This window comes from Neoarius graeffei, chromosome 8 (assembly GCF_027579695.1).
Source record: "Neoarius graeffei isolate fNeoGra1 chromosome 8, fNeoGra1.pri, whole genome shotgun sequence".
Classification (NCBI taxonomy): Eukaryota; Metazoa; Chordata; class Actinopteri; order Siluriformes; family Ariidae; genus Neoarius; species Neoarius graeffei.
The window spans coordinates 39,802,490-40,090,847 of NC_083576.1; the positions used below are offsets into that span (position 1 = coordinate 39,802,490).

Sequence of the window (288,358 nt, forward strand, 5' to 3'; positions counted from 1 at the left end):
GATGCTGTTCAGAAATGAGTCAATGGCGTCCTGGTTGGGGTTTATTTCTGAAGTGTATAGTTTATTGTAAAAATTGTAGAAAACCTGATTTATTTCTTCAGGTAAGCTGGTTAGCTTCCCTGCTGAGTTCTTTATGACTGGGATTGTTGCTTTTTCTATGTTCCGTCTGATTTGATTTGCTAAGTATTTACCTGATTTATTGCTATAGTGGAAATTTTCTTGCCTTAAACGATGGATTATAAATTGAGTTTGTCTATTAAGTATTTAATTGACTTTGAATTTACATTTCCTTAGTTCAATCTGCGTTTCTTCTGTTGGGTTACTTGCGTTGATCTCTTCCAATTGTTTAATTTTGTTATTTAGTTCTACTTCCTGTTCTTTTTCTTTCTTTTTTTTTGTATACTGAAAATGAGATTATTCTTCCTCTAAGCACTGCCTTTCCTGTTTCCCACAGAAGGGAAGGAGATGATCCAGAGGAATCATTCATTTCTAGAAAGCATGCCTACTCTCTCCTAATAAAACTGTTAAATTTTGGGTCTTGCAAGAGGGAAGTATTGAAGTGCCATCTATTACTATATTTCTGTGGGGGGGTTCTGTTCCATTTGTTTGTTACCAGGGCATGATCACTAATTACTATGGGATGAATTGTTGAATCAGAGATATTTGGCATGATAGAATTGCTAGTGAGAAAATAGTCAATGTGGGAATAAGAGTGGTGGACTGGTGAGAAAAAAAGAGTAGTCTTTAGAGTCTGGGTGCTGAAGCCGCCAACTATCAACAAGGCCAAAATCATTCATGAACTGTTTTATTGTTTTTGTGGATTGCCAAATTCGTTTGTTTTTTGAATGATCAGATCTATCTATAGACCCCTTCGCATGTTTGTAAACAAACTGACCGTTGCCAGGATGCGTGCGCAGCCTGGACTCAGAAACAATGGCGCTGCCCATAGACCGGCATTATGAGCTGTCAGATTATGCAAAACAATTGTCGTTACAAGATCGAGAATGCTACATAAAGAAGTTAACTCTAACAAGTGTACATTGCCTACCGGATCCGTATTTAATTAGAGTGGACGGACAATGTTAGTAAGTTCCCTACAATGGCCAGATATATACTCATACCTTATTGACAAGACTTCAGTGTACACCCATGAAAAACTTCGTGCCTACAAGTCTTTAGACGCATATGATTATGTTATGTGCGGGCATGTACAGAACGTGTTTTACACTGAAATTGATGAAAACTTCTGTGCTCTGAAGTCAAAAATCTTACCAAGTCAGCGTCAAGGTCAGAAGGTTGCTATGTATGAAGCCTGGGTGGTATACAACAAGCTGGAAGGCTATGTTTTGACAGCCAATTGCACATGTATAGCAAGGTAAGTAATCTCCTACAAACAAAATTGCATGCAAAGCTAAGTTAATATGCTAACAATATTCATTACATTGTGTAACTATGACCCAGCTAATCAGACAAACGTTACCAAAGTATTTTGCTACATCAATAAACGAAGACTAGAAAGAATAAAAAAGAAAGATTTAATAAATAGCCTGATCTTACCTGTGATGAAGTGGACGCTGCAAACCCGCGCATTTTTGATAGTGCTTTCATCCCGTCGGCAATTTTTTTGGAATGGGTGAGATCCTGCTGGAATTCTGTACATTTTAACCCTATCACTGCTACGATTCTGACACCCGACAACACAACAACTAGGCATTTCTTCCAAATATTTCTTCTCGTCTCTACCGTCGCTGAGTCTTTTTTGGGTCCAGGCTGCGCGCGCAATTTCCTCTTACGTATGAATGACGTTTACTGCGAAGGGGTCTATTGAGGGGTCTAAAACTGTATTGAAGTTGCCTGCAATTATGATGGGACAGTCAGATAAAGTTGAGATGGAAACAATAAGGTTCTTCTGCTTAACTGTGACAAGACTGAAGTACTTGTACTAGGACCACATGCAGCTAGAAGTAAGTTTTCTGATTACATAGTAACTCTGGATGGCCTTTCTGTTTCTTCACGTGCAGCAGTAAAAGACCTCTGGGTGATTACTGACCCCAGTCTTTCATTCAAAACTCACATTGATAACATCACCTGGATAGTTTTCTTTCATCTCAGAAATATTGCTAAGAAATTTAATGTCACTACATGATGCAGAAAAACTAGTTCATGCTTTTGTTACCTCCACGTTGGATTATTGTAATGCCTTACTGTCTGGATGTTCCAATAAGTGCATAAACAAGCTCCACTTAGTTCAAAATGCAGCAGCAAGAGTCCTTACTAGAACTAGATGGAAGGAAGTTCCCCTACTAGAACTAGGGGAAGATAGCTCCGCAAGAGTGGCAGCTAGTTGCAGTAGCTCCAAGCGTGTTTATGTGTTTTGGTATGTTTTTGTACTTTTTTCATGTTTCTTTCTGCACTAATCTCAGTCGGAAGTGTGCACTGAGGGATGTACTACTCGTGAGACTGTGCATTTGTATTTTTCTCTTTCTCTTTCTGGGGCTACTTAAATCGGCATCAGCGGACCCTTTCAGCCACGGCTCCATTGTTTACACTCAGGAGCAGCTTTTAGCACTGTGCACCACCAAGGTACTCCCCATGGAAAGACCGGTGATCCCCACAGAATGAAGGAGAAGGGGATACAGAGCTGGAATGAAGTGCCGGGAGAAGAAAAGACAGTATAAACCATGCATACCGTCTGTCATCATGGGAAACGTAAGATCTCTCCCTAATAAGATGGATGAGCTAACGGTGTTAACCAGGCTGCAGAGGGAGTACAGGGAGTGTAGCCTTATGTGCTTTACAGAGACTTGGCTGAATGAACTCTCACCGGACTCACACGTCACTCTGGACGGATTTCAACTCGTGAGAGCGGACAGGAAAGCCAAGGAGAGCGGTAAGAGGAAAGGAGGGGGTATAGCGATGTTTGTGAATGACAGATGGTGTAACCTGGGGCACATCAGGGTAAAGGAGCAGTACTGCAGTAAAAACATTGAACTTCTAGTGGTTAGCATTCTGCCAGATTACCTCCCGAGGGAATTCTCACACGTTATCGCTTTAACTGTGTACATCCCCCCTGCGGCCGATGCTGCTGCTGCCTGTGAGCTCTTACACACTACAGTGTCAAAGCTTTAGACATTGCACCCTCAGTCCCTGCTCCTAATCTCCGGTGACTTTAATCATGCTTCCCTATCCTCCGCTCTCCCAACCTTCACTCAGTATGTGAAATGCCACACCAGAGACAATAGAACTTTGGATTTAATGTATGTGAACACCAAGGACGCATATAGCTCATCACCCCTCCCCCCGCTAGGCCATTCTGACCACAGTCTGGTTCACTTGTCCCGTACATACATACCTATGGCGAATAAACAACCACCCACCAAGAGGTATGTAAGGAGCTGGTCTGAGGAGACCACTATGGCACTGAGGGACTGCTTTGACACCACGGACTGGGATGTGTTATGTGAACCTCACGGGGATGACATTGATAGCCTGACAACCTGCATCATGGATTACATTAATTTCTGTGTAGAAAACACTGTGCCTATCAGGAAGGTATGGTGTTTTCCCAACAATAAACCCTGGGTGACCTCTGAATTAAAAGCCCTATTAAACGAGAAGAAGAGGGTTTTTAAACCTGGCAACAAGGAGGAGATGAGGAGAGTGCAGAGGGAGCTGAAGAGGGGGATAAGGAGAGGCAAGGACAGCTACAGGAGGAAGCTGGAGGAGCGCCTCAAGGGGAGCAATGCCGGAGAGGTATGGAGAGGCCTGAAAACCATCTCTGGCCACACAAAGGACAGTGAGAGGGGCCCTGTATCTGGGGGCCAGGACTGGGCAAATGAGTTGAACCTCTTTTTCAACAGATTTGACTGTGCCACCTCCCCCTCCCCCACTCATCATAGTCCTGACCTGTCTGTGATATCACTCCACCATCCCCCCTCCCCTCATAATACCTCTGACACCAACAGCTCCCTCCTCCTCACACCACATCACCCCACTCCACTCCCTGCCAGACCAATCCACACACTCCACCCCTGACTTCACTCTACAGGAGTCACACCTCGGCCACACCCCTCGCCTCTCCATAACAGCTGATCAGGTGTTGAAGGAGCTGAGGAGGACCAAGACGAGGAAAGCTGCTGGCCCTAATGGTATCAAATCCAGACTGCTTAAGGACTGTGTAGATCAGCTCTGTGGGATACTTCTGTACATCTTCAACCTGAGCCTCAGTCTGGAGAGAGTTCCACTTCTGTGGAAAACATCATGTGTGGTTCCAGTTCCCAAGACTGCGCACCCCAGGGAGCTCAACCACTTTAGGCCAGTAGCTTTAACATCTCACCTGATGAAGATCATGGAGAGGATTGTTCTTTCCCACCTCCGACACCTGGTGAACAGCGAGATGGACCCCCTGCAGTTTGCATATCGACCAGGCATTGGTGTGGATGACGCTGTCATCTACCTGCTGCACTGGTCACTTTTACACCTGGAGGGCACTGGGAGCACTGTGAGAGTCATGTTCTTTGACTTCTCCAGTACTTTTAGCACAATCCAGCCATCACTGCTTAGGGGGAAGCTGGAGGGAACTGGTGTTGACTGCCACCTGGCTGCATGGATCATCGATTACCTCATTAACAGACTGCAGTATGTGAGGCTCCGCAACTGTGTGTCTGATGTGGTAGTCTGCTGCACGAGGGCTCCACAGGGTACAATGCTCTCTCCTTTCCTCTTTACACTTTACACATCTGACTTCAGCTACAACATGGACAGCTGGCACCTCCAGAAGTTCTCAGATGATACAGCCATCATTGGACGTGTGTCAGAGGGGGACGATCTGGAGTACAGAGAGGTCATCACCAACTTTGTTGTCTGGTGCAAACTGAACCACCTGCGCATCAATGCCAGTAAGACAAAGGAGGTGGTGATCAATTTCAGAAGGACAGCTCCTCAAATTGCACCAGTGAACATCCAGGGTTTGGACATTGAGATCGTGGTGGAGTACAAATACCTGGGTGTTCACCTCAACAATAATCTGGACTGGACAAATAATACAGATGTCCTGTACAAGAAGGGCCAAAGTCGTCTCCACCTGTTGAGAAGACTGAGGTCTTTTGGTGTGTGCAGGACACTGCTTAGGACTTTTTATGACTCTGTGGTGGCATCAGTGATTTTCTACACTGTGGTCTGCTGGGGCTGTGGAAGTTCAGAGAGAGACAGGAAGAAACTTAATAAACTGGTCAGAAGGGCTGGCTCAGTCTTGGACTGTCCTCTGGACTCCATTGAGGAGGTAGGGGAGAGGAGGATGTTAGCCAAGCTGACATCAATCATGGATAATCCCTCTCACCCCCTACATGAGGCTGTGGGGGCCTTAAGTAGCTCTTTTAGTAGTAGACTGCTACACCCATGGTGTAAGAAGGAGAGATACCCCAGGTCATTCATACCTACTGCTGTCAGACTGTATAACACCCACAACTTGAAATGTAGCACCAATAACCTGTTTGTTGTTATATTTGCACTACTTCACCACTACTACCTCTGCCATCTCTCATCAATGCAATTGATATGTCAATCTTTTTAATCTTTCGTTTGTCTAATTTTTATTACAGTTTTATTTGTTATCTGTATGACAATTTCTTGCTACTGTAACACGTGAATTTCCCCGATGTGGGATCAATAAAGTGAATCTAATCTAATCTAGAAAATATGACCACATCACCCCTGTCTTATCCACACTGCATTGGCTCCCAATCAAATTTCGTATTGATTATAAAATACTACTATTGACCTTTAAAGCACTGAATGGTCTCGCACCACAGTACCTGAGCGAACTTCTGATCCTTTATGACCCGCCACACCTACTTACATCAAAAGGTGCAGGCTATCTGCTGGTACCTTGTATAGTGAAGGCTACATCAGGGGGCAGAGCCTTTTCTTACAAAGACCCACAATTATGGAACAGCCTTCCAAGTATTTTTCGGGAATCAGACACAGTCTCAGCATTTAAGTCTAGGCTGAAAACATATCTGTTTAGTCAAGCCTTTCATTAATGGTGCTTATGAGGTAAAGGTGTAGATCTGGAGGGTCCTCAGACAGAGTGTTTTGGTAAACTGGGATGTATGGATGCTGTCAGTCCCCCACTCGTTTGCTCACTCGAGTTTGCTGATGGTGTAGTGGCTGGCTGCTTTATGTCCCGGGGCTTCCTCATGTCTGTGTTACCTTCTGGCTCTCCCCTTTTAGTTATGCTGTCATAGTTAGTTTTGCTGGAGTCCCTGCTTGTACTCAGCGCAAAATGTATACTGTACCTACTTATTCAGGTGACATTGGGCATACCTAACAACCTGTTTTCTCTCTCTTCTCTCCCCCCATCTGTCCCTCTGAGTTACATGTTAATCCTGGGATCGAGGTGCTGACCTCTTCTGCTCCTCTGACCTGCCTGATCCATCCTGATGCCCTATGTCTGGTTGGAGTCTCATCACATTGCTCCTGTGGAGGACGGCCCCATATGGACAGTTGAAAGTCACACTTGGAAGACACTCTGGACACTTACATTAAGGCTTTTGTGGTTGAGGACTACAGTTGGCTTGCTAACTTTGGGACTGCAGTTGACATGAACAGTTTTGAGCTCAAGTTTCCATTAATGAAGAGTTATAACATCAACAAAACTGACTTCATGTCAAAACTGTTAATGTTATAGTCATATTGTCTGTTGTTGTCCAGGTGAGGATTGGTTCCCTTTTGGGTCTGGTTCCTCTCGAGGTTTCTTCCTCGTGTCATCTGGGGGAGTTTTTCCTTTCCATCATCGCCACAGGCTTGCTCATTGGGGATAGATTAGGGATAAAATTGGCTCATGTCTTGGGTCATTCAGATTCTGTAAAGCTGCTTTGGGACAATGTCGATTGTTAAAAGCACTATACAAACAGACTTGACTTGACTTGACTTGACCTGCATGAAAAGCTTTCAGTCATAGCCAATATACAAACCGATCAAAAAATATCTGAATTATACCATACTCATCATTCCTCAATGCAAAATCCCAGTCAAAATCATACATCAGCATTCGTGTATGCCTGCAATTATACCACAACTAAAAAAGGAGCTCAAGTCACTGCAGACTTCTGACTTGAAGGTCTGCCCTAAAGGTTCATACTTTGATTCAATAAAACTGTCCTTTAAGTGGCGGTAGATGAATGTAATGTCATGGAAGAGTGTTTATTATAAAAAAAAAAAACAATAAGTAGGCATACAAGTCCAAAACATTTGGCAGAATCAAAATCAGAAGACAAGCAAGAATTATACGATGTATAGACAGGCTAGTAGAGGCAGAAACCAAAAGCAAAATACAAACTTTGGTCAAAAACCAGAGTAATAACACAAACAAATGCTTGGTAAGGTCAGACACCAGTGTACTGAGCAGTTACTTCGCAAAATCATTCTTTTTTTGAGTTTTATTGGCAGTTGGCAATCAACGTATTGGTGCATTACTGCCACCAACTGGCATGGAGTATGGATCCAGATATCCAATTGCTTGGTTTCAGTTGCATGACTTTTCTTGGCGGTTTTACTGGAAGTGAAATAGCTGGTGGTCTAAATGGCTGCAGTAGTGCAAACAACTAGCGATAACTTATCAGAGTATGCTTGTAATCTAGAATCCACTGCTCACCTTAGATATATTCAGAAGATTGCTATGTGCAATGGAATAGACCCCTACAGTCTGGCAAAGAAGGATTTGTCATATGATCTCGAAAACTACCCTTCAGTCGAGTCCCCCAACATCTTGAACTATCTGGTGTTGCAGACATCCTTCTACACCGCAAGATAGATGAAAGCATGGAAGAGTATGGAGGCTTACAACTTTTTTATATGTGGCTGGGTAAAGGAATCAAGTCGCTGCCAAATGAACCCTGTATTGTTTTTGCCCATGTAAGTATGTTTTTTTTAAGCTTTTTGTTCGCGTCTTTACAAGAAAGTGCTACAAGTTGAAGTGTAAACAAACAACAGTTTGCTTGATTCTCACTTGTGTTCGCGCTTATCTCTCAGGTAAATCATTCACAAAGATAATCAGAAACCCTTTTAAAGACCTGGATCTTAGTTAAACAAGATGGAGACATGATCATGGTGCATTGTAACTGTATGACTGGGTAAGAATTTTGTCGCAACCTTCATGCATATGGAGTTTGTGAGGAGTATACAAAGAAACAGCTGGGGACTTTAGCACTTCGTGACTAAAAAAGTACCATAAAATAATGACACATAGCAAGAAAAGTACTTGGAAAACACTAATGACATAGCTGAGAGGGATATACAAACCTTTCATGAAGTGATCACTGCAAACTTGAGCATGCTTCAACTCGGCTCCCTTCAATTTCAGTGAGAGGTTCAAAAGCCACCTTTCTTGACGTCTTTTTGTTAAATCCTGTGTTTGTTCACCCTTTTTTATTAGTTCATGGGGAACCCTGAAGAAACTTATTAGTTTCATGGTTTGATCAATTCGAATAACCTAAAACAATGCAAGCATAAGGTATTTTTCATGCAAGCAAAGCACCTTCTCTGTACAAATGCTTTGTCAACTGAGCTTTGGTAGACCACCACCTAAAGTTTTGAATAATTAATGAGGTGGATGTGATGTCACATGAAACCAGCAATTTAGGCTACGTTTACATTACGTCGAATCAGCGGATCATCAGATTAACGTTCTTAAAACGATTCGCGTTTACACTAAAACCGTTAGCCGTGCACACAGCAACACCAATACGCGGATACGCTCGGCTCCGCAGGCATCCTGCGCTCCAAATCACTCCGCCCTGAACAGCGAGTGCCCTCTGGAGGGTGCGCACTCCGGCCCTGCGCAGCTCACAGAGCGCGCGAGTGAAGTGAACAAGCCACGATTCGGGACTGAGCCGCTGTGTGTGAGATCCCAGCGCATATCACTTATTACTTGCAAGTGGAAGGATGGCAAGCCTAAAGACAATCATAACTACACAATGGGCAGTATTTGCATCAGTATTTGCAGTATTTTCATACTTTTATACTCTTTAATGAAAGGTGATACAAGGCGGAAGTCTGCGCCGTTTTTCAGCAGTCGCGTCACATGACCAACGCCAGCGAATCAGGAAGGTGGATGTCACAGTGACGTTGTCCAATGAGACGCCAGCTAGAGCTCAGCACAGCGTATTCGCGTATTCTCAATGTTTACACAGCACCGGAGCTGATACGATCTAGATTGAATACGTGGACGCTGGCGGATTCCCGTTTTCCCGCTTTTTCAGGGGGGTTAATGTAAACGGACAGTGCATCCGCGAAGAAAACGAGACAGATACGGTCTAGTGTAAATGTAGCCTTAGACTTAAAAAAACAAAACAAAACACTGCCAACTCATTGTCTCTCAATCAAGTTCGTTTTTCTTAAGAACTTAAACAGCATTCCTCTCTCGCATTTCTTTGCAGGATATCTACAACCCCGATTCCAAAAAAGTTGGGACAAAGTACAAATTGTACATAAAAATGGAATGCAATAATTTACAAATCTCAAAAACTGATATTGTATTCACAATAGAACACAGACAACATATCAAATGTCGAAAGTGAGACATTTTTAAATTTCATGCCAAATATTGGCTCATTTGAAATTTCATGACAGCAACACATCTCAAAAAAGTTGGGACAGGGGCAATAAGAGGCTGGAAAAGTTAAAGGTACAAAAAAGGAACAGCTGGAGGACCAAATTGCAACTCATTAGGTCAATTCGCAATAGGTCATTAATATGACTGGGTATAAAAAAGCATCTTGGAGTGGCAGCGGCTCTCAGAAGTAAAGATGGGAAGAGGATCACCAATCCCCCTAATTCTGCGCCGACAAATAGTGGAGCAATATCAGAAAGGAGTTCAACAGTGTAAAATTGCAAAGAGTTTGAACATATCATCATCTACAGTGCATAATATCATCAAAAGATTCAGAGAATCTGGAAGAATCTCTGTGCGTAAGGGTCAAGGCCAGAAAACCATACTGGGTGCCCGTGATCTTCGGGCCCTTAGACAGCATTGCATCACATACAGGCATGCTTCTGTATTGGAAATCACAAAATGGGCTCATGAATATTTCCAGAGAACATTATCTGTGAACACAATTCACCGTCCCATCCGCCGTTGCCAGCTAAAACTCTATAGTTCAAAGAAGAAGCCATATCTAAACATGATCCAGAAGCGCAGACATCTTCTATGGGCCAAGGTTCATTTAAAATGGACTGTGGCAAAGTGGAAAACTGTTCTGTGGTCAGACGAATCAAAATTTGAAGTTCTTTATGGAAATCAGGCATGCCGTGTCATTCGGACTAAAGAGGAGAAGGATGACCCAAGTTGTTATCAGCGCTCAGTTCAGAAGCCTGCATCTCTGATGGTGTGGGGTTGCATTAGTGTGTGTGGCATGGGCAGCTTACACATCTGGAAAGACACCATCAATGCTGAAAGGTATATCCAGGTTCTAGAGCAACATATGCTCCCATCCAGACGACGTCTCTTTCAGGGAAGACCTTCCATTTTCCAACATGACAATGCCAAACCACATACTACATCAATTACAGCATCATGGCTGTGTAGAAGAAGGGTCCAGGTACTGAACTGGCCAGCCTGCAGTCCAGATCTTTCACCCATAGAAAACATTTGGCGCATCATAAAACTGAAGTTACGACAAAAAAGACCTAAGACAGTTGAGCAACTAGAATCCTACATTAGACAAGAATGGGTTAACATTCCTATCCCTAAACTTGAGCAACTTGTCTCCTCAGTCCCCAGACGTTTACAGACTGTTACAAAGAGAAAAGGGGATGTCTCACAGTGGTAAACATGGCCTTGTCCCAACTTTTTTGAGATGTATTGTTGTCATGAAATTTAAAATCACCTAATTTTTCTCTTTAAAATGATACATTTTCTCAGTTTAAACATTTGATATGTCGTCTATGTTCTATTCTGAATAAAATATGGAATTTTGAAACTTCCACATCATTGCATTCCGTTTTTATTTACAATTTGTAATTTGTCCCAACTTTTTTGGAATCGGGGTTGTATTATATTAAGATGCACTTTCTTTTACCTGAGATTTATGGTTAATTGCCTTCTTACTGACTCATATTTTTGACAGTGTAATACAACATGCTCAACAGTCTTTTCTTGTCTACAGTACTCACAGTTGCCAGTATTATGCTTACTTATTTTGTATAGTGCCCTGTATGTCCAAATCTGAGTCTTGATAGTATTATCTCCTCTCTCCTATTCCTTGTTTTGCAGCTATTTTCTCCCACTTTCCTTTGAATTTCATAAAACCATCACCCCTTCCTCTCTTCCTCCCAATGTTTCTGCCATCTCTCCCTCATTCTTTGTCTGATGATGCTCTTGATGTCCGTTTTACTTGTATTTACTGCAAAATCAGTGCTGTTGTTATTTATTGCTTTGTTAGCAGCATTGTCAGCCATTTAATTCCCTGTGATCCTGACATTTGATGGTACCCATAAGAATACAACTGTCAACTCCATCATCTGAATTCTGTATTGTGTTTGCTGTACCTCTGTATCATGATATCTAGTCTACTCTGTGCAAAGTCTGTGTTCAGCATCTATAAGCATGCGCTGATTGCACTCTAGTCTGGGACAGGTGTATGTAATTAATCCTTGAGGTGTGTGCTGCTCGGCTGCTAGTTCGTGGCTGACAAAAACGTTATTTTAATTTACAAATGTGGAGTTCATGCAACCCCCTAATTTACCCCCTCGCTGTATCTGACAGGAAGCCATTTGGGATTCTTCCCTTGCATTGAAGGCAACACTCTTTGCGACACTTGCCACCTTGTTAAAACAACCACAACCGGCTGCAAGGTTGAGATGGCTGGAACATCTGTATTAGCGTTTCAAATGTGCATATTATTTTTTTTTTAGTAAGGAGCTGTTTGTTTAACAGCCTTGTTTTTTTTTCTTTAGAGCAGTTTACATGTGCCGGTACATGCAGTGCATGATGTGTGCAGATGCTACATTCAAACCTGCATACTACCCTGGGGAAGTGGACTGTATGGTTAGCGCTGGCAACTGAGAGTGAGGGGTCAAAGACTGTAAATAGTACAGTATTATTTTCTCCTGTGCTAATGCATTTATGATGCCGTACTGAGATAAAGCACAACTGTCATCATCTGGCACAGTGTGCAAACAACCATGTTGATTGTCACAGGCAGGTAAGTGTACATAGAAAATAAACAATGTCCCAGTAGCGGTAGCATAAATAATTTTGTGGGGTTAACTCTTGGTGCCTTTAAGTATGTAATAGGCAACACTGAGTTGTCTTACATTAAGGATGTCCCACTCCAATCTACAATCTATATTTGCTGTAGTCTGGGGTGCAGTCCTATAGCCCCCTTACACACACAAATTCAAGAATTCTCTCTCTCTCTCTCTTTCTCAGAATGTGCCCTGAGCATATTTATTGGTTTTCCCAGTGGAATTGAAAGTACTTTGCATTCTGCAGGTGTATGAATAGGATACTTGAGGGCAGGGAGCTACAACATGGACCAACTGCCAGATGGCTCCATTATCACACACACACACACACACACACACACCTGGAATTTGCTTCAGATCACCTGCCATTCGAGTAACACAATGATGTTTCAATCACAAACCGTGCCACCTTCAGAGCTGCAAGTATAAAAATAGGAAAGGGTTTGATGAAGATTTCAAGTCATTTGTGAGCACAATAATTAAATTTTTAAAATATTTTAATTATTAATTATTTAGCTCATTAGTAATTGTTAATTTGGGTTTAACTCACCGACAGAGATTAAGAGTATACATAGGCTATACATAATTTCACACTACTGAACATAAACGTTTAGTTATTTCCTTATTATAGCTACCTATGAAAGGTCTCCTGCTTTTTCTCAAAGACAAATCACCAAAGCATGCATAAACTCCAATAAACATATCCATAAATTTCAAACAATTGCCCTTGTTAGCTTCCTTCTCCTCAGTAATGTTAACAGACTGCAGCCTTATCTGAACCCATCTCAACACTCTTTAGTTTCTTATTTCAACAGATGAGATGATTTGGAGCACAATAGGTTGGAAAATGAACAGCCTCCAACAAATCCAACTCTCAAATTTACAAACTCTCAAACTTTACAAACTCTTGTGAAGTCAAACACTTGGAGTAGGTTTGACTTCACAAGAAGGTTTTGTGTTAATTCGCATTACTAGATAAAACATGTAAGGACATGCACAGAGGAACAACCTGTTTCTAGTGCATGCAACAATAAGCATATCCCCCTGCAGGGTCTGCAAACATCCATGCAGCTGATCCTGACAACTAATGATTTAATTGCCGTAGCTGAAGTGAATAGAAGTCCATATGTTTTTGTTGGAGTGGAATAATGGTGTCTCTTTTTTATTGTAAAAACGTTGACTACACTGAACATATGGAAAACAGGACAACCTCAAAAGCAGATGAGATTAAGAAACAGGCAGGGATACATTAACCCCACAGAGCTGGCATACATTTACCCCAAAGCTAGTTCTTAGGCAGTTGTTGCAGTATATTAGGTAAGACAGTTTTATCACATTAATGTCAAAGATTGTCCTATTAGCATGACATAATTTGTAAGCTTTATTGCAAGAGCATTGTTTTGTTTGTTTGTTTGTTTGTTTATTTGGTTGGGTTTTTTTTGTATATCAGACTACTGAGTCTGCACTCACTCCTGACTACACCTCCACTAGTAATTTAGCACAAATTGAGTTCAAGAGAAATATAGCTACAAACACACTATCTACTGGGTGAGATACAGCTATTACAGCCCCAATTTAAAAAAATAAAATAAAAAAGTGGGACACTGTAAAATGTAAATAAAAATAGAATGTGATGATTTGCAAATCATGGAAACTCTATATTTCATTGACAATAGAACAAAGACAACATGACAAATGTTGAAACAGAATTATTATTATTATTTAATATATGCTCATTTTGAATTTTATGCCAGCAACATGTTTCGTAAAAGCTGGGATGGGGCAACAAAAGACTGGAAAAGTTGTGTAATGTTAAAATAAAACTAATTAGGTTAATTGGCAACAGGTCAGTAACATGATTGGGTATAAAAAGAAAATCCCAGCGAGGCTGAGTCTCTTAGAAGTAAGTATGGGGAGGGGTTCACCACTCTGTGATAGACTGCATTGGCAAATAGTGCAATTTAAGAATAATATTCCTTAATGTAAAGTTACAAAGAATTTGGGGTCACATCATCTATGGTATATAACATCATTAAAAAATTCAGAGACTCCAGAGAAATCTCTGTGCACAAGGGACAAAGGCCAAAAAAAAAAACCCACTGGATGCTCATGACCTTCAGGCCCTCAGACGATACTATATTAAAAATGGACACAATTTTGTAGTGGAAATCACCACATGGGCTCAGAAACACTTCTGAAAACCATCATCTGTGAACACAGTTTGCCACTGCATCCACAAATGCAAGTTAAAACCATATATATAAACGATATCCAGAAACACTGCCACAAAACATGAGACCTTGAACTGCTGAGCAAATGAAATTGTATATCAGACAAGAATGGGACATTTCACTTTCAAAACTACAGCAACTGATCTTCTCAGTTCCCAGACATTTACAGTGTTGTTAAAAGTGATGCAACACAGTGGTGAACATGTCCTTGTCCCACTTTTTTTTTTAAATGTGTTGCTCACATCAAATTCAATATGATCAAATATTTTTCAGTAAACAATAAAATTTCTCAGTTTCAACATCTGACATGTTGTCTTTGTACTATTTTCAATTAAATATCAGGTTTTCATGATTTGCAAATGATCACATTCTGTTTTTATTTACATTTTACACAATATTCCAACTTTTTTGAAATTGGAGCTGTAAAAGCACCTGTCTCAGAAATTATATGTGGTATACTTAGAAAGTATGTCATACATCAAAAATAACATTAGCTGTGAAAAGACTACAAATAAATAGATTTAGCGAATACTGTATAACTAGACAGAGAACTAAGTCTAAAACCCAATAAAATGTTTTGGGGGTCTTTAAAATTGCATTGAATGTATTTTCAAGAAAGAAGAGAATGACTGAGCCTATTTACACCTGGCCATTTCATGCACTGTGTGTCTGGATTGTGTCCTGATTGGCCAGGCAGAAGTTTTATAGCTGTATTGCATGTTAATATGCAAATCAGCTCATTACATTTTGTACACCATGTAACAGTGTTGTTCTCTGTTTTTACTTTTTATGAATAAGACAGTTGCTTTATTTTTTTCCAATTTCTTTTTGCTCTTTTTTTTTTGCCATTGTCAGCGCATGTGCGCCACCTGTTCGGAGGGGTTTGGGTTGTCTAATGTGGCTAGAAGAGACAGACACAGTCAAGCTATATATACCATTTGGCTAAATTGTCTCAGACCTCAGGAAGTGGAATCATATCTGTTGCAAATACATTATGGGTGCATTTACTTTTATTTTGATAATATATATCTGCATATAATCCTGATATTCAAGGTGTTTGCACTGACGAAGTATAAACAGGGCCGTTTTGTTTTGCCTCAGTGTGATGAAGTAAGAGTATGTCAGCTTAAGAATAGAAAGGCTTTAAAAACACAGTAAATAACAAGACAGAGATCAATCTCATAAATCTGTATATGTGTAAAAATGTTACCCATATATTGAATATACATACAATGTATAAGGGATGCCAAGTAAATGGAATGCTTTGAAGTCAAACTTGCAATAAAACATATATATTTGTGTGTGTGTATATATATATATATATATATATATATATATATATATATATATATATATATATATATACACACACACACATACACTGCTTGTTTCCAATATTTATTACAATTAAAAAATTACATCTTTTATACACAATTTAGAAATTCACAAAATAAATAAATGTGTTGCCATAAACCGAATCTCAAATGTATATCTTATATATACTGTATATTCTGTCTTACATGGCATTTGATTTATATAAACCTTGATTGAGGAATAATGGAGAAATATTCTGCTTCTGAAGCAGATGACTAGGGAATTTGTCATTGTACTCTCTTGGTATTCAGTAAATATATAAATGCATCTAATTAAAATTTTTCTTATCACAGGGAATGCTCATTTCTATTGTAACACAACAAATCCTTAAAGAATCTTTGCAATATGATTTGAAAATAACCTGGTCTTAGCCATGTGGTTTTATATGTAAAGTCTACTACTCAACAACAAATTTTTTCATTGGCATATTTTTTGCACCTAATCTAAACTATAAAAAAATAAAAATAAGTTGAATAATTTTTGCCAATTACAGAAGACACTCTTTCAGTCTGGATATCAGTAAAACACAATCAAACACTTCACCCCTCTTCAGTGAAAATATTATTGAACCAAATATCTATTGCATTCTTTTTGTTCCATAGCAGCTGTCTGTCAACATTTCAATGTGCTGTTTGGCTCTGTTTTAGGGGGACTATAATGAAAATTACCAAGTCCAAGGAGATGAAACATAATTGAAGAAACTGGCACTTGGTAGAACAATCCCTGGTACAAAAAATGGCTGGCCTCTGATTACAAGATGGCATATTGAATTGAAGGTGATGCCACAGAGCCAGTTGAAAGAGCTTTATCAAACTATCCCTTAATATTCAAATTTAGTCACATTATCACAATGTTGTGAGTAAACAATGGTCCTCAGGTGCCTTTCACTGAATTATTTTAACACAGTTTGTGGTCCCCTGACATTGGTAAATTTTTTTAGGTCTCAGAGAGCTCTGTTTTCACCTGGATGAACTGGGAAGTGGCTATTTCCATAGCAACAGGCACTTGCGGACATTCTAGCAAATCTTTGGCTCTGGCAATTTCACTCTTCACCTCCAGCTCTTCCACTGGGGTTAGAGCTTCACTGGGGCTGCTTGCCAGCTCCACCCCTGCCTCTGAGTATCCGTTCGTAAGCTGGCACATGCCCTGGCTAGCAACACCAACAATTACCGTCCTATGGCCAAGCTCAGATGAACCTCCATCTGTCTCCTCCTTGCAGAATGGATTGCCATTGACCAGTGACTGCAGGAACTGTGGCTCCAGGATCTCCTCTTTTACCTGCAGGTTCTGAAGCTCTCCAGGCTTCAGCACAGTGGCAATGACAGTACCAGGCTGCTGCGCTACCACAGGCTGCCCATTGGCATTGAGTGTAACCACACGGGTCAGACCATTCAGAGAGTCACTATTGGCTAGTACAGAGGATAGGGGCACCGTTTGCAGTGTGACTGGTGCTCCTCCTTGTGATCCGGATGTAAGGACCATGGGAACAGTGGCAGCCATGTTCATGGCTCTGTAAAGACAGAGAAAGATAAAGTCAGCAGAAACTGAGTCATTAGAGACATAGAGATCATCATTTGAAATTTAGAGAAAAGTACCCAAAAATGTATTTTCCCCAACTTCTTCAATTAAATTAAATTTGTATAGTGCTTTAACAGACAGTGTCACAAAACAGATTTACAGAAATATGGGTGTAATTCCATATCCCTAGTGAGCAAACCAAAGGCAATAATGAGCAGAAGACAACACATGGAAGAAACCTTGCCATAAAAGTGATTCCACCCTCTTCTGGATGACCCTGGGTATCTCATCTCATCTCATTATCTCTAGCCGCTTTATCCTGTTCTACAGGGTCGCAGGCAAGCTGCAGCCTATCCCAGCTGACTACGGGCGAAAGGCGGGGTACACCCTAGACAAGTCGCCTGGTCATCACAGGGCTGACACTTAGGCCAAGTTTACATTAGACCGTATCTGTCTCGTTTTCTTCACGGATGCACTGTCCGTTTACATTAAAACGCCTGGAAACGCCGGGAAACGGGAATCCGCCAGGGTCCACGTATTCAATCCAGATCGTGTCTGGTCCAGTGCTGTGTAAACATTGAGAATACGCGGATACGCTGTGCTGAGCTCTAGCTGGCGTTGTCATTGGACAACGTCACTGTGACATCCACCTTCCTGATTCGCTGGCGTTGGTCATGTGACGCGACTGCTGAAAAACGGCGCGGACTTCCGTCTTGTATCACCTTTCATTAAAGAGTATAAAAGTATGAAAATACTGCAAATACTGATGCAAATACTGCCCATTGTGTAGTTATGATTGTCTTTAGGCTTGCCATCCTTCCACTTGCAAGTGGTAAGTGATATGCACTGGGATCACACACACAGCGGCTCAGTCCCGAATCACTGCTCGTGCGCTATACTCGCGTGCTCTGTGAGCTGCACAGGGCCGGAGTGCGCACCCTCCAGAGGGCACTCGCTGTTCAGGGCGGAGTGATTTGGAGCGTAGGATGCCTGCGGAGCCGAGCGTATCCGTGTATTGGTGTTGCTGTGTGCATGCGAATCGTGTATTGGTGTTGCTGTGTGCACGCTAATCGTTTTAAAAACGTTAATCTGATGATCCGCTGATACGGTCTAATGTAAACCCCACCATAGACACAGACAACCATTCACACTCACATTCACACCTACGGTCAATTTAGAGTCACCAGTTAACCTAACCTGCATGTCTTCGGACTGTGGGGGAAACCGGAGCACCCGGAGGAAACCCACGCGGACACGGGGAGAACATGCAAACTCCGCACAGAAAGGCCCTCGCCGGCCATGGGGCTCGAACCCGGACCTTCTTGCTGTGAGGCGACAGCGCTAACCACTACACCACCGTGCCGCCCGACCCTGGGTATTATTATTATTATTATTATTACAGTATTAGCCACATACAGAAAAGGCAAAGAGTATTTCACATGTTGAAAAGCATGAGCATATTGAATAGGAGTCTTGAGATGGGCAGGAAGTGACAGTTTTTTCAGGTAAGATTAACAGTTTAAGCAGGAATTGGAGTCTTATTGTATGGCCTGCCAGGAGCCACCATGTCTTCTCACTACATGACACATCACTCTCCTTACTATTTAACCCGTTTTATTCACAATTTAGCAGTTTTAGGTTTCTAGATCACAGCACTTGCCACATGCAGATGTTTACAGTATTAGGTGTATTTACTAAAGGTTGGCAAAAGATATAACATTTTCTCTTTCCAGTTAAGTCTCTCAGTTTAGCAATATTTTGCTTTTTTTAAAGTTCAGTACACAAATTAATAGAAACCCAGCTATTTTGTGCACATCTGCTTTACTCACCTCAGTGTGTGTGTAGGAGCAGGAACAGCAGCTCCCTGGTTTGGCTGCAGCACATGTACAGTCTGTAGTAGCTGGTCACTTTGTTTGCATTTGCCATTCTCGTAGAGCACACTGGCACCTGGCTCCTTCTTCACTGTCTTGTTTTGTGTGTGGCCTGACTCTTTGCCCTGGGCACGCAATGCTCCGCGGCTTGTGACACGATTGTGGCAGTTGGAGCGCTGGCCACCAAAACCAGGGCTGGAGCCTCCACACTGCCCATCATCTTCATCAATGATCACCAGGTCTGTGGGCATCTCCTTAAACTGGTACACAAGCCTCTGACCTTCAACTTTGGCCAAAATTCCCCTCTGGTAGTAATACCTAATGACAAAGAGTCACAAAAGAATGACAAAGGAGATAAAAGAGGTCAGGAAACACAGGACATTTTTTCACATTTGCTTTTAATTGGGTTGCTCCAGCAGTTACCTGAGAGCCCTTCCCATGGTCTCATAGTTCATATCAGGCTTGTTCTTGTGCTTTCCCCACAGCTTGGACACAGCCTTGGAGTCCACTAGCTTAAAGATACCCTTCTCTCTCTGTGTCCACTTGATGTACTTGGGACAGGTGTTTTTATCTTGCAGCAAAGCCAGCAAAAACTCCCACAGGTAAATTGTGTTACCTACACCAAGAGAAAGAGGAAAAGAAAAAAGGACAATTTGAACTTCTCTGCATTTCCATATTTCATGTCATACTCCTGAAATTGTATTTAACAAATGGAATCAGAAGTGCAATTATAGTATTTCTGCTCATAAGCTTAATAAATCAGTTGTATTCCAGCCCGCATTATTATTAATGTTCTGCAGCAGATGATTCTTGTTTGTCATGTGCTTTGACCAGAAGTGGTGAAAATTGCAACCCAGAGGAGTAGTGCAGGCTGCATAGTAAGAAGCCACGAGGGGCTAAATCAGGATGACATAGTCATACCTTCTAGCCTACTATGACTTCTATTTCACTCACATACATAGTACTTTATGAACCTCAACAGTGAAGCAGCTATCATTCAATTCCTCAAGAATGGATTGGTGACAACATCAGAGTAGCCTACAATGAAGCAAGACAGACTAACTTTAGCATATGCATGTCTGCTCTTTTGCAGCAGGACTTACCTTTTCCTTCTTTACTCTTTTTCTTCAGTGGGAAAGAGGGATTGGTGATGGGGGAACAAGGGCGTACCATCCTAGGTTTGCGCACTGCAAAAAAAGTGCAATAAAAATTATTCTTCTCTCTTTATTAATCTTAATATTATATGATAAATCTCTGTATTAATCTTAACTCTTAATCTCGCTCTAATTCTCACAATTCATACTGTTCATCATAACATGCAACTTTCATGAACCTGCCTCAAGCACAACGAATACTTCAGCAGTCACTTACTACACCAGACAAATGTAGCTAAATTTATTAAATATTAACCAAATGAAGGTGTTTACTTTGTTTTTGAAATGTCATACTTCTTATTTGAGTGTTCAATTGCAAAAATACAAGTGATAGGGTGGATGTACAACACCACCAAGTGGAAAGTATGTGTTACTGTAGTACCTTTATTTTTCCTAGGTGGTTTGGATGGACTCTTTTGAGGAATTTCATCCATAGATGATGTTTCTTCATCCAAAGAGACATCCATGCAGTCAGCAGAAAGTTGCTCTGGCCGCAAAGATATGTAGGTCAGGTCTGGTTCCAGCAGAGCTCCATATGTGTGAACTACACATTACCAAGTAAGATATAACAGACAGGCCAGTGTGTGAGCAAAAATCTAAATTAGGTATCCACAAATACAAAGCATGCTCTGCTATGTAATTATTATATATTGCAGAAGAATTAATATTATTAGCTTACTTACAAAAACAAACAGAATGTATGATGCTGAATCCTTAAATTTTCACAAAATAAAGAGCATTCTTTAGAAAAACAGGCTCTTGAAATATGTTACATGAATGGAATATTACTCATGAGAAAACAGTGTGCTTTGGTTTCAAGCAACTCTAAGAAATCCCTCAGAAAAAAAGGAAATAGACATGCCTAGACCAACAGAAAACATGTCATGTCATACTCATGCGTTTCTCATCCAGGATGTTGTTTGGAGACTCCATATTTAGCAAAGCCTCAGCTGCCTCAATGGTTTCTACATTATCTTCTCCTCCAGAGACTGGAGTCTCTACTAGATCCAGAGAAACAGGAGTTTACATTATAGTACGACCTGAATTTGATCATACATGATGATCCAAACCATCAAAACTAAGGCCACAATTATATACCTAAATAAATAAATAATTTTACCATTAGGTTTCATAAACCAAGAAAGACTAAAAGCAAATCTGTGTGTGTGTTCAATGGAATAATTTAATTGCTGGCTCAGTAGTGTTTTTCTTTGAAAATCACACACACACACACACACACACACACACACACACATACATACATACATACATACATACATATATATATAAACAAAGGGTCGTCTCGCACCAGATACTAACTTTGTTTCCTTTATTACGGCTTACTGCAGTTTATAGTATTTTTTTAATGTTGAAACATTTCATTTCATTATTTTAAACCATTTCTGGTCTACTATATGAACTATTTTTCAACATGACAAGATAGACTTCATATCTTCATGCCATTGTGTAATATTCTTTTTATTATATAGACACATCACAAAAAAAACAAGTCTTTCAAGTTAATCAAAAGAATTTTAATTTTGAAACAGTTCACCATTTTGACAATGTGCATCAAGTCAGTCGGAAAACATTGGAAGTGACGTCAATGGTGTGAAATGTCGGGAATTATTATATATACAGGACATTTTTTCCATGGAATAAAAACATGTATTCTATTCCCTTCGAGCAGGTTTCATTCATTTGGTTCGATAGCATGCAATATTGTTAGCATGTCACTTATCCTACATGTATTACGCCATTCTACCCAATGGAGAATGAGCGTTCAATATGGTTTAAGATATTGCATGTTGTCAAGACAACATGACATCACATGTCGGCGCTGATGCGAATATCCAATGAGAGAGTTTTCTGGTGCGCATGCGCGGAACCATTTCTTTGTTCACTGGGAAAGAAAAAGACTAGGCTAATCCAATGCTAGGATTAGCTATTAGAATTAAGCACGAAATAACTAAACTGAAAACTGAAACTAAAGACGCACTGAACACCTGAAAGACTACCAAAATTTCATAAGATATTCTTCATGCATATTTACAACTTGGAATAATGTTGGCTGGCTTTGAGTGGTATATCAGATATATTCCTTTCAGCTAGCATGACAGTGAACAAGTTGAAGACAAGTTGTAAATTACAAGAGAAAGACATACCAATGGGCATCGCAAACCTGGAAAAGAGAGTGTCTATGTATACTACTACTACTAATAATAATAATAATAATAATAATAATGGCTGGCTTTTTTGTGGAATATCAGATCTATTCCATTCAGCTAGCATGATATTGAACTCATCTTCGACTCATTCAGTATCATGCTAGCTGAATGGAATAGATCTGATATACCACTCAAAACCAGCCAATATTATTTAAATATGTCACTCAAATCCGTGATGTATTTCATATGAAAAATATAAGTTTTTCAACATGAGAAGGTAAACTTCATATCTTCAAGTCAGTGTGTGATTTTCTTTTTATTATACGGACACATTCACAAACAAAAAGTACCCAAATTTATCAAAACAATTCATTGATATCCTCACGAGTGACATATTGAAAAATGTCATATGATGTAGCTTGTATGAAAAATACGAGTGGCGTATTTCCCAGAAAAAAAACTCATGTCCATATAATAAATGAATTTTATCGATATTAATCAAATATACCATGCACTGAGAGGTTCCGGTTGAAATTATGGATTCTCTGAGGTGACTGGCAGAGTACTATTTTCTGAGGGGTACAGCCCTGAAGAAAATAGCACTATGCCAGTCACTGAAGAGAATCTATAACTACAGGTACCTCTCAGTGCATGATAATAATAAATTATGATTTATATCCCTCATCAAAAAATTCCAAACTAAAAGTGTCAACTACAAATAATTAGAAATAAATCTAAAAAAAAAATTAGAGGTTTAACTCACCATCTTTGTCCCTCCCTACTATGTAGGCATCAAAATATCCAAATTCAAAAAGACTATCTAAAGTTCCAAACTGTACAGTGGTGCTTGAAAGTTTGTGAACCCTTTAGAATTTTCTATATTTCTGCATAAATATGACTTAAAGCATCATCAAATTTTCACACAAGTCCTAAAAGTAGATAAAGAGAACTCAGTTAAACAAATGATATAAAATATTATACTTGGTCATTTATTTATTGAGGAAAATGATCCAATATTACATATCTGTGAGTGGCAAAAGTATGTGAACCTCTAGGATTAGCAGTTAATTTGAAGGTGAAATTAGAGTCAGGTGTTTTCAAGCAATAGGATGACAATCAGGTGTGAGTGGGCATCTTTGTTTTATTTAAAGAACAGGGATCTATCAAAGTCTGATCTTCAAAACACATTTGTGGAAGTGTATCATGGCACGAACAAAGGAGATTTCTGAGGACCTCAGAAAAAGCATTGTTGATGCTCATCAGGCTGGAAAGGTTACAAAACCATCTCTAAAGAGTTTGGACTCCACCAATCCACAGTCAGACACATTGTGTACAAATGGAGGAAATTCAAGACCATTGTTACCCTCCCCAGGAGTGGTCGACCAACAAAGATCACTCCAAGAGCAAGGCGTATAATAGTCAGCAAGGTCACAAAGGACCCCAGGGTAACTTCTAAGCAACTGAAGGCCTCTCTCACATTGGCTAATGTTAATGTTCATGAGTCCACCATCAGAAGAACACTGAACAACAATGGTGTGCATTGTAGGGTTGCAAGGAGAAAGCCACTGCTCTCCAAAAAGAACATTGCTGCTCGTCTGCAGCTTGCTAAAGATCACATGGACAAGCCAGAAGGCTACTGGAAAAATGTTTTGTGGACAGATGAGACCAAAATAGAACTTTTTGGTTTAAATGAGAAGTGTTATGTTTAGAGAAAGGAAAACACTGCATAAGAACCTTATCCCATCTGTGAAACATGATGGTGATAGTATCATGGTTTGGGCCTGTTCTGCTGCATCTGGGCCAGGACGGCTTGCCATCATTGATGGAACAATGAATTCTGAATTATACCAGCAAATTCTAAAGGAAAATGTCAGGACATCTGTCCATGAACTGAATCTCAAGAGAAGGTGGGTCATGCAGCAAGACAATGACCCTAAGCACACAAGTCATTCTACCAAAGAATGGTTAAAGAAGAATAAAGTTAATGTTTTTGAATGGCCAAGTCAAAGTCCTGATCTTAATCCAATCGAAATGTTGTGGAAGGACCTGAAGCGAGCAGTTCATGTGAGGAAACCCACCAACATCCCAGAGTTGAAGCTGTTATGTACGGAGGAATGGGCTAAAATTCCTCCAAGCCGGTGTGCAGGACCGATTAACAGTTACTGGAAACGTTTAGTTGCAGTTATTGCTGCGTAAGGGGGTCACACCAGATACTGAAAGCAAAGGTTCACATACTTTTGTCATTTACAGATATGTAATATTGGATCATTTCCCTCAATAAATAAATGACCAAGTATAATATGTTTTTTCTCATTTGTTTAACTGGGTTCTCTTTATCCACTTATAGGACTTGTGTGAAAATCTGATGTTTTAGGTGATATTTATGCAGGAATATAGAAAATTCTAAAGGGTTCAAAACTTTCAAGCACCACTGTGCATGAGCAAAAAAAATACATACTTTGCTTTTTTGTATTCTCACTATTAGTTGATTCAGTAAAATCCTCCAAATCCTCATCAGCAATGAGATTGAATCTCGGCATAAACTCACTCGAGGCAGCCATTTTTGTTGTGTACATCAGAGCAACCTTCAACCTGCGTATGTAAAATGCACCATGCTATTGCCTGCCTCGCTCGGCATGATACGTTGATCTACACATACAGGAATGCTCATGGTGACACAGCTGTGACTTGAGTTGGCTGTATCGCTTGAAATTGGTGATGTCAGTTCATGGTATATGCAGGATATGCTATGACTGACTCATGCCATATCCTTTTTTTTTAATTTTTTGACGTCACAAGATACATTGCTTCATCAATGGTGGAAGTACTTTTTGATGTGTGTGTGTGTGTGTGTCTCATCTCATCATCTCTAGCCGCTTTATCCTTCTACAGGATCGCAGGCAAGCTGGAGCCTATCCCAGCTGACTATGGGCGAAAGGCGGGGTACACCCTGGACAAGTCGCCAGGTCATCACAGGGCTGACACACAGACACCCATTCACACTCACATTCACACCTACAGTCAATTTAGAGTCACCAGTTAACCTAACCTGCATGTCTTTGGACTGTGGGGGAAACCGGAGCACCCGGAGGAAACCCACGCGGACACGGGGAGAACATGCAAACTCCACACAGAAAGGCCCTCGCCGGCCCCGGGGCTCGAACCCAGGACCTTCTTGCTGTGAGGCGACAGCGCTAACCACTACACCACCATGCCGCCCTGTGTGTGTGTGTGTGTGTGTGTGTGTATATATATATATATATGTGTGTGTGTACAGTTATGTAGTTAATTCTATCCCAACACTCATCATATGACTTATCAAATGATTTATGGCAGACTCACCAGACAGCCCGACATCTCCCACCATAATGTTCTCCTCCACTGCGTCCTGCATGGTGTCCACTATGATGCCATTGGTGACCTCATCAGCCTCCAGCCCTGAATACACCTGCATGAGGTCAGCAGCAGGCACCTGCTCCACAATCACCGCTGGAAACACAGATGGGTCATCCAGCTGCCAAACACACACCAAAGCAATGCTATAAGCACTTTAATCTATGATAACCAAGTAAACAAACAAACAAACAAACAAACAAACATATATATGTGTGTGTGTTTATATATATATATATATATATATATATATATATATATATATATATATATATATATATAAACACACACCATTCAGCCATAGAATTAAAAACACAGAGGTAAAGTGAATTACATTGATTACGTGGTTACAATGGCATCTGTCAAGAGGTGGTATATATTACACAGCAGGAACATGTCAGTGTTGATGTGTTGGAAGCAGGAAAAATGGGCAAGTGTAAGGATCTGAGAGACTTTGACAAGGGCCAAATTGTGATGGCTAGATGACTGGGTCTGAGCATCTCCAAAATGATACATCTTGTGGGGTGTTCCCGGGATGCAGTGGTTAGGACCTACCAAAAGTGGTCCAAGGAAGAACAGCCGGTGAAACAGCAACAGGGCTATGGGTGACCAAGGCTCACTGATTTGCATGGGGCATGAAGGACCCATATGGTCCAATCCCACAGAAGAGCTACTGTAGCACAAACTACTGAAAAAGTTAATGCCGACACCTTTCTATTTTAGCCAGAATTAACTTTTTCAGCAGTTTGTGCTACAGTAGCTCCTGTGTGGGATTGGACCATATGGGTTAACCTTCGTGCCCCATGCGAATCGATGAACCTTGGTTACATGAGCACCAGAACTGGACCACAGAGTCCAGGTTTTATATATATATATTTATATATATATATATATATATATATATATATATATATATATATATACACACACATACACACACATATATATACGTATATATACACACACATATATATATATATATACACACACACACACACACACACACACACACACACATCATATATATATATATATATACACACCATGTGGACAGCTGGGTGCATGTGCATATATACATACAACCCCAATTCCAAAAAAGTTGGGACGCTGTGTAAACTGTAGATAAAGTCAGAATGTGATAATTTCCAAAACATGGAAATCCTATTTTTCATTGAACATAGTACAAAGACAACATTTCACATGTTGAAACTGAGAAATTTCATTGGTTTTTGAAATATATATGCTCATTTTGAATTTGATGTCAGCAACACATTTTAAAAAAGTTGGGACAGGGGCATACTTACCACTGTGTTGCATCACATTTACTTTTAACAACACCCGGTAAATGTTTGGGAACTGAGGAGACCAACTGCTGTAGATTTGAAAGAGAAATGTTGTCCCATTCTTGCCTGATGTACAATTTCAGTTGCTCAACAGTTCAGGGTCTCTTTTGTCTTTATTTTGCACTTCATAATACACCAAATGTTTTAAATGGGAGACAGGTCTGGACTGCAGGCAGGCCAGTTTAGCACCCGGACGCTTTTACTATGGAGCCATGCAGTTTTAATATGTGCAGAAAGCGGTTTGGCATTGTCTTGCTGAAAGAAGGAAGGCCTTCCTGAAAAAGATTTTGTCTGGATGGCAGCATATTGCTCTGAAACGTGTATACAGTGGTGCTTGAAAGTTTGTGAACCCTTTAGAATTTTCTATATTTCTGCATAAATATGACCTAAAACATCATCAGATTTTCACACAAGTCCTAAAAGTAGATAAAGAGAACCCTGTTAAACAAATGAGACAAAAATATTATACTTGGTCATTTATTTATTGAGGAAAATGATCCAATATTACATATCTGTGAGTGGCAAAAGTATGTGAACCTTTGCTTTCAGTATCTGGTGTGACCCCCTTGTGCAGCAATAACTGCAACTAAATGTTTCTGGTAACTGTTGATCAGTCCTGTACACTGGCTTGGAGGAATTTTAGCCCATTCCTCTGTACAGAACAGCTTCAACTCTGGGATGTTGGCGGGTTTCCTCACACTTCAGGTCCTTCCACAACATTTTGATTCGATTAAGGTCAGGACTTTGACTTGGCCATTCCAAAACATTAACTTTATTCTTCTTTAACCATTCTTTGGTAGAACGACTTGTGTGCTTAGGTTCATTATCTTGCTACATGACCCACCTTCTCTTGAGATTCAGTTCATGGACAGATGTCCTGACATTTTCATTTAGAATTCGCTGGTATAATTCAGAATTCATGGTTCCATCAATGATGGCAAGCCATCCTGGCCCAGATGCAGCAAAACAGGCCCAAACAATGATACTACCACCACCATGTTTCACAGATGGGATAAGGTTCTTATCCTGGAATGCAGTGTTTTCCTTTCTCCAAACATAACACTTCTCATTTAAACCAAAAAATTCTATTTTGGTCTCATCCATCCACAAAATATTTTTCCAATAGCCTTCTGGCTTGTCCACGTGATCTTTAGCAAACTGCAGATGAGCAGCAATGTTCTTTTTGGAAAGCAGTGGCTTTCTCCTTGCAACCCTGCCATGCACACCATTGTTGTTCAGTGTTCTCCTGATGGTGGACTCATGAACATTAACATTAGCCAATGTGAGAGAGGCCTTCAGTTGCTTAGAAGTTACCCTGGGGTCCTTTGTGACCTTGCCGACTATTACACGCCTTGCTCTTGGAGTGATCTTTGTTGGTCGACCACTCCTGGGGAGGGTAACAATGGTCTTGAATTTCCTCCATTTGTACACAATCTGTCTGACTGTGGATTGGTGGAGTCCAAACTCTTTAGAGATGGTTTTGTAACCTTTTCCAGCCTGATGAGCTTCAACAACGCTTTTTCTGAGGTCCTCAGAAATCTCCTTTGTTTGTGCCATGATACACTTCCACAAACATGTGTTGTGAAGATCAGACTTTGATAAATCCCTGTTCTTTAAATAAAACAGGGTGCCCACTCACACCTGATTGTCATCCCATTGATTGACAACATCTGACTCTCATTTCACCTTCTAATTTTAACTGCTAATCCTAGAGGTTCACATACTTTTGCCACTCACAAATATGTAATATTGGATTATTTTCCTCAATAAATAAATGACCAAGTATAATATTTTTGTCTCATTTGTTTCACTGGGTTCTCTTTATCTACTTTTAGGACTTGTGTGAAAATCTGATGATGTTTTAGGTCATATTTATGCAGAAATATAGAAAATTCTAAAGGGTTCACAAACTTTCAAGCACCACTGTATATCGTTCAGCATTAATGATGCCTTCCCAGATGTACAAGCTACCCATGTCATGTGCACTAATGCACCCTCATACCATCACAGATGCTGGCTTTTGAACTGTGCACTGATAACAAGCTGGATGGTCCCTCTCCTCTTTAGCCTGGAAGATGTGGTGTCCATGAATTCTAAAAAGAATTTCTACTTTTGATTCGTCAGACCTCGGGACAATTTTCCACTTCGCCTCAGTCCATCGTAAAAGAGCTCGGGCCCAGAGAAGGCGCCAGTGTTTCTGGATATTTTTTATATCTGATCTGGTTTTAACTGGACGCAGTAATGAACTGTTTTCACAGACAATGGTTTTCTGTAGTGTTCCTGAGCCCATACAGTGATTTCCACTACAGACACGTGTCTGCTTTTAATGCAGTGTTGCCTGAGGGCCTGAAGATCACAGGCATCCAATGTCAGTTTTCAGTCTTGTCTCTTGCATACAGAGATTTCTCCAGATTCTCTGACTCCTTTAATGATATTATGGACCATAGATGATGTGAGCCCCAAATTCTTTGCAATTTTACATTGAGGAACGTTATTCTTAAATTGTTGCACTGTTTGCCCATGCAGTCCTTCACAGAGTGGTGAACCCCTCCCCGTCTTTACTTCTGAGAGACTCCGCCTCTCTGGGATGCTCTATTTATACCCAATCATGTTATTGACCTGTTGCCAATTAACCAAATTAGTTTTTTTTTTTAGCATTACACAACTTTTTCAGTCATCTGTTGCCCTGTCCCAGCTTTTCTGAAACATGTTGCTGACATCAAATTCAAAATGAGCATGTATTTTTCAAAACCAATAAAATTTCTCAGTTTCAACATTTGATATGTTGTTCTTGTACTATTTTCAATGAAATATAGGGTTTTCGTGATTTTACAAATCTTCACATTCTGTTTTTATGTACAACACAGCGTCCCAACTTTTTTGGAATTGGGGTTTTGTGTGTGTGTGTGTGTGTGTGTGTGTGTGTATATATATATATATATATATATATATACACACACACACCATGTGGACAGCTGGGTGCATGTGCATCATTTACTTGGGGAAGAGGTGGTACCAGGATGCCAGAGGTGGACAGTAACAAAGTACATTTACTTGAGTACTGTACTTAAGTACACTTTTTTGAGTATCTGTACTTTACTTGAGTATTTTTTTTTTGGAAGCATATGACTTTAACTTCACTACATTTGAAAGACAAATATCGTACTTTTTACTCCACTACATTTCTGTCAAGGTCCTTGTTACTCATTACTATGAAATGGCTTTGAAGGTGGATGTTTTTTTTTCTTTTCCTTTCTAAAGTGTGATTGGGTTTTTTCGCAGGTGACACTGAGACAGTTTGTCAATAATCACTCGGGTCACGTCACGTCCACAGACTGTATAAAATCAAGATCAATGATTTCTCTGCAACCTTATTTAAACACGATTAGTTAATGGCAGAATGGAAGGAGGCGATTCTTCTGGGGAATGCACATACTCATGGCTATAGCTAGAACCCATGTTTCAGTTTTCTGAAAGGATTAAAGATCTGTTTTGTTTTAAATGTTTGCCTTGTTTGCCTAAAATGAACCACATCACAGCCTACAAAAACTCGACATCTGACCTGCGGAAGCATATTGTGGTATGTAAACGTTTATTCCAAGAGAAAGCTTGCAAGTTGTCTGTGCTTTTAGAGCTAGCGATAATGTTGCAATAGCTATGCAGTCTGGTTAGTCACATGACTTTCTTTGGATTTGCCCGCCAAATTGCCATTGCCTTGTCCACGGCTAACATTAACACATCGCTAGTTAACTTGGACACTGTTAGTTAGCATGTAAAAACAGAGTTATGCTAACATGAGTAACTTTAACTTATCTGAAGTCCTTTCAGAAATATGTTTTAGAACTTTGTTTAACTAGCATCTTGCCAAATAAACAGAATGTAGAAATTGTTCTTTTCCAGTAGCGTTAGCTACCTGATATGATTTTGAGTTTGAAAAGAGTTTGCTAGCATGTCAGGTGGAGCTTCATTGACTAGCTAGCTTAACATTAACCCATCATGACAGCACAGCATGCGTTCATTTTGTGAATCCAGTAGGTTGCTTCAGAGGCATTAGGTTTTGTAAGCATTGTGGCAATAATACAACAATGCATTGACAGAAAATGTACTTTTAATACTTAAGTATTTTTAAAAGCAAGTACTTCAGTACTTTAACTTAAGTAAAAATTTGACTGTACAACTTTCACTTGTATCAGAGTAACATTTGACCAGCGGGATCTGTACTTTGACTGAAGTAATAAAGTTGAGTACTTTGTCCACCTCTGCAGGATGCATCTATGGAAAGATGGAAAGAGGGCAAGCCAGCAGTGGCAGTGTGATGCTCTGGACAGTGTTTTCCTGGGAAAGACCGGGCCAGGGCATTCATGTGGATGTTACTTTGACATATACCACCTATCTAAACACTGTTGCAGACCATGGAAACCCCTTCATGGCAATGGTTTTCCCTAATGGCAGTGGTCTCTTTCAATAAGAAAATGCCCTGCCACACTGCAAAAATTGTTCTGTAACATGACAGAGTTCAAGGTTTTGACTCAGTCTGACCAAGCATCTATGAGATGTGCTGGACAAAAAAAGTCCAATCCATGGATGCCACAGCTCACAACTTGGAGGACTTAAAGGATCTGCTGCTAACATCTTGGTGCCAAATACCACAACACACCTTTAGAGGTCTTGTGGAGTCCATGTCATGACAGGTCAGAGTTGTTTTGGTGGCACAAGTAGGACCTACAGAATATTAGGCAGTTGGTTTTAATGTTATGGCTGATCAGTAGCTGGATGGATGGATGGGGAGAAATGTAGGGACAAAGAGCTCATCTGCATTCACAGAACCTTTGGAACCCCAGGAAATGTGATGTTTTCATCGACAACCATTTCAAATATCTAATGATTTCACTTTGTACTGCCTCAAAAGCACTTGGAATAGTTGGACATTTGTCAGAAACATTCTGTTTCTGCAGAAACTAGAATGTACTTTTGAGTATGAATGTGACTGAACATCAGAATTCTAAGTTATAATGCAGGTTCACAGAAAATTCAGCTGATAGTGCATTTGCAATAGAAACAACGAGTCAGTCTAACACACTGTTTATATTCTACTCCTGGTGTACAGTACAATACGATATCATTCAGAAGGCAGATGCAACCTTGTTTGATATCAATAAGAATGGAATGATGAGAATGTCCATTCCATTGCAGCATTCCTGTGTGAGTGGGGCACAACAACCCACTACAGGGGAGAAACACAAAATATTTTGTGTTAGATGACATAAGTAATTACAAGACATGCTCTGTCACCTTTTTCTCAACAGACAATGCCGGACATAAAATCGTAAAAAGGTCTTTGTAACACCGCTTTGACATGAGGGAGACAGAGGAACAGGAAGCACACTTTAGAACAGGTGAGTTCTCTTTATTTTTACACTTTTCAGTGACGGGTAATCAACACACACACACACACACACACACACGACGGGGTGTCACAGCTCTCTCTCTCATTCCTAGCTGTCTGAAAGACACACAGAGACACAGGTTAATAGACAGCCAGTAATTAGACACAGGTGCACTTCATCACATGGTACCTGCTAGTTCAACCTGCCTCCTCGCAGTTTGTAGCCAATGCTTGATCACACCCCCGCTGCCACAGTCTTTTACTCTGTCTTTCACTTATTTTCTCTGTATTTCCTATCCTTTTTTAATTATAGAGTAGACCAGGTCAAGTGGGACAAATCAGGCTTCATTCAGCTGCAATTTCCCTCTGTTTCAGCCAGCAGCATTTTGTATGTGTGTGTCCCCTGTCCATTCACTGAAGCTCTTACAGTAATCAAACTGCAATGGAAATTGAGGCAATGACTTTATATTAGCTCTTTGAAAGGCAAAAAAACTAAAGACAAATGACAGCAACACAATACGAATGACAAAAGCACATTGATTTGATGATTATTGATATCTGATGGCTGCGATGACCTGGTGACTTGTCCAGGGTGTACCCTGCCTCTCGCCCATAGTCAGCTGGGATAGGCTCCAGCTTGCTTGCGACCCTGCACAGGATAAGCGGCTACAGATAATGGATGGATGATGTCTGATGGAGTTGATATAATGAAAGCTGAGCATAAAAGAATAATTTAAAATACAGTTAGACCTAACAAAGCATCTACATTACAGTGGTGCTTGAAAGTTTGTGAACCCTTTAGAATTTTGTATATTTCTGCATAAATATGACCTAAAACATCATCAGATTTTCACACAAGTCCTATAAGTAGATAAAAAGAACCCAGTTAAACAAATGAGACAAAAATATTACACTTGGTCATTTATTTATTCAGGAAAATGATCCAATATTACATATCTGTGAGTGGCAAAAGTATGTGAGCCTTTGCTTTCAGTATCTGGTGTGACCCCCTTGTGCAGCAATAACTGCAACTAAACGTTTCTGGTAACTGTTGATCAGTCCTGCACACTGGCTTGGAGGAATTTTAGCCCATTCCTCCATATAGAACAGCTTCAACTCTGAGATGATGGTGGGTTTCCTTACATGAACTGCTCGCTTCAGGTCCTTCCACAACATTTCGATTGGATTAAGGTCAGGACTTTGACTTGGCCATTCCAAAACATTAACTTTATTCTTCTTTAACCATTCTTTGATAGAATGACTTGTGTGCTTAAGGTTGTTGTCTTGCTGCATGACCCACCTTCTCTTGAGATTCCGTTCATGGACAGATGTCCTGACATTTTCCTTTAGAATTCGCTGGTATAATTCAGAATTCATTGTTCCATCAATGATGGCAAGCCGTCCTGGCCCAGATGCAGCAAAACAGGCCCAAACCATGATACTACCACCACCATGTTTCACAGATGGGATAAGGTTCTTATGCTGGAATGCGGTGTTTTCCTTTCTCTAAACATAATGCTTCTCATTTAAACCAAAAAGTTCTATTTTGGTCTCATCTGTCCACAAAACATTTTTCCAATAGCCTTCTGGCTTGTCCACATGATCTTTAGCAAACTTCAGAACAGTAGTGAAAGACCATTCACACCCATTGGCAATTTAGAGTCAATTTAGAGTAGCCAGTTAACCTAACTGCATGTCTTTGGACTCTGGGGGAAAATGGAGCACCTGGAGGAAACCCAAACAAACATGGGGAGAACATGCAAACTCTATACAGAAAGGCCCCCATCGGTTGTGAGGTTCAAATCCAGAACTTTCTTGCTGTGACAGCAGCGCTCACCACTGCACCACAGTGCCACCCATAAGAAACATTTGAAAAGCCAGCATAGCTTCATGGAATTAGAGCCAATTGCACCACCAACAAAAACCCAAGCAACAGATGGCAGCAGGCCATCCTATGTTAATTGGAAAGCCCTTGCCCGCCTCTGCACTGGTGTAGGATGGTGCAAAGCCAATTTGATGAAGTGGAGTTCCTCAGAGACTGACAACTGTGACTGTAGAAAAGTCCAGAGGCTCATCTACTGACATGTGGTGGAGAGGGAGAGGATGAGGGGAGTGACATGGCACTGGTTGTGGCAAGGCAATGACAGGAGTCTAACACATGAACAAATGAATCTAGGAGTCTAACACATGAACAAACGAATCTCATTAATGCAGTTATCCATTCAGCCCATCATTTATCAATCACCTCAGATTCCTGTTCTTGGCTGACAGGAGGAGAACCCAATGTGGCCGTCTGCTGTTGTTGTCCATCCACCTCAAGGTTTCATATTTTGTACATGCAGCAATGCTTTTCTGCTCAGGACAGTTGTAGTGAGTGCTTATTTGTGTTACTATCGACTTCCTGTGAGCTCAGGCCAGTTGTGTCATTCTCCTCTGATCTCTCTCATCAGCAAGGTATTTCAGCCTGCAGATCCTCTGCACACAGGATGATTTTTCACACCATTCTCTGTAAATTCTAGAAACTGTTCTGTGTGAAAATCCCAGGAGCTCATCAGTTTCTGAAACACTCAAACTAGCCGATATGGCACCAACAAATAAACACATCATAGTTAAAGTAACAGAGATCACATTTTTACTCCATTCTGATGTCTGATGTGAACAGTAACTGAAGCTCTTGACCTGGCATGATTTTATGCATTGTGCTGTTGTCACATATTTTGTTATTTTGATACTGTAACTGCACAAATGAGCATGTGTACAGGTGTTCCTATTAAAGTGGACAGTGAGTGTAAACGCATGCATATGTTTACATTATACCACCAGCAGGTGGTAGCCGTGTGCAACAGACCAAACATACCAAACATACATGTGCTGCACAGGTGAAACAAACAAACAAAAACTTGATATAGAATATATAGTGTTCCATAGAACTGTACATATATAAATACTTCACTTAGTCATAACATCAAAACCATTGATAGGGAAGTAAATAACACTGAATATCTTGTTATAATGGCTTCTGTCAAGGGGCAGGATATATTAGGCAGCAAGTGAATAGTAATTTCTTGAAGTTGATGTGTTGGAAGCAGGAAAAATGGGCAAATGTGATGACCAGATGACTTTGTCTCAATTACTTTGACAAGGGTGAAATTGTCATGGCCAGATGACTGGGCTGACTTTTTTTTAATGTAGGTATATTACTTTTATACATTATTATTAGCTATATTTAGTAAGGGCGACACGGTGATGTAGTGGTTAGCGCTGTCGCCTCACAGCAAGAAGGTCCGGGTTCGAGCCCCGTGGCCGGTGAGGGCCTTTCTATGTGGAGTTTGCATGTTCTCCCCGTGTCCGCGTGGGTTTCCTCTGGGTGCTCCGTTTTCCCCCACAGTCCAAAGACATGCAGGTTAGGTTAACTGGTGACTCTAAATTGACCGTAGGTGTGAATGTGAGTGTGAATGGTTGTCTGTGTCTATGTGTCAGCCCTGTGATGACCTGGTGACTTGTCCAGGGTGTACCCCGCCTTTCACCCGTAGTCAGCTGGGATAGGCTCCAGCTTGCCTGCGACCCTGTAGAACAGGATAAAGCGGCTAGAGATAATGAGATGAGATGAGATATTTAGTAAGTTGTTTGAGTTGCTAGGCGCTTTTGAAAACTGTATAGTTGAATTTGTGCAATATTTATAATAATTATTCTCATCTCATCTCATTATCTCTAGCCAGTTTATCCTGTTCTACAGGGTCACAGGCAAGCTGGAGCTTATCCCAGCTGACTACGGGCCAAAGGTGGGGTACACCCTGGACAAGTCGCCAGGTCATCACAGGGCATAATAATTATTATTTATTATTAGTAGTAGTAGTAGTATTACTACTGAGTCAGAGCATCACCAAAATGACAAGCCTTGTACAGTTTTCCCACTAGAGGCTTTGCACAGTCACGTGACGACCCCCCCCATAGCAACGGTAACTACACCGCCATGACAGGAGGCACACTTGTAGTGCTTCATTCAGATAAGTCAGTTGTTATTGATGAGTATAGGAAGGTTTTGCTGTGTTTTTGGATGTGCAAATTGTTTTGAACGAAACAAAGACATCAGATTTTTTTAATTTACCAAAAGTATTTCATCATCAGGGGGAAAATGAGAGAGATTTCAAAACAGAAGGGAAAAATGGTTCGAAATATACAAAGTGCAACGAGGTGTTCATTCTTATACAGTGAAGTGAACATGAGCATAAACCTACGGTCACACTACAGCTCACGATGCTTTGCGATGGGTTATCAGTGAAAATAAGGTGTTTTGGTGATGATGCATGGCGATCTACAGGTGAGCTAAAAGTTGTGGTCATACAGCAGACTGTCACATCTTCGTGTGTTCGAGCAGCCACGCACACTCGCAGGACCCAGCTGTTATGGGAAATATGTGATGCTGATTTGAGCACAATCAGCACGCACATAATATATGCGATGGCCGATGCTGTAGTATGCTCTGGCCCCATCCCAATGCGGGGTGGCGATGGAGCTTACAGCAGGTTATGGTTGCTGAACTGTTGGTTGTCCAGGTGGTGCTCTGAAAACAGTGTGGGCTTAATAGATAATTAGGCTAATTTTGAGGGCACTGCTGGCCTGTTAGGGTGGGACGGTATCCATCCCATTCGGGTTGGTATCCATCCCATTCATTTCCTGCAGCATAGGTCATAGCCTCAGAACAGGCCTAGTTAATTTCTGACAATCCAGAGCCAAGGCCAGGGAGCAGACGAGCAGGCTAAACTGACTGTCTGCTAGCTGCACAGAGTCATCACTCAGGGTCTACTACATCGAGACTGTGTCTGTTCCCCGAGCTCAACAAAAAAGTAGAAATATTCAGAGAGTTTGTTCCAGTAACCTAATCAATATAAAATTAGATCATACTGACTGTACAGCCGCTGCCAGCACCTTTGATCTAAAGGTGGGGCTATTAAATATTAGATCTCTTACATCTAAAGCGCTAATGGTTAATTACTGATCAGGAGTTTAATGTACTTTAACTGAAACATGGATTAAGCCAAATGAATATATAGCATTAAATGAAGCTAGTCCTCCTGGATACAATTATATACACCAGGCTCGTCTAACTGGTAGAGGAGGAGGTGTCGTGGGCAGCACGGTGGTGTAGTGGTTAGCATGGTCGCCTCACAGCAAGAAGGTTCTGGGTTTGAGCCCAGCGGCTGGCGAGGGCCTTTCTGTGTGGAGTTTGCATGTTCTCCCAGTGTCTGCGTGGGTTTCCTCCGGGTGCTCCGGTTTCCCCCAGAGTCCAAAGACATGCAGTTAGGTTAATATGGGATGGCCTTGGGCTGAGGTGCCCTTGAGCGAGGCACTTAACTCTCCGGGCGCTGTTAGCATGGCTGCCCACTGCTCTGGGTATGTATATGTGCTCATTGGTCACGTGTGTGCATGTGTGTGTTCACTGCTTCAGATGGGTTAAATGCAGAGAGGAAATTTCACAAGTGTGTGATGAATAAAGTTGTGCTTCTTTCTTTTCGTGGTTATTTATAATGATTATCGAGGTGTAACACAAAAACCTGGCTATAAATTGAATACATTTGAAGTTCTTCATACCTCATATAATGTATGTAGCTTCGAAAAATAGGTCTACCCAGTTAATTCCGTTACTTATTATTTACAGGCCCCCCGGGGCCATATTCTGAGTTTCTTTCTGAATTTGCAGATTTTAATCCAAATCTGGTTATTTCCTTAGACAAAGCTTTAGTTGTCGGAGATTTTAATATTCACTTTGATAACCCAGAAGACCCTTTGAAAACAGCGTTTGTGTCCATTTTAGATTCAGTAGGGATTATCTCAGATCATTATCTCATCTCATTCAAAATATGTCTGAGTAATAATATATGCACCTCACCACGCTACTGTATTAAACGTACATTCACGTCAACTACTGCACAGAGCTTTATAAATGATCTCCCAGAGTTATCAACTTTGACTGGGTCACTGTCAGCCCCTGCAGAACTTGATCAGGCAACTGAATGCTTAGAGTCAACGTTCCGTCATACTTTAGATAATGTAGCTCCTCTTAAATGGAAAATGGTAAGAGACAAAAAAAATTAGCACCCTGGTATAATGACACTCGCACTTTTAAACAGACCACACGAAAACTGGAACGTAAATGGCGTCAAACAAAATTGGTAGTGTTCAAATTAGCATGGAAGGAGAGCTTCCTGAAGTATAGAAAAGCTCTTAGTGCTGCTAGATCAACATATCTCTCCTCCCTAATAGAAGATAACAAAAATAATCCTAGATTCCAATTTAATACTGTAGCAAAATTAACCAGGAATAAGTCCACTATAGACACATGCACACCTGTAGTATGTAGTAGCAACAACTTAATGAATTTTTTTAATGACAAAATTGAGAATATCCGACAAAAAATTCAAACTACTAATTTAAGGTCAGACAATGTAAGTGACCCTGTAGTTAACAATATAACTGTATCAGATCAGCAATTAGAATGTTTTACTCCCCTTAGAGAAATTGAATTACTTTCATTAATCTCGGCATCAAAAGCCTCAACTTGTGTACTAGATCCCTTACCTACACGTCTATTCAAACAGATAATACCTGAAGTAATTGAACTGCTTCTAAAAATAATAAATTCTTCTCTTACGATTGGCAATGTACCCAAATCCTTTAAACTAGCAGTTATCAAACCCCTGATTAAAAAACCTGACCTTGATCCCTGTCACATGTCCAATTATCGGCCAATATCAAACCTCCCCTTTATCTCCAAGATCCTTGAAAAAGCTGTGGCACAGCAGTTATGCTCATATTTACATAGGAATAACATCCATGAAATGTATCAGTCAGGATTTAGACCAAATCATAGCACAGAGACAGCTCTGGTTAAAGTAGTAAACGACCTACTGTTGGCGTCTGATCAGGGCTGTGTATCGCTGCTTGTGTTGCTTGACCTTAGTGCAGCATTTGATACCATCGATCATTCCATTCTTCTGGATAGACTAGAAAATGTTGTGGGAGTTAAGGGAACGGCCCTCTCCTGGCTCAGGTCTTATTTAACTGATCGCTATCAGTATGTTGATGTAAATGGTGATTTTTCTAGACATACTGAGGTCAAGTTTGGTGTTCCACAAGGTTTTGTCTTGGGTCCACTGCTTTTTTCTTTGTACATGTTACCTCTGGGTGATATTACTTGTAAACATTGTATTAGTTTCCACTGTTATGCTGATGACACACAGTTGTATGTTTCTGCAAAACCTGATGAGAGACACCAGCTTAATAGAATTGAGGAATGTGTGAAGGACATTAGACACTGGATGCTTATTAACTTCCTTCTGCTTAACTCTGACAAGACTTAAGTACTTGTACTAGGACCACATGCAGCTGGAAGTAAGTTTTCTGATTGCACAGTAAGTCTGGATGGCCTTTCTGTTTCTTCACGTGCAGCAGTAAAAGACCTCGGAGTGATTATTGACCTCAGTCTTTCATTCGAAACTCACATTGATAACATCACCCAGATTCTTTCATCTCACAAATATTGCTCAGATAAGAAATTTAATGTCACTACATGACATGGGAAAACTAGTTCATGCTTTCGTTACCTCCAGGTTGGATTAGTGTAATGCCTTACTGTCTGGATGTTCCAATAAGTGCATAAACAAGCTCCAATTAGTTCAAAATGCAGCAGCAAGAGTCCTTACTAGAACTAGAAAATATGACCACATCACCCCTGTCTTATCCACACTGTATTGGCTCCCAATCAAATTTCGTATTGATTATAAAATACTACTATTGACCTTTAAAGCACTGAATGGTCTCGCACCACAGTACCTGAGTGAACTTCTGGTCCTCTATGACCCGCCACACCTACTTAGATCAAAAGGTGCAGGCTTATCTGCTGGTACCTCGTATAGTGAAGGCTACATCAGGGGGCAGAGCCTTTTCTTACAAAGACCCACAGTTATGGAACAGCCTTCCAAGTAGTGTTCAGGAATCAGACACAGTCTCAGCGTTTAAGTCTAGGCTGAAAACATATCTGTTTCGTCAAGCCTTTTGTTAATGGTGTTTATGAGGTAAAGGTGTAGATCTGGAGGGTCCTCAGACAGAGTGTTTTGGTAAACTGGGATGTATGGATGCTGTCAGTCCCCCACTTGCTTGCTCACTCGAGTTTGTTGACATTGTAGTGTCTGGCTGCTTTATGTCCCGGGGCTCCCTCATGCCTGTGTTACCTTCTGGCTCTCCCCTTTTAGTTATGCTGTCACAGTTGCCAGAGTCCCTGCTTGCACTCAGTTCAATATGTATACTGTTCCTACTTATTCAGGTGACATTGGGCATACCTAACAACCTGTGTTTTCTCCTCCCCCCCCCCAATCTGTCCCTCTGAGTTACATGTCGGTCCTGGGATCGAGATGCTGACCTCTTCTGCTCCTCGGACCTGCCTGATCCATCCTGGTGCCCTGTGTCTGGTTGGAGTCTCATCGCATTGCTCCTGTGGAGGACGGCCCCATGTGGACAGTTGAAAGTCACACCTGGAGGACGCTCTGGACACTTACAGTAATGCTTTTATGGCTGAGGACTACAGTTGACTTGCTAACTTTAGGACTGCAGTTGTCATGAACAGTTTTGCACTCAAGTTTCCATCAATGGAGAGTTTATAACATCAGTGAAACTGACTTCATGTTAAAACTGTTAACGTTATAGTCATGTTGTCTGTTGTTGCCCAAATGAGGATGGGTTCCCTTTTGAGTCTGGTTCCTCTCGAGGTTTCTTCTTCATGTCGTCTGAGGGAATTTTTCCTTGCCACCATCGCCACAGGCTGGCTCATTGGGGATAGATTAGGGATAAAATTAGCTCATGTTTTAAGTCATTCAAGTTCTGTAAAGCTGCTTTGCGACAATGTTTATTGTTCAAAGCGCTATACAAATAAACATGACTTGACTTGACTTATAAGGACACAGAGGCTTTTCGAAGTATTGTCACTGTCACATTTATTTCTGGCCATGTTTATGACTCTGCTTTTGGTTTCATTTGTGTTTTGTTTTTGTAAATATCATGCCTGCTAATAAACACTCTTCCTGCACTTAGATCCATCTATTGCCACATACTTGACAAAACACTTGCAGAATTACTTAGTCTCTGTGAAACAGCATCCTTATATGCACGTGCTGATAATAACTGGGTCACAAGCACATGCATAACGCGCGCCGAAGGATCCCTGAATATAAATGCACTTTTTAAGTCTTGGCAAGGTTAGGTTATGCAGCGTCGCTGTGCTGACACTCACTTCACTGGATAAGAATGAGCACCTTGCTGACGTTCTGAAATTTTTTTTTTTTTTTTAATTCTTACCTTTGTGGAAATGAAGTGAGCATACCACAGGGTTTTTGACCTCTCCATTTGACATTGAATCCCACTGAATGTTTGTGAGCTATCTTTCCCTTCTATGTTTAGAAATATCTCTAGTTTTTTTCCCCCAGTGGTGAATTGCTTTGGGTAAATTTAAAAAATCTGATGTCTTTGTTTTGTTCAAAATGATTTGCACATCCAAAAACACAGCAAAACCTTCCCATACTCATCAATACTAACTAACTCCTCTAAATGAAGCACTACAAGCATGCCTCCTGTCATGGCAGTGTAGTTACCATTGCTATGGGGGTCATGTGACGGTGCAAAACCTCTGTATGCAGTGGTTAGTACCTACCAAAAGTGGTCCAAGAAAGGATGACCACTGAGAGGGTCATAGGCACCCAAGGCTCAGTGATGCTCATGGGGAGTGAAGGCTAGCCCATTTGTTCCAATCCCACAGAAGAGATACTGTCACACAAATTGCTGAAAAAGTTAAAGTTAATGTAGTCTATTATAGAAAGGTATCAGAATAAACAGTGCATCGCAGCTTGCTGTTTATGGGGCTGTCTAGCTGCAGACCGGACAGAATGCCCATGCTGACCCCTGTCCACCACTAAAAGTGCTTACTACAAGCACATGAGCATCACATATGGACCATGGAGCAATGGAAGAAGGTAGTTTGGTCTGATCATCTGGACAGATGGGTACATATGTCGTTTTCCTGGGGAAGAGATGGTACAGGATGAAGTATGGGAAGAAGGTAAGCTGGTAGAGGTAATGTGATGTTCTGGGCAATGTTCTGCTGGGAAACATTTGGTCCTGGCTTTCATGTGGATGTTAGTTTGACAAGTCTGATCCATGGAGGCCCCACCATGCAACTCAGAGGACTTAAAAGACCTGCTGTTAATGTCTTGATGCCAGATGCTAGAGCACACTTTCAGAGGTCTTGTGGAGTCCATGCCTTGATGGATCAGAAATGTTCTGGCAGCACAAGGGGGACCTACACAATATTAGGCAGATGGTTTTAATGTTATGGATTATTAGTGTATATCTGGCTCAATGAGATTACTATAAACAACTAACAAAATTCACTTGTGTACAACAGCATTGCCAAGAGTAATACTGAAATGCACATATGCACATGAATGGTTTCATGCTCTTGGCATGGTTTCTTTCTTCACTATCACACAAGTCACTACTGCTGTGTCATACAGCATCTTCACAGTAATCTGAGGTGTTTTATTGGTATGCTACATTCACCTAATAAAAGTACAAAAAACAAGCCCTGACATCAACCAGCTGACAAAGAATTTTGGCAGAGCAGTAGTCAGTGGCATGGCAGAGTGTTCTGGGGTGCATCCCATTGTGCTGAGCATGCAATACAGACCTCTACCTGCTCTAAGCCTTAACCTTTCTATATGAACAATGTCAGATTTGTTTTCCTCTGCCTTGCTCTCCATTCAGAATTATCCATATTGGGTACAGAAATTCCACTGACCTTTTCCTGCAAAAGCCAAGTGAGATGTTTCTGTCTGATATCAGGTAAGAGCTTCTCATCCTAGAACATGTTATTCTGATGAGTATTCCATGATGTTTAGCTAAATTTTACAAATTAGGCCTAGACTGTCTCAACATGTTGCCTCAAACACTGATTCTTCCTCTTTGCTGTCATCAAGTGAATTTCTAAAAGGGAAATAGTTGATAATGATCACATATTTGCATATCTGAGTTCCCTCTTCCTGTTGTCAGAACAAAACCAATTTTATTTTCTCTATATATGCTCCCTCTTTGACATATCATCCAGCGATATGACATTAACTTCCACCTGTTATGCTGATGATTTACAGCTCTACCTGTCTCTGGAACCGATGAATGTTGTGAACATATCAATTCTTCTATATTGTATTAATGATGTGAGAAACTGGATATCCTAGAAATTTCTTCAACATAACACTGACAAAAAAAGAGGTCTTAGCAATTGGCCCATAACAGAATACTAGTGCATCCCAAGCAATTAGAATATCATGAAAAAGCTCAATATTTTCCATCAGTTATTTAAGAAAGTGAACATTTAATACATTCTAGACTCATTACACGTAAACTAAAATGTTTCAAGCATTTTTATATTGTAATTTTGATAAGTGCAAAAAAAAACCCCTCAAAATCTAAGAGGATTAAGATTATTAAGATTATTAGATTATTATTTATTTGTCACATGCACACTTCAAGCACAGTGAAATTCATTTAACCCATCTGAAGCAGTGAACACATGCACAGAGCAGTGGGCAGCCACACCAGAGCGCCCGGGGAGCAGTCAGGGGTCAGGTAGCTTGCTCAAGGGCGCCTCAGCCCAAGGCCGCCCCACGTCAACCTAAATGCATGTCTTTGGATTGTGGGGGAAACCGGAGCACCCGGAGGAAACCCACACAGACACGGGGAGAACATGCAAACGCCACACAGAAAGGCCCTCGCCGGCCGCTGGGTTCGAACCCAGAACCTTCTTGTTGTGAGGCGACCATGCTAGGGTTATTTAATTTCGAGTTTGAGTAAAATTGTATAAATACCATGTATCTCTCAGTCTAGTTCAGCATACACAACCACAATCATGGGGAATAGGGTGCATCAGTTGCCCTCACTTTCATATAATCTGATGCATTTTTGTTTGGGTTTTCCTTTTCACCAATAAAGACATCCTGTAAAATTTTTTGACCATATTCAAAAGTCTAATGGTGGCACCATGAGGTTCATTTTTTGCCAAAAAATGCTTATTTTATGTTTTCGCGTAAGGTTTGAATCACAATGTTGGACTCCATTTATTGATTTCTTGTGACGCAGAGATCATGTTAAGAACCTTTGCAAGGGATTGAGAAGCATTAATGTGATTCATAATACATTTGTATTGTTTAAAAGTAGTTGAACAATGATTCAATGAACAGCTAAAACTCAAACTGTGCTTGATAATATATTTAGAATATGTACTAAAAATGTGTATCTAAGATATTTGGTATACTCTATAAGGTGCCATAATGTTTCATGAAAAGTGATCGAAATTTTGTCATAAAATAGCAGCTTTTTCCATAACTTTGAGCTCCTGGTGCCACCATTAAACTTTTGAATTTTGTCAAAATATTTCACCCAGTGTGTTTTATTACCAAAAGGAACATAAAAACAAAAATGCATCATGATCGGAGGAACTTTTCATTTTTAGGGGGCAACTGATGCACCCTAATGGGGAACACTGCTGACTTGATAGTTGTCTAGAAGATGATCATCGACACCCTCCACAAGGAGGGTAAGCCACAGAAGGTCATTGCTGAAAAAGCTGGCTGGAAAAGGTGCACAAGCAACAGGGATGACCACAGTCTTGAGAGGATCGTCAAGAAAAGTCGATTCAAGAACTTGGGAGAGCTTCACAAGGAGTGGACTGAGGCTAGTGTCAGTGCATCATGAGCCACCACACAGAGACATCTTCAGGAAAGGGGCTACAACTGTCACATTCCTAATATCAAGACAACATAAGAAGCATCTTACCTGGGCTAAGGAGAGAAAGAACTGGACTGTTGCTCAGTGTCCAGCAACCAAGTTGCTTTCAGTATCAAAAGACTCAATTTCTAACCTCAAGAAGCATCTTTTGTTTGATTGTTTTTGTTTGTTTGTTTGTTTGGCTAAAGTTGTCTGCTAGCTTACTGGTTAGCTTGGCTATCCTAACTAGCTAGTGATTAGATAGCCACCTAATTAGCCTTCTGTTGAAGGGTCTTCTGACCCTTTTCCCCTCTGCCTCCATTATAGTCAGGTAACTGTTGCTTTGTGTGGAAGGCTGTACTTTCTGTTCATCAAAGCAGGTGTAAATTGTCTGTCTGGCAGGTCAGTCAGGTTAATGTGTAAACAATTTCAATTTCTGTTGTTACGAATGATGCGCGCGAGAGTGCTGCTTGTTCTAGTCATGTGGTTGTGACGTCATCGTAAACAAATCCGTTCTACTCGTCTAGACGACTTTGCAACGGGGCCGTTGCCAGATTTTTCCACTCTGGAACCCGTTCTCAAAAGATTTCATTTTGGGGCACCCAAAACGCCTGTGCCGTGTGGACGCCAGGCCGAAACGATAAAAAATTTTATCAGATTCACCTGAATCTGTTGCCATGTGGACAGGGCCTTAGACCACCACCTCTGTTCAGTGATGGCTGTTCCAGGTTGACAAAAATGGCTTCTTTAACTCCTCGCTCATACCAACGATCCTCTCTGGCTAAAATGCGTACATTGCAATCCTGAAATGAGTGTCTTTTGTTGTTAAGATGAAGATAGACAGCAGAGTCCTGGCCTGAGGAACTGGCTCTCCTGTGAAGCCATGCACCTGTGAAGCGGTTGTTTTGTTTCCCCAATATATGATGCATTCCTCACTGCACTGAATTGCATACACTACGTTGTCCTGTTTGTGTCTGGCCATTCTGTCCTTAGGGTGGACCAGTTTCTGCTTCAGGGTGTTACTGGGTCTGAAATGTACCAGAATGTTGTGTTTGTAGAAGATCCTCCTGAGTTTCTCAGATAGACCAGAAATGTAGGGAATGACAATGTTCTTGCATTTGTTCCTGTTATCCTCCTTGTCCGTTATGTTCCTTTTTCTGCTCTTGTTGTGTTCTACAAACAATTCATTGATCACCCCAATGACTCTCTAGGCCATTCACACCTAGCCCCCAGTGACCCACACCAACAGGATGACTCAACAACACCTTAGGATTGCTTTTCATCCATGAGAGGATAAATACCTGATACTCCCTATTAGTCAGACAGAACTGAAGAAGCCTTTCGGATGAGAGGTGAAACGTCTTCAAGAATCTTCAAGCAAGTCCAGTTGCTCTCTTTTACCACCCACAGTTTACTATGACCTGGATGACTGAGAATCTTCACAGACATGTAGGGAATATTGAGTGCTGTTTTATGCCCCGGTCCCACAACACCGATAACTATAACTATACCTATAACTGTAACTATGACTATACCTATACCTGAATTTAGTTCTAGCCTGGAGCAGTCACACCACAACTATAATCCCAACTATCAGTTGTTGGTTTTTGCAGGAAAATGTAGCTGTTATATGCTGTTTATGTGCACACCCAGTGCACTCAGCAGCACACAGTGGCTGACGGTGACAGCAAGGAAGAGCTGCTTTTGATGCTCATTTTGCACAGAAGGCAAAGCTGAAAGAAGAAGAAAAGGAGAATCTGGGTGCATGAAATCCTGCAGCACATAGATGACTACTAATCTCAGACTCTTGGCACTCCCGCATATAACAGACCCAGTAACACAAACAGGTAGCCAAAACTATGACTGACACATTTTGTCCTGTTTCGCAGTGGGAATGCCCACCATAAAGAGAAACCAATTGAAACCAAAAAAGTGAAAGTGATTATCATGCCGTTACTATGTGAATATTCTTTTGTGAATACGTAAGCAGGTGCTCAGCACTCCGACTCAGGTGTGAGTAAGGTGACAAGTTTTATGGTTCATCTAATTTAGGTATATTAAAATCTCATCTCATCTCATTATCTCTAGCCACTTTATCCTGTTCTACAGGGTCGCAGGCAAGCTGGAGCCTATCCCAGCTGACTACGGGCAAAAGGCGGGGTACACCCTGGACAAGTCGCCAGGTCATCACAGGGCTGACAGTATATTAAAATATATATAATATTTGGCAGTAGGCACAGGAAATTTTTTCAGACATGAGACCTCATGCTGCAATATCATTTTTGCATGATCCACAGATAGTATGAGTATTTGTGGCAGTGTGTGTGTGTCTGTGTGTCTGGCTGCATGCACTAAAATCTTGGTTTTAGATTTCGGTTTAAGATCATGGTTTTAATCTCACGCAGCCACACACACTTTGCCACACACACTTACCAGTCATACCCACTCTACTGCTGATGATCTTCCATACATCATCTTTTTTGCCTGTATCTTTTTACAGCTTGTGCTTTTTGTCATAAAGCATGGGATTCTTTGACACTTCTATAATCAGCTTCTCCTCCATTGATGCAACAAGGATGTACAAAGATGTTTGGGAAAAATAGCATGTGCTCAGATAACGTCAAATGTAAACAATTACCTGATTGGTCAAATGTTTTATCAGATCAGGTTCAGGTCTGGAAAAATTGGTCCAGAAGCACTCTCACCGATACCAATAAACCCAGGTCTGGGCTATAGGTATAGTTATTGGTTTGGTGTGACCACCAACCACATAAACTGCAGGGGACCGATTTATTTATAGTTATCGTTATAGTTATCGGTATTGTGGGACTGGACCTTTAGGCGCACCAGATCCATTACACTCTTAGGAATGCAATGGATTTGAAGACAGATGAAATAAAGGAAATAAAAAATAGCGCAAATAAAGAAATAAAAACGGTATATATACCTTCTGAAACAGTTATTGGAGAATCAACCCATCTATCCATCCATTATCCATAACCATTTATCCCGTGCAGGGTCGCGGGCAAGATGGAGCCAATCCCAGCTGACTATGGGCGAGAGGCGGCATACACCCTGGACGAGTCGCCAGGTCATTGCAGGGATGACACACAGCGACAAACAACCATTCACACTCAAATTCACACCTACGGTCAATTTGGAGCCACCAATTAGGCTAACCTGCATGTCTTTGGACTGTGGGGGAAACTGGAGCACCCAGAGGAAACCCACACAGACACAGGGAGAGCATGCAAACTCCAAACAGAAAGGCCCTCGTCGGCCGCTGGGCTCAAACCCAGGACCTTCTTGCTGTGAGGCGACACTGCTAACCACTACATCACCGTGCCGCACTGTCCTTATTAATATTATTCGGGCTCGAGCACCGAGGTGCAGGCCTGCACCGTAGGTGCAAAGCCCTATTGTTTTCGGCATGCTTTTTCTTATTATTATTGGGGCCCAAGCACCGAGGTGCAGACCTATGGCCTGCGCCGTAGGTGCAAAGCCCTATTGTTTTCAGCATGTTTTTTTCTTATTTATTTTTATTATAATAATAATAATAATAATAATTATTATTATTATTATTATTAGGGCCTCAGCACCACAGGTGCAAAGCCCTATTGTTTTTGGCATGTTTCTTCTTATTATTATTATTAGTTTTTTTTTTTTGGGCAGCACGATGGTGTAGTGGTTAGCGCTGTCGCCTCACAGCAAGAAGGTCAGGGTTTGAGCCCTGTGGCCGGCAAGGGCCTTTCTGTGCGGAGTTTGCATGTTCTCCCCGTGTCCGCGTGGGTTTCCTCCGGGTGCTCCGGTTTCCCCCACAGTCCAAAGACATGCAGGTTAGGTTAACTGGTGACTCTAAATTGACCGTAGGTGTGAATGTGAGTGTGAATGGTTGTCTGTGTCTATGGCCAAGTTTACATTAGACCGTATCTGTCTCGTTTTCTTCGCGGATGCACTGTCCGTTTACATTAAACCGCCTGGAAACGCCGGGAAATGGGAATCCGCCAGCGTCCACGTATTCAATCCAGATCGTGTCAGCTCCGGTGCTGTGTAAACATTGAGATACGCAGATACGCTGTGCTGAGCTCTAGCTGGCGTCGTCATTGGACAACGTCACTGTGACATCCACCTTCCTGATTCGCTGGCGTTGGTCATGTGACGCGACTGCTGAAAAACAGCGCGGACTTCCGTCTTGTATCACCTTTCATTAAAGAGTATAAAAGTATGAAAATACTGCAAATACTGATGCAAATACTGCCCATTGTGTAGTTATGATTGTCTTTAGGCTTGCCATCCTTCCACTTGCAAGTGGTAAATGATATGCGCTGGGATCACACACACAGCGGCTCAGTCCCGAATCACAGCTTGTGCACTTCACTCGCGTGCTCTGTGAGCTGCGCAAGGCCGGAGTGCGCACCCTCCAGAGGGCACTCGCTGTTCAGAGCGGAGTGATTTGGAGCGCAGGATGCCTGCGGAGTCGAGCGTATCCGTGTATTGGTGTTGCTGTGTGCACGCAAATCGTGTATTGGTGTTGCTGTGTGCACACTAATCGTTTTAAAAACGTTAATCTGATGAGCCGCTGATACGGTCTAATGTAAACATGGGCTATGTGTCAGCCCTGTGATGACCTGGCGACTTGTCCAGGGTGTACCCCGCCTTTCGCCCGTTGTCAGCTGGGATAGGCTCCCGCTTGCTTGCAACCCTGTAGAAGGATAAAGGGGCTAGAGGTAATGAGATGAGATTAGTTTTATTTTTTTTCTCCACAGAAAAAACTCGTCTTTGAGGCACTTGCAATGCTCAAAAACTCACAAATTTTGGCACACTGAACAAATGTGCATAAAATCACAAAGTTCTACTGAGCAAGGGACTGGCCATGGTCCTGGAGCTCTATAGCGCCCCCGAGAACAAGCTATGGTTGAGATGAAGTTGCTCAGATCGGCACAAGATTTGGTGTGATCAATACTCTTGTGATACAGGACAAAGTTCACTTAGTTGTATTTGACTCCGCCCAACAGGAAGTAAGTCATGTTGGATGGAATGTGGGATTTTGGAATTTTCCCGTGCTGTTTTGAGGGGCTTACAATGGCTAGAAACTCGTGAAATTTTGCACATACATTTGTCATATGATACAATTTGTGGTGATATGGTAAATTTGTCTAGATGGGCTTCATTAACTCCATAATGCCACCTATTTCAAAAATACAGATTTGACACCCTGTACATATTCAAAAACTCATGAAATTTGGTACACATGTTAGTCATGCACACCGCTACTCAGCGATAGGGGCTTGACCCCAGGTGTTTCTGGGGGACTCCATAGTGCTCCCATATGTCATTTAGAGTCCTGCCCGGTATATACTTTCACCAATCCGTGTCATATTTGTAGGTGTATGGAGTGCCTCTAGATGAACAAAATTGCCTATACACTGCATCAGCCATACTTAACAGGAAGTGAGATATTTTTGGTTTTGTGTGTTTTGACAAGTGTTACATTTTAACGAACTCCTCCTAAGTGGTTTGTTGGATCCATGCCATATTTGGTCTACATGATGTCAAGCTGTTGCTGATGTTACATTGTGAAGGGATTTGTGATACGTTACAAGATGTTGAAATGGCAAACCAATAAATTTATTCCTTTACGCCACACAAATAGGAAATGTGTCATAAATTCACTATGCATTGCCTGATACGGCTCAAACTTCACAGGTTATAGGATATCATGCTTCTGAAGATATCCACATGCCCAAAGACACCCTCTGGTATAGCGACACCATTTGGACATGGACAGGAATGACTCCTTGCCAAAATATGTGTTACATGTTGATGTACTCTTCCTAGGCAGTTTGTTGGATTCATGCCATATTTGGTATACATCATATCAAGATATTGCTGATTTTAAATTGCGAAGGGATTGGGCTGTATTATTTTTGGCATGTTTATTTTTTTTTTCTATAATTACAGATTTGACACCTTGGAAATATTCCAAAAATCAAGAAATTTTGTGCCCTCGTGAAAATAGGGCAAATGTTTATTATTCTAAGGTTATCTGCCTTGGGTGAGACTAGAAGACACCATAGCACCCCCTAAAATTTTAGATTCAAATTTATAGTTCTGGATGTCACATTGAGACTCCTGCCCGGTATACAGTTTCACCTATATTTAGTAGGTGAAACTGTTATTTAGTCAAATTTGGTAGGTGTGTGGAGTGCCCTTAGACAAACAAAACTGCAAATACATTGAATCAACCATACTCAACAGGAAGCGAGATATTTTTGGTTTTATGCGTTTTGACGTGTTGCATTTTAACAAACTCCTCCTAGGCGGTTTGTTGGATCCATGCCATATTTGGTATATGTCATGTCAAGATGTTGCTGATGTTCAATTGCGAAGGGATTTGCAATATGTAGCAAGATGTTGAAATGGCGAACCAATAAATTTATACATTACGCCACGTGAACAGGAAGTGAGTCATAAATTCACCATGTGTTGCTTGACACGGCTCAAATGTCACAGGTTATAGGATATGATGGTTTGGAAGATATTCACATGCCCAAAGACACCCTCTGGTATAGTGCCACCATTTGGACATGGACAGGAATGATTCCATTGCCAAAATTCATGTTACATTTTGATGTACTCTTCTTAGGTGGTTTGTTGGATTCATGCCATATTTTGGAGCAATCATGTCAAGATGTTGCTGATTTTACCTTGTGAAGGAATTTGCGATATCCTGCAATATGTTGAAATGGCGAACCAATAAATTTATGTTGTGTCACACAAACAGGAAGCATGTCATAAATTCACCATGCATTGCCTGATATGGCTGAAAATTCACAGGTTATAGGATAGGATGGTTCTGATGATATCCACATGCCCAATTTGACCCTCTGGTATAGTGCCATGATTTGGACCTGGACAGTTATGATTCCATTGCCTAAAAACCTTGACTCATGAAATTTGGTACTCACATCAGTCCTAGTCACCACTACTCAGGGATAGAGGCTTGACCCCGGGTGTGTCCATTGGACTCTACAGCGCCCCCACATGTCATTGAGATTTCTGCCTGGTATATAGTTTAACTTATAAGTGTCAAAATTGGTAGGTGTGTGTGGGGTGCCCCAAGATGAACAAAACTGAAATGCACATTGTTTTAGTCAATTGACTTGCAACAGGATTTGCGATATCTTGCATGATGTTGAAATGGCGAACCAATAAATGTGTATGTTTCGCCATGCAAAAAGGAAGTGTGTCATAAATTCACCATGCATTGCTTGATGTAGCTAATACTTCACAGGTTATAGGACATCAGGATTCTGATGAGATCCCCATGCCCAAAGTGAGCCTCTCATGTAGCGACACCATTTGGACCCGGACAGTAATGATTCCATTGCTGAAAAGCTCTGACTCATGAAATTTGGTACACACATCAGTCCTGGCCACTGCTACTCAGGGATAGAGGCTTGGCCTCGAGTGGAGGGCCCTTTATCGCCGCTAGTGGCTATATTTATTATTATTATTATTATTATTATTATTATTATTATTAAGACACTTTTCTTAAATGCCTTACACAAGTGTGTGTATATATATATATATATATACACACATACACACACGTATATAAGGGGGCGGCACGGTGGTGTAGTGGTTAGTACTGTCGCCTCACAGCAAGAAGGTCCGGGTTCGAGCCCCGTGGCCGGCGAGGGCCTTTCTGTGTGGAGTTTGCATGTTCTCCCCGTGTCCGCATGGGTTTCCTCCGGGTGCTCCGGTTTCCCCAACAGTCCAAAGACATGCAGGTTAGGTTAACTGGTGACTCTAAATTGACCGTAGGTGTGAATGTGGGTGTGAATGGTTGTCTGTGTCTATGTGTCAGCCCTGTGATGACCTGGAGACTTGTCCAGGGTGTACCCCGCCTTTCGCCCGTAGTCAGTTGGGATAGGCTCCAGCTTGCCTGCGACCCTGTAGAACAGGATAAAGCGGCTAGAGCTAATGAGAATGAGACGTATATAAGGGAACCTTAAGAAAGCTGTGTATAAACAAATGCCCTCAAACATGAATGAACTGAAGCAATGTTGTAAAGAAGAGTGGACCAAAATTCCTCCACAATGATGTGAGAGACTGATAAAATCATACAGAAAATGACTGCAAGTTATTGCTGCAAAAGGTGGTTCTACAGGCTATTGAATAATGGGGTGTACTTACTTTTTCACACATGGATTCTGCATTTTCACCTAATTTTTGTTAAATAAATAATGACCTGGTGGAATCTGTTGTGTGTTGCTTTACACCTGAAGTTAGATTTGCATAATTTTAGGACCTAATAAGGATCAGATGATTTTTTGTTCTGCCTTGACTGGTAAAACCATGTAACTGGAAGAGGGTGTACTTTCTTTGTCACATGACTCTGTGTGTGGTGTATTATTATTATTATTATTATTATTATTAGGATGCAGTGCTGCTGTACAGCAACCTATGGGCTCCCCTAGGGGAGCCCATAGGTTGCAGTGCAAAGCACTGCAACTATTGTTCTTCTACGTCAGGGGTGTCAAACCTGATCCATAAAGGGCCTTGTGGCTGCAGGTTTTCATTCCAGCCATGCAGCAGCACACCTGACTTGGCTCATTCAATCAACTGAACTGTCTTCACACAGTCAAATACTTGCAGCCACACCCACCCTTGATTAAAGGGTGGGTGTGTCAGTTGATTGAATAAGCCAAATCAGGGTGCTGCTGCATGGCTGGAATGAAAACCTGCAGCCACATGGCCCTTTATGGATCAGGTTTGACACCCCTGTTCTACGTGTTTCTTCTTCTTATATTTATTATTCCTACGCAAATTTCGATTTCGAATAACTCAATAACCGTACGTCGCACACAGACAAACAATATATCAAAACGTGCGGCTCGATCGGACTCACTATGCTGTTACTTTTCTCTACAGAATACGATTTTTTTGTGACATAGTCGCGAAAAAATCGCCCAAAAAAAACCCATTCATTTCTATGGAATTAATTGAAAAAAAAGCACTTTTTCAAACATCCGCTGCTCTGGCATGCTTTCACCTAGAGATGTGATTCAAACTCTAAAACGTAGGAAAACTTCTCCTCTGTGGATCTGGCATTCAACTTTTCTGCTAGGTTCTACACTTTCGGATCAGTCCCGGCTCAAACGCCATGTGGGTTCCGGGAGAAAATCCGGCTTTTGAATGGGTGTCTATTGTGTTACACACCAGTGGAGCTCATTTAGTTAGAGTGTAGAGAGCTTGAAAAAATAGCTCAAACTTTCTCGCTTAAACTGTGGTTTCAGCCACAAATTTCACTCTACAGACATAAATTTCTCAAAAGTAGTAGTAAAACTTGTCCTGATTCACACAATGTGTCTACCTAAATGATAGGATTTACAGTTTTTGAATGAGAAGCCTCAAACTGAAGAGAGTGCAGCCGAGAGGCCTCATTGACACCCATTATAAACATGACAGAAAAGTCACTCATTTTTAACTCGCTCTAGTGTCCTTATTTTTAACACTACAGACAAAAAATACATCAGTGTATTCAGGAGACCCTTCTAGCGCTCACTGTGAAAGAATTTTGTGAATAGCTGCTTTCATTTTCGAGTTATTTGTCGTTGTTCGAGGCCTGCTCCTGAGCAAAAAACAGCAGAAAACTGACAAAATCTTGTGTGTCTTAACGCTCCTGCTCAGGCCCGTCGCCATGCCGACTGGGGCCAGTGAGTAAGCAGAGAGAGGGGGGGCTGCTGTCTCAAGCACACGCATAAATCATGGCATTGTAGCTTCATAGCAGGTCACACATTCACGGCCAGCAAACATGCGTGACCGAATTGCTTCGCGCACTGCATCCTCTCACAATTTCCCCCAGGGAATTGTCCGGTCTAGTTATTATTATTATACTGGTAACATGAACAGAAGTGGCAGCAGAAACACTTCCTTTAGTGAAAAAACAAAAAGACAGAATGATTTGCTAACCATCCAGACATTACAGCAGCTCGGAAAAAGGTAGACAAACTGACTAAATCATATATGATCAAAAAGACATCTAACAGCTGCAAAGCAAAAGTTAAATGAAGAATACACTCGCCTAGAAGAAGAGCGCTTGAAATTACAAATAGAAGAAGCTGAATCAGCCAAGTATGCCAAGAACACTGCAAAGGCATGGACAAATGTGAATACAAACAGAAAGACAACACCCACAGGAAAAATAAAAGGAAAATAACCAGAAGAACGTAAAAATTAATGGTTCAACTATTTTAATAGCTTGCTTGGTTCTCAAGATTAGTGTCCACCAGCTGGAAAAATTGAAACCATCCTGACTAATGTAAATATCAGTGACACAGAATTCATACTGGAGGAGGTCAGTGAGGCAAGGAAACAGGTGAAAGAAGGAAAAGCACCAGGGGAGGATAGCATCATGCCAGATGTACTGAAGCGAATCAACATTGATGACATTATCCTCAAATTCAGTAATAAGGTTCTTCTTGACGGTGACTTACCTGTGCTGTTCTCAATCCCTCAGTATTCTCCCCATTGCAAAATTGAGTGACTTGAATGTCACTTCAAATTGTCGAGGGATAGCTTTAACATCTCTAGTTGCCAAGGTCATCAATCGCATACTATTAAATCACATCCACTCAGAAATTAACCCTCTACTTTGCGGAAATCAGAGTGGCATTAGACCAGATCGCTCTACAATAACCCAAGTTTTAGCTTTATGAAGAATAATGGAAGGTATTAACAGAAAGAACCTGCCGGCAATCTTCATATTCACTGATTTTTGCAAGGCCTTTCACAGCATAGGCCACCAGTCAATGTTCAAAATTCTGGAAGCATATGGCATTCTCAGCCACATATTGAGAGCCATCAAAGCTACTTACAACACATTGAGAGTGAAAATTATTTCACCAGATGGGGGCACAGACTATTCTAAAATTCAGGCTGGAGTTATGCAGGGTGATACCCTTGCTCCATACCTTTTTGTAATAGTCCTGGATTATGCTCTCAGGAAGGCTATCAAGGGAAAGGAAGACATGGCTCGAAATTTGCAGTGATCCAGTCGCCCGAGGTGACTTAATTTGTCATTTGGAGGGTAATTCCTGTCACTAGCCAGCCCAGCTGGGTAGTTGAAAATAAAAAAATATATATGAAGCAAAGATTCAGACACACCGTGAACTAAAGCCGCCACATATTAAGCGTGTGCCGTGTCTGTGTTAATCGATGTGTTTATCGGCAGGACAGAAAATACCGAAGAATTCCAAATCATATCGTGTACGAGTCAGGCTGTCGTTTTTTTCACTACTGCGCATGCATATAACACATCTCATTGAATATCGCGGTAATCACGTTATCAAATTCAATAGATGTGGCCACATTATCGCCCATTTAAACACGTGTTTTTGTTGTTGTTTACATTTACATCTGTCAAAGCTACGTTGCAATGTAGAATTTTCTGAAAGGTGTACAGAAATCGCCAGAGATGGGGACAAAGCGACCTTGGTCTGAAGAGGAGAAAAAGGCCGCCAATAAAGCGTACGAGAAGGAGAAACAATAAAGGACTTATAAGCAAACGTGGCAGCAGGGTAGGCCTTGGCTGCAATATGATTTTTATGGAATAATTAATTTTTTTCAAGTTGATTCCTAGTCAGTATGAAGCTCTTAATGCTTTCTCTCTCATAAATGGTTAAATACAGAAAGCATGTTGGACATATTTTGGGTGCTATAGTCATGATAGTAAGTATATTTGTTTTCAGTACTCATACACCAAGTTGCCAAGTTTTCCAATATATTATTATTTGTTGATATTATATTATGGTGCTCTGTGTTGTTCTCATTTATGTATTTAACAGTATCAAAATACTCGGGTCTTGAAATAAATGCACATGAGTCATGAACAATGGTAACTACTCTGTTTTGTGTTATTTTTGACAGAAGTAAAATTCATACATGAACAAATTTTGGCTAGTTGATTTTCTGTTTGGCTAGTTACTTTGGAAGGTACTGTAACTAGTCCGGCTGGCTGGTGAAAAAATATATGAATTTCTAGGCCTGGAAGATCATCTCAGTTTGACACTACATAAGAGGAGAAGTAGAAGATCACCTGCAAGATGCATCTGCCACATCGACTTTGCAGATTATATTGTCCTACTCTCAAACCAAATTGAACAAGCCAAAAGACTGCTACATGCAGTTGAGGAAGAATGCGGAAAAGTGGGTTTGAAATTAGATGCAGGTAAAACAAAATCCATGTTCATCAATGCCAATGTAGAGTCAGTTAACTCCAGGAACAGCAGTGAAATTAAACAAGTGCTCACAGAGGCTGGCGACCAGGATTTCAAGTACCTGGGTAGCTGGTACAATAAATCCAGAGATATGCAATTGAGAAAAGTCCTTACACAGCAAAATCCCCAGTGTTGAATTAACACCCAGAGTGTTTATATATGTCCAATTGGTCACAAATTAATTCTGAAAGTGTTAAAGGTTGGATTATTGTAATGCCTTACTGTCTGAATGTTCCAATAAGTGCATAAACAAGCTCCAGTTAGTTCAAAATGCAGCAGCAAGAGTCCTTACTAGAACTAGAAAATATGACCACATCACCCCGTCTTATCCACACTGCATTGCCTCCCAATCAAATTTTGTATTGATTATAAAATACTATTATTGACCTTTAAAGCACTGAATGGTCTCGCACCACAGTACCTGAGTGAACTTCTGGTCCTCTATGACCCGCCATGCCTACTTAGATCAAAAGTTGCAGGCTATCTGCTGGTACCTCGTATAGTGAAGGCTACATCAGGGAGCAGAGCCTTTTCATACAAAGCCCCACAGTTATGGAACAGCCTTCCAAGTAATGTTCGGGAATCAGACACAGTCTCAGCGTTTAAAGGTCATAGGCAATGGTCAGAGGTGAAACGTAGAATATCAACTTTATTGTCTAGAAGAACGACCCAAAAAGCGAACTCAATCTTCCTAGTGTCTAATTTGCACCCTAAAATTGAATAAAACGGTTAAAATATATTGTTTTGCCCAATATACGAGGGTTTGTTTCATATCACTTATGCGCACTTTCACCGCCAGGGGACAGTCGTCATGATGTCATTTAAGCCAAACAGACTGCGAGCAGCTCTGTGTTTACTTGGGAACCGAGCACACGTGTACGCACTTTGGTTGTGAGAGGTTGTGTAAAATATCTGAAAGCAATAGCGATTTTGAAGTAGGAACTCTCCAAATTAAATATCGAGAGGTAAAACCATATATGTATGAACCTATGGCCGTTGCGAAGCAATCGGTGAATGTGGCTCACTGGTCTGACCGTGCAGCCTCGGAATCAGACAGCGACTCAGCTGACTCTGATCGCGGTGACCCCAGACCTCAACAAGACTTGTGCCCAAACGATTTATCTTGGTAGTTATGATAAATTCCTACTTTCGTCATAATACTAAATAAGAGCCCTTTTGAAGAATAATTAAACCGCCCTCCCAAGTGGATATAGGTAACAGTTACTGGACAGTGAGCCAGTAGGCCACATTAGCCTGCCATCCACCGCATTATACTATTTATAGCCTACTCTAAGCGAGGAACGATCCCTTTGTCTCATTTCCACAATGATTGTACAAGATCCCTCAGGATTCTTGACTTGTCAATTGCAAGCAAAAGTAAAAATGTTTACCTCCAATCTTCTCCTTTTTGCTTGAGCATTGCTGGTCCGTTTCTTCTTTGACTGCTTGATTTTGTTTCACGCGCACAATCCACTCTCTCTGCCTTGTCTCCTCTTCCGGAAAAAAACAACCCTCAGGCTTCACGCGCACAATACACTCTCTCCGCCTCGTCTCCTCTTCCGGAAAAAGCCAACCCTCTGGCTTCACGTGCACAATCCACTCTCTCCACCTCGTCTCCTCTTTTGGAAAAAGCCAACCCTCTCTCTCCGCCTCGTCTTCTCTTTTGGAAAAAGCCAACCCTCTCTCTCCGCCTCTTCTCCTTTTTTGGAAAAAGCCAACCCTCTCGCTCTGCCTCTTCTCCTTTTTTGGAAAAAGCCAACCCTCTCACTCCGCCTCTTCTCCTCTTCCAGAAAAAGCCAATCCACTTTCTCTGCCTCTTCTCCTCTCTCGAAAAAAGGTAAAAACTTCTTCCTGAACTGGTCCCGTTGTTACAGTTCACTGCACAACAACAAGGCATGGTTTTTCTTTGGAAATTCCTGAACACACGTCTGCACTCAAGCCAAATGGCAATGTAAGTAAACAGAAGTGGACTCAACTCAAGCGGTTTGTTTGACTTAAATGACATCACACGCCGAGTGGTCACGAAAATAGCCGACAGAAATTCACCACAATCCATGCTAACTTATTTTAATTATTACTTATTAACAATACTTCTTGGGACCAGAAGAAAATTACAGAGGGTTTTTTAACATATAAAGTTTCAAATGTGCATAAAATTAAAACCGTTGCCTATGAGCTGTAAGTCTAGGCTGAAAACATATTTGTTTAGTCAAGCCTTTTGTTAATGGTGTTTGAGGTAAAGGTGTAAATCTGGAGGGTCCTCAGACAGAGTGTTTTGGTAAGCTGGGATGTATGGATGCTGTCAGTCCCCCACTCACTTGCTCACTCGAGTTTGTTGACGGTGTAGTGGCTGGCTGCTTTATGTCCCGGGGCTCCCTCATGCCTGTGTTACCTTCTGGCTCTCCCCTTTTAGTTATGCTGTCATAGTTGCCGGAGTCCCTGCTTGTACTCAATGCAATATGTATACTGTTCCTACTTATTCAGGTGACATTGGGCATACCTAACAACCTGTATTTTCTCCCCCCCCAAAATCTGTCCCTCTGAGTTACATGTCGGTCCTGGGATCGAGATTCTGACCTCTTCTGCTCCTCGGACCTGCCTGATCCATCCTGGTGCCCTGTGTCTGGTTGGAGTCTCATCGCATCACTCTTGTGGAGGACAGCCCCATGTGGACAGTTGAAAGTCACACCTGGAGGACGCTCTGGACACTTACAGTAATGCTTTTATGGCTAAGGACTACAGTTGACTTGCTAACTTTAGGACTGCAGTTGTCATGAACAGTTTTGCACTCAAGTTTCCATCAATGAAGAGTTTATAACATCAACAAAACTGACTTCATGTTAAAACTGTTAATGTTATAGTCATGTTGTCTGCTGTTGCCCAAATAAAGATGGGTTCCCTTTTGAGTCTGGTTCCTCTTGAGGTTTCCTCCTCATGTTGTCTGAGAGAGTTTTTCCTTGCCACCGTTGCCACAGGCTTGCTCATTGGGGACAGATTAGGGATAAAATTTGCTCAGTTTTAAGTCATTCAAATTCTGTAAAGCTGCTTTGCGACAATGTTTATTGTTAAAAGCGCTATCCAAATAAACTTGACTTGACATGGTCATTGACCAAAGCTGAGGAAAAATCTCTAGACAGGACATATACACGCATGCTAAGAAAGATCTACAATATTGACTGGCAAACAAGAATCTCCAATAAATAACTCTATGGAGATCTGAACTGCATTTTAGACATCTGCAGAATCAGATGCCTAAAGTTAGCTGGCCACACTTTTAGAGTTAAATCCTTGCCTGCTCATCATACAATAACATGGGACCCACCACATGGCCATCTCAGCAGAGGCCAACCAGCTGCTACCTTTGTCAATACACTGCTGAGAGACGCTGGGTTTGAAAACACTGCTGATTTGGAAGCATGTATGTCTGATAGAGGAGCATGGCATTATCTATCATCCCATTGCCACACTGGCATTGACCAGAAGTAAGAAGAAATAAGTAAGGTAACATGAATCATGTTTGCCCCTTTTAAACATTTCTCTGCTTTACTGTCATCTCCAGCAACCATTAACCACCATGTCTGTTTGACTAGCTGATGCAACACAACGACCCATATTCCCAACATTTCAGTTCTAATATCAACTCCAAGTAAGAGTTCACTTTAGCTGTGATGAGGCTAGACCCAAGGCCAAGGGTTAGACTAATTATTTAACATAGATCTATGTTTGGCTTGTTCAACATACAATGAGCAAGTTTTAGCTTGAAGTAGCTGAACTGACTTGGTCATACTGTATGCATCCTGTAGGTATTAAGACAGGTTCACAGTAGCTGCACTCAGACATCCAGACTTGACATACAGTCACAGTTATTAAATGATGTCTTGACATACAGTGGTAATTATTAACTTTGCACAACTCCATCCAGTTTGGCTGATTATTTGAGCACAGACAAGTACCTGTACACCTCCTCTATCACAGGTCTGAAGAAAAATCAATATGCACAAACAATTAAATTATACTTTAATAACATTGAAATTTGAGAAGTTAAGGCCCACCAGTAGGACACATACAATGCCAGTAAGTGTGTAATAATGCAGTAATGCAGGAATAGGGAGTCATGCCATTCTTTAGAACAATAGTAGGAACACGCCCAGCGACTCCACTGCCAACAGGTCAGGCTGGTCAAGCCTGAAATCTGTGTGCCACAGGACTGAATACAGCAAACAGAAGACTGTTGCACTTGAGCCACCTCTCTCTCTCACACACACACACACACACACACACCTAAGGGCTCCAACGCACACTTTCCATTTGAGCCCTAAGGTCACTCCTCTTTGCACTCAGCAGATCAGATCATCAAAGTCTTGTACATTTATCCATATCGTAATCCCCTGAAAGGGGGTGGGAACATACAGTGGTGCTTGAAAGTTTGTGAACCCTTTAGAATTTTGTATATTTCTGCATAAATATGACCTAAAACATCATCAGATTTTCACACAAGTCCTATAAGTAGATAAAGAGAACCCAGTTAAACAAATGAGACAAAAATATTATACTTGGTCATTTATTTATTGAGGGAAATGATCCAATATTACATATCTGTGAGTGGCAAAAGTATGTGAACCTTTGCTTTCAGTACCTTGTGCAGCAATAACTGCAACTAAATGTTTCTGGTAACTGTTGATCAGTTCTGCACACCGGCTTAGAGGAATTTTAGCCCATTCCTCTGTACAGAACAGCTTCAACTCTGGGATGTTGGTGGGTTTCCTCACATGAACTGCTCGCTTCAGGTCCTTCCACAACATTTCAATTGGATTAAGGTCAGGACTTTGACTTGGCCATTCAAAACATTAACTTTATTCTTCTTTAACCATTCTTTGATAGAACGACTTGTGTGCTTAGGGTCATTGTCTTGCTGCATGACCCACCTTCTCTTGAGATTCAGTTCATGGACAGATGTCCTGACATTTTCCTTTAGAATTCGCTGGTATAATTCAGAATTCATTGTTCCATCAATGACGGCAAGCCGTCCTGGCCCAGATGCAGCAGAACAGGCCCAAACCATGATACTATCACCATCTTGTTTCACAGATGGGATAAGGTTCTTATGCAGTGTTTTCCTTTCTCCAAACATAACACTTCTCATTTAAACCAAAAAGTTCTATTTTGGTCTCATCCGTCCACAAAACATTTTTCCAATAACCGTCTGGCTTGTCCAAGTGATCTTTAGCAAACTGCAGAGGAGCAGCAATGTATTTTTTGGAGAGCGGTGGCTTTCTCCTTGCAACCCTGCTATGCAAACTATTGTTGTTCAGTGTTCACCTGATGGTGGACTCATGAATATTAACATTAGCTCATGTGAGAGAGGGCTTCAGTTGCTTAGAAGTTACCCTGGGGTCCTTTGTGACCTCACCGACTATTACACGCCTTGCTCTTGGAGTGATCTTTGTTGGTCAACCACTCCTAGGGAGGGTAACAATGGTCTTGAATTTCCTCCATTTATACACAATCTGTCTGACTGTGGATTGGTGGAGTCCAAACTCTTTAGAGATGGTTTTGTAACCTTTTCCAGTCTGATGAGCATTAATAACGCTTTTTCTGAGGTCCTCAGAAATCTCCTTTGTTCGTGCCATGATACACTTCCACAAACATGTGTTGTGAAGATCAGACTTTGATACATCCCTGTTCTTTAAATAAAACAGGGTGCCCACTCACACCTGATTGTCATCCCACTGATTGAAAACAGCTGACTCTAATTTCACCTTCAAATTAGCTGCTAATCGTAGAGGTTCACATACTTTTGCCACTCACAGATATGTAATATTGGATTATTTTCCTCAATAAATAAATGACCAAGTAAAATATTTTTGTCTCATTTGTTTAACTGGGTTCTCTTTATCTACTTTTAGGACTTGTGTGAAAATCTGATGATGTTTTAGGCCATATTTATGCAGAAATATATAAAATTCTAAAGGGTTCACAAACTTTCAAGCACCACTGGATATATATATATATATATATATATATATATATATATATATATATATATATACACACACACACGTGTGTGTGTGTATACATACATTCACCATCCACTTTGAAAGGAACACTTGCATACGTGGTCATTTATGCAGTTATCAAATCAGCCAATCATGTGGCAGCAGCACAATACATAAAATTATTCAGATGCGTTCAAGAGTTTCAGTTACTGTTCACATCAAATATCAGAAAGTTGTGGAGCAAAGGTGTGATCTGTGTGACTTTAACTATGGCATGGTTGGTGGTGCCAGATGGACTGGTTTGAGTGTTTCAGAAACTGCCAATCTCCTGGGAAGTTCACCCAGAACAGTCTCTCGAGTTTACACAAAATGGTCTGACAAACAAAAAAACATTGACTGAGTAACAATTCTGTGGGGGGGATGCTTTGTTGATAAGAGAGGTCAGAAGAAAATGGCCAGAATGGTTTGAGCTGCTAGGAAGGATAGAGTAACTCATATAAATCACTCTTTACAACCATGGTGAACAGAAAATCATCTCAGCATGTACAAAATACAAACTTTGAGGTGGATGGGCCACAACAGCTGAAGATCACATTGGGTTCCACTTAGGGCTGCACGATTATGGAAAAAATGATAATCACGATTATCTTGATCAAAATTGTAATCACGATTATTAATCACGATTATTCTTGATGTTAGGGAAATCACTTAAATTTTATTTCACTATATTCAAACAAACGATATGAACAGCTTTCAGTGCAGAATGAAATTTAAAAGAGAAATTCTGATTTCCAAATGACAAATAAATGAAATTTATCCAAGAAATTACCAAAGGATGAAGGAACTGAAAACTCAATTGCAACAATTACATAGCATTATACTGAGGCCTACAAGTTTTTAGCTAGAAAGACCAGCCTATCAATATGCTCTGGCTTTAAACATGAGCGAAGGCAGGTCACAACATTGCCTCCAGTGCTAAATAGTCTGTTGTTCCGACAGAGTTAGCTTTTCTCTCTCACCTCAATCTGTTACCTACTCTCACGCTATCACCCCTTGAAGATACCGCTGCACTGAAGCTCTGCGCACTTGGCTTGCTTGCTTATTTAGGCGGAGTAATGAAACCTTACATGCGTCGGTTCGCCCTCTAATGGTTTGGCGGAGTACTGATCAAGAAGTGCTTGATCAGATATGCAGCAGAGCTCGCATTTTAAATGGAAATAAATCGCGATTTTCATTTAATTTAATCGTGGCAGCCAAAATCGCGATTTTCGATTAAATTTGATTAATTGTGCAGCCCTAGTTCCACTCCTGTGAGCCAAGAACAGGAACCTGAGGCTATCATGGGCATAGGCTCATAAAAATTGGACATTTTATTTGAGTGTTACTATTGAGTTACTATAGACTTCCTGTCAGCTCAGACCAGTCTGGTCATTCTCCTCTGATCTCTGTCATCAACAATGTGTTTTAGCCTGCAGTCACCCCCCACACAGGATATTTTTGGTTTTTCACGCCATTCTGTGCAAACTAGAAACTGCTTTGTGTGAAATTACCAGATCAGCAGTTTCTGTAATACTCAAACCAGCCCATCTGACACCAACAACCACACCACAGTTAAAGTCACAGAGATCACATTTGTTTGCCATTCTGATGTAACTAAAGCTCTTGACCTGTATCTGCATGATTTTATGCATTATGTTGCTGATTGGATAACTGCATAAATGAGCAGGTGTACAGGTGTTCCTATTAAAGTTGACAGTTAGTATATACATACATACAGACATAGATACATGTGCATATATGTTTAGAGAGCTATGGGGAAAAATATGAGACTGTTAAAATTGGTCTCTTAAATTATATATATATATATATATATATATATATATATATATATATATATATATTTCACACAGAATAACAAAAGTAAACTGCATTGTGTATATGTTATGGCTTCAGTCTTCTATATGTAAGATTACTGTACTTTAGAAAAGGTCACTTAATGCATACAGTGTCTTAGTAAAATACTATATGTGGGTATGTGTGACATTGGGTACCTGGTTGATTTCATCCATGCCATTGCTGGCAAACTCGAAGACGAGATCATTGGGCTGGACTGCAGTAGTCATGGTGCAACAGTGGACAGAGGGAGGACTCAGACTGATGGGCCTCTCCAGAGACTACCCACACACACACACACACACACACACACCACTCTGCACCACACCCCTCAACACAGGAAGAGCTTCAGGGCGGGCACACAGCTGAAGAATTTTTATCTGCTTTCACCAAACAAGAGGTGCTAAAACAATATAAAGGTCCCTTTTTGGTCTTTTCCACTCTCTCTTTCACACTCCCTCACTTTTGTTGCTCAATCCAGGGCATCTACACCTTCAAGGAGAAAAATAGAGAAAGGAGGACAGAAGAAATCACGTTAGCCATGTTATTAAAGTTACAATGGGCTGTATCACTATGTCATCTCAGAGAGAAAAAGGCTTTGGCAGACAATCCCAAGAATGAGGCATTAACAGTAGGACAAAGCCTGGTGGAATTGCCAACTTCCTGCTTTCTGTCCCTTGAGAGAATTTCCTTTTTCACAGAAGACTTAAGTGCCTCATTTATGCTAGCCAGAGCCCACATCTGAAAGAATGGCAAAATAATGTGCCCTCGCTTTCCAATAATGCATCCATCATGGTCCACCGTCACAAACATTATAGCTCCTGCTTATCCATATCCATATTTGCCATCCCTCAGAGAATGAAAAGTGGCAGATCAGATTGCACGACATAGTCATGTCCTTCTGGGGGGGGGGGGGGGGGGGTCTGAGGGCATAAAAAGTGTTGAAAATAAATAAATAAATAAATAAAAATGGTGTAAAATGGTGCATTCTCCTGCATTCTGAGTACCATATTTGATGAAAATTGATCAAGAAATCGGACCGACATACTGTACTTCACAAAATGCATGCTTCTCACCTTACCTCGATGCTTGGGTGATTGCATGGATGATTGGATGACCAATCTGCCTTGAACTTGTTGTCACAGTGAAATTTTTTCTTCTGAGTTTTCACAATCACCAGAGTGTGTTTGGTTTTTACAAATACTGGTATGATTTGTTATAATATGTGACCTCATTGCTGATTGGCTATAGCCATAACAAGAACAAATGGTATGGCACAATAGAGCCATATAATTTAGATTCAACATCATGCCATTCCACTGGTTCTCGGCTTCACTTTATATGACTATTTGACACTATGTACTTGTATCCCCAGTGCCAAAAATAGCTGAAGTGAGGTTAGAAGAGTGAATCCAACAGTGTTTGCTGATTATTTTGTAATGTGGTATTTTTTACAACTAAAATCAGCAAGTAGTATTCACCTGTCAAAATCAGTAGACAACCGCATGAATCGGTAGGGTTGGCAAGTTTGTATATCCTTATCAGGACAGAGAGCTAAACATTTTATATCACAAAGAAAACACAAGTTCCTCATGTGGCCTCATTTTCCCATCCATTATGCAGGGCTATATTCAAAGTTGGTGATTTAATACTGTACCAATATTTATGGATATTGAGTCGTTGGGGCCAGACTGGCTTGTTTGAGTATTTCAGAAACTCAAACAAGATCTCCTGGTATTTTTACTCGAGAACCCCAAACTCCAAATGGTGGCCTGTGGGCCATGTCCAACCAGCAAGAGCCAGTTGTCTGGCCTGTGACAAATCACTGGCACTAACACTCCTGTGATAACACTTTATTTAAAGTGTGCACTGCTCTACTTTTATTTTGACCTCATCCCACACCATATACTTGACCTCTGACCTATGCCGTAAAGCATGCGTAGATGTCAGAAGACGTGTACACACTCTGCAGTTCTTGATAGCTAGCTAAAGCCACCAGTCATTTAAACCTATTATTACCAGTAAGTAACAGATAATCTTTAACTGTCCTCAACCAAGAACAACTTTGCCTACATGAGCAAGAGAGAGAGAGAGTGTGCGTGTGTGTGTGTGTGTGTGCACGTTTTCACTGCTTCAGATGGGGTAAATGCAGGGAAAGAACTTCGCTCTGCTGTAATGTATATGTGACAAATAAAGGCTTCTAATTCTAAAAATCTAATCAAAAATTGTTCTGTAACCATGTGATTTTTTTCTGGCAATAAAATACACAAATCAACAGACGTAACTTTTGTGAAGTTTATATCTCACTTGGCTAGATAACTCGTACACAGGACTGACAAAGATACAGTGGTGCTTGAAAGTTTGTGAACCCTTTAGAATTTTCTATATTTATGCATAAATATGACCTAAAACATCATCAGATTTTCATACAAGTCCTAAAAGTATATAAAGAGAACCCAGTTAAACAAATGAAACAAACATAGTGTGGCAGCGGGGGCGTGGTCAAGCACCAGTCTGTGACAGGAGGGCGGAGTCGGGGAAGGTAAGTGGCAGAATCGCTACACCTGAGTGTAATTAACCTGTGTTTTGTGTGTGTTCTCCCCAGTAAACCGTGCCCTATTTAAGGAGGGAGAGTGAGACCGGAGGCGAGCTTCCCGAGAGGAGACTACAGAGTGTGTGTGTGTGCGCGAGTCTCCGAGTGTTGCTTTTGAAGTGTCCGACTGAAAAGTACGGCAATAAAAGCCTGATATTCATCCTGATCTCTGTCCTGCCGTCTTCTGTGCTCCACCCACACGTTATACCCGCTACAGTGGTGCCGAAACCCGGGAAAGGTGGAGCACCTGTCCTGCAGCCCCATGGAATCCTCCCCGTTCACGGACTTGGTCCACGCCCTCGCCACGGCTCAGCAGAGCCAGCACCAGGCACTCGTCACGCTCCGGAAGGAGCAGGAGCGCCGCTTCGAAGCCCTGGTGCTGGCTCAGCAGGAAGACCGAGAGGCGTTCCGGCGCCTCCTCGCGTCGGCGGGGTCCACCAGCACCCCGGCCGCGGGCCCATCTCCCCTCACCTTGACCAAGATGGGCCCGCAGGACGACCCTGAGGCTTTCATCGCGTTGTTCGAGCAGGTCGCCGAAGCCTCGGGGTGGCCGATGGAGCGGCGCGCCTCCTCCCCCTCCTGACGGGAGAGGCGCAGTTGGCCGCACTACAGCTCCCCGCCGACCGCCGGCTGGCCTACGCCGACCTTCGCCGGGCTGTCCTCCAGCGCATGGGGCGCACGCCGGAGCAGCAGTTGTTAATTCCAAAGAGCCGCCGGGAATTGGTATTCCAGGCGGCTCACTTTAATCCCATGGCGGGACACCTCGGGCAGGATAAGACACTCGCCTGGATAATGGCCCGATTCTATTGGCCGGGGATTCGCGGCGACGTCTGTAAGTGGTGTACGGCGTGCCGCGAATGCCAGTTAGTAAATCCAGCGGCCATTCCAAAAGCGCCCTTGCGCCCCCTACCATTAATCGAGACCCCGTTTGAAAGAATTGGGATGGATCTCGTCGGGCCATTAGATCGGTCAACACGAGGGTACCGCTTTATATTGGTTCTGGTGGACTATGCAACGTGATACCCGGAAGCGGTGCCTCTTCGCAATATCTCCGCACGTAGCATTGCAGAGGCCCTCTTCCACGTCATCTCCTGGGTTGGAATCCCGAAAGAGATTCTGACTGACCAAGGCACCTCGTTTATGTCATGAACACTGAGCGAACTGTATGGGCTACTGGGTATTAAGCCGATCTGCACCAGCGTGTATCACCCACAGACGGACGGTTTAGTTGAACGGTTCAATTGCACCCTCAAGAATATTATCAAAAAATTCGTAAGTGAGGACGCACGTAACTGGGATAAGTGGCTCGAACCCTTGTTGTTTGCAGTGCGAGAGGTCCCCCAAGCCTCCACGGGGTTCTCCCCGTTTGAATTATTATATGGGCGTAAGCCGCGCGGCATCTTAGATGTACTGCGGGAAAATTGGGAGGAGGGACCTTCACAGAGCAAAAACGAAATTCAGTAAGTTATGGATCTGCGCGCAAAACTCCACACGCTCACCCACCTAACTCAGGAGAATTTGCGGCAGGCCCAGGAATGGCAAACCCGCCTGTACAACAAGGGCACGCGCCTTAGAGAGTTCACTCCGGGAGATAAGGTACTCGTCCTGTTGCCCACGTCGAGCTCCAAATTAATCGCCAAGTGGCAAGGACCCTTTGAGGTCACACGGCGAGTCGGGGACGTCGACTATGAGGTTAGGTGAACGGACAGGGAGGGGGCGCTACAGATCTACCACCTCAATCTGCTGAAACTCTGGAATGAGGAGGTCCCCGTGGCGTTGGTGTCGGTAGTTCCGGAGAAGGCGGAGCTGGGGCCGGAGGTCCAAAAAGGGTCATTGGCATCTTGCACCTCTCCGGTCCCCTGTGGAGACCACCTCTCCCCGACCCAACTCACGGAGGTCGCCCAGTTGCAGGCCGAGTTTTCGGATGTGTTCTCGCCCCTGCCCCGTCGCACCAACCTCATAGAACACCACATAGAGACGCCCCCGGGGGTGATAGTGCGTAGCCGTCCTTATAGATTACCCGAACACAAAAAAAAGGTGGTTCGGGAAGAACTTCAGGCCATGCTCGAAATGGGCATCGTCGAGGAGTCCCACAGTGACTGGAGCAGCCCGGTGGTCTTGGTTCCCAAGGCCGACAGCTCGGTCAGGTTCTGCGTGGACTATAGAAAAGTCAACGCGGTGTCTAAATTCGACGCGTACCCAATGCCTCGTATTGATGAGCTGCTCGATCGACTAGGCACGGCTCGCTTTTACTCGACACTGGATTTGACGAAGGGATATTGGCAGATCCCCTTGACTCCATTATCCCGGGAAAAAACGGCCTTTTCCACACCGTTCGGCTTACACCAGTTCGTCACACTTCCGTTTGGGCTGTTTGGGGCGCCCGCTACGTTTCAGCCGCTGATGGACCGGGTCCTCCGGCCCCACGCCACCTATGCGGCCGCTTACTTAGACAACATCATCATTTATAGTAATGACTGGCAGCGGCACCTGCAACACCTGAAGGCCGTCCTTAGGTCGCTGAGGCGGGCGGGGCTCACTGCCAACCCGAAGAAGTGTGCGATTGGGCGGGTGGAAGTACGGTATCTGGGCTTCCACTTGGGTAACGGGCAGGTGCGTCCCCAAATTAATAAGACAGCAGTGATTGCGGCCTGCCCGAGGCCCAAGACAAAAAAGGGGGTGAGACAGTTCCTGGGGCTGGCTGGCTATTATCGTAGGTTTATACCTAATTATTCGGACGTCACCAGCCCGCTGACTGACCTCACTAAAAAGGGGGCGCCAGATCCGGTCCAGTGGATGGAGCAGTGCCAGCGGGCTTTCTCTGAGGTAAAGGCTGCACTGTGTGGGGGGCCACTTTTGCACTCCCCTGACTTCTCTCTCCCTTTTTTGTTACAGACGGATGCGTCGGACAGAGGGCTGGGGGCCGTTTTGTCCCAGCAGGTGGGGGGAGAGGATCGCCCAGTATTATACATCAGCCGAAAGCTGTCAGTGCGTGAGGGGCGCTACAGCACAATCGAGAAAGAGTGCCTGGCGATCAAGTGGGCGGTCCTCGCCCTCCGTTACTACCTGCTGGGGCGCTCTTTCACCCTCTGTTCGGACCACACGCCCCTTCAGTGGCTCCACTGCATGAAGGATGCCAACGCGCGGATCACCCGTTGGTATCTGGCGCTCCAACCCTTCAACTTCAAGGTGGTCCACAGGCCGGGGGCGCAGATGGTCGTGGCGGACTTCCTCTCCCGTCAAGGGGGGGGGGGAGTCGGCTGCGGGCCGGACGGGCACCCGGCCTGAGTCGGGCGGTGGGGGTATGTGGCAGTGGGGGCGTGGTCAAGCGCCGGTCTGTGACAGGAGGGCGGAGTCGGGGAAGGTAAGTGGCAGAATCGCTACACCTGAGTGTAATTAACCTGTGTTTTGTGTGTGTTCTCCCCAGTAAACCGCGCCCTATTTAAGGAGGGAGAGTGAGAACGGAGGCGAGCTTCCCGAGAGGAGACTACAGAGTGTGTGTGTGTGCACGAGTCTCCGAGTGTTGCTTTTGAAGTGTCCGACTGAAAAGTACGGCAATAAAAGCCTGATATTCATCCTGATCTCTGTCCTGCCGTCTTCTGTGCTCCACCCACACGTTATACCCGCTACACATAGTATACTTGGTCATTTATTTATTGAGCAAAATGATCCAATATTACATATCTGTGAGTGGCAAAAGTATGTGAACCTTTAGGATTAGCAGTTAATTTGAAGGTGAAATTAAAGTCAGGTGTTTGTCATCCTATTGATTGAAATCAGGTGTGAGTGGGCACCCTGTTTTATTGAAAGAACAGGGATCTATCAAAGTCTGATCTTCACAACACATGTTTGTGGAAGTGTATCATGGCACAAACAAAGGAGATTTCTGAGGACCTCAGAAAAAGCGTTATTAATGCTCATCAGACTGGAAAAGGTTACAAAACCATCTCTAAAGAGTTTGGACTCCACCAATCCACAGTCAGACAGATTGTGTACAAATGGAGAAAATTCAAGACTATTGTTACCCTCCCCAGGAGTGGTCGACCAACAAAGATCACTCCAAGAGCAAGGCGTGTAATAGTCGGTGAGGTCACAAAGGTTCCCAGGGTAACTTCTAAGCAACTGAAGGCTTCTCTCGCATTGATTAACAGTGTTCGAAATACCTGTCTGCAGTCTGTATTTTGCAGAATGATTTTCAAGATTGCAGAAGAAAAATTAAACAACCTGCAATTTTGCAGAATGAAAAAATCAGGCTCGGGATTCAATGGTTCTCAATTTAGCAAACTACTGGCACTGTAAATAAACTGAAACCTGCGCCGCGCAAACCTAACGGCGTTTTCCAGGTCAAAGTTGAGCAATATTTACGTAATACCGATGAAAGGCAACGACAACCAAATAAGGGCAGTTGCCATTTGCCGATGTAAGATTTCGTCACTTTTAATACCCGCCAGGAGGACCCAACAACTACCTCGGCAGTGTTCGGCAGTTTCCGCCATGCATCTCCCAGAATTCAATGTGGCACAACAAACATGGCTCCCAAGAAGAGGATTGTTTCTTCGGGGCAAGAGTCCGACAAAAATGCCAAGAAAACAAGGACAATTTTGTCGTATCTCGGCAAAACCGGCAGCCAGCGTGATTCCAACAACAACAGCAACAGATCACGTGTCCGCGAGGGTGACAAAAATGAAGACGGTCACTGTTATAGTTGCATACATACATATTGGAAAATTGTATAGATTTGTATATATTGTATTGTTGAATCATGCAAAATTATACTGATGTTATATCCCTTTTGAAGACAGCAACAGTATTTTACCTTTATTCATAGACACTTTTGAATATTTTGTTTTCTCATACCAAGCTACACTAATACATGTTTTGTGTACATGTTCTATTTTTTTTTTACTAGTGCTGTCTTGCCTGTGGTGTAGACTAGCACAGGGCTTTTCAATGTGTGGGGCGCACCCCCCCCGGGGGGCACCAGAGTTCTTAAGGGGGGGCGCAACGTGAGGAAAAATAAACCAGAATAAGTTACTATTCCGGACATTTAGCGAACTTCAGCTAGCCTTTACCAGAGACAAAATGGATCGATTTTTAGTACCTAAAGCTACAGTGAGTGAGGAGACAGAGTCTGGGCCAAGCAAAAAAACAGAGCCTCGAGGATGTTGCGATTTGCAACTTCAACGCAAATTCAACCAATCCCCGCGAATTCAGGGCGGTGGTGCAATTATATCCAATCACCGCAACTTTCCCGCAAATTTGACCAATCGTTGGCGTTGTCTTGAGGTGACGTCGACAAACTACCTTCCGCCTTACTTCCATGTATACGTTCGAGAAGCAGCATGCGCGCAGTGTTGCCAGATTGGGCGGTTTCAAGTGCATTTTGGCGGGTTTTGAACATATTTTGGACTGGAAAACGTCAGCAGTATCTGGCAACATTGCATGATGTGTGAGTCAGTGTTTATGTAGGCTTAAATTCTGTTACTGAAAGTGTGTTGTGTTTACAGTGAAGGACTGTGTGCGCTTTACATTATTTTTTTTACTTAATACAAGAAATTAATGGATGCCAACATTTTTGCCAAAATGGTATTTTATTTTCCATTGTTTAGGCAGCTTCAGCATCATACTGTGAGATTCTGTTCAATTTTTTTTTCTTCTATGAAGCCTGAGCCATTTATTTTATTAGTTTATAATTATTGTTTAATTTAGTCTTCAGGAGAGACTGCCTGCACACAGTACTAGTATTAATAGTTTTTTTTTTCTTACATGAAAGCTGAGGCATTATATTATATTTTAAGGTAACTTCATGTTGTGCTGTGAGGTTTTCTGCACTTTAACTTTTGAACCAACAGGTGCATTTGGATAAGTAAAGCCTATTTTTCTGCATTTTTGTAGTCCTGGTAATCTTTTATATTGGTGAAGTTGTTTATAGGACCATTTCTCAGTGTCTTTGTTTTTTTAATCAATAGTTTTTCAGTAATAACTTAATATTTAACATATCACTCAATTTTAATCACAAAAAGAGAAAATCGCAACAATTTCTCGCAACTTTCACTTCCTCCCACAATGTAATCACAACAAAAACCTAAAAAACACCACAACTTTCATCGCAATTTTTTGGAAACCCCTCCGCAACATCAGACATTTTAGCCCGCAACAATCACAAAAACGACCTGCGGAATCCTGGGGGGTCTGAAAAAAGAAGGAAGTATGACCACGCTTATTTAAAGTTTGGATTTTCATGGACTGGATCTGAAGATGCTCCACTGCCACAGTGTGTTGTCTGCCAAGAGGTGCTAGCTAACGATGCTATGAGATGTTTAAAATGTGTAAAACAAGATGTTTTAAAAAGCACAGATGTTTAAAATGTGAAAAAGAAAAAAAGAAAAATGTGTACAACAACCATTTTTTAAAAATATGAATGGAACATTAAGTATAGCAACAACAAAAATTGCAAGGGGGGGGCCCTGTTGTTTATTTGCTCTCCGAGGGGGGCCTGACTCTCCCACACTTTGAAAACCCCTGGACTAGCACAAAGTAAAACAGTTGCCCTGTAAGACAAAGCTCATAGGTTCAGTTCCGTAGCTCTCAGTTCTGCCATGATTAGTTTGTACCCAGTTCTCTGTTGTTAGTTTAGAGCAGTGAAGCCCCTGCAGTAGTTCTCAGTTCAATTCATGACCTTGCACTTTAGAAGCCAGGCAAACACAATGAACCCAAATGTCTTTCGATTTGCCAGTTGGGTTTTATTCCTTAATGGCATCAATTCTTTGCATCATCGTAAGATGTAACAGAGTGTAGAATTGAAACCTTGCTTTCAATTTAAAACTACAGGTTGCAGATGCAAACACTGTGAATGAAGTACATTCTGGGTATTAATCTATTGTTCAAGCTAGAAGCTTAATCTTGACAAAATGTAACATGACGTGTAACATGAAAATGAATGTTTTGTTTCTTGAAGAACAGTTGTGTTCTATTTTTTACTGTGGTCATACCTTTATTAGTAAGTTGTGTGGAAGGATAATGTGTGGGTGTGATAACTAGTACATTTATGAATTAGCTGGTATACTTCAAGTTGTAGTAGCCCGTAGTTTCAGGGCGAGGGGGATGAAAGACCTGTGGAGGTATGATGGAATGATAACTTTGCTGCAGAGAAGGATCTGTGAAGACTGAAAAGTTGTAAAGTTCTAAAGCTAGATATGGGTTGTAAAGCTAGATATGATGTAAATATAGGCATTATTAGGTTGAGAAGGATGTAGTATGGAGGCTTGTGTATTTGCAGAAAATATTTCAAATTGCAGAACAAAATTCTGACATTCTGCAATATTGCAGAACACTGGAAAAAAGTATTTCGACCACTGGCTAATGTTAATGTTCATGAGTCCACCATCAGGAGAACACTGAACAACAATGGCATGGCAGGGTTGCAAGGAGAAAGCCACTGCTCTCCAAAAAGAACATTGCTCCTCATCTGCAGTTTGCTAAAGATCACGTGGATGAGCCAGAAGGCTATTGGAAAAATGTTTTGTGGACAGATGACACCAAAATAGAACTTTTTGGTTTAAAAGAGAAGCGTTATGTTTGGAGAAAGGAAAACACTGCATTCCAGCATAAGAACCTTATTTCATCTGTGAAACATGGTGGTGGTAGTATCATGGTTTGGGCCTGTTTTGCTGCATCTGGGCCAGGATGGCTTGCCGTCATTGATGGAACAATGAATTCTGAATTATACCAGCGAATTCTAAATGAAAATGTCAGGACATCTGTCCATGAACTGAATCTCAAGAGAAGATGGGTCATACAGCAAGACAACGACCCTAAGCACACAAGTCGTTCTGCCAAAGAATAGTTAAAGAAGAATAAAGTTAATGTTTTGCAATGGCCAAGTCAAAGTCCTGACCTTAATCCAACGGAAATGTTGTGGAAGGACCTGAAGTGAACAGTTCATGTGAGGAAACCCACCAACATCCTAGAGTTGAAGCTGTTCCGTACGGAGGAATGGGCTAAAATTCCTCCAAGCCAGTGTGCAGGACTGATCAACAGTTACCAGAAACATTTAGTTGCAGTTATTGCTGCACAAGGGGGTCACACCAGATACTGAAAGTAAAGGTTCATATACTTTTGCCACTCACAGATATGTAATATTGGATCATTTCCCTCAATAAATAAATGACCAAGTATAATATTTTTGTCTCATTTGTTTAACTGGGTTCTCTTTATCTACTTATAGGACTTGTGTGAAAATCTGATGATGTTTTAGGTCATATTTATGCAGAAATATAGAAAATTCTAAAGGGTTCACAAACTTTCAAGCACTACTGTACTAGTAAACAATCCGGTTGCCATAGCAATGTGATTATTGCTGTCTAAAAAGATCACTTTTCTCAGTGAATAAAAACAAACAAAAGCATGTCACATAAAATGATTAATGATCGGGTTTATTTTTACACCAAAATGCTTGACACTCGGGCATCTTTAGGGTTTTTAGGCTTGCTTCCAACAATTTAGAAGCGATGTATTGACGAGATCCATTAGCCTCAGTAAGTCATGTAGCGTGTAGGTTATGTCACAATTTGCACTCAGAGCATGATATTTGATCCTCAGAAAGAGTAAGACATCAGCACCCAGGGACATTGTTTTGCTTTTAAAATAAAATCTATACACAATATAGATACAGGTACAAATATGAACAAGTGAATACTCAAACATGTCTTGTATGGATATTATCTGTAAGTATAAAGGAGTTTATTTTTGGGGTCTTGTTAATCTTTAAGGTGAAAGTCAGGAGTTCTCTTGCTCTCTCTCTCTCTATTTGGCATGTCACTACAGTGATGTGACCACTCTGACTTTAATCAGGATTTCTAGGGATGATTATAGTAATGGTTTCCCATTGTGGGAAAACAGTTAGGGAATTCATTTTGTCAATGAGTGTCCCCACAGGGATAGAAGTATGAGAGAGAGAGAGTGAGTGTGTGTGTGTGTATATCTTTGTTCACAGTCTCACTTGGCACTTTTTGAGGTGAATGGGGTTGTAAAGATGCTGCTCTGCTGATAGCTGTCGATGTGAAAAACTATTTGGATATTTTGCAGATGTTTGCACTGTTTAACAATCGGCATTGCGGCACAGTGGTATAGTGGTTAGCACTGTCACCTCACAGCAAGAAGGTTCTGGGTTCGAACCCAGTGGCTGACGAGGGCCTTTCTCTGTGGAGTTTGCATGTTCTCCCCGTGTCTGCATGGGTTTCCTCCCATAGTCCAAAAGATATGTAGGTTAGGTTAATTGGTGGCTCTAAATTGACCGTGAGTGTGAATGGTTGTTTGTGTCTCTGTGTGTGTCAGCCCTGCGATGAGCTGGCGACTTGTTCAGGGTGTACCCTGCCTCTTGCCCATGGTCAGCTTGGATAGGCTCCAGCTTGCCCCCCGCAACCCTGCACGGGATAAGCGATTACAGATAAAACAAGCAATCAGCATTAATGTTACTGTTGGTATGCAGACACATGTCAGGACTTTGTAGAAAAGTTGATACTGTTATCTTTTCCTCAGGATACTCAGTCCTTTCCCACTGTGTGCCACTTGCTGTAGTACTGTTGTTTGTCATTGTTTTTTGCTATTAGAGGCACAGTAAATAAAAATGTTTTTGGTTTAAGTCAGATGTAAAAAGGTGTCTGCATGCCAGGATGCTTATTTTTCAGTGTTGGTAGGTGAGTGAAAGTTTACCTCTGGATGTTTTGGCCCTTGGCCTGGCATGCGTGACATAATTTGGCCCTTGGGGAAAACTAATTGTGGAACCCTGGTTGAGAGTGTAAATAATGTAGAAAAAACATCCAGTGACACCCCGGCAGACCGGGGTGGTGGTTCCTCTTTTCAAAAAGGGGACAGGAGAGTGTGCTCCAATTATAGGGGTATCATACTGCTCAGCCTCCCTGGGAAAGTTTATTCCAGGGTGCTGGAAAGGAGGCTCCGATCGATTGTCAAACTTCAGATTCAGAAGGAGCAATGTGGATTCTGTCCTGGCCATGGAACAGTGGACCAGCTCTTTACCCTGGCAGGGTTGTTGGGGACATTCATGGGAATATGACCAGCCAGTCTACATGTGTTTTGCAGATTTGGAAAAGGCTCATGACCGTGTCCTCTGGGGGCTCTTGTAAGGGGCACTGCGGGAGTATGGGGTGTCAGGGCCATTGCTACAAGCCATCCGGTCCTTGTATAACCAAAGTGTGAGCTGCGTCCAAATTCTCGGCACAAAGTCAAACACATTCCTGGTGGGTGTTGGACTCCATCAAGATTGCCCATTGTCGCCGATCCTGTTTGCGATATTCATGGATGGGATCTCAAGGTGCAGCCGGGGTAAGGAGGGTGTCCACTTTGAGAACCTCAGAATTGCATCTCTGCTCTTTGTAGATGTTGTTTGGCTTCTTCAAGCATGACCTTCAGTAAGCACTGGGACGGTTTGCAGCCATGAGTGAAGCGGCTGGGATGAGAGTCAGCACCTCCAAATCAGAAGCCAAGGTTCTCTGCCGGAAAATGGTGGAGTGCTCCCTCCGGGTTGAGAGTGAGTTGCTGCCCCAAGTGAAGCAGTTCAACTATCTTGGGATCTTGTTCATGAGTGATGGTAAAATGGAATGTGAGATGGACAGGTGGATTGGGGCGGCGTCAGCAGTAATATGGGCATTGTACCGGTCCATTGTGGTGAAGAGGGAGCTGAGCTGGAAGGAGAAGCTTTCGATTTGCCAGTTAATCTACGTTCCAACCCTCACCTATGGTCATGAGCTTTTCGTAGTGACTGAAAGGATGAGATTGCAGATACAAGCGACTGAAATGAGCTTTCTCCATAGGGTGGCTGGGCTCACCCTTAGAGATAGGGTGAGGAGCTTAGACATCCAGAGGGATCTTGGAGTAGAGCCGCTGCTTCTTCATGTCGAAAGGAGTCAGCTGAGGTGATTTGGGCATCTGATTAGGATGCCTCCTGGGCATCTTCCTTTGGAGGTTTTCTGGGCCATGTCCAACTGGGAGGAGACCTTGAGGCAGACCCAGAACATGCTGGAGAGATTCTATATCTCATCTGGCCTGGGAGTGCCTTAGGATCCCCCAGGAGGAACTGGAAAGCATTACTGGGGAGAGGGACACCTGGAATACCCTGCTTCTACTGCGACCTGACTTTGGATAAGCAGAAGAAAATAAATGGATGGATGGATGGATGGATGGATGGAACATTCAGTGAGTGGCAGTTCTGGATACCTTGTTGATTTGAAAGGTCAGAGGAGAATGGCCAGACTGGGTCAAGCTGATGAAGGCAATGAAAACTCAAATCACCACTTTTTATCACCATGGTGAATAATAATCATCTCAGAATGTACAACACACCAAACTATTTTCAGGTTGTCAAATGAATAACACTTTTTTATTAATTCATTGTGCTCTCCTTAAGAAAAACATGTCCAAACCTCATGTGCTATAGTTACAGTTCACTTGAAGTACGTGTTCTATTCAGAAGCAGCTTGTATCAATGGGCCAGCAGAGCTAAGGCTCCCCTATCTTTCAAAAGTAAAAAATAAATCAAAATAAGGTTTCATATTTTAGGCATCCACATCATCTTATCTGTGGTTAACGAATGTTTTAAAGAGGCTTATTTGTGATTTTTTTTTAAACTAAATGTAACAGCACTTCTTGCAGTTGTACAAAAAACCACACAGAATGATATTAAATGTGAGGCCGGGGGCTAACTGAAACAACCCAGTGCTGTAGGCAGAGATACTCTCTGCTGTAGGTTCATGCAACCAATCAGCAACAGTCATGTCACGTAATTATACAGCATGACACACACCCCTATACCCCTTTTCCACCAAATCAGTTCCAGGGCTGGTGCTGGTTCACAACTCGTTCAACTTGTGAGCCAGCTGAGAACCAGTTTGCTTTTCCATAGCTCGGGGTGCTAAGGGGAGCCACGTCATTACATCGCTGTATACGTCAGTTACGTTGCTGTATACATCAGTTACATCGCTGTGTTTGCATAAACCTTGGCACAAACATCGAAGCAACAACAACACAGAGAAGAAGCAACAACAACAACAACAATAATGGATGACTTCGCGTTTGTACAGCTGCTGCTTCTCATCGCTTAAAAATGGCGACCTTTCACAGTCTTGCTATTGTTGTTGGTCTTAACAACTCCCCCCCCGCTGACGTAAGCGGTTCTTTCCTCTGGCCCAGCAAAGAGTTGGTGCTAGCCTGGAACCGGTTTTTCTGGCCCCAGAGCCAGTTCTTTGTCAGTGGAAACAGAAAACCCGGTTCCAAACTAAGCACTGGCCCCGAACCAGCCCTGGAACTGCTTTGGTGGAAAAGGGGCACTAGTTTTGAGCTTCAATGAGCTAATATATTCTCGCCTATTTTGGTGACATTTCCATAATATGTCACCAGGGTGGCATGGTGGTGTAATGATTAGCACTGTTGCCTCAGTCACAGCAAGAAGAGTCTGGGTTCAAACCTCACAGCTGATGGGGGCTCTTCTGTGTGGAGTTTGCATATTCTCCTTGTGTCTGTGTGGGGTTTCCTCCAGGTGCAGATTAGGTAAAATACCCAGCCACTAGGGTTGTACAAGACAGTGCATACATTGTGCTGGTCCCAAGCCTGGACAGATTGGGGAGGGTTGCATCAGGAACAGCATCCAGTGGAAAACCTATGCCAAATCAAATATGAGGAACAGGTCTGCTGTGGCAACCCCAAACAAACGGGAGCAGTCAAAAGAAGTCACCAGTAGGCATATTATGGACTTGCAGGTGTACTGAACATGAGCAAAGTGGATTATTTACTCTATCAGTATTTTTCTGTTAAAATATATTTGGAGGAGAAACTGAAAGTTGATAGACTGAGTTGATAGACATTGTCTAATCAAAGTACAAATTACACAAAAGGACAGATGACAAAACCATAAGTTTAGATTTTTTTGGTTTGAACAAAAGGGTTACACCTTTTCTATGTACCATGCTTGTTACTCAGACAAAATAACAGACTCAAATGCCAAAAGTTATATATAACCATTCAATTTGTTTCCGTTTCTGGTTGAGAGTACGCTGTGCATATTCTGGCTGCGGCTTCTCACCAGAGCTTTTTATTTTATTTTATTTTATTTTATTTTCCCTTTTGTTTTTCTTTTTTGTGTTTGTGTAGTTTGATGTTTGTTTTTTGTTTTTGTTTGAGTGTTTTGTCCGCTGGTTGTGGTTTAGTTCTGGACCCAGTTTTGGGCGTTGGTTCCCTCCAGGCCTTGGTTCACTGTGGGTGATGCCTGTGCTCCTCACTATGGACTGCAGTGAACTCGTTGCTCTTTTAACATCGTGGTTGTCCAGCGCTCTATGCAGCAGTGCTTTTGTGTTTGACGCGGTGTTGCTCGGTGGCATTAAAGCAACTGTGCCAATTGTGCAGGTGGTTTGGGACGTGTCGGTGCTTCTGTGCTCACTTTGTGGATCCATGGTGTGGTGTTCCAAGCAATGTTGCCTGGTGGCATCGCGGCAGCTGTGCAGGCAGTGTGGGACTTATTTTCGTGCGCCTTTTGGTGGGACTGTAGTAGCTACACCATTGGAATGACATCCTGACCTTCTTTATATATAAAACTGTGCCCATCCTCCAACAGCTCCCCCCACATATAAATAAATAAATACCACCAGCTGCCACTGGTACAACTGCCACAATTCAGACCTCAAGATAAACAATGCCTCAGATTAATCTTGGCTCTGCCAAGCTCCTCTGTACAAAAAAAGGGTGAACTTTACTCATTGACTTTGCCTGGCTGCCGTGTGTGACATGGAAGAATAAAAAACCTTTGTCACATATACAACACAGTGAAATTACTTTCTTTGCATATCCCACCTTGTTTGGAAGTTGAAGTCAGCATGCAGGGTCAGCCATATTACAGCACCCCTGGAGTAAATAGGGTTAAGGGCCTTGCTCAAGACCCCAACAGTGGCAGCTTGGTGATGCTGGGGCTTCAATCCCTGACCAGAGCCTTAGCCATTAAGCCACCACTGCCACTGTAAAATAATGAGTGTGGGAAGGCCTTCGGGGACCAATCTTTTTGTCCGCCCTTTGAAACCGAGTTCCGAGTGTGACTATGCAGTCCTCCATTCTGAAGAAGTTGGGAAGACATGAACTTCACAGCACATGAAAGTCTAATCATATGGTCTGTCTCAATAAGAAGAATGGGAGTGTTTAATAAAATGACAAATACACTAAACACATTTTAAAGCAAAGAGGGAGTCCTGCCTCTGATAATGGACTCACAAGCACTGGGAAACAAAGATAAAGACTGGGTATGAATGAAGGGTTTTAATGATTAGTAAAACATTATTATATCTTTTCTGAGAGTTATTACAAAACCTTATTCTTACTGTGTGACTCTGGACATCACCTGCCCCCAAAAGGAGGATGAACTAAACTAAGGGTAAACTAAGACAAAGAATACTAGTCTCTGAAGTCTCATCAAGTTGAGTGGTTAAAACTGTTGCCTCACAGCAAGCAGGTTCTGGGTTTGAGCCTTGTGGCCAACTGGGCACTTTCTGTGTGGAGTTTGCATGTTCTCCCTGTGCCTGTGTGGGTTTCATCTGGGCATTCTGGTTTCCTCCCACAGTCCAAAGACATGTGGATTAGGTCAGCTGGCTACTCTAAATTGCCTATAAGGGTGAATGATTGTTCGTCTCGGCGTTAGCCCTGCAACAGATTGGCAACCTGCACAGGGTGTAGCCTAGCCTGGGCCCGCCCATCCTAAGCGTGACGCAACACGAGGGCCTGTTGCGAGCTTAGTCTGGCCAGGCAAGCTATCTACAGCTCTTCCAAGCTCCCGAAAAATCGGGAACCAATCAACTTTGAGCATCTCCAACGGCCCTGGGTAGAGGCATGTTCAAGGCACTGACGTAGTAGAACTGCGACCGGAAGCCATAGATTGTTTACAGAATCTATGCCGGAAGCGCTTCATTCATGCTTCCGCATCTATTACGCATAGATGCTGTATTGAAAGCATTCAACGGGAAGTTCTCATTGAAAATGGAGCAAAGAGCAGCCCTGGAGGTATTTATTGAAAGGAAGGACGTTTTCGCCTTGCTCCCGACCGGCTTCGGTAAGAGTTTAATCTACCAGTTAGCCCCGTCGCGTCGCGTACGTCAGAGGAAAGAGTGATGTGATTGGTTTAAGCTTCATCACAGCCTTTTCTGGCTTCAACCAGTAGCAAACTGAGGCATTTCAGGGAGGTGGGTCAACCACGGGCTCTGGGAAATGGTTGGGCTTAATATCTTGGCCAGACCAATAGCTCGGAGAGCTTTGAAGTCGCGTTAGCCAGGCTAGGTGTACCCTGCCTCTTGCCAGAAGTCCAGCTTCACCCATGAACCTTATGGATAAGCAGTATAGACAGTGGATGGATGGAGCGATATACAGATTTGCAACCCCAATTCCAAAAAAGATGGGACACTGTGTCAAACATAAATAAAAACAGAATGTGATGATTTGCAAATCATGGAAACCCTATATCTCATTTAAAATAATACAAAGACAACATATCAAATGTTGAAACTAAGAATTTTTTATTGTTTTTTGAAAAATATATGCTCATTTTGAATTTGATATCAGCAACATGTTTCAGAAAAGTTGGGACAGGAGCAACAAAAGACTGCAAAAGTTGTGTAATGCTAAAAAAACTAATTTGGTTAATTGGCAACAGGTCAGTAACATGATTGGGTATAAAAAGAGCATCCCAGAGAGGCTGAGTCTCTCAAAAGTAAAGATGGGGAGGGGTTCACCACTCTGTGAAAGACTGCGTGGTAAAATTGCAAAGAATTTGGGGATCATGTCATCTATGGTACATAATATTGTTAAAAAATTCAGAGAATCTGGAGAAATCTCTGTATGCAAGAGACAAGGCTGAAAACTGACATTGGATGCCTGTGATCTTCAGGCCCTCAGGTGACACTGCATTAAAAGCAGACATGTGTCTGTAGTGGAAATCACTGTATGGGCTCAGCAACACTTCAGAAAACCATCATCTATGAAAACAGTTCATTACTGTGTCCACAAATACAAGTTAAAACCATATATAAACAATATCCAGAAACTCCGCCACCTTCTCTGGGCCCAAGCTCTTTTATGATGGACTGAGGCAAAGTGGATAACTGTCCTGAGGTCTGATGAATCAAAATTAAAAATTCTTTTTAGAACTCATGGACACCATGTCCTCCAGGCTAAAGAGGAGAGGGATCATCTGGCTTGTTATCATTGCACAGTTCAAAAACCAGCATCTGTGATGGTATGAGGGTATATTAGTGCACATGACATGGGTAGCTTGTACATCTGGGAAGACATCATTAATGCTGAATGATATGTACAAGTTTCAGTGCAATATGCTGCCATCCAGACAAAATCTTTTCCAGAGAAGGCCTTCCTTCTTTCAGCAAGACAATGCCAAACTTCTTTCTGCACATATTAAAACTGTAAGGCTCTGTAGTAAAAGAGTTCGGGTACTAAACTGGCCTGCCTGCAGTCCAGACCTGTCTCCCATTTAAAACATTCGGCGCATTATGAAGCGCAAAATACGACAAAGGAGATCCCAAACTGTTAAGCAATTGAAACTGTATATCAGGCAAGAATGGGACAACATTTCTCTTTTAAAACTACAGCAATTGGTCTCCTCAGTTCCCAAACATTTACAGAGTGTTGTTAAAAGTAAAGGTGATGCAACACAGTGGTAAACGTGACCCTGTCCCAACTTTTTTGAAACGTGTTACTGACATCAAATTCAAAATGAACATAATTTTTTTTCAAAAAACAATAAAATTTCTCAGTTCAAACATTTGATATGTTGTCTACTATTTTCAATGAAATATTGGGTTTCCATGATTTGCAAATTATTGCATTCTGTTTTTATTTTCAGTTTACACAGCATCCCAACTTTTTTGGAACTGGGGTTGTAAAGTGCTGTGCTGATATTAACTGTACTCACACACACTGGCTGTTGTCCTGTAACTGAGATGGGTTAGCATTACTGACTATAGGGAGGGAAAAAACTTGAAAAAGATCTGCCTTTAATAAATCCTGATTGCTTGTTTACATGTTGAATTCCAGAATTATAAAGTGTCATTACACACAACACAAAACCCCATTATGACGGTAAGAAAAAATTTGTTTACTGACACTGACATGTGCTCTGTGAAACTCTCTGGACACTATCACAAAGTGAATATTCACAAAGTGAGCAGTTTGGTACTATTTTTCAGATATTGTTCAGAATAGAATTTATGAATACAGTGTTATAGAAAATTTAAAGAGATAATATTGGTAATTTCTGTTTAAATGGATATTCTTGTGGAATTTTAAGATAGGTTGATTTTTGTCGATCCCTAGCACCCACAACCCTCACTTCTATACCATTGTTGTACCTTTTCTCCCTGCAGCTTTGAAAAGCACTGACACTCATGCTGCCTCCCCAGCTAGAGGTCTGAAACTGGAACCAATTTAGCCCTGCATCATTTAACACAGGCTGCCTGCATCATTTAACACAGTTCCACTTCACACTTTCAGTTCTTTCTTTTTCTTCCAGTAATCAGAAGTGAAAAACCAAGAACAGCAGTCATCAGCCACAATTACATATCAGAATCCACATATGACAATTCTATTCAAAGAGCTCACTCCAGGCTCAGCAGTGTTCTGTTCATCACTTGTACCATCTGAAGTTTATATGCTGTCAACTTATTAAAATGTTTTATAGACAAAGAGCCTGGTGTGTTTTTGATTTGTATAAAGTCATGAGGGCTTATGTGAATAATTGTGTTTTCAGTGATGATAGTGATGATGATGACGATGACGATGATGTAGTCTCATCTCATCTCATTATCTCTAGCCGCTTTATCCTGTTCTACAGGGTCGCAGGCAAGCTGGAGCCTATCCCAGCTGACTACGGGCAAAAGGCGGGGTACACCCTGGACAAGTCGCCAGGTCATCACAGGGCTGACACATAGACACAGACAACCATTCACACTCACATTCACACCTACGGTCAATTTAGAGCCACCAATTAGCCTAACCTGCATGTCTTTGGACTGTGGGGGAAACTGGAGCACCCGGAGGAAACCCACGCAGACACGGGGAGAACATGCAAACTCCGCACAGGAAGGCCCTCGCCGGCCACTGGGCTCAAACCTGGACCTTCTTGCTGTGAGGCGACAGCGCTAACCAGTACACCACCGTGCCGCCCAATGATGTGGTATTATGCATAAATAATAATAATAATAATAATAATAATAATAAGTTGTTCAACTTACAGTGGTGCTTGAAAGTTTGTGAACCCTTTAGAATTTTCTATATTTCTGCATAAATATGACCTAAAACATCATCAGATTTTCACACAAGTCCTAAAAGTAGATAAAGAGAACCCAGTTAAACAAATGAGACAAAAATATGATACTGGGTCATTTATTTATTGAGGAAAATGATCCAATATTGCATATCTGTGAGTGGCAAAAGTATGTGAACCTTTGCTTTCAGTATCTGGTGTGACCCCCTTGTGCAGCAATAACTGCAACTAAACGTTTCCGGTAACTGTTGATCAGTCCTGCACACCGGCTTGGAGGAATTTTAGCCCGTTCCTCCATACAGAACAGCTTCAACTCTGGGATGTTGGTGGGTTTCCTCACATGAACTGCTCGCTTCAGGTCCTTCCACAACATTTCCATTGGATTAAGGTCAGGACTTTGACTTGGCCATTCCAAAACATTAACTTTATTCTTCTTTAACCATTCTTTGGTAGAATGACTTGTGTGCTTAGGGTCGTTGTCTTGCAGCATGACCCACCTTCTCTTGAGATTCAGTTCATGGACAGATGTCCTGACATTTTCCTTTAGAATTCACTGGTATAATTCAGAATTCATTGTTCCATCAATGATGGCAAGCCATCCTGGCCCAGATGCAGCAAAACAGGCCCAAACCATGATACTACCACCACCATGCTTCACAGATGGGATAAGGTTCTTATGCTGGAATGCAGTGTTTTCCTTTCTCCAAACATAATGCTTCTCATTTAAACCAAAAAGTTCTATTTTGGTCTTATCCGTCCACAAAACATTTTTCCAATAGCCTTCTGGCTTGTCCACATGATCTTTAGCAAACTGCAGATGAGCAGCAATGTTCTTTTTGGAGAGCAGTGACTTTCTCCTTGCAACCCTGCCATGCACATCATTGTTGTTCAGTGTTCTCCTGATGGTGGACTCATGAACATTAGCATTAGCCAATGTGAGAGAGGCCTTCAGTTGCTTAGAAGTTACCCTGGGGTCCTTTGTGACCTCGCCAACCATTACACTCCTTGCTTTTGGAGTGATCTTTGTTGGTCAACCACTCCTGGGCAGGGTAACAATGGTCTTGAATTTCCTCCATTTGTACACAATCTGTCTGACTGTGGATTGGTGGAGTCCAAACTCTTTAGAGATGGTTTTGAAACCTTTTCCAGCCTGATGAGCATCAACAATGCTTTTTCTGAGGTCCTCAGAAATCTCCTTTGTTCGTGCCATGATACACTTCCACAAACATGTATTGTGAAGATCAGACATTGATAGATCTCTGTTCTTTAAATAAAACAGGGTGCCCACTCACACCTGATTGTCATCCCATTGATTGAAAACACCTGACTCTAATTTCACCTTCAAATTAACTGCTAATCCTAGAGGTTCACATACTTTTGCCACTCACAGATATGTAATATTGGATCATTTTCCTCAATAAATAAATGACCAAGTATAATATTTTTGTCTCATTTGTTTAACTGGGTTCTCTTTATCTACTTTTAGGACTTGTGTGAAAATCTGATGATGTTTTAGGTCATATTTATACAGAAATATAGAAAATTCTAAAGGGTTCACAAACTTTCAAGCACCACTGTAGCACCTTTCTCACACCCAAAGTCACTTTACAATTACAAAAGAGTCCATCAAAACAAGGGTCAGGATGTAATTCCAATGGCGTAATTACCCACAGTCCCACCAAAAGATGCACGAAGGTATGTCCCACACCGCCTACACAGCCGCTGCGATGCCACCAGGCAACATCACTCAAACAGGGATGAGAATGAAAAATATTTTAAAAGTCTGAAAAAAACGGGTCGGAGCACGGGGGGGGGCATGGGTCTAATTATTTTTGGCTATTTTTTTTTAACCCCAAAACCATTAATTTTATCAGCAAAAATTTGCAATTTATTTGGAAATAAATTCCCCTTCTTGGTGGACTCCCAGGTGAAAATGATTAATATGGTACAAGAGACTTGTTTTTAATCAATTCACATTTGATTATTTCAAAAAAATCAATGCACCTTTTAATATAAACGAGCTCTACAGTATTATATTTCTGCATTTTTGTGATTCATCTTTGAATACTCTAATCCTTTAAAATGAAGTGCAAACCAGAAAAAAGTTCTATCATATAATTCTCTTAAGCTTTCTTCTGATGTTATCATGGTAGCAGGAGGTCTTGCATATTAAGCAGGCAACATTCAACATCACTTATCACTTCCCTTTCAACTGTTGTGTGTACTAACTAGGTTTTATCTGGACAGGATGTTGTGTAATGTAATGCAGATACCATATGGTCAATCTGAAGATCGAGATGGTGATTTTGAATTAAAGAACAGGCATGTACAATGGGCATTACATATTGGAAATTTTTTTTTTAAATCAAAAACTATAAGTTCATCTCGGCCTAAAAAGTTTGGGCAGACGCTTCCGCGCGGCACATGCCAGCAATTCCGTCCCCCTATGAAATGAGCAATAAGTAGGAGAGTTATACATGCTATCAGACCTAAAATTTTATCAGAAATATAGATATGATACTATGATTCTCCCCAACATGCTACATTAGATAAGCTAACCCCATTTATAAAAGATACACACTTATATATGATGTGTAATTGATATATTTTTGGGGCGCGCGCTCTCTCTCTGCCATGCCGATCCTGTAGGCTGCACTGACTCAAACTCCGGTCCTAGAGAAAAGAGATAAAAGCCTGCCCACACTGAAAGCTGATTGGCTTATTTTGCTGAGTAACCCAATCAAGATGCTCTTTGTCTGGCATGCGCTACATGAACAGGCACACAGGCAGTGTTGCCAGATTGGGTGCTTTTAAGTGCATTTTGGCGGGTTTTGAACATATTTTGGGCTGGAAAACGTCAGCAGTATCTGGCAACACTGCACACAGTCTCCCTCGCACACCCCCTCGCACGCGCACATTGTAAGATACGTGATGCAGACCTTAATGTTGCGCGCGCACGCTCTTGCTCGCTTCTATCAATATGCAGGAGACTCCCGGAACTTCCGGGAGACTTGGGATGTCTGCATTATAAGGTGACCACAGATCGTTAATCATACCCCCCCCCAAAAAAAATATTCCTCAACGGATTTACATCGATCTCAAAAACAATCATTTTGGTCTGAAAAAGTCAGAAATCCGCCAATCGGCGGAAAATTCTCATCCCTGCTCAAAACACCGCTCCATGGATCCACAAATCAAGCACAGAAGCAGTTGTAGGAAATTAGTATATTTGATCATATTTGACAAGTAACAACTTTCTAAACATGGATTGTCATGTTTTAGAGATTTTGACACTCTCTCATCATACCAGTCATGTTCATATGAATAATGATATCTGACATGAGTTTTCATCAAAATGTTATGAAAAGGAACTGTTCAGCATGGTACAACATACTGTGTGTGTCCAAGTGCATCAAACAGCTTTCCTGGCACAGTAGCGCCTTTTTAAGTCTCTGTATAGCGTTTTCAGCCCCTAATGCAGCTGCTTGACAGCACACATGGGTTTCATCAGAAATGAGTATATTGATCATATTTGACAAGTAACAACTTTCTAAATATGGATTTTCATGTTTTAGAGCTTTTGACACGTTATCATCATAACAGTCATGTTCACATGAACAATCATATCTGACATGAGTTTTCATCAAAATGATGTAATAATAATAAGTAATTTTAATAAGTAAAAATAAATCTACATGTCATACTACTTCTCACTATCTTAACAATGAATCAGCTCATCAGAGGGAGCAAGCAATAAGTGACCTTTGACACCAGGACAGCAGCCTATAAATAGCTGCTGAGAGCAGCCTTGATTCATTCCATGAGTTGCAATGTAGCTTGTCATTCTGGCCTGTTGAGAGGGCGGGACAGCACATCTGTTACTCAATACACAGAACTCCAGTAAGCAAACATTCTTCAGGGTGGAGTTCACATGGATAGACTCAGATGTTATAGAATGTCAAAGTTGCACACATCAGTAGAGACAATTCAGTTGTATGATGCATTTGAAATCATTTTAAGATTTTTTTCTCTACCAAAGATCTAAATATTTTATGTATCCCTTGGATGCCTCTGTATATGTTAACTGTATTGAACCCAGAATTAAACAAGGCAAATTTGTATTTAAAAAATTATCTTCTCCCAAAGAAATTTCACCCCAAACCCATTTAGTTTTCTCTCCAGAGCTTGCTGTTGACCAAGAAAGGAGGCAATTTAAAATAATCAAATGACTAAACTGTGAGTCACCCTTCTTGTTGAATTCTTACTTGGAAAGAGCCCATTCATGCATCAAGATATAGAGGCAAATATAAATTATTTGGATGAGGCCAAAAAACATTATATGGTATGTGCCATGATAATCAGCTGATGCACTAAAAAGCCATAAGTTAAGGATTTAGCAAGGTTGCTATATATAGGGAATGGCATCATGGACACAGTGATGTCATATGTTTTGGAGAAAAACAGGTCTTGTATAGTTCTCAGAATAGCATGGGAGTGGATGGGCACTTTTAAGAAACAGAGAAAGTAAGAGGTAATGATTAAGTGAGATAAAAAAGAGGTCTACAGAGGGAACAGCCATGGCCTAAAGGTTAGAGAAGGAGCATTGGGCCCAAAGGGTTGCCGGTTCAATTCCCTGGACTGGCAGGAAAATCCATGGTTGAAGTGCCCTTGAGTAAGGCACCTCACCCCCAGCTGCTCCCCAGGCACTGGGTATGTGTGTGTGCTCATTGTACGTCACTCTGAATAAGAGCGTCTGCTAAATGCCTTTAATGTAATGTAATGTAATGGACTAGAGGCCTTTCCAGTCTGGCGAGGACTCAGGAATGGCTTTACTGGCATTGCAAAACTAACTCCCTTTGCAGGATGTCTGGATAGAGAATGTTTCCAAAGAGATGCAGGAGTGTAAATCCTCCCTGTTTACTCCAGAATCCAAATCACATCATTCAAAACAGCACATTTATAGCACTCTCCCAACATCTCATAAGAGAGAACCAACAGAAACCTTATTAAAAAGTAAACAAAGCAATGGTGAGATTCATTCCCACAGAAAAAAGGGAACAAAACAAGAGACAGAGAGAGAACGCCACAAAGCAAGTAAAGACATCATGAATGTTGTGAAAGTTGCTAGTAAAATGTTAGTTGCTAGTAGAATGTTTGTGATACCAGAACAAAGCCTGTTTCACAAGGTCATCAGCTCCTGTCAAATGAACACAACTGTTTTTGCCCAGTTCCTGTGAGGATGTGACTCAGGGATCTCCTGTCAGTGTGAGCTACTGAAACAACATAATAGTGAGCATGTGCTGAAGGGGGAGTCAAGTGAAATTGTCTCTTTTTTTTCTGACAGTAAAGGTAGCTGTCTAATCACTACTAATGATTTAATAGGGTTGATAATTGTTTTGATATCTGCTTTTGTGACGACCCCTGCCCCTTTCTGCCATCCTGCCTTGTTTACCTGCTTTTGGGCAAGGGATCTTATGCCTTGGTAATTTACTCTCTCTCTCTGGGAGTGTTTTTTTCCTAGGTCCATTACAGATTTAGTCCCTCGCGTTCAGTCTAGGAATTGGCTTCACCTGTTTCACTGGCTATAAAAACCTGCATGTCTCAAAGATGGTGTGTCCTTGCCTTGTTTGCATGCTAGCTCCTCCCTGATGTTTTTTTGTCTAGGAAGCTGTGGCCTTCTGGATATCTTTTTTGTTATGCTGGTTCTTTGGTTAAATTTTAGTTGTTTAATAAATTACTTTATTTAATGCTGCAAAATGGTGTGTCTCCTGTTTTTGCCATGGCCTTATAAGTCAGGTTGTGACACTTTGAAAATACTGATTACTTGTCACTTTCACTCTGTCAGATTCAATTACTGATCCAATTACAAAAACATGATTCCTTTCATTAAAAAAAAACACACCCCATGTCCTAAATATGAAAGGAAAACTGAATTATACACCATAGAGAAAGCTCATAGACCAACAATGTGGGTGTTTGCTAATTCAATAGAATGGGAGGACAGCAGTTATTACATTGTCTTGGCACCAAGTGGAGTGAGGACAGCACACAGGCAATTCCCAGAGAAAGCCAAAATAGCAAAGCTACAGTATAACATGGGCTGCAGATAGAATGGAATAGAATGCCTTTATTGGTGAGAAAAGAGGTGAGAAAGAGAGTGCAGGCAGGGTGGAGCAGTTGGAGAAGGATTTCAGGAGTCATTTGTGAAAGGAAAGTCCCAGCAAAAGTGAAAGGTAAGATGTATAAGACAGTAGTGAGACCAGCTGTGATGTATGGATTGGAGACCATACCCTTAACGAAGAGGCAGGAGGCAAAGTTGGAGATGGCGGAGTTGAGGATGTTAAGGTTTGCGATGGGAGTGACAAGGTTGGACAGGATAAGGAATGAGCACATCAGAGGGACAGCACATGTGGAGAGCTTGGGAATTAAGCTAAGAGAGATGAGACTGAGATGGTATGGGCACATCCTGAGAAGAGATGCAGAGCATGTGGGAAGGAGAATGTTGAGGATGGAGCTGCCAGCTAAACAAAAATGAGGAAGGCCAAAGAGGAGATACATGGATGTGGTAAGAGAGGACATGAAAGTGGCAGGTGTGGTAGAGAAGGATGCGGGAGACAGGGAGCAATGGAGATGAAAGATCCGCTGTGGTGACCCCTAATCGGGAGCAGCCAGAGGAAGAAGAAGAAGAAGAATGCCTTTATTGACAATGCATAAATGTACAACAAAATTTAGTTCATCATAGGAGAGCAAAGCCACTACATATGTGCATGCCGCCACCCTTGGACACTTCAGCCAAAAGCTGTCCCATGTTAACTTAACTGCATGTCTTTGGGGGAAACCAACACACCCGGAGGAAACCCACACAGAACATGCAAGCTCCACACAGAAAGGCCTCCATCGGCTGCTGGGATTGAACCCAGAACCTTCTTACTATGAGGTGACAGTCCTAACCACTTACACCACAGATTGTAGCTTAACTACAAGTTATTGGGGGGTGTAATCACTTTGTCAAGCCACTTTGCTGGAAGAACACCAAAAACAGTCACCCTCAGCTGAGAGGAATTTGCTTTGGATGGTCAGGAACAGCCCAGGAACCACCAAGGCACAGGCCTGTCATGAATTGGAAACTACTGGAACACCAGTGTCACTGTCTACAGTCAAGCATGTTTTACATCACCATGGACAGAGAGGGGGCGGCACGGTGGTGTAGTGGTTAGTGCTGTCGCCTCACAGCAAGAAGGTCCTGGGTTCGAGCCCCATGGCCGGCGAGGGCCTTTCTGTGTGGAGTTTGCATGTTCTCCCCGTGTCCACGTGGGTTTCCTCTGGGTGCTCCGGTTTCCCCCACAGTCCAAAGACATGCAGGTTAGGTTAACTGGTGACTCTAAATTGACCGTAGGTGTGAGTGTGAATGGTTGTCTGTGTCTATGTGTCAGCCCTGTGATGACCTGGCAACTTGTCCAGGGTGTACCCCACCTTTCGCCCATAGTCAGCTGGGATAGGCTCCAGCTTGCCTGCGACCCTGTAGAAGGATAAAGCAGCTAGAGATGATGAGATGGACAGAGAGGCTGCCATCCAAGAAAGAAGCCCCTGCTCCAAAACATCAACATCTTCAAGCTCGACTAAAGTTTGCAGCTGACCACATGGACAAAGAAAAAGCATTCTGGAAGAAAGTTTTATGGTTAGATAGGGCATATATTGAGTCGTTTGGCCCCAATAACCAGAGATATTATTAAAGGAGTAAATGTGAGACATTCAACCCCAAGAACACTGTACCAACTGTTAATTAACTGTTAAGCATGGTTAAATAAAGTGGATGGAATAATGAAAGCAGACTACCTCAGAATTCTTCAGCATAGCCCCAAACCATCAACTAGATGGTTGAAACATGGACACAACTGGATGTCCACCAGGACAGTGACCCCAAACACATCAAAGCTGGTTGTGGAATGTCATGCTCCGCCTCGGACTTCCACTCCGGAGATTTATAATCTCCCAGTTCAGCGCTAATCCGGATCTGGGACGGGACTTCCATCTTGCCAGCATTCACTTCCTGGTTTGCTCTGCTGTGTATAAAAAGGCCGTTCTCAGAAGGGGACTTTGCCAGAACGTCTAGTTGATTTTTCACGTCGTCTCTGCGCCATTATTGCTTCTTGGATTTTGCTTTCTGTTTTGCCCGTTTCTTGCAACAAACTGTGACACGATGTTTTTGTCTTTTTTCATGTTTGTTGTGCTACGTTTTTGTCTCAAGTTTTTTGTCTGGACTATTTTTTATGCTAGCATTTTTTGTCCTTGCCTGCCTTGTTTTTTTGTACCTAGCTTTTTCTGGATTATTTTGGGTTTATTTTTTACTCCTATTAAATCTTTTTTTATTATTGGAGTTACTGGTTTGTGTTCTGCTCTTGGATCCTACTCACCACATCTCACCTCCCATAACAGTACGTTCTGGCCAACATAGATCCAGTGGAACTGAACCATCTGAGCAGCAAGGAGCCCTCCTCAGGACCCACCAACAGGAACTCAAGCAGATCACCCAGAACCTGGCCACGCTGTCCAACTCACTCAACCTTCTAGCCACACAACTCCAGCACTCCCAAGCCATGCCTACCCCTGCCCAGCCGCCTCTTTCTTCACCTACTGCCGCTCACCACAAACCAAGACTTCCTTCACCTCAGCCCTACAGTGGGGAACCAGGTACCTGCAGATCTTTTCTGTCTCAGTGTTCATTGATCTTGGAGCTACAACCCATGGCTTTCCCCACAGAATGCTCCCAGGTAGCTTATGTCATCACGCTCCTCACCGGCAAGGCCAGGGAATGGGGAACAGTGGTCTGGCATGCCAACGCGTCCTTTTGTTCAAGCTTCAAGGACTTCTCTGAGGAAATGAGGCAAACATTTGACTGCTCTCTGTCCGGTTGGGAAGTGGCTAGGGAGCTCACAGAGCTGCAGCAGGGGCTCCGATCTACTTCGGACTATGCCATCGAGTTCCGGACATTGGCAGCATCATGCAACTGGAATGAGAGTGCCCAGGTTGACGCATTCCTAAATGGCTTGTCCGACGTCATCAAGGATGAAATGGTATCTCAGGAACTGCCATCGGACCTCGCCACTCTCATGGACCTCACCAATTGTATTGATGCTCAGGTCCTACAACGTAGGTGAGAGAAGAGCCGCCTCAGCTGTAACTTCTCCCCACCTCCCGCTAGAGGTCTGCGCGGGACAGAATTTTCAGTCCCGCTCCCGCCCGCTCCCGCATTGTGCAGTCCCGCTCCCACCCGCTCCCGCAAAGAATTATGATTTTCAGTCCCGCTCCCGCCTGCGCCTGCCATATTTTGTCCCGCTCCCGCCCGCAAATCCCGCATTATGCAGACGTTCGCGTTATTTCTCACGAAAGTTCTTGTCATTGGCTTGGGGAATTAAACATGCTGAGCTTAGCTGAGCTCTCCACTGACCGATCCTTCACCTAGCGCACGTAGCGAGGGTGCGCGTTGCCAGGCGGCATGTGCAGCTGAGGCTTTACAGAGATACCCAACACACCTACCAAAATCTACAGTGGATATTAAGAATATTGTACATTGCACATAGCTTATGTCACTCCTCACATTTACATTCTAGGAAATACAAGTAGGCCTATAAGAAATTAATATAATTTAAAGACACAGCATGATGGTGCCCGCCCCCTACTTTCTTTTTAAAGCAGCACTTACTTCTGAAGCACTGTGAGCTTCACTAGAGGAGTTCTGCTCTTCTGCCATGATTGGAGATCTCAAACATGGAAGAGCGGAAAGGAATCGGAAACGTACACGAGATTAGACCACATCCGCAAATTTAGGCATCTTAAAATGTTTTTATTAATACCAAATAAAATATCCAGCACAAATTATATATGATAGACTGTGGCAGCGGGGGCGTGGCCAAGCAGCAGTCTGTGAATGGAGGGCGGGGTCGGGGAAGGTAAGTGGCTAGGTCATTACACCTGATGTCAATTTGTGTGTGTGTGTGTGTGTGTGTGTGTGTGTTTGTTGCAGGGATGGAGTATAAAGGGAGGGGGAGAGGAGAGAAGAAGCTCTCCCCGACCACAACACTTGTGTGAGTGAGTGAGTGAGAGAGAAAGAAAGAAAGAAAGAAAGAAAGAAAGCCAAATAAAGTGCGTGTGTGTAAACACAAACTGACGTGCTTCTGTGCTCCACCCACACCGGGATTTACTACAGTGGTGCTGAAACCGGGGACTGTAGTAAACCCCGGTGTGGGTGGAGCACAGAAGCACAGCAGGCGAGAGTTTGTTTACACACACGCACTTTATTCGGCTTTTCAGCTTGCTTGCTTGCTTTCTTTCTTTCTCTCTCTCTCACTCACTCACTCACTCACACAAGTGTTGTGGTCGGGGAGAGCTTCTTCTCTCCTCTCCCCCTCCCTTTATACTCCATCCCTGCAACAAACACACACACACACACACACACACACACACACACACACACACAAATTGACATCAGGTGTAATGACCTAGCCACTTACCTTCCCCGACACCGCCCTCCATTCACAGACTGCTGTTTGGCCATGCCCCCACTGCCACATACACATAAATTAATCATTTATAAATTTTATTTTAAACACGTTTTTAGTTAGCGGGACTGCAGCTTATCACCTCTCCCACCCGCTCCCACATTGTGCACTCCCCCTCCCGCCCACACCCGCAATGAGCTTTCAAAATTTGTCCCATGCCGCACTGCTTTGCGTCGGGTCCTGCGGGAGTGCAGGGCTCTACCTCCCGCCTCATCCATTGAACCCATGCAGGTAAATTGGGTACGGGTGTCAGCGGAGGAACGACTGCACTGGCAGAACATGGGGGCCTGCTTCTACTGCGGTCAGCAAGGACTCATCTGCCGAGCCTGCCCACTAAAAAGGACGATCCCACCAGTTAATCAAGGGGCCCTGGTGGACAATGCTTGGAACCAGTCCCCTTCTGACCAACCGTTGCTCCCTGTTATCACGCACAACTGGCATCACCAACTTCAGGCACTCATCGACTCAAGAGGCAGGCCGACAAACGTCGCTCCAAGGCACCCACCTACCGAGTAGGTCAACGAGTTATGCTCGCCACACACCACCTGCCACTTAGGACCGTCTCTCGCAAGCTAGCACCCAGGTTCCTTGGACCCTTCCTCATCAAGAAGGTAATCAACCAATGGTGTGTTAGACTCGCATTACCACTCACCATGCGATGTGTTCACCCTGTCTTTCATGTATCTCAGCTTAAATCTCTGGTCTCCAGTCCTTTGCTCCCACTCTCCAAACCCCCTCCTCCTCCCAGGCTCATTGATGACGGCAAGGCCTACACGGTCAAGAAACTGCTGAAGGTGCGGCAGCGAGGCAGAGGTCTCGAGTACCTGGTGGACTGGGAGGGTTACAGCCCTGAGGAGAGAAGTTGGGTCCCTGCCAGGTTCATACTGGACCCAACACTCATCACAGAGTTCCACCGGCAACACCCAGACACTCTTCCTAACGTGCTTGGAGGTGCTCATTGGGGGGGGTACTGTCATGCCATGCCTCAGACTTCCACTCCGGAGATCTGTTATCTCCCAGTTCAGTGCTAATCCGGATCCGGGGCAGGACCTCCATCTTGCTGGCATTCACTTCCTGGTTTGCTCTGCTGTGTATTAAAAGGCCATTCTCAGAAGGGGACTTTGCCAGAACGTCTCATTGGTTTTTCACATCGTCTCTGTGCCATTATTACTTCTTGGATTTTGCTCTCTGTTTTGCATGTTTCTTGTCAGTTTTTTGCACTACGTTTTTGTCTTTTTCATGTTTGTTGTGCTCCATTTTTGTCAAGTTTTTTTTTTGTCTGGATTATTTTTTTATGCTAGTGTTTTGTTTTTTTTTTATTATTGGATTTACTGGTCTGTGTTCTGCTCTTGGATCCTACTCACCACATCTCACCTCCCATAACAGGAATGGATATATGGATAAGTCACAGGCTCATATTAAGCTTTTGGAATGGCCTTCCCAAAGTCCTGACTTCAACTCTGTTGAAAATATGTAGACAGTGCTTAACCCTCTGGGGTCTGAGGGTATTTTCTGGCATACTAATGATTTTGGCATGCTCTGATTTTGTTGTCAATTTCAACAAATCTAAGCAGTATTTTCAAAGTCATATGACTTTTTTGTATTCAGCACAAGTTCAGCTACAATAATATGCATGTAGTATGTATGCCATGATTGTACTTAAAAAAACAGATAAATGAAGATGTTGTAAAAAGCAGTTTTAGAACGGTGTTGGAATGTGTGAAAAAACATTACCTTACCTATTGTGATGAACTGTTTTGATCACTTGAGGTGATTCTGTTCAGTCTTAGGAATGTATCAAGCATAAAAACTTAACTTAAATATCCTACACTGATTTGGACAATTAACTAGCCATCAAAAAAATTATGTCCTATTGTTTTGGGATAAAGGTTTGGCAGTGGGAGGGGTATTCAATAAGCAGGGTAAAAATAAATTCCATTCCATGAGAAGAGTGAAAACCCCTCCCACTGCCAATTCTTGATCCCATCAGGTCAACTCTTAATCCCATAAGGTCAAGTCACAATGTGTAAGGCAATTTTTTTTTTCACACATTCCAACACCGTTATAAAACTGTTTTGTTTGTTTTTAACAACAGCTTCATTTATCTGGTATTTGACTTTATTTTGGTATTTGACTCAATTAAGTATGTCTTGAAATTAGCTCTTGTACTATTTTAGTCAGTTCAGTGCCACAACCAACTCTGTTACTGTTACACAATTACTCTGTAATTTTGCTCCAACTCCAATTTTTACTCTCTAAATTCAAAATAAAGCAAAATTAACTATTTTTGAGGAAAATACTTTTAACACTGGAAAAATTGCTTAATTATTTTTCCTGTGCATTCACTACAGCGAACACATCAACTGATCTGCTCATAAGAAAAAGAAGAAATATTTACACTTGCTCGAGTTGATCTTCGGCTGGATCAAGTCAAAGTAAGAATGAATGAATGAATGAATGAATGAATGAAAGGCACCACTCATCATTAGTGTCACAGTTCTCAAGATTGAACTGAATCGCTGTCCTGAATCATGAATTGATTCACTGTCCTGAAATTGAATCGCTGTCCTGAATCATGAATTGAATCGTTTTCCTGAATCATGAAATGTATCACAAATTGAATCACTGTCCTGAATCATCCGAAGCGCATAAAATCCATGTGCCATCTCGTAGCAAGTTTTACCTCCAAATAGCCTAAAGCAGGGGTGTTCAAATTGATCCATAAAGGGCCGTGTGGCTGCAGGTTTTCATTCCAGCCATGCAGCAGCACCCTGATTTGGCTTATTCAATCAACTGACACACCCACCCTTTAATCAAGGGTGGGTGTGGCTGCAAGTATTTGACTGTGTGAAGACAGTTCAGTTGATTGAATGAGCCAAGTCAGGTGTGCTGCTGCATGGCTGGAATGAAAACCTGCAGCCACACGGCCCTTTATGGATCAATTTGAACACCCCTGGCCTAAAGTATGTCTGACAGATTTTATCCTGTTCATGGTGGCCGTTCCCACCGCAAAAGAGAAACCAATCGAAACTGAAAGAGTGAAAGTGATTATCATGCCATTATCATGTGAATAGTCTTTTATGAATGCATAAGTGGGAGCTCAGCACTCCAACTCCGGTGTGACTGAGTAAGGTGACAAGTTTCATGTTTCATCTAATTTAGGTAATTTAAAAACTATAATATTATTTGGCAGTATACACAAAGGAAAGTGTAAAGTATAAAGTTTCTGTCAATATGTTTATCATGCTTGGATGATTAAAAAAAACTGTCAAAGATATTTATCTACATACATGACCTATTCATTCTAAACCTGCCTAGCTTCACCAGCGAAGCTCTCGACCCCAAAGGGTTAAAAAGATGGTCCATTCCAGGAAACCAACTATTTAATTAAACTCTAATTCTACCTAGAAGAGTGGTCAAATATCCAACCGTAATTCTGCCAGAAGCTTGATGATGACTACCATAAGCATCTGGTCAAGGCGAAACTTGCTAAGGGGCATTTAATCAAATATTAGGTGCATTGCTGCATGTATATATTTTGACCCTGTATGTAAATTTTTGACCGTGTGTTTATTTCAGAAAGCCTAAAATAAATTAGAACTTGTGCACCAAATTCTTGAGGGTTTTTTTCTGTTACAGATGTATGCTGTTCAATCATTCTTCCCTAGAAAAAGACTCATTTAAAGACTTCTCATTGAAACCAAAAAGTTCTATTTTGATCTCATCCGTCCACAACATTTTTCCAATAGCCTTCTGGCTTGTCCATGTGATCTTTAGCAAACTGCAGATGAACAGCAATGTTCTTTTGGGAGACCAGTGGCTTTCTCCTTGCAACCCTGCCACGCACACCATTGTTCTTCAGTGTTCTCCTGATGGTGGACTCATGAACATTAACATTAGCCAATGTGAGAGAGGGTTTCAGTTGCTTAGAAGTTACCCTGGGGTCCTTTGTGACCTCGCCAACTATTACATGCCTTGCTCTTGGAGTGATCTTTGTTGGTCAACCACTCCGGGGGAGGGTAACAATGGTCTTGAATATCCTCCATTTGTACACAATCTGTCTTGTAGGTACAGTTCGCCACCTACTGTCTAAGAACTACAACTCCCAGCCAACTTCCGCGTTGACCTACATCACGCCTGGGCGGGATCACTTGCATCACATCCTCCATGATTCCATAAAGGGACCTGGAAATCCACCATATCTTTCTCTTTGGCATCTGAAACCACACGGAACAGACCTAAAAGGAGGCACTCGCTATCAGACCGTCCGAAACCACGACTTCTTTCTTGCAAGATCCACGTTTCAGCGCGTTTTCCTTTTTGTTTACCCTTGATCATGGTAGACTCCGGAAACACGCAATCTTTAACTCAAGCGAGTTATAACCGGTTTTCAGTTATTCCTTATGAGTACGTACGAAACTGCAGCCCAAGGCAGTTTAATTTGTAACTAAGAAGCGGCTGGATCCTTCTAAACTAGTGCACGTTGTTTGATCAGAGTTTTCCTTCCCACGAGCTATGAAGCTGCTCCGAGGATCCTCTGTCTCCCACAGAAGTTTTTCCAAGCTCCTGTGAACTCTACCTCTCCGAGGACTCTCTGCTTTCTACAAAAAAGGCGAGATTTTGAAGTAACACTGGCATTTGGGCAAGAAGACTAGTCTTAGGAATTAGTTTATTTACTTAGTGTGAATTTACACTCAGGGATTGTTTAAGTGTGCACACTGATTTTGGTTTTCTATCATTTGTTTTTATTGTTGGTCTCAATCGTTTAATAGATAGGTTTTGCATGCTCTCTCTCTCTTTCTAACACTTTAATTTCATTATTTACCTAGCCTGGCAAGCCAGACTAAATGTGAATATTTAGTCTGGCCTCGATCCGTAGACATTTCTGAAGGGTGGGGGTGGAACAAACCGCTGTCTTTCAAACTGTCTCTGTGCGTATGGAGCACTTGCATGTGACGTCACAGCCGATCCAGATTGTGACAGACGCCATCTTGTCGGTCAAACGCCATAATCCGCCTTCTACTTCTATTTCTGGTTCTACTTCTGCTTTTACTTCTACCTTTTCTTCTGGAAAACCCTACTATATACAATTCTACTACAACGGCTGCGGCTACAAGCTCTCCCTACCTGTGCACGTTTTTTATGTTTTTTGTGTGTATTTTTGCGTGTTGTTTGTCTGTACCGGACTTCAATATCCATTACAACCGTATGGACTTACTGGACATTGATTTCCAGCAGAAAATGACGGTTTGTAGCGATTTCCATCGCATGCACAACATTCCGGACGAGAAAAAAAAAACAACATTCCGGACAAGATAGCGAGACCAGCGGGGTCTCCGTGGATTGTTATCGGAAGCAAAGCGAAGGAGGCGGTGCCGGGAGCGGAAGCAAAAGCGAGGCTGCAGAGCCGGCCTGTTGACTAAGCTCAGAAAACAGCCACTCAAATCTCCACTGCCAAGCCTCTACCTCTCCAACGCCAGATCCATGTAAACAAGACGGACGATTTGGAATTACCTTATTCTATTCTATAATCGGCTGGTCAGTGCTATACTCAATACTTAAGTGACTTACCCATCCAATGAGGATTCTTGTTTACAAGATGCCACATCTGAGTCGCTGACAAATCCTGAATTTCTGTAAAGATAACTGTCCAGAGATTTATAAGCACGCAGTGCTTCACCACTGAACAGTGAGGGAAAGTTAATGAGGTAATTATACACGTCCGGGTATTCCGCTGACAGTTCAAAATCCGGTCGTGAAAACTCCGTCCGGTAAGCCATAAGGGTCACAAATCTGTAGATCGTTTATTTTAGACATATATCTAGTTATCTGTTCATTAGAAAAATGAGCCGTGTAGTCTGTCGGTTGAAATTGATCCATTCTGTACACGAGTGCAGCAGTATTCAGCGGTGTTTTTGACCGACAAGATGGCGGTTGTGTACTTTCCGGTACGTGACTGCAAGATCTCTATAGGCCAACGCTCTGACCAATCAGTGCAACAGTGACTGTGACGTAGTCAGAGCGTGCAGTGGGGGAGACCTTGAAATAAATAATTTTTCAAAATGCGTATTAATTAATAAACAGGTTCTAGATATTAAGAAGTTTGGAGATAATGACCACAAGTTTGGAGTCTGTACCACATACTTAACATACACTCATTTTTTTTCAAGTGTTTGCTTAAACTGTTTTTGAGAGTTTTTATTTAGTGGTGTTTGGTGAAATAATTTCCCTTAAATTTAAAATAACGGGAAAATAAGAAACAATCAAAAAGTAATGTTTCAAATCCGTTTATTAATTCTTCGTACTGCACAAACTAGCCCCATCCTTTTGGCTATGAGCGGAGCCAGCTGGTAGATCAGACTTTTGCCATAGCCGGTCGGCAAAACAGCGAAAACGTCCTTCTTGAAAAGGAATGAGCGGAGAGCCTCTTCCTGCTCATGTTTCAATGAAAACTCCAAGTCTAATTCTTCTAAAACTGATTCCAAAGCGGAGTCAAACGCACGCTGTTCACTAGCCATAGCCATCTTTCCTGTTGTGCTTTCTCCAGCATCGCGCAGCCTTGTCGTCACTCTTGCAAAAGCCCGCCCAAAGAATCCAAACAAAAACCTTGCGTTGTGATTGGCGGGCACGATTTGATGCCCAGGGTGTTTTTGTTGATATAGTGTGAGACTAGACCCACTTGCTAGGCAAAAATATTTTTGGCCACTAGGCGGGTGGGTCTAGTTTACTAGGCTATTATTTACCCATATTTTGACCTCATTAAGATTTCAGTGAATTTAATAATACTATAAAGCTAGTGGGTTAGTTGTCTAGGGAAGCCTTTTGTCCCCAGGGACCAGGCTTCAACACGTGGTCATAGGCCTCACCCATACTTTAGCTAGCAAACCAGAGCTAACTCTCTTTGTTCTGTAAGGAGACACATGGTAAACCCCCCCCCTCCTTTGTTCTTCATCACGAGGTCTTTTGTCTCAACTTTAGATAATATTTTTAAGTTTTGATTCAATTCAACCTTTATAGCGCACTCTCCTGTGCCCACATTCAAATCCACATATATCACAGATGACCATTTGAATGTATTTTAATTGTTAACCTTTAATTTTTATCACACATACACTAAGCCTCACACACAACCACGTGGCCCACACTAGGCCTCAAAAGCACATGTTAGCTAGCCTTCCTTTGTCTAGTTAGCACACAAAGCTAATCATTTGCTTACACACACAAACACATGCTAGCTAGCCTTCCTTTGTCTAGTTAGCACACAAAGCTAATCATTTGCTTACACACACAAACACATGCTAGCTAGCCTTCCTTTGTCTAATTAGCCTACAAAGCTAACCTTTTGAACACACACACACACACACACTCTCTGTTTACAGAAGATTTCACCTGCTGCTATTCAATTTTTATCTTTGTTATAATAAATTACATTATCATTGAAACTGTGTGTGTTTGTCTGCTGTTCCGATATTTCTTGAAGTCGCCCAGATCTCAAAAGAACTCTTAAGGTGTATATGAATATTATTAGCTGCAGCTTGGTAAGTGACCATAATAATTCTGAATATACCAGATAATGGTATGATTCACTTTAAATGATTCACTTTAGATGATTCACTTTAAATGATTCACTTTAGATGATTCACTTTAGATGATTCACTTTAAATGATTCAATTTAAACGATTCAATGTGACTGATTCAATGGTATGATTCAATTCAAATGATTCAATGGGATTGATTCAATTTAATTATTAAAGATTGATCACTTAACACCAATCTACATACAAATAAACATAATACACCTACAGTCTGACTGTGGATTTTGAAGTCCAAACTCTTTAGAGATGGTTTTATAACCTTTTCCTGCCTGATGAGCATCAACAATGCTTTTTCTGAGGTCCTCCTTTGCTTGTGCCATGATACACTTCCACAAAGGTGTTGAGAAGATCAGACTTTGATAGATCCCTGTTCTTTAAATAAAACAGGGTGCCCACTCACACCTGATTTAAGATTCAAGATTCTTTTTATTCGTCCCGAGGGAAATTTGTCTTGGACATACACATAGCTGCCGCATAACACACAACACATGACGCCACAAAAAAAAAATCTGATTGTCATCTCAATGATTGAAAACACCTGACTCTAATTTCATCTTCAAATTAACTGCTAATCAATCACTTATACAGGAAGGGACAGAGCAGGCGATACTTCCTTAGGAGGCTGCGGTCCTTTAACATCTGCAGGAAACTCCTGTGGATGTTCTATCAGTCTGTGGTCGCCAGTGTCCTGTTTTACACCGTGGTGTGCTGGGGGGGGCAGCACATCCAAGAAGGACACATCCAGACTGGACGAACTGATCAGGCGGGCCGGCTCTGTGGTCGACATGAAACTGGACTCTCTGGTGATAGTGGCAGAGAAGAGGTCTATGGACAAACTATTGAACATCATGGACGATGCCAGTCACCCTCTGCACACCGTCATCAGCAACCAGAGGAGCCTGTTCAGTGACAGAATGCTCCTTCCTAAGTGCAGGACGAACAGACTCAAAACTCTTTTGTCCCTCATGCCATCAGACTGTACAACTCCTCTCTGGGTGGGAGGAGGGGTAACAGGAGGACAGAGGATGGGAAGAAGCAGTAGCCTAGCCTAACAATAAGCAATACTGGACAATGTGCAATATAATGTGCAATATAAAGTGCAATATCTCTCCTGCTTCCCACACACACACACACACACACACACACACACACACACACACATTTACCCTAACCCCACTTCTCCCCCCTTTCCCCCCTTCCTCTCTTCCCCATATCTTATTCTTTTAGATTTGTATATGTAAATACTTAATTTATTTTAATTTATCTAGAAGTTTTTCTCTATTTCTTTTCTCTGTTTATCTGTAATGACGCTGCTGGAATCTTAATTTCCCTGAGGGAACCCTCCAGGGATCAATAAAGTTTTATCTAATCTAATGTAATCTAATGTAATCTAATCTAATCCTAATCTAATCCTAGAGGTTCACATACTTTTGCCACTCACAGATATATAATATTGGATCATTTTCCTCAATAAATAAATGACCAAGTAGAATATTTTTGTCTCATTTGTTTAACTGGGTTCTCTTTATCTACTTTTAGGACTTGTGTGAAAATCTGATGATCTTTTAGGTCATATTTATGCAGAAATATTGAAAATTCTAAAGGGTTCACGAACTTTCAAGCACCACTGTATACACACATACTTTTGCAGGGCAATATATAGTATATATAGTGCATTGCAAAAGTATTCAGCCCCCTTGGTGTTTGTCCTGTTTTCCTGCATTACAAGCTGGAATTAAAATGGATTTTTGGGGGGTTAGCACCATTTGATTTACACAACATGCCTACCACTTTAAAGGTGCAAATTGTTTTTTTTTTTTTTTATTGTGACACAAACAATAATTAAGATGAAAAAAAAAACAGAAATCTGGAGTGTGCATAAGTATTCACCCCCTTTCGTATGAAACCCCTAAATAAGAGCTGGTCCAAACAATTCACTTCATAAGTCACATAATTAGTTGATTAAGATCCACTTGTGTGCAGTCAATCAAAGTGTCACATGATCTGTCACATGATGTCTGTATAAATCAACCTGTTCTGGAAGGACCCTGACTCTGCTACACTACTCAGCAAGCAACATGAAAACCAAGGAGCACTCCAAACAATTCAGAGACAAAGTTGTGGAGAAGTATAGATCAGGGTTGGGTCATAAAAAATATCCCAAAACTTTGAATATCCCAGGAAGTACCATTAAATCCATTATAGCAAAATGGAAAGAATATGGCACCACTACAAACTTGACAAGAGAAGGCCGCCTACCAAAACTCACAGACCTCTGCATTAATCAGAGATGCAATAAAGACACCAACGATAATGCTAAGGGAGCTGCAAAGATCCACAGTGGAGATGGGAGTATCTGTCCATAGGACCACTTTAAGCCATACACTCTACAGAGTGGGGCTTTATGGAAGAGTGGCCATAAAAAAGTCATTGCTTAAAAAATCACATTTGGAGTTTGCATGTGGCAGCATGTGGCAGACTCCCCAAACACATGGAAGAAGATTCTCTGATCAAATGAGACAAAAATTGAGCTTTTTGGCCATCATGTGAAATGCCATGTGTGGCACAAACCCAACACCCTGAGAACACCATCCCTAAAAGGAAGCATGGTGGTGGCAGTATCATGCTGTGAGGATGTTTTTCATCTGCAGGGACAGGAAAGCTGGTCAGGACTGCAGGAAAGATGGATGGCACTAAATACAGGGCAGTTCTGGAGGAAAACTTGTTCGAGTCAGCCAGAGGTTTGAGACTGGGATGAAGGTTTACAGTCTAGCAGGACAATGACCCTAAACATACTGCTAAATCTACACTGGAGTGGTTTAAAGGGAAACATTTAAATGTCTTGGAATGGCCTAGTCAAAGCCCAGACTTCAATCCAATTGAGAATCTGTGGCATAACTTGAAGATTGCTGTACACCAACGCAACCCATCTAACTTGAAGGAGTTGGAGCAGTTTTGCCTTGAGGAATGGGCAAAAATCCCAGTGGCTAGATGTGCTAAGCTAATAGAGACATACCCCAGGAGACTTGCAGCTGTAATTGTAGCAAAAGGTGGCTCTATAAAGTATTGACTTTGAGGGAGTGAATACCTATGCACACTCCAGATTTCAGTTTTTTTCATCTTAATTATTTGTTTGTGTCACAATAAAAAACAATGTGCACCTTTAAAGTGGTAGGCATGTTGTGTAAATCAAGTGGCGCTAACCCCCCCAAAATCCATTTTAATTCCAGCTTGTAATGCAAGAAAACAGGACAAACACCAAGGGGGATGAATATAGTACCAGTCAGCACTGACGCCTCACAGCAAGAAGGTCCTGGGTTCGAGCCCAGTGGCTGGCGAGGGCCTTTCTGTGTGGAGTTTGCATGTTCTCCCAGTGTCTGTGTGAGTTTCCTCCGGGTGCTCCGGTTTCCCCCACAGTGCAAAGACATGCAGGTTAGGCTAATTGGAGGCTCTAAATTGACCGTAGGTGTGAATGTGAGTGTGAATGGTTGTCTATCTCTACGTGTCAGCCCTGCGATAACCTGGCGACTTGTCCAGCGTGTACCCTGCCTCTCACCCATAGTCAGCTGGGATAGGCTCCAGCTTGCCTGCAACCCTGTAGAACAGGATAAGCGGCTACAGATAATGGATGGATGGATGGATGGATGGATGGATGGATGGATGTTCTACATTCTAGAACAATAACAAACACATCAAAACTATGAAATAACATATGGAACATATATGGAATTATGTAGTAAACAAAAAAAAGTGTTAAAAAATATACATTTATGACCTCAACTCTGTGTGTGTGTGTGTGTGTGTGTGTGTGTGTGTGTGTGTGTGTGTGTGTGTGATATATTAAATATATAAACTCTATAAACATATAAATACACTGCAACCCAAATAAAATGCCCAAATAGTTCGTTACACTGAAAAGTTCGGAATACTGAAATGGACCCACTTGTCACATCAAACACTCACTCTTATGTAAAACAAGATTTATAAAACAAGTAAATTTATATTTACACTTAATTCACTTACATATTTATGAAGTAAAGGAAATACGTCACTCTTAAGTAAAGGAAATAAGTCACAATCGCTGTCATTTGCTTGCCACAATTTATTTCTTTTCAGCCCATCATATTGATTGCAGTTATTTATGAAGTCTCAGAGCTCTTTTTCTTTTGCTTTAAAAACTGAACTTGAATTTTGCGGGATACCATATTCTTTAAACAAATTTGTTGATTTCCCACCATGTTTTAGACGTCCAGGATATGAAGTTTGTCTTCAACGGTTGCAATTCCACGAATGCAGTGGCACACCTCAAACTGCTACTCATGTACATGCGCACAGTGCCATTCGGACTAATCACCATGCACCTGTTCTGGATTAGAGTGCAATCACAGTGTGCACTTATAAGGACTCTTATAACACAGACTTTGCGAAGTATACACGCTGTACCTTGTGTCTCATGTTACCAAGCCTTTTGTAGCACTGTGTTGATATTCTGGTTTCTGAATCTGTTTTGTACTTTGCCCTTTGTCTCTGCCTTTGATATCCTGTCTGTGCCTCGCTTGACCATAACCTGTTTCTTGACTCTGATTTTTTTTTTTATCACTGATTTGGATCTGTTTGCCAGCATGTTTTTAAATAAAATTCTTCCAGCAATTATATCCATCCATCACCTGCATTTTCTGACAGATGGACAGTATCTAAAGCTGTGTTCACATATATACCGGTACGATAGTGGTATAACTGTATCGATACAAAGTATACCGGTACAGTTTAGTGCATCTGTCCACACTAGCGAGAAATATTTGTGGTTTTCTTTCACGGTAGTTGAAATGCGCGTGCGTGAAATGTTTCCGTGGTTACCGAGTAACTTCCTTCCGAGAATATGGCGGATGAAACAACGTGTGTGTGCTTTTTGTTGTCAATGTACAGTCTGCATTTCTGGTGGTCATTTATTCAGTCGAATTGTATAAAACTCGCGAGGCAGTTGAGAAAGAAACAAAGAAAACGAATCTCCGTTCTTCACTATTTTATTCAGCGAAGACATCGATTGAGGTGTGTGACTTTGGACATGCGCATTATATTTGTATCGATACAGAACCGCTTCATCTGTCCACACTACAGCGAAGCGCTACAGTACCGATACTGTACCGGTATGAAACCCATACATTTCTGGGTTTCGTACCGATACAGTTATACCGCTACAGTACTGGTATAGTTGCTAGTGTGGACAGGTGTTGTGGTATGAAAGTAGTATCGTATCGGTACAAAATCCCTAGTATGGACAGGGTATTACATTTACAAGTAGCCATGACAGCAATGCTTATTGAGTAAAGAATTGAGTAAAACTGCTTTTAGGTGTAAAATAAAGTCCTTTTAAGGAATTTTTTTGAAGTCAATGATTGCCATTCTCGATAATTGTTCGTGAGTGATGCCTAAGCTAAGCTAGTTAAGCCCTTGTTTTAAGGTGTTAACATGTATTGTTAACTTGACTGCGGATGTGATTGCTTATTGTTTGTCTCTGGGGGAAGAGGAACGCATGGCTCAGTGATTTTTTTTTTTTTAAGACTGACTCATTGTCATTAAAGGCGAGGAACACAAACTTAGTTTGTTATATGCAAAGGGTCGTAGTAATAGAGTTAGTTACAGTGGGGTTGCAGTGTATATGGGCAGCATAGTGGTTAGCACTGTGACCTCACAGCAAGAAGGTTCTGCATTCGAACCTTGTGGCTGACTGGGGCCTTTCTGTGTAGTGTTTGCATGTTCTCCCTATGCCTGTGTGGGTTTTCTCCGGGTGCTCCAGTTTCCTCCCAGAGTCCAAAGACATGCAGATTAGGTCAACTGGCTCCTCTAAATTGCCCATAGGTGTGAATGTCAATATGACTGGTTGTTCATCTCTGTGTTAGACCTGTGATATATTGGTGACCTGTCCATAGTGTACTCCACCTCTCATCTGAAGTCAGCTGTGACTGACTCCAGCTTCCCTATGACCCTGATGGATAAGCAGTATAGATAATGGATGGATGGATGGATGGATATAAATATATAAAAATTACTGTCAAAAGCCTAGGGACATCCTCTAATTAGCACAAGCTGTTGTTTGAAAAAGCTGTGGAAAGACAGAAAAACAAAAGACAGACACTGAAGCAGTGTCATTCACATTACAATGCATATATATATATATATATATTTTTTTTTTTTTAACTGAAGTTATACTTAATTGAATGTGATCCATTAAACTCCTGTACATTTATGCTGTTCATCAAAGCATTTGATTTGGGCCTGAGCTCCACACCCAAGCAACACAGATGTTGATACTTATTATAACTTTTCATTCTCATTCTCATTATCTCTAGCCGCTTTATCCTTCTACAGGGTCGCAGGCAAGCTGGAGCCTATCCCAGCTGACTACGGGCGAAAGGCGGGGTACACCCTGGACAAGTCGCCAGGTCATCACAGGGCTGACACATAGACACAGACAACCATTCACACTCACACCTACGGTCAATTTAGAGTCACCAGTTAACCTAACCTGCATGTCTTTGGACTGTGGGGGAAACCGGAGCACCCGGAGGAAACCCACGCGGACACGGGGAGAACATGCAAACTCCACACAGAAAGGCCCTCGCCGGCCCCGGGGCTCGAACCCAGGCCTTCTTGCTGTGAGGCGACAGCGCTAACCACTACACCACCGTGCCGCCTATTATAACTTTTATATAACTTATATAACACAAGTGAGCACTAAGAGATCTGAGAAACCCCTATAGACAGCTTAAAGCTATTGTTGGCCTTGAACATTCTAATTAACCTGAATTCACATGTCCTCCTGCTTGGGAAAACAAAGGTGTCGACTTGTAGTGCTTACTTATCTGCTTATACAAGCATCGATTGAATACACTTTGAATATTTGATTGAATATTAACTTTTCAGGTGAATCATATGACACAAAAGGTACTTAACCAGTGTAAGCAATTACATATTTGCCCTGTCTCATAGTCTTTGAGGTACCATTATAGATTTGAGTGATCAACATAAAATCAGGTGTCTGATGCAGACACATTTTGCTGTAACAGGATGACAGCAAAAAAGAGAGAGAATTAAAATAGATGCTGAAAAAATTGAAAGAAAAGAGGACAGCCACAAACTGACCTGTGAATCTTGCAGTAACAGGAAATGCATCACTGAGCAATGGGTTTCTTGCTACTTCCTGACTGTTAGACCACAGACAGCAGAATACTTCTCTCTCAGTATGAGAATGGAAAGTTCTCCTGCACTCCTCTCTCACTGCTGCCTTTACGGGGGCTTCAGTCATAATTCATGCTAAATGCTTCCATGTTGTTGGTGCTACTAGCTACTTTTAGGACTACCTGCTCATAACAAATAACAGCATATGTGGTGAAAAGCCCTACTCTGAATATGCATAAAAGAGAATATCTTTAGAATATGGAGGCAGACTTGCCTGGTGCTCTTGCATGACCACACATTTTTAGGTTTTGAGCTTTGGAATGAACCAATAACTACCCTCAAAACTTATCATCCTTCATGAGAAAAAAACAGAAAACCTTACTTCTCAGAACTGTCTTATAAGTAGGTAATAAAAAAAGCCTATCTTGTGTATATATAAAATATTTTCAAATCTGTAAGATGACATCAACACCTGTAAACTGACACTAAGAGCGCTGAATATTAAATATTACTTAAATATTTATTGAAGAATGACACTGAATTCATTGTGCTTCTGCTATGCTCAGAATTTTACATACACTCATGGACATGAATGTTATTGGTCGTTCAGTGATTTCTTTGAACTATTTTTTTCTATCGATGAATGATGATGATAGTTTATTTCAAACATGTAAACAAACAATGAATAAATAAGCAGATAACAAGAAAAGCAAAACAGTATTTGCAACAAGAACACGTAAAAAGCCACTAAATTAGAAAATAAACCTTAAATAATATAGGTAATAATAATATATCAAAATCAAAACAAAAGAAAACAAGACAAAAATACAAACAAGGACGCACTAAGCAGTTTTGAGTTTACATGTCCGAAAAGGAGTGGGCTGAAGTAAAAACTTATTTAATCCCACCCCTCTACTTTAGTCAATATAAATTGATTATCGAGCTTCCTTATATATATACACACTATACATACATACACTGTATATTACTGATTGCTTCAACTATTCAGATATCAATTCTCTATGACTACATCATATAATTAATTAATTATTAATTAATTAATGAATAATGAATGCATTGTATTTTTGTAATTATTGCCCCATACCTCTGCGCAGTAACTTAAATAAGGTGAAACCAGGGAACAGTAAAGAATCCGGAGTGAATTGTGATCTAGAAACTGTTTAACTTTGTTTAATATTGCAATACTTCTTGATACTTTGGATTGTATGTTTTTTATATGTGGTTTCCAGCTGAGTTTTTCATCAATAGCTGTTCCAAGAAATTTGATTTCCTTAACTCTTTCTATAATAACCCCATCTATTTGAATATTTATTTGTGTGTTTGTTTTGTTGTTACCAAATAATATTACTTTGGATTTATTCAAGTTTAATGATAATTTGTTACTGTTGAACCATGTTATTAATTGACTTATTTCTGTTGTAATCTCCTGCAAAAGTTCCATTAAATTATCACCAGAAAAAAGGATATGTGTATCGTCCGCAAACAAGACAAGCTTCAATACTTTAGATACACTACATATGTCGTTGATATATAGTATAAAAAACTTTGGTCCTAACACTGACCCCTGGGGAACACCACAAGTTATGTCCAAACATGAGGAAGAGCAATCTCCCAGCTTCACAAACTGTCTACTGTTACTTAAATAGCTTTTAACCCAGTTTAAAACTATACCCCTGATGCCATATCGTTTCATCCCAGTTTTGTTGATGATAAAATATACATCTTTTAATAGAATAAAAAATAATTTGGTGCATAAGTTTGAATTTATTTTGGATTTTCTGAAATCAACACGGTCAAAATTACACATACATGGTGAAAAATATGCATACATCTACACAGATTATTAAGTTAGTGTTGTTGAAAGTTCCAAAATGTCTTTTAACTTACCAACCCTCAAGCCTCTTAACTTCTTGTTAGTGATCGTGATTGACTACAGCTGGTAGTGTCTCTGTGACAACATAAAAGAGGTTCTTTGACAAGTACAAGTTATTGGGAGGTGTACTTCTTTACCGAGATCTGGAAGAAGAGCCAAATTGTCAGCTGAGAGGAAATTGTTTCGGATGGTCAGGAACAACCCATGAACCACCAAAGCACATGTCTGTCATGAACTGGAAGCTGCTGGAACACTAGTGCCATTGTTTACAGTCAAGCAGGTTTTACATCACCATGGACTGAGAGACTGCCATTCAAGAAATAACCCCCTGCTCCAAAATTAATACCTTCAAGCTCAACTATAGTTTGCAGCTGACCACATAGACAAAGAAAAAGCCTTCTGGAAGAAAGTTTTATGATCAGATAAGACAAAGATTGAGTTGTTTGGCCACAATGACTAGACTTATGATTGGAGGGGTAAAGGTGAGGCACTCAACCCCAAGAACACTGTACCAATTATTAAGCAACTGTCAAGCATGGTTAAACAAAGTGGATGGAATAATGAAGGAGGACTACTTTAGAATTCTTCAGCATATCCTCAAACCATCAGCTAGACGGTTGAAACTTGGACATAATTGTATGTTCCACCAGGACAATGACCCCAAATACATCAAAGCTGTTTGTAAAATGGATAAAGCAAGTTAGCATTAAGATTTTGGAATGCCCTTCCCAAAGCCCTGACTTCAACCCAATCAAAAATATGTAGACTGTGCTTAAACGTTGGGTCCAAGTCAGGCAACTAACAAATTTAACTATACTCTACTAATTCTACCAGGAAGAGTGGTCAAATATCCAACCATAGTTCTGCCAAAAGCTCGTTGTTGGATACCAAAAGTAAAGATGAAACTTGCTAATGGCCACATAATCAAACATTAGGTGTGCTGGGTGAATATTATTGACCCTGTGTGTATAATTTTGACCCTGTGTTGATTTCAGAAATCCCACAATAAATTAATATCTGTGCACCAAGTTCTTGATTTTTTTCTTTTAAAGATGTATGTTGTACAATCAATCATTCTTCCGTAGAAAAAGAACAGTTCAAAGAAATCATTGAAAGTCGAATATTGCCATGATATCCATGTCCTTGATGAGTGCATGTAAATTTCTGACCACAACTGTAACAGCAGCCTAATATCTTATAGATAGCCTATTATCGTATAATGAATAAATATGATTAATGATAAATTATTGTAATATTAACATGGTCAATAATTATGTAAATCCACAAAGAAAGGTTGAGAGTCTTTGAGTCTGAATACATCATGCATCTCACAGGCTGTGTACTGAGAAACAGATGAAAAGGAACAGAGCATGATGCACCACTACTCACTTCCTCTCTCTCACATCTCACTGAGTGCTTACATCTTTTGTTCCATAACATTCAGCGACTTCCTCTAAATGGATGCAATATCCTCATGCACTTTTACAAAAATATGAATAACTGAATGGATTTAACTTTCTTTACAGAGATTTAAAATGTTAGTATTTAAGATGATGTCTTACCAGTAGAAACTCAACTGTCAACTCTGAAACCATGAAGCTGATAAGTGATGCCTGTGTTCTAAAGAAATAGTAACATTCACAGTGATCTATTTCAACTATGTGGCAACAGGCCACATGCCACAGATAGGAAGAACTACCCAAGTTGTGAAAACAAGACAGGAAATTGTTGCAGAAAGCTGTAAAGATGTGTTCTCCAATTTGGTGAAACACAAGATAGATTCAGGACATGTGGGACTACAAACCATAAATCATACTAATAGTGCCACTACACAAATAAAATAACTACTTATAATAACTAGGCATTGATACATAGCATATTTAAAATCTAAAATGCTTTTTTTTCTTGCAATTGTTTCTTGTAATATAACTGACTAATATATGTATAGTTGTTTATATTAAAAATGTTTTCTTTATTTAATTTGATCTGATCTAATTAATTGAAACAAAAAAGACAATGACAAAGCGATCTCAAAAATAACTGAGCTATCTCATTGTGAAGAATTTGTTTTGGCTCCAGTGAAAAATATTCAGTGCATGACAGAACTGGAGGAACAAACGATTAGAGACTTCAAGCCTTGGCCAAAAGCTATGCAAATTACGAACCTTTCACATATTTTAAGCCATAAAAGTTTATTAGTTGACATTCCTTGGTAAAGTTCATCTGATGGATTCCATACCATAGTATTGTATGGCATTGCACTGTATTGAATAAAACTGCAGATAATTATCATTTAATTTCTAATCAATTACCCTCTTCATATTCACTAAACCACTCTTGTTGACAGGTTAAATGTATAGAGCATACAATTTTTCATAGAAATACAGGAATAAACTTGTACATTTTAAAGCCCTGTACAAACTTATCTCCTCTTTTATTCACCGTGTTCTGTGTCTGCAAGCAGCAAGTGTGCTATTGTGAAAGAACACCACCCCCACCATCTTAATTCACCCATGTGTTTACTGTCATACCAATACCAACATGTTACAGCACATGTCTACTGAAGGAAGGGAGAGAAGGTACTGTGAATATACCAGCAAAGCTTGCTTGCCTCACACCCACATGTTCCAGCTACAATGAAAATAAAAGTACACTATGACTTGCTACTATATAAAACAGACTGCAGTTAAACAACACAGGCTGTTTTCTACATCAAACAACAATGCATTCTGGGCCTTTGATTCTCACATATACCAAAATGAACTGCCATCAGAGCTAAAGGTAAAAAAAAAAAAAGAGAGAGAGAGAGAGAGAGAGCGAGAGAGAGAGATAAAAGAAAACATAAGATTTAACCCTCTATGGAATACTTCAAGCTGTTTTGAAGACTCATATCTATAGGCTGAAGTTATAGAGAAGGTGAAGCTGGCTGCTACAACACCGATTCCAAAAAAGTTGTGAAGCTGTGTAAAACATACATAAAAACAGAATGCAATGACATGCAAATCCTTTTCAACTTATATTCAATTGAATACAATACAAAGACAAAAAAAGCTTCTTCTTTTTTTTTGCAAATATACACTCATTCTGAATTTGATGCCTGCAACGTGTTCCAAAAAAGTTGCGACAAGGGCAACAAAAGACTGGGAAAGTTATGGAATGCTCAAAAAACACCTATTTGGAACATTCTACAGGTAAACTGGCTTATCATTAATTGGAAAGACTCAGTCATTCACAAGTAAGGATGAGGCGAGGTTCACCACTTTGTGAAAAACTGCATGTGCAAATAGTCCAACAGTTTAACAACAATGTTTCAGAAGATACAATTGCAAGGAACTTGGGGATTTCACCATTGACAATCCATAATATTACACTTGGGAAAACAACTGTCAGTAAATACAGTTCATCGCTGCATCTACAAACATAAGGCGAAAGCCATATAAGATATTCCTTTATTGAGCCCCATGAAGGGGAAATTCAGGTGTTGCAGCAGCAGCTCAAGTACAGAGTAAAATATAGATAAATGTAGGTTAAGTTATATATCTCATCTCATTATCTCTAGCCGCTTTATCCTGTTCTACAGGGTCGCAGGCAAGCTGGAGCCTATCCCAGCTGACTACAGGCAAAAGGCGGGGTACACCCTGGATAAGTCACCAGGTCATCACAGAGCTGACACATAGACACAGACAACCATTCACACTCAATTTAGAGTCATCAGTTAACCTAACCTGCATGTCTTTGGACTGTGGGGGAAACCGGAGCACCCGGAAGAAACCCACGCGGACACAGGGAGAACGTGCAAACTCCGCACAGAAAGGCCCTCGCCGGCCATGGGGCTCGAACCCAGGACCTTCTTGCTGTGAGGCGACAGCGCTAACCACTACACCACTGTGCCGCCCATTCATTCTATCCACATTCACTGGATATGAGCAATTGTATGCTCTGATTGGCTACTCTGCTACTATGCTATCAGCTCATATACTATGAGTAAAGAAAAACAAAATGGTGGAGCATGTTGCTGAACCAACTGAGGACGAAATAAAAACTTTACTCAAAAACAAAACCCCCAAAACCATTTCATGGTAAGAATATATGTTTTATTTTTCAAGAATTATTATTATGGCATTTTTCACAAATTGGTACTGTCATTTCGCTGGTTTGTTTACTCATCTCATTATCTGTAGCCGCTTTATCCTGTTCTACAGGGTCGCAGGCAAGCTGGAGCCTATCCCAGCTGACTATGGGTGAAAGGCAGGGTACACCCTGGACAAGTTGCCAGGTCATCACAGGGCTGACACATAGACAACCATTCACACTCACACCTACGGTCAATTTAGAGTCACCAGTTAACCTAACCTGCATGTCTTTGGACTGTGGGGGAAACCGGAGCACCCGGAGGAAACCCACGCAGACACGGGGAGAACATGCAAACTCCGCACAGAAAGGCCCTCACCGGCCACGGGGCTCGAACCCGGACCTTCTTGCTGTGAGGCGACAGCGCTAACCACTACACCACCCTGCCGCCCCAGGTTTGTTTACTCAAATTCGCAAAAAAATAAAAATAAAAATGCTCTGTTTCTCAAAATCCAGTGACTATGGATATAATAAAACAAATATTCCACTCAATCTCATCATACATGGCTTATAGCCAACTCGGCGCTATGTGCCTTGTCAGCTATCAGCTCATGTACAACTCGATTTCATGGAATAATTGTGATGTGTGAATAATTATGGAATAAATATCTCAACAATATGTCAACAACATCCAGAAACACCACCAAATTCTCTAAACCTGAACTTGTGTGAGATGGACTGATGCAAAGTAAAAGAGTGCTGTGGCCTAACGAGTCCACATTTTGAATTATTTTTGGAAATCATGGACATTGTGTTTTCCAGACTAAAGAAGAAAAAGTATCATACAGTTCAACAGTTCAAAAGCCAGCATCAATGATGGTATGGGGGTGTGCCGCTATACTTAATTCATTTACATGATCTAATAAATAAAATCTGCAGTAGAACACATCATCTGAAAGATAAAACCTATAACATACTTCATCAACTTGTGCAAGCAATGAACTTATTACAGCTGACTGTATGTTTTCATTCAAGTTTCTGCTCTCATCCATCTTTGAGGAATAAAGTCTTTCTACCAACATTCATTCCCCAGAATTCCCTACAGCTGAAAATAGATGATAGAGTCAGAGCAAATGTTTGCATAAATGATAAAATATACAGATAACAAAAGAAAAATTACAATATAGGTTATTATTAAATTACATTTCAAATAAGTTTTAATTCATACTTTACACTGCCTTATTAAAAAAAAGTTTCCTCAACCTCTATGTGGTGACTTCTACTCATGTTACTGATAGTTTTTTGACAGTAATAAATAAATGGTGAATGACAGAACATGGCTCATACACATGATAAACTCAGTGAACTGGTTAAACAACATTAGGCTTCCAACTTCTACAGAGTAAGCAAGCACATGCTCATTTATTACATTCAGTTTACCCTCTGAAAGATGACCTAGCCAGAAGAAACTATAGGAAATTTATTCAGTTGCACCACAGAGATTGGCATTAATCCTGTTATTGTCAGCTTAAATTAGAGGTTTAAGGCAGCTTGAAAAACAACTTATATTTGGGACATAATTTGCTTTAGAGCTGTATAAAGAAGACAAAGGAGTCAAAATTGTATTATTATTGTTATCATCAAAGTCCCTCCTGTGCCAGAACCTGGTCTTTCCAGACAGTCTCCCATCCTAGTACTAACCAGGCCCTTAAAGTGCATATCACAGGTAAATTCAGGAGAAAGATCAATGTAATTCTCCTATTTTATATTAAACTTTGGTCAAATATCTGTCACATTTTGCATTTTGTGCAATTTTTTTTATCTTGCACAATCCCAGAAAAATTCAGTTGAAATCAAGCCATTTGAGGCGAATTGGTCCGCCTCTGAAAAAACTTGGCATTTGGATTTCCCGGGAAACACTGATTTTCGTGACGTCACGTGTGGGACGCCTCCCTCTGAATCCTACGTCAGCGTTGGTTTGTTTATGAGAAAACGACCTGGTGGTTTTCTGCAAATTTCTTCAATGTTATCACATAATTATTAAAATGGTTAACATATGTATTGTAGGAGGGTGTAGCAACACCAATCTTGATGAGATTAGTACTCATCGTTTCCCAAAAGACCGGACAATGAGAGAGAAATGGGAGCGCTTCGTGCGAGGCACCCGGAAAAATTGGCTACATGCTACAGACTACAGCATCATATGGGGGGCTCACTTCATAAGGCCTGATGACTTTGAGAACTATTTGCAGTGGGAAATGGGCTTCGCGAGGCAACTTGATCTGAAAAAAAGATGCAGTTCCATCTGTCAGAATGCCCAAAGCAACACCATCTCCATCTGTGTCAGCGTCACCAAAGGAGCCAGCCGTGTTCATCTTCCCTGACAGAAGGCAAAGTGCCACATCTACTGAGGCCCTTGAAGCCGAGGACCAAGCAGAGCCACGAAAAAGACCAAGAAAATCGGCAATTCACAAGTTGACTGTTGCCAGGGTAAGAAATAAGAGAGACCATACTCTAAATTAGGTGTTCCTGTGTTTGTGTGGTACACGGATAATGTTATTTATTGACACACAAAAGTAAACAACACAAAAGTGCTGGGCTCTCGCAGCCTCCTGGTGCTTCCGCAGGTGACGTCATGAATCTGGCTCCAGACACCCTTGGGATTTTTCCAGACGTGTTTTGTTATTTTATTTTTTTCTGCTGTAGACAGATGGCCTTGTGCAAAATTACCCTTCTGGATGAGTGTGTAAAGGGACATTCTTTCATATAAAAAACGAATTTGGTCCAGGATATGCACTTTAAGGCGCATTGGGCAGCACTGATCTCCGTTTCTACAGCCCTCGGCCTCTCACACAGCTAGGGTTACAGTGGGGGACTAGTCCTCTGGTAACTGCAAGAGTTTGACTCCCTATTCACATCTGTCTTGTGGCGTGCCTCACCAGAAGATAGTAGGTACCATTTTTATAATGGTCTTTGGTATGACTCAACTACAAGTAAAACTCATGATCTCCTGGTCAAGAGGCAGACACGCTAAACTAGGCCAGCTCACAGTTATTATTATTATAGATTGTTATAATATATTTATCATTGCTATGATGAATTGTTAAAATGACTAGAATCTATTATTCAGAAAACTAATTAACAGAACATCAAATGACTGTCTGTCAGGTTATGTGTAATCCACATTTTACACATTACCACCTATAGAGGTCTTTCACTAACGTCACAGATTTTTGGTTTTGCACAGCGTCCATCATATTGCCGGGCAAAGAAACAGCCGCGACAGTTAATAATGAAAATCGAGACAACTGCAGTCAATATAATCCAGGGGTCTCAAAAGTAGCCAGTCAGCGGCGGCAAATCGCCGTCTGTAGTAGAATTTGCCGCCGTCTATTTTTCACTGGGTAACAAAAAAATTTTTGTTTACATATCTGTACAAAACCGAGCAGCATGCGATGTGAAACTAAGTTTTATTCAATTAAATAATGGCCAGATATGAACACGTCCATAGGAAACAGAGGCAGCCATTATGCTGCCGTGTGCTGTAACTAAGATGTAATCTGATTGGCTGACAAGGTGTACTGTGATTGAGCCACACTACCATATGGCTACTAAGAAGCGGAGTGGCATGTTAGATGCCTGGTCTTCAAAAAGGCTTGGAACCACGGGTAAGTCTAATTTTAGCCATCACTATGATTGCCATGTGAAATACTCTGGCGCGGATTTAAGGGGGGGTGCCCGGCCCGGCCCAGCGCGGCGCAGCCCCCCCATCCAAAAAAAAAAAAATTTATATTGCAGATGCCGAGATATGCCTGCCATTTTTATGTAATTAAGTTTTTTTTTTTTTAAATAAACAAAATAAATCATTTTGTGAGATTGAGCTGAAGAGTTTATGGTATAAATTTATATTTAATAGTAGGTCTGATATTTTTTTTTTGCTCGTAACACGAATGCAGTGAAAAGCAAGCTGGGTGAGTCCTGTTGGATTTGAACAGGACATGGAAACTTCGTGCATCGACATAACAGTGCGGGAAATAAGGCCGGACCGGCGGACATTGACCGGTAATTTTCGCATTTGTCCATCTGTATTTCAAAAGCATCAGACCGGATGGCCCATGAAAAATGGTAAAAGATATGGGTCTAATCTATTTCTAATTTTCTTCCAAATGTTAGACTGGGTAAATATATTATGTCGTAACACGGCCTGTGATTGGCCGATCGCAGACGCTCTCGATGACAAGTCGCCTCTCAGCAGCGAGTAGGAGTGCATTCTGGCCTGACACCACGTGACGCTGTTATCAGCTGGGTAGGTTTACCACTAAGATTAAATGCAAATAGACTATTACAGGTTTTGGACCCTGATAAAGTCTTTTTTCCATTGTATTTTAACCCTCTGGGGTTGAGAGCTACTCCGGCGAAGGTCGGCAGGTTTAGAAAGAGTAAGTCATGGATTTAGATAAATATCTTTGCAAGTTATCATCATACAAGCATGATAAACATATTGACAGAAACTTTATACTGTCCTATGTGCCCACTGCCAAATAATATTACATATTTTAAATTACCTAAATTAGATGAATCATAAAACTTGTTCCCTTACTCAGTCACACCAGAGTCAGAGCGCTGAGTGCCAACTTCCACATTCATAAAAGACTATGGAGCGCTTGCATGTGATGTCACAGCCGATCCAGATTGTGACAGACGCCATCTTGTCGGTCAAACGCCATATTTCCGCCTTCTACTTCTAGTTCTACTTCTACCTTTTCTTCTGGAAAACCCTACTATATACAATTCTACTACAACGGCTGCGGCTACAAGCTCTCCCTACCTGTGCACGTTTTTTATGTTTTTTGTGTGTATTTTTGCGTGTTGTTCATCTGTACCGGACTTCAATATCCACTACAACTGTATGGACTTACTGGACATTGGTTTCCAGCAGAAAATGACTGTTTGTAGCGATTTCCATCACATGCACAACATTCCGGACGAGATAGCGAGACCAGCGGGGTCTCCGTGGATTGTTATCGGAAGCAAAGCGAAGGAGGCGGCACCGGGAGCGGAAGCAAAAGCGAGGCTGCAGAGCCGGCCTGTTGACTAAGCTCAGAAAACAGCCACTCAAATCTCCAATGCTAAGCCTCTACCTCTCCAACGCCAGATCCATGGTAAACAAGACGGACGATTTGGAATTACAGCTGGAATTACCTTATTCTATTCTATAATCGGCTGGTCAGTGCTATACTCAATACTTAAGTGACTTACCCGTTCAATGAGGATTATTTTCTTGTTTACAAGATGCCACATCTGAGTCGCTGACAAATCCTGAATTTCTGTAAAGATAACTGTCCAGAGATTTATAAGCACGCAGTGCTTCACCACTGAACAGCGAGGGAAAGTTGATGAGGTAATTATACACGTCTGGGTATTCCGCTGGCAGTTCAATATCCACTGACACGGTCGTGAAAACTACGTCCAGTAAGCCAAAAGGGTCACTAATCTGTAGATCGTTTATTTTAGACATATATCTAGTTATCTGTTTATTAGAAAAATGAGCCGTGTAGTCCGTCGGTTGAAATTGATCCATTCTGTACACGAGTGCAGCAGTATTCAGCTGTGTTTTTTACCAACAAGATGGCGGCTGTGTACTTTCCGGTCACGTGACTGCAAGATCTCTATTCCCATGGTAACAGCATGATCACTTTCACTCTTTCGATTTCGACTGGTTTCTCTTTTGTGGTGTTTTCTTCTATTTCTAAGTTCTAGTCGAGCAGATTTTAGTCTGAAACCCAAATGATATTACCATGTCTAGTTTTGAGTAATTTTTTTGTTCCAAAGTTACTTGGAATCTCGTATTCAAAATTTTAACTCTATTGTAAGAATTGTTGCATTGTTAATTACTAAATTTCTTATAGACTTATTATAAACATAGTATAAAAACAGTCATTGTTGAAAATGTTTCATGAGTGTTATTATAGTACCTATATAAGTGGTGATTGAAAGTTTGTGAACCCTTTAGAATTTACTATATTTCTGCATAAATATGACCTAAAACATCATCAGATTTTCACACAAGTCCTCTCATCTCATCTCATTATCTCTAGCCGTTTTATCCTTCTACAGGGTCGCAGGCAAGCTGGAGCCTATCCCAGCTGACTACGGGCAAAAGGCAGGGTACACCCTGGACAAGTCGCCAGGTCATCACAGGGCTGACACATAGACACAGACAACCATTCACACCTACGGTCAATTTAGAGTCACCAGTTAACCTAACCTGCATGTCTTTGGACTGTGGGGGAAACCGGAGCACGCCCACGCGGACACGGGGAGAACATGCAAACTCTGCACAGAAAGGCCCTCGCCGGCCACGGGGCTCGAACCCAGACCTTCTTGCTGTGAGGCAACGGCGCTAACCACTACACCACCGTGCCACCCACACAAGTCCTGAAAGTAGATAAAGAGAACCCAGTTAAACAAATGAGACAAAAATATTATACTTGGTCATTTATTTATTGAGGAAAATGATCCAATATTACATATCTGTGAGTGGCAAAAGTATGTGAACCTTTGCTTTCAGTACCTGGTGTGACCCCCTTGTGCAGCAATAACTGCAACTAAACGTTTCCGGTAACTGTTGATCAGTCCTGCACACTGGCTTGGAGGAATTTTAGCTCATTCCTCCGTACAGAACAGCTTTAACTCTGGGATGTTGGTGGGTTTCCTCACATAAACTGCTCGCTTCAGGTCCTTCCACAACATTTCAATTGGATTAAGGTCAGGACTTTGACTTGGCCATTCCAAAACATTAACTATATTCTTCTTTAACCACTCTTTGGTAGAATGACTTGTGTGCTTAGGATTGTTGTCTCGCTGCATGACCCACCTTCTCTTGAGATTCAGTTCATGGACAGATGTCCTGACATTTACCTTTAGAATTCGCTGGTATAATTCAGAATTCATTGTTCCATCAATGATGGCAAGCTGTCCTGGCCCAGATGCAGCAAAACAGGCCCAAACCATGATACTACCACCACCATGTTTCACAGATGGGATAAGGTTCTTATGCTGGAATGCGGTGTTTTCCTTTCTCCAAACATAATGCTTCTCATTTAAACCAAAAAGTTCTATTTTGGTGTCATCTGTCCACAAAACATTTTTCCAATAGCCTTCTGGCTTGTCCACATGATCTTTAGCAAACTGCAGATGAGGAGCAATGTTCTTTTTGGAAAGCAGTGACTTTCTCCTTGCAACCCTGTCATGCACACCATTGTTGTTCAGTGTTCTCCTGATGGTGGACTCATGAACATTAACATTAGCCAATATGAGAGATGCTTTCAGTTGCTTAGAAGTTAGGGCCTCTGCATGCTCTTGCGACAAGGCTTTTGCAGATAGCTTTTCGCAGACAGTTGTAATTTATCATTGAGCGAGGAGTAATAGGCGTGCGCGATGTTATTCACCGCCACAACGCAAGGGGGCGCGAAGTCGCGAAATCGCTAGGAGTAGTTGGTGGGTGTGGTTAGTGGAGTGTTTATCCTCCGGTTACTTATAATGACTAGAACTGGAGTTGTATAGATATACGTACTTCCTCGATCAACCGCTCTTCGTGCTGCTCCATCTTCGCTCGTGTTTTTAAAAATGGCGGTCGTGAAAACAAATCAAACCGGGAAAGTAGGGAAGTGGAAGTGCGTGTACAGCGGATGTAGAGTGGACCAATCAGAGCCCTCTTGTCTGCGACGCTGTCTGCGAGGCTGTCTGCGGTGGTCACAATTTTTGGGAGGTGCGCGCAGAGCGTCTGCGAAGGGGGGGGGGCTTCGCAGATGCCATCTGCGAGGACTGGGTTGTCAGCATAAATTGGCCTTTACCCTGGGGTCCTTTGTGACCTTGCTGACTATTACACGCCATGCTCTTGGAGTGATCTTTGTTGGTCGACCACTCCTGGGGAGGGTGACAATGGTCTTGAATTTCCCCCATTTGTACACAATCTGTCTGACTGTGGATTGGTGGAGATCAAACTCTTTAGAGATGGTTTTGTAACCTTTTCCTGCCTGATGAGCATCAAAAACACTTTTTCTGAGGTCCTCAGAAATCTCCTTTGTTCGTGCCATGATATACTTCCACAAACATGTGTTGTGAAGATCAGACTTTGATAGATCCCTGTTCTTTAAATAAAACAGGGTGCCCACTCACACCTAATTGTCATCCCGTTGATTGAAAACACCTGACTCTAATTTCACCTTCAAATTAACCGCTAATCCTAGAGGTTCACATACTTTTGCCACTCACAGATATGTAATATTGGATCATTTTCCTCAATAAATTAATGACCAAGTATAATATTTTTGTCTCATTTGTTTAACTGGGTTCCCTTTATCTACTTTTAGGACTTGTGTGAAAATCTGATGATGTTTTAGGTCATATAGAAATATAGAAAATTCTAAAGAGTTCACAAACTTTCAAGCACCACTGTATGAGTCCCACTAAGTTGTAACCAACTGGAACATCCTTGCCCCCTCATACTTTTTTCTAGGCATGAAACTGACCTGTGTGTACTACTGTTTTCTTGGGTATAACTTTAAGCATGTTTTTCTTGAAACTTCTGACATTTTCTTGTAAATTATATTCAATCTGCTGTGTAATTAGCAACTAATGTCTAGTGTAATTTGGCCTTTGAAGATGACAAAAATGTGCCTGGAAATAGCTGAGAAGCCATATCCAGGCATCTAAAGCCTTCCAGGGCCCAAAGACTGGCCCCGGACCCCCAGCCGCATTGTTCCGGGCCATTGGCCCATCATTCGGACAGGCTGAAATTTGGATCGACGGATAACATTTCAGACTTTTTTGTCCTGTGACAGTCTGATTAAAATTCCCCAGCGAGCTGAGATTGCAGTTGCTAAAACAGTAATAACTGATTGATATAAGGTGTTTTGTGGTTAGTTTACTACACTGTAGTGTGTCATGTCGTAATGCATTATATGACAATGCAACTTTCATAAATACAGCCATATATCCATTATCTGTAACCGCTCACCCCATGCAGGGTCGCAGGCAAGCTGGAGCCTATCCCTGCTGATTATGGGCGAGAGGAAGGGTAGTCACCAGATCATCACAGGGCTGACACATAGAGACAAATAACCATTCACACTCACACCTATGGTCAATTTAGAGCCACCAATTAATCTCACCTGCATGTCCTTGGACTGTGGAGGAAACCGGAGCACCCAGAAGAAACCCATGCAGACACAGGAAGAACATACAAACTCCACACAGAAAGGCCTCTGTCAGCCACTGGGCTCAAACCCAGAACCTTCTTGCTGTGAGGTGACAGTGCTAACCACTACACCACCATGCCGCCTACAACCATATATGAGATGTAATTATGTTCTACGCATATACCTGCAACTCTGACATTATCATTTTCAGTGACTAATAAAATGGTTTTGAAAGTTCCTAGTTTTTAAACATTTTTGATATGGTAATTTTCTTTAAGAGATTTCATTTACAATATGTCTCCGACAGCTCAAAATGCATCTCTGGACATTTAAAAACTGCAGAGTATCCAGGGAACTCTGGAAGCCCCCTGAACGACTGGCCTTACTGGGTTGACCCCCCCCCTTTCCATTTTCCTGGATCCTGTGTATGGGTCCATGTATAAATGCTAGTCGGCTAAATATTAAATTCTAAATAAATAAATAAATATTGATCGCTATCCAATTATTGTATCCAGCCTGTTTTGGGTCAAATCCGCCCACTCGGCATGCTTGGCACATTGACATTGTTTACATTTTGACTTGCGATGGAACGCAATGTATCCTTATAGGGGAGTCACATATCGAGAATTGACATCTGTCATGCAGTTAAACATTAAAATTATAAATATATATGAGTTTATACGTATTTGTTTTTGTATAGTTGCTGTTGCAAGAGCTGTCACTCATTGTCAGATGAATACAGATTCACTTATAACTTATAGTGCAGTGCCAAATGAAAATGCTGTGATAAATTAATTCATATATTTTTTCAAAATATCTGAAAAATCTTTTGAACTCTGAACCTCCTTAATATAAAGGGGATATCATATATATATATAAATTTGGACCTAATTTGAATTCATCTGAAGTGAATAGACTTGTGCAAAAGGCAACAGAGTGGTTCCTTTCAAAGAAAAGAAGAATAACGGGGAAGAAAGAACATGTAAAAAACCTGAATCAAGTTCAGTACCTGATATCACTTCACACACTGTTATATTAACTTTAGGATTAGATCAGTACTCAGATTGTTCAGAAATTGAATAATGAATCAAAAAGAAATTTGACAATACCAAACTTCATATATATTTTTGATGTTTACAAAATCAAATTATTGTAACTGTTACTTGATTTTGTAAATATCAAAAATATATAGTTTTGTATTGTCAAATTTCTTTTTGATTCATTACTATATGACAGTTCTGTAACATTTTTTAGTATTGATTACCATCACTTCAGACTCTATTTTGCTATTTACAATAAATTGGAAATTCCTCACCAAATGACTTGAAACTGTGTCTCAGATAACCCCAGTTTTCCATTTTTCTCGCCTATGGTTCACGGTGAACGGCTTCAGCCTTTTTAATTGTACCCTCCTATTCTCTGCTATTCACTGACAATCTCTCTGTAATTATTAAAAAATTAGATTATACCAGCAGATTGTGTCACAACCAAAAGCTGAAAAATGCAAGCATCACAGATCCATATAATTTACCCATAAATGTATTTATTTATTTGCACACTGCTCTCTCTCTCTCTCTCTCTCTCTCTCTCTCTCTGTGTATGCACGTGCGTGTCCCCTGCTTCAGATGGGTTAAATGCAGATGAGGAATTTTTCTGTGCCCGAGTGTCTATGTGACAAAAATAAAGGCTTCTTCTTAATTTGCCCACAAATGTATTTATTCCACTTGAAAAGTGCATGGAAAACCAGCTACCGGATTTGGGATACTATGACATCCTGAACTATTTAGTATTTGGGACTTCTAAATACACTGGAGAGATGCTAAAGGCATACAAAAGTACAGATGCCTACCAATATTTTGGGGCAGGTTTTGTGCATGCTGGAATGTTATGGGAAATTCTCGATAAAGAAAAATACATTATGACAAAGGTAAGCTCAAATGTGGACTTCTAATAGTAATAAACAAGCCAGGCTCTAGAGCTAGCATATCTTATGATGTTTAGCCTAGTCTACATTATCAGCACATAACAATGATGATGCAAGTCATCTGGGGCATCTGATGCATTAAAACTGATGAGATGTGAAAGTTTTGTCATCTATGCTGTTTCTTAGCCACCTTAATAGATTTAGCTGGCTAATGTATCACGTCAAAGATATAGTCATTTCTGATGTAATTAGACACAGGCCTAGAGAGCTTTGGGACTACAGACATTTTGCTCTTTTACTTGGTACTCAGTGACGGTGAGTTACAGTTATCTGCACAATAATATTTCATAATGAATTCACAATAATGAGGAATTGGCAGCATTTAAAAGTAAGCCATGGATACTTATGTTACATCCCAAATTGTACACTAGCATACACTAGCATAGTTTGTCAGAACACCATTGGTGTCATTACTCTTTAGGCATACCTTTACCTGAGAGGGTAAAGTTCCAACAAGCTTTATAGCATAAGAAAGAAAGAAAGCACAACTTGTGAAATTCCTTTCTGCATTTAACCCATCTGAAGCAGTTGCATTTAACCCATCTGAAGCAGTGAACACACACACACACACACACACACACACACACATATGAGCAATGAGCACACACACATGAGCAATGAGCACACACACATGAGCAATGAGCACACACACATACCCAGAGCAGTGGGCAGCCATGCTAACAGCAGTTGGGAGTTAGGTGCCTCGCTCAAGGGCACCTCAGCCCAAGGCCGTCCCATATTAACCTAACCGCATGTCTTTGGACTGTGGGGGAAACTGGAGCACCCGAAGGAAACCCACGCAGACACAGGGAGAGCATGCAAACTCCACACAGAAAGGCACTCGCCGGCCGGTGGGCTCAGACCCAGAACCTTCTTGCTGTGAGGCGACCGTGCTAACCACTTACACCACTGTGCCGCTCTAAGTATTTTAAAGAGAAATGTGCAACAAAGGTGTGTATGGAGGAAAATAATACATGACAAAAGACAAAGGTATTCTTTCCTGGCAGCCTCCCAGGGTGTTTTTAAAACAGTACCTTCCACCATATATATTATATATATTCTACATTTATTAAACAAGTTTACACCCTGTTTGTAAGAACAAAGGTATGGGACTACATTCAACTCGTGGCTGAAGGTTTAATGGCTACCTTTATACACTGCCAAGAATAAATGGCCAGGCCTCAATTATGCAATTTCCCTAACATATCCATACTGAACATCAATGTATGTTGTGTGTGTTGCAGAAACAGATCACTTTCCATTTTAGCTCCTCATAAATATTAGAAAATTTGTCTCTTTCACTATGAAATGGAAACCCAACAAGAAGACAGAGTCATCTATATCCCCCGCCCCTATATACCAACTATATACCAAGATATTATTTGTCACATTTTTCAAGTTCTACTGCAGGAAACCAACCCTATCTCTTTACACTGACCTCAGCAGCCCATGGCATAAGCCCACCGGACCTTTGGTCCAGGTGAGCTAAAAATTAAAATTTCTCACATTTGTTAGTATCAAAAGGCATATATACATTACTTAATCAACACATATACCAACTTTCAAGACCATACCATTCAGTTTGCAAGTTCTGCTCTGGAAACAAAACCTACCCCTAAGACTAACCTGAGAGAGTAAGTCTGAAATTGTTTCCATGGAAACATGAAAAATTAAAATTTCTCAAATTTCTTAGTCTGAAAAGGCACATCTATATCATCTTGTTAACACGTATACCAAGTTTCAAATCTGTATCATGAATAGTCTTGGATATATGCTCCGGAAATTAACATTGCTCTTAGAAACTAAGTCAAAATCTATTTTTTATGTAAAAATTTGATTTTTTTTTCCAAAATCCAAATTAGCAAAAGACACCAGTTCATATACTGCTGGATATGTATACAAAGTTTCATGAAGATATCTTCAGTAGTTTTAAAGATATGGCCTGGAAACGAAAACGTGACCAGACAGACGGAATAATTAAACAATATACATCATTATGCATAAGAATATACAGCAAAATATAGACCTTTCTAATAGTTGCACTGTTAAAAGAAAAAAAAAGAAACTTTATTGGATAGGCAAACTCAATTTCTTCACTGCATTTGATATGCAAGGATACTAACTACTTGCTGTCTAACTGTTCAATCACAAAGCAATGAATTATGCCAACATCGATTCTCCCACCTATTGGGAAAATAATATTTACCTATTCAAGACCAGAAATTTGTTATAAGCATCTCTATTTTTGGAGCCTGAAACTTGTAGTTCATTATAGTCCATCAAACTGCAGCAAATGCTAACAAAGTGTAAATTATAAGTGTTCAGTGTTATTTTAAATACAGCATGTGCTCACAAAATCTATGTGGAGCTTTAGATCCTGAGAGTTTTATCACATGATAAACTGAAATAGATTCTTGTTTGATATTACTGAAAGTGGAATACGCTGATGGTTTGTGATGGGTTTGACTGTTGATATCTTTCACAGTGATATCAACCTCAGAATGATAATCTGTTTGCATTTGTGCATTTTAAATTCACCCCAGGCACATTTACCTGTGCAGGTGAAGCTCTCCATGGAAAGCTTTCAAGCACAGCCTCTGGATTAAAGCTAAGACTCCTGCTGTTCGTATACAAGACTGTGAAACTCAATTAAATTGTTAGCTGCAGTAAATATTTTATTGTGCACTACAAATGAGAGCATGCCATCTTTGGATTGTAGGATCTGGTGCAGTAAATATTCCAGTAACCTTAACAGTCCATTCATACTGTATGAAAATATTTCTTCCAACTTGTTTTTCATGGAAATACATGTTAAACAGTGGTTTGAAAACACATACATACACAAAGGAGTCTTCCATTTTGTCCATGAGGACAGTGTTTGTCATATCAATGTGTTTGCAAATAATTTATCATTAAGTAACATGAAAATGACAGAAGGAAGATACTAGGCTGTGCAATATTTTCATGACTTATATACTATTTAAGCAGTATGGAGCACTTGCATGTGACGTCACAGCCGATCCAGATTGTGACAAACGCCATCTTGTCGGTCAAACGCCATATTTCCGCCTTCTACTTCTAGTTCTACTTCTGCTTCTACTTCTACCTTTTCTTCTGGAAAACCCTACTATATACAATTCTACTACAACGGCTGCGGCTACAAGCTCTCCCTACCTGTGCACGTTTTTTATGTTTTTTGTGTGTATTTTTGTGTGTTGTTCGTCTGTATCGGACTTCAATATCCACTACAACCATATGGACTTACTGGACATTGGTTTCCAGCAGAAAATGACTGTTTGTAGCGATTTCCATCACATGCACAACATTCCGGACGAGATAGAGAGACCAGCAGGGTCTCCGTGGATTGTTATCAGGTCTGGCAGGCGAAGGAGGCGGCGTCGGGAGCGGAAGCAAAAGCGAGGCTGCAGAGCCGGCCTGTTGACTAAGCTCAGAAAACAGCCACTCAAACCTCCACTGCTAAGCCGCTACCTCTCCAATGCCAGATCCATGGTAAACAAGACAGACGATTTGGAATTACAGCTGGAATTACCTTATTCTATTCTATAATCGGCTGGTCAGTGCTATACTCAATACTTAAGTGACTTACCCGTTCAATGAGGATTATTTTCTTGTTTACAAGATGCCACATCTGAGTCGCTGACAAATCCTGAATTTCTGTAAAGATAACTGTCCAGAGATTTATAAGCACGCAGTGCTTCACCACTGAACAGCGAGGGAAAGTTAATTAGGTAATTATACACGTCTGGGTATTCCGCTGGCAGTTCAATATCCACTGACACGGTCATGAAAACTCCGTCCGGTAAGCCATAAGGGTCACTAATCTGTAGATCGTTTATTTTAGACATATATCTAGTTATCTGTTCATTAGAAAAATGAGCCGTGTAGTCCGTCGGTTGAAATTGATCCATTCTGTACATGAGTGCAGCAGTATTCAGCTGTGTTTTTTACCGACAAGATGGCGGCTGTGTACTTTCCGGTCACGTGACTGCAAGATCTCTATTCCCATGGTAACAGCATGATCACTTTCACTCTTTCGATTTCAATTGGTTTCTCTTTTGTGGTGTTTTCTTCTATTTCTAAGTTCTAGTCGAGCAGATTTTAGTCTGAAACCCATGACACATGACACATGAAGTTTCTCTCATATTTATGTGTCCCTTATCAAGCACACTGACATGGTTTATTTTACAACACTACATGGTGGCAATGTCATTCCCCTTTAGGAAAGCTTAATCAAAGGCACAAGAGTAAATACTTTAACAGACCTTTTCCTGAGTCCAAGAAAACCTGCACACTTTCCATTTCAACCTATGCCCTTCTAATAGTGCCAAGCTTATCCCTGACCACACCCATTCCACCATCGCTATGTTGCATTACCATGAAGTGTTATCAAATGCTGTGACCAGTTATTCCAACAATAAACTCACTCAGGCCTAGCCAGGGCTGCTAGGGCAATGATCAGGACATTTATTGGCCTGCTAGAGTGCAGTAAACTCCCATACTGTCCTGAAATGCTCTGGGCAAAAAAACAGACAAATGATGGCTATGAGTACAGGCTATGAGAGTTCTTAACAAAAAGTTAACTGCAGCAAGGTACTTGAATATATTGTACAGCTTTTAACATTATCTTTTCTTTATTTGCACCTTTTAATTTTAATTTTACAAACAAGCTATTACAGGGCATAGAACCAGGAAAACAGAAACCTGCTGATGGTGTAAACGGAATCATTCCACTATGACATTCACATGGACCACAAGCTACTGCAAATAGATAGATAGATAGATAGATAGATAGATAGATAGATAGATAGATAGATAGATAGATAGATAGATAGATAGATAGATAGATAGATAGATAGATAGATAGATAGTGTAAAAAAAGATAAAATACTTTATATAAAATATTTTGTATGAAAGGCAGTGGATGCCTTTCTCTTGTACTCTGGGTACCTGACTGTAGAGGTATGCCAGTCTGAACTTGTTAGAAATGTTTAGTGTTCAACATTCAAACAATTGCAACACTGAGAATGTGCGTTGCTCAATGAAACTGAGGGGGAACATTATGGAAATGTGATGCAAATCGCCTCCAGGCACAAGTAGCATGCACACAAAAGGGGAGTCTACGAAATGACACAGCCAGACTGCCTGACTACTCTCACCTCAAGACAATAAAATAGGTATTACAGGGAAACTGTTAACCTATTCTGTAGTGATGTAATTTTTCAAGTATTATTTTTTCCATGCTGAGTTTAATGAAATCTCATTTTGTTAAGTTCCTTGAGCTTTGCAGGATACTAAATATGCATTAAAACTCACAGAAAATCTGATAGAAGAGGAAATTCAGTCCAACAGGTTTCTTAAAAATCTACGAATTTTCCAACTCCATTCCATATCATCCTTCAGTCATGACGAAAGACACTATGTGTAATTTAAATTTGAGTATTGATTTCACTACATCACTCCAGCTATCCATTAAAGTTCAGCCATGTAACAATACTGTTGCATAAAAGGAGACAAATATTGTTTTCATCTACCTAGCCCTCTAGTGTTTGGCATGTCAGGCCAGCTGGAGCAGTGTAAAACCCACCCCTCCTGCTTATCAGGGCCTAATGATCCCATTACAGGCAGGGACTTGTTGACGGTTCATTGTGTGAGGAATCAACCTGACACTGCTACCCACCCCGCCCATCGTGACAGAAACTCAGTCTCAAAGAGAAACACTAAACAAAGCCATTCTGAACTGCTTGGCCTGTGTTTTGCTGCTGCCTGATTCTTAGTACTGCAGCTCATTTACAACACAAATCAGAAAAGAAAAGGTGGGAGACATAGAAAGTTGTGGCCATGAGGACTTCCAAAGATACTGGAGGTTTAATGAGATATAAAGGTAAACAAAGTTGAATCTACTACTGCTTGATAAACCTTTACTCTGTGTGTCATGTACATGGGGTAGCCCTTAATCTATAATCACAAAACTTTTCACAGAGACTGCATTTGTATATACTTAAAGGATGAAGAAGTTGTCCTTGTCTCAATACAACCTTAACCAATAGATTGGTGCTCTGTCAATTATAAAGCAGAACCAGTAGGCAATGACAATTTCTGATTCCAGTAATGGCCATTTCTGTCATATGAACCCAATGTGTATATACAGCATGATATGTGGGAAGACATTGGAGCAACTGAACTGACTCCAACCGTCTACAGAAGAGGAACAGGTTATGCAAGAGGAAGCAAAACCAAATTATCTATTTGTGGTAATAGGGGCCTATATAAACTAAGTATAATATAGGTTATAATCACATGGCTTTAGATCTTTTTGAGAACCTGCTTGTTCTCAGCACAACAGCAGGAATAACATTTAAGCAAGTCTCCAGTGAACAGATAAGTTAAGATTAGAAATCTTGGGGGACCATGAGATAGATGCAATAATCAACTCTAACAACAGAGAATCACTATACCAGACCAAAGGTCACATAAGGTAGATATGCTTTCCTTTAATTTGACATTATAATACAGTTTACAATACAGTTTGCACATGTTTCACATTAGTAGATTCTACGCACCAAGAAAAAAGAAAAATTGTGTTCACACAACCAGCCATTCTAACTGTCACATGGGATTGGTCAACAGGCATGCAGAACATGATTCTTTGCCTTACTTAAACGATCCAAATAAGGCAATGATTTTTAACATGTGACAAAAAGCAAACCTACAAAATTTTTACCAAATGAATAGAATCAACAATTATGTATGTTTCTCACAACATTGCCATAAAATAGATTAAAATATTATATTTCAATAAAAGAACAAGTATTTACAGTCACTAACCTCAGTTCTATCAATCCCGTAAGTGTTATAAACCAATAATTTCCAAAGTAATGTGTGATACAGATCAGTAAAACTACATAATTACATTAAACAAAGTCATATGTTAGTCACTAACCTCAGCAAAACAGGTCTTTTTTGCCACACTCCATGTTTGCAGTGGAGGATCTGTCAGATCTGAATTACCACAAAACTGAGAGGGGAAAAAAACAGAAGGTTGGCAGGAGAAAAAAAATACACAAGGGTGTGGTGTGTCTAGAGCAACCAGAAAGGCATGTTGAAGGTACCGAACACCGAGTGACCTTCTGCCTATCCCAATCAAATCAAAAGAGATAAAGTTAAAATGAAACTGGAAAAGAGTGGGCAATACTTCCTAAGTATTTCTCTTTTTTGTAAGAGCAGTATGGTGAAGCAATTTGCCCGCTGTCTCTGTGTCAGTGAGAAAGAAACCACTGGGACACTGAGCTGTGAAGCAGAACACTTTCACCTAGCCAATCAGCAGGCAGGGCGGGCCATAAAAGCAAATCCCTTCAGGTGAGCTCTTGGGATGGTTTCGATTGGCTGGGGAACCCATTGGGGGAGGGGAGACTGGGGCAAATATCTGACCCCAGCAGACAACAGTCCTTGAACAATGCAAAAAGCATAAGCCTCATTTCGACAAGGTGGGAGTGTTTAGTGCAAGACTGAGCTTGTAGATATTTTTAGATTATTTCAGGAACATATAGTAAAATGATTCAGTGGATATCATATCCACTGAAACTCTTCATTCTTTCTCCTTTTATACTCACTCATCAATGAAAATGGTACAGGTAGCACAAAAGTAAAAACAGGGATGTTGTCACATAGTCTATAGGCTTATAGAAGAGGCCACAAAGGAGGCTTTTTGTCTGACATGTAAACCATATGAAGAATCCAGAGGTTATAAATCTAGAGAGACAGTGCCACCTGACCTCCCTGAAGAAAAGTACACTGTTCTCCTACCCCTGTTGTTACGTTTTCTCTCTCTCTCTCTCTCTCTCTCTCTCTCACACACACACACACACACACAAACACACACACACCTCATTCACACTCACACTGAAAACCATATATTTTCCGCTATTATGCTATAATGGTGTCATGTGGGAATCGGAACAAAACGGTAAAGTTGAAATGGTAATTCTTCATTTGCAAACACGTGACCAAAACTGCTTGCGTCACTGACTGCCGCCATGTTGGAGGATATACAATCAAACAATATAGCGTCCGTAAACAGCACTCCAAGCAACAACATAACTTATTCAACTTACTTTAACTCACTGGATGGCCCTACCAAGAGAGTTACATTTAGAAGCTTGTAGTAATTTCTCAAATCTATTTTTAAAAACAATCATTTTGACTGCTTCAAAAGACAGACATCTAACACACTATATAACATGTTTAGTTATAAAAGAGCACTCACCGGGTGAGGAGGCTGTAGTATTTGAGGTAGTGGATTGACATGAATCTTGTTCGATTGACTCTGTGATTGTTTGGGAAGATTCTTCAATAATTTTGCATTTCTTTCTGCACTCTGTAAGCCTAGCATTTCGAGCTACCGCTTTAGTACCATCTTTGATTTTGTTGTGGCACATATTTTATGTTGGAGCCCAGTCTGGATCCGTAAAATTGTAGAGATCAGCTGGTTTCCCTAATGGAAAGAAAAAGCAAAATAAAAGCAGTGTCATTAAAAATTATATACAGCTCTTTTTAAAATGAAATAATTGTAGAAGCCTTTGATTGTCAAGAAGTCTTGATCACACACTCGATGATCACGGCTTTGTCACGTTTGACAGCGGCGAGTTTCTGCAAGACTAGACTATTAAACGATCCAACATTTCTTATATATTCCAATCTTTCATTAATAACTAGTTCATAGCACTTACCATTGATAAAATGTTCACTGCAGACTCGTGTGGTTTTTTTCTTTTTCATCACTTAGATCAGTCCGGTTTATGTTGGACAGCCACTGATGTCTACACTCCATGGACAACTCTCTTGTATTTTCTCCTCGATTATTTATAATTGCTGGAATTCTAAATAACTTATAAGTCCCCTTGTCTCGAATAGAATTGTGCCCGCATCCAATTACAGCAAAAAGAGTAGGCATAGCGAAGAAACAAAAGGAATTCTTGAGTGTAACAACCTCTTGAGCATATCTTCTACACTGTAAACCCAAATAAGTTGAGTTTACTTAAAAAAATTGAGGAAAGTGGTTGCCTTAAAAAAAATAAGTAATTATTAATGATTGAATTGAGTACCTTAAACTTACCAGAAGATTGTAAGTTTAAGGTACTCAAGTCAATCATTAATAATTACTTATTTTTTTTAAGGCAACCACTTTCCTCAATTTTTTTAAGTAAACTCAACTTATTCGGGTTTACAGTGTATAGTAAATGTGCGCCACATGAGTTTGTGTATATTCTCCAACATGGCCAACTTCCAGTTCAAAGCCTCATGCATAATTAGCTATGATGTCACGTGCAAATGGAGAATTGATCCCCTGGTGACCTTAACAACTTTACAATAATCTTTTGCCAGTGGGAATTGGAACTATCAGTGTTGGGACCAGTTATGGCATTGCTGGCCATATGATGCAGTGATATTGTGACGGAACTACTCAGATTGCCACAACGTAAAGCAATTGGCAGCAAATTCAAAACAACAAACAAAGAAAACATCAGCAGATATAAGCAAACATGCTATATGAGCAAGAATGTCACGAAGAGAACTTTCTCAACAGTGACATGATGCAGCTCAACTGGTGCCATACTGCTAACTAGATAACTAGTTAGGTCAGGTAGGAATACATGATATCCGTTACTTTTCCCTTATGGAAGACTGAGTGGGAATGAACATTTGTTATCTATTCTATGTTGTTTTTTTTCCTCATATAATAATGGGTTTGTATGTGAAAGGAGCTTCTGTGTGTGTCTGTGTGACTCCATGCCAATATTTCTTTAAACACCATGGCCTTGAGAGTTTCCAAAAACATCTGTATGCGTATTTCTGTTTATGTGTGCATGTTAGTTTCTTTGTTCATTTACTTGTTCACATTCATGTCTGTATTTATGTATTTGCCTTTGTGTGCATGCACATTAAGGCATCTGTGTCAGCACATACATGAGTTTTATCAGAGACTATTCAGCTGACAAACAGGAAGCTAGGGATCTGAGGCGGGGCTTAGTGAGAACGGAGATGCACCAAGACTCTGTGTGTGTGTGTGTGTGTGTGTGTGTGTGTGTGTGTGTGTGTGTGTGTGGTGGAGCATAAATAGTCGAAACCCTAATGGCAAACAGGCCAACGTGCACTCGGAAAGGGTTGAATAAGTAACCTTTTTTGAATATTTGAGTGTATATTTGAGTTACCATAGACTTCCTGTCAGCTCAGACCAGTTTGGTCATTCTCCTCTAATCTTTCTCATTGACAAGGTGTTTCAGCCTGCACCCTCTGCACACAGGATGCCCCCCCCCCCCACACACACACAATTCTGTGTCAACTCTAGAGACTGTTTTATGTGCAAATCCCAGGTGATCAGAAGTTTCTGAAATATTTAAACCAGCCCATCTAGTAAAAACAAAACAAGAAAACATCCATGCTACAAGCAGTCACAGAGATCACACTTTTTCTTCATTCTTATGTTTGATGTGAACATTACCTGAAGCTTTCGATCTGTAGCTGCATGATGTTATGTGTGCTGCTGCCACATGATTGATTAAAAAACTGCAGGTGTACAGGTGTTCCTAATAAAATGGACATATTGTGTGTATTTAGATAAGGTAAAGGATTATTTTAGTAATTGAGTTTTCTACCGATTATTCCATCGATTAATAATCAGATAAGAAATACTTTTAATTTATTAAAGAGTAATAGCAAATATACAAGAGAAAATAAGATGGATATCTTAAAATAAACAACTGGTTTTCTTTTTAGAAAAAAAATCACATTTTAATTCCTTATTGCACATTACATTATATCACAGGTTTTAAAGAAAATGTTTTCTGAAATGTAAAAACAAATAAAAATAAGTAACTTTCAAGTTACCTGAAAAACATTATACAAACAAAAGCAAATATTAAAATAAATAATAAAAATACATTAACATAACATGTCTTTAAGTTGTGCAACTTTACTTTCAGAACTACAAGTTTCAACCTACAACCCCGATTCCAAAAAAGTTGGGACAAAGTACAAATTGTAAATAAAAACAGAATGCAATAATTTACAAATCTCAAAAACTGATATTGTATTCACAATAGAACATAGACAACATATCAAATGTTGAAAGTGAGACATTTTGAAATTTCATGCCAAATATTGGCTCATTTGAAATTTCATGACAGCAACACATCTCAAAAAAGTTGGGACAGGGGCAATAAGAGGCTGGAAAAGTTAAAGGTACAAAAAAGGAACAGCTGGAGGACCAAATTGCAACTCATTAGGTCAATTGGCAATAGGTCATTAACATGACTGGGTATAAAAAGAGCATCTTGGAGTGGCAGCGGCTCTCAGAAGTAAAGATGGGAAGAGGATCACCAATCCCCCTAATTCTGCGCCGACAAATAGTGGAGCAATTTCAGAAAGGAGTTCGACAGTGTAAAATTGCAAAGAGTTTGAACATATCATCATCTACAGTGCATAATATCATCAAAAGATTCAGAGAATCTGGAAGAATCTCTGTGCGTAAGGGTCAAGGCCGGAAAACCATACTGGGTGCCCGTGATCTTCGGGCCCTTAGACGACACTGCATCACATACAGGCATACTTCTGTATTGGAAATCACAAAATGGGCTCAGGAAGATTTCCAGAGAACATTATCTGTGAACCCAATTCACCGTGCCATCCGCCGTTGCCAGCTAAAACTCTATAGTTCAAAGAAGAAGCCGTATCTAAGCATGATCCAGAAGCGCAGACATCTTCTATGGGCCAAGGCTCATTTAAAATGGACTGTGGCAAAGTGGAAAACTGTTCTGTGGTCAGACGAATCAAAATTTGAAGTTCTTTATGGAAATCAGGGACGCCGTGTCATTCGGACTAAAGAGGAGAAGGACGACCCAAGTTGTTATCAGCGCTCAGTTCAGAAGCCTGCATCTCTGATGGTATGGGGTCGCATTAGTGCATGTGGCATGGGCAGCTTACACATCTGGAAAGACACCATCAATGCTGAAAGGTATATCCACGTTCTAGAGCAACATATGCTCCCATCCAGACGACGTCTCTTTCAGGGAAGACCTTGCATTTTCCAACATGACAATGCCAAACCACATACTGCATCAATTACAGCATCATGGCTGCGTAGAAGAAGGGTCCGGGTACTGAACTGGCCAGCCTGCAGTCCAGATCTTTCACCCATAGAAAACATTTGGCGCATCATAAAACGGAAGATACGACAAAAAAGACCTAAGACAGTTGAGCAACTAGAATCCTACATTAGACAAGAATGGGTTAACATTCCTATCCCTAAACTTGAGCAACTTGTCTCCTCAGTCCCCAGACGTTTACAGACTGTTGTAAAGAGAAAAGGGGATGTCTCACAGTGGTAAACATGGCCTTGTCCCAACTTTTTTGAGATGTGTTGTCATGAATTTTAAAATCACCTAATTTTTCTCTTTAAATGATACATTTTCTCAGTTTAAACATTTCATATGTCATCTATGTTCTATTCTGAATAAAATATGGAATTTTGAAACTTCCACATCATTGCATTCCGTTTTTATTTACAATTTGTACTTTGTCCCAACTTTTTTGGAATCAGGGTTGTACTGTAAGTCAACTAAGCTTAAGCATAATGTAAGCCAGTTTTCTGCCTTACATTATGCCTAAGCTTAATGTAGCTTAATGCCAGGGCGCATGCCTGTGACAATCATGTTCAAAATGCTGTCTGTGAACTCAGCTGCTTGCTCAGTTGAACATGTTGCAGCTGTCCGAACAAAGCTGTCCATATGACGCTGTGATTTACTGGAAAAAAAAGATATCAATAATAATTATTTCATCTCTTAGTCGGGTTAAATAACAAACTGTAAGATACAGTCTACACCCTACACCTGCTGACCCTGATCACTACAATCAGACTATAATGAATATACCTGCTGTATTGGATTGGTACATTTCAGGCTCCAATTGCTACTTCCACCACTTGAGATTCTGCTCTCTGTGTATTTCATGCATCACTCTGTGTGTGTGTGTGTGTGTGTGTGTGTGTGTGTGTGTGTGTGTGTGTGAGAAAGGGGTGAAACAACAAATATAATAGCTAACAGTGAAACAGCTAACATAATAGCAATATGGATTATACCGGACATGTATTGGGCATATCTGGGAAGCCTTTGCTTGTTGCACAACACTGTTTTGTCTGCGAGAAGTGCAAATCAGCTCGCAACTCAGCTAACACCTGCTAAGCTAATGTCACATTATCATGATCTGATTTTTAACTTCTCCTCAGAAAACACTTTTCCACATCAATAAATGCTGTGTGAACACAACAAGAAGCCACTATATTAATTAACTAGCCATTGTATATGTCCATAATTACTGAACATCACACTGATTTACATTACCTTGTCTCGGATCCGCTCTGTGGACTGGATGCAAAGACTAGATGCTTTCTATTGAAGTGCTGTAGCATTGACGATGTGCTGTTGTGGTAGGCTCGTTCGGCTTTGCAATAGATACAGTCCACACAGTTTTTGCTCTGTTTTATCTGGAAATGATCCCAAATTTTTGACATTTTCTGTAATTTTCTCTGCCCATACTCTTCTTCTTGCCCCTTGCCATTTTCTCCCTCTTCCTCCATTTTGCAAACTGCACCATCAAATCACGTCCGACGTCTCCTTCACATCACATATCGACAGTAATTCATTGTGCCACAGTAATAATCATCCATGAGAAAGACAGTGAGCTGATAGAAATTAAACAAAGTCTCGAAGCAAAAAATATGCATCGATCATTTTTAGCAATCGAATTATTTGAGTTACTCAAGGAATCGTTTCAGCCCTATGCAGGGGCGCCGCTAGAAATTTGGGCCCAATGAAAGAATATAATATCATATCCTCCTCCCCTCCTGGGTTTGAGCCCAGTGGCCAACGGGGGCCTTTCTGTGTGGAGTTTGCATTTTCTCCCTGTGTCTGCGTGGGTTTCCTCCGGGTGCTCTGGTTTCCCCCACAGTCCAAAGACATGCAGATTAGGCTAATTGGTGGCTCAAAATTGACTGTAGGTGTGAATGTGAGTGTGAATGGTTGTTTGTGTCTGTGTCAGCCCTGCGATGACCTGGCGACTTGTCCAGGGTGTACCCCACCTCTCGCCCATAGTCAGCTGGGATAGGCTCCAGCTTGCCTGTGACCCTGTACAGGGTAAGCGGCTACAGACAATGGATGGATCCCACACACACACACAAAAAGACCCTTAGTTTATCCAGAGGAAGTGTTATTAGTGTAATTTTCTAACAAAAAACACACATGAATTCAAAAGTATGAGTTTGTCAAACACCAGTAATTACCTACTGGATCTGAACACCTCTACCGTCTACTGAATTAATCACAGAAGACACAGACCTTGTTTATACCCTGATATTACTTTTCACCACTAGGTGTCAGTATTTAGTTAGCGACCTGCCCAGGCTGTGGTAAGTCGATAAGTATAAACTTGGTGTAGACTGGCTTTGCTGTCGCAAACAGACTTCCAAATTCATCCTTATGTCTCCTTCATGTACTGACTCATTATATGCAGTTAAATTTCTAGGTTGATGAATAAATATTTAATTGATAGAAGAAGATTACATGGTGTGCTGTAAGAAAGCCACTGAGTGTTTTGTTTCTTTTTTGTCTGTGCCAATGTAATAGAAAACACAGTAAATACAGTAATCAGCAATGCAGTGAGAAAAACTCAACATTCATCAACTTATTAAATAAAGGCTTGAACAATAACAACAAATATAAATGTGAACAATGGCAAAACACCTAAACATACAAAGAGGTCAAATGGCAGAGAATAAAACCCTCAACTTCAAATATTTAGTATCTCAATGTTCAACAGCCCCAAATGAGCTAGATAACCACTGTACATACTCTACATCCAGTTTTAAAGTCACTTATGGGCTTTGTTGTGCAACAGAGTGGAACATTTTTTAAACACAGTAATGAATTTTCGATCAACAAATTGGTCATACCCTGCTGCCAGCAAATGGATGCATCAAAAACAGAAAAGGGTATTCTCTCTGGCTACATCATGGCTTGAAGAGGGCCCTGGCTCTAAAGTATTCATAACCTTAACCAAAAGGTACATAATTCAGAATCTATCATATAATCGTACTAACACTGTGTGTTGTGAGAACTATGTGTATGTATTACTAACATTTGGATGGAATGAGCTGCATGCTTGGTTAGTAACATGAGTTGATCATAAAGGGAAACAAATATCTTAAAAGGATGATCTTAAAAGTGGCAATGGCATTATTCCCTTTACATTTTAAGTCAAGCAATCTCACAATCTTTTTAGCCAGTTTTTGTCCATTTCATTATTGGAATGTCTATACGAACATTATCAGCTAAACTTGCTTGCTATAGCTAGCTGCTCACATGGTTAATGCAACATAAATACTAAAAATCGGTCTGTATGAGCCTTAACCCCAAAGCCCTTTATTCACAAATTGCACTGTAAATACATTAACAAAATACTGCTCACCTCCTTCTGTTTCAACTGGGAGGGGGGTTGAGGCAGGGTTTCCTAATCCTGAAGCTGCATCTGTGCATGTTGAGGGCAGACCTCATTAGTGAACAAGCCAGTTATTAGTATGCATCTTAACCTAGCTCGTGCACTAGCTGTATAGTGGACCTACAAATTCACTGAGCTCTTTGCAGACCAAAATTACATTCATTACTCGTCTCATTTTCAGTGGCAATACAGGTAACCTATGAAATATTTAAGTAAAATGACACTGCATTGTAAATTAAGTTGTTAGCTTGACCATCCAAGCAGTGTTTAAGCCACAATAATAATCTTCTATAGCATTAACATTAGCATGTTAGGTTAATAGCCACCAAAGGAAGGTCAGTGAATAAATGTATAGGCTATATTTCTTCGGAAAAAAAACTGGGTGACTGTCAGCCCTTTTTCTCTCTCTCAGTTTTCTGCTGCCTCTCTTTACATTTCTGGTAACCCAACTTCTTCATGATGGTGTCAATCTACTGATGGTTCACCATCAATTCTGTTTCTACCATGCACAACTAACATTAGTGCTGGATTGGAAAGCAACAAACCTAACGCGGTGTCACGCTCTGGCTCTGCCTACGCAAGACTGTACCATGTAATGAATAGGGAGGGGGTGAAATATAAAGACTATCTATTGTAATAACTTTGCAGAAAATGGAAAAACAAACCAAAAGGTTGTTGTATTTGCTCAATATAATAGACAAAATTATTAAAATTATTTTTTATTAAATTAACTTACACATGGTAATAATATTAATAATGTTCTCTGAGGGCCCTCTGTCAATGCTGGGCCCTTAGAATCGTCCTAACCCCCCCGGCGCCCCTGGCCCTACATGCTACAAATTGGAAGCTTAGCCAAGCCAAGCCAAGCCAAGAAGCCTTTATTTGTTACACATACACTCAAGCAAGCACATAGTGAAATTCCTCCTCTGCATTTAACCCATCTGAAGCAGTTAACACACACACACATGCACACACAAGTGAGCAATGAGCACGCGCACACACATATCCAGAGCAGTGAGCAGCTATACTACAGCTACTATAATTTGGTTAATTTTACACATAAATGCTGTTGTCTCAGAAATGCTGGCCAAAACACACATCCCACAGTTTGTGTCACAAAACTCAAGCATTTAAGACAAAATAATTATTGAGCCAGAAATCAGCACAAGTCTGTTGATATACAGTGCTCAGCGTAAATGAGTACAACCCCTTTGAAAAGTAACATTTTAAACAATATCTCAATGAACACAAACAATTTCCAAAATGTTGACAAGACAAAGTTTAATATAACATCTTTTTAACTTATAACATGAAAGTAAGGTTAATAATATAACTTAGATTACACATTTTTCAATTTTACTTCAAATTAGGGTGGTGCAAAAATGAGTACACCCCACAACAAAAACTACTACATCTAGTACTTTGTATGGCCGCCATGATTTTTAATGACAGCACCAAGTCTTCTAGGCATGGAATGAACAAGTTGGCGACATTTTGCAACATCAGTCTTTTTCCATTTTTCAACAATGACCTCTTTTAGTGACTGGATGCTGGATGGAGAGTGATGCTCAATTTGTCTCTTCAGAATTCTCCAAAGAAAATAATTTCTTTACACCACAAAGGTGAAGGCTACAAGAAGATCAGCAAAGCTTTACATATCAGTCAGAATACTATAGCAAAAGTGGTACAAAAATTTAAGAAAGATGGAACTGCAACCATCTCACAGAGACGTCCAAGTCGTCCATGGAAGTCAACACCTCAATAGGAGTGTCTTCTGATGAGAAGGGTTGAAGAAAATCGGCATGCAAGTTCACTGCAGTTATCGAAAGAAGTAGAAAGCCAAACTGGGGTGACTATTTCCCGCGACACAATACGGCGTACACTGCAGAGGAATGGCATGCATGGATGCTGTCCATGAAAGAAGCCTCTCCTAAAGCCCAGGCACAAAAAAGCCTGCCTAGAGTTTGCCAGGGCCCATGCTGACAAAGATGAAGACTACTGGGACTCTATACTCTGGAGTGATGAGACCAAGATAAATGTTTTTGGAACTGATGGCTTCAAAACTGTATGGCGTCGCAAAGGTGAGGAATACAAAGAAAAATGCATGGTGCCTACAGTGAAACATGGTGGTGGCAGTGTCCTTATATGAGGCTGCATAAGTGCTGCTGGTGTCAGGGAGCTGCATTTCATTGATGGCATCATGAATTCACAGATGTATTGCTCTATACTGAAAGAGAAGATGCTACCATCACTCCGTACCCTTGGTCGTCATGCACTTTTCCAACATGATAATGATCCTAAACACACATCTAAGGCCACTGTTGGATTTCTGAAGAAGAACAGGGTGAAAGTGATTCAGTGGCCAAGTATGTCTCCTGATCTAAACCCAATCGAACACCTATGGGGAATTCTGAAGAGACAAGTTGAGCATCACTCTCCATCCAGCATCCAGTCACTAAAAGAGGTCATTGTTGAAAAATGGAAAAAGATTGATCTTGCAAAATGTCGCCAACTTGTTCATTCCATGCCTAGAAGACTTGGTGCTATCATTAAAAATCATAGAGGCCATACAAAGTACTAGATGTAGTAGTTTTTGTTGTGGGGTGTACTCATTTTTGCACCACCCTAATTTGAGTAAAACTGAAAAATTTATAATCTAAGTTATATTATTAACCTTACTTTCACATTATAAGTTAAACAGATGTTATATTCAACTTTGTCTTGTCAACATTTTGGAAATTGTTTGTGTTCACTGAGATATTGTTTAAAATGTTACTTTTCAAAGGGGGTGTACTCATTTACGCTGAGCACTGTAGTTAATTTCACCAGTGAGAGAAACTAGGTTAGAACAAAGTACAAACCTAGGCAGAGGTAAACAACAGAGACAAAACTGAATTGGTTGTGATGGTCAGAGGATATGTGCTTATTATTTTCTTCGTCACTGGAAGCACTGACTAATGAAATAATAGGACAGGTACATTCTGTACCAGCATGGCTGAAAGCAACCCTCAGTGGTCACACTGGAAAGTTAGCAGGGGCAAAATGCACAAACTTTTTAATTAAACCCTATAAAGTTGGCAAAAAATGTTAATTAAATCATCAAGACACACACACACACACACACCAATTTGTACAAATTATAGTATTAGAGCACAGATGAACGCAACAAGTGTGAAAACCTTCCACAATAGATTAGATTAGATTAGATTAGATTAGATTCACTTTATTGATCCCACATTGGGGAAATTCACGTGTTACAGTAGCAAGAAATTGTCATACAGATAACAAATAAAACTGAAATAAAAATTAGACAAACGAAAAATTAAAAAGATTGACATATCAATTGCATTGATGAGAGATTTAGGATTCACTTAATGTTAAGGCTGCTGGCTTACTAAAAATAACTAAAAAAAATAACTGATAGATAAAATTCATATTAAATGGCTGTGACATACCATAATATATAAATATAAACAATAATATAACCACTTCATCCTTACCACAGCACTGTGCTTTTATCAAAGCAGAAATGCTTAGAGGAGATTGCAAGTAAACAAATGTAAACACTGCTGAATAAAATGTTGCCAGGGTTCCTTATTAGGCTAGTTATTTAACAAGCTTGCACATAGTTCTAAAGTCTTTTTTTATGAACACTGTAAATGTGCAGTGATAATGCTCGAAAAATTGTCCAATCGTCCAAGACAACTAAAGTCTGTGCAAGGACAAGTAAAACTTTAATGGTAATCGTCCGATCAGACGACAAAAGTTAGTGCTGGCAACCTAAGCAGCACAGGCACTAAGAGAGCAGGGAACCAGTCTAAAGTAGCTTGTCTCATTTCACTGGAAATGCATTAAGTTTTAAGTTCATCAACACGACAATATAATATATAGATTTAGGCACTGCCTAAAAGCGGAGCTCCCATCTGTTTCTGGGTTGTAGAATTTTCTTATATCATAGCCAGCCTGTTTTGTTTTATTTCTTTACTGGCTATAACACTGGCCACTAGGCGGTGTGTATGACTGGTAATTACTAACACTGGCCACTAGGCGGTGTGTCTCATCTCATTATCTCATCTCATCTCATCTCATTATCTCTAGCCGCTTTATCCTGTTCTACAGGGTCGCAGGCAAGCTGGAGCCTATCCCAGCTGACTACGGGCAAAAGGCGGGGTACACCCTGGACAAGTCGCCAGGTCATCACAGGGCTGACACAGACAACCATTCACACTCACATTCACACCTACGGCCAATTTAGAGTCATCAGTTAACCTAAGCTGCATGTCTTTGGACTGTGGGGGAAACCGGAGCACCCGGAGGAAACCCACGCGGACACGGGGAGAACATGCAAACTCCACACAGAAAGGCCCTCGCCAGCCACGGGGCTCGAACCTGGACCTTCTTGCTGTGAGGTGACAGCGCTAACCACTACACCACCGTGCCTAGGCGGTGTATATGACTGGTAATTACTATAACACTGGTATGGCGGCAGGCACACACAGGACCGAAACCATCAGAAAACAACTCAATGGGTTTCTTTATGTATCCACATTCTATGCCTATGGGGCTCCGCTATTAAAGTACAAAAAATATTTTGAGGAAATCATTCAAATTTCCTTGTTTTTAGTTATAATTTGTCGAAGTATGTGTGTGTTTGAGTGTACTGGAAAACCTCGGCTCAGAGGGTTCCATGTAATGACGTAATTATACCAATTGGCTAAGGGCGACGAGGGTCAAGGACATTGTGTGCCAGCAGCATGGTTGAAGCGGGCAGGTGTCAAACTTGGAACTTTTATATCACGATTGGAGTTAATAATAAACAATAATCACCGAATAATGTTCCTTACCTCTAACCAGTATATTATATATTACAATTTTTTTTATTGTTTTTGATGGTTTCATAGATTTTGTAATGATATTTTTATTTTCTAAATATTTATCAACATACCACCATTGTGGCACGGGAGTCTGTGATTGGTGGACAGCTGACAAAGGGTGTCTCCCATTGGTTGTAAATTGTGAAATAAGAACCGTAAACACATGCAGGACCCGCTGATTGGCTGTTCACGTACTGAAGCCAAGCAGAGATGTCCGGGGTCCGTTGCTGTTGTCCGAAGAAAACTACAGCTGAAAAAGCTCTACTACCGGATTACTTGAATCATCTTAGTCAGGAAGATGTGAAGGATAGATATACATGGAAATTAGAGTTTATTAGTGGTTATGATCCATACAAAAATCCTCGAAATGACTGGAGTGATGGTGCAGATTTGTGGCCTCGTGTTAGCATTAGTTACATGTTGGAATATACCTTCTTTTTCCCGAAAAGTCCTGACACAGAAGAACAGTTTTAAAAAACTACAGAAGCAAGAAAACCTTTTGTGTAAAGACTATTTCTGACATCAGCTTTTGGGAACAGTATGTTGCGAAAGCCAAACCATTTACTCTCAAAGGGCTCTGACCTAAACTGTGGGCTAGATGGTATCTCTGCCCCCCTCCATGTCTCATCAACCCCAAGGACATCTAGTTACAGAGCTATCTGCACTCTATCATTTATACAGTGATGCTTATTATTGTTAAAACAATATCTGAAGTGTTATTATTTGTAAAATATATTGCTTTAGAATTTCAAACAATATTGTAAGATTTTGTTTTAATTTTATCTAATAGTGGATGGTACAATAATTACAAACACTAACAATCAGCACATTCCAGTTGTAGCTATAGTCATACAGTAACTATAATCACCCTTGTGATTATAGTTACTGTATGACTATAATTATACACATAATCACTGGGCAAGTGGAATTGTTTTTTCGGGCAAGTATGTTTTGGGTGCTGCTTGCCCATTGGGCAAGGCTGGGAGATTTTTTTTCGAGGACTGAGTGACATTGGAAGAAAGACAACTGTATATAGTCATACAGTAACTATAATCACCCTTATAATTTCAATAAACGGTTAATGTTCAGTTCCCTTTTCATTAATTCTCTATTCAAAGGCACAGCTGAGTCACACAGGTTGATCAGTGTGTAACGGACAATAACAATTTTATCCAAAATAGTTTTTCCTGCCTTAGTTGATTTATGTCCATTTCACATGTGTGCAGCTGTTGTAAAGTTCAGTGTGTTTGTGTAGAACTCTCTTGAACTGTAGGTTCATTTCTATACTCTGGTTCCACGGTGATATTTTGCACAGGACTGGGTTCCTTTGATAACAGAAACAAAGCTCCAGCAGTATTATTATACTCCTTCAAAACTCTCCACAGCTTAAAATACCTAAATTATTAATTCCTCTGTTACTAGAACTTCTTTCTTTCTGAATGTGTCTGCATATATTAGTATTATGGTTTTGTGGATTTATGAAAATTATGCTGCTTCACCCATTAAAAAAAAAAAAAAATCAAAAACGGCATTCTGTCCTCTCCAAAATAAAACAAAGCTCTGGGCAAGTGGAATTGTTTATCGGGCAAGTATGTTTTGGGTGCTGCTTGCCCATTGGGCAAGTAAGGCTGGGAAATTTTTTTCGAGGACTGAGTGACATTGGAAGAAAGACAAAACCATTAGGAATATTAAACCCTCAAACCTGAGTACAATTAACCCCAAATTCAAACAGGATGCATCACATAAAGAACTAACAGTCTGACAGTCAATCCATACTAGTTTGAAAACTTCACCATTTGATTATCAGTTATCAGTAAGTGAATGTACATCATTGGTGATTTTGTTTTTTGTTTTAAGACACACATTAACTGTTGAATGTTCAATAATTCATTAGCCTAGTTGGAGAGCTTGCTACTTACTTAGGTTGTTGCACATACTAATTTATCTTGCATTTACATTTACCTATTTGAATCTGTAAATGAACGTTATTTGTGGGGAATGTCAGTTTTCCAAGTTACTGAATACATTTCATTTGTTTTATATCTTTGTAGTTCCACAATCAGGCATACTTCATCCGTGATTATGCCACAAGATATGACAGGTTGCTTGTTTTGGTCTCGTTCAGGACGTCAGCAGCCAGGGCTGTCACCAGGGAAACTAGCCAGAGAGCGAGCAAGAAAGAGAATCCATTTTATATAGTGTTATGACTGATAGGTAAGCATTAGGCTGTAATTACAAGACAGTTAATATAAAAATGCAGTGAGATGGTGGGACGGAGGCAAATATTTGTACTGTTTCTCCATGTTTGTGTAAATCCGTCCATAACTGCTTATCCTGTGCAGGGTCACGGGCAAGCTGGAGCCGATCCCAGATGACTATGGGTGAAAGGCACACCCTGGACAAGTGAGAGGTACACCCTGGACAAGTCGCCAGATCATCAAAGGGCTGACACATAGAGACAAACAACCATTCACACCGACGGTCAATTTAGAGCCACCAATTAGCCTAACCTGCATGTCTTTGGACTGTGGGGGAAACTGGAGCACCCGGAGGAAACCCACACAGACAGGGGAGAACATGCAAACTCCACACACAAAGGCCCCCGTCGGCCACTGGGCTCGAACCCAGAACCTTCTTGCTGTGAGGTGACAGTGCTAACCACTACACCACCATGCCACCCTGTTTGTGTAAATTAACATACCCATATCATTATCAATAAAGGTCACAGTATACATAATAGATCATATTGTTTTGTAAAATCTATGGATTTCTATGAAATTTATTCTTCACCTACAATCATGAGTGGAAAAGGGGTAGAGGTTATGTGTAAAACAAGGGCAGTTTGACAGACTTGAGTTTGACATTGTTATGGGCCCTGCCCTTTCTGCTGAAAGCAGGAGTTGTGTATGGTGGAAGGAGCTGTACATGGTGGGAGGAGTAGCTTGCTGTGGGTGGAGCTTCCCTGCTTGATTGCCAATGCAGTACACTTGCCCTGATGTATATAAAGCTGACTTTTTGTTTATTCCCCCTCTCTCTCCGATTTTGCCTTAACCCCATCCTCAGGCCATATGCACAAGATGCCAGCACATCTTGGGGGTTTCTTTCTTTGGGCAACTTTGTTTCATCCTAGTTGAATGTTTGTTTCTTTTTGGTCTGCATATCAGGCTGGCAGCACTTGCTTTTCATGTAGTTCTTTACATTTATTTTTTTAGTTGCCTTTGTTAAGTGGGGAGGACTCTGGGTCTGACCTTCTACTGCAGGGGGGGCAGACCTCCCTCTTTTGCTGTGTTCTTTGATTTGCTGACCAGTTTGTTTCAGTCTTTTCTTTATTTTTGGAGACATTTTGTTCCTTAATAAGAGCAAGTTTTGGGGTTATATCTTTACAACTCTGGTCTTTTGTTGATTATGGAGCTTTATCTTATGTTATGGGCAAGTTAAGGCTATGCTGTAACAACATGTCTGTCACACCTCTGATCTAGTCAGTGTTGACTGAAATATAGAACACAGAAACATAGAACTGTAACACAGAAACCCATACAGTGGGAACCGGCCTTAAAACTACCCTGAATTACATGTCAGCTCACCTGTCAACCAAACTGCCATCAATAACACATGCAACTGTTCATATGAAATGTTCTTTCAAACACAGTGAACCCATTTTAATGTAGCACTTATATTAGCACTTTGTTTAAAAAAAATTATTTTATCCAGCAGCTTTACCTGTGTATATATATATATATATATATATATATATATATATATATATATATATATATATATATAGAGAGAGAGAGAGAGAGAGAGAGAGAGAGAGAGAGAGAGAGAATATATATATAGACACACACACACACACACACACACAGTATATATCACGGCTCGAAATTCGTGGTGGTCCGGTCGCCCGAGGCGTGTCGTGTACGAGTCAGGCTGTCGTTTTTTTCACTACTGTGCATGCATATAACGCATCTCGTTGAATATCGCGGTAATCACGTTATCAAATTCAATAGATGTGGCCACATTATCGCCCATTTAAACACGTGTTTTTGTTGTTGTTTACATCTACATCTGCCAAAGCTACGTTGCAATGTGGAATTTTCTGAAAGGTGTACAGAAACCACCAGAGACGGGGACAAAGCAACCTCGGTCTGAAGAGGAGAAAAAGGCCGCCGATAAAGCGTATGAGAAGGAGAAATGACAAAGGACTAATAAGCAAATGTGGGAGCAGGGTAGGCCTTGGCTGCGATATGATTTTTATGGAATAATTAATTTTTTTCAAGTTGATTCCTAGTCAATATGAAGCTCCTAATGCTTTCTCTCTCTCTGTGTTGTTCTCATTTATGTATTTAACAACAGTATCAAAATACTCGGGTCTTGAAATAAATGCACATTACTCATGAACAATGGTAACTACTCTCTTTTGTGTTATTTTTGACAGAAGTAAAATTCATACATGAACAAATTTTGGCTAGTTGATTTTCTGTTTGGCTAGTTACTTTGGAAGGTAACTAGACCGTCTGGCTGGTGAAAAAAAAAAAAAAAAATATATATATATATATATATATATATATATATATATATATATATAAAGCTGCTGGATAAAATCATTGACTTAGTGCACTCTGGTGCAGGAGGTCATGGGTTTGTGCCCTGGTTGCGGCAACTCTTGTGAGGGCCTGTAGGCAAGGCCCTTAATGCTACCTCATTAATGAGAGACAGGAGTTATACTTGGATATCACAAGGTCCACGTCAGGTGTTGAGGAACCAGGGCTAACTGATGAGAAACATTGAAACAACTCGTAACTCAGTATTCCAAAACAGCAACTGCTATCACAACTAGAGATTGATGAGATACATCACAAATGCTATAGCAAGGATTGAACTGAAATTGAAGATAGGAACAAAGCTGAACACCTGGATCCACCGTGCCTGACTACCAAGATTGAGTGAAGTACCTCCTGAAAGTCTCCTAGAAGATGTGAATGCAGCAATGTGAACGATCTGGACTGAGACCAACAAGCTGATATACATCAGAAAGGGCTACTTAAGAAATACAGCAAGGTGTCCATACCTGAATGTTCTCCCCTCAATCATCAAAGGTGTACACCCAGTGGCAGGGTAATAACATGGTTCCAGATCCACCAAGGCTAAAGACTGAACAATACTGGAAAGGGATAGGAGAGAAGGAAAAATAAAGACAGTACTCAGTGGCTAATAGACCTGATTACCAAATACAGTAATCTCCCTGAACAAGACCCGGTAACCCGGTAACTTATAAGAGTCTCGAAAAGAACTGGTTCACGCCTACTAGCTAAAGAAGCTGATCTCACTACATGAGCACTTGGCAGCACAGATGAACCAGTTGCTCATGGACCACCAGAGGAGCAAAACATCAGCTACTGGTAGACAGTGCAGTAGCTTGAGACTGCAGAACCATACATACCAATCTGTGCAGCGCCTGGATTGTCTACAGGAAAGCCTAAGACTCAATGCCCCACACATGGATCCTGGAATGCTTGAAACTGTACAACATCAACAGGACTCTCAGAACCTTCATCAAAAACTCAATGAGGCTGTGGAAAACAACCCTAGAGACCAACTTCAAGCCAATAACACAGGTCACCATCAAGTGTGGCATATAGCAAGGAGATGCCCTGTCCCCACTGCTGTTTTGCATTAGACTGAACCCCCCCCAGCCAGATCATATCCAAGAGTGGCTATGGATACAGACTGCAAAATGGAGCAACCATCAGCCATCTCCTCTACATGGATGACATCAAGCTGTATGCCAGGTCTGAGCAAGACTTCGACTCATTGATCCACACCACCAGGATCTACAGCAACGACATTGGAATGTCATTCAGACTAGATAAGTGTGCACGGATGGTAACAAGGAGAGGGAAGGCAGTCAGAACTGAGGAGGTGGTGCTGCCAGATGGCATAATAGGAGATGTGGAAGACAGCTACAAGTACCTCAGAATCCTGCAGGCAAATGGCAACCATGAAGAGACCGCTAGGAAAGCAGTAACAGCCAAATACCTACAGAGAGTAAGGCAAGTCCTGAGAAGTCAGATGAATGGGAAGAACAAGGTCTGGACCATCAACATCTCCACCCTGCCGGTCATCAGATACCCTGCTGCCATGATAAGCTGGCCAAAGAAGAGATAGAGGCCATTGACATCAGGACAAGAAAACTCCTGACAATGCATGGAGGGTTTTACCCCAAATCCAGCATCCTGAGGCTGTACGCTAAGAGGAATGAAGGAGGCCAGGGACAAGTGAGTGTCAGCGCCACTATCCAGGATGAAACAACAAAGATCCATGAGTATATCAGGGTGATTGCCCTGAATGATGATATGCTTAGTGAATCCCTCAGGCAGCAGAAACCCGAGAAGGAAGTGCAAGAGGAACCATCATGGAAAGATAAACCAATGTACGGGATGTACCACCGGCAGATAGAAGAAGTGGCTGATATTGAAAAATTCTACCAGTGGCTGGGTAAAGCTAGACTGGAAGACAGCACAGCTGCACAGGAACAGGCCTGAAGCACAAGATTGATAGAGGCTAGGGTCTACCACACAAAGCAGGACCCCAGGTGCAGACAGTGCAAAAATGCTCCCAAGACAATCCAGCACATAACATCAGGGTGTAAGATGCTAGCAGGAAGAGCGTATAGGACAACCATAACCAAGTGGCTGGCATCATGTACAGAAACATGGACTGGAAGTCCCAAGGTCAAAGTGGGACACACCTCCAAAGGTGGTTGAGAATGACCAAGCTAAGATCCTGTGGGACTTCCAGATACAGATAGACAAACTGGTAATGGCGAACCAAATGGACATGGTAGTGGTGGACAAACAGGAGAGCAAGGCTGTGGTGACAGATGTGGCAATACCAAGTGACAATAACATCAGGAAAAAGGAACTTGAGAAGCTCGAGAAGTATCAAGGGCTGAAAGAAGAGCTAGAAAAGATGTGGAAGATGAACACAACAGTGGTCCCCATGGTGATAGGAGCCCTCGGTGCAGTGACCCCCAAACTGGGAGAATGGCTCCAACAGATCCCAGGAATAATGTCCAAGACTTCTGTCCAGAAAAGCACAATCCTACAAACAGCTAAAATACTGCACAGGACCCTTAGACTCCGAGAGGGATTAGTGGGGAATTATACAGTAAGGATAGATAGATAGATAGATAGATAGATAGATAGATAGATAGATAGATAGATAGATAGATAGATAGATAGATAGATAGATAGATAGATAGATATGCACACAAGAAACAGGACTTGAACAGGACAGGACAGGAGCTGCGTTGTCTTTGCCTACATGGTTTTATCTAAATTCCGATCTAACTTTGATCAAACTCCGGCTGGAGTAGGTCATTTTTAAGACGTTTTTTAAACATCGGCAAAAATCAAGCATGAAATGTGGATTAATGACTCTTGGTGTCTATATCGCTGCATTGCTGATGCTATCAGCTCGTGCCTGCTGGTGTCCACAACAATGGGAACACGCAGGCTTATCTACCTCCTGTTCTGCCGCGACAATAACTTTTGGGCATCATATAATTTACTTAGCCATTAATAAACATGCAGTCATGTCATCAGCTAAATCAACTAAAACAACAAGTGCAAGCCACCGATGGAAGCGGCATTACCCATACAAACATTTGTCCTACCTGGCCTTCATGCTACTCCTCGCTGGGGATATCCAGCTCAACCCTGGGCCTACTTCAGTGGATCCTCTCTCCGGATCAAGCGGCATGGAATACACAAACGAAACCAATGAAAACGGTAGGATCTTGCAATACTCTCCATCTGAAGTTGCAACAAAGACGTGACTGTCTCTCTATCCAAACCATAAATCATGCAAAGATCCTCTGGAATCCTTGCGTTAAGCCGACAGGACTTTTTGGGAGGGCATCTGAATGTTCGGAGCATTATATCCAAGACTGATGAAATTTACAAACTCTTGTCAGACTCTAATCTGGATTTTTTAGGTCTATCCAAAACATGGTTAACGCCGAATTCACCAGACTCTGTTTATGCCGTGCCAGGACATAACATTTATAGACAAGACAGACAGACTGGAAGAGGCGGCGGCCTACTACTATACATTAAGGACTGCTTTTGAAGCACTCGATATGAGCTGACTGTAAACTTTGAATGCATCGCTGTATCTGTCTCGTTGTCAGAGAACATGTTGTTTATAATTGTCTGTCTATATCGACCACCATCATCAAGCAATTCTTTTTATGATGAATTTAAATCACTTGTATCAAACCTTGAACACACTGGGAAGGAATTTATGATACTTGGTGATTTCAATATAAACTGGTCTAGCAAATCAGACAGGAAAAAACTTAAAGATATCACTGGCAAACACAATCTTTCCCAAATGGTTAATGGGCCAACTAGAATTACACGCTGTTCCAATACACAGATTGATCTAATATTCTGTAATCGACCAGAGAGAATCACTACATCATATAACTTTATCACTGGTATTTCAGACCACAATCTAGTGTTGGTGTGTCGAAAACACAAAGAAAAGGTTTATCTACAAACATGAAAATAAAAAGATATCATGCAGAATACCAAAGAAGGATATGCAACTGTTCGAGGAACAATTTAAAACTATTAGATTAGTCTGATTTTAAATATGATGACAGGCCTCTAAATGATAAGTGCACACTTTTCTTAAACATTATTGGAGGTGTGAAAGATAAATTCATGAAGAAATGTACACATGGACGTAAAAAATCCAATTTACCATGGTTAAATGAAGAGTTATGGAGCCTTATGAGGAAAAGGGATCATGCACTTAAAACTGCCATAAAAAGTAAATTGGACAGTGATTACAGGATATTTAAAGGACTGAGAAATAAAGTAATAAGCATGCTCCGTAAATCTAAAGCAAACTTTTTTATTGATCTTATTACCCAGGCAAGAGGTAATGGCCAACAAATATGGAAACACCTAAATACAATGTCAAGGAAAGTAACAAAAGGAAACCAGCCACTAGAGTTAAACATTAATGGAAATATCTCAAGAGATGATAGCGAAATTGCACTGGCTTTTAACACCTTTTTTAAGGAGTCTGTTGAACAATTAGCAACAACTTTTGGTCATAGGAATGTGCTCATCTCCCCACCTAACTATGAATACCCAGTTTTTAATCTCCAAGAAATAAATGAAGAAGAGATAAACAAAATTTTAACTAATCTTAAAGGATCTAAGGCTCAAGATGTATATGGTTTTGATTCCTCCCTGTTTAAGAATAATGCACACGCACTCTGCAAACCCATTACACACCTGGTAAATATGTCCATTAATGAGTGTCTGTTTCCTGATGCTTGGAAAAAAGCCGTGATAATACCTATTTTCAAAGCTGGGGAGACTACTGACATGGCAAACTACAGGCCCATAAGTATACTCCCTATTATCTCCAAGGTAGTTGAGAGGGTTGTCGTACAACAACTCACCACCCATCTTAATTTGTGCCGCGTTCCACTGCATGCAATGCAATTTGGGTTCAGAACAAATCACTCCACAGATACTGCTCTTTGCTACTTTGTGGAAGAATTGAAATCCAAGGTAGACAAGGGTGGAGTAGTTGGAGCAGTTTTTCTGGATTTGAAGAAAGCCTTTAACACCGTAAACCATAATGTTTTAGTTTCTACACTGTCCTTACATAACATCTCAGCTGACATGATTAAGTGGTTTACATCATACCTATCAAGAAGGAAGAATTGCACTAGAATAAATGACACACTCTCCACTGAAAATACCTGTTCAATGGGGTGCCTCAGGGTTCAATCCTAGGCCCTCTATTGTTCAGTGTATATATATATATATATATATATATATATATATATATATATATATATATATTAGTGCTGTCAAAAATGTCGCGTTATTAACGCGTTAACTTGACTCAATTTTAACGGCGATAATTTTTTTATCACGAGATTAACGCTCTGTGACATGATGCCACGCCCCGCACAGCCAGAGTCCTCTGCCCTCCCCCGAAGAGCCACGGTGCTCGGCTTAGGTTTCGTTTTCCCATCGGCGGCTCCAGCCCCACTTTGCAGTGGCTGTGACAAGACGTGTTATGCTCTGCAATAAAAAAAAAAAAACATTGGTACAACCAGTGTTCGAACTATGCCGATATTTTCGGGGGGTCCCTTTATTCCCTTGGGGGGGTGCTTGCGCTTGTCTCAGAGCGCGGCTCTCCATCGCGCGCTCACTTCAGATATGCAAATGCTTCCCATTACACACGATTGCTATGTCAATAAACATCATTTTGACAATATTTTAGAGACCCCCAACATTTCCCAAGTCATGTTTTCAAGGGATCTCATGTCTGTTTCAGGGGATCTCGGATCCCCCGAGTACCCCCGTAGTTCGAACGGTGACCAAGCCCATTCACTTTTTTATGCTGATAAGTGAATTACAATGGTTTTTCATGTGACAAAAATGTGCGATTAAATTGCGATTAATCGCGAGTTAACTATGACAGTCGCGACATTAATCGCGATTAAATATTTTAATCGCTTGACAGCACTAATATATGGTCTTCCCTTAGTTTGCCCTGATGTTAACATCCAAATGTATGCTGATGACACAGTGATATATGTCTATGCAAAAACAAAACAACAAGCAGCATACAAACTCAATGGAGCATTGAGCAAAATAGTTGACTGGCTAGATTACTCTTGTCTGATACTGAATACGTCAAAAACTGTTTGTATGTACTTCTCTTCACGTAAAAACACTACTCAAGAGCCGGACATATTTGTTAAAGGAGAAAAGCTCAATGTAGTAGACGATTTTAAATATTTAGGGGTCATTGTTGACTCTCATCTAACTTTTAAAAAACATATTAAAAAGGTTAATGGTCGAGTTAAAAGGAATCTCGTCAATTTTAAGGTAATAAGGAATCAGATGACCACAGAGGCAGCCAAACTTTATTTTCATTCTATGATTTTAACACACATCTCATATTGCTTGACCACCTGGTCTCAAGCAAATGCAACCGCCATGTCACTAATACACAAATCCTATAAACAGGCACTGAAAATTCTGGACAAAAAATCCAACACCTACCATCACTGTACTATCATACAGAAGTATGGTTTATTTAGTTTGGACAGTTTTATTTTCTTTTCAAACTGCTGTTTATTTTTTTAAATTATAAATGATCTTGCTCCACCTCCCCTTAAGCAATTTGTGAGTCTGTGCAGACCCACAAATAATACAAGGACTACAAGAGCGTCATCTAGAGGGGACTGCATAAGTGTGTTTAGACGTTCTACTTTTGGCCAAAGTGCTTTCTCAGTAAAAACATCAGGGCTATGGAATAGCATTCCTGTTAGTATCAGGCAAAGCACCACACTCAGTACTTTTAAATTAGGTCTTAAGAAATGGCTAAAAGCAGGGCAGCACTGTGGACATTTTTAGTCATTGATCTTGTGTCTTTGTGTTTATTTTATCATATATCATGTTTTTTTGTTTCCTTTAGTTTATCTTTTTAACTATGTACTTGTCACTGCAATATACAGTAGGCCTATATCTGCACATAGTCCCACCCATAACATGTTTTGTTGTCATTTTTTTTTTTATTATTATTTCTAATCTTCTTTTTTAACTTAACATCAATTCCTGTCCAGGGACTACAGATGAAAATTAGCCTTGTGGCTATAATCTGGCTCAATTGTATGTTGTGCATTGTCCCTGTCAAATAAACATTAAACAAATAAACAGACAGACAGACAGACAGACAGATAGATAGATAGATAGATAGATAGATAGATAGATAGACAGACACACGTCAGTGGGGGCCAACATGCTTTAATTTCATGCCGACATGCTTTAAATCTGCTGACATGCTTTTTTTTGCTCCGACACTCACTGAAAAATCATGTCAGATTTCTACCTTGCAATGTTTGGGGCATATTTTGAAGGAAAATCAGTGTTTTGGGCCTGTTTACTGCCAAGATGCACTCAGGCAGACTGGAAATACCCCTGGTAAATCCCCAATCACAGCAAACACCCTCAATCACTTTGCTGCTGCACTGGTACCATGACACTTCAGTGCACGAGTGAGCACCCTTGCACTGACATCACATTTACCTTCACAACCGTTGCTACCCTATGTCTGGGGAACAAGCAAACTTTGTTTGCATACTGTTCACATACTGAAGCCAAGCGAAGATGTCTGGCGTCTGTTGCCCGAAGAAAACTACAGCTAAAAAAGCTCTACTACCGGACTACTTGGATAATCTTAGTCAGACAGAAGCAAATGATAGGTATACGCAGAAATTAGAGTTTATTAGTGGTTCTGAGCCAAACAAAATTCCTTGAAATGACTGGAGCGACAGTGCAGATTTGTGGCAATTCAAAGATTCTTTATTGTCAATTCACTATATATCCAGGACATATATGAGAATCGAAATGCCGTTTTTCTCTCACCTTACTTGTAAAAAACAGATAAAGATTATACATGCGCACACAAAAAAAAAATGGGGGGGGGTATATATAAATATTTATAAATATAGATAATATCTCATCTCATTATCTCTAGCCGCTTTATCCTTCTACAGGGTCGCAGGCAAGCTGGAACCTATCCCAGCTGACTATGGGCGAAAGGCGGGGTACACCCTGGACAAGTCGCCAGGTCATCACAGGGCTGACACATAGACAACCATTCACACTCACGGTCAATTTAGAGTCACCAGTTAACCTAACCTGCATGTCTTTGGACTGTGGGGGAAACCGGAGCACCCGGAGGAAACCCACGCGGACACGGGGAGAACATGCAAACTCCGCACAGAAAGGCCCTCGCCGGCCCCGGGGCTCGAACCCAGGACCTTCTTGCTGTGAGGCGACAGCGCTAACCACTACACCACCGTGCCGCCCTATAGATAATATAGATTTAAAAAAATTAAGAAAAACTATATATATAAATATAGATAATATAGATAAAAATACACTCTAAAATCAATGTACAAAATAGCAGTAGTGCAGTACAGTACAATAAGAAGGTGCTAGAAGAGCAGCTTATGAGGTGTATAGAGGATGTGCAGTCATGTGACCCATCTGTGTTTACTCCACCATATTGGACGGCTTCAAGATTGTTTACCTTGCGCGAGCGTAATGGATCCAGGGAGTAATCCCCAAGAAAATTCGGAAAATACCCCATCTACATCGCACGATAACTTGTCTAAGTTTGTTCAGCATCTTGAAGGTGACGTGAGGCAGCGTTACGTGGAAAAGTGTTCCAGGTTGGGGATTGCAGATCCGTACAACTTGCTGCAATCCTTGTTCAGGGAAATTTGGAGCTGCGGTGCCGGCGATTTGCCCGATCTGGCCTACCATGACATATACAATTTTCTTGTTAATTGTGAATCGTGTTACACTGGCAAAGCCCTCAAAGCTTACAAGAGCCTGGAAGCTTATAAATATTTTGTTGCGGGATGGGTATCCCAACTATACCTCTGGAAGGTTCCGAAGAAGAATATCTACTTGATAACCTCACGGGTAAGTGGCATTAAGACGTTTATCATAAAGAGACTATGCAGGACGTTTTATCGTAAGAATGTTTGAAATCTAAACTCAGCTCCAGATAATGACAGGGTTGTAAATATGTATGTTTTTGTCTGAAAAAAAAAAATCACAAATCACCGCTATCATTATTTGTGCAGAATTATTATTCAATATCAGATATAAATGCATTAGAAGATTACACCTACCTTGTCAAGGACCAGACAGGAGAGGAGATCAAATGCACTCAAACCACAGTTTAATAATAACAGGGGAAAAGGGAATTGGGAGAATGTGTAGTTCAGTGGCAGGAGGACTGAGAGGCCAGGATGGCTGGTGGCATCTGAGGTCTCCCATCCAAGTATTGACCAGGCCCAACCCTGCTTAGCAGCTGAGATCAGACAGGATCAGGCATTGTCAGAGAGGTGTGGCTGTAGGCTGACAGCAGTAGTCCCTCAGCAGGCTGGAGGTAGTGAGCAGGCTGGAACACAGAGTCACAGATCAGATAGCAAGATAGGGGACAGAAATGCAGGGTCAGGTTACCGGGGCTGAAGAGTAGGGCTCCAGGCAGGGCTGCTCACACCGGGTTGATGGAGAGGCAGGCGAGCAGCAGGGCTGGGCAAGCTGGAGATCAGGCGAAGGTACAGGAGAGGCAGGCAAGAGGCAGAGTCGACAGGACAGAAGGCAGATCAGGTTACCGGGGCTGGAGAGCAGACAGAGTCAGACGGAACAGAATATCGTCAGGAGTCAGAGTAGTAGGAACACAGAGCAGGTTATCATGCTGGAAGTTGCAGACGATCTGACACTGAGGCTTGGGAGAACTGCAGCTTAAATACACACAGGGGGGAAGCAGGTGATCGGCAACAGCCAATGACAGTCACTGAAAGTTAATAAGAGGAAGTGAGAGCGGGCGTGGCCGGTAATGCTGAGTGGAGATGTTACCTGAAGAGAGAAGCCCACAGGTAGGACCATGACAGACCCCCCCCCCCCCTCAAGGGACGGCTCCAGAAGTCCCTAGCCACAGATCCACCAAGACGGGTGGGAGGAGGGGGAATACCGGTGGAGGGTCAGAACTCCTCTGACCGGTCAGTGTCCAAGGCCTCAGGATCCGATTCAGAATCAGACTCGGGGACAGTAGCGGTTGGCGCATCGTCATTCCGACAAGGACTCCTTGGTCGACCCCTCCGGTTGGCCGGCTGGTCCGGATGCAGGCGATGAAAGGTGCTGATGAGGGTACAGTCTAAAATTCTCCCAGCAGGAACCCACATTCTCTCCTCAGGACCATAGCCCTCCCAATCCACCAGGTATTGGAGGCCCCTGCCCCTGCGTTGTGACTTCAGCAGTCGCCGGACGGAGTAGACCGGGCCACCATCGATGAGACAAGGAGGAGGAGGAGAAGGTGCAGCTGGGACCAGCGGGCTCTCGTGCACTGGCTTAATCTTTGAGACATGGAAGGTGGGGTGCACTCTCATAGACTTGGGCAGTCGGAGCTGGACAGCAGACTGGCTGATTATCCTCTGGATCAGAAATGGTCCGAGGTGCCAGCTTACGAGACTCCACTTGGAAGGGCAGGTCCTTGGCTGACAACCACACCTTCTGGCCCACCCGGTAGGTGGGCGCAGGCATCCTCTGCCGGTTGGCTCCAATGGAGTAGCTGGTGACTGACTTGAGGAGTGCAGCACGGGCTTGAGACCAGGTGCAGCGGCATCAGCGTGCATAGGTGAGGGCAGACGGGCAGGTGACCTCTCCCTCCTGGCTGGGGAACAGGGGTGGTTGGTAGCCATACACGCAGTGGAATGGGGACAGTCCAGTGTCTGAGCTGGTGAGGGAGTTGTGCGAGTATTCCACCCACAGCAGGTGCTCACACCAGGCCCTAGGGTTGCGTGATGCCATGTACTGAAGTGCCTTCTCCAACTCCTGGTTAGTCCACTCAGACTGGCCGTTGGACTGGGGTCGGAATCCGGAGGTGAGGCTGGCAGTGGCCCCGAGCAGGTGACAGAATTCCTTCCAGAAAGAGGAGGTGAATTGCGGCCCCCGGTCCGAAACGATGTCCCTGGGCAGCCCATGGATGTGGAAGACCTGCTGCAGGACGATCTGGGCAGTCTCTTTGGCCGATGGTAGTTTTGGGAGGGGAACAAAGTGTGCCATCTTGCTAAAACGGTCCACGATGACAGTCATGTATGACAGTATGGTCCAGTATGACAGTCATCCCGTTAGAAGGGGGCAGACCCATAACAAAATCCAGGGAAATGTGGGACCAGGGTCACATAGGCACGGGCAGAGGCTGGAGCAAACCGGCAGGAGGCCGGCTGGAGGATTTATTCTGATTACAGGTAGGGCAGGCTCGGACGAAGTCTCACACATCCCTGCTCATAGATGGCCACCAGAACCGTTGGGCGAGCAGGTGGTAGGTGCGAGTGGAACCAGGGTGGCAGGCTAGATGGGAGTCATGTCCCCATTGTATAACCTGGGATCGCAGGTCTTCAGGAACAAAGAGGCGACTTGCAGGGCATGCACTGGGGCTGGGTTGGTCACGGAGGGCTTCCCACACTCGTTCTTCGATGTCCCAGGTCAGAGCAGCAACGATACAGGGGTCAGGTAGGATGGGAGCCGGATCCTTGGAGGAGGCATCATCCTTCTGGAGCTGGTGGGAGAGTGCGTCAGGCTTGGTGTTGCGAGATCTGGGCCGGTATGAAAGGGTGAAATTGAATCTGGTGAAAAAGAGAGCCCAGCGGGCCTGTCTGGGGTTGAGTCGTTTGGCGGTGCGGATGTATTCCAGATTCTTATGGTCAGTCCAGACCAGGAATGGGACTACGCACCCCTCCAGCCAGTGACGCCATTCCTCCAGGGCGAGCTTGACCGCCAGCAGTTCCCGGTTGCCTATGTCGTAATTGCATTCAGCCGGCGATAGCCGGCGGGAGAAGAACGCACAGGGGTGGAGTTTGTTGTCATCCGCTGACCTCTGTGAGAGCACTGCCCCAACTCCCACATCAGAGGCGTCCACCTCAACGATGAATTGCCGCTCCGCATCTGGCATCTGGAGGACGGGAGCAGTGGTGAACCGAGCCTTGAGGGTGGCAAAGGCTTCGTTGGCAGCTGGAGTCCAGGTGAAGGGCTGTTTGGTGCAGATCGTGGATCCCTGGAGCAGCTCGAAGGCGGAGGTAAGCAGTGGGACAGGGTATCGGTTCTTGACGGTGATGTCGTTGAGACCCCTGTAATCGATGCAGGGGTGCAGGGATCCATCCTTCTTTCCCATGAAGAAGAACCCAGCGCCGGCGGGAGAAGAGGATGGACGGATGAGGCCGGCAGCCAGAGAGTCACTGATGTAGACCTCCATCGCCTTCCTTTACAGGGCAGACAGAGAGTAGAGACGGCCCTTGGGTGGTGCAGTGCCTGGGAGGAGATCAATGGTGCAGTCGTAGGGCCGGTGAGGAGGCAAGGAAGTGGCCTTGGCTTTGCTGAATACCTCCTGAAGGCTGTGATAACACACTGGGACATTAGTGAGGTTGGGGGCAGAGCTGGCAGGTGGAGTACAAGGGGTTAGAGTGGAGGCTCGTAAGCAGGTCCGGTGGCAGTCCTTGCCCCATTCTCTTATTGCTCCAGTGGCCCAGTCGAGGTGAGGACTGTGCTGGCGGAGCCATGGATAGCCCAGGATGAGAGGTTGGCCAGGGGAACGGAGCAGGTGAAACTGGATGGTTCCGTGGTGGTTGCCTGACAGAGTCATTGGGACAGGGGCAGTGAGGCGGGTGACGGTGCCAAGGAGATGGCCATCCAGCGCCCTGGCTGGAATGGGAGAGGATAAGCGATGGCTTTGCAGACCCAACTGGCGCGCAAGCTCGGTGTCCATGATGTTAGCCTCGGCACCAGAGTCAACCAGGGCGGCCAGGGTGTGGGTGGAATCCGACAGACGAAGGCAAACTTGGAGCATAGGTTTCTGGCTGGTGGAGGATTGGATGATCATTGAGCTCAGCCGGGCCCCTCCTATGTCCGGTGAGCTCGGGCTTCTCCATGTGCTGATGACTGACTGAGTCTGGCGGGCCCTCTCTCGTCGACGGGTCTGGACCCGGCGGTCAATGCGGACAGCCAGGGCGATGGCCTCATTGAGTGTCGACAGTTGTTCATACGAGACCAATTCGTCCTTCATGTAGTCGGCCAGGCTGCGCAGAAAGGCGTCCACCAGCGCCTGCATGTTCCACTTGCTGCGCTGGGCCAAGGTCCGGAAATAGATTGAGTAGTAAGCCACTGTTCGTCTGCCTTGGCGAATACTCATCAGTCCCCTGGATGCCTCTACCGCCGACGAGCCCAGGTCGAAGACCTTAATCATCTCCGCTGCAAACAGGGAGAAGGAGGTACACACCGGTGTCCGGCGTTCATACTCAGCAGTCCCCCACAGGCGGGCGCGGCCAGTCAGACGAGTGATGACGAAGGCCACCTTCGCTGCCTCCAACGTGAAGGTTCTGGGCTGCAGGTCGAACAGCAACCGGCAGCTGGTCAGGAAAGCACGGACTTGGGAGGGGTCACTGTCAAAACACTCCGGACTGCCGACCTTGGGTTCCGGGGCATCGAGTGCAGCAGGAGCACCTCCCGGAGCTGGCCAGTCAGCAGCAGGTATGACAGGGGCTGATGCAACGAGGGGCAGCGATGGTTGACTCGGAGGAGCAGGGGGTGCTAGGGCGGTGAGCAGCTGGAGTGCTTGGTCCAGTCGTTGTTGCTGGAGCTGTTGCCCAAGCTGGATCAGGGCTGCAACGTCAGCAGATATCTGACTGACATCTCCTTCAGTGCACTGCAGCTGGTCTAGGGCAGAGGGTTCGGGCGCTGACTCCATGTCTTGGTCAGATCGTTCTGTCAAGGACCAGACAGGAGAGGAGATCAAATGCACTCAAACCACAGTTTAATAATAACAGGGGAAAAGGGAGTATGTGTGTGAAGTTCAGTGGCAGGAAGACTAAGAGGCAGGGATGGCTGGTGGGAACGTGGTGGTGACGTCTGAGGTCTCCCATCCAAGTATTGACCAGGCCTGACCCTGCTTAGCTTCTGAGATCAGACAGGATCAGGCATTGTCAGAGAGGTGTGGCTGTAGGCTGATACTACTTGGGCTTCAGGCAGTCTCCCAGCAGTAGTCCCTCAGCAGGCTGGAGGTAGTGAGTAGGCTGGAACACAGAGTCACAGATCAGATAGCAAGATAGGGGACAGAAATGCAGGGTCAGGTTACCGGGGCTGAAGAGTAGGGCTCCAGGCAGGGCTGCTCACACCGGGTTGATGGAGAGGCAGGCGAGCAGCAGGGCTGGGCAAGCTGGAGATCAGGCGAAGGTACAGGAGAGGCAGGCAAGAGGCAGAGTCGACAGGACAGAAGGCAGATTAGGTTACCGGGGCTGGAGAGCAGACAGAGTCAGACGGAACAGAATATCGTCAGGAGTCAGAGTAGTAGGAACACAGAGCAGGTTATCACGCTGGAAGTTGCAGACGATCTGACACTGAGGCTTGGGAGAACTGCAGCTTAATACACACAGGGGGGAAGCAGGTGATCAGCAACAGCCAATGACAGTCGCTGAAAGTTAATAAGAGGAAGTGAGAGCGGGCGTGGCCGGTAATGCTGAGTGGAGATGTTACCTGAAGAGAGAAGCCCACAGGTAGGACCATGACATACCTGATATGAAGTGTTCACTACAAATTCGGCTGGTAGAACTGGGGTACCAGTTTTCTCTTCGCACAGCGGACACCCATTTTGCACGTCTCTCCTCGTCTGTGGGGAATCTATAAAATGACAGGCCCTCCTTTTGGCCCTGTTTATTGGTACAACCAAATGCTGAACAAGATATAACCATTCTCGAAAGATTTACTCCCACACACTTGATAATTAGAATGGGTTCATCTAAGTTCTATGCGCGGCCATGCCGTCCAAGATGGCAGATAAACAAATATCACGTGACCTCGTGACGTCACGTGCACGCTCTCTATATGACAGTAGTGCAAATGAGCAATAGCAGCAGATACAGCAGTAATGCTAATGTTTGTGGTGTGATGTGCAAATGGATGAGTAATGCTAATGTTTGTGGTGTGATGTGCAAATGGATGAGTAATGCTCATGTTTGTGGTGTGATGTGCAAACAGATGAGGTAGTTTTCTTGTGTGAATGAATGTGTTACAGACCAGGGGTAGGGGGTAGGTAGTGGACAGAGTTCAGCATCCTGACAGCCTGGTGGATGAAGCTGTTTAGCAGTCTTGTGGAGCAGGCCCGGAGGCTCCGGTACCTTTTCCCTGAGGGCAGGAGGCTGAAGAGTGAGTGTGAAGGGTGGGAGATGTCACCAGCGATGCTGATGGCTCTGCGGGTGAGACGGGAGTGATAGATGTCCGTAAGGGAGGGCTGAGGGGTACCGATGATCTTGCTGGCCATGTTCACTATGCGTTGCAGAGTCTTCCGGCAGGAGGCACTGCAGCCTCTGTACCACGCAGTGATGAAAACAGTGAGGACACTCTCAATGGTGCCCCTGTAGAATGAGCACATGATGGAGGGTGGGACTCATGCACTCCTCAGTTTGCAGAGGAAGTAGAGGCAAGTTTGAGCCTTCTTGGCCAGCGATGAGGTGTTGTTGGACCAGGAGAGGTCCTCAGCGATGTGCACCCCTAGGAATTTGGTGCTGCTCACCCTCTCCACTGCAGCACCATCGATGGTCAGAGGGGGATGCTGTGAGTGACCTCTCCTGAAGTCAACTACAAACTCTTTGGTCTCCTCCACGTTCAGGAAGAGATTGTTGTCTTTACTCCACTCGACCAGTTGGCTCACCTCATTCCTGTAGTTGGCTTCATCGTTGTTAGTGATGAGGCCCGCCACAGTCGTGTCACCCGCAAACTTGATGATGTGCTTGGTGCTGTAGATTGGTACACAGTCATAGGTTAGCAGGGTGAAGAGCAGCAGACTGAGCACACACCCTTGTGGGGCCCCTGTGCTCAACATGATGGTCCTGGAGGTGTTACTGCCGACCCACATGTTCTGTGGCCTCCCTGTAAGAAACTCCAGCACCCAGTTACAAAGAGAGGTGTTGAGTCCCAAATGTCTGAGTTTTTGTATTAGCTGCTGGGGAATGATTGTATTGAATGCCGAACTGTAATCCAAGAACAGCATTCGCACATAGGTGTTCTTTGAGTCCAGGTGAGTGAGGGCTGGGTGTAGAGTAGCGGAGATAGTGTCCTCTATGGACCTGTTTGACCTATATGCAAACTGGAACGGGTCATGAGAGGGAGGGAGAATGGACTCGATATTCTACATGACCAGGCTCAAAGCACTTCATGATGATGGAAGTCAGTGCTCCGGGCCGATAGTTGTTATAGTTAGATGGGAGGGGCTTCTTTGGCACTGGTATTATGGTTGTAGCTTTGAAACACGTGGGGACAACAGCTTGGTTCAGGGAGATGTGAAAGATGTCAGTGAGGACATCCCTGAGCTCCATGGCACAGTCCTTCAGAACATGACCAGGTATGTTGTCAGGTCCAGCTGCCTTACATGGGTTGATCCTGGAGAGGGTCCTCTCCACATTGGCTGGATCCAGACATATGGTCTGTTCATCCGGGGGAGGAGTGGTCTTCTGTGCTGGTGTGTCATTTTGTGTTTTAAAGCATCCAAAGAAGTCATTTAGGCAGTTTAGAATGTGATGTCACTCTCACAGGTCTGTGGTGGGGGTTTGTAGTTTGTGAGGGTTTGAATGCCACGCCAGAGAGACTGTGCATCTCTGGTGTTGCTGAAGTGTCCAGATATTTTATTTCTGTACTGACGTTTTGCCTCCCTGATGCCGTGGGACAGGTTGGCTCTGGCTGTTGTTAGACCTGCAGTGTCACCAGCCCTAAAAGCTGCATCTCGAGCCTGCAGGAGCCTGTGAACCTCTCCTGTCAGCCAAGGCTTCTGGTTATCATGAATAGTGATGGTTTTTCAGTGAGTGACATCATCAGTGCATTTAGCGATGTATGATGTGATGGCCTCAGTGTATTCCTCTAATGCCCCTTTTCCACCAAAGCAGTTCCAGGGCTGGTTCGGGGCCAGTACTTAGTTTGGAACTGGGTTTTCTGTTTCCACTGACAAAGAACTGGCTCTGGGGCCAGAAAAACCGGTTCCAGGCTAGCACCAACTCTCTGCTGGCCCAGAGGAAAGAACCGCTTACGTCAGCAGGGGGGCGGAGTTGTTAAGACTGACAACAATAACAAGACCGTGAAAGATCGCCATTTTTAAGCGACGAGAAGCCGCAGCTGTACAAACGCGAAGTAATTTATTATTATTGTTGTTGTTGTTGTTGCCGCTGCTGCTTCTTCCGTGTTGTTTTTGCTTTGATATTCGTGGCAAGGTTTATGCAAACGTAGCGCCGTAACTTCCGTATACAGCGACGTAACTGACGTATACAGCGACGCAATGACGTATGCAGCGACGTAATGACGTGGCTCCGCTTAGACCCGCGAGCTATGGAAAAGCAAACTGGTTCTCAGCTGGCTCGCAAGTTGAACAAGTTGTGAACCAGCACCAGCACTGGCTCCGAACCAGCCCTGGAACTGATTTGGTGGAAAAGGTCAGTAAGTCTATGTGGTCATTGTAAGTGGCTGCTTCTTTGAAAATGTCCCAGTGTGTTGTGCTAAAGCAGTCTTTCAGAGCATAGGAGGCCCCCTCTGGCCACACATGTACCTCCTTTTGTGTTGGTCTGATGGCTCTCACTCTGGGTCTATATGCAGGTCTCAGCATGATGGTAATGTGATCAGAGAGACCCAGGTGGGGGAGGGGGGAGGCCTTGTAAACTCCTTTATGAGTTGTCACCTCTTATTGGAAAGTCCACATGCTGATGTAATTTGGGCAGTAAAACCTTTAAATCTGCATGATTGAAGTCACCTGCTGTGATGAGGAATCCATCTGGATGTGCTGTCTGTTATTCACTGATGGCCTGGTAGAGTTCACTGAGTGCCTCGCTCCTAACGTTGGTGTTAGTGGTGGGAGGGATGTAAACAGTGACGAGCAGAATCGATGTAAACTCCCTCGGTCGGTAGAAGGGTCGGCACTTGATGATGATAAACTTCGCCAGCGGAGAACAGTGTTTGTGCACAACAGTAGCATTCTGGCACCAAGCATCGCTGATGTAAACACACACTCCCCCGCCGTGAGTCTTGCCTCCTTCCATAAAGGCTTGGTCAGCATGGTAGCATGTTAACCCAGCTAGCTGGATAGCAGAGTCTGGGATGTTGTTATTCAGCCAGGATTCCGGAAAGATTAAAAAAACACAGCAATCCCTCGCATCATGTAGCACAGATTGCATGAGTTCTATGTGATCAATTTTGTCTAGTGAGCGTACATTAGCCAGAATGAGGGATGGTATCGTGGGTCTGTGTGGGCTAGCGGCTAGTGGCTAGCCTAGAGTGGATACCTCCGCACTTGCCACGCTTCTGTTTCCTCTCACACTGCCTCCTCTCTGGGTGAGACACAGCAGGCGAGTCCAGTGATGTTGTAGTCTGGCAGAGAAGACCCAGGCCTCGAAGTTCCTCAATGACTTTCTGGTCCAAGACGAGACGTTTGGTCATATTTCCTATAGCTAGAAGCCAGTGGCGATAATATCTTATGACCGACATTGTCAGTGCACTACTCGCACATGTACTGTATGTAGACATATAGCACACAGACATACCCTAGAACACGCACTTTTAGACACTAAATGCGGAGAGGGGACACTGCGTCCATACGCGCTGCCATCTTGAAGCTACATTAGCTACATGTTGGAATATACCTTCTTTTTCCTAAAGAGTCCCGACACAGAAGAACAGTTAAAAACACTACAAAAGCAAGAAAACCTTCTTTGTGTAAAGACTTTTCCCCCCAACATCAGCTTTTGGGAACAGAGTGCTACAGAAGCCAAAGCATTTACTCTCAAAGGACTCCTACCTGAACTGACCAGGGGTTCTCAACCTTTTCTGCTTTGAGGCCCACCTATTCATACTTGTAACAAGTTGGGGCCCATTAAAAAAGATCCCCAATTATTTGGGCTCATCTATTCTATTAGAATCTAATAATCTATTGTAAAGTGTATTAATGGGATACAACATCACTCCCTGTTACAGATGGGAGCCCAGGAATTAAATAAATGCAATAAAAACAAACTGGTTTTAATTGTAGGTATTGTATTTCAAACTGTATGGATGTACCAGAAGCCAACATAAAACCATGCATGCAGGGCATTCTCAGTCAAAAGGGATTAATGATCCAAAAGTGGAGTCTGGTCAATTAACATAAGAACTTATTGCCATGTTTGTGTTCAGCAAACAAGCAAGTTATTAAAACCAAGAAATACACTCAAAAGAAGTGGCTATAGAAACCACTCAATGAGATAGATCCTTACATGCTAACAAAGAAGGATTTTTCCTCTGAGTTGGAAAATTATCCATCCGTTGGGTTCCCTCTCATCTCAAACTACGTAGTGCTGCAGACATCATTCTACATGGTCAAACAGATGAAAACCTGGAAGAGCATGGAGGCATACAATTTTTTATATGTGGCTGGGTTAAAAATCTGGAGATCAGGACATTACAAGCTAGACAGCAGTAGACGGATCCAAGTGCAGGAAGAGTGTTTATTAGCAGGCGTGATATTTAAGTGAAGTTTATTTTTACAGTGCTTTTAACAATATACATTGTTACAAAACAGTTTTACATAGAATTAAATACTTTAAACATGAGCTAATTTTATCCCTAATTTATCCCCAATGACTAAGCCTGTGGTGACGGTGGCAAGGAAAAACTCCCTCAGATGACATGAGGAAGAAACCTTGAGAGGAGCCAGACTCAAAAGGGAACCCATCCTTATTTGGGTGATAACAGATAGCGTGCTAATAAATAACTTGCTTTTATAACTATGTCCTATATAGTCACAAAGTACAATTGTGTAACCAGGAAATTCATTATAGTTTTAACATGAAGTCTGTTTTGTTGAAGGAACTGTTCATTGATGGAAACTTGAGTGTAAAACTGTTCATGACAACTGAAGTCCTAAAGTTAGCAAGTCGACTGTAGTCCTCAAACATAAATGTATTACTGTAAGTGTCCAGAGCCATTTTCCAAAAGCAAAACAGAAAGCAGAGTATTTAAACAGCGTTATAAACATGGCCAGAAACAAATGTGACAGTGATAATGATGCTTCACAAAGCCTCTGTGAAAACAGCTTCTGTATCTGTGCATGCTGGTTGCGCTCAAATCAGCATCAGGTGTTTCCCATAATGGCTGGGACCCAAGTGTGTGCACCACGCCCTCCATGAGAGTGCGTGGCCACTCGAGCTGTGCCAGACTCAAGCATGCAAAGGCACGACAGTCAAGTGTTCACCTACTATGTATCCACAACTTTTAGCTCATGTGTGTATCGCCACCAAAATGCCTCATTTTCATCGATAACCCATCACAAAGCACTGCGAGCTGTTGTGTGACCGTAGCTTAATGAGGTGGATGTGACTTCGGATGCAACCCAGCAATTGTACCTTACCATGAGTAAAAATTAGCTTCAACTTGAAAAAAGTTCATGGCCCACTAGATGGTGCTTCACAGCCCACTAATGGGCCGTGGCCCAATGGCTGAGAAACACTGGGCTAGATGGTATTCCGGCCCTCCATGACTCAGCAACCCAAAGGACATCTAGGTACAGAGCTATTTGTACGCTATCATTTATACAGTGATGCTTATTATTGTTAAAACAATATCTGAAGGGTTATTTTTTATAAAATAACAAAATATCTTGCTCTAGACTTTCAAACAATATTGAAAGATTTTATTTTAATTTTGTCTAATAGTGGATGGTACAGTAATTACAAACGCTAACAGAATCAGCACATTCTAGTTGTAGCTATAGTCATACAGTAACTATAATCACCCTTGTAATAATAATTTCAATAAACGGTTAATGTTCAGTTCCCTCTTCATTTATTCTCTGTTCAAAAATCACAGCTGAGTCACACAGGTGGATAAGTGTGTAATGGACAATAACAATTTTATCCAAACTATTAAGTATTAAGTAGGCCTAAGTATAAAGGGCATTTGTGCAGCAATATGCAGTCTGCAAACAACAGCATCACAGACCTCCACTTGTTGTAGCAACCCTTTCAATTATGTTAACAGTAAAAAGTGACAGTGTCAGTACCACTATAATATGCTTCTAAAAGTCACCAGATGCCACCAAATGAGCTCCCTTTTTTCAAAATTATATATATAGTCGCACCATGGGATTTTTGTACCAGATGGTCTGTTTACAGAATGTGTCAAAAGGGCATTGAAAAGCAAGTGATATTTTGCACCATTTTCGCTTGCTGATCCCGTAGGGGCACTGCTGAGGTGATTATTCATTCATAGTTACTGGATCAGCCAGTAAAAACAGTGCAAAATATTGTGTGCTTTTCAACGCCATTTCTAAACATTCTGTAAACAGACCATCTGGTACAAAAATCCCGTGGACATGGAGAACCAAAATAAATCTCTATATGTCATTCGTGAGGAAATCACTGAATTGTTTTGATAAATTTGGGTACTTTGTTTGTGAATGTGTCTATATAATAAACAGAAAATCACATGTTGGCTTGAAAATATGAAGTTTACCTTCTTGTGTTGAAAAACTCGCATTTTTCATATGAAATACTGTACATTGTAGCTCTGAGTGACATATTTTCTGATAATCCAATCCAATGATGTCATTCCCAGTGTTTTCCCACTGACTTGACATGCGTTGTCAAAATGGCAAACCGGTTCAAAATTAAAATTATTTTGATTAAATTGGTATTTTTATATTTTTGTGGAAGTGTCCATATAATATAAAAGACATGACACAGTGTGAAGATATGAAGTTTATCTTCTCGTGCTGAAAAATATTTCACTCATTTGCTTCACTCACTTGTGAAATACACATTCACCACTCAAAGACAAAGTTCATATCTTCGCACACCCGTGTAATATCATATGGTATACTCAATCATTCAAGAAAAACTAACCATTTAAAATCCTATTTTAAATGAAAGTGGATTGGATTTGAAGTAGAAGATGATTTAGTATTATACAGTACATACACTAAATAATACTACACTGATAATATAAAATAGTATTATAATACTATTATACTCTATTTATGATACTAAATCATTTCCTCCCTGTGATGACCTGGCGACTTGTCCAGGGTGTACCCCGCCTTTCGCCCGTAGTCAGCTGGGATAGGCTCCAGCTTGCCTGTGACCCTGTAGAAGGATAAAGCGGCTAGAGATAATGAGAAATCATTTCCTACTTAAAGTCCAATCCACTTTCATGCTGGCTGTCCTCTCAAAGCCTTGAATATGTGGTGGTGCAGTGAAAACTGCTTTGAGGTGCTGAGTCACTGCCTGAGTCACTTATGATAAATGCAGTGCAGCTCTCCACAGGTAAACAAAGACACTCCCTCACTCAGTGCTCTTGACATTGCAGTATGATTAAGGAGTAGATTTAGATTTGTGTTCAGCCCACACACACACACACTTTATTTTTATTTATTTATATATTTATTCAATGGATATGAGCAATCATATGCTCTGATGGGCTACTCTACAACTAGGTTATCAGCTCATATACCGTGAGAAGAGAAAAACAAAATGGCAGAGTGTATTGCTGAACCAACTGAGGATGAAATACACCACTTGTATTTTTCATACATCAAGTACATAGAAAGTACATCAGGGACATTGAGTAACATATTTTCCAATATCTTCACTCTGATGATATCACTCACAATGTTTTCCTGCTGACTTGACATGTGGTGTCAAAATGGCGAACCGGTTTCAAAATTAAAATTATTTTGATTAACTTGCATATTATTTGTAGATGTGTCTGTATAATAAAAAGAATATTCACTTGTTCATTTCATGCCACCATGTACTATATATATATATATATATATATATATATATATATATATATATATATATATAAAAACATACATACAGTATATGGAAAACATTATCAGTGTCTCTAGTTTTACTATATATAGGTATGTGTTTGAGGAACTGTCAGAGTGCAGGCACTTTCGGATGTCTGTGCAGAGGAAAGCGGGGAAGGAGACTGTAGACGAAGCCAAAACGAGAGACTGGAGGCGAGGTCAGGAAACAAGCGAGGGTCAGGTGATCGACAAACAACGTAGAAGAGGTGAGACAAAGGTCATAAACGAAATAAGGCAAGCAAAGGTCAGAAAATTGAGAGACAGTCAGAAAATGCAAGGCTTGGTATGGACTGAATTAAAAAGAATGATACTTCACATTGGAGTGGTATGAAAGAGTGGCTTAAGTAGGGGGAGAGCTAATTAGGGAGATGTGTGGCAGCTGTAATTAATACTCTGGTGACAGAGGGTGCTGTGGTTCTTGGGGATTGTAGTTCTGAGTGTCCATGTTTGTAGTTTGTGTGTTCTCAGCAGATTTACTGACAGAAAACACCCAAGGAGTTCCATCTGGGAGCTATAATCTTTCGAGGACGCCCCCTACCTCGTGGTGCAGGTTTGTGTGGGTGTAGGGCATGGAACTCTTGCTCGAGGAGAGGGTCTAGAATGTCCTTGGCAGGAATCCAGCTTTGTTCTTCAGGTCCATAACCTTCCCAATCTACCAGGTATTTGACTTGCCCTCTTCTGTGTCTAGAGTCATGGATCTTATTTACCTGACGTAGAGGTCATTCTCTAGCAGGCATTTAAGAACCGTTCTAACGTGCTTCTGGTGGCTTTCTTCATCTGGGGAGTAGGTCAGGATGTCATCTATGTACGTGATGGCATATCTAGCTAGCATGTCCCGTAGCACATCGTTGATTAGGCACTGGAACATGCTAGGCACTGAAGAAAGACCATATGGCATCACCCGGTACTCAAAATGGCCAATGGTGATGCTCAAAGTGGTCTTCCATTCATCGCCCTTTTTGATCCTGATCAGATTGTATGTGCTGTGTAGATCCAACTTTGAAAAGATCTTGGCTGATCTAAGTTGTTCTAGGGCCGCAGACACAAGAGGAAGGGGATAAGGATATTTGACGGATACCTGGTTCAAACCTCTGTAATCAATGCATGGCCGAAGTCCACCACCTCGTTTCTCCATGAAGAAGAAGCCTGCAGAAGCTGGAGATTTGGAAGGTCAGATGTATCCTTGCTTAAGGGCTTCCTGAATGTACTCTTCCATTGTGGCATGTTCTTTCTGGGACAGGGGATATATACACCCCCATGGTGGTGACACGCATGGCAGCAGGTCAATAGCACAGTCATAGGGTCGATGTGGTGGTAGTCAGCATGCCTTTCCCTTGCTAAAGACCTCCTCCAGGTCCATGTAACTCAGGAACTCCGTCCAAGGAGTCTGGTTGAGGACTCTCCACCATTGTGGAGGAAAGGTTGACTTGGGGACGAGAAATACAGTTCTGAAAACATGTAGGAGACCATTGGAGAATTTTCTTGTTCTGCCATAATATCAAGGGATTGTGAAGCTGAAGCCATAGATAGCTGAGAAGGAGATTGTGACTTACAGTGGTGGTGACATAAAGGGAGATGTGCTCAGAATGTAGAGCTCCCACTTGGATATGAATCGGTGTGGTCCGCATGGTGACAAAATCATCTCCTATGGGTCCTCTGTCGATGGTCCTAATGCTGAGTGTGCTCTGCAGAGGGGTTGTTGGCAGGTTGAATTTCTTCATGATAGCATGGCTGATAAAGTTCCTCTCCAGCCCTGAATCAATAAAAGCACAAAGGACATGTGTGGAGTCTGTAAGCTTTAATAACACAGGAACCTTAAAGGACTTGGAATTAAATTTTCTCACCAGACTCACAGTGCATGTAGAATCTTCTGCTGGAGCTTTACAGGAAGGATGAATGGGACAGTTGTTCAGCTGATGTTCGGAGCTCCTGCAGTAGGAGCACAAACCTTCTCCTTCTTCTCTTATTGATTACAAAAGTTTGAACCAGGTATCCGTCAAATATCCTTCTTCTCCTTCTTTCGCGCTCTGAGTGTGATAGCCAGGTGTGTGAGACTTGTATGGGTGAACTGTCCTCAGAAGTAGGAATCAGCTTAGCGCTTTCCTGAATGGAGGGTCGGTGTGCCAACAGATGATCAAGTTGAATGGCTAAATCAATAAGAGAATCCAGAGTGAGCTGTTCATCTCAGCAGGCTAGTTCACTCAGAATAGCGGGGCACAGACCTTGGCGGAAAATGGCTTTCAAGGTGGATTTGTTCTATCCACTAGCTGCCGCTAATGTTCTGAAGTCGAGGGCATATTCAGCCACACTATGGGAACCTTCCAAGATGGTAAGCAGACTTTCTCCTATTTCAATCCCTTCAGGTTCATGGTCGAAAACTCTCTTAAACATAGAGAGGAACTGCTCGTAGGAAGTTGTCTGCTCACGGTCCTTGTTCCAAACCACACTTGCCCAGCATAGTGCTTTGCCCGTGAGAAAAGAAAGAACAGGTTGGTTGGAACATGCTGATGTTCCAATCTTGTGTTTATCAGAAAGGTTAGGCAAGGTAGCAAAATACATGGAGCATTGAAGTAAGAAACCTTTCAGTCTATAGCATCTCCAGTAGGGCTGCACGATATCAGAAAAATATGCGATATTCGATAACATGACTGAATATCTCGATATCGATATGTATCACAATAATTAAATATATAATGTTTTTCTTACCTCTACTCGCCGTTCTGCCCTGTATCTAGCATTTTAAAAAAAAACACCCAATGCATCGCTTCCATTCCAACATTATTTTTTATTGGAAAAACATGGCTACACCTGCAATGGTGTCCATCAATCATCTTTAAATCTCTTAATTTTTGTGAGCGCAGCAGAAAATGTCTTAAGTTGAAGTAAACAAAAAACTGAAAACTACATTACATTAACATAAAGCATTCAAAATGGCAATTTCAGCGGCTCCCGGGAGATGAAGGTGAGCGACACAGATTCACCATAAACTCAAACACAATCTGTTAATAACACATGCGGGTGAGAGAGCAGTGGTGTGTGTGTGTGTGTGTGTGAGTGAGCGAGCGGTAGTGTGTGTGTGTGTGAGAGTGAGAGCGGTAGTGTGTGTGAGTGAGCGAGCGGTAGTGTGTGAGAGAGAGAGAGTGAGAGCGGTTGTGTGTGTGTGAGAGAGCGCGGTTTTATGTTTTTATGCTGCTGTACATCAGTGTTTGTCCCAGTGAGCCGCCCCACCACTGTTTTACAGGTACATGTCTTGCAAAGTACCTGAGCTTGCAGTACGTCATCCCTCCTGAATCCAAAGTACTTTTTTTTTTTTGGAAACCAGTTCCTCCTCACACAAGTTTGTCTCACCACACTTGCTACCGCTTCCACCATCACCACGAGGATTTTACTTGTTTTGCAATAGGGGGCGGAGTTATCCCGCGGCACTTGTTGACATTCAAATGTGACTGGACGGCACAGAAAAATGTGCCTTTTATCGAAATTTAAGTAATTTTTGCGGTATGTGTATCGCAAACTATGATATCGCGATATCGATACTTTTTCGATATATTGTGCAGCCCTAATCTCCAGCTAATCTCTCTGGTGACAGAAGCTGTAGCGTGGGGCTAGGAATGGACTCGGGGTCTGCGACATCACAGTTGGAGGGTCTGCGACATCACAGTTGCTAGCTGTGTCATAAGAGTGTTGAGATCTGCTAGCATCTGTTGACGTTCTCCCAGTAAGCGTCCCTGAGCGTTCAGAGCAGTCTGCTTCACCTCTTCTGCTACATCCATAATGGAGAAGTAGCCTGTCAGAGTGCAGGCACTTACAGATGTATGTGCAGAGGAGAGCGAGGAAGGAGACTGTAGATGAAGCCAAAACGAGAGACTGGAGGCGAAGTCAGGAAACAAGCGAGGGCCGGGTGATCGACAAACAATGTAGAATAGGTGAGACAAAGGTCATAAACGAAATAAGGCAAGCAAAGGTCAGAAATTCGAGAGCCAGTCAGAAAATGCAAGGCTTGGTATGGACTGGATTAAACAGAAGCATTGGAGTGGTGTGAGAGAGTGGCTTAAGTAGGGGGAGAGCTAATTAGGAAGATGCATGGCAGCTGTAATTAATACTCTGGTGACAGAGGGCACTGTGGTTCTTGGGGATTGTAGTTCTGAGTGTCCATGTTTGTAGTTTGTGTGTTCTCAGCAGATTTCCTGACAGGAATATTGCATGTTGTATTCCATAAACTTCTGACAACATTTACCCCAAACTCCACATAACATATTGTCACTTAGAGCATTTAATTGAAGAAAATGACAACTGGTCAAAATACCAAAAAAGATTACGTGTTTTCAGACTTTGAATCATGCAAAGAAATCAAGATCATATTTAATTTTGAAAAACACAATATTAATGCTTGAACTTAGGATGAGTTCAGAAATCAATATTTTGTGGAATAACCCTGACATTTAATCACAGCTTTCATGCACCAGTCATGCTCTCCACCAGTCCACCAGGAATAAAAGTATTTAATGGTAAGAACATATCTTTTTTCTTTTTCAAGAATTATTGTTATTATTGCATTTTTTCATAAATTGCTACTGTTATTTCACCGGTTTGTTTACATTCTAAGCAGAAATGGTTTTGTCAGACGTTTTGTGTAGTTTTATTTATGGAATTTTCAAAAAATAAAAATGCTCTGTTTCTCAGAATCCAGTGAATGTGGATAGAATAAAAAAGTTATTCCACTCAATCTTGTTGTACATGGCTTATAGCTAACTGGGCACTCTGTTCCTCGTCGGCTATCAGCTCATATATGACTCGATTTCGTGGAATCTCATCTCATCTCATTATCTCTAGCCGCTTTATCCTTCTACAGGGTCGCAGGCAAGCTGGAGCCTATCCCAGCTGACTATGGGCGAAAGACGGGGTACACCCTGAACAAGTCGCCAGGTCATCACAGGGCTGACACATAGACACAGACAACCATTCACACCTATGGTCAATTTAGAGTCACCAGTTAACCTAACCTGCATGTCTTTGGGGGAAACCAGGGCACCCGGAGGAAACCCACGGGGACATGGGGAGAATATACAAACTCCACACAGAAAGGCCCTCGCCGGCCATGGGACTCGAACCCGGACCTTCTTGCTGTGAGGCGACAGCGCTAACCACTATACCACTGTGCCGCCCATTTCGTGGAATATATGTATATTTTGCCAAAAGTATTTACTCACCTGCCTTGACTCACATATGAGCTTAAGTGATATCCCATTCCTAATCCATAGGGTTCAATATGACGTTGGTCCACCCTTTGCAGCTAGAACAGCTTCAACTCTTCTGGGAAGGCTGTCCACAAGGTTTAGGAGTGTGTTTATGGGAATTTTTGACCATTCTTCCAGAAGCACATTTGTGAGGTCACACACTGATGTTGGACGAGAAGGCCTGGCTCTCAGTCTCCGCTCTAATTCATCCCAAAGGTGTTCTATCGGGTTGAGGTCAGGACTCTGTACAGGCCAGTCAAGTTCATCCACACCAGACTCTGTCATCCATGTCTTTATGGACCTTGCTTTGTGCACTGGTGCACAGTCATATTGGAAGAGGAAGGGGCCAGCTCCAAACAGTAAAAACACTCTGCATGCTTAGGTGCTTGATTTTATACACCTGTGGCCATGGAAGTGATTGGAACACCTGATTCCGATAATTTGGATGGGTGAGCAAATACTTTTGGCAATATAGTATATATATATATATACATACAGTTATTCCACGAAATATATATATATATATATATATATATATATATATATATAATGCACACTCCACAGAAAGGCCCCGTCGACCACTGGGCTCGACCCTGGAACCTTCTTGCTGTGAGGCGACAGGGCTAACCACTACACCACCCCATATATATATATATATATATATATATATATATATATATATATATATATATATGCGCGCCTCACACCAAGAAGGTTCTGGGATTGAGCCCAGTGGCCGATGGGGCCTTTCTGTGTGGAGTGTGCATGTTCTCCCTGTGTCTGCGTGGGTTTCCTCTGGGTGCTCCTGTTTCCCCTAAAGACATGCAGGTTTGGCTAATTGGTGGCTCACATTTCTATATAATTATCTTTTTAGCATTGTTCAGATCAGGTCTGTTAAATGTAGAGCCACCCAACATTATACATAGCCAGAGCTTTCTTTAAATATAAACTCAAAGAATAAACAACAATGTACAACTCCTCTCTGGGGGGGAGGAGGGGTAACAGGACAGAGGACGGGAAGGAGCAGTACCCTAGCCTAACAGTAAGCAATACTGGACAATGTGCAATATAATGTGCAATATCTCTCCTGCTGCCCCCCCCCCCCCCAATTTATTTATTTATTTTTTTTATTTCCCCCCCTTCCTCTCTTCCCCATATCTTATTCTTTTTATATTTGTATATGTAAATATTTAATTTAATTTATCTAGAAGTTTTTTCTCTATTTTCTATTCTCTGTTTATCCTGTAATGATGCTGCTGGAATCTTAATTTCCCTGAGGGAACCCTCCCAAAGGGATCAATAAAGTTCTATCTAATCTCATCTCATCTCATCTCATCTCATCTCATCTCATCTCATCTCATCTCATCTAAACACCAAAAGTGAGAAGCCAAACGTGAAAAAGTGAAGTTCTTTCTAGACTTCAGGTGGCCTAAACTGTCAACCACTGCAATGAGCACTGCAAAGTAATATAGATGTTTAGGCACTGCCTAAAAGCAGAGCACCTGATGAGTGTATGAGCAAAATATTTGCAAGGGCACAAAATCAACCTGAATAGAATAATAATATTATAGCATTATGAACCATCGATTTGTATAGTGTACAGTAGTGTATTTTGTATCAATAAATTGCTGCAATGTCTTGTGACAGTGATCCCAATTATGAGATATGCATCAGAGTTATGAATACATCTTGATTCCTTTCTTTGACACTGCATGCCATGCACCAGAAACAACACCAAGACTTTTATTATGCTGTGACTCTGCTGGGTGTCTGATTCACTTTACATCATTACTATATAGTTATGATCGAATATCAAACTTGTTATGTCAAACAGTTGTCTGGTGACATCTTTCATCCACACACGTTGGAGTTTGAAGTGTGCAGCAGCAGATTGCAAAGTACCAGCATGCCATTAGGACTAATTAGCATGCACCTGTTACTGATTAAAGCTCACAGTGCATACATATAAGGACTCTCAGTAACACACAGACTTTGCAAAAGTCTTGCATTTTGTATTGCTTTTCTGGTTTTCACCATGTTTGTACTTTTGGACTCTGCGTATTATATTACCTCTGATATCCTGTCTGTACCTCATGGTCAGGTACTCTGAGGTGGTACACATTCGTCATTCGTATGTATATTTGTGTTAGATAAGTGCTAGATAAAAACCCATCAATCTTATGTAAATAACGATACAAATTTCATCGTCAAGTGTTTAGGAAATACTTTGCTTTGCACTTACGGTTGGGTACTCTGAGGTGGTACATGTTCATCATTCGTCGTTTGTACGTATGCTCGCACATACATTTGTATGTACTGACATTTTATGGTCAAAACCATCAAAAATCAGGTCGAAGCATTACCATATTCTCTGAAATATGGGGCTCTGCTCCCTGCACGCCATTATACAACATGAATACCCAATCCATTTCAATAATTTAAAAAGTCAGATGGTGGAAGAAGCTGTTCTTTTTTTTTTTAAATGATTAGTTTATTTGTTAATACTATTTCCAACAGTATTGGGGAAAGACAACTGGACCAAGCATACATATTCCCTGAATTGATTATATAGACTGAAAGGCAGTTACCACATTGTCACCTTTTACAAAGTTGCCTATATTTAGCCATATACAAAAATCGTAACAGCATCCTTGGGTTCATCTTATGCAACATACAGTACATGCTGCAATGTCAATTTCTTCCACCTGACATGAGCAAAAGGCAAAAGGTCTCTATCAAAATACCCATTTAGTTTATGATAGGGGGCGGCACGGTGGTGTAGTGGTTAGCGCTGTCGCCTCACAGCAAGAAGGTCCGGGTTCGAGCCCCGTGGCTGGCGAGGGCCTTTCTGTACAGAGTTTGCAAGTTGTCCGCATGGGTTTCCTCCGGGTGCTCTGGTTTCCCCCACAGTCCAAAGACATGCAGGTTAGGTTAACTGGTGACTCTAAATTGAGTGTGAATGGTTGTCTGTGTCTATGTGTCAGCCCTGTGATGACCTGGCAACTTGTCCAGGGTGTACCCTGCCTTTCACCTGTAGTCAGCTGGAATAGGCTCCAGTTTGCCTGCGACCCTGTAGAACAGGATAAAGCGGCTAGAGATAATGAGATGAGATGAGATGAGTTTACGATTGCTTTATTTATATGTTAATGTCACCTGCACATTTCAGCAGCTATGAAAGGAAACCAAAACAACCACATGCAATCTAGTGCATCGGCTTACCTTACCAATTATTCCCAAATAATCTCTTACTCCCTTTTTGTATATGTTACTTTTATAAGTGACTGTAATTGCATAGCCTTCTATGGTCTTAAAGTGCTACTATGCTTTTTTTTTTTTAATATGCAACATTTAAATATCCCAGGCCAAACTAGACCATTTTTTTTCCACTACTGGCCTATATAAATTGAGATGGAAATCTATAATGCAACAATATTAATGATGATGATATTATTATGAAAATAATTGTGTATGTTAGCTGTATGTAATACTACCTACTACAATGCTCCTTAAGAGACATTTGCACAATGAGCACATCACATTATACAGTCGTTACAGTATTTTAAAAAAGCACTTAAATGGTTCTTGTCTTTCATCAGTCACAACAAAGCAAGCCAAGGTTGAGCATCTCAGTCTTGAAGTTGTAATGCCGTTGATGAGACTCATGATGTACCAGAGAAGCAGACACTGGGAAAGCTGACAGTGTCTTGATATGTCTAAAGTGTCCTTAGCCTCATTTCCCAAAAACAACATTGTGTTCAAATCGTTATAAATATATAATATTATATATAATATATAATGGGCTCCACAATCTCCCGGGACCTGAAGTGGGAGACCAACACAGTCACCATCATCAAAAAGGCCCAGCAGAGATTGTACTTTCTGCGCCAGCTCAGGAAGCTCAACCTGTCTAAGGAGCTGCTGACACAATTCTACTCTGCCATCATTCAGCCTCTGCTCTTCCATCACTGTTTGGTTTGGATCGGTCACCAAGCAGGACAAGAACAGACTGCAACGGACAATAAGGTCTGCAGAGAAAATTATTGGTGTCAGCCTGCCCTCCATCCAAGATTTGTACCTGTCCAGAGTCAGGAAACGGGCAGGTAACATCTCTGCAGACCCATCACACCCTGGTCACAAATTCTTTAAACTTCTCCCCACTGGGAGACACTACAGAACACTGTACGCAAAAACAACCAGACACCTCAGGCTGTCTCTGTGATGAAAAGCTAAAATAGGACTCAAATATCAGTAACATCAACTGTGAAATATCTGCACACTCATACCGTCATTCTGTGCACACTGTATATTTATATTTATATTTACTAAGTCATCCTTGCACTATGCACCATTTTGCACCAAAATATTATATATATATATATATATATATATATATATGCTTGTCTATACATATATTTACCCTTCTACATGTACACAGCTGGGCGGCACGGTGGTGTAGTGGTTAGCGCTGTCGCCTCACAGCAAGAAGGTCCGGGTTCGAGCCCCGTGGCCGACGAGGGCCTTTCTGTGTGGAGTTTGCATGTTCTCCCCATGTCTGCGTGGGTTTCCTCCGGGTGCTCCGGTTTCCCCCATAGTCCAAAGACATGCAGGTTAGGTTAACTGGTGACTCTAAATTGACCGTGAGTGTGAATGGTTGTCTACATGTCAGCCCTGTGATGACCTGGCGACTTGTCCAGGGTGTACCCCGCCTTTCGCCCGTAGTCAGCTGGGATAGGCTTCAGCTTACCTGTGACCCTGTAGAACAGGATAAAGCGGCTAGAGATAATGAGATGAGATGTTTTTTGTTTTGTTTTTGTCTACGCTTTTTATTTGTTTGTACTAAGAGAGCTAAGTGAAACCGGAGTCAAATTCCTCATGTGTGTTCACATACCTAGCAATAAAAGTGATTCTGATTCTGATATAAAAATCCTTGACTTGCAAGTGACGTCAAAGCAAAATAGAAACCCGGATGTCGGCCACGTTGGTGGATATACAAATGGGTCAAGCGACATTCCATACAAAACAGTTATGCGTGCACAATTCTCTTTGTTTTTCCACTGCTTTAAGCGTTCTTTTTGCGATACCATATCTTTGTGCTGTATATGGTTGTGGTAACAACAGTACTCATGACCGTGGTACATTCCGAAATTTTAGAATTCCGTCCGTGATTCGGAAAGAGGGTGAGGAAACTCTGAGGCTTAGTACAGAGAGGAGATGAGGGGATCAGGACACTTCGTCCAATAGTTAAGACATTTCATCCAAAGCCTTTTTCATACGCACTATCAATTATTTTATATTTCAGGTATTCCAGTGTTCGCGAACGAAAGCCCTGCGAGAGCGCTGCTCCGCGCCTAAAGATTTAATATGATCCAGCCAGCTTTAAAAATTAATAACTAGGCCAACAGAGCTCAGCAAAGCCAAATTTTACAGGCACCTCCCTCTAAGCCTCCCCCTTCAAAAGAGCATGGTTTCGGGTTGGTAGGATTGCGCCTCGACCCGGGATTTGTGAACGAAGACCCTGCAAGAGCGCTGCTCTGCGCCTAAAGATTTAATATGATCCAGCCGGGCCCTGCAATGACCTGGTGACTTGTCCAGAGTGTACCCTGCCTCTCGCCCATAGTCAGCTGGGATAGGCTCCAGCTTGCCTGCGACCCTGTACAGGATAAGTGACAACAGATAATGGATGGATGGATGCTCCAGCCAGGATTAAAAATTAATAACTCGGCCAGGTAAGCTCGCAGCAAAGCCAAATTTTACAGACACCTCCCTCTAAGCCTCCCCCTTCAAAAGAGCATGGCCTCAGGTTGGTAGGACCATGCTTCGGCTTGGGATTCACGAACGAAGCCCCCATGAAAGCACTGCACCACGCCTGAAGATTTAATATGATCCAGCCGGAAACATAGACATGCAAGCGAGCAGCCTGCAATGACAAGGGAGTTAACTCATCCCAGGGTCAGCAAGTGGCATGGGCCTATGTGATTAACCCCCCCCCCCCCCCCCCCCCGAGTACGCTCTTTAGTGTCGAACCGCACGTACTATGGCACTCATTTGCCTTACAAAAATGTGTTTTGCTTTGATCAAATTGCCTTGAGAATTCCTCCTTTTTTCAAACAAACAAATACCTGAAATACAAAATAATTGATAGTGTGTCTGAAAAAGGCTTTGGACGAAATGTCTTGACTATTCGACAAAATGGACATTGGACAAAATGACCTGTATTCGTAACCGATGGTCGGTAGAAGCATCTTATCTTCAGAAAAGTCTGACTTTTTTAAATAATATGGGTCAAAACCACACATATCTAGCTTCTCTTTGGACTGAATCTTCACTCGATCATTCAAATCATGGTAATACTGAGAAAATTCAGCACTGTTTACAGACATGCTTTCAGCAGCTGCCATCCCAATTGCTTTGTATATCCACCATCACGGCAGACACTCATGATGTAGCACATTTTGATTACATGGTTACAAGTCATTCATATATATATATATATATATATATATATATATATATATATACAATATCTCAATGAACACAAACAATTTCCAAAATGTTGAAAAGACAAAGTTTAATATAACATCTGTTTAACTTATAATGTGAAAGTAAGGTTAATAATATAAACTTAGATTACACATTTTTCAGTTTTACTCAAATTAGGGTGGAGCAAAAATGAGTACACCCCACAACAAAAACTACTACATCTAGTACTTTGTATGGCCTCCATGATTTTTAATGACAGCACCAAGTCTTCTAGGCATGGAATGAACAAGTTGGCAACATTTTGCAACATCAATCTTTTTCCATTCTTCAACAATGACCTCTTTTAGTGACTGAATGCTGTTGTGGTATGTTGTTATGGGACTATATTACCCTTACGCGGAGTGTTGTACACTAGAACAGGGCCCACGTAGTAACACTGTATCTGTAATATGTCAGTCAGTTAGTACCTCAGTAAAGTAACGTCAAACGCATCTCCGAGTCTCCTCATCATTGAATGACTTTATTCACAACAATAACACTTCATGGTGGCAGCGGAAAACAATCACCTACAACGCCACACAGTACTGCTTCGTGCCGATGGAAGTTTACAGTAAAATTGTCCGAGGATAATTTTTTTCGCCTGACGGGTGAAAAGGCTTCGGCGACTAGCGGGATCAAGCTAGGTGGCTAACAGTGGTAACGGTTCAAGCTCGAGACCAGAGAGAGGACAAGAATGGTATCGCATCTACCAACGATGAACTGGTCCGACCCGGATCTGAGTGAGGTTATTTCTCTTTTCAAACAGAAAATGTGTCTGTATCTAGAGGATGAGGAAATAGTGGATGAAGCTAAAAAAGCAAGGAAAATATGCCAAGGGATCGGAGATGAAGGACTAAAGAGACTGAATGCTAGTGGACTCAGTGAGGAGAATAAGAAGAAACCCGATGAGTTGTGGAAGTTTTTCGAAGGTCAGTTGAAATTGAATGTGAACTTCAACACAGACTTCATTTAATGCAGTACAGACAGAGACCCGACGAAAACATTGATGACTTTGTGACTAGAGCCAGAACGTTAGCGCTGAAATGCCAATTCACTGATGCTGAGCTGAACGAACGTCTGATTGAGCTCATAATAGCCAGTATGCCACACGATGCACTGAGGAATGACCTGTACAGTAAACCTCAAGGCTACTCCTTGGCTGAAGTGCTAACAGAAGGGAGGAAATATGAAGTGCTATCGGCAGGCAATGAACAGTTGAACCAGCTGGGTCTGACTACTGCAGAAAAAGTTCACGCCATACACCGAGGACAGACATGTCAGAACTGCGGCAGAAGCCATCAACCGCGTCAGTGCCCTGCCTACAATGACGAGTGCTCTGCATGCGGCGCCAAGGGACACTGGGCGAGATGCTGCAGGAAAAACAACAGACGTCAACAGAAGCCAGACTCCACTCCACGGAGAAGAAGTAAGTCCCGTCCACCACCAAACAAACACTAAAAACAACACCAAGCAACCAGGGGAAGATACAAGCCACACCACAGAGCCAGAGTCGATGTAGTTGACTGTGAGGACCCAGAGGACGAATACATGTACCAGCAACAATTCCACCCCATCACCATCAGTGAAAAATGCATGCACAGCATCAACAGCAACCTGCCTAGAGATGAAGCCTACACAACACTCAACGTGAGACGACCCGACGTACCAGGCCATGGACACACACTTCATCTAAAGATCGACACAGGGGCATCAGGAAACACTCTTCCACTGCGCACATTCAGGCAGATGTACGGAAGCGACACAAGTGCATACAAGCAGCTGAAGAAAAACAACATGAAGCTCTCAGCATACAGTGGACATGAGATACCTTGCTATGGAACCATCAACATCCCGTGCCAGTACAAGGACTCCAGATGGGTAAGCGCCAAGTTCTACGTTGTGGATGTACCAGGGCCAGCTGTAGTTGGACTACCCACAAGCGAACTGCTGAACCTTGTCACCCTGCATGTGGACACTGTAAAGCAAAAGACTGACAACAGCAAGGAAGATGGACAACAGACAAAACACCTGAAAGTAACCACCTGCAGTGATCTCATGAGAGCATACCCTAACCAATTCGACCAAATAGGAAACTTCAAAGTAACTGCAAAACTCATCCTGAAGCCCGACACTGAACCATTCATCGACCCACCATGCAGCATTCATATCAAAGACAAGCTCTAAGGTGAACTGAACAAGCTTGTTGCACAAGATGTCCTGAGGAAAGTAGAACACCACACCGATTGGTGCTCCAGCCTTGCATACAGCACAAAGACGGATCCCTATGCATATGCCTTGACCCACAAAAACTAAACGCCAGCCTGAAGAGATGCCCACACAAAATGCCTACCATGGAGGAACTGAATCCCAGATTCGCAAATGCAAAGATCTTCAGCAAGCTGGATGCAAAAGCAGGATACTGGTCCATACATCTGGATGAAGAGTCACAAATCCTGACAACGTTCCGCACTCCCTTCGGCAGGTACTGCTGGAAACGTCTGCCATTCGGACTGAGTGTGTCTCAGGATCTCTTCCAGGCCAAGATGGACCAAATCCTGGAGGGACTTCAAGGCGTGGCCAGCATCGCCGACGATATCATCATCTATGGGAAGGATGAAGAGGAGCACAACAGGAACCTGACTGCGCTGATGGAGCAAGCTGCAGAGGCAGGTATGATGTTCAACAGCGACAAGTGTGTCATCAAACAAAACCACATTTCATTCTTTGGCGACCTATACACAGACAGTGGCATAAAACCAGACCCTGCAAAAATCAGAGACATTCAGAAAATGCCAACACCACGGAGCAAAGACGAACTGCACAGATTCTTGGGAATGTTAACCTACCTTGCAACATACATACCAAAGTTTGCAGAGAAAGCGCACACACTCAGAGGACTGCTGAAAAATGACGCCATGTGGATATGGGAAGCCGACCACCAAAAATGCTTCAATGACTTGAAATCTGCCATCACAGAGGACGCATGCCTGAAATACTATGACACCAGCACACCCCTGACACTGGAAGTAGACGCATCACAGAAAGGCCTTGGCATAGCACTGGTGCAGAACAACAGACCCATCGCATTCAGATCAAAGACCCTGACCGACTGCCAATCCAGGTACAGCAACATTGAGCATGAAATGCTTGCAATTGTTTATGGAATGCAGAGATACCATACTTACCTGTACGGAAAGTCATTCACCGTGATTACAGACCATGAGCCACTCGTCACCATCTGCTCGAAACCACTGCATGCTGCACCACCCCGACTCCAACGTATGCTGATCAAGACTCAAGGCTACAACTACGAGGTGAAGTACCGACCTGCCGAAGAAATGGTCCTGGCAGACACCCTTAGTCGACTCCCAAACCCCGAGAATGACAGCGACATCGAGCTGGATGAGAGGATAGACGGCATCGACACAGAGTTTGAAGATCCAGAGAGGCAGACCATCACCATTGTAAACTTTTCACCTGAAAAACAAGACACTCTGTGCAACCAAACTGCTGACGATCCAAAGCTCCATGCACTGACAGAACTCATTCAGCAGGGATGGCCTGAAAACATCAAGGATTTACCTAAAGATCTACGTCCATACTGGTCCTTCAGAGATGAACTTGCCACGGAGTCAGGAGTCATCTTCAAGGGCAGACAGGTACTCATCCCCGACAACATGACTGCAGACATTCTCACACAATTACACATAGCACACCAAGGCATAGAAAAAACACGCCAACTGGCCAGAGAAAGTGTCTATTGGATTAAAATGAATGACGACATCGAAAGAGTTTGCAGATCGTGCAGCGTGTGCTGAACACCAAGACGCCAACCCAAAACAACCTCTCAAGCCACACGAGATACCATCCAGACCGTGGCAGTCTATAGCCTCTGACCTGTTTGAAATCAACGGACGCCACTATCTATTGACTGTAGACAGATACTCAAAATACCCACTTGTTGATGAAATGCCTACCCTAGTATCCAGCCATGCAGTCACACAAAAGATGCAGTCTTACATGTCTTTATTTGGAAGACCAGACGAAATCCTTACAGACAACGGACCACAGTACATGGGAAAGACTTTCCAAGCATTCATGAAAAGGTGGGGAATCACACACACATCACCAGCTACCCCCACTACCCCAAAAGCAACGGGTTCATCGAAAGGCACATCAGACACATCAAAGGCATCATCAAGAAGACACAGCAAAACAAAAGTGACCTCCACATTGCCTTGCTGCAAGTCAGAGCAACACCCATCGACAGCAAGCTGCCTTCACCTGCAGAACTGCTCTTTGGTAGGCCTGTCACCACCAGTGTTGGGCACGTTACTTTCAAAAAGTAATTAGTTATAGTTACTAGTTACTTTTCCCAAAAAGTAACTGAGTTAGTAACGGAGTTACTTTGTCATAAAAGTAACTAATTACCAGGGAAAGTAATTATTCCGTTACATTTTGTTCCCCCCCCCAAAAAAAAAATAATCAAATTCAATTAGTGTAATCATAATAAAAGTGAATGTTAAATGTGTTTAATGACTGAAATGGACACTTAACAGAACCAATTAGTAACATTATCTACATTATATTAATATTTTTGTGGGACAATGCGAGATAAGACATCTATCAAATGTAATATATTTTTGCAGTTATTAAAATTATGTTACTAATTACTGGCCACTGACGAGGACAAACGCTTTGTTCCTCGACATAATGTGCATTGCACGTAAACACTCTTGCCTTTTATTTCAAGTAATGAAAAGTAATGGCTGTATTTCCAATGTGAAAGCGCAGTGCTGGGCTGACCGCTCGCCATCGCTGGCTCTTCCGATTGAAAGCGTGCGCAGTAGTGCAGTAGGCGTGGCCTACCTACATATGTTGTCTAAATCTACTCTGATTGGCTTACTGTGCCGTTGTCTCGTGTCTCCCCGCCCCACACTAAAGCAGAGTAAAGAAAGGCTGAACGAGCAGCGTGCCAGATGAGAACAGCTTTAATAAAGTAACGCATAGTATTTTATTGTAAGTAACGGGAACGGCGTTATAACGATGTAAAAAGTAATTAGTTAGATTACTCGTTACTAAAAAAAGTAACGCCGTTAGTAACGCCGTTTATTCTAACGCCGTTATTCCCATCACTGGTCACCACCCTACTGCCAAGCCGAGCAGAACCAGGTAAAGAGCAACACCGTCAGCACCTGGCCCATAGAGCAGCTGTGATGAAAGAACACCACGACCGCAGCTGCCGCAGAGAACTACCTCCACTCCAGCCTGGACAGCACGTGACAATGTGGAGCAAGGAGAGAAGGTCATGGCACCCAACAGTCGTCCAGCAGAAGTGTAAGGAGCCAAGGAGCTACATTGTCCAGACACCCAATGGACATATGCTGAGGCACTGCAGGAGCCACCTGCGCCGACCTTACAACACACACACACACACACACACACACACACACACCACACAGACACAACAACCTACTGTGAGCAGAACACACCTGGCAGTGCCACAAATGCTGGGTGAGCACCGAGAGGGTCACAGTGAACAGACAGAGACTGCACCATCCTGTGAACCTGTAGGTCAACCACCCGACCCCAACAACCCTCAGCCAGTCCGTACACGCTTCGGAAGGGCTTTGGTCAAGCCAGCACACTTCAGGGACTATGTCCAGTAGCAAGTATAATTCACTCTTGCTCACTTTCAGAGACTGAATGTGACTGTTGAAATGTGTTTTCTATATTCTTTTAAATATGTTCCTCTTGTCATTTGACAGGGATTGACTGATGTTTACAACTTTGAATTAATCTGTTTACAACTTTGCAGTAATATGTTTACTCAGTATTAATATTCTACTATCTTTCTGAATCAGTACTGTGAGAGATATGATAGGCTGTGAGAGAAATGACTGGGTGATTTAAAAAAAAAATTTGATATATAATTTTCCTTTTGCCTACAGTAAAAAAATTAGTAATTCTAACATGTGAATGAATGACATGTGAATTGAAATGTTCAGCCTACAGAAGAACAAGTAACTATAACTGAATGATATAGTGTTGATGTGAGTTTAAATGAAATATTTAATGGTAACCAAAGCTTAATCTTATGAAATTAATTTAATGTAGTTCATGGTTATGTTTGCTACACAGCTATGCATCTCCTCTTATTCTAGGATGGTCTCTTAAGCTAAACAGGGGGGATATTGTGGTATGTTGTTATGGGACTATATTACCCTTACGCGGAGTGATCTACACTAGAACAGGGCCCGGGTAGTAACACTGTATCTGTAATATGTCAGTCAGTTAGTACCTCAGTAAAGTAACGTCAAACACATCTCCAAGTCTCCTCATCATTGAATGACTTTATTCACAACAATAACACTTCAGATGCTGGATGGAGAGTGATGCTCAACTTGTCTCTTCAGAATTCCCCAAAGAAAATAATTTCTTTACACCATAAAGGTGAAGGCTACAAGAAGATCAGCAAAGCTTTACTTATCAGTCAGAATACTGGAGCAAAAGTGGTACAAAAATTTAAGAAAGATGAAGAAGAAGAAGCCTTTATTTGTCACATGCAAACTTCAAGCACAGTCAAATTCATCCTCTGCATTTAACACATCTGAAGCAGTGAACACACGTACACATACCCAGAGCAGTGGGTAGCCACACTAGAGCGCCCAGGGAGCAGTCAGGGGACTGTGAGATGGAACTGCAACCATCTCACAGAGACGTCCAGGTCGTTCACGGAAGTTAACACCTCAACAGAAGCGTCTTCTGATGAGAAGGGTTGAAGAAAATCGGCATGCAAGTTCACTGCAGTTATCTAAAGAAGTAGAAAGCCAAACTGGGGTGACTATTTCCCATGACACAATATGGCGAACACTGCAGAGGAATGGCATGCATGGATGCCGTCCACGAAAGAAGCCTCTCCTAGAGCCCAGGCACAAAAAAGCCTGCCGAGAGTTTGCCAGGGCCCATGCTGACAAAGATGAAGACTACTGGGACTCTATACTCTGGAGTGATGAGACCAAGATAAATGTTTTTGGAACTGATGGCTTCAAAACTGTATGGCATCGCAAAGGTGAGGAATACAAAGAAAAATGCATGGTGCCTACAGTGAAACATGGTGGTGGCAGTGTCCTTATGTGGGGCTGCATGAGTGCTGCTGGTGTCAAGGAGTTGTATTTTATTGATGGCATCATGAATTCACAGATGTATTGCTCTATACTGAAAGAGAAGATGCTACCATCACTCTGTGCCCTTGGTCGTCGTGCACTTTTCCAACATGACTAAACACACATCTAAGGCCACTGTTGGATTTCTGAAGAAGAACAGGATGCAAGTAATTCAGTGGCCAAGTATGTCTCCTGATGTGAACCCAATCGAACACCTATGGGGAATTCTGAAGAGACAAGTTGAGCATCACTTGTCCAGCATCCAGTCATGAAAAGAGGTCATTGTTGAAGAATGGAAAAAGATTGATCTTGCAAAATGTCACCAACTTATTCATTCCATGCCTAGAAGACTTGGTGCTGTCATTAAAAATCATGGAGGCCAAACAAAGTACTAAATGTAGTAGTTTTTGTTGTGGGGTGTACTCATTTTTACACCACCCTAATTTGAGTAAAACTGAAAAATGTGTAATCTAAGTTATATTATTAACCTTACTTTCACATTATAAGTTAAACAGATGTTATATTAAACTTTATCTTTTCAACATTTTGGAAATTGTGTTCATTGAGATATTTTTTAAAGTGTTACTTTTCAAAGGGGGTGTACTCATTTACGCTGAGCACTTATATATGCACGTATACATAAAGACCCCGTATGTATAATTTTGACACAGTGTTGATTTCAAAAAAACAAAAATAAACTCAAATTTGTGCACCAAATTCTAGGTTGTTGTTTTTTTCAAAATGTGTACTCATCTCATTATCTCTAGCCGCTTTATCCTTCTACAGGGTCGCAGGCAAGCTGGAGCCTATCCCAGCTGACTACGGGCGAAAGGCGGGGTACACCCTGGACAAGTCGCCAGGTCATCACAGGGCTGACACATAGACACAGACAACCATTCACGGTCAATTTAGAGTCACCAGTTAACCTAACCTGCATGTCTTTGGACTGTGGGGGAAACCGGAGCACCCGGAGGAAACCCACGCGGACATGGGGAGAACATGCAAACTCCACACAGAAAGGCCCTCGCCGGCCCCGGGGCTCGAACCCAGGACCTTCTTGCTGTGAGGCGACAGCGCTAACCACTACACCACCATGCCGCCCAAAATGTGTACTGTCCATCAAATTTATTATCATTCTGTCACAGAAAAAGAAGAGTTCAAAGAAATCATTAAAAGCCCAATATTTATATGACATTCATGTCCACAATGATTGTACTGTATGTAAACTTATGACCTCAACTGTGAATATGTATCTATACAGTACCACTCAAAAGTTTGGACACACCTACTCATTCATAGGTTTTCTGTAGTTTTTTTTTTTTTTTTACTTTTTTCTATAATCTAGAACAATAATAAAGGCATCAAAACTAAGAAAAAAAATATGGAACATGTGGAAAAATAATTACGTGGAGTTTAGTGTTTTATATATATATATATATATATATATATATATATATATATATATATATATATATAAAATATTTTAGATTCTTCAAAGTGGCTACCATTTACCTCACTGACAGCTTTGCACAATGTTGGAATTGACCAGCTTCATGAGGTGGTCACCTGGAATGCTTTTCAGTTAACAGGTGAGCCTCATCAAAAGTTAATTCATGGAATTTCTTGCCTTCGTGTGTTTAAGATCATCAAACAGTAAATAGTAAATTATAAAAAATACAGTAAATAGCCCTATTCCAACCGTAGTAATCCATATTATGTCAAGAACCACTCAACAAAGTAAAAAGAAGCAACAGTTCATCATTATTTAATTAATAATTATTTAATTAATTTTATTTAAGGAAAAATAGGATGGCATGGAATCATATATATATATATATATATATATATATATATATATATATATATATATATATGCTCTATCTTCCACAAAGTGGCATTATTTATTGTTTGTGGAAGATATAGCCTGAACTTAGTTTGATCTACCTCAGTTAACTAAAATATAAAGAGAATAAGCCCTTTTATTCTTTTTTAATTCCACATTTTATTATTTGTTGGTAAAGATGTATGTCAAACAAACAAGCAGGCAACCTTAAATAAAATAAAATAAAATGGGCCCAGGATAAAATTATGTTAACACTTAAATGGTAGAAACCATTTATTCACAAATCATACGTGCAAGATGATAATTTACAGGATGGTAACTAACTCCCAACTGCTCCTGGGGCGCTGTTAGCATGGCTGCCCACTGCTCTGGGTATGTGCATGTGCTCATTGCTCACGTGTCTGTGCATGTGTGTTCACTGCTTCAGATGGGTTAAATGCAGAGAGGAATTTCACAAGTGTTGTTCTTCTTCTTAGGCTAATTGGTGGCTTTAAATTGAGTGTGAATGGTTGTTTGTCTCTATGTGGATGACCTGGTGGCTTGTCCAGGGTTTACCCTGCCTCTTGCCCATAGTCAGCTGGGATAGGCTCCAGCTTGCCTGTGACTCTGTAGATGGGATAGGCTCCAGCTTGCCTGTGACTCTGTAGAACAGGATAAGCGGCTACAGATAATGGAAGGTCCGGGTTCGAGCCCCGTGGCCGGTGAGGGCCTTTCTGTGCGGAGTTTGCATGTTCTCCCCGTGTCTGCGTGGGTTTCCTCCGGGTGCTCCGGTTTCCCCCACAGTCCAAAGGCATGCAGGTTAGATTAACTGGTGACTCTAAATTGACTGTAGGTGTGAGTGTGAACGGTTGTCTGTGTCAGCCCTGTGATGACCTGGCGACTTGTCCAGGGTGTACCCCGCCTTTCGCCCGTAGTCAGCTGGGATAGGCTCCAGCTTGCCTGCGACCCTGTAGAACAGGATAAAGCAGCTAGAGATGATGAGATGAGAGAGAGAGAGAGAGAGAGAGAGAGAGAATATATATATATATATATATATATATATATATATATATGTGCTAGCTCTACATGTCTAAGTGATATTGGTCTATGAGTAGGATTCAGCTCATGTTGCTGTTTTAGTCTGAGCCCATAGTGCCCTTCTGATGCAGTTTTGTCCAAAGAACAATGTCTCCAAATGAGCAGACAAATCAATAACCACCCCATTAAATCACATCTTATGTGATTTCCAAACCATCAGTCCAAGGCTATGATGCCGAGAATGAGCAATCGAATAGAGTGCAATGAGTCAGTGCCTTCTGCTGTCTTCTGACACTCCTTTATTCCTGTTTGTAACTCAGCTGAAGAGGACATGATAATCATAGTTACCAGACTGAGCACAAGGAAATTCCAGTTTCCCTGTTCATAAACGTGGCCCACATGCCTCCTGTTGTTATCTAGCAACAAAAAATCCTGTGTTGAATCTAATGAAAGTCATTTGTGCAGAGAGGTTGCTCTGGTAATGAAGAGAGAGCATCAGTGTAATTTTGAAATGTACAGTACAAAGATCCACAGCAAAATCAAGAGGACTAATGCACTGAAGGAAACTTTTTTCCAGGAACCCCCCAGCTGTAGCTGGTATATTTAGAGCTCCTTACTGAGCCTAATTGGTTTCAGAAGACTGAAATTTCCAGCTTTATGGCCAATGGGATGTGGAGACATTGAAAAGGTGGGGCCATAAAAACTGGATAATGTCCTTTCGGGACAGACAGGCTGTTCTGAGTCACACCAAAAACTCCCAAAGTAAGACAACAACAAGCCATTTTGATTTCTCATCCTCCAAATGGCCTTAGAAAAATGAGATGGTTCAACTTGCGTGTCCTGGGCTGAAAATCTAAACATATGGACAATTAACAGATGGAGCGAAACTAAGAAACAAAGCATATGACCTTAAATGAACATATATTTACCTTATTAATATGTATTAAACCCATGTGTGTGTGTGTGTGTGTGTGTGAGAGAGAGAGAGAGAGAGAGAGAGAGAGAGATAATAGTTGCTAAATATTAACAACAGGCACCATTCATACATATAAGCTCTGAAACCAGCTGAGTAACTCAGGGTTATGAAGAGACTTAACACAGAGCTTATCATAACTGACTGAGTGACTTCAAGCAGTGGTTCTCAAAGTGGGGTCTGTGAAGCCAGGGTTTTTTAATTTTATTTATTTATTTATTTATTTATTTCATACAGTGGTGGAAATCATAACTCAATGCAACCAAAGTTATTAAATTTTTAATTATTGAGTTCTTATAGTTATTAGCCTATTTGTTGATCACTGGACTTGGTTTAAACCAAACCTCAATAACTCAGAAACAAGTCAGCCTATAAATCAACTTGGATTTAATGCGTTTTGTTGAAGTAAACTTCAAGAATAAAAGCTCTGTGGCTCTAATAAACAACAACAATATTTTTGTACATATTTGAAAAATTAACTTGGGTTATGTTTGGAGGGGGCCCGTATAATTTAGTTTCCATTTAAAGGGGTCTCTGGCTGCAGAAAGTTTGAGAAGCCCTGGCTCTGAGGTCTGACAGCGCCTTCCATCACTTTCATCACGCAAATAGCTTGTATTGTTCAGCGCTCAGTGTCCGTAGGGAGAAAACTGCGGTGGAAAATCTATGACACAAATTAGAGAACCGTTTGAACTAACGTTTAATGTAACATAAACATAGCCAACATCCACCAACTGGGCTACTAAATTGCAACTGATTCATAGTTCCGTTTTCTAATGTTTTTTTTTTTTTTACTAGTTCAAACGGTCCTCTAATTTGTGTCATACGACCACATTAAAATAAAGCAAAAGATTTTCGACTGCATTTTTCTCCCAACGGACGCTGTACTGACTGACATTGCTGAATAACAATTTCAAAAGGAAATGTCTGCAGCACTTTTATTAATATTCTATCTACTAAACAGACTTTATTGATGCTATGTTGGGGGGGACTACTTACTCTTTGATATGCGATCTTGTAAAGTTCACTGTTTCATGCCTCTCATGCTGGTAATGATGGAAACAATATCCACTTTAATGAAGCCGCTCCAAGGAATGCAGACGTGCTGCGCTGTGTATTGTAGGTTCCCTGTTGTCCAGTTCAGGAAAAGACACTTTCTTTCTGTCAGGCTGTTTATTCTCTTTGCTGTAGATCGTGTCACGCAGTTCATTTGCACTCGTGCCTGCCGTAAGGTTCCACTGTTTTCGCTAAAGGGGACGTGGGGGGAATTCCGAGCACTCACACTTTCCCTCTGAACCCATTGGCCAGCGTTCACTTAGGAAGAAACACTCGAGATCCTGCGCCTATAATGGAAAAGCCGCACATCAAGCCTGTCATTCACTTTCCAGGCGCTGAGTAAAACGGAGACCGAATCATTTGATAATACATATAAAATATCTATATCACGGCTAGACCAGGCTATTTTTAATAGTTTGTAATAAGTTAAAATTACTCTTCGCTTCCAGAAGTAGGCTATAATTAATCCCTGCATCATGCCATTTGCGAGGTTCTGTATGATCGTATGATCTGAGTCTGAATGAGCTCATTAAACGATGGGCTGTTCAGTGTTATAATTCGGTGTAATTTTAATTAAAGGAAAACATATGTCGACTTTGTTTCATATAGAACGACACAATTTACCCTGTCGATTGGATGTAGCAGAAAAAAAAAAATCACCTTCCCATACCGGGAGTCGAACCCGGGCCGCCTGGGTGAAAACCAGGAATCCTAACCGCTAGACCATATGGGAACCTACACCAGATGCCATCTCTATTGCTTATATTTATTCGTCAGTATTTTTCTAAAGTTTGTTGTAACTCTGTGGTAAATACTTATTTGAAAAAGTATACTTAATTAATAATAGTAAGCAATATTTGTAGTATACTCGGTGTTTCTCAATGTCAAGGCAGGACCTTTTAAAGGCTGCATTTCAAGGACTCCGCGTCATCGAATTCCGCCGAAGGATTGTTCCGATGTCGAGGATCCTTCGAGCTCTGGGTGTTTCTCAATGTCAAGGCTGTTTTCTTGGTTGGACGAGTCCTTTCAAGTCAGATCCTTCAGAGGCTAGGCCAGACTCCTTCCTAACATTCGGAGAACACATAATGGACCGGTCTTGCGAGGGTGCAGGTGTGTGACTTCTTGCTAGTGATGTCCTTCATGAATGATTCCTTCATTCTGAACTACTTTTTTGTCTAACTTCGGAATAATGAATCCTTTCAATTAATGATTTGTTCATTTTTCCTTGGGTCATGCATGCCTGCCACTCAGGCTCAGAGGTGGGTTTCCTGAAAGCTAAAAGTATCTTTAACTGCGTCTTAAGATCCATCATTAAGCTAACATGGTTTTCTCAAACAACATTGTAGTACTTTAGTTTGCTCTTAATTTACGATGGACCTGGATCACTCTTTTGCAGCAAACAGCGTCTTGCTCACAGCTGAATACACAGAATGCGCATGTGCCTCCGAGGGACTCTCACAATCAATGGGCAGAAACTGGTGTTGAACATGCTGCCAGTATTAAATTATTATTATTCGTACATTGCAAGTACATCAAGTTAATTATTAAATATATGAAAATCATAATGAATATATTTCAATATGTTATGGAATTACATATGGATATCATAAAGTCAGATTGATATTGCCACATTTTAATCAAATTTAACTCCATTAGGCAGGTGATTATCTAATTTAGTGTCATAAATGAGACAAATTTCTGCACCTATAACATTGTGTGTGAATATATATATATATATATATATATATATATATATATATATATATATATATTTATATATTAGTGCTGTCAAAGTTAACGTGATAACGCGTTAACGCGATCTCAATTTAACGTGATTAAAAAAAATAGTGCTGTTAACGCAAATTCTAATTTGGCCCTGCAAGTCACCCATAGTTCCTGTTGAGGCTTGTCGCGCGCTGCTTCAATAAGAGTAAGTGTGAGTGATGGAGAAAGGCATAGACATATAAACATCCTCGCCGCCATATTGGATGGGGCAAAGTGGAGATTCTTCAACCGTCTCTGGTATAGCGTCTAGACAGTAGCCGAGAATAAACATGCCTCACTCATGTGCTGCGTTTAACTGTACCAATAGGTTTACCATCCAAACGAGATCACATGGGATTACCTTTCACAGGTGAGACTGGAAAAATACTTTTCAATACTGTTCCTTCAGTCTTCAGTTTCCCAGCTCATCTCCACCGGGTAGGTGTATAGTTAGAAACAGTGAGAATTAGATAATACAGTGCCACACTATGATGAACGTTTTTGAACGTATGATGAATGTTTTTATTTTTATCTGTTTTTTTCTTCTTTTATGGCAAATACTTCTCTTCAAAAGAAACTAATGAAGAGTAAAATAAAACATTTTTTTATTTTCACAGTGATATGCACTTTATTTTTCATCCCTTGGTTTTCTCATCTAATATGGAAGTTATGGATGTCAGTGGCTGTGACAAGACGTGTTATGCTCTGCAATAAAAAAAAAAAAAACATTGGTACAAAGCAAGCCCATTCACTTTTTTATGCTGATGAGAGAATTACAATGGTTTTTCATGTGACAAAAATGTGCGATTAAATTGCGATTAATCGCGAGTTAACTATGACAGTCGCGACATTAATCGCGATTAAATATTTTAATCGCTTGACAGCACTAATATATATATATATATATATATATATATATATATGGGCGGCACGGTGGTGTGTAGTGGTTAGCGCTGTCGCCTCACAGCAAGAAGGTCCGGGTTTGAGCCCCGTGGCCGGCGAGGGCCTTTCTGTGTGGAGTTTGCATGTTCTCCCCGTGTCCGCGTGGGTTTCCTCCAGGTGCTCCGGTTTCCCCCACAGTCCAAAGACATGCTGGTTAGGTTAACTGGTGACTCTAAATTGACCGTAGGTGTGAGTGTGAATGGTTGTCTGTGTCTATGTGTTGGCCCTGTGATGACCTGGCGACTTGTCCAGGGTGTACCCCGCCTTTCGCCCATAGTCAGCTGGGATAGGCTCCAGCTTGCCTGCGACCCTGTAGAAGGATAAAGCAGCTAGAGATAATGAGATCATATATATATATATATATATATATATATATATATATAAGGGAGAACATTGCCAACTTGCCATTGTGGATACCAGTTGTGTTATGAATACTATATTAGTTCAGGACCAATAGGGGACACCAGTGCTATGTGTGTACCACAGTGAGCAGACAAGTTGATCCCCCATGGTAAGCAGGTATGTTACTGCCATGTTGAGATAATAAAACCAGTGCAAAAGAAGACATGCCTCTGCCTCCAAACCTTCATATATGAATATACCACATATGGCTATAAGGATAAAAGCCAAAGTAAGCAAGACAGCGAAAGTAGTTCAAGCTTATCATGTGACATGAAGCTTGGCTAAGTGCTAACGAACCAGGAGCTGAGCTATTGACATTGTGCTGCTAGCTTAAAAAAAAGTTGAGAAGGTGCTCTCATTAGCAAAGGGCCATGGCTGCTACAGTAAACTCAGTGGCTCCTTTTGACAGCAAGTCACAAAGTGTGAAGAATACTGTGAGATTCTGCACCATTTTATCACGGTGAACGACATCGGTAACAAAGAAAAGAAACGAGTGGTGTTGCTAAGTGGTGTAGGAGCACAGACCTACGCTCTTATGAGCAACCTGTTGAGTCCGGATAAACCAGGGGACCATTCATACAAGGAACTGGTAAGGCTGTTGAAAAATCATTTTCACCCTAAGCCAAGTGTAATAATGCAATGGTGGAAATTTAATACAAGAAAGAGGAAGCCTGAAGAAAATGTGAGTGACTGTGGCAGAGCTGAGAAAGCTGGCACAGGACTGTAACTTTGTAGATTTCTTGACAGTGATGCTGAGGGACTGTTTGGTTTGTAGCATAAATGATGACAGGATACAGTGGAGGCTGCCTTCGGAGGACGGATTGATTTTTGAAAAAGCACTCAAGTTTGCTCAGGCCATGGAGGTGGCAAATAGAGACATTGGGGACTTGCATGGCATAAAAGAACAGATTAAATGGAACTGAGTGACAAGGTCTGTGAACAAGGTGAATGACGCTTGTCACTCGGATCTGCTTTAATATCAATAGATCTTCGATTAAGGTACATGAATCCTTTCATCATGGAATACCTTCAGCCTGTTCAGTGTGCTGAGTGCAGGATGTTTAGTCATTCTTCCTCCATCGCTAGTGATAGCTTTATTTGTGATAAGTGCAGATTAGTTAGCTCTCTGATGGAGAAGATTACAGTGTTAGAAGCGCGTATCCAGGCTTTAGAGAAGGCCAGTGAGAATGAGAACAGTGTAGTTTCTGTAGGGGAAAGTCTGGATGCCCGAGGTGGAGTTAGTAATCCCTCAACTCCGGCATTAGAGCCCTTACAGTGGGGTGAATGGGTGACGGCTCGGCGGCATAAGCACAGAGCCAGAGCTACTGCTGAGGCTCACCCACGGGAGCACCACTCCTCTCCGTGTCACGTATTGAACAGGTTTGCTGTCCTTAGTGATGCACCCACTGAGAAACCTGAAAGAGCTCTGGTTATAGGGGACTCTATAATACGGCATGTGAAATTAGCTCAGCCTTTAGGGGCACCAGCAGCTTTAGTCAGGTGTATACCAGGAGCCAGGGTGCCGGACATACAGTGGTGCTTGAAAGTTTGTGAACCCTTTAGAATTTTCTATATTTCTGCATAAATATGACCTAAAACATCATCAGATTTTCACACAAGTCCTAAAAGTAGATAAAGAGAACCCAGTTAAACAAATGAAACAAAACTATTATACTTGGTCATTTATTTATTAAGGAAAATGATCCAATATTACATATTTGTGAGTTGCAAAAGTATGTGAACCTTTCCTTTCAGTATCTGGTGTGACCCCCTTGTGCAGCAATAACTGCAACTAAATGTTTCCGGTAACTGTTGATCAGTCCTGCACACCGGCTTGGAGGGATTTTAGCCCATTCCTCTGTACTGAACAGCTTCAACTCTGGGATGTTGGTAGGTTTCCTCACATGAACTGCTCGCTTCAGGACCTTCCACCACATTTCAATTGGATTAAGGTCAGGACTTTGACTTGGCCATTCCAAAACATTAACTTTATTCTTCTTTAACTATTCTTTGATAGAACGACTTGTGTGGTTAGAGTCATTGTCTTGCTGCATGACCCACCTTCTCTTGAGATTCAGTTCATGGGCAGATGTCCTGACATTTTCCTTTAGAATTCGCTGGTATAATTCAGAATTCATTGTTCCATCAATGATGGCAAGCCATCCTGGCTTAGATGCAGCAAAACAGGCCCAAACCATGATACTACCACCACCATGTTTCACAGATGGGATAAGGTTCTTATGCTGGAATGCAGTGTTTTCCTTTCTCCAAACATAATGCTTCTCATTTAAACCAAAAAGTTCTATTTTGGTCTCATCCATCCACAAAACATTTTTCCAATAGCCTTCTGGCTTGTCCACATGATCCTTAGCAAACTGCAGACGAGCAGCAATGTTCTTTTTGGAGAGCAGTGACTTTCTTGCAGCCCTGCCATGCACACCATTGTTGTTCAGTGTTCTCCTGATGGTAGACTCATGAACATTAGCCAATGTGATAGAGGCCTTTGGTTACTTAGAAGTTACCCTGGGGTCCTTTGTGACCTCGCCGACTATTACATGCCTTGCTCTTGAAGTGATCTTTGTTGGTCAGTCACTCCTGGGGAGGGTAACAATGGTCTTGAATTTCCTCCATTTGTACACAATCTGTCTGACTGTGGATTGGTGGAGTCCAAATTCTTTCGAGATGGTTTTGTAACCTTTTCTAGCCTGATGAGCATGAACAATGCTTTTTCTGAGGTCCTCAGAAATCTCCTTTGTTTCTGCTATGATACACTTCCACAAACATGTGTTGTGAAGATCAGACTTTGATAGATCCCTGTTCTTTAAATAAAACAGGGTGCCCACTCACACCTGATTGTCATCCCATTGACTGAAAACACCTGACTCTAATTTCACCTTCAAATTAACTGCTAATCCTAGAGGTTCACATACTTTTGCCACTCACAGATATGTAATATTGGATCATTTTCCTCAATAAATAAATGACCAAGTAAAATATTTTTGTCTCATTTGTTTAACTGTATTCTCTTTCTCTACTTTTAGGACTTGTGTAAAAATCTGATTTAGTTTTAGATCATATTTATGCAGAAATATAGAAAATTCTAAAGGGTTCACAAACTTTCAAGCACCACTGTAGCAGGTAGTCTTAGGGTCCTAGGCAAGCACAGGTTCTCAAAGATAGTTATCCATGCAGAAGCTAATGATGTATGCCTTCATCAGTCCGAGTGTAGGACTCCCTATGTGTGGGTGGAGCACAGAGGACGGCAGGACAGAGACCAGATTCCAAAATAGCGTTTTATTGCTAGACTTTTCAGCTAAACAATAATTCATTCAAACAGCCAGACAGACACACACAACCGGCGTCTGGTTCAGGGCAGAGCTCCCTCCGCTCTCACTCTCCCTCCTCATATAGGGCGCGGTCACTGGGAAGACACACAAACACAGGTTAATTGCTCTCAGGTGAAGTGATTCTGCCACTTACCTTCCCTGACTCCACCCTCCTGTCACAGACCGGCGCTTGACCACGCCCCCGCTGCCACATACCCCCACCGCCCGACTCAGGCCGGGCGCCTGTCCGGCCTGCAGCCGACTCCCCCCCCCCCCCCTTGACGGGAGAGGAAGTCCGCCAGGACCATCTGCGCCCCCGGCCTGTGGACCACCTTGAAGTTGAAGGGTTGGAGTGCCAGATACCAACGGGTGATCCGCGCGTTGGCATCCTTCATGCGGTGGAGCCACTGGAGGGGCGCGTGGTCCGAACAGAGGGTGAAAGGGCGCCCCAGCAGGTAGTAACGGAGGGCAAGGACCGCCCACTTGATCGCCAGGCACTCCTTCTCAATCGTGCTGTAGCGCCCCTCACGCACTGACAGCTTCCGACTGATGTAAAGGACCGGGCGGTCCTCCCCCTCCACCTGCTGGGACAAAACGGCCCCCAGCCCTCTGTCCGACGCATCCGTCTGTAACATAAAAGGGAGAGAGAAGTCAGGGGAGTGTAAAAGTGGCCCCCCACACAGTGCAGCCTTTACCTCAGAGAAAGCCCGCTGACACTGCTCCGTCCACTGGACCGGATCTGGCGCTCCCTTTTTAGTGAGGTCAGTCAGCGGGCTGGTGACGTCCGAATAATTAGGTATAAACCTCCGATAGTAGCCAGCCAGCCCCAGGAACTGTCTCACCCCCTTTTTGGTCTTGGGCCTCGGGCAGGCCGCAATCGCTGCTGTCTTATTAATTTGGGGACGCACCTGCCCGTTGCCCAAGTGGAAGCCCAGATACCGTACTTCCACCCGCCCAATCGCACACTTCTTTGGGTTGGCAGTGAGTCCCGCCCGCCTCAGCGACCTAAGGACGGCCCTCAGGTGTTGCAGGTGCCGCTGCCAGTCATTACTATAAATGATAATATCGTCCAAATACGCGGCCGCATAGGTGGCGTGGGGCTGGAGGACCCTGTCCATCAGCCGCTGAAATGTAGCGGGCGCCCCAAACAGCCCAAACGGAAGTGTGACGAACTGGTGTAAGCCGAACGGTGTGGAAAAGGCCGTTTTCTCCCGGGATAATGGAGTCAAGGGGATCTGCCAATATCCCTTCGTCAAATCCAGTGTCGAGTAAAAGCGAGCCGTGCCTAGTCGATCGAGCAGCTCATCAATACGAGGCATTGGGTACGCTTCGAATTTAGACACCGCATTGACTTTTCTATAGTCCACACAGAACCGGACCGAGCCGTCGGCCTTGGGAACCAAGACCACCGGGCTGCTCCAGTCACTGTGGGACTCCTCGACGATGCCCATTTCGAGCATGGCCTGAAGTTCTTCCCGAACCACTTTTTTTTGTGTTCGGGTAGCCTGTAAGGGCGGCTACGCACTACCACCCCCGGGGGCATCTCTATGTGGTGTTCTATGAGGTTGGTGCGACCGGGCAGGGGCGAGAACACGTCCGAAAACTCGGCCTGCAACTGGGCGACCTCCGTGAGTTGGGTCGGGGAGAGGTGGTCTCCACAGGGGACCGGAGAGGTACGTGATGCCAATGTCCCTTTTTGAACCTCCGGCCCCAGCTCCGCCTTCTCCGGAACTACCGACACCAACGCCACGGGGACCTCCTCGTTCCAGAGTTTCAGCAGATTGAGGTGGTAGATCTGTAGCGCCCCACCCCTGTCTGTTCGCCTCACCTCATAGTCGACGTCCCCGACTCGCCGTGTGACCTCAAAGGGCCCTTGCCACTTGGCAATCAATTTGGAGCTCGATGTGGGCAGCAGTACGAGTACTTTATCTCCCGGTGTGAACTCTCTAAGGCGCGTACCCTTGTTGTATAGGCGGGCTTGCCATTCCTGGGCCTGCCGCAAATTCTCCTGAGTTAGGTGGGTGAGCATGTGGAGTTTTGCGCGCAGGTCCATAACGTACTGAATTTCATTCTTACTTTGTGAAGGTCCCTCCTCCCAATTTTCCCGCAGCACGTCCAGGATGCCGCGCGGCTTACGCCCATATAATAATTCGAACGGGGAGAACCCCGTGGAGGCTTGGGGGACCTCTCGCACTGAGAACAGCAAGGGTTCAAGCCACTTATCCCAATTACGTGCGTCCTCACTTACGAATTTTTTAATAATATTTTTGAGGGTGCGGTTGAACCGTTCCACTAAACCGTCCGTTTGTGGGTGATATACGCTGGTGCGGATCGGCTTAATCCCCAATAACCCATACAGTTCGCGCAGTGTTTGTGACATAAACGTAGTGCCTTGGTCAGTCAGAATCTCTTTCGGGATTCCAACTCGGGAGATGACGCGGAAGAGTGCCTCTGCAATACTGCGTGCTGAGATATTGCGCAGAGGCACTGCTTCCGGGTATCGCGTTGCATAGTCCCCCAGAACTAATATAAAGTGGTACCCTCGTGCTGACCGATCTAATGGCCCGACGAGATCCATCCCAATTCTCTCAAACGGGGTCTCGATTAACGGTAGAGGGCACAAAGGCGCTTTTGGAATGGCTGCTGGGTTTACTAACTGGCATTCGCGGCATGCCATACACCACCTACGGACATCGCCGCGAATCCCCGGCCAGTAGAATCGGGCCATTATTCGGGCTAGTGTTTTATCCTGCCCCAAGTGTCCAGCCATGGGATTAAAGTGAGCCGCCTGGAATACCAATTCCCGGCAGCTCTTTGGAATCAAAAGCTGCGTGACTCGCTCTTTAGTTTGAGTGTCCTGCGTCACTCGGTATAATCTATCCTTCAATATCGCGAAGTAGGGGAAGGATGGGGTGGCGTTCGGCGGGAGCGTTTGACCATCGATTACTCTCACTTGGTCAAACGCATGCCGCAGAGTCTCGTCTCGCAACTGCTCTAATGGGAAATCCGCGAGGGATTCCCCAATAGAGAGAGGAGGAGCCGGCGGCTCCTCGCTCTGACGCGGAGATGACGTAGACGGCTCTGTGACAGCTGCTCCCGCCAAAGCGACACCGGGACCTCCCCCTGTCAAATGGCAGGACCCACTCTCTACTAGGCGCGTCATTAACCCCCGAAATCCCGGCCAATCCATCCCCAAAATTAGAGAGTGGGTAAGGCGAGGATTAACCGCCGCCTTCACTATAAATTTTTCCCCTCTGAAAATAATGTGGACCGACACCAAAGGGTAGCTGTGAACATCCCCGTGCACACACAAAACCTTCACCCCTTGTGCTCCCCCCAATGCCTCGTTTTGAACCAGGCTTTGGCGAATCGAGGTCTGATTACAACCAGAATCCACCAACGCCTGATATGTAGCCCCTTGGATACTCACCGGTATGCGATACGCTCCGGCCCGATCGAGGGCGGCCTCTGGCGCGTCGGGGATCCGAACCACCGCGCCCACTTCCATTGCTGTGCACTGCTGTTGAAGGTGGCCCGGTTCCCCGCAGCGCCAGCAAACCGGCCCGGGCTTTCCCTCTTCACCGGTGATCTGGGGCTCACTCACCTGAGGTGGGGGAGAGACAGACACAGAAGGGAGAAACGGGAGGGCACCGCGGGTGCGGCGGGCCGGCTGGGGTGGTGCCGGTCCCCGCCTCCACGGTGGGGGAATGGGGCGAGGACGGGACACAGGAGGAGGAGGAGAGAGAGGAGAGAAGAGATGATGTCATCTGCTGTCCTGCCGCCAGGACAGCTGCCAGATGATCCTCCGCCAGCTCGACTGCCTGATCCAGCGACGCCGGGCGGTGGCACTGGACCCACTCCGCGGTTCCTGCTGGTAAGCGGGCGACGAACTGTTCCAGTACCACCTGGTCGACGATTCCCTCGGCGTCGCGATCGCTGGCCCTCAGCCACCGCCAGCAGGCGTCCCGGAGCTGCTGGCCGAACGCGAACGGCCGGCCGACTTCCTCCAATCACAGCGCGCGGAAGCGCTGGCGCTGTTGTTCCTGTGTGCGCCCCACGCGCTGGAGGACGGCCCTGCAGAGGTCCGCGTAGGCCAGCCGGCGGTCGGCGGGGAGCTGTAGCGCGGCCAGCTGTGCCTCTCCCGTGAGCAGGGGGAGGAGGCGCGCCGCGCGTTGCTCCATCGGCCACCCCGAGGCATCGGCGACCTGTTCGAACAACGTGAGGAACGCCTCGGGGTCGTCCTGCGGGCCCATCTTGGTGACAGTGAGGGGAGACGGGCCCGCGGCTGGAGCGCTGGTGGGCCCTGCCGATGCGAGGAGATGCCGGAACGCCTTGCGATCTTCTTGCTGGGCCAGCACCAGGGCTTCGAAGCGCCGTTCTTGTTCCTTTCGGAGTGTGACGAGCGCCTGGTGCTGGCTTTGCTGAGCCGTGGCGAGGGCATGGACCAGGTCAGTGAACGGGGAGGATTCCATGGGGCTGCTGGGTTGGTGCTCCACTTTCCCGGGTTTCAACACCACTGTAGGACTCCCTATGTGTGGGTGGAGCACAGAGGACGGCAGGACAGAGACCAGATTCCAAAATAGCATTTTATTGCTAGACTTTTCAGCTAAACAATAATTCATTCAAACAGCCAGACAGATACACACGCTTGGGGCACGCCATGCGGTGTAAGGACAACAGCTGACAAATCAGAAACACCCATTCAGTCCTGTCCCACCCCAGTTAAAGACAGCTGACAAATCAGAAACACCCATTCAGTCATGTCCCGCCCCAGTTAAAGACAGCTGACAAATCAGAAACACTCATTCAGTCATGTCCCGCCCTCCTACCCCAGTTAAAGACAGCTGACAAATCAGAAGCACCCAATCAGTCATGTCCCGCCCCAGTTGAACACAGCTGCCACCAGTGTTGCCAGATTGGGCAGTTTCCCGCCCATTTGGGCAGTTTTAAGTGGATTTTGGCGGGTTTTGAACATATTTTGGGCTGGAAAACGTCAGCAATATCTGGCAACATTGGCTGCCACTCGGCAAGAGAAAAGTGTAGAGACAGGCTTTTTAGCTTACAAATTACTATTCTGGTTTTTTTTTAATTATTATTAGAAGGCACATCGAGTTTAGTCCTGCCTTGGCCAGTGCATTCTGAAAGTATGTTTCGGTCTGTAGCCAACAATGCATGTTATTGCAGATCATATCTCTCCACACAAACTAAAGGCGCAGATGCCGACTTTTTCACGGCTTTTTCATGGACTGTAACGGCATTTGCTTATGTAGTAATTTTAATACAGAATTTACTCTGATGAAATTATTCAGACACTTCAACGCCCCCCCCTAAAAAAAAATCGGATCTGCATGAGCCGTGAAAAAGGCGCGCCGTTTGCATCCCTGTTTAAACTCATAGGTTAACCGACTTTAACCGGCTAATGAGGCTCGGTGGTCGGTCAAGATTTTTTTAAATTTTCGCCATCCCTAATATGGAGGTCATCGGAGTGGTGAAAGAAGACACATTAGACCACAGGCATTGGAGAAGACTGACTGCTGCAGCGACCCCGCAGAGAAGCGGGAGCAGCTAGTAGAAGAAGAAGTAGTAGAAGAAGAAGACTCAGAGAGTTTGTTCCAGTAACCTAATCAATATAAAATTAGATCATGCTGACTGTACAGCTGCTGCCAGCACCTTTGATCTAAAGGTGGGGCTATTAAATATTAGATCTCTTACATCTAAAGCGCTAATGGTTAATTAACTTATTACTGATCAGGAGTTTAATGCACTTTAACTGAAACATGGATGAAGCCAAATGAATATATAGCATTAAATGAAGCTAGTCCTCCTGGATACAGTTATATACACCAGCCTCATCTAACTGGCAGAGGAGGAGGTGTCGCGGTTATTTATAATGATTATCTAGGTGTAACACAAAAACCTGGTTATAAATTTAATACATTTGAAGTTCTTCATACTCATATAATGTATATAGTCTCGAAAAATAGGTCTACCCAGTTAATTCCGTTACTTATTATTTACAGGCCCCTGGGGCCATATTCTGAATTTCTTTCTGAATTTGCAGATTTTATCTCAGATCTGGTTATTTCCTTAGACAAAGCTTTAGTTGTCGGAGATTGTAATATTCACTTCAATAACCCAGAAGACCCTTTGAAAATAACCCTTGGATGGAGACCATCCAACATGGCGCCAGTGTGCGTGGCCTGCCGTCTGTCTCTGCCAGCGTTATGTGTGTTTGTACTGTATCTGTCACTTGTCAGTCTAAATGTCTATTCGCTACTGCTGTATGATCACCAAAGACTGTTGGATATTCAAGTTTCTACCAAAGATCTGGTGGGGTTTGATCATAGTGGACAAAAGTATTTGCCCCCTTTCCTATCGGGGATCCCAGCTTACCTCTGCCGCGCCCTGGCTCCATCTCTCTGGCATAAACGCCACCGCCACCAGGGTAAACGCAGCGGTCGACTGGTAAGGCTGAAGGCCTGTTTGTCGTGCACTTCCGAGGTTTCTTGGACTAAGTATGGAGCGGTGCCTCGCCTTGTTATTTCTCGACGCTCGCTGGACCCTGTTGACGCCTGGCTGGTACTGTACCTGTCGTCGGCCCGGATGAGATGCTCCAGCCCCGCGGCCCCTGCTCTCCTCGGCCTCGCTGGTGCAGGGTGAATTTGTGCAACCCCGGACGGTTACTACCGTGGATCTGCTGATTCCTGCCAAGTTTGGGCTCGTCAATGCTAGCGAACAAAACTTTCATCCTGAAGGATTTCTTTACTTCCCGAGGACTGGATTTTCTCTGTGTGACTGAGACGTGGCTAGCTGTTGGTGAGTCCAGCGCCCTCACAGAACTTTTACCTGGGGATTGCTGCTATTTTAACTCCCCGTGGACCTCGGGCCGAGGAGGAGGAATAGCGACTATTTATAAAAGTTATTATAAATGTAAGCAGCTGTCTCTGTCATCCTCTTTCACCAGCTTTGAGATGAGTTTATTTGAACTGGCTCACCCTCACACAGTGTTGTGTGCAGTGGTCTACAGACCTCCCAAATACAATAAGGACTTCATAAGTGACTTTTCTGATTTCCTGGCTGAAATTATGCCCAAGTATGACCGTGTCCTTATTGTTGGGGATTTTAATGTTCATGTGTGTTGTCCTGATAAGCCAATGGAGAAGGACTTTCTTAACCTCATTGACTCTTTAAATCTAGTACAGTCTGTTTCTGGTCCCACGCAAGAACGCGGACACACACTCGATCTTGTTTTATCATATGGTTTGCCTGTTTTTAACCTGGAGATCTGTGACGCAGTGTTTTCGGACCATATGCCTGTACTGTTTGATGTTGTTGTTGCTGGTAACACAGTTAAACCTCGCACTGTTGCTGCTTGGTGCTGTCGCATCATTAACCCTTCCACTGCTGGTCAGTTCTCGGCCGTTTTTAATCGCTGTGTCGTTCCTGAATCAATGTGTAACGACACGGACGAGCTTAGTTCATGGTTTCACTCCTCCTGCCAAATTGTTTTAGACACTGTGGCTCCATTAAAAATTAGGCAGCCTAAAACTAAATGTGAACCCTGGCTAAATGACACTACTCATGCTGTCAGACACCAGTGCCATAGAGCTGAGTGCAAGTGGAAGAGAGACAAACTGCAAGTGTCTTTTCAAATGTTAAGAGAGTGCTGACGTAACTATCAGACAACTGTGAAAGCTGCTAAAACTAAACATTTCTCTGATATTATTCTGTCAAACTGTCATAAGCCTCGTGTTCTGTTTAAGACTATCGACTCTGTTTTTAATGCTCCATAGACCGTCGGTATTGAGGCTTCGCCTGCTGTTTGTGAAGACTTTCTTCACTTTTTTATTGACAAGGTTGCTGGCACTAGGGCTCTAATTTCACCTTCTGCATATGACCCTTCAGTCTTTGTCCCCTGCTCAGCTGTCCTTGATAGGTTTGAGTCCGTGACTCTGTTAGATTTACAGGACACTGTTGGTCATTTAAAGCCCTCAGGCTCTCCTAATGATGCTGTCCCCTCTCGACTATTTAAAGAGGTTTTTCCTATTGTGGGTCCATCCGTGCTTGCAGTTATTAACAGCAGTTTGTCCTCAGGTGTAGTCCCTAAAAACTTTAAACATGCAGTAGTGCAACCTCATCTCATTATCTCTAGCCGCTTTATCCTTCTACAGGGTCGCAGGCAAGCTGGAGCCTATCCCAGCTGACTACGGGCGAAAGGCGGGGTACACCCTGGACAAGTCGCCAGGTCATCACAGGGCTGACACATAGACACAGACAACCATTCACATTCACACCTACGGTCAATTTAGAGTCACCAGTTAACCTAACCTGCATGTCTTTGGACTGTGGGGGAAACCGGAGCACCCGGAGGAAACCCACGCGGACACGGGGAGAACATGCAAACTCCACACAGAAAGGCCCTCGCCGGCCCCGGGGCTCGAACCCAGGACCTTCTTGCTGTGAGGCGACAGCGCTAACCACTACACCACCGTGCCGCCCCAGTAGTGCAACCTTTAATTAAAAAAAACAGGTCTAGATTCTGCAGTTCTGGCTAATTATAGGCCTATTTCCAAACTGCCCTTCCTTTCAAAACTCCTCGAAAAGACAATCTACAAGCAATTAATGTCCTTTCTGGAGGAGCACAATATTCTTGAGGTTTTCCAATCTGGTTTTAAAATCACTGCACAGCACAGAATCGGCTCTTTTAAGAGTTTTTAATGATATTCTTTTAACTTGTGATTCTGGTGAATGTGCTGTTCTTTTACTTTTAGACCTAACTGCTGCATTTGACACTGTAGACCATGACATTTTAATTTCACGTTTGGAGCAGTGGGTGGGCATCAGTGGCATAGCACTGGAGTGGTTCAGGTCATACTTGGCAGATCGAACTTTCTGTGTGAGCCTTGGTGACTCTGTATCCTCCTCTGCTCCTCTGTCATGTGGTGTCTCGCAGGGCTCAGTCTTAGGCCCTCTTCTCTTTTCTTTGTACCTGCTCCCACTTGGTTCCATATTTAGGAAGCATGGTATTTCATTTCATTGTTATGCGGATGACACTCAGGTCTATATGCCTCTTAAAAAGAATCAAGCATTCTCTATAAGACCCTTACTTGAATGTCTTGACAACATAAAGGCCTGGATGGCTCTAAATTTTTTAAATTTTAACGAAAAGAAGACAGAAGTGATTGTTTTTGGTGGCAGCTCTGAGACCCTCTGTCTAGATCTAGGTTCCTTGGCTCAATACCTAAAATCCAACATCACTAACTTGGGAGTTAAGGTAGACTCTGACCTCAGACTTGACAATCAGATCAAGACAGTTGTGAAGTCAAGTTTTTACCAACTGAGGCAGCTAGCCAAAACAAAGCCAATTCTTTCAAAGCAGCACTTTGAGACAGTAATCCACGCCTTTGTCACCACATGGCTGGATTACTGCAATGCACTTTATGTGGGGGTTAGTGGGTCCTCCATCAACCGTCTCCAGATGGTACAAAATGCTGCTGCACGTCTTTTAACTGGCACACGCAAACATGACCACATTTCCCCCATTTTAGCCTCACTCCACTGGTTGCCCATACATTTTAGGATTCATTTTAAAATTCTTTTATTTGCTTTTAAATCTCTCAATGGTCTCGCCCCTCCCTACCTCTCTGAATTGCTGCACCCATATTCACCCACCCGCTCTCTCAGGTCAGCTGATCAGCTCCTCCGGAGGGTGCCAAAAACTAAGCGCAAGCTCAGAGGGGACCGTGCTTTCACTGTGGCAGCCCCTAAAATGTGGAACGATCTGCCTCTGCACATTAGACAGGCGTCTTCCTTGTCTGTTTTTAAATCCCTTCTTAAAACCCATCTCTTTTCCATGGCCTTTGACACCCTGTAAGATGTTGATTTTATTTTATTGTTTTATCTTATTTTGTTATTTTATTGTTTTGTCTTATTATATATCTGTTTTTATTTATGTTTTTATGTCTTTTAATTTATTTTGTATTTATTGTATCATGTACAGCACTTTGGTACCTTCTGGTTGTTTTTAAAGTGCTTTATAAATAAAGCTGGATTGGATTGGAAAACAGCGTTTGTGTCCATTTTAGATTCAGTAGGGATTAATCAGAATGTCATAGGACCAACCCATAATGGTGGTCACACCCTCGAGCTAATACTAAGGCCCCCATCACACTTATTTGGAATTAGCAGGAATCAAGCAGAACTAGCTGGAATGAAAAATTTTTCAAAATTTGTGCCACATTTGGGCGGGAATTTCAAACTGACCAACATTCTTACAGCTTTGTAAGAATGCCGTTCAAATACTTACTTAAAGTAATGGAGAGAGTTGTAGCCTCTCAACTTCATACTTTCCTTGCTCATAATGATCTCTATGAACCCTTTCAGTCAGGCTTTCGCAATATGCATAGCACTGAATCTGCTCTCTTAAGAGTTGTTAATGACCTCCTGCTCTCAACTGATGCTGGTCATCTCAATGTCCTTGTTCTCTTGGACCTCACAGCTGCCTTTGACACCGTACATCATGAGAGACTCATTTCCAGACTATCTTCTTTTGGTATTACTGGCTTAGCTTTATCCTGGTTTCAGTCATATCTAGCAAACAGGCAATGGTTTATTTCTATTGGTGTTCATAAATCATCCACTGCTACTGTTGCTCAAGGTGTGCCTCAGGGTTCCGTCCTTGGTCCCCTTCTTTTTATATTATAGGCAAGGCAAGTTAATTATATAGCACATTTCATACACAGTGGCAGTTCAATGTGCTTTACAGAAGTAAAAGCAAAACAGTAAACAATAGAAAATAAAATTACATAAAATAAATGGGGAAGAAAATTAATAAGAATTAAACAATAGTAGAAATAAAATAATAAAATGAGATAAAAATTCAATTAAAAAAAAACCAGCAGAATAAAATAGAATAAAAGTTAAGTAAAATTTAAAACATGGAGCGACTGTAAAAGTAAAGAGTTTAAAACATGTATAGATGGCAATATTAATAATTTAGCAGAAAGCATCTGAAAACAGCTTGGTCTTTAACCTAGATTTGAAGCTGCCAACAGCAGGAGCATTTTTGATGTCCTCTGGCAGTTGGTTCCTTAGCTGTACTGCATAGTAGCTAAAAGCTGCTTCACCACACTTTGTTTTAACAACAGGTTTTAACAGTAAATTTTTCTGCTGCGATCTGGTAGATCTGATTGGGTTAGGCCGCTGCAACATATCAGAGAGGTAATTGGGCCCTGTACCATTTAGAGATTTGTACACCAGCAGCAATGCTTTAAAGTCAATTCTGTAGCTTACTGGAAGCCAGTGAAGGGACCTTAGAATTGGAGTAATGTGCTCTGTTCTTTTTGTTCGTGTGAGAACCGTAGCTGCTGTATTTTGAACCAGCTGAAGTCGTTTGACGGGTTTTTTTGGCAGGCCTGTGAAAAGGCCATTGCAGTAATCAACCCTACTAGAGATGAAGGCATGTATAAGTTTTTCCAGATCATTTTTTGACATAAGTCCTCTTAGTTTGGAAATGTTTTTTAGGTGATAAAATGCCGTTTTAGTGATTGCTTTCATGTGCCTGTCAAAGTTTAGCTTGCTGTCAATGAAAACACCAAGATTTTTAACCATTTCTTTTGTTTTAATCCCCTTTGTGTCAAGAATAGTGGTAATCCTGAGTCTTTCATCTTTTTTTCCCAAATAGAATTACTTCTGTTTTATCTGTGTTCAGCTGAAGAAAATTTTGTGACATCCAGTTGTTGATTTGATCGATACACTGGTAGAGACATTCAAGGGGGGCATAATCATTAGGTGATAGAGCAAGATAAATTTGGGTGTCATCTGCATAGCAGTGATATAAAATTGAATTGTTCTTGATAATTTGCCCAAGTGGAAGCATATAAAGGTTGAATAGTAATGGTCCAAGAATCGACCCCTGGGGGACACCACAGGTCAAGGACATTGACGTCGAGGTACAATTTCCCATGGTAACAAAGAAGCTTCTATCTTTTAAGTATGATTTTAACCAATTGATAACTTTACCAGTCAACCCAACCCAATGTTCAAGTCGATATAGTAGTATGTTGTGATCAACAGTATCAAAAGCTGCACTGAGGTCCAGTAATACCAGGACCGATGTTTTGCCTGCATCAGTATTAAGACGTATGTCATTTATAACTTTAATCAGCACTATTTCAGTGCTATGATTGGCACGAAATCCTGATTGAAAGTTATCAAAACAGCTGTTTGATATCAAGAAGGCAGTTAATTGATTGAAGACAATTTTTTCAAGGATTTTCCCGATGAATGGTAGATTTGATATTGGCCTGTAGTTATTTAATACTGAAGCATCCAGATTATTCTTTTTAAGTAGGGACTTTACAACGGCTTTTTTCAAGGACACAGGAACAATGCCAGTCTCTAGGGATGTATTTATTATTTGAAGCACATCTGTAATTATAAGATGTAGAACAGACTTAAAAAAGTTGGTGGGCAGAATGTCCAATTCAGATGTTGAGGAACTAAGATTTTGTACAGTTTTTTTCAAGAGTCTCATAATCAATTAAACAAAATTCTGACATTGTGTTGAAGTTATCTGTCTGTGTCACTGGTGATTGCAGTTTTTCAATTATTTGCAACTGAGATATATTATGAGCAATATTATGTCGTATTTTATCAATTTTACCTTTAAAGAAGGATGCAAACTCATTGCATTTATTAACTGAGAGAAGTTCAGGTGCTAATTGTGGTGGGGGATTTGTTAGCTTCTCTACTGTTGAAAATAGCACACGGGCATTGTTCATATTCCTGTTGATGATGTTGGATAAGAAAGACTGTCATGCTTTATGAATTTCATAATTATATTTACAAAGCATCTCTTTATGGATTTGATAATGGATGTGAAGTTTAGTTTTGCGCCATTTTCTTTCAGTCTTTCTACATTCTCTCTTTAACAGTTTAACAGCTGGGTATTGCTTCCATGGTGCTTTCTGCTTATCATTGACTCTTTTGATTTTGAATGGAGCAATATCATCCATAATTTGGGTCATATTTAAATTAAAAATTTCCAGTAAATCATCTACAGAGTCTGACATTTTGGTTGAGATCCGAGAGAGAGCTTGCTCAAAGAGAACACACGTGTTGTCGTTTATGACTCTCCTACCCATAGTCATTGAGCTGTTCTGAATGTGAGGAGACATAGAAACATCAGAGAAAACACAAAAATGATCAGATAAGGCCAGGTCAACAACAGTATTATATATTATATATTTCTCCTATAGGCCAGATTATTCGTAACTATGGCCTTAACTTTCATTGTTATGCTGATGATATTCAAATCTACATCACTATCACCCCTTCCATAGCCTCTGTTCAGCTGCTAAGGACTTGCATCACTGACCTTAAGCAATGGCTGCATAAGAACTGCCTTAAACTTAATGCTGGCAAAACGGAGGTTCTATTAGTAGGTACCAAAAGACAGGTTCAGAATTTCTCCAGTTTTACTATTGATGTTGATGGTGTGTCTATTCATCCTTCCTAAGTTATAAAAAACCTTGGAGTTATCTTTGACTCCACCCTTACATTTGAACCCCATCTTAAACTAATTACTAAGAATGCTTTCTTTCACCTCCGCAATATTGCACGTCTCCGCCCTTTTCTTTTGGAAACTGATGCCAATATGTTGGTCAATGCATTTATTTTTTCTCGTCTTGATTATTGCAATTCTCTCTTTTATGGTCTCCCTGCCACATTGCTCAATCACCTGCAGTACATCCAAAACTCAGCAGCAAGAGTCCTCACACTCACCAAGCGCACTGCTCACATCACTCCTGTTTTCCAGCAACTGCACTGGTTGCCAGTTATCTCCCGGATCAAATACAAAATCCTGCTTTTAACCTATAAAGCTCTTCATGGTTTCGCTCCTTCCTATCTCTGTGAGCTAATTCATTTGTACTGTCCCTCCCGCTCCCTCAGATCTTCTGTCTGTGGACTTCTGACTGTTCCACATTTTAAACTGACATCTATGGGTGGCAGATCATTTAGTGTTGCTGCTCCTAAACTTTGGAACTCGTTACCACAATCACTTCGTGACTGTTCCACTCTCTCTTCCTTCAAAGCCAACTTGAAAACTTTTCTCTTTACCTCACACTATTCTTCCTAGGTTTTTTTTTTGTGGTAATTCTTTTGTAAAGCGTCCTTGGGTTTGTGAAAGGCGCTATATAAATTGAACTTATTATTATTTATTATTATTATTATTATTATTATTATTATTACTTAGAATGCGCTTCAAACCCGCCTCGAATGATTCTTGCACATTCCGGGTGTATTAGCTTTCGAATGCAGTTCAATTGTAGTTGGAACACAGTAGGAATACCTAGAATGCTGTTAGAATGCAGTAAGAATATTAAGAATGCACTTCGAATACCGTAAGAGTGCAGTTCGATTGCTGCTCGAATACCACCCGAAGTCTGGTCAGAAGGTGCCTCGAATGCTGGATGAATTCACCTCAAATGCAGTCAGAACGCTCCTGGAATAGCCGCTGAATATGTTTTGAACGTCTAAGAATTCAAAGAGAATGCAGCTTGAATACTTATGGTAGAATGTACTTCGAATATCCAGGAATATACAAAGAATTTTCATTCCAATAGCATTCCGACTCATTCGAGGCACATTCGGGACAATCTGGCAGGATTTGAAGTGGCTTGCCATTTCGATTTTTCCCTCAAACGCAATCAGATGTTTCGAATGCTGTTGGAATGTCGTAAGAATATTTAGAATGCAGTCAGAATGCAGTTAGAATACACTTCGAATGCCTTTTGATATTTCTCCTCTTCCAATGCACATTGAATGTTTTGAGCATGAGCAAAACATTCGGGCTGGCCACAAGAATGGGCTCAAATGTTTGGAATGCACTCAGAATGCAGTCAGAATTTTTAGAATGCACTTCGAATATCCCGAAATATACAAAGAATTTTCATTCCGACGGCATTCCGGCTCATTCCGCCTCTAGTGTGACTGCCCTCTAACATTCGGGTTAAACGTAGAAATTATCTCAGATCATTATCTCATCTCATTCAAAATATGTCTGTGTAATAATATATGCACCTCACCACGCTACTGTATTAAACGTACATTCACGTCAACTACTGCACAGAGCTTTATAAATGATCTCCCAGAGTTATCAACTTTGATTGGGTCACTGTCAGCCCCTGCAGAACTTGATCAGGCAACTGAATGCTTAGAGTCAACGTTCCGCTATACTTTAGTGGAACATTCCTCTTAAAAGGAAAATGGTCAGAGACAAAAAAAATCAGCACCCCACCCTGGTATAATGATAGCACTCGCATTTTAAAACAGACCACTCGAAAATTGGAACGTAAATGGCGTCAAACAAAATTGGTAGCATTCAAATTAGCATGGAAGGAGAGCTTCCTGAAGTATAGAAAAGCTCTTGGTGCTGCTAGATCAACATATCTCTCCTCCCTAATAGAAGATAACAAAAATAATCCTAGATTCCTATTTAATACTGTAGCAAAATTAACCAGGAATAAGTCCACTATAGACACATGCACACCTGTAGTATGTAGTCGCAACAACTTCATTAATTTCTTTCATGACAAAATTAAGAATATCCGACAAAAAATTCAAACTACTAATTTAAGGTCAGACAATGTAAGTGACCCTGTAGTTAACAATATAACTGTATCAGATCAGCAATTATAATGTTTTACTCCCCTTAGAGAAATTGAATTACTTTAATTAATCTCCGCATCAAAAGCCTCAACTTGTGTACTAGATCCCTTGCCTACACGTCTATTCAAACTGAAGTAATTGAACCACTTCTAAAAATAATAAATTCTTCTCTTAGGATTGACTATGTACCCAGATCCTTTAAACTAGCAGTTATCAAACCCCTGATCAAAAAACCTGACCTTGATCCCTGTCAGCTGTCCAATTATCGGCCAATATCAAACATCCCCTTTATCTCCAAGATCCTTGAAAAAGCTGTGGCACAGCAGTTATGCTCATATTTACATCGGAATAACATCCATGAAATGTATCAGTCAGGATTTAGACTTCATCACAGCACAGAGACGGCTCTGGTTAAAGTAGTAAACGACCTACTGTTGTCGTCTGATCAGGGCTGTGTCTCGCTGCTTGTGTTGCTTGACCTTAGTGCAGCATTTGATACCATTGATCATTCCATTCTTCTGGATAGAATAGAAAATGTTGTGGGAGTTAAGGAAACAGCCTTCTCCTGGCTCAGGTCTTATTTAACTGATTGCTATCAGTATGTTGATGTAAATGGTGATTTTTCTAGACATACTGAGGTCAAGTTTGGTGTTCCACAAGGTTCGGTCTTGGGTCCACTGCTTTTTTCTTTATATATGTTACCTCTGGGTGATATTATTCAAAAACATTGTATTAGTTTCCACTGTTATGCTGATGACACACAATTGTATGTTTCTGCAAAACCTGATGAGAGACACCAGCTTAATAGAATTGAGGAATGTGTGAAGGACATTAGACACTGGAAGCTTATTAACTTCCTTCTGCTTAACTCTGGCAAGACTGAAGTACTTGTACTAGGACGACATGCAGCTAGAAGTAAGTTTTCTGATTACACAGTAACTCTGGATGGCCTTTCTGTTTCTTCACATGCAGCAGTAAAAGACCTCGGAGTGATTATTGACCCCAGTCTTTCATTCGAAACTCACATTGATAACATTACCCAAATAGCTTTCTTTCATCTCAGTAATATTGCTAAGATAAGAAATTTAATGTCACTACATGATGCGGAAAAACTAGTTCATGCTTTTGTTACCTCCAGGTTGGATTATTATAATGCCTTACTGTCTGAATGTTCCAATAAGTGCATAAACAAGCTCCAGTTAGTTCAAAATGCAGCAGCAAGAGTCCTTACTAGAACTAGAAAATATGACCATGTCACCCCTGTCTTATCCACACTGCATTGGCTCCCAATCAAATTTTGTATTGATTATAAAATACTACTATTGACCTTTAAAGCACTGAATGGTCTCGCACCACAGTACCTGAGTGAACTTCTGGTCCTCTATGACCCATAGATCAAAAGGTGCAGGCTATCTGCTGGTACCTCATATACTGAAGGCTACATCAGGGGGCAGAGCCTTTTCTTACAAAGCCCCACAGTTATGGAACAGCCTTCCAAGTCATGTTCGGGAATCAGGCACAGTCTCAGCGTTTAAGTCTAGGCTGAAAACATATCTGTTTAGTCAAGCCTTTTGTTAATGGTGTTTATGAGGTAAAGGTGTAGATCTGGAGGGTCCTCAGACATAGAGTGTTTCGGTAAACTGGGATGTATGGATACTGTCAGTCCCCCACTCGCTTGCTCACTCGAGTTTGTTGATGGTGTAGTGGCTGGCTGCTTTATGTCCCAGGGCTCCCTCATGCCTGTGTTACCTTCTGGCTCTCCCCTTTTAGCTATGCTGTCATAGTTTTGCTGGAGTCCCTGCTTGTACTCAGTTCAATATGTATACTGTTCCTACTTATTCAGGTGACATTGGACATACCTAACAACCTGTGTTTTCTCTCACACCCCCCCCCCCCCCCCCCAAGTCTGTCCCACTGAGTTACATATCGGTCCTGGGATCGAGATGCTGACCTCTTCTGCTCCTCAGATCTACCTGATCCATCCTGGTGCCCTGTGTCTGGTTGGACTCTCATCGCATCGCTCCTGTGGAGGACAGCCCCATATAGACAGTTGAAAGTCACACTTGGAAGACGCTCTGGACACTTACAGTAATGCTTTTATGGCTGAGGACTACAGTTGACTTGCTAACTTTAGGACTGCAGTTATCATGAACAGTTTTGCACTCAAGTTTCCATCAATGAAGAGTTTATAACATCAACGAAACTGACTTTATGTTAAAACTGTTAATGTTATAGTCATGTTGTCTGTTGTTGCCCAAATGAGGATGGGTTCCCTTTTGAGTCTGGTTCCTCTCGAGGTTTCTTCCTCATGTCGTCTGAGGGAGTTTTCCTTGCCACTGTTGCCACAGGCTTGCTCATTGGGGATAGATTAGGGATAAAATTAGCTCATGTTTTAAGTCGTTCAAATTGTGTAAAGCTGCTTTGCGACAATGTTTATTGTTAAAAGTGCTATACAAATAAACTTGACTTGACTTGACTTGACAGCCGCGCAAAACCTCAGCCAGACCAGAGGAAATGCTACAGATGTGGCAGGGATAGCCACTTGGCTAAGGACTGCAGGTTTGCCAATGAAAAGTGCCACAAGTGTGGTAAAGTAGGGCACATGAAGAGGGCCTGCAGAATAAAGACAGGAGGAAAAGAAACGACTAAACAATTTAAAGGGGAGAGAAACAAGCATGGTAGGGGAGCAAATTTCATGCAAGATGAAGGAAGTGATAGTGATCAGGAGGTAGTTTTCACTATGTATCACATGAAGGCTAGTGACATGACCTTGTACAGCATTACTGAAGAAATAGTCATCCCTAGAGAAAAGCCCTTTAGAAAAGTGCTAAAAGGTAATGGTAAAAAGGGAACATATGAAATAGACACTGCCTGTGGATTTACCATTATGTCTCTCGAAAGGCCCTTCACAAGTTATTCACTGACACCAACAAACCCAGGTGAACCAAATGCAGGATAAATCTGAGAACATATGGTGGTCACAGAGTCCCACTATTAGGTGCAGCAAAGGTCACAATGGAACACAATGGCAGGACTAAGACATTAGCAGTAGTGGTTGTGAAAGGATCAGGGACAAGTCTAGTCCCTGTCAACACACCCATGTGGGTCCCACATGGGTTGAATGTGGGCTGCCCAGCTGGGCTCCAGTCGGTTTTGGCCAAGGGTTATGCGGTGGCCCCATGTGGGCAAGCCCAGTTGGGCTAAAAGTGGGTTTCATATGGGCCCTAGCTAAAACCTACTTGGGCAACCCAGGTTTCTCCCATCTGGGTCCCACACGGAGTTGTCCCATGCAGGCTCATTATGGGTCCCTTATTTTACCCTTTCAGGTATTGTGTGGGCCTATTACAGTCAGCCCATAGTACCCCTGTCAACACACCCTTGTGGGGCCCATATGGGTTGGATATGGGCTGCCCAGCTGGGATCCAGTCAGTTTTGTCCGGGGGTTCCATGGTGGCCCCATGTGGGCAAGCCCAGTTGGGCTGAAGGTGGGTTTCACATGGGCCCTAGCTAAAATCCACTTGGGCAACCCAGGTTTCTCCCATCTGGGGCCCACACTGAGTGGGCCCATGTGGGCTCATTATGGGTACCTGATTGTACCCTTTAAGGTAATAACTATTATGGGGGCTTATTTTACAGTCAGCCCATAGTACAGTTCTTTACACAAACAACAATGACAAAAAGACTAGTAATACAATTACTTTTTTATTGCTATTTACAAAAAATAAAAAAAAACTAAGTTTTTATTACAGAAATCACTGAGAAAAAAAAAAACAATTTAAATTTCCTGAGGGGCTGCCTCTCTGGCCTGACGGGCCTGTCGATTGCCCCCCCCCCCCCCCCCCCGGTCCCTAGCACCAATCAGCCACTTCGAGACCGCCTTCTCTGCGTCCTTTCTGGTGATCTGACTGGTCATTGCATTCTTCTTCAAGGCTCCTGCAAGGCACAAATATAGCAGTGACTTACTTCATGTGACAACTCTCAGCCAGGTTTGCAGAAGCAACAGAGTTTCTCAAAAAATTTAATATTGTGGAAGTTTGTTAAAGGAGAAATCTAGTGTGAATCAATCAATAGCCCAGTTGTTAAGGTTCATTGAAGGTTATCTGTATGTATGCGGTCTATGTTGCATCACATTTTCTTGTTCTTTTTCCTGACAGCACTTGTTGACCTCAAACAACCGGGCTAATGACTGATTCACACCAAACTTCTCCTTTAATTTCAGTAATTCAGTGTATAAGGCGAAGCTCATACATTAAATAGATTCATCAGACATTAAGTGAAATGTTTCTAGCCGTTATTTGTTTCCAATAAAAGGCATTCTATTCTATGTTTAGGAAAACTGTGTTGCGGAGTAATATTTTAATAACATATCGAAATATCACGTTTCATGTCTGCGTATTGAGCCGTAGGGGGTGTGTCATTCAGTTCAATAAAAAAACAAGAACCATTGCATTCCTAACTATTACACCCCAGACATCACCTATGCCCACCCTTACACACACCTGTAGTTGCCTTTACAGTTCAATAAACATGTTTGGTATTATGATCTCTTTCTAATATTGTACAACTTAAACATTATCCATATGCACACCTACCATAAATTACTTCAAACAGCTTGAGGGGCTTGAATCCTCTCTTGCCATTTCTCCCCACGAAGTTGTACTGTCTGGATAGGTTGTGGTCAATGAGGAACGCCATCATCCTTCTCGTGGCCCCGTCAACAGTGCCCCCTCCAATGTCCACCACAGCTGCAATCTGAGAGGGAACAAAGGCAATACAAGGCAGGTCAATCTATATTCCTCACTGGAGTAAACCTCTCAACATGAAAGAACTGCCAGATGCATGGATATTTGAAAGTTAGGGTGCACACATGTAGATACAGTGTGAAAGAGTGGGAAGATCCCACTAGTGGATTGAAATGTTGCCTTATAGTTAAATAATAAAGTGTTTTTGGAGCATATACCCAGTGTGCAGACCACTCTTTCACACTGTTCTCATAACTTTCAACAGCACTTGGCAACATGAAACAACAGGGCAACAGGTTGATTCAGTCCACATACTGTAATACATTTAACATACATACCAGTTCTGACATGAAGGTGGGGTTTGCCAGTTTTTCTTCCATGCAGTCGACTTCATTAACCGTCTTGAGGGGGAAACCCTCTGGAGTAGAACAAACAGGGTTGGCAATGTTGTGTCGATCTTGGAGAAGTGCATGGAGAATCCTCCCATGGTTCCTCTGTGTGTCTTTCACCTCCTCAAGGAAGGTCAAAATGCGAACAAACATGCTATCCCGAATGTCTCGTCTTGGGGTTGAAGACCCGTGGGTGGGAGCAGGGGGTGCAGGGGTCTGTATAGACCTGTGGGTGGGTGGAGGGGTCTGCAGAGACCTGTGGGTGGGTGGAGGGGGGTCTGCAGAGACCCGTGGGGGGGAGGAGAGGGGTCTGCATACAATGGAGGCCTCAGAGGTGATGGAGATGCCTGATTGTTGATGTCGTCATCATCCTCATCTTCAGCCTCGCTGGACATGACCACTTGCCTAAACATGTATAATAATCAAGCACAATCAATAAGTTAAAGCATTTCAGTTAAACTATAACTACTTTAACTAAAGCATTAGCTTATATAAAGGAAAAATAAAATTTAAAAAACAGTTTTCATAAGTTTAAGTTAGTGACAAATTGAGCACCTGCATACATGTCAAACTTCGGTCAATCAAACCTGTATAACCAACCTCCAAAATCCGTATTTCCCTTATAAAATCCGTATAAGATGCAAATTAAAATAATTTACCTAAAATTTGAATGATAATTAACAATTATATATCCCAGTTACTTTTTATTCAATATTAATAACAATAAACCTTCAGAATGAATACAAAGCTCCAATGTTTGACAAAAACACAAAGTGTTATCAGCGTAGTTACGAAGGAAATACTTCCCTGTTTGGAGACAGGTTTCACCGAGCGGCTATTATGCGCGAAACTTCATATTAGCCACAAAGTCAGGAAAATCTGTTCGTAAAATTACGTTATAATGACCAAATACAATGAAAAGTATTTTTCCAGTCTCACCTGTGAAAGGTAATCCCATGTGATCTCGTTTGGACGGTAAACCTGTTGGTATAGTTAAACGCAGCACATGAATGAGGCTTCTTTATTCTCGGCTACTGTCTAGACGCTATACCAGAGACGGTTGAAGAATCTCCACTTTGCCACATCCAATATGGCGGCGAGGATGATGTATGATTCTATGCAGGAGGCAGCGTCTATGTTTATATGTCTATGACTTCACGGTTGGCGGGATTCTCGCAATGCGGTGTGCGCATGATCAAAAGTGGAACGAAGTCTCGCTACCACAAGACAACGTGTGATTTCATAAGACTCTTTACTGGCTGTCTGTGGTGTACAGTACATTTGTAAATGTTATGCGCTGTTTTATCATCGTGGGAATTGATTATAGCTCTAAATAAATATTGAAGTTTTTTTAAAGAATCCGTATAACTTTATTTATATGCCCGTATACTACGTTTATTGAATCAAATCTGTATAAAATACAGACATTCCGTATAGATTGACATGTATGCACCTGTGGCACATCCTAAAGCGGAAGTTAGAGAAAAACAAGGTGTCTTAACATCCACCTGCTCTGAAATGTCATCACAAAGGACTGGGAAAGGATTAAAGTAGAAACCAGTGCATCTTTGGTGAATTTCAAGGCCATACAGGTTAAGGCAGTTCATAATAATGGTGCTCACACAAAATATTGACAGTATGTATGAGCATAATTAGGACATGTTCGCTGTGGGGTGTACTTAATTTCGTTTCCAGCTGTTTCAGCATTAACATTACGTTGAGATTTTCAGAAGACTACAAATTTCTGTTGTTATACAAGCTGTACACTGCCTTCTTTAAGTTGTATGTTTCATTTCTAGTGCTGTCCCATGAAAAGATTTAACAGAATATTTGCAAAAATGTGATGGTTCTTCTCACTTTTCCCCCTTGTTACTTTAAGTGATTACATTTATTATTATTTATTAGTTAATCATACATTTGTTCATTCTACTGTTCTCTATAATTCAAATAGCCTCACCTCCTTTTGCCCTTCCCCCTGCCCATATTCTCTATTGAGGTATTTCACCTGACGTCACAGGGTCACGTGACGCCCCGGTGTCCGCCATTTTGAACGTCAAGCTAGCTAATGTCAACAACAGTAGCTGGTATGTTACTGTAGCAATGTTTACGTTCAGTCATTTGGATGACTGTTAAAACCTTTTAGTCTCAAGTTTTTCCTTTACTGGATTTACTAGTTTACTGAGCTAGCGCGCCGGCCGCCGGCAGGCTAGCGCGCGCTAGCTCCCAGCTTGCCCGAGCGAGCTAGCTCAGTAAACTAGTAAATCCAGTAAAGGAAAAACTTGAGACTGAAAGGTTTTAACAGTCATCCAAATGACTGAACGTATTGCTACAGTAACATACCAGCTATGATGTTGTTGACATTAGCTAGTGCTAACAGCTAGTTGCTAATACACTGCTACAACTACACCGACCCTAATAATACAGTTCTTGGTCATTGCCTGGTAACAGCAAATTTATAACGGGCCATGTCTCAACAGACTAAGAAGTTATTTCAATGACATTTAATAACATTTTGTTTATCCTGAGGACCGAAAGTAAATGAAAATGTGAACAAACCTTAGCTGTAATAAGATGGCAACCACCGGCTCCAGGGAAGACCTGCTGATGTAGGCATGTTACCCAGCCTGACACAAAATATTTGTAGGTATCCAAACTCTTATACGCTTTCAGATCAATACCTGTGTATGGCGATGGGTTTTTAACGACATAGGTATACAGATCATGTGGGCCGAAGTCAGGTAAAGACGAGGGCTTCGTGTACTTCCGTACGTCAGTGAACAATCCTGGTGGAAGCAGGTAAACGTCGTTCTCTAAGCCTGCTAACCTCAATTTTTGTAAATACCTCTCCCTCTGCTCACCCTGTAAATGCCCTACGTCGCTGGATAGTGAAGGTGTTTTCTGCATCTCGCTCCTTTTTCTTTTATGTTTTTCGTTTGTCGCCTTCCTCGCATTCAAACTGATTCGAGCCGTGCCGTCCAAAATGGCAGCATCACATGACTTGGTCACGTGGGTGAAATACCTCAATAGACTCAGGCTCGGTTGATACATCTGTATTCTGTTCATATTCCACTAACTTTGAGTGAGCAATTTCATATGTTGCTGTGGGAGACAGACAAATCAGTGGCAATTAGTTTCATTCAGAGCAAAATTAAAGGTGGAAAATGAGTTCTTGCATGGTTTTTAACACAATTTCATTTTTTTTGTATCGAACCGTAGAGCAACTCCCCTTGATCAATTTTCTGCCAGCCCCATGAAAAATTTGAAGAAAAACAAACAAACAAACAAACAAACAAACAAAAAACTTGTCTTGGGAGGCAACAAGGGGGTTGTACACATTAAACAAACACTAGAGGCACAGGCTGTGCACCAAAACATAACAAACCACTTCCAGCCAATCAACAACATGGTCAGGGGAGGGGGTGGGGGTTAGTGAGTGTGCACATATTGGTGGGGGCAGTGAGCAAAGTTGATTTAGTTGCTGGAATTTGAGAGTACCGTTTCGTATAGCATTTTAGGTATTTACATGGAATGTCAACGGAAGTGATAATGCAGGAACTCATAGTGCACCTTTAAACAAAATCTACAATGAACTCATCTTGTAAGATAATGTAATACAAAATACACATGGGCACATTACCAGCTTTTCTCTTCACGGTCACTTCGTGTGTCACCCAGTCAGTGCAAGGGTCCTTTTGCTTTATGGCTGCCCTTGTCGAGTTCATCTTTGCTGGTGGCCAATAGCATTCATCCTCCTCAGGCCCAGTAAACAAATTGGTTGCTATAACTGCCAGTCCATGATTTGAAAACTCCACTTCAGCGAAAGGTAACATGCTTAAAAAAAAACAACAAATACACATATAAATAAAAAATAAACAGCACTTTAGTGCGAGTGGCAATGCCACATATCCAGTCTTGAATGGCAACAAAGCCATTTTTGTTTTCAACTCATCCACAGGTAATAGCTACAAATGCTCAGATAAATTGCAAACAAAAAAAATTCCAAGACTTGAGGAGTCCTTTTGGTTAACAGTAAAAAAAAGATAGTTATTGCCAAAGCCTATAGGCGTCTATACTCGTATTATTATGCAGAATGATTTTACCAACCTTTTGTTCAGCCACACACATGCTTGTCCAGATGCTCTTCTAACCAGGGATGAGAGTGAGTGGTCACCAAAAAAGCAGAAAATAAGATGGCGCCCGAAGCTTCGTCTCGCTTTGAGTAAAAAAGCCGATACGAAAGAGAAACGTATTTTTGAAGCGCAGCGACGATGAACATGTGCTTTCGATAAAATAGAACAGATGCGGGTACTTTTGTAAGAACTGTTATGATTGGCTTGTTCTCTCTCACACTCTTGTACCAACTGTTATGATTGGCTTGTTCTCTCTCACACTCTTGTAACAACTGTTATGATTGGCTTTTGTTCTCTGTTACAAGAGTGTGAGAGAGAACAAAAGCCAATCACAGTTGTTTTCTTTAATGCCACTATATATAAGGAGGGATCAGCTGGCCCTGGTCTATTGGGCTAACCTCAGAGGGCAAAGAAATGATCATATTAGTAAGTCTACGTTAATCCATTGCCAGGAGAGAGATAAACCAGGTAAAAGCTTTGGGTGGGTGGTTCCACAAAAAGTAGAGGCGTTGGGCTTGCAGGCGCTTGCTCTGTGCCCAGCTGTTTCACATCCAGTTGTGCCGCCATAGTTGTTAAAGAAGCCAGTAATAGATTTAGTACTTCTGGAGTTGAAGAAGAGCGAAGACTTCAGCAAAGATATGGTCGAGTGCCATATTAGTGCACAGTACAAGGACAAACTTAGGGTCTATACTGATGCATCAAAGTCTGCAGGCGGTAAAGTTGGCATTGCATTTGTAGTTCCAGAGCTCAAAATTTGCAAAACAGAAAGGTTAACCAATGATCTTGCAGTATACACAGCAGAACTAGTAGCCATCCTCACTGCATTATCCTGGATAGAGGGATATAGTCCTAAGGGTGGAGTGCTTATTGCTTCAGATTCTGCTTCTGCGCTGATGAGTATTCAGAATAATATGTCAGAGTCCAGACAAGACTTAGTGTTGGAAATTGCGCAATTGGTTAGTGGAATTATAAACTCAGGTACAGATGTAACTTTCTTATGGATCCCAGCACATATTGGGATAAGAGGGAATGAGTTGGCAGACATGAACGCCAAAAAAGCATGTGTGACCCCTGAGGTCATCTTAGAAATTGCCTATAGTAAGACTGAGGTAAAGTCACTAGTTAAGTCAAAGTCCAGAGAGTTATGGCAGAGTGAGTGGAATGGTGCAGCTACTGGGAGGAAATATTATGCAATTCAAAGGGTGGTAGGTCATGCAAGGCCAACAGCAAGATCCACCAAAGAGGAGGATATTATATCTAGAATGAGGTTTGGGCATTCTGGTCTGAACAGTACTCTATTTCTCTTTCAAAAGCATGAGGATGGAAAGTGTGGTGTATGTGGTTCTATTGAGACTGTGGAGCATGCAATTGAACATTGTGTCAAGTTTGACCAGGAGAGGCAGCACCTCATCCTTGGATTACAGTCAGAAAGTGTGCCTTTTAATGTAAAAGCAATTTTGCAGAGGAACTCAAGCGAGATGTGCTTTAAGCATCTATTTCACTTTATGGAAGTCACTGGACTGATTAGAAGAATATAATAGCTTCTCTCTTTCATTTCTTTCACTCTTTCTTTACCTTTTTTTTAAATTTTCTTTATTATTATAATAATAATATATATTTTTTATTTAATTATTATTTTGTTTATAGTAGAGGTAGTTTACACCCAGACTCACACTCCATTTCGGTAGGTGGCGGTAATGCTTCCAAAAAGTTGTTTGCCAACCGCCAATTAAAAGAAGAAGAAGAAGAAGAAGAAGTTGTTTTCTTTTAGGTTATAGCAAACTTTATCTGTTATGCTCTAAAATTGAGAAATTTTATTTTTAATTGTAATTAATTTTGCGGGTTTTTTTTAAAGATTATTTTATTACATCTCAACTGGTAGGTATGAGAGTAAAATTCTTTGTGTTTTTGAATTGAATTGGAGTTGAATTGGAGCCTTGCTGGAACCCACTTATAGCCCATCTAGTTTAGCCCATCTACTGCCCACCTATTACCCATGTGGGCTCCAACAACAAAGCCCACTTATTGCCCATGCTTAATTTAGCGCATTTAATGCCCACCCATTGCCCATGTGGGGCCCAACAAGAAAGCCCACTTATTGCCCATGCTTAATTTAGCCCATTTAATGCCCACCCATTGCCCATGTGGGGCCCAACAACAAAGCCCACTCGAAGCCCATGCCCAGCCGAAGCCCACCTAGCCCAAATGAGGCCCATGTGGGCCCCAACTGTATGTGTTTGCAGGGGTGGGACAAGACTGGATTAAAGCTCTTCAGGTTGACTGGCAACCTGTACATAAGATAAAGGACAGAGAAGACCCTCACAGGTAGTGCTTTCAAGATATGAAGCAGTGTGTAACAAGTGTTCTAGGTGGGTGGAGCACAGAAGCACAGCAGGCCAGAACTGAGTTCTCAAAAACTCTTTATTTCGCTTTTCAGCTTAAATCACGCACACAAGTATCCAGGTTGGGGAGAAGCTCCCTTCCTCTGCTCTCCCTCTCCTCTTTATAGGGCGCGGTCACTGGGTAAGACACACAAACACAGGTTAATTCCCATCGGGTGCAGTGATTCCGCCACTTACCTTCCCTGACTCTACCCTCCATTCACAGACCGACGCTTGACCATGCCCCCACTGCCACACAGTGTTTAAGGATGAGTTAGGGATGTTGAAAGGCTTCACAGCAAAGATACACATAGCTAGTGATGCCACACCATGCTTTTATAAGCCAAGGTCAGTACCTTTTGCTATGAAACACAAAGTTGAGCAAGAGATAGAAAGGCTCCAACAGGAGAAAATTATAGAGCCAGTGAAATTATCAGAATGGGCTGCACCCATTGTACCAGTCCTAAAACCAGATTCCAGGGCAAGAATTTGTGGGGACTATAAGCTGACAATGAACAAAGTGTCACCCACTGAACAGTACCCCATTCCAAAAATGAAGGACAGCTTGTCTAACAGGAAGAGGGAAATACACCAAGTTAGACATGAGCCATGCAGGGGCAGTTTTAGGAAATCTGAGGCTCTGGGCAAAGGACAATTTGGAGGCCCCCCTCAACCCCAACCCATACATCTGTAATAATAATGAGATGATGAATCATACGTACTGATGAACAATATTTATTGTGAACACATGGAAATGATTGAAAAAAAAAACAATAAAGATCACTGAATATAAGCTGTGTGTGTGTGTGTGTGTGTGTGTGTGTGTGTGTGTGTGTGTGTGTGTGTGTGTGTGTGTCAGTAGAGGAGAGTGTGTGTGTGTGTGTGTGTGTGTGTGTGTGTGTGTGTGTGTGTGTGTCTGCCTGTCTCTCTATGTGCGCTGCTGTCAGTGTGCCCATCTATCAGTCTCATGGGTGGTGGTGGCTACAGTGGATGAGACCTGTACAGAAAGACAGGGAGAGAGAAAAACCAAATGTGGATTAATATACAGTGTAAGATTTAAATAAATTAAATTATTAGTTATTAATTATTATAATTTTACTTACTGTGTGCTTAAAACTTGATTTTTCTTGCTTTAGCATTGGCAAATGCAGTGATGACATCTTCCATGTCCAGTTTCCTTCTCACAGCTTGCTCAATGGATATTACCGCCAGATCTGACAGTCTCTCCTGACACATTGTGGACCTGAGATATGTCTTGATTAATTTCAAGGCAGAAAAACTCCTTTCCCCAGAAGCCACTGTGACAGGAAGTGTGAGGAGTACTCGAAGTGCAATACTTAGATTTGAGTAACAATCCAGCAGGTTTTCTCTGAATATATAGTTAAGCATGTCTGTTGGAGAGGAAATGCAATCAGGGAAGCCTTTAACTGCAGCCGTTATCTCGCGTTCTAAATCAGCACCATCAACATCTTCGGTTTCCACCTCCATCTTCTGACAGCTAACACCCAAGGTTCCTTCAGACACAGCTTTTTTCATGTGGTCCACTGAACAGAGAAAACCATAGAGATCAAAAAAGACTTTTGTCTGTGCAAATCTATCTCTGATGCTGCACAATGCCTTATCAATAAGAGGTAAGAAAAACTCCCTATTGAAGCGCTCTTCAGGTGTGGACTTAGTTTCTTCTCTTCCCTCATAAAGGCATCTTTGAGCTGTAGTCCTCTGTCTCTCTTCAGGCAGTTTCATTTCAATTTGTAATTCTTCAGCAATCTCTCTTGCCTCTGTCTGTGCTGACTTGAGCCCGTTTTCTCTGTATTCTTGCAGACATTCTTGGAGAGAGTTTGTCTCTCTTTGCAGAGTTTCAATTGACACCTTTGGGCTCTGAAAGAGTTTGCTGATGTGGTTAATTTGGTAAAGAATGTTGTACCAAAGAACAACACAAGTGAGGAATTTCCATGTCTGTATTTCTTTCAGAATACCTTTGCAGCTTGACACAGTTTCCGCATCTTTTTTGGCCATGGCATGGTCGAGGAGTGCCTCCAAGGCTTTAATAAACTGAGGCATTTGGTAACGGATGGCTTTCACACTGTCGATTCTGCACTCCCATCTGGTTGTAGATAGGTTTTTGACAGTGCTCTGTACATGCTCTTGCATGATCTCCCACCGTTGCACCGAGGAGCTGAACAAATTGTACAATCTCTGGAGGAGACCGAAGAAGGCCACAGACTGCACAGATGACTGTGCTGCATCACAAATGACTAAATTCAAATTGTGACTTCCGCATGGCACATACAAGGCTTTCTTGTTGGTGTCTAGCACTCTCTTCTGTACACCCTGGTGCTTCCCTTTCATATTACTACCGTTGTCATATGCCTGGCCATGGCAGTCAGAGATGTTCAGCTGGAGTTTGTTCAGCTGGTCCATGAAAGTTTCAAATAGCCCTTTGCCAGTTGTGTCATGCACATCAACAAATCCAATAAAATGCTCCTCGATGGAAACACCAAAATCCTTCTCACAGTTGACTATGCGGAAGACAATGGACAGCTGTTCAGTATGGCTATTGTCTGGTGTGCAATCCATTATGACAGCAAAGTACTTGGCCTTCTGAATGAGAGCAACAACAGCATCTCGGGTCTTCTGTGCAATCACTGATATAATTTCATTTTGGATATGCTTGCTCAGATAATGATCTTTGCGCTCATTGGTTTTAATCCTCATCAAATGCTCATTCAGCACTGGGTCAAATTGTGCCATTAATTCCACCTGACCCAAAAAGTTGCCATTTCTGGGCTCATAAAGGTGTTCTGAGTAACCCCGAAATGCTAGATTGCGTTCTGCCAAATGACAGACAATAGCAAACAGTCTCCTCAGCACCATCTTCCAGTGGGAAATTTCCTGGTTTGTAAGCTGTTGGTTCACTGAATCAATTGTGGCGTTTAGTTTTAATTGTTCCGCTAGTTGGAGCCATTTCTCCATGTTTGCCATGTGGTCTTTACTTCGCTCATGGATTCGAAGATGCTCGGAAATGTGTTTCCAGGAGCGAAACCCACTGGAACTAAGCGCTGTCTTTGATTCCCTGAAAATGCGACAACCAAAACAATAGACTGCGTCTGCACTGACCGAATAAAGCAGACACTTTCTGTTGATTTTCTCTCCGTTTCTCATCGTCATAGCATAGTTTTCTTTGGTAAATTTCCTGGGTGGTTTATCCGCATTGGGTGGGAAAGCAAAGTTCTTAATTTGCACTGGACCTTTTTTAACTATTTAAATTCTCTCTGTGTCTGTTAACTTTGCTGGCCATAAGGCTGGATCTTCACTGATAGTGACTATGGGGCTTTCACTTCTGGTAATCACATTAATGTTTTCTTCACTCACTGATTCTGTGGCCATGTCATCAGTGGATTGATTGCCTGCTTCTTCTGGCTCATGCTCGTTGCGAGACGAGTTAATTTGTGATGCTGGTGGTATAATATCGATATTTCTACGACTACCACTGCAGCTAGCATTGCTGTTGGCAAAACCCAGCTCATTAGATGTGCTGGCCCTGGGTTGTTCTTCGGTGGAAGAACTTGTGTGGAAGAAGGTTGTTAATTTCGGTAGCTTTTCAACAAACTGTTCGCTATCCTTTTTCCTCTTCCTTTTCTCACGGCCACTTAGAAATCGTTTCATTCTGATTTTACTTAACAAAAAATTTTACGTGGGCTCTGCAGCTAGAGCTAGATGGTGCTGGTGCATGTATTCAGCCCGCTCGCGTCATTGCCTAGGTTACTTCAGACACTACGGCTCTGAGAAAGAGCGAAGCCAGATAGCTGTGCATGACATCACGTCACATACTGGTGGTTTTGCTTGTGAATCTAGCTGTAGGATTACACGTGAATCATGCTTTATTGCTTTTATTATTTTCGTAGCAATGTGGTTCATGTCGAGTGGAAAATATGTATAATCACAATGAATTATTACATAGTAAATGATGATGTATAGCATGCAGGAAAACAGGAATACCGTAACGCGACGACGAGGCCCCTGATTGGACGAGGCTCAGGGTAGTTGCCCGACTTTGCCCAATGGAAAGACCGCCTATGGAGCCATGCATATCAAGAGATAATGCAAGATGCAGAATCAAGAAAGTATGTCACAGTGAACACACACAAAGGAATTTTCATGTACACAAGGTTACCTTTTGGTGTGAGTTCAAGCCAAGCCATCTTTCAGCATACTATGGAGGGTGTACTGCAGGGAACCGAACATGTTGGGGTATATCTCGATGACATCATCTTGACTGGAAAGGATGACAGAGATCACCTGGATAAAGTGCTGCAGTGGCTAGAGAATGCAGGACTACGCTTAAAAAGAAGCAAGTGTCAGTTCATGGAGGAGGAAGTGACATTTTTAGGACACCAAGTGGACAAGAAAGGGCTGCATTCACTGCCGGACAAGGTGAAAGCCGTGCAGGAGGTGGCCACACCAACATCAGTGACTGAGTTTAAAGCTTATTTGGGACTGTTGAACTTTTACAATAAGTTCCAGCCAAACTTGTCAACATTACTGGCACCTCTACACAGATTGTTGAGAAAGGATGAACTGTGGTCTTGGGGGCCAGAACAAGACAAGGCTTTCAAACAGTCAAAAGAACTTTTGCAATCCAGGAGTGTGGTAGTGCACTATGATGAAAACAAAGAACTGATACTGTCATGTGATTCTTCCCCATATGGAGTGGGAGCAGTGTTAGCTCATTGCATGTCTGATAGAGAGGAGAAACCTATAGGTTTTGCATCCTGTACACTCTCAGCTGCAGAAAAGAACTATTCCCAACTGGATCAAGAGAGATTAGCTGCTATTTTTTGAGTACAGCATTTTCACAAGGATCTGTATGAAAGGAAATTTGTGATTTCCACAGATCATAAGCCATTGTTAAGTCTGTTTCATGACATGAAAGCTGTACCACAGATGGTATCACAGAGGAGAATGAGGCTAAGAGCATATGATTATGTTATCATGTACAGAGCAGGTAAAGACAATGGTAATGCTGACACTCTTAGTTGCCTCCCACTTCCAGTGAAGCCCAGTAAGCATTACCAGAGGAACATCAACAGATGTTAGACCAGGAGCAGACACCATTAATGACATTGGAACAGTTTCAGAAATGGACAACTAAAGATGCACTCTCCAGAGTGCATGAGTATGTCTTGAGAGGATGACCAAGTAACCAGAACAGTGATTTTCTCCCTTATAGACAGAGACAACATAAGTTGAGTGCACAGAATGGCTGTGTGCTGTGGGGAGATACCAGCACCAGATACCAGACAGGGAACGAGCTCCAATGTTGGATCAATTACATTAGTCACACTCAGGCATGAGCCACATGAAGGGTCTGGCAAGGAGTTACATGTGGTGGCCACACATGGACACTGACATTGAGAACAAGGTAAAGTCATGCACCATATACCAAGAACATAGAAAGGTACCTGCTTGTGCACCGCTCCACCCATGGGAGTGGCCAAAGAAGCCGTGGAGAAGACTTCACATAGATTATGCAGGTCCTTTTATAGGTAAAATGTCCTTAGTGATTGTGGATGCACACTCAAAGTGGTAAGAGGTATACCCAGTACCTTCAGCTACAGTGGTGCTTGAAAGTTTGTGAACCCTTTAGAATTTTCTATTTTTCTGCATAAATATGACCTAAAACATCATCAGATTTTCACACAAGTCCGAAAAGTAGATTAAGAGAACCCATATAAACAAATAAGACAAAAATACTACACTTGGTCATTTATTTATTGAGGAAAATGATCCAATATTACATATCTGTGAGTGGCAAAAGTATGTGAACCTCTAGGATTAGCAATTAATTTGTAGGTGAAATTAGAGTCGGGTGTTTTCAATCAATGGGATGACAATCAGGTGTGAGTGGGCACCCTGTTTTATTTAAAGAACAGGGATTGATCAAAGTCTGATCTTCACAACACGTTTGTAGAAGTGTATCATGGCATGAACAAAGGAGATTTCTGAGGACCTCAGAAAAAGCGTAGTTGATGCTCATCAGGCTGGAAAAGGCTACAAAACCATTCTAAAGAGTTTGGACTCCACCAATCCACAGTCAGACAGATTGTGTACAAATGGAGGAAATTCAAGACCATTGTTACCCTCCCCAGGAGTGGTTGACCAACAAAGATCACTCCAAGATCAAGGCGTGTAATAGTCGGTGAGGTCACAAAGGACCCCAGGGTAACTTCTAAGTAACTGAAGGCCTCTCTCACATTGGCTAATGTTGATGTTCATGAGTCCACCATCAGGAGAACACTGAACAACAATGGTGTGCATGGCAGGGTTGCAAGGAGAAAGCCACTGCTCTCCAAAAATAACATTGCTGCTCTTCTGCAGTTTTCTAAAGATCATGTGGACAAGCCAGAAGGTTATTGGAAAAATGTTTTGTGGATGGATGAGACCAAAATAGAACTTTTTGGTTTAACTGAGAAGCATTATGTTTGGAGAAAGGAAAACACTACATTCCAGCATAAGAACCTTATCCCATCTTTGAAACATGGTGGTGGTATTATCATGGTTTGGGCCTGTTTTGCTGCATCTGGGCCAGGATGGCTTGCCATCATTGATGGAACAATGAATTCTGAATTATACCAGCGAATTCTAAAAGAAAATGTCAGGACATCTGTCCATGAACTGAATCTCAAGAGAAGGTGAGTCATGCAGCAAGACAATGACCCTAAGCACACAAGTCGTTCTACTAAAGAATGATTAAAGAAGAATAAAGTTAATGTTTTGGAATGGCCAAGTCAAAGTCCTGACCTTAATCCAATTGAAATGTTGTGGAAGGACCTGAAGTGAGTAGTTCATGTGAGGAAACCCACCAACATTCCAGAGTTGAAGCTGTTCTGTATGGAGGAATGGGCTAAAATTCCTTCAAGCTAGTGTGCAGGACTGATCAACATTTAGTTGCAGTTATTGCTGCACAAGGGGGTCACACCAGATACTGAAAGCAAAGGTTCACATACTTTTGCCACTCACAGCTATGTAATATCGGATCAGTTTCCTCAATAAATAAATGACCAAGTATAATATTTTTGTCTCACTTGTTTAACTGGGTTCTCTTTATCTACTTATAATGCTGTGTGAGGGAAGCTAAGGACAGCTACAGGAGAAAGGTGGAGCAGAAGCTGAAGGAGAACAGCATGAGGGAGGTCTGGGAAGGTGTGTAAACCATCACAGGCCACAAGACAAAGACCAGAGTCATTGAGGGGACAGTGGAGAGGGAGAACGAGTTGAATGACTTCTTCAACCGGTTCAACCAGCCCACATTTCCCCCACTCTCCCCCTCACTGCGGCCATCTCTCCTTCTTCCCTCAACACACCTCCCCCCAGTCATTGCAGCAGTCCCCTCCTCCCCCACCTCAACACAGACTCCTCCATGCATTACTGCAGAACAGGTCAGAGCTCAACTGAGGAAGCTTCACCCCAGGAAAGCAGCAGGCTTGGACAAGATGTGTCCCCGACTACTGAAGACCTACGCTGCTGAACCACTCCAACGCATTTTCAACCTCAGCCTGCAGCTGGGGAGAGTGCCCACCCCCTGGAAGACATCATGCATCGTTCCAGTTCCCAAGAAGACCCGGCCCAGCAAGCTGAATGACTTCCGACTGGTGGCACTCACTTCACATCTGATGAAGACATTGGAGCAGCTCTTCCTCAGCCTCCTCAGACCCCAGGTGCAACATGCCCAGGACTGTCTGCAGTTTGCGTACCGGGCAGGTGTTCATGTGGAAGACGCCATCCTCTACCTGCTACACCGAGCCCACTCGCATCTGGATAAGGGAAATGGGACAGTGAGGATCCTCTTCTTGGACTTCTTGTTAGGCCTTGTGGCTATCTTGGCCTCTAGAGGCCGCTATTATATCTTTGTCATGTTTGTTTTGACAGCTAGGGGGGTTGTGTTTTTGTTTTGACAGCCATGTGCTTCTTTGTTTTTCATGTGCCTTGTGCCCCACCCAGTCTTAATTGCCAATTATTACCTGGTCATGTGTTCAATTAATTTGGGTATTTATACTACTCCATTTTGTCTCTCTAGTCACTGAGTCTTTGTGTTGTTTTATGGTGAGTCACTTTGGTTCTGCGTGCCTCAGCCCTTTGTTTTTGGTAGTTTGCTCTTTTGGGACATTTTGACTATTTTTTGTTACTTTGAACTTTGCCTTTTTATATCTTCTGAGCGTTTGGATTTTTGCTTTCTCTTCCTTGGTTTTGGATTTTTGAACTCTTGGAACTTTGGGATTTTTTTTCTTGTATCTCCTGTTTGTTTGGATGTACCTTGGTGGATATTGTTTTTTCACAAGCTGTGGATTTTGCTGGACTTCTGAGCTTGGGCAATAAACTTTATTGAACTGTAGCTTTGGTCTCACTCCTCTGCACTTGAGTCATTCTTCCGCTTAGCCTAGTGGGTGCTTGCTGGGTTTCTACACCAGCGACCCGGGTTCAATTCCCTGCTCAACCTAACACTTCTCAAGTGCCTTCAACACCATCCAGCCCCTTATGCTTGAAGACAAACTGAACAGGATGCGAGTGGACCCCTGCCTGGTCACCTGGATCTCCAGCTACCTCACCGACAGGCCGCAGTATGTCAGGCTGAAGGACATCACATTTGATACTGTGATTAGCAATACCAGAGCACCCCAGGGCACGGTGCTGGGCCCTCTTCTCTGTACACCGCGGACTTCTGCTACAACTTGGAGCTGTGTCACATTCAGAAGTTCGCTGATGACACAGCCATCGTGGGGTGTATCAGGGATGACAGAGAGGAGGAGTATGGGAGCCTGGTGAGGGACTTTGCCAGTTGGTGCAACAGGAACCATCTGCAGCTCAACACCTCGAAGACCAAGGAGCTGGTCATTGACTTTGGGAGGTCCAGACCTCCCACGACCAGTTCTGATCGAGGGAGTGGAGGTGGAGGCTGTGGATTCCTACAAGTACCTTGGCTGGACAGCAAGCTGGACTGGACTTGTAACACCAACCACCTGTACAGGAAGGGACAGAGCAGGCTGTACTTCCTGAGGAGGCTACGGTCCTTTAACATCTGCAGGAAACTCATGTGGATGTTCTATCAGTCCATGGTCACCAGTGTCCTGTTTTACACCATGGTGTGCTGGGGGGGCAGCACATCCAAGAAGGACACATCCAGGCTGGACAAACTGATCAGGCAGGCCGGCTCTGTGGTCGGCATGAAGCTGGACTCTCTGGTGACGGTGGCAGAGAAGAAGACTATGGACAAAATACTGAACATCATGGACGATGCCAGTCACCCTCTGCACACCGTCATCAGCAACCAGAGGAGCCTGTTCAGTGACAGAATGCTCCTTCCCAAGTGCAGGATGAACAGACTTAAAAACTCCTTTGTCCCTCATGCCATCAGACTGTACAACTCCTCTCTGGGGGGGGGGTAACAGGAGGACAGAGGACGGGAAGGAGCAGTAGCCTAGCCTGACAATAAACAAATACTGGACAATGTGCAATATAATGTGCAATACCTCTTCCGTTGGCCCTTTTTTCCCCCATCTTCCCCATATCTTATTCTTATTCTTTTTTATATTTATATATGCAAATACCTAATTTAATTTATCTAGAAGTTTTTCTCCATTTCTATTCTCTGTTTATCCTGTATTGATGCTACTAGAATTTTAATTTCCCTGAGGGAACCCACCCAAAGGGATCAATAAAGTTCTATCTTAATCTAATCTATAGGACTTGTGTGAAAATCTGATGATGTTTCAGGTCATATGTATGTAGAAATATAGAAAATTCTAAAGGGTCCACAAACTTTCAAGCAGTACTGTACATCAGCAGCCACAATAAACTGTCTAAGAAATAGTTTCAGCACACATGGTATTCCAGAGGTAATTGTGTCTGATAAAGCACAGGTTTTTATCAGTGAACAAACAAATACTTTATGACACGAAACGGAATTACACATGTCACATCAGCACCATACCACCCCTCATCTACCAGCTTGGCTGAAAGGGCTGTACAGACTTTCAAAGAGCTCATGAAAAAGAGCAGTGGTGATACAGTGGAGACAAAGTGAAACAGGGCTTTGTTTAACTACATCACTCCACAGTCAGCAAATGGACTGTCACCTGCTGACATGATGATGGGAACCTAAATGGATACTAGGACTAATACAGGAGGCTACAGGACCAGTTTCCTCTACAGTGTTGCTGGGAAGTGGGAAAGTTGTCAGGTGACACATGGATCAACTGTTCAGCAGACAGGAGCCTGATCCGCCAGCTCTGATTCCAGAGTTGACACAGGAGGAGGACGATGCTGTACCTTCACCAGTGACCAGCAAAGGACAAAAGGACTTGGATACTGTACAAGTGGATGCCATAGACCTTCTTGTTGTGAACCAGAGCAAAGGGAGCAGTGCATCTGGTGGCTTGCCAACAAAGGAGTTGTTTTGATCCCAAAGAAACAGGAGATGGCCAGCATATAAAAAAAGACTTTGTGAAATAATGAACATCAAAGACACAAAGATGAGATATTGTTTTCTTTAAGTTGTGGGGTTGTAAAGGAGATAACTCACCCTTGTACACAAGTTTGTTTTATATTTGTCACAGAGTAAAATGTTGACATTGTTCAGATTTAAATAAAACACTGTGTCAAGTAAAGCTTTGAATTGAAAAGTGTTACATTGGAATACATAGTGCCAATTTATGTTTGTAGGTATGTGTGGCAGCGGGGGCATGGTCTAGCATCGGTCTGTGACAGGAGGGCGGAGTCAGGGAAGGTAAGTGGCAGAATCACTACACCTGTCGTTAATTAATGTGTTTGTGTGTCTTCCCAGTGACCGCGCCCTATTTAAGGAGAGAGAGCGAGAGCGGAGGGGGCTCTCTCCACAACCAGACGGCTGACGTGTGTGCGTGTGTCTGAGTGTGTGGGAATAGAGATAAAAGCTGAATAAAAGAGAGTTTTGTGAAAGCAGTTCTGTCCTGCCGTCCTTCTGTGCTCCACCCACCTACACGAACTGCTACAGTATGAAAATAAGAAGATGGTTCTTGCTGTGTGTATAAGCAAACAGATTATCTGAGGTTATGTTGTGGGAGAGTCACTGAAAACTACAGAGTAGTTAAAATTTAAGAGGGGCTGTTATGAATGCTATGTGAGTTCAGGACCAATAGGGGACACCTGTGCTAGGTGTGTACAACAGTGAGCGGATGAGTTGATCCCCCATGATAAGCCAGCATGTTACTGCCATGTTGAGGCAATAAAGCCAGCACAAAAGAAGACATGTCTCAGCCTCTCATGCTTGAGATATGAAGATATCACAAGTTGAAATAATCATGACTGCATGATTGGTAACAATGAAATGAGCGGGCACAGGGAAAACATTTACTGAATTATTTAGCTTGTTATTTGCTCATTCTTTTGTGTGAACATTTGTTCATTTAATTAAAAAAATGCATGGGATAAAAATGCTCTCATCTCATCTCATTATCTCGAGCCGCTTTATCCTGTTCTACAGGGTCGCAGGCAAGCTGGAGCCTATCCCAGCTGACTATGGGCAAAAGGCAGGGTACACCCTGGACAAGTCGCCAGGTCATCACAGGGCTGACACATAGATACAGACAACCATTCACACTCACATTCACACCTACGGTCAATTTAGAGTCACCAGTTAACCTAACCTGCATGTCTTTGGACTGTGGGGGAAACCGGAGCACCCGGAGGAAACCCACGCGGACACGGCGAGAACATGCAAACTCCGCACAGAAAGACCCTTGCCAGCCACGGGGCTCAAACCCAGACCTTCTTGCTGTGAGGCGACAGTGCTAACCACTACACCACCGTGCTGCCCCACGGATAAAAATGTTATTGTTAAAAAATGTAAAATAGTTTCAATTATTAAGAAGTGTTGCGAGGCAAAACAAACCTTGGCTGGTAGCACTTAAGATGACTATGAAGGAAGATATTGCGAAAAAAATAGGTACCCTATGGGTACATGCAGCTGCTGCTTATAAATAAAATTTTTTCTGATACCATGTCCATATTGTAAATATAGCATATATATTTACTCTGTGAGACAGTAGCCACAAAAATGAAGTGTAATCCAAAAATGAACAATTTAAAAATCACAGAAGTAAAATATACCAAGTGTCTGTACTTTATATTATTCTACTTTTACCCCTTACAATTTTTGAAACTGAAACCTCCGAACCGAGGCTGACATACATACACTGTTGCCATGACCGAAACTCTTATTTCCCAGAAATGGCCCAGCGCTAGAGCTCAGTGGAACGCACTTTCACTCTGTAATAAGCATAAACATGTCTGAAAGTGATTTCTTTAGTCTAGTCCATTTGTTTAGAATGGTGAACCAAATTGTATACACTCACTGGCCATTTTAATTGGAACACGTGTTTGTGCATGTGTAGTGCGCAACTGTTACACTCTTACATTCTTACAGCATGAATGACATAGCAGTAGCCACAAGAAAAACAATTTTGACCTTTTTGGTGACCTTGACCGGATGACCCTCAAAATGTTGGAGGTTCTATTTGAGACCAATGGCCATCTATCCTGAAAGTTTCATGAAGATTGATCCAGCTGTTTTCCCATAATATCGTTAACAAAAAAAAAACAAAGAAACCCAACCAAAAACAATACCTTGCCCCCTGGTGGACTCCATTCTGGGTGAGGTAATTACCATGTTATATGTAATGCTTAATGACAATACAATACATTAACATATTTTAAGCACTTTATATTTCATTGTATTTTTTATTAAAAATGAATGCTATGTGACCTCATCAACTGGATTTAGCAACTACTGATACCTTTAGCAACTACTAATGCCTATATTAAGGACACGTATTGCAAAGATGCTCTTTGCAAAGTTGTTCTTAAGACTCCTTCTTATGAGTGAGTTCAGGAAAACAATGTACAGAGACAATGTTTGTTGCTTAAGAGCGTCTTTAAACTCACTCTTTAGATCTAAAGTGCAAGTTATCAGGAAACTTTCATGATTCTTTCATGAATGAGTCTTTTGCACTGATCTCTATGTAAAACAGCTGGATAGCTCATTTGCCAATACGCACCGTATAGACGAGTGACACATGCAAGCCACCATTTTACCACGCCCATCGGATGTACTTGGCTTATGTGTTTAAACCATCGTATCCGATCAAATTTGCCCTAAGTATTTCCTGACTTTTTTCCCCTTTCATTACCTCCTCTTATTTTCTCAACTTTACCAACATTCCTTACATATTTTTTATAGCACTCCCCTTCATTGTTATTGTTTTTTTTCCTGTTCCAGTTCAGTCTCTGATAATTTTTTTGAATGGCTCTTTTATGACTATAATTATATTTACAGAGATTATTTCAGTTTTTCTCTTATACAGTGTATCTTTCTCTTTTGTATGTTTCATCTTCCTTTCTATTTATGACAGTTGTTGAAACAGGATTATTTTCTCATGTTATTTGCCATTTTCACGTCATTCTCACAGTCATGTCTGAACAGTATTTATTGAGCACTTAATTCACATTACACATGAATCGATACTGATCTAGTGAAATAACTTATAGATTATACCTCAGTGGCCACACTAATATCTCAGGTCTAATTTTTGTGAATACACATTGGCTTGTTTATACTATTGAATTGTTATATTGATTTTATTTTTGTTTGATATAGTTATAAATAGATATTGCCTGAAGATATTTAGGTTTTCTTGAAATTTATGTTAAAAATGTTTAATGTTTTGGAAATATTAATTTGTATGGAAATATTTTCTAATAAATGGAGTATTAGAATGATTTATTGTTTTATTATACTTATGCAGTAAATTGTAATTGATTTAGGTCTTGTTTAATTTTATTATTATTAGATGATTGATCGTACATAATTTGTAACGATAGCTATGGATTGGTATCAATCTCTTTTTAAATAGTTAATTTGTAATATCTATATGTAACTCTCTGTTCCATCCATTATTTGCATGATTAGTTTCATTTCATTTTTCATTCTGTGCAAGAGAATGTGTAGTGGTTAGCACTGTCGCCTCATGGCAAGAAGGTTCTGAGTTCGAGCCCAGTGGCCGACGGGGGCCCTTCTGTGTGGAGTTTGCATGTTCTCCCATGTCTGCGTGGGTTTCCTATGGGTGCTCCAGTTTCCCCCACAGTCCAAAGACATGCAGGTTAGGTTAATTGGTGGTTCTAAATTGACCGTAGGTGTGAATGTGAGTATGAATGGTTGTTTGTCTCTATGTGTCAGGCCTGTGATGATCTGGCGACTTGTCCAGGGTGTACCCTGCCTCTTGCCCATAGTCAGCTGGGATAGGCTCCAGCTTGCCAGTGACCCTGCACAGGATAAGTGGTTATGGATAATGAATGGATGGATTCTGTGCAAGAGAATGTTTTTTTCTTCTTCTTTTTTTTCTTTTCTATTTTTTTAATTGCTGATCTGGAACAGCATATGAGGGTTCACATGCCTCTGGGCAACAGTAAATGGCTTTACTTTTGTGGACCCTGACCCACATGCTGTCTCCATCTCTGTGTAAAGCAGAATTGTTCTGTCATGTTGTAATGTACACTTTGTTTTCTTCTCTGTACATTTGTCATTCCATTGATTGAAAACACCTGACTCTAATTTCACCTTCAAATTAACTACTAATCCTAGAGGTTCACATACTTTTGCCACTCACAGATATGTAATATTGGATCATTTTCCTCAGTTAATAAATGACCAAGTATAATATTTTTGTCTCAGTTGTTTAACTGGGTTCTCTTTATCTACTTTTAGGACTTGTGTGAAAATCCGATGACGTTTTAAGTCATATTTATGCAGAAATATAGAAAATTCTAAAGGGTTCACAAACTTTCAAGCACCACTATATTTTCTATTTGGTCGAATAATAATAATAATAATAATAATAATAATAATAATAATAAAATCTGCAATAATCTTCCTGAATATATCCATGATGATAAAATTTATTGAATACTGTACATTATGATTAAAACACAAACACCCCCACAAAAATCAACCATTCACACACACACACACACACACACACACACACACACACACACACACACAAATACCATGTCCAGTTTGATGAATAACATGCCCAGTTTGTGTTTTTTTCCCCTCAACAATTAGATGAATAACATGTCCAGTTTTGTGTAGCTTCCTAGGCAGAGAAATGACCGTACCGATCCGATATGCGTGGTAATATAGCAGCCAGATGGCTTCACCCTGACTGGCCAATGACCTATCCATATATTTTACATAGAGATCAGTGGTTTGTTGGGTATGAGTCTATCATTCACTTGTCACATGACTGCTTCATATTCTCAGAGTAGGAATGACTGATTCGTTCACGAATCAACTACAGGTCTTTTGGGTATGAGTCTTCCATTCAACTGTCACATGACTGCTGCATGTTCTCATTTCAATTTTCTCAGATCTTTGTGTCTGACTGAACAGTGTTGTTTTTATTTAACTTTATTTGTATTTAACTTTTCAATATTTAACTATATATGTTTTAAAGTTTATTTAACTATGTAGCATAGTGAGTAGTGTCACCTCCTTGAAGATAGCTGGTTCAAACCTCAGCTCGGGTGAGTGCTTAATAAAAATTTTGCTTTTATTCTGGAACTCTGTCAGATCATGCTGGCTATACAAAAACAACCTGTGTAAACGCAACTCAGTTTGTTCATATACAACCAATGTATACATTTAAAATTTGGTCAGTTCAATTATTTGCTTAATGTAAATTCAATTTCAGGATGTACTCAAATGAGACTAATTTCAGGATGTACTCGTTGTAGTGATGTCATGATGGCCCCAAATGAACAGCCTAAATCAATCTATGCAATATATATCTTAAAAGCAGAAATGACCATCTGTTCTGGAAAACTATAGTATCCATGAGAGTAACTGCAGATTTCTGAGTGAGAGGCAATAATTTGGAAATTGTCATCCCTACAACCAGTAGATCCTGACATTCGGACATTATGAAATTACACTTAAAAAAATCACTGAATTGACCTGATTTAAATGTGTACATTGGTTTTATGTGAATGAGCTGAGTTGCATTTACACAGTTTATTTTTGTATAGCCAGCATGATTTGATAGACTCTCAGAATAAAAGCAATTTTTTTTATTAAACACACACCCGACATGAACAAACCAGCAATTTTGAGGACTAATGCAGTGACACTACCTACTACATTACCCAGCCTTTCACACAGAAATGAATAATGAGGAATTTTCAAGTCATTTAAAAAAAGGAAAACAAATGTGGGAGCTGTCATAGGAGTGCCATAAAAGATCCATTATTCATAACCACTTATTCTGCGCAGGGTCATGGGAAAGCTGGAGCCTATCCCAGCTGACTATGGGCAAGAGGCAGGGTATACCCTGGACAAGTCGCCAAATCATTGCAGGGCTGACACATAGAGACAAACAACCATTCACACCTATGATTAATTCAGAGCCACCAGTTAGCCTGCATGTTTTTGGACTGTGGGGAAAACTGGAGCACCTGGGGGAAACCCAGACAGACACAGGGAGAACACGCAAATTCCACACAGAAAGACCCGTCAGCCACTGGGCTTGAATGCAGAACCTTCTTGCTGTGAAGCAACAGTGCTAACCACTACACCACCACTCACACGGTGCAGCAAAATTATGTAGGTGCAATTGCACTCCTCACACAAGGCACCAAATTATGTAGGTACAATACCAGTCCTAACATGAGGCACCAAAATTATGTGGGTGCAATTACATTATTAAATCAGTCTCATAAAATATCAGTTTCATAAAATATCAGTTCATTAATTTCATGAATCAATATTTCTATTAATCATTAAATTAATGAATGAATTACTCTAGTGATACACTAGATCATTGAAGGCAATGTGAATTATTTAATGGCAGAGGATAGCTTCAAGTAATACTGCAGCACAACAGACAAGACACAGTTTCTTGTAAATATTTAATTTATTAAAATGACAAAATCAAATGAGAATAATACTGACCAGGTACAATCACCAATACTAGCAGCAGTTTAACAAATCATGGCACAAAAATGGTGATATGAGGTAATAAGATAAAGTGTGTGTGTGTGTGTGTGTGTGTGTGTGTGTGCACGTGCATGTGTGTGTCTGTATGCAGGCTTAACAAAATTGTTTGCACACGAAAAAGGTGGGGGAGGGGCTGTTGGCGCTCTGTGTGACTGATTAGACAAAGGCACGTAAATAACCTTTGGCCTATATGGGGACTGAACCCACAATCTCAGTGTCATAAGCACCATGGTCTAACCAACCCTTAGTTTACAGGGGACTGAAGCTTCAGATGTGTAAGGTAACGTGTGCAGTAAGAAAATGTTAGAGAGAGGAAAATAAAAGCGCTAAGAAGAGATAAAGCATGCAAAATTGATCTAACAGAGTAAAACTGAGAAATACAATAACATGATCAAACCAAACCGTGATTACTGTGTGCATACTTGAAGCAACCTTAGGTTTAAACAGCACTTTTCACATAAACTAATCAAGCTAAGACTAACGTTGCCCAAAATTCCAGCCTTACTTGGGACCACTCTCATGTAGTAGCAATGAAGGCGTTTGTCAGTGATTCTCCATTCGGTGTACTCTGCTAGAAGAGCAGAGCCGTTTCAATGTAGTTTAAATCAGCTTTGCTGTGTTGCAAAAATCCTTCCCAGGCGGGATCTCCTGATCCAGAAGGTCCTTGGTCGGAAATTCACTGGTTGAAGACATGGAGGGAACCGCTCGCCTCTGATCTTAACTGTAGCCCATGGCTCATACAACCACTTATTTGTCCCTTTGTTCTTTGTTTCTGTCTGCAGGGTGCAGTGTCTACTTTGAAATACCAATGGCATGTCGATAAGAGAGGGCACACCAGTCCAAGAGAAGAAGCCAGAGTAGTGAGGTGCATCTGTGTGCCAGTCCGAGAAGATACCAGAGGCAGACAGCACGAGGCCAGAGAGTGTGAGGCACATCCGCGATGCCGGAGAGGCAGAGAGAGTGGCAAGTCACATCTAAACATACCAGTCTGAAAAGCCAAAGAGAAGAGAGAGGCGCTCAGTTCAGGCCTCTACACTAAGCTACTTTTGGAAAAAAGAAAATGAGCTAATGATGCCAACTGCATTTCGGTGTGGTATGGCACAAAGGAAAATTGGCAGAGTTCAAGAGGATTGTTATGATTGTGAGTGGAATAAATTTAAGCATTTTAAAAGCACAGTTTGTAAAAGCATTTCAAAACAAAAATCACAAAAATTTCAATGCTCTTTATGGTTTACTATACCAGAAAAAGAAAAATGGATCAGTATTACATTATCACGTTTTGGGGACCAAAACCACTGGGTTGCCCTGAATGCTGTGTGACTCCTTGATTATTCCCATGTCGAGCATGGCCTGGATGGCCTCCTGAGCCAGGATGGCTGAGTGGTTAAAGTGCATATCCTGGACCAATTTGTTTTTGTTTTTTTTATATGAAAGTATGTCCCTTTACACACTCATCCAGAAGGGTAATTTTGCACAAGGCCATCTGTCTACAGCAGAAAAAATAAAATAACAAAACGTGTCTGGAAAAATCCCAAGGGAGTCTGGAGCCAGATTCGTGACGTCACCTGTGGAACCGCCAGCAGGCTGCGCAAGCAGGCGCAGGCTGCATGAGCTTTGCGCGGTCTCAGTGCACAGCCTGTGTAGATGAAGCGCTCCCATTTCTCTCTCATTGTCTGGTCTTTTGGAAAACGATGAGTACTAATCCCATCAAGATTGGTGTTGTTACATCCTCCTATGATACATCTGTTAACCGTTTTATTAATTACATGATAACATTGAAGAAATTTGCAGAAAACCAAAGGTCATTTCCTCATAAACAAACTAGTGCTGACGTAGGATTCAGAGGGAGGCGTCCCACACGTGACGTCACGAAAATCAACGTTTGCTGGGAAATCCAAATGCCAAGTTTTTTCAGAGGCGGACCAATTCGCCTCAAATGGCTTGATTTCAACTGAATATTTCTGGTATTGCACAAGGTAAAAAAATTGCACAAAATGCAAAATGTGACAGATATTTGACCAAAGTTTAATATAAAATAGGAGAATTATATTGATCTTGTTCCTGAATTTACCCAAGATGTGCCCTTTAAGGTTTTGGCCTTATATGCCAATGGGCAAGTACCCTCGTGGGTTCAAATCTCACTCCTGGTAAGATCTAGATCTTTAAAGGTTAAAAATGGGGTGCCAGTGCCCTACAATTCTAAGACCCTTTATGTGTAAAATATGGTGAAAAAATTGTTCTTGTTGTATGCTGCTCTGGATAAGAGTGTCTGCTAAATGCCATATAATGATTCTTGTGCTGTGATAGGGGTGCCTGCATGCCTCAATGTGGTGTTCGATGAGATGCATATGACTGGGCAGAGGTGAGAACACACTGGAAAATGCTGTTTGCAATTTGGCTACCTCCATGAGTTTAGACAGTGAGAGATGGTCTCCACTGGGGTGGATTGAGTGGCTACTTTTGGACTTACCTCCAGTCCCAGCTCCTCCTTCACAGGGATCACTTTGTTCCATAATTTAAGCAGATTGAGTTGTTATATCTGCCATGCCCCACCTCTAGTCATTAATTTCACCTCATCACTAATGTCCACAACTCGCCATGTAAAATCAAAAGGCCTTTGCTACTTGGTGAGTAATTTCAAGCTCAAAGTGGATAATAAAATGACCACTTTAGGCACTTGCCTCTGTTATCCAGCCAGGATTAATGTTCTTGTGCCTGTAACATATTCTCCTGGATTATGTGACCCAGTGTGTGGAGTTTTGCTTGCAGCTCAAGAACCTACTGAATTTTGTTTTTACTATTAATAGGTCCCTCATCCCAGTTTTCCCTGATGACATCCAGGGTGCCACAAAGTTTGTGACCATACAATAATTAAATTGGGAAGAACTTTGTGGAGGCTTGCGGGACCTCTTGTACTGCAAATAAAAGGAGCTTAAGCCATTTGTTCTAATTTAGAATCTTCCCACACAAACTCACAAACATCCAGAAGAGCATCACCAATGCTTCCGCATGCTAGCATAAGGCAAAGTCCTGTTTGCTTTTGCACAAAAGTTCTGAGAGGCCTGCCGACAGTGGTTACTGGTGGGTGAGTGCAACATTGAGGACATTGTTGATTGAGTGGCACTGGACCAGTTCATCACACAACTGCTGAGTGAAACATTGATGTGGGTCCAGTGTCACCATGCAGTATCATTGGAGGAGGCAATCTGGCCAGCAGAGGATCACCTGAAGGCGTCCTGGCAGCTTCTGGCTCTCTTACTCTCTCCCCTCCCTCTCTCTCTCCTCACCCTTCCCCGACCCCAGTCCAGTGGAAACAGGGGCCAGTTCCCCTGAAACCCGCTCCCTGAACCCGTGTCTCTCCCCATGCTTCCTCAACCCCTCCTTCTTCTGTGTCTGTTATGCTGCTAACCCCCCCCCCCCACACACACACACACACACACAGGTGGACTCATCTGTGCCCAACAAAATCAGGAGGAAGTCCCAGCAGGTCTGTCAGCATGGCAGGAAGGCTGGAATTTCCAGCACTTCCACAAAGAGACGGGTATTCTGATTCACATTTCTAATGCACCATGGGCTTCCCTCAATCAAGCAGGAACATACTGAGTCTCTGTAAGTATCCAAGGGAGTACACATCAGGCCTTGGTGGATTCTGGTTGTAATCAGACCTCCAGGTATCAAAGCCCGATTCAATGCGGGGCATTAGGAAATTTAGGATTGTTGAAGGTGAGGTGTGTACATGGGAATGTTCACAAAGATCCGCTAATGCCTGTCACTATTTAGTTCTGGGGTGAAAAGCATAGTGTGGAGGTGGCATTTAGCCTGAGACTCACTCATCCACTTATCCTAGGGACAGATTGGCCAGGGCCTAGAAAATAAATAAATCGATTAGTAGTGGATGGGTCCTGCAGTAGCATGTCACAGGGGGAATCCCATGGCAACGCTGACTGGGGATGCAGTCCAAGGGCTGTCTGTGTCAGCTGCGTGTCATAATGACACAGAGAGTGGGGAGGGCCCCATGCCCACCCATTTCTGTTGGGAATTCCTTCATGGATTTCCTGCTGGAGTAGACATGAAACAAGACTCTGAGACACGCTTTTGACTAAGTGAGAGTAATCAATGATCAAAACCTCCAGCCTAATGTCACACTGTCCTACCTCTATTTTTAAAGGTAGGTTATATTGAGTGATGCAGAATACTCAGACTAAAGAAGAGATGACACAGTTGTTGGTCCCAAAGAGCCATAGGGAACTTTTATTTCATGGGGCTCATCCTACTCCTATGGCTGGGCATTTAGGTTAGGACAAAACACTAAATCATTTTATGGCCCACTTCTATTGGCCAGAGAATCACACCAAGGTCTACAGGTGGTGTGCAGCTTGTCGCGAATTCCAGCTGGTAAATCCAGTGGCCACACCAAAGGTCCCATTGTGCCCATTACCATTAATTGAGAGCTCCTTTGAGAGAATTGGCATGGATCTAGTCAGGCCATTAGATCGATCTGCATGAGGGTATCACTTTGCCTTAATCATAGTGGATTACGCAATGTCATACCTGAAAACAGTGCCTCTTCACAATATCTCTGCATGTAGTGTTGCAAAGGCATTCTGAAAGAAATCAGAGGGATTCTGAAAACAGTCCTGACTGATCAAGACATTACTTTCATGTCACATACACTACATAAACCGTATGAATTATTGGGGTTTAAATCGATTTATATGAGTGTTTACAATCTGCAAATGGACGGGCTGGTGGAACAATTTAATCAAAAACATGATTTATAAGTTCATTCACAGGGATGTTAGAAACTGAGATAAGTGGCTAGAACCTCTGTTGTTTGCAATGGGTGAGGTCCCACAAGCCTCCACTGGGTTTTCCTAGTTTGATTTGCTTTATGGGTACAAGCTTCATGGCATCTTAGACGTCATTAGAGAAAAGTGGGAGGAGGGACCTTCTCAAGGCAAAAAATGAAATTCAGTACATTCTTAACCTGAGAGCAAAGCTGCACACACTGAATCACATAATCCAGGAGAATTTGCTACAGATACAAGACTGTCAATCCTGCCTGACCAACAAAGGGGCATGGCTAAGGGAATTTGCACCAGGAGATAAAGTGTTCATTTTATTGCCCACGTCAAGCTCAAAATTACTCGCCAAGTGGCAAGGGCCCTTTGCGGTCATATGGCAAATTGGGGAAGTAGACTATGAGGTCAGGCACACAGATAGGGGAAAGGCATGTCAAATGTACCACCTCAATCTCCTGAAAGTGTGGAGAAAGGAGGATCATGTGGCTCTCGCGATGGTAGTTCCTGAGAGGGTGAAGTTGGGACTGGAGGTAAGTCCAAAAAGTGCAGCCCAACTCACCCTGGTTCCCTGTGGAGACCACCTTTCACTGTTATAGAGAACATAAGATATCAGATTACAGGAGGAATTATGCAATGCGTTTTCTCCTCTTCCGGGTTGCACTAACCTCATAGAGCACCACATAGAGACTCCCCCAGGGGAGGTGGTGCACAGCTGCCCATATTGACTCCTCAAACACAAAAAATATGGTTTGGGATGAACTCAAGGCAGTGCTCAACATGGGAGTAATTGAGGAGTTGCACAGCGACTGGAGCAGCCTGGTCATCTTGGTTCCCAAAACTGACAGGATGGTCTGGTTCTGTGTAGACTATAGAAAAGTCAACAGGGTGTCTAAATTTGATGCATATCTGATGCCTCGCATGAATGAACTGCTTGATCAGTTAGGCATGGCTCACTTTTATTCAACACTGGAGTTGACTAAAGGATATTGGCAGATTCCTTTTGACTCCATTATCCCATGAAAAAAACCCAGCCTTTTCCACTCCATTTGGGTTACACCAATTTTTCACCCTTCTGTTGGGTTGTTTGGGGCCCCAACGATGTTTCAGTGTCTCATGGATAGAATCCTCTGTCCCAGGTGTACAATCCCTGACAAGAGTCTTGTCACTTATCCATTTTGTAGAAACAACAGCTTGTAACCTGGCTTTTAATTAATCCATTGGTTTTTAGAAATGGCTCATATGAAAGCTAAAACCCTCCCAAATTATGTTTAATATACTAAAATAAATTTGCTTAACTGAAGAAAGATTGATCATTTAATGAACACAGAAAGGTCAGATTTTGGCAAGACAAAAGTTTTGTCGCCTACAGAGAGTAATGTGAAAATTGAACAAATAATTTACTTAAAATACAAAAATGTTGCATAACATCAGTGAATTAAGTAGTGGTGCTGTGAGATCCATATTTAATATCTTGTATGACTTCCATGAGCTTGAAGGACTGCATCCATGTGGTTCGACAATAATTCATACAATTTATTGATGAAGTCATCAGGAATAGCAAAGAAAGCAGTCTTGCATGCCTCCCAGAGTTCATCAAGATTCTTTGGTTTCGTCTTCCATGCTTCCTCTTTCATTCTATCCCAGACATGCTCAATGATGTTCATGTCAGGTGACTGGGCTGGCCAGTCCTGGAGCACCTTGATCTTCTTCGCCTTGAGGAACTTTGATGTAGAGATGGAAGTATGCAATGGAGCACCATCCTGCTGCAAAATTTGACCCCTTTTATGGTTGGGAATGTAAGAGGTAGCTAATACTTCTTGATATTTTAGGCTATTGATATTGCCTTCCACCCTGCAAATCTCTCGCACACCCCCATACTGGATGTAACCCCAGACCATGATTTTTCCACCACCAAACTTAACTGTTTTCTGGGTGAATCTCGGATCCACGTGGGCTCCAGTAGGTCTCCTGCAATATTTGCGGTGGCTGTGATGTAATTCAACTGAAGATTCATCTGAGAAATCCACCTTCTGCCACTTTTCCAGCGTCCATCCTTTTAGCAGGCTGTGGGCCTTGGCAAATACCACACGTTTTCTTAATTGCCTTTTGTTTAGTGCTGGTTTCTGGGCACTGATTTGACCATGGAGGCCATTTCGAGACAGAATTCTACAAACTGTTCTGGTTGACACGGGGACTTGAGGTGACCAGGCCTGGTGGAGCTCTGCTGCAGTGGAAAAGGGTCTGACCTTGGATTTTCGAGCCAACAAACGGTCTTCCTGAGCAGTTGTCTTGCAGGGTCTGCCAGACCTGGGCTTGTCAAAAACATCTCCAGTCTCTTCAAATCTTTTTCTTATTCTTTGTACTTGATGCTGAGACACATTGAAGGTGTCAGCCACCTCAGCAGTGGATCTGGTCTTCAGCCTCTTGATAATCAACGCTTTGGTCTCAGGGTGAATCTTAGGCATGTTGTCAGAGGTCAAGTTGCAGTTGATGTGAAGGTCTGGTGTGCTGGGGTTCTTTTTATACACACCCACTAATTGATTGATCAATTATTGATCACAGGTGAGGCTGTAATCTAGGATTGGGTGCATCATATGACAAGGCAACAAGACTTTTGTCTTTGCAAAAACTGACTCAGTGGGCTTTACCAAGCTGTGAACATTAGAATGCTTTTCAGCAATTTCGTTTGGCACCAAAACATTATTTCAAAAGCTGTTGGGATTGAAATTAGCCATTTCTTGTAAAAAAAATTGATTAGACATATATTTGAGGGGCACTTAAGGTCAACTTGTACCCAAGCGACAAGACTTTTGTCAGGGACTGTATATATGCTGCTGTCTATTCAGATGATATCATTATTTATAATAATTGGGCAGGTGGAAGTATGGTATGTGGGCTTCCACTTGGGTCAGTGGCAGGTGCATCCCCAAATTGATAAGACTGCAGCAGTTGTGGCCTGCTTGAGACCTCAGACCAAAAAGTGAGTGAGGCAGTTCCTGGGGCTGGAGGGCTATTATAGGCAGTTCATGCCTAATTTTTTGGACGTCACTAGCCCACGGACTGATCTCACTAAAAAGGGGGCACCAGATCCAGTCTCGTGAATGGAGGCATGTGAATGGGTTTTTGCGGTTAATGCAGTTTTGTGGGGGGGCCCACTGCTGCATTTACCTGACTTTTCCCTCCCTTTTGTTTTACAGACTGACATGTCAGACAGAGGGCTGGGGCAGGTTTGTCCCAGGTGATGGAGGGGGAGGAGCTCCTGGTGCTGTACATCAGCTGTAAGCTCTTAATGTGGGACAGTAAGTACAGTATCAGAGAGAAGGAGTGTCTGGACATTAAGTGGGCAATCCTCACTCTCCAGTACTACCTGCTAGGACACCGTTTCACTCTCTGTGCCATTCCCTGCTCCAGTGGCTCCAATGCATGAAGGATGCCAATGCATGGATCACTTGTTGGTATCTAGCTCTTCAGCCTTTCAAGTTCAAGGTGGTCCAAAGGCCGGGGGCACAGACGGTGGTGGCGGATTACCTCTCCCTGGGGGGTAATCAGCCACAGGCCGGATGGCTCCCCAGCCTGAGTCAGGTGATGGGGGTATGTGGCAGTGAGGACATGGTTGAGCATCAGCTGTGAATGGCAAGGAGTCAGGTTGAACCAGCAGGTAACATGAGATGAATTACACCTGTGTCTAGTTGCTGGCTGTCTATTAATTGTTGTCTCTGTGTGTCTTCTAGATGGCCAGTAACCAGAGAGGGAGAGCTGAGTTACCAAGTGTTGCGTTTGTGTGTATGAGTGAGTGTGCAGCAAAGTTGCTGAAAAGTGAAATTAAAAATAAAAATGCACCTATATTGTGATGCCTGTCTCCCCATTCCTCATTGCCCAAACTCAGAAAGTTGCTATAATTAATTTTCAATGGTGTCACAAACATAAGTCTTCAAAGAGTTGTGATTAGAATATGAAGCAAGAATATTTGAACTCAAATTATTTAAAGGATGACTGCTTTTGTATAGGCATTGATCCAATCCTTATACTGCTTCTCTATCATTCCAAAATTCATAACTCCATCTCTAATACTTGTCAACTGTTCTCTGTTTTCTCTTCTCTCCTCAGCTCTTCACTAGCTCTCAGTACTCTCAGCACTCAGTCTTCCATCACTGCAGAGGACTTTGTGGTCTTCTTTGAGGAAAAGATCGTGGCCATCTATAACTCTTTCACCAGATGTGAAAGATATGTATACACTGTGCAACCCTACTACAATTTTGATGCCCCAATATTAGTTAACTATGCCTTTGAAAAAGAAGCCTTTGTCACATGTACTCAAGCACAGCAAAATTCCACCTCTGCATTTAACCCATCTGAATCAGTGAACACACACACACACACACACAAACACACACACACACACACACACACAAGTGAGCAGTAAGCACATACCCAGAGCAGTGGGCAGCTATACTCCAGTGCCCAGGGAGTATTTGGGGGTTAGGTGCCTTGCTCAAGGGCACTTTGGCCATGATACAGAGGGAGGGGAAAGTGCTGTTCACTCACTCAACTCCCCTCACATTTTTCCTGCCAGTTCCGGTGATAAAAATATATGTTTTGCATGCTTGAACTGGTACAGACTTGTCTGATTGCTGCTTTTTCGTGAAACTGGTGCAGGCTGTTCTGATTACTACTTGTTTTGGTTAGTTAAATCCTTGAGATTTATCTTTGCTTGCACATTCTGCTCTCTGCTTAATGAAGGTTATGTTGACCAGTAATGTATTTGTTCTTTTCATAAGACTATGATCCTGATGGGTGATTTAATGGTACATAATGTCTCTCTTCTTTCATACAGTAGTGTTGTCTAAACCAGTGATGCAATGCTTCATCACCCATTTACGTTGTACATAGATAACTTAGCTTTGTCAATTAAATAATCATCATCCAGTCACATAGCTACAACACACTCTTGAATGTGAATATATACTCATGTTTGTCCTACAATAAACTGAGAAACATCTCTGAGCAGCTGTCAGTGACTGTTTGCTCCCAGATTGATCCATGAGGCAGAATCTCTTAGGTGGCAGAGGTCTACATTCCTAGATTATACTTTGTCAATTCAACCTCCTTCACTACAAGCAGATCAAAACCTAACACCTGACAATCTAACCGGTGACCCTTTGGGTCCAAGGCTGCTTCTCTAACCATCAGGCCATGGCTACCACTTAGTTACATTCAGTAAACACTAGAAAACATGCATCCAATTGCTTTGTCACCCAAAAGTGTTTCTCACATTTTGATTTAACACGATTTCAGTAATAAAAACAGCAGAAATATCACACAGTTTTGTTTTTATTGCCAGAAATTTTAATAGAGCCATGTCCCCCCTCCCCCAAGTGTTTTCAGTAGGTTTTGTTATTTCTATACGTTCTGTAAATTCTGTTAAAGTGTTCTCCTTAAGTTAACTTTGTAAATTTGATTTATTGTCTTTAACCTTAAGGTTATTTGTCTTCTGTGTCTTTGGAAAAGCAATTGTTTCATGTTTAACAGTTGAAATGTTTATATGGTGTTCATGGAAGAATGTTGATGCTCATGTTGGAAGAATGCAATACCTGTTGCAGAGAACTATTTCATTGTCCTTTTTGCCCCACCTTCATGCCAACTAACAGGGGCAACATTGACACACATATGGATGTCCACATAAAAACATTTTGTGTTTCAAAGGTATGTTGGCATTAAACCTATGTGTCAGTTTTCAGGTTACAGCAAATTTGCCTTCTTGAACATCAGGGGGTATTCCAAATACCTGGGTAAGTTAACTCAGAGTAAGTGGTAACTGTCCTAATAGAAGAGTGCTAAGGATTTGTTTTGCTAGGAGAATGAAGCCATAGGGCTCTTCTATTAGGAGGAGTACCACTTTCTCTAAGTTAACTTTCTCCGAGTTAACCACATACTTGAAATATACCCCCCCCCCAATATTTTCTTGTATAAATATTTTACCCTGCACTTAACAAACTGTACTAGCAAATTCTGCCATGTCCTTTTGATAAATATATCTGTTTAACATACTTGCAACTGGTTTTGGCCAGTTTGTTTGCTAATTGTTTTGGCTAGTTCCAGTTAAATCCTTGAAACTTACCTTTGCTTATGCATCTGCTCTCTGTTTTCATAAGGCTATCCTGATCAGTGTTGTAATGCTTCAACACCCAATGATGCACCCTGTCACACACAGACAACTTAGCTTCTTAAATCACATCCTTCAATCATATAGCTATACCACACTCTTTTATCCCATCTTCCAATCTTATAGCTACAACTTACTCTTGAATGTGGATATATCCTCCTGGGAACCAAGAAAAAAATGTGTCTCTCAAGTTCTCTTTTGTTGTGGTTCCTTACTAGGAATTTCCCAGCAACCCTCCTAGTCACATGATATATCATTGGAAAGCCCAGGATGTATGGTACTCTTTACAAGACACCAGGATTCAAGTGAATAGCTTGAAAGAGTAAGAGGGTGTGCAAGTAGAACAAATGTCAACTACAGAGGACACGAGTTCCAGGGATGCTGAGCAAGATGGCTGCTTAGGTTGGAGGCTGTGGCACCACTAGCTTATATTTTGTGTGAATACTCAGGCATTCACAACATGTGATATGTTTCTTCTTGCTTAAATTGCCAACTATAAGTTTCTCCCTTTACCGACATGCCAAATTCCCGGAAAAATGAAAGTGCTTCTCAACAACAGCAAAGCGCCAAGGCTACCGCCAGCTCGAGAGCGGGCCATGCCCCTCCCGGTTCGCCAGCTCGGGAGGCTGCAGATGAGTCCATCTCCACTGCCAAAATACACGCCCTCCTACAGAAACTGTCAGGCGACCAAGTGAAGATCCTGAATGATCAAGCCAAACATTTTGCAGACATCCGCAAGGATGTGTCTGAAACAAGAAGCGCTGTCGAGGCGATTGAGGGTAAGCTAGCCGACATGCTAACTAGGATGACTAGTGCAGAGGCTCATCTGGATATGCTAGAGGAGGTGGAGAGGCAGCGCTGTGACTCGCCCCCAGTTTCGGCTTCTGAGGTTGAAAAACTAAACACCAAACTAATTGAATATGAGGATCGGGAGAGGCGAGTAAATTTACGCATTTATGGTTTCCCGGAGCGGGTTGAAGATAAAGATGCCATTTCATTTTTGAGGGCTACTCTCCCCAAGATCCTTCAGGCTGACTTTGAGGGGGGCCTGGATTTGGAGCGTGCTCACTGGTCACTACTACCAGTTAAGCCTGGAGCCCCCCCAAGGCTTTTCATCGTGTGGTTCTTGAGGTTTCAACAGGAGTGGGTGAGACGACTTGCTCGAGAAATGGGAGATGTCTGTTGGCAGAACCAGAAGATAAGCTTCTATCAAGACTTCTCCAAGGCCACGCAGGAGCGCCGACACTCCTTTCTAGAGTGTAAACGTCTGCTTCACTCAGCCAAGATACCGTTTGGCATCGGCTATCCTGCTGTGCTTTCATTTACAATGCCAGCTGGCGTTAAGCATCGCTTTGAAGATCCTAAGAAGGCTTTGCAATGCATCAAAAACCTTTAATTGGCCCAGCCTTTGCACTGTGATGGCCCCCTCCTCCTAACTCCTTTCTCCTTTGTTGCACCTTGCAAACTGACTTGGGTAAGACAATGAAAGACAATCAGATAAACGTTTTGGATTTATAACACTATAAGTTGAAAAGGTTGCTTTTCCCCATTACCTGTAACCTACTTCATAGCACAGGTCTACTATTTTTTTTCTTCTTTTCTCTTACAATTGTTATTATCTCTATTGTTGTTATTATAGGCTCATGTTTTTTCATAACTTGTAGACCATGCGTGCACGTTTAACAGGTAGGCATTATTATTTTTGCCCAGGTTGCAAGTCATGTGTTATTTGTTGGGTGGGTGTGATGGGTGGGTGTGTGGGGTGAGTGGTGTGTCCAGAGGTGCCATTGACAGTTAATGGGGTACCATGCTGCTATAAAGGGGATGTTAATGTTGAAGAAAATGTTCACACTGCTGCTATTTCACCTTTCGATGATTGATGGTGTCTCTGCCACACCAGAGTGGCCGGACACTCTGAGTTTCTTAAGTTAGTTAACTAGTTGTGGATTTATCAGGAAGGTTTGACAGGTTGCTGTTTTCTCACCTTCCTTGCCTTTTTTGTCCTTTTGGGTATTTTCAATGGTTTTTTTTTTCTTGTTTTGGGGTGTTTTTCTTTTTTGGATCCAGACTTCTCTCTTACTGTTGTTGGGGCAACTCTACTTTTTATTCTATGATTTTTTCTAACATATGACGACTTTCAGTTTAATTTCAGTTAATGCCAGGGGCCTTAACATTCCACACAAAAGAACCACTGTTCTAGAATTCCTCCACAAGAAAAATATAGATTTTGCTATGATTCAGGAATCACATTTATTGTGCAAAGATGTGGGTCGTTTAGCCAACAAGTTTTATCACCCTATTGCAACTTTGTCTGCTACTTCTAAGTGTAAAGGGGTAATGGTACTGTGTAAACGCAAACTAAAATTTAATCTGATTGACACTTGGGTGGATAATGCAGGTCGGATAGCTATTGCCAAGATTCACATGGATGGGATAAACATTGCACTTATTTCTGCCTATGCTCCTAATGTGTTTGATAGCACATTTTTTAAACTATTAACCAAATCTTTGCTTGATCTCACAGGATTTCTTCTAGTTGTAGGAGCAGACTTTAATGCAGTGTGGGACAGCAGCATGGACAGAACAGGTGGCACTGAGACTAGGGACCAACGTTTTGCATCTGAAGCGTTGCGCCAGTGGGCAACCGACACAGGCATGGTCGACATTTGGCGTATGTTAAACCCTTCTTTAAAATACTTTTCATTTTATTCAGGGAGACATAAATCCTTTTCGAGGCTAGATTTTATCTTTGCCTCAAAAGATCTATTTCAAAATATTCAATATGCACATTATATTCCAGTTACCTGGTCTGATCACAAACTAATATTCTGTTCAGTCATGGTTCATCCATCTCCCACTAAAGCCCCTAGGTGGCACTTCAATTCTTCTTTACTGCGAGATGAAGCTTTCAAAGCCCAGTTTGAAATAAATTTTAGCGAATTTTTGGAGTTTAATGTTGGCTCCGTTTCCTACCCAAGGATTCTTTGGGAGGCGGTGAAGGGCTTTATAAGGAGCAATACCACTTCATACACATCAACACGAAACAAGAAACGTGCAGCCAAATTGGAAGCTTTAGAGTTAAAATATGCAACCCTCGATGCTGCCTTGCAACATAATTTTAATGACTACACAGCTCTACAGAAGGAATTGACTAAAAAAGAGATTAACTCTTTTTTTATTGAGGCGTCGGTCTGAATTTCTCATGCATAAAACAAGGCAAAATTACTATTTTAATTCCTCAAAACCCAGTCATCTACTGGCAATGAAACTTCGGACAGATGAGCACTTTGCTGATATTTTTTGCATTAAAGACAAAAATGGTACTATACAATGCAGGCCCGCCAACAGGGGGGGACAAATGGGTATGTTGTCCGGGGCCCAGGAATGGGGGGGGGGGGCAGAACTGGGCTCTCATGAAGTTGCGATTATTTTATTTCATTTCAAAATGTGTTGATTTGGGGGAGAAATGTGCTATATTTGCATTCAATAAATGATTTCTAGATCTGGCGGCACGGTGGTGTAGTGGTTAGCGCTGTCGCCTCACAGCAAGAAGGTCCTGGGTTCGAGCCCCGGGGCCGGCGAGGGCCTTTCTGTGTGGAGTTTGCATGTTCTCCCCGTGTCCGCGTGGGTTTCCTCCGGGTGCTCCGGTTTCCCCCACAGTCCAAAGACATGCAGGTTAGGTTGACTGGTGACTCTAAATTGACCGTAGGTGTGAGTGTGAATGGTTGTCTGTGTCTATGTGTCAGCCCTGTGATGACCTGGCGACTTGTCCAGGGTGTACCCCGCCTTTCGCCCGTAGTCAGCTGGGATAGGCTCCAGCTTGCCTGCGACCCTGTAGAAGGATAAAGCGGCTAGAGATAATGAGATGAGATGAGATGAGATTTCTAGATCTTTTGCCTTTACTGTCTTTGAAAAAGGCATCAAGAACCCCCTACCACCCCTAATGCAAAAATGGTTTGGTCTGACTCTTTGATTAAGGGGAAAAAAACGACATCGTTCGATCATAGCGCTTCGACAATCAGCGTGTGTGCCATTTGCCAACATGCACAAGTCAGGAGCACAGAAAAGAAAAGAGAAAAAGAGAGGAAGAAACCAAGAGACTCAGGGGCTCACTGCATAAATATTTTTAAAAAGATTCGGATGATGCAGCAGGTACTAGCAAAGGCAATGGGGCAGCTGAGCCAGGTAAGACCAGTGTTGGGCACGTTCCGGCACCTGCTCATGTCAGCAGGGGCATCGGCCAAAGCTGCCTGCACCCTCATGAAGATGGGAACACAGGACGATCCAGAAGCGTTCCTCACCCTCTTTGAGCAAGCAGCTGAGGCGTGGGGGTGGCCACTGGAGCAGCACATGGTGTGCCTCCTCACACTCCTGACTGGTGAGGTGCAGCTCGCAGCACAGCAGCTCCCTGCTGACAGCCGACTGGTGTATGCTGACCTGAGGAAAGCCATCCTGCAGCAGCTTGGCCGCTCCCTGGAGCAACATTGCTAGCACTTCCGGACGCTGGCATTGGAGGAGGTCGGCTGGTCATTTGCATTTGGCCAGCAACTCCAGGACACCTGCCGGCAGTGGCTGAGGGTGGAAGACCATGATGCCGATGAGATCATCGATCCAATGGCAGGCAGACGAGGCGTCTCCCCTCACTTCTCTTCTCTCTCTTTCTTTTTCCCTCCTGTCTCTTGTCCCCTCGCCATCCCGTTCCCCTGCCAAGGAGGCGGCAGCTGGCTCCTCCCCAGCTGGCCCGTCGCACCTATGATGTCCTCCCATCTCCCTCTTCCATGTCTGTGTTGTCTCCCTCTCAGGTGAGTGACACCCATAACACCAGTGCAGAGGGAAAGCCTGGGCCGGTGTGCTGGCGCGGCAGGGAGTTGGAGCATCTCCAGAGTCAGAGCTCCGCAAGGGAGGTGGGAGCTGTAGTCTGGATCCCCGATGCACCAGAAACCACCCCCGATCAGGCCAGAATGTATTGCATACCGGTAAGTATTCAAGGGGATACATATCACGCTTTGGTGGATTCCAGTTGTAATCAGACCTCAATTCACCAACGCCTGGTGCAAGGTGAGGCACTGGGGAGAGCACAAGCGGTGAAAGTGTTGTGTCTGCATGGGGATATTCACAATTATCCCTTAGTGTCTGTCCATATTCCATTCCAGGGCCAAATGCATAGAGTAAAGGCGGCGGTTAGTCCTTGTCTCACCCACTCATTGATTTTGGGTACTGATTGGCCAGGGTTTAAAAAAAACAATGGAATATTTAACACATAGTGGGTCCTGCACTAGTAGGTCACAGCAAGATCCCGGTGTGGCATTGACTGGAGAAGCTGTCACAGAGCCGTCTACATCAACACCACGTCAGAGTGAGGAGCAGCCTCTGCAGCATGCGTTTGACCAAGTGAGAGTAATTGATGGTCAAACTCTTCAGCCAAGCGCAGCACTGACCTTCCCTTATTTTTCTATTATTAAAGATAGACTGTACCGAGTGACGCAGGACACTCAAAATAATGAATGAATAACCCAGTTCTTAATCCCAAAGAGCCGTAGGGGACTCGTATTCCATGCGGCTCACTTCAATCCCATGGCTGAACACTTAGGGCAAGATAAAACACTAGCCCGAATAATGGCCCGGTTCTATTGGCCAGGGATTCATGGGGATGTATGTCGGTGGTGTGCGGCATGCCGTGAATGCCAATTAGTAAATCCCACAGCCACTCCAAAAGCACTGTTGCGCCCTCTTCCTCTAATCAAGCCCCCTTTTGAGTGAATTGGGATGGATCTCGTCTGGCCATTAGATCGGTCAGCATGGGGATATCGCTTTATTTTATTTATATTCTGGTGGACTATGCAACACGATACCTGGAAGCAGTGCCTCTGTGCAATATCTCAGTACAGAGTATTGCAGAAGCACTCTTCTGCTTTATCTCCCGGGTCGGGATTCCGATAGAAATCTTGACAGACCAAGGTACCTCGTTTATGTCATGCACACTGTGCGAACTGTATGGGTTACTGAGGATTAAGTCTATCCGTACCAGTGTCTATCACCCACAAACAGATGGCTTAGTTGAGTGATTTAACCAAACACTCAAGAACATAATCCGGAAATTCGTAGATGAAGATGCATGTAATTGGGACAAGTGGCTCGAGCCCCTGTTATTCGCAGTACGAGAGGTCCCGCAAGCCTCCACAGGGTTTTCTCCCTTTGAATTATTATATGGGCGTAAGCCGCGTGGCATTCTGGATGTGCTACAGGAAAATTGGGAGGAGGGACCTTCACCTAGTAAAAATGAAATCCAGTACGTTCTTGACCTGCGCGCAAAACTCCACACCCTCACACACCTAACCCAGGAGAATTTGCAACAGGCACAAGAACATCAAAGCCTGCTGTATGACAGGGGCATGCGCCTTTGGGGGTTCACACTGGGAGACAAAGTGCTCGTATTATTGCCCACATCGAGTTCTAAATTAGTCGCCAAGTGGCGATGGTCCTTCGAGGTCACATGGCGAGTCGGGGACATAGACTATGAGGTGAGGCGAATGGATAGGGGCGGGGCACTGCAAATCTACCACCTCAACCTTTTAAAATGCTGGAATGAGGGGGTCACCGTGGCATTGGCGTCGGTGTCGGTAGTCCCGGAGAAGGCGGAGCTGGGGCTGGAGGTGAAAAAGATAACATCTCGGACCACTCCGGTCCCTTGTGGAGACCACCTCTCACTGGCCCAACTCAAGGAGGTAGCCAAGTTGCAAAAGGAATTTTCTGACATGTTCTCACCCCTTCCTGGTCGTACCCACCTCTTAGAATACCACATCGAAATGCCCCCGGGGGTGGTAGTGCGTAGCCGCTCTTACCACTTGCCCGAACACAAGAAAAAGGTGGTTTGGGATGAACTTAAGGCCATGCTTGAAATGGGCATAATCAAGGAGTCCCACAGTGACTAGAGCAGCCCAGTGGTCCTGGTCCCCAAGACCGACGGGTCAGTCCGGTTCTGTGTGGACTATAGAAAGGTCAATGAGGTGTCTAAATTTGACACATACCCAATGCCTCGCATTGATGAGTTGCATGATCAGTTAGGCACTGCTTGCTTTTATTCAACACTGGATATTGGCAGATCCCCTTGACTCCTCTATCCTGAGAGAAAACGACCTTTTCCACACTGTTTGGTTTACACCAATTTGTCACGTTCCCTTTTGGGTTGTTTGGGGCGCCCGCTATGTTCCAGCGGCTTATGGACAGGGTCCTCCGCCCTCACGCTGCCTATGCGGCCACCTATCTAGACGACATAATAATCTACATTCATGATTGGCCACGGCATTTGGAATACCTGAGGGCCGTTCTAAAGTTGCTGAGGTGAGTGGGCCTCACAGCTAACCTGAAAAAGTGTGTGATTGGGCAGGTGGAAGTACAGTTTCTGGGGTTTCACTTGGGCCATGGGCAGGTGCATCCCCAAATTAACAAGACTGCAGAGATTGTGGCCTACCCAAGGCCCAAGACCAAAAAAGAGGTGAGATGGTTCTTGGGGCTGGCTGGCTATTATCATAGGTTTCTACCTAATTATTCAGATGTCACCAGCCTGCTAACCGATATCACTAAAAAGGGGGCTCCATCTATCCATTATCTGTAGCCGCTTATCCTGTCCTACAGAGTCACAGGCAAGCTGGAGCCTATCCCAGCTGACTATGGGTGAGAGGCAGGGTACACCCTGGACAAGTTGCCAGGTCATCACAGGGCTAACACATAGACACAGACAACCATTCACACTCACATTCACACCTACAATCAATTTAGAGCCACCAATTAGCCTAACCTGCATGTCTTTGGACTGTGGGGGAAACCGGAGCACCCGGAGGTAACCCACGCAGACACGGGGAGAACATGCAAACTCCACACAGAAAGGCCCTTGCCTGCCGCTGGGCTCGAACCCAGGACCTTCTTGCTGTGAGGCCACAGTGCTAACCACTACACCACCATGCCGTCCTTCATGCAACCTTTTGTTGATAATTTAGCAGGATGGACGGAGGGTCAACCGCAATGGAAACCTTATCCTCGAAATGGTACTTTTGATGAAAGCTATTCGTTAAGTGCTGGTTTGATGGTAAATGATAAGCTAGGAGATCCTTGCTGGGATTTTGACTACATGAAGTGTAATTTGAATGCTTGGCATGATTAAAAACCTAACTAGGACCATGCCTGTGCTCACAAGAGAAAATCTGGTAACAATGACCAAATCCACATTGGTGGTGTGACCGTCTATCCCTGTATTGACTGTAAATGTATGCAGGCAGGCTTCAGCTCCACTGTGTTATGAATTTGTAAGCCGTATTCAGCCTGCCATCCCTCTGCAGACTAACCCACATGCAGAAGCAGTGAGCGCGCTTGCTGCAGTCACTATTAGCTCCACCTTTGAGCCAACTCTCCCTCTTGAAAGGAATGTAAATATTGTCCCTGTCCACTCTAAGCAGGATGACCTAAATCCAAGATGGCAGCTCGGGTGTTTTAGCATTGTCTCTGTCTCTATGTTTGTGTTGTCAACGAGTTTGTTGGTCTTTGTGATGACCCACTTTTAGCACACGACCAGTGCAAATATTTTATTTTATCTGACTGCTTGCTAACAATAGTGTAAACAATTGTACACTATGTGGACTGTTGGGTTGCTCTACCTGTTGAGTGCTCTTGCACTGGCTGGGCCATCTGTGGAGTCGGCATCTGACTGAACACTCTCCTGCGGATTACTCTGCCAAGAGCGGCTACTATGCCATATTCAGATATTGAACTTTTCACATCATCTCACTGGATTACTGGGTTTCTCTGTTGGGCAACTGAGAACCCGCACCTGCAAGGACTGCAAGAGATGTGCTTACTTCAATTCAGCTCTGCTGTTTGTAAACACGGACGGAGGACCCCATCAGGCCACCACCACAACCGCTATACAACAAAGACTGTCTGGATAATTCTTCTGTTACTCCTATCAGGTAACATTCATCCCAACCCGGGTCCTGAGCTAATACCACTTCAAAATCCAGGTGAACTCAAAGATAGCTGTGGATTAAGTTTTATTCATGCCAATGTGCACAGCTTGATAAATAAAATTGACGCTATTAGTCTGTGGGCATAGCTGACTGAATGCGACGTTATGGTTCTGTCAGAAACTTGGCTGAAACCATCAACCCCGAACACTATGCTGCACATCAGGGGATATAATGTTTTTAGATCTGATTGTTCAAGCAAAGAGGGGGGGGTTGCGATCTACGTCAAAAGTACTTTGAACTGTTCCCTCATCAAATCGATCAGCAAACCTAAATCCCTCGAATTAGCTGCTATCAAATTAAATCTCCCCAGCCGTGTTGCAATGACAGTAGTAGGCTGCTATCGCCCACCATCAGCCTTACCCAAGGCCACTATTTTCCTCTTGGACATTTTACAAAACTTATCCGACAGCGAGCTTATTCTTTTGGGGGATTTATTTGGGACTGGACATCAACTTCTTCAAATGCACTCAAGGACATTTGCGACGTTGTGCATCTAACGCAGCTAATACAGTTTCCGACATGTTTAAACCCAAAACGCATGGACAAGTCCGCTTTGTTGGACATCATTCTAACAAATGTGCCACATAAATATTCTGCTATTGGAATATTCTGTATGTCAGTGATCACTGTATAATAGCATTTGTAAGAAGTTGTAAACTCCCTAAAACTAAGCCACGATTTATTTTTAAAAGGAATTACAAATATTTTAATGAGCAGGCTTTCCTGCATGATGTATTTCATAGTGACTTAAACCTTGTTTATGAAATGGTGGATGTAGAATGTGCTTGGAACTTTTTAAAAAAATCTTTTTTGTCTCTTATTAATAAGCATGGACCTATGAGAAAGTTTAGAGTTACTGATAAAGATAACCCATGGTTCAATGATGCTATTGCAGCTGTTATCAGGGAAAGAGACATTGCTTGGGTCAAAGCTAAAGTTAGTAATGAGGCTAAACACTGGTCAGATTACTGAGCACTAAGAAAGAAGTGCACTAGACTGATAAAAAATACAAAAAGTGAGTACTATCTTCACTCATCTCATCTCATTACCTCTAGCCACTTTATCCTGTTCTACAGGGTTGCAGGCAAGCTGGAGCCTATCCCAGCTGACTACGGGCGAAAGGCAGGGTACACCCTGGACAAGTCACCAGGTCATCACAGGGCTGACACATAGACACAGACAACCATTCACACCTACGGTCAATTTAGAGTCACCAGTTAACCTAACCTGCATGTCTTTGGTCTGTGGGGGAAACCGGAGCACCCGGAGGAAACCCACGCGGACACGGGGAGAACATGCAAACTCTTCACAGAAAGGCCCTCGCCAGCCACGGGGCTCGAACCCGGACCTTCTTGCTGTGAGGCAACAGCACTAACCACTACACCACCATGCCGCCCCCTATCTTCACTTAATAGGTAAAAATTTAAATGATCCTAAAACATTTTGGAAGATGATTTAATCGACGGCTGGAAACATGGCGCCTCCCACTCTTCCTGAGTTTTTAACAATAAATCAAAATAATATAAAGGTTAAACAAAACATAGTAGATGCTTTTAATAAACACTTCTGTGGCAGCGGGGGTGTGGCCGAGCGTCGGTCTGTGAATGGAGGGCGGAATCAGGGAAGGTGAGTGGTCGTGTCACTACACCTGTTGTCAATTAACGTGTGTTTGTGTGTCTCCTTCAGTGACCACGCCCGATAAAAGGAGAGCGAGAAGGGGAGGTCAGCACCAAGGGCTCGTTGACAACCTGTATGAGTGTGTGCATGCGTGTGTGAGAGAGTGAGCATTTTTTGGAGCCCTATGCTGACAAATTGTAAAATAAAAACCCCTCTTCAATGCAAACAGCCGCCTGCTATGCTTGTGTGCTCCACCTACACCTGAATCTCGCTACAGTGGTGCTGAAACCCAGGAAGAGTGCAGAAGGGAACAGCCCCATGGAGTCCTTGCCATTCAAGGACCTCATCCTTGACCTCGCCACAGCCCTGCAAAACCAGCACCAAGCGCTGGTCACCCTCTGGAAGGAGCAAGAACAATGGTTCGAAGCCTTGGTGCTGGCCCAACAGGAAGACCACCAGGCATTCCGGCACCTGCTCGTGTCGGTGGGGCCCATGACCACCACCGGAGCGGACCCTTCCCACCTCACCCTAACGAAGATGGGTTCGTACGACGACCCGGAAGCCTTCCTTGCGCTCTTTGAGCAGGCAGCGGAGGCATGGGTTTGGCCAGTGGACCAGCGTGCGGCGCGCCTCCTCCCCCTGCTGATAGGCGAGGCACAGCTGGCCACACTGCAGCTCCCCACCGAGAGCCGGCTCGTGTATGCGGACCTACGGAGAGCCATCCTCCAGCATGTCGGCCGTTCCCCAGAGCAACAGCGGAAGCGCTTCTGCTCGCTGCGCTTGGAGGAGGTCAGCCGGCCATTCGCGTTCGGGCAGCAACTCCAGGATGCCTGCTGGTGGTGGCTGAGGGCAGACGGCCGCGAGGCCGAGAGAGTGATCGACCTGGTGACACTGGAACAATTCGTCGTGCGACTTCCAGAAGGAACGGCGGAGCGGGTCCAGTGTCATTGCCCAGTGTCGCTGGACCAGGTGATCGAGCTGGCAGAGGACCACATGACGGCAGTTCCGATGGCAGGAAGGCATGCCTCCTCTTCTCTTCTCTCTTCTCTCTCTGCCTCTCCCTCTGCTTCCCGTCCTCGCCCCATTCCCCCACCACGGAGGCGGGGGCCTGTTCCCCCCCAGCCAGCCCGGTGCAACCGCGGTGTCCTCCCGTTTCCTCCTTCCTTGTCTGTGTCTCCTCTCCCTCAGGTGAGTGATGTCTGTAACACTGGTGCAGATGGAGAGCCTGGGCCAGTGTGCTGGTGCTGCGGGGAGCCGGGACATCTCCAACGTCAGTGCTCCGCGATGGAGGTGGGCACAGTGGTTCAGGTCCCCAATGCGCCAGAAACTGCCCTCGATCGGGCCAGAGTGTATCAAATACCGGTAAGTGTCCAAGGGGATATGTATCAGGCTTTGGTGGATTCCGGCTGTAACCAGACCTCAATCCACCAACGCCTGGTGCAAGGTGAGGCATTGGGGACAGCATGAATGGTGAAGATGTTGTGTGTACATGGGGATGTTCACAACTACCCTTTAGTGTCTGTCCACATTCTATTTCGAGGGGAAAAACATAGTGTAAAGGCGGCAGTTAACCCTTGTCTCACCCACTTGCTAATTTTGGGGACTGATTGGCCGGGGTTTAAGGAATTAATGACGCACATAGTGAGGAGTGGGTCCTGCCGTAATTCAGCTAGGGGACGCCCCGGAGTAGCATTGGCGGGAGAAGCTGTCACAGAGCCGTCTACGTAAGCACCGTGTCAGGGTGATATGCGGAATGAGGAGCGCCCCGCCCTTCCTCCCTCTCTCAGGGATTCCCTTGGGAATTTCCCGTTAGAGCAGTCGCGAGACAGGACTCTGCGGCATGCATTTGACCAAGTGAGAGTAATCGATGGTCAAATTCTCCAGCCAAATGCAACACTGGCCTTCCCCTACTTTGCTATTATTAAGGATAGGCTATACCGAGTGATGCAGGACACTCAAATGGGCGAAAAGATAACACAGCTATTAATTCCAAAGAGCCTCCGGGAATTCATATTCCAGGTGGCTCACTTTAATCCCATGGCCGGACACTTGGGGCAGGATAAGACACTAGCCCGAATAATGGCCCGGTTCTATTGGCCAGGGATTCGCGGGGATGTCTGTCGGTGGTGTGCAGCGTACCGCACATGTCAATTAGTAAATCCCGCAGCCACTCCAAAAGTGCCTTTGCGCCCTCTCCTTTTAATCGAGACCCCTTTCAAAAGAATTGGGATGGATCTTGTCAGGCCATTAGATCGGTCAGCACGGGGATATCGCTTTATTTTAGTTCTGGTGGACTATGCAACGCGATATCTGGAAACAGTGCCTCTCCGCAATATCTCAGCACTCAGTATAGCAGAAACACGCTTCTGATTTATCTCGCAGGTCGGGATTCGGAAAGAAATCCTGACAGACCAAGGCACTACATTCATGTCACGCACACTGCACAAGCTGTATGGGTTACTGGGGATTAAGCCTATCCACACCAGTGTCTATCACCCACAAACGGATGGCTTAGTAGAACAGTTTTATTGAACCCTCAAAAATATAATTCGTAAGTTCATAAGTGAAGATGCATGTAATTGGGATAAGTGGCTCGAGCCCCTGTTATTTGCAGTATGAGAAGTCCTGCAAGCCTCCACAGGGTTTTCACTGTTTGAATTGCTATATGGGTGTAAGCCACATGGCATTTTGGATGTGCTACGTGAAAATTGGGAGGAGGAACCTTCACCCAGTAAGACCAAAATTCAATACGTTCTCGACCTGTGTGCCAAACTCCACACACTCACGCACTTAACCCAGGAGAATTTGTGGCAGGTGCAAGAATATCAAGCCTGACTGTATGACAGGGGCACGCATCTTTGGGAGTTCACACCAGGAGACAAAGTACTTGTCTTGTTGCCCACGTCAAGCTCCAAATTGGTCGCCAAGTGGCAAGGGCCCTTCGAGGTCACATGGCGAGTCGGGAATGTCGACTATGAGGTGAGGCAAACAGACAGGGGTGGGGCATTACAGATTTACCACCTCAATCTGTTAAAACATTGGAATGAGGAGGTCCCTGTGGCATTGGTGTCGGTAATTCCAGAGAAGGTGGAGCTGGGGCTGGAAGTTCAAAAAAGAAAATTGACATTGCCCACCACTCCGGTCCCCTGTGGAGACCACCTCTCCCCGACCCAGCTCACGGAGGCAGCCCAGTTGCAGAAAGAATTTTCCGACGTGTTTTCACCCCTGCCCGGCTGCACCCACCTCATAGAACACCACACTGAGACGCCCCCATGGGTGGTGGTGCGCAGCTGCCCTTACCGGCTGCCTGAACACAAAAAAAGGTGGTCTGGGATGAACTTGAAGCCATGCTCGAAATGGGCATAATCGAGGAGTCCCACAGTGACTGGAGCAGCCCAGTGGTCCTGGTCCCCAAGACCGATGGGTCGGTCTGATTCTATGTGGACTATAGGAAAGTCAATGCGGTGTCTAAATTTAACATGTACCCAATGCCTCGCATTGATGAGTTGCTCGATCGATTAGGTGCTGCTCGTTTTTATTTGACATTGGATTTAACGAAGGGATATTGGCAGATCCCCTTGACTCCTCTATCCTGAGAGAAAACGTCCTTTTCCACACCGTTTGGCTTACACCAATTCGTCACACTTCCTTTTGGGCTGTTTGGGGCTCCTGCTATGTTCCATCGGCTTATGGACAGGGTCCTCCGCCCCCACACCACCTACTCAGCCACGTATCTGGATGACGTTATCATCTACAGTAACGACTGGCTGCGGCACCTTGAACACCTTAGGGCCATCCTAAAGTCACTGAGGTGGGCGGGTCTCACAGCCAACACAAAGAAATGTGCGATTGGGTGGGTGGAAGTACGGTATCTGGGTTTCCACTTAGGCCATGGGCAGCTGCTTCCCCAAATTAATAAGACAGCAATGACTGCGACCTTATTGAGGATTGAGGAGCGATTGAGGAGTGTCCCGTGCTGTACATTAGCCAAAAGCTGTCGATGCGAGAGGGCAGGTACAGCACAATTGAAAAAGAGTGCCTAGCCATCAAGTGGGCGGTCCTCACCCTCTAGTACTACCTGCTGGGGCACCCTTTCACCCTCTGTTTGGACCACATGCCCCTCCAGTGGCTCCACCGCATGAAGGATGCCAACGCGTGGATCACCCGTTGGTATCTTGCACTCCAGCCATTTAAATTCAAGGTGGTCCACAGGCCGGGGGCACAGATGGTGGTGGTGGACTTCCTCTCCCGTCAAGTGGGGGGAGTCAGCTTCAGGCTGGATGGCTCCCCAGCCTGAGTTGGGCAGTGGGGGTATGTGGCAGCGGGGGTGTGGCCGAGCATCAGTCTGTGAATGGAGGGCGGAGTCAGGGAAGGTGAGTGGTTGTGTCACTACACCTGTTGTCAATTAATGTGTGTTTGTGTGTCTCCTTCAGTGACCACGCCTGATAAAAGGAGAGTGAGAAGGGGAGGTCGGCACTGAGGGCTCGTTGACAGCCTGTATGAGTGTGTGCATGCATGTGTGAGAGAATGAGAGTTTTCTGGAGCCCTATGCTGAAAAGTTGTAAAATAAAAACTCCTCTTAAACGCAAACAGCCACCTGCCGTGCTTCTGTGCTCCATCCACACCTGAATCTTGCTACAACTTAATTGATGCAGACATACATACTCAGTCTTAAGTTCAGTCATAAGTTCAGTCTCACTGGAACTTATGGGGATAGTACACTCACCAACTCCAATAGTCCTGTGACCTTTAATTTCTCATTCATCTCCTCTGCTCAAGTCTGCAAGGCTTTGTTAAATCTGGATTGTAAAAAGTCTGCTGGGCCAGACCAGATTGAGCCTTACTTCTTAAAGACAGCCGCAGACTTGATTGCTGGACCCACTGCCTCTATTTTTAATCTGAGACCCCATCCACACGTAGCCGGGTATCTGCTAAATCGAAGATATTTTTCTACGTTTTGGCCTGTCATCCACATGAAAACACATCAAAAACGAATATTTAAAAAAACTCCGGGCAAAGTGAAGATTTTTTAAAACTCCGTGTATGCCTTTTCGTGTAGACAGAGATAACCGGAGTTTTGCGTTTTAGAATGTCACAATCTGCGCCAAAAAAATGACAACAAATCTGCCCTGACGTCAAACATGCGACCTTTGTTTACTGCAGAAGCCAGATTAAGCATGGACTTAAGCTAGCCGCACACCACGGCGATCCACGCGGTACCGAACCGACCCATTTCAGAGCCGACTCCCGACAGGGCACGCACATATCCCCTGACTGTTGACGAGTGCAGTCGCGATTGAAGCAACACGTGACAACTTAATAGCTTTGTGATTGGCTATTGGATATAGTTACTGTTAAATCCAACACTTGAAGATGCTACAGGCTGAATTACAAATGACACAACACGGAATATGTAGCGCACTATCTAGGCTGCATGAGCTATTATTCCCAACCTTAAATAGTGCACTTATATAGGGGAGTTAAAGCGATTTGGAATTCAGCCACACAACTTGAGCAGAGTGGCTTTCCAGCCCACTGTGTCTATGGATAAAGCTTCAGTCTATGGAATTACAGTATATACCTGCATTAGGTGCTACCAACACGTATTTCTCGCGCTAGAAATTGTGTTTAATGATGTCATGTGTTATATGCGAAAGATATGATTGGCTATTGCTAGCGACTCTCGCCGATCAGTCTGGCTCCCGATTAGTTTTTCGAATTGGCTGTGAGATGAGTCGGTACCATCGAAAACTAGTCTTTACGCCTGACTCGCGACTTCAGTTGGCTCGGTACGCTGAAAAATCGGCGTAGTGTGCGGCTAGCTAAAGAGTAATGGATCGGAGTAGTGCCTTGAAAGCGTTAATTATTGTGCAGGTGCTATTTACATGTTTAATTTTAGAAGCCCAACTACTGCTCCAAGAGCACAGGCGATGGGATTAGGGGGTAGGATTTGGGGAAATAGCCATCTACAGGTTTGGAATGCTTATGAATGTGATTGAAAACGCAGATGTTCGGTTATGTGTGGAAGGGATTTTTTTCGAAGACGAGGTGGTGTGGATAAAACATTTTTATAAACGGAGGGGGGGAAAATGTTCGGTTTTAAAAATACCCGGCTACGTGTGTACATGGCATTAGTTTATGCAGTGGGGTAATTCCTAGCTCCTGGAATTCAGCATTTGTCCTCCCACTATTAAAAGAAGGCAATCCTTCCTGTTTGGACAATTACCGACCTATTTCCAGGTTGTCTGTTACAGTCAAATTATTTGAATCCATTATAAACGAACAACTAAAAAACTTTTTGTCTGAAAATAATATTTTATACCCTAATCAGTCTGGTTTTAGACAGGGTCATAATACTATAACTGCAGTAACTTCAATCACAAATGATATAATTACTGCTTTGGACAACAAAAAATCATGTGCTGCATTATTTATAGATTTAACAAAAGCATTTGACACTGTTGACCATGGTCTTCTTCTACAAAGATTACAGGCTATAGGCTTCAGTAGCACTGTTTTGCACTGGTTCTCCAATTATTTAATTGGGAGAACTCAGTTTGTAGCTATAGAAGATTTTAGCTCTACCTTACTTACATTAAAAACTGGTGTGCCTCAAGGTTCAATCTTAGGACCTGTTTTATTTTCTATTTACATAAATAATATGTGCATGGGTTTAGACCCAGCAAAAATTCACCTTTATGCTGATGACACAGTCCTTTATACCACTGCATCATCACTGCAAGTAGCAATGAATTCCTTACAATGTGCATTTAACTCATTACAGTTGACCCTTGTCAAATTAAAACTGGTGTTAAATGCCAAAAAAACAAAATTTATGATTTTTACTTGCTCACACTCTTCTACTGAGTATACTGTTTTTAAAGGGCATATTCTGGACCAATTTTTTTTTATGAAAGTATGTCCCTTTACACACTCATCCAGAAGGGTAATTTTGCACAAGCCCATCTGTCTACAGCAGAAAAAAAAAAATGCGTCTGGAAAAATCCCAAGGGAGTCTGGAGCCAGATTCGTGATGTTATCTGTGGAAGCGTGAGCAGGCTGCGTGAGCTTGCACAGTTTCAGTGCACAGCCTGTGTAGACGAAGCGCTCCCATTTCTCTCTCATTGTCCAGTCTTTTGGAAAATGATGAGTACTAATCCCATCATGATTGGTGTTGCTACACCCTCCTACAATACATCTGTTAACCATTTTAATAATTACATGATAACAGTGAAGAAATTTGCAGAAAACCACCAGGTCGTTTTCTCATAAACAAACCAGCTGTTAGGGTTTTGCTAGGATTCAAACCTGGTTTGCTGGTGTGATAATCCAGCAAACCCCCACTAGGCCACCAGGGGGATGACTCAAGTGGAGAGGCGTGAGGCGGAAGTAGAAAAGTATCAAAAACAGTTTATTTACACTATGTACAATCCAAGGGAAAAAACAAAAAGAATAATCCAAAGCTCAGAAGATAAACAAAAATAAAATATCCCAAGGTTCAAAGTCCAAAATCCAAATAAGAAAAAAGGCAAAAACTCAAATGCTCAGAAGATCAAAAAGGTCAAAAACAAAATCCACAAAGTCCAAAAGAAAGAAGCAAAAACCAAGAATACAAAGACACAGGCAAGGTACATGGGACAGAGGGAACTAGCACTAACAGCATAACATAGGAAAAAGACTCCGTGACAAGGGAACAAACAGAGGGGTATTTATACACAAACTAATTAAGGACAGGGCGGGGCAGGAAACAGGCAATAAGACAAAAACAAAACACAGAACACAGTGGTGACCTCTAGAGGCCCAAAACAAACATGACCAGAAAAGGAAATAACAGTGGCCTCTAGAGGCCAAAACAGTCCCAGTCTTAACAGGACCCCCCCCCCCCCCCCCCCAGGAGTGTCTCCTGACGTTCCCAGGATGAACAGGATGGGCCGAATGGAAGACCCGACAAAGTTCTTTATCGAGTATGTCCCGAGCTGGGACCCAGCAGCACTCCTCAGGGCCATAGCCCTCCCAGTCCACAAGATATTGGAGGCCCCCGCGAACCCGGCGGGAGTCCAGCAGGCGGCGCACGGTGAACACAGTCTGACCCTGGAAGATGCGGGGGGGCGGGGGGTTCCTGGGGCAGGGGCATACGTGGACGTCAGTACGGGCCGCAACAGGGAAACATGGAATGTGGGGTTGATCCTTAGCGTACGTGGTAACTGGAGCCGGTAGGAGACAGGGTTAACTCTGCGTACAACCTTGAAGGGGCCAATGTAGCGAGGAGCAAGCTTGCGGTTCTCCACCCGCAGCGGAAGGTCCTTGGTGGACAGCCAAACCCGCTGCCCAGGGCGGAAAGTGTGGGCAGGTCTCCTATGGCGGTTGGCCTGAGTCTGGTTGGTACTGGAGGTCTGGATGAGTGTCCTCCTGACCTTGCTCCAGGTCTTGCGACACCATCTCACGTAATGGTTGACCGAGGGCACCCCAGCATCATCCTCCTGGTCCGGGAACAGAGGTGGCTGGAACCCGAATTGGCACTAGAATGGCGATAGCTTGGTGGCCGATGACTGCAGGGTGTTGTGGGCGTACTCTGCCCATGGCAGCCAGGTGCTCCACGATGTCGGGTTATCCATAGCCAGGCCTTGCAGGGTGGTTTCCAGGTCCTGGTTGAGCCTCTCTGTCTGGCCGTTGGACTGGGGGTGGAACCCAGAGGAGAGGCTGGCAGTGGCCCCGATACTCTTGCAGAAGCCGTGCCATACTCAGGAGGAGAACTGGGGCCCCCGGTCAGAGACGATGTCCTGAGGGAGACCAAAAACTCGGAAGACATGAGTGAACAACAATTTAGCAGTGTCAAGGGCAGAGGGGAGTTTGCACAGTGGAATAAAGCAGCAGGCCTTGGAGAATCTGTCCACTATGACCAATATGACAGTGTTACCTTGAGACTCAGGGAGACCCGTGATGAAGTCAACCACCACGTGGGACCAGGGACGCCGGGGAATAGGCAGAGGATGCAGGAGACCCTGGGGACGCTGTCATGGGTTCTTGGTTCTGGTGCAGACCTCACAGGACAGGATGAATGACCTCACTTCCTTCTCCATGTTAGGCCACCTGAAGCGTCTTTTCAGGAAGTCCAGGGTCCTCCGAGCTCCCAGGTGGGCGGTGAGAGGGGAAGAGTGACCCCACTGGAGAACCTTGGCCCGGACTTGACGAGGGACGTACAGGAGGCCCGGTGGCCCCGTCCCAGGATCAGGGTCCCGGCGTTGAGCTTGTCGAACGGTCTCCTCAATACCCCAGTGGACAGGAGCCACAATCCGGGATATAGGGATGATAGGCCCGACTTCACTCTCCCTGTTAGTGGCAGAGAACAGCCTGGACAGTGCGTCAGGTTTGGTGTTCTTGGAGCCGGGGCGGTACGATAGGGTGAAGTCAAACCGACTGAAAAACAAGGCCCACCTAGCCTGTCATGGGTTCAGTCTCTTGGCTTGCTGGAGGTACTCCAGGTTCTTATGGTCCTTCCAAACCAGGAATGGATGTTGCGCTCTCTCCAGCCAGTGCCTCCACTCCTCAAGGGCCAGTTTGACCACTAGCAGTTCTCAATCCCCCACATCGTACTGGGACTCCGCAGGACTCAGGCAGTGGGAGAAGTAAGTGCAGGGGTGCAGCTTTCCTTCCGAACGTTGAGAGAGCACCGCGCCGACACCACCGTCTGAGGCGTCCACCTCCACGATGAATGGTTGGGAGGTGTCCGGGAGGACCAGAATGGGTGCCATGCAGAAGCGGTCCTTGAGGTCTTTGAACACCTTTTCCGCCTGAGGAGACCAGATATAAGATCCACCTGTCCCTTTGGTGAGGTCCGACATGGGTGCTGCTACAGAACTAAAGTTCCTGATAAATTTGAGGTAGAAGTTAGCAAATCCTAAGAACCACTGAACCTCTTTGACGGACTTGGGAGTGGGCCAGTCCCAGACGGCCAGGGTCTTGGCTGGGTCCATTTGGAGTTGGCCTGTCCGTACAATAAAACCCAGAAAGGAGACCTCGGGAACATGAAATTCGCATTTCTGGGCCTTGGCGAACAGATTGTTCTGTAGCAGCCTCTGGAGAACCTGGCGGACATGGTGGTGGTGCTCCTGCATGGTCTTGGAAAAGATAAGGATGTCATCGAGGTAGACAAAAACGTACAGGTTAATCATGTCCCTCAAGACATCGTTGATTAGGGCCTGAAAAACAGCTGGTGCGTTGGTGAGTCCGAAGGGCATCACCTGGTATTCGTAGTGCCCAGACGGGGTGTTGAAGGCAGTCTTCCACTCGTCTCCCTGTCGGATACGGATGAGGTGGTATGCGTTCCGTAGGTCCAACTTGGTGAAGACGGTGGCGCCTTGGAGCAGGTTGAATGCTGTGGACATCAGCGGAAGGGGATATCGGTTGTGCACAGTGATCTTGTTCAGGCCCCTGTAGTCAATACATGGTCGGAGCCCCCCATCCTTCTTCCCGACAAAGAAGAAGCCGGCACCAGCGGGTGAGGTGGAGGGTCGAATGAACCCAGAGACCTGGGCGTCTTTGAGGTATTCCTCCATGGCCTTGCGTTCTGGCTGAGAGAGGGAAAACAGTCTGCCACGAGGAGGGGTAGTCCCAGGGAGCAAGTCGATGGCACAGTTGTAGGCACAGTGCGGAGGAAGAACGGCGGCCCTGCTCTTGCTGAAAACTTCCTTAAGATCCCAGTACTCTGTGGGAACTTGAGATAACTCGGTGAGCTCAGGAGGCTCGGCAGGAGACACAGGAGAGCTAGAGAGCAGACAAGAGGCATAGCAAGCAGGACCCCACTCCACAACCTGGCTAGTGACCCAGTCTATACGAGGGTTGTGGCGGGTAAGCCAAGGGAGACCTAGAATAACTGGGAACTCAGGTGAAGGAATCAGGTGCAGGGATATTTCTTCCTTGTGACCTTGAGACTGGAGGAAAACTGGAGAAGTTACTTGGGTGACTCTTCCATCACCTAAGGCTTGGCCATCCAGGGCAGACACAGACAGTGGGACTTCAAGAGGTGCAGTCGGGACATTGATACTTTGGGCGAAGTGAATATCCATAAAGTTTCCAGCCGCCCCTGAGTCTAACAAAGCTTGACAAGAGTGGACGGACTCACCCCAGGAGATGGAGACCGGGATGTAGATTCCTTGGCCAGGGAGTCTGGAAGAGAGGGTAGGCCCCGTCACAACCCTCCCTCGGCTGGACGGGGCGGTCCTTTTCCCGAGAGTTCAGGACATGATGCTCGGAAGTGACCAGGCTTGCCACAGTAGATGCAGCACTTGTCCCTCCTTCTGCGCTCCCTCTCAGATGCAGAGAGGCGAGTACGGCCCACTTGCATGGGTTCTGGACAGTCACTGGAGGAGGTAGACGGGCTCCAGGTAGAGGTAGGGAGGCCGGGGAGGCTCAGGACTTGGCGGCGTTCTCTCATCCTGTTGTCCAGATGAGTAGAATGTGAGATCAGTGTTTTGAGGTCACTTGGGCATCCGATAGAAGCCAGATCGTCTTTGATGGGGTCAGACAGACCATGGTGGAAGGCTGACACCAGGGCAGTCTCGTTCCATCCACTTACTGCTGTGAGTGTCTGGAACGAGATGGCATAGTCTGCGACGCTTCCCCCTTGCTGGATGGACATGAACTTTCTGGCTGCGTCTTTACTGATGTCTGCTTGATCAAAGACATGCAGCATCTCCTCAGTAAACAGCTGGAAATCAGAGCACTCAGGTCCCTGTCTCTGCCAGATAGCAGTAGCCCAGGCTCGCGCCTTACCAGCTAATAAGGTTATCACAAAGGCAATCTTGCGGCGATCCGTAGTGTAGGTGGTAGGCTGTGGGTGGTAGAAAAGGGCAACTGGACTTGCTTGAAGATTCTTGAAAACGTTTCACCTCTCGTCCAAAAGGCTTCCTCAGTTCTGTCTGACTAATAGGGAGTATCAGATATTTATCCTCTCCTGGCTCAGAATCAGAATCAGAATTCTGATGACCAGCTCATCTAAGGTGTCACTGAGGCATCATGTTGGTGTGGGTCGCTGGAGGCTGGGTGTGAATGGCGAGTCATTAGGGTGATCAAAGGATTGCCCGTTAGGGTGATCAATGGCAATCTGACTCTCTCTGTCCTCCTGTGAGTCCCCGAAAACAGCTGGGTCCTGGCGTACACCCAGCCGTCTGGGAAGAGTGTCCAAGACCACCTTGTAGATGGTCTTGGACACTCTTCACAGACATGTAGGTGGTAGGCTGAAGCTCAAAGGCGAGTTGACACTGGGTAAGGAACTCTCGACACTCACTGTGCTTGCCATCACACCTCTGTGGTGCAGGAAAGCTGGGTTCGCGAGGTGAAGAACGCAGCATGGCAGGAGGCACTGGAGCAGGAGCGGATGGTGGAGCAGGAGCAGAATCAGGTGGAGGAGATGGGGGCAGAGAAGTCAGCTGTGCCAGGGTTCTCCCAATCTGCTGAAGCAGTACCTCGTGGCGAGCAAGGGTCTCAAGTTGGCTTGCGAGAGTCCGTCCATGAGTGTCCATGGTGGATCCGAGGCATGTTAACGCAGCCATCATTCCCTGAAGGTTGGCCGGGTAGACAGATGAAGAAGCCTCTGCTGAGTCGGTCATGACGGAGTCTTTCTGTTAGGGTTTTGCTGGGATTCAAACCTGGTTCGCTGGTGTGATAATCCAGCAAACCCCCACTAGGCCACCAGGGGGATGACTTAAGTGCAGAGGCGTGAGGCGGAAGTAGAAAAGTATCAAAAACAGTTTATTTACACTATGTACAATCCAAGGGAAAAAACAAAAAGAATAATCCAAAGCTCAGAAGATAAACAAAAATAAAATATCCCAAGGTTCAAAGTCCAAAATCCAAATAAGAAAAAAGGCAAAAACTCAAACGCTCAGAAGATCAAAAAGGTCAAAAACAAAATCCACAAAGTCCAAAAGAAAGAAGCAAAAACCAAGAATACAAAGACACAGGCAAGGTACATGGGACAGAGGGAACTAGCACTAACAGCATAACATAGGAAAAAGACTCCGTGACAAGGGAACAAACAGAGGGGTATTTATACACAAACTAATTAAGGACAGGGCGGGGCAGGAAACAGGCAATAAGACAAAAACAAAACACAGAACACAGTGGTGACCTCTAGAGGCCCAAAACAAACATGACCAGAAAAGGAAATAACAGTGGCCTCTAGAGGCCAAAACAGTCCCAGTCCTAACACCAGCGCTGACATAGGATTCAGAGGGAGGTGTCCCACAGATGACATCACGAAAATTAGTGTTTGCCGGGAAATTCAAATGCAAAGTTTTTTCAGAGGCAGACCAATTCGCCTCTAATGGCTTGATTTCAACTGAATTTTTCTGGTATTGCACAAGGTAAAAAAAATGGCAGAGAATGCAGAATGTTACAGATATTTGACCAAAGTTTAATATAAAATAGGAGAATTACATTAATCTTGCTCCTGAATTTACCCATGATGTGTCCTTTAACACTAGATGGCATTCAACTAGAGAGGGTACACTCTTACAAATATCTTGGAATCTGGCTTGATGACAAGTTATCATTTGGAGCCCAGATAGAAAGTATATTGAAAAAGCTTTGTCCTAAATTAGGTTTTTACTACCGTTTGAAAAAATGCTTTTCTTTCACTGCCAGAAAACGATTAGTACTGAGCACTTTCCTTTCAGTATTAGATTATGGTGATATACATGCATGCATCTTCATCCTTTCTGAAAAAGCTGGACGTTGTTTATCGTTCTGCTTTCAGGTTTGTAACTGGTGCTGCAGTAAGAACACATCACTGTAATCTATATGACATGGCGCAATGGACATCACTACAGCTTAGAAGGATATCTCACAGCCTAGTATTTATTGCAAAGGCTTTAATGGGTAAACTACCTCAGTACATATGCAATCTACTGACACTCTGCACTAACACTTACGGTACAGTGCACGTTCATCAGTAAAACTCCTCCTTCAGTCTCCACCTACACGGACAGAACTGGGCAAATCTGCCTTTAGTTCATATGCAGCACATGAGTGGAATACATTGCAAAATACTTTAAATTTGGACTCCCTACCGTCCCTAAATGTCTTCAAAAATCTTTTAAACCCAGTTCTCACACAACAGTGCCATTGTTTTTCATAATTTTTAACCCTTATATCTTTAATTCATTTTTTTATTTTTTCTTGTCTATAACATCTGGAATGTTGACATCTGGAATGTCTATGTGCTTAGTCTGTTAGCCTGTGTTTATTTTATTTTCATTTTTTTTGGAATGCCTGTGTGCTTATATGTGTTAATATTGCATGTTCTACGTGTATGTTGTCTATGCATATTGAAACTTTTTATTTGCTGCCACCTTGTCCAGGACTCCCTGGAAGAAGAGATAATGTATCTCAATGGGACATTCCTGGTAAAATAAAGGATAAATAAATAAAATAAGCAAGCTATGACATATTACACTCAAAATAAACTGAATGTTCACCAGAAATGTTGCAAACCAATACAGCCACATGATACACGACCTAACCCAGCATTCTCTTTCATGGTTATGGGAGAGGAGTATCACATTTCACCACCACAAATATCTGACAATAATGCTATTATTATATTGAGGCTATCTGTTGGTACCTCATGGGTCAGAGCCTTTTCTGACAAAGTCCCACAGTTATGGAATAGCCTTTCAAGTAGTCTTCAGGACTTGGACACAGTCTCAGTATTTAAGTCTAGGCTGAAAACATATCTGTTTAGTCAAGCCTTTTGTTAATAGCTTTTTATTACATAAAGTTCAAGTTCAAGTCAGCTTTATTGTCAGTTTCTTCATATGCACAGGTCATACAAGGAAATTGAAATTACGTTTCTCTCTATCCCATGTAAAGACATAGATAAACATAGGACTGACATTAACAAGACAAACATTAAAGCGCAAGACAGGACCAATAACAGTGTAACAAGCAATAAGTAATAATAAAGTAATGATTAAAAAAATTTTTTTTTGAAACATTTAACATTTAGAAAAATAATCTAGGCTAAAGACAGGAAGATAACACAGTACAGTAGAGCACAGTCCAGGGCAGTCCAGTTGAGGTTATCACAGTAGCAGCATTATGTAG

The 288,358-nt window shown here is 42.6% G+C and overlaps 2 protein-coding genes, 2 long non-coding RNA genes and 1 other non-coding gene across 9 annotated transcripts; 1 reads left to right on the top strand and 4 right to left on the bottom strand.

The window, feature by feature from the left end:
- Positions 1-15,848: 15,848 nt before the first annotated feature.
- elf1 (E74-like ETS transcription factor 1) lies at positions 15,849-136,121 on the bottom strand. Of its 5 annotated transcripts, none has more exons than XM_060927629.1 (9): positions 136,032-136,121; positions 65,826-66,159; positions 25,905-26,076; positions 21,288-21,395; positions 20,777-20,938; positions 20,344-20,427; positions 19,664-19,856; positions 19,199-19,558; positions 15,849-17,361 (listed from the first exon to the last, which is right to left on the bottom strand). In XM_060927629.1, exons 2-9 carry the CDS (start codon positions 65,895-65,897, stop codon positions 16,788-16,790), a joined length of 1,725 nt encoding a protein of 574 aa, XP_060783612.1. In that variant the 5' UTR covers positions 65,898-66,159; positions 136,032-136,121; the 3' UTR covers positions 15,849-16,787. The 5 variants fall into 5 exon arrangements, with proteins under 5 accessions (XP_060783612.1, XP_060783613.1, XP_060783614.1 ...); XM_060927630.1 differs by lacking the exon at positions 136,032-136,121 and adding an exon at positions 115,375-115,430; XM_060927631.1 differs by lacking the exon at positions 136,032-136,121 and adding an exon at positions 94,422-94,613 and having other exon boundaries at positions 21,288-21,392.
- Positions 134,809-152,250, top strand: LOC132890609 (uncharacterized). The gene is made up of 2 exons (XR_009655222.1): positions 134,809-134,972; positions 151,854-152,250. It is a non-coding gene; the product is annotated as an uncharacterized LOC132890609 (long non-coding RNA).
- Positions 137,361-200,994, bottom strand: LOC132890610 (uncharacterized). The gene is made up of 3 exons (XR_009655223.1): positions 200,761-200,994; positions 144,608-144,667; positions 137,361-137,582 (listed from the first exon to the last, which is right to left on the bottom strand). It is a non-coding gene; the product is annotated as an uncharacterized LOC132890610 (long non-coding RNA).
- A 484-nt stretch (positions 200,995-201,478) lies between these two features.
- trnae-uuc (transfer RNA glutamic acid (anticodon UUC)) lies at positions 201,479-201,550 on the bottom strand. Its single transcript has one exon. It is a non-coding gene; the product is annotated as a tRNA-Glu (tRNA).
- A 25,148-nt stretch (positions 201,551-226,698) lies between these two features.
- LOC132889891 (uncharacterized) lies at positions 226,699-228,449 on the bottom strand. Its single transcript, XM_060926711.1, has 4 exons — positions 228,373-228,449; positions 228,004-228,280; positions 227,516-227,675; positions 226,699-226,856 (listed from the first exon to the last, which is right to left on the bottom strand). Exons 1-4 carry the CDS (start codon positions 228,447-228,449, stop codon positions 226,699-226,701), a joined length of 672 nt encoding a protein of 223 aa, XP_060782694.1.
- Positions 228,450-288,358: the final 59,909 nt, after the last annotated feature.

Excerpts from the sequence above, each read along its gene's own strand:
- elf1 (XM_060927629.1), bottom strand. The coding sequence starts at position 65,897 with ATGACTACTGCAGTCCAGCCCAATGATCTCGTCTTCGAGTTTGCCAGC. Across the intron at positions 26,077-65,825 it reads GCATGGATGAAATCAACCAG|CTGGATGACCCATCTGTGTT; the intron begins GTACCCAATGTC and ends TGTGTTTGGCAG. Across the intron at positions 17,362-19,198 it reads GCTCCTACACACACACTGAG|AGCCATGAACATGGCTGCCA; the intron begins GTGAGTAAAGCA and ends CTGTCTTTACAG.
- LOC132889891 (XM_060926711.1), bottom strand. The coding sequence starts at position 228,449 with ATGTCCAGCGAGGCTGAAGATGAGGATGATGACGACATCAACAATCAG. Across the intron at positions 228,281-228,372 it reads TCACCTCTGAGGCCTCCATT|GTCTATACAGACCCCTGCAC; the intron begins GTATGCAGACCC and ends ACCCACCCACAG. Across the intron at positions 226,857-227,515 it reads GCTGTTTGAAGTAATTTATG|GAGCCTTGAAGAAGAATGCA; the intron begins GTAGGTGTGCAT and ends TGTGCCTTGCAG.